Here is a 257,771-nt window from a genome sequence, read left to right as displayed (position 1 = left end):
GCAGTGGACCTTTAGGTCAGGACCGGTAATATGTAGTAGTGGACCTTTAGGTCAGGACCGGTAATGTGTAGTAGTGGATTTAAGCTAGGACTAGCAATTTGTCTTTGTAAGACTTTAAGACAGGTCCGGCAATCTGTAGCAGTCGATCTTTAAACTGGGACTGGTAATTTGGCTTTAAGCCCTTGAGCCAAGACGAGAAATCTGTAGTAGTGGACCTTTAAGCTGAGACCAGCAATCTGTAGTCGGGGATGGTAAAGTGTAGTAGTGGAGCTTTAAGACGGGACTGGCAATTTGTCTTTGTAAGATTTTAGGTCGGGACCAGCAATCTGTAGTGGTGGACCTTTACATTAGGACTGGCAATCTGTAGTAACTGGGACTGGTAAATGGCTTTTTTAAGTCATTTAGCCTAAATCGGCAATCTGTAGTAGTGGACCTTTTAGGCCAGGACTGGCACTTTGACTTTATTAGGACCTTTAGCTGAGACATGTATTCTTTAGTGGTGGACCTTTAAGCCAGGACTGGCAATCTTAGTAGTGGACCTTTAGGTTGGGATTGGTATAGTTTAGTAGTGTAGCTTAAAGCCGGGACTGGCAATTTGTCTTTGTAAGATTTTAGGTTGGGTCCAGCAATCTGTAGTGGTGGACCTTTAGTCAAAAACCAGCAATCTGTAGTGGTGGAACTTTAAGCTAGAACTGGTAATTTGGCTTGGTTAAGCCCTTTAACCAAGATGGGCAATAGGTAGTAGTGGACGTGTAAGTCGACATTGGTAAAGATTAAAGCGGGACTGGCATTTTGTCTTTGTAAGACTTTAGGTCGGGACCGGCAGTCTGTAGTTGTGGACCTTTAGGCTAGGATGGCAATTTGGCTTTATTTTAGCCAAGACTGGCAGTCTTTGGGAGGTGGACCTTTAGGCCAGGACCAGCAATCTGTTGTGGTGGACCTTTAGCTCAGGACCAGTAATTTTTGGTTTTGTTAAGCCCTTTATTCGAGACAGGCCTCTAGACTCTCACCCTCCCCAGACAGAAAACCTGAGAGGAAAGGAGCTCTAGACTCACACCCTCCCCAGACAGCAAACCTGAGAGGAAAGGTCCTCTAGACTCACACCCTCCCCAGACAGCAAACCTGAGAGGAAAGGACCTCTAGACTCACACCCTCCCCAGACAGCAAACCTGAGAGGAAAGGACCTCTAGACTCACACCCTCCCCAGACAGCAAACCTGAGAGGAAAGGTCCTCTAGACTAACACCCTCCCCAGACAGGAGGCATCAGAGGAAAGATAGAGGACCCCTCGTACCGACACCCTCCCCAGCCAATCCCTGGTCTTCCCAAGCATTTATCCTCTTCTCCAGCCAACATCACAGGTATATACTCCTCAGTGATTGGCCAAGGCAGAATAAATACTCCTAACCCAACACATTACATCTTCTCCCTCTGGACACGGTAGCAGGCAGAAGCAATGTCCAGGGTTTAGGAGAAACCCAATGAACCCAGACAGCAAAGAGAGCTCAGGCTGACTATTCATATAAAGGGGTTGCTGTGAAACCATTTCACTGATTCCAAGCAGTACCAGGACAGGTTCCTCCAGCCCCCAGGGCAAGAATGCAGAACTCCGCCCCCTGTCCCATTGCTAATGCGGGCAGTAGAATGGGTTTTCATAAAAGAAAAAGGAACGGCTGCACTCCAGATGAGGTCAAAATCCAGGTTTATTGATGATAATGAATATATTACGATAATGATTAAGCACAAATTGTAGTGTGTGAAACGCGTCTACCTTGTCACTATTGTCACATTGGGATGTCCAGTCAATAACCCTGGATTTTGACCTCATCTGGAGTGCAGCCGTTCCTTTTTCTTTATTGATTATCCACGGAGGCGAGCTGGGGCGTGCACCATGTGTGTCATCAGGCTTTCACACCACCTTGAGCAGTAAGTTTCTTTCTTTTGAGTAGAATGGGTTTACTGCCCTCTGTCCATTCTTTGTCCCCTTGCTCCGCTGTGCCCAGGGCAACTTATCCTCTTGCCCACCCCTTGTCCCAGCCCCCTGATTGCATGAGGCACAGGCTATACACACTTTACTAAAGTCATTTCAATCTTTTTAAAATCTGAAGCTTTTATTAAATGAGCACCGGACGATCCCGCCATGAAGGTCCTTTTCAGGCGCTTCTTGTTATAGGAGGACAATTGTTTCCCAGTTGTGCTCCTGCACTGCCCCCCGGTGGAGACTCCATGTCCTACCACACATTAGTTAGGTATGGTCCACCTTTCTTACCAGCAGGAAGCCATTCCCGGGCAATGGTGTGACACTGGAGGACAGGCATGTAGACATGAAGTGGCTGAAGAAAACTGCAGGAGATCCGCACTGAAAAAAAGCATTTTTTAATAAAAAAAGAGGCGATATTTATAACACAGCATGCTTTACCAAACAGAATGTCCTCCAGATGGGGGCTGGGATCCATGTGGAGCTCCTTGCAGTGTGCATGATATCTCATGGGGCCATCTTTCTAAAATACTCCTCATCATATAAAGCAGGCAGTGCCCTGATATCATTGGGGGGGGGGGGCAGGAAAGGCAAAATACAAGCAGAATAAACTTCAGTTGCACCAGCCCAGCCCTCCCCCCCCCCCCCGTCCTTGTCCGCTATCCCTCCAGAAGACCCTCAGCAACACCAACATCCAATACCTACCTTAACCCTTTCCTAGATAATGTACCCCCACCCTCCACGACACCACACTGCTCACTGCAGATGCTGCACCCGTGTGTATAATGATTTTATTTATTATAATGAAGCCCCTCCCTCTTTTTCTGTCACTTTTTCAAATAAGTGTGTTTTATAGAAAGAGGAAAATAAAATCTATTTTAGGTCACGGCAGCTAAAGTGTTCATTTGGCATCATTCCAAGGAGGGGAAACGCCGGAATCCGCCGTCACAGATCGCTAAACCAACAATGTTCTCTATGAAGGTTCTCCCTTATCGGAGTCACAGTGCACTAGAAGGCACCTTCTTCCCCAATTCTCCTGTAATGGTGAAAATGTTCGGCTACTTATCCAAAGAGCTTCATTAAAGTGACTGTAAACTCTTCCATATCACCAGAGACCAGCCTCAGGTAAACTCTTCCATATCCCCAGGGACCGGCCTCAGGTAAACTCTTCCATATCCCCAGGGACTGGCCTCAGGAAAACTCTTCCATATCCCCAGGGACCGGCCTCAGGTAAACTCTTCCATATCCCCAGGGACCGGTCTCAGGAAAACTCTTCCATATCCCCAGGGACCGGTCTCAGGAAAACTCTTCCATATCCCCAGGGACCGGCCTCAGGTAAACTCTTCCAAATCCCCAGGGACCGGCCTCAGGAAAACTCTTCCATATCCCCAGGGACCGGCCTCAGGTAAACTCTTCCAAATCCCCAGGGACCGGCCTCAGGAAAACTCTTCCATATCCCCAGGGACCGGCCTCAGGAAAACTCTTCCATATCCCCAGTGACCGGCCTCAGATAAACTCTTCCATATACCCAGTGACCGGCCTCAGGTAAACTCTTCCAAATCCCCAGGGACCGGCCTCAGGAAAACTCTTCCATATCCCCAGGGACCGGCCTCAGGAAAACTCTTCCATATCCCCAGTGACCGGCCCCAGGTAAACTCTTCCATATCCCCAGGGACCGGCCCCAGGTAAACTCTTCCATATCCCCAGGGGCCGGCCTCAGGTAAACTCTTCCATATCCCCAGAGACCGGCCTCAGGTAAACTCTTCCAAATCCCCAGGGACCGGCCTCAGGAAAACTCTTCCATATTCCCAGGGACCTGCCTCAGGAAAACTCTTCCATATCCCCAGGGACCGGCCTCAGGTAAACTCTTCCATATCCCCAGGGACCGGCCTCAGGTAAACTCTTCCATATCCCCAGGGACCGGCCTCAGGTAAACTCTTCCATATCCCCAGTGACCGGCCTCAGGTAAACTCTTTCATATCCCCAGCGACCGGCCTCAGGTAAACTCTTCCATATCCCCAGCGACCGGCCTCAGGTAAACTCTTCCATATCCCCAGCGACTGGCCTCAGGTAAACTCTTCCATATCCCCAGCGACTGGCCTCAAGTAAACTCTTCCATATCCCCAGGGACCGGCCTCAGGTAAACTCTTCCCTATCCCCAGAGACCGGCCTCAGGTAAACTCTTCCATATCCCCAGAGACCGGCCTCAGGTAAACTCTTCTATATCCCCAGAGACCGGACTCAGGTAAACTCTTCTATATCCCCAGGGATCGGCCTCAGGTAAACTCTTCCATATCCCCAGTGACCGGCCTCAGGTAAACTCTTCCATATCCCCAGGGACCGGCCTCAGGTAAACTCTTCCATATCCCCAGTGACCGGCCTGAGGTAAACTCTTTCATATCCCCAGGGACCGGCCTCAGGTAAACTCTTCCATTTCCCCAGGGACCGGCCTCAGGTAAACTCTTCCATATCCCCAGTGACCGGCCTGAGGTAAACTCTTCCATATCCCCAGGGACCGGCCTGAGGTAAACTCTTCCATATCCCCAGAGACCGGCCTCAGGAAAACTCTTCCATATCCCCAGAGACCGGCCTCAGGTAAACTCTTCCATATCCCCAGAGACCGGCCTCAGGTAAACTCTTCCATATCCCCAGAGACCGGCCTCAGGTAAACTCTTCCATATCCCCAGGGACCGGCCTCAGGTAAACTCTTCCATATCCCCAGTGACCGGCCTGAGGTAAACTCTTTCATTTCCCCAGGGACCGGCCTGAGGTAAACTCTTCCATATCCCCAGGGACCGGCCTCAGGTAAACTCAGTTAAAAGAGGAAGGGGGAGGAGTCTCATGCAGATAGCGGAGGGGGGAGGAGTCTCATGCAGATAGCAGAGGAAGAGGGAGGAGTCTCATGCAGATAGCAGAGGAAGGGGTGGGAGGAGTCTCATGCAGATAGCAGAGGAAGGGGGAGGAGTCTCATGCAGATATCAGAGGAAGGGGGTGGGAGGAGTCTCATGCAGATAGCAGAGGAAGGGGGTGGGAGGAGTCTCATGCAGATAGCAGAGGAAGGGGTGGGAGGAGTCTCATGCAGATAGCAGAGGAAGGGGTGGGAGGAGTCTCATGCAGATAGCAGAGGAAGGGGTGGGAGGATTCTCATGCAGATAGCAGAGGAAGGGGTGGGAGAAGTCTCATGCAGATAGCAGAGGAAGGAGGAGGGGAGGAGTCTCATGCAGATAGCAGAGGAAGGAGGAGGGGAGGAGTCTCATGCAGATAGCAGAGGAGGGGAGGAGTCTCATGCAGATAGCAGAGGAGGGGAGGAGTCTCATGCAGTTAGCAGAGGAAGGGGGTGGGAGGAGTCTCATGCAGATAGCAGAGGAAGGGGTGGGAGGAGTCTCATGCAGATAGCAGAGAAAGGGGTGGGAGGAGTCTCATGCAGATAGCAGAGGAAGGGGGTGGGAGGAGTCTCATGCAGATAGCAGAGGAAGGGGGTGGGAGGAGTCTCATGCAGATAGCAGAGGAAGGGGTGGGAGGAGTCTCATGCAGATAGCAGAGGAAGGGGTGGGAGGAGTCTCATGCAGATAGCAGAGGAAGGGGGTGGGAGGAGTCTCATGCAGATAGCGGAGGAGGGGAGGAGTCTCATGCAGATAGCAGAGGAAGGGGGTGGGAGGAGTCTCATGCAGATAGCAGAGGAAGGGGGTGGGAGGAGTCTCATGCAGATAGCGGAGGAGGGGAGGAGTCTCATGCAGATAGCAGAGGAAGGAAGCAGCATGTATGATATGAATAAGTAGGGGGAGATTCTGTATGTGAGAAGAAAAAACTAAGATCAAACCGCGGTGCTCTCCCCGGATATCACTAAATGTAGAAGACCCCCGCCTTCTATCCACTTGGAAGAAAAGGGGGATTTTTAGGTGCCCAGTATTTAGGTGTCTTATTTATAGTAAAAAATATTTATATTTCACAACTATAAAAGAACATAAATAATTTATTGGTACATCAAATGTAAAAAATTCATGCTGCAGGTGGTCAATGTAACAATAGCCTAAACCACTATACATATACAGTGGGTACGGAAAGTATTCAGACCCCCTTAAATTTTTCACTCTTTGTTATATTGCAGCCATTCTTCTTCCTCATGAATGTACACATAGCACCCCATACTGACAGAAAAACACAGAATTGTTGACATTGTTGCAGATTTATTAAAAAAGAAAAACTGAAATATCACATGGTCCTAAGTATTCAGACCCTTTGCTGTGACACTCATATATTTAACTCAGGTGCTTTCCATTTCTTCTGATCATCCTTGAGATGGTTCTACACCTTCATTTGAGTCCAGCTGTGTTTGATTATACTGATTGGACTTGATTAGGAAAGCCACACACCTGTCTATATAAGACCTTCCAGATCACAATGTATGTCAGAACAAATGAGAATCATGAGGTCAAAGGAACTGCCTGAAGAGCTCAGAGACAGAATTGTGGCAAGGCACAGATCTGGCCAAGGTTATAAAAAGATTTCTGCTGCACTTAAGGTTCCTAAGAGCACAGTGGCCTCCATAATCCTCAAATGGAAGACGTTTGGGGCGACCAGAACCCTTCCTAGAGCTGGCCGTCCGGCCAAACTGAGCTATCGGGGGAGAAGAGCCTTGGTGAGAGAGGTAAAGAAGAACCCAAAGATCACTGTGGCTGAGCTCCAGAGATGCAGTCAGGAGATGGGAGAAAGTTGTAGAAAGTCAACCATCACTGCAGCCCTCCACCAGTCGGGGCTTTATGGCAGAGTGGCCCGACGGAAGCCTCTCCTCAGTGTAAGACACATGAAAGCCCGCATGGAGTTTGCTAAAAAACACCTGAAGGACTCCAAGATGGTGAGAAATAAGATTCTCTGGTCTGATGAGACCAAAATAGAACTTTTTGGCCTTAATTCTAAGCGGTATGTGTGGAGAAAACCAGGCACTGCATATCACCTGTCCAATACAGTCCCAACAGTGAAGCATGGTGGTGGCAGCATCATGCTGTGGGGGTGTTTTTCAGCTGCAGGGACAGGACGACTGGTTGCTATCGAGGGAAAGATGAATGCGGCCAAGTACAGGGATATCCTGGACAAAAACCTTCTCCAGAGTGCTCTGGTGTAACGCTCCGGCGTTTGTTTAGTGAACTGGATTTGCAGCTGCAGAATTTCCACTCAGTAGTCGTGTAGAGATGTGTTGAATCACCATATCCAACTCTCCAGACTCATCATTGTGGCCCAGCCTGCCTCACCATGCAAATATACAGACACTCAGATAAGATGTTCCTGGAGTGATAGGTTGTATGCGATAGTATAGAGGTGATGTGCTGAAAGGACAGGCGTGAGTAGTGATAGCAATGATAGGCACTCAATAGTAATGTTCAGGAGTGTTAGCAGATGGTGATAGATAGTATGCAGATAGGTTAGCAATCATGTACAAGTAACAGGTGGTAGGGGACAGCAGATGAAGTGTACAGGAATTGCTAACTCAGTGCAAGGATATAGATGGTAGTAGACTCAAGAGCTAGCAATCTATGTAACAGTGCAGATGATAGAAATAGTAATGCATAGATAGCAACAGTCTTTAGTATGCAAGAGTAGATAGTGTAAGTTGATAGGAAGGAATCCCCTGTGGGGTACTTATCACTAGTTGGTTTAGAGAGATGAGGGGTCCGGTAATGAGGTAAGGATCAGGTAGCGAGATACAGGATCAGTAGCGAGATACAGGAAATAGCTGGAGGCTTCGGCAGCGTCAGACAAGGCTGTATAACAAGCGGTTTGCACGAACACCTTGTGAGTGAAAGCCGGCGATTGAAATAGCCGCTCAGAGCGGCGCCTAGTGATGACGTCATGAGAATTAAAGGGACAGGTAGCTATATGCGTTCCACCTACCTAAATGGTGGAACGCAATGCGGAAGAAATGGGCTGGAAGGGTACCGAAGGTACCAGAATCTTACAGTACCCCCCCCTTAAGGCCGGCTCCGGAAGGCCTATAGCACTGGTCTCTCCGGGTATTTGGAGTGAAACCTTCGTATAAGCCTGGGAGCGTGAACGTCAGAAGTATCCAACCAGGTGTCGTCTTGGGGTCCATAGTTTTTCCATCTTATGAGATATTGGAGTTTCCCTCTGTGGATACGAGAATCCAAAATCTCCTTAATCTCAAATTCTTCTCCGCCCTCAACTTGTACTGGAGGTGGAGGCGAGATGGTAGGTCTTATTCCTTGGTTGGGAACATGTGGTTTCAGTAGCGACACGTGAAAGATGGGATGTATTTTAAGATCTGCCGGTAAGGTGAGTTGAACTGCAGCTCTCCCAATGAGCTTCTCAATTGGGAAAGGTCCTAGAAACAAAGGCTCAAGCTTTTTACTGGGGATCTTTAACCTTAAGTTTTTCGTAGATAGCCAAACGAGATCCCCAATAGCATATTGAGGAGAAGGTCTTCTACGGAGGTCGTAGTACCTTTTTTGTTGGCTATGAGCATGTGAGATGGTGGTGTTAAGTAAACCCAGAGAGTCTTTTATTTGGGTAAGATAGTCAGAGGCTACTGGGTTACTTGATGGCAGGATGCGTGGTGGAAGAAGTGTGGGATGAAACCCATAGTTTAGGTAGAATGGACTTTGCTTAGTAGTACTGTGGGTTGCGTTGTTGTAGGCAAATTCTGCCAGAGGGAGGAGGTCCACCCAATCATCCTGTAGGTATGAGGTGTAGCAACGCAAATATTGTTCAATGCACTGGTTGACTCTTTCAGTTTGTCCATTGGTCTGAGGGTGGTAGGGAGAAGTGAGTTTTCGCTCAATTCCTAGTATATGACATAGAGCTTGCCAAAACTTGGAGATGAACTGTGAACCTCGGTCAGATAAAAGAGTCTTTGGAATTCCATGTAGCTTGAACACATGTTTCACTAATAATTCCGCTGTTTCCTTAGATGAAGGTAGTCTGCGAATAGCGATGAAATGTGCCATCTTTGTCAGATGGTCCACTGACACTAGAATGGTAGTAAATCCTTTGGAAGGTGGTAGTTCTACTATAAAGTCTAAGGACACAACTTCCCATGGAACCTGGGGTATTGGTAGACTGCAAAGTAGACCCGATGGTTTTGTAGTGTCAATTTTGGACCTTGCACAGATGTCACATGAGGAAACAAATTTTTGTACAGACGTCTTCATATCAGGCCACCAAAATTGCCTGGTGAGCAAATTGAATGTCTTAGTCATACCCATATGTCCTGCCATAGGTACGTGATGAGATAATTCCAAGATCTTGGTACGCATACCAGGAGGTATGTAGAGTTTGTCGTTAAAGTAGAGGAAGCCTTCTGCATCAGTACTTAGTTGTGGTGGTGGTGAATCCAGTCCTATACTGTGCAGAATCTCTTCCTTCAAGGAAACGAACAACACCAATAATACGGTCATAGGGTATTATAGGAAGTGAAGGGATTTCGGCGCAGTTATCTTCGGTTAGCCGTGATAGCGCATCCGCTTTTTTGTTTTTGTCTGCAGGTGTGTAGGTCACTAGGAAGTTGAATCTTAGGAAGAATAATGACCAACGTACCTGCCGGTGGGAAAGAGTCTTGTTGGTCTGAAGGTATTGGAGATTCTTATGATCTGTATATATGAGTATTGGCAATCTAGTACCTTCAAGTAAATGTCGCCAATTTTCTAGTGCCAGTTTTATGGCAAGCAACTCTTTTTCACCCACTGGGTAATTCACCTCGGGGCTACTTAGTGATTTAGAGAAAAAAGCAACTGGGTGGAGTGGTGAAGTATTCGTTGGTCGTTGGGAGAGAACTGCTCCTACAGCCATATTTGACGCATCTACCTCTAGAATATATTGGAGGGATGGGTCTGGATGGCGTAGTATGGGAGCAGAAGTAAAGCTTGATTTTAACAAGCGGAAAGCTTTATTTGCTTCTTCAGACCATTTAAATGGTTTCTTTACACTTGTAAGTTGTGTGAGAGGTCTCACAATAGAAGAGAAGTTCTTGATGAACTTCCTATAGAAGTTTGAAAATCCAAGGAAACGTTGTAATGCCTTACGAGTTGTTGGTATAGGCCAATCCAGTATACATGATATCTTGCTCATATCCATCTTGATACCGTTCTTAGATATGATGTATCCTAGGAATAGTACTTCTTCCTTATGAAATAGGCATTTTTTTAATTTTACGTATAAATTGTGTGCGAGTAATCTGGACAGCACAAGTCTTACATGTCTTACATGTTCGGACAAGGACTGAGAATAAATGAGTATATCATCCAGATATACCACAACACAAACATCAAGTAAGTCTCTGAAGATGTCATTTATGAATCGCTGAAATGCTGCGGGAGCATTACACAACCCAAAAGGCATCACAAGATATTCGAATAATCCATATCTGGTTCTGAATGCCGTCTTCCACTCATCCCCATTACGGATTCGGATAAGGTTGTATGCCCCTTTTAGGTCCAATTTTGAAAAGTAGGTAGCTCCGCGCACTTGTTCAATGAGTTCGGGAATGAGAGGTAAAGGATAGCGATCCTTTATTGTAATGGTATTTAATTGCCTATAGTCAATAATAGGCCTGAGACTTAAATCCTTATTGCGGACAAAGAAAAGTCCTGCAGCTGTGGAAGAAGTAGAGGGTCTAATAAACCCTTTCGCTAAATTCTCATCCAAGTATTCCTTGAGATGAGAAAGTTCATCCTGAGAAAGAGGATAAACATGACCGAAAGGTAGTTTACTATTAGGGAGTAGATCAATAGAACAATCGTAGTCCCTATGGGGAGGCAATACTTGAGCATTTTTCTCAAGGAAGACTTCTGATAGATCCTGATAACATGGTGGTGGTGAAATTTCATCTGACACCATGGACAGGATTTTTCTATATGATTGGAGGTTACACGTGGTCTCGCAGTAGTGAGAGGGGAAGGTTAAAGTCCGTGTTTTCCAATCAATGATTGGTTGATGTATGTGTAACCAGGGAAGTCCCAAAATAATGGGAAAATGTGGTGAAGGTAATACATCAAAAGTGGTGGTCTCAGCATGAGACTCGTTAGCAGTAGCAAGGAGTGCTTGTGTCTGATTGGTAATTGGACCAGAAGATAACGGAATACCGTTAATAAAACTAACAGAGACAGGTTTAGATTTTGAAATAATAGGTATTTTATTTAAAGCAACAAAACTAGTGTCAATGTAGTTCCCACAAGATCCTGTGTCGATCATAGCCTTGGTGGTGATCCTATTGTGGTCCCACTGTAAGGTCAAATTAATAAAAAGATAGGGATTAGAAAAAGAAGTCGTTAATCCCCCCAGCAAGACATGTAAACTCTCACCCTCTTTTTTGCGGACAAGGGGACAGACGCTTATCAAATGATCCGGGGATGCGCAGTACATGCAGAGATTTTCAGATCTTCTCCTGGCTCGTTCAGTAGACGATAATGGTGGGCGTATGGTTCCTACCTCCATAGGAGTAGGGTCAACGGGCGAAACCCGAGGAGGATTGGATAATGGTAATCCCATTTTCTCAGCCTTTCTTTCTCGCAGTCGCCTGTCAATATTGATGCTGAGTTGTATTAAGGCATCCAAAGTGCCAGGTAAATCCGCTCGGGCGAGCTCGTCTTTTACGGCTTCTGATAACCCGAGTCTGAACTGAGTTCGCAAAGATGCATCATTCCACCCTGAATCAAGGGTCCATCTTTTGAACTCTGCTACGAAATCTTCAACAGGTCTCCTTCCTTGTTTTAAAGCCCTCAATTGGCTGTCAGCAGTACTCTGCCTATTTGGGTCTTCATATAAGCTAGCGAGTTCTGCTAAAAATAAAGGATAGGAGTTAAGAAGAGGGTCATTTTTCTCAAAGAGAGAATCTGCCCAAGCCCGTGGATCACCCGACAAATATGAGATAATGGTACAGACTTTAATTTGGTCTGTAGTGTAAGTACGAGGTTTTAAATTAAAAAGCAATTGACATGCGTTTTTAAATTCACTAAATTTTTTCCGATCACCTGTAAACACTAGAGGAGGGTTTATTTTGGGCTCACGAGGTTGAGCAGCAGTGAGCTGTGAAATACGGGCTATCTGCTGTCTCAAAGTCTGATTTTCATTTTTCACTTCGGCAAGGGAAAGGATTAATGCATCTACCTTTTGTGTTAGTTGTAACACATGAGTGGCTAATTCTGCTGAATCCATTTTTTTTTTTTCCTGGTTCGTACAATCTGTAACGCTCCGGCGTTTGTTTAGTGAACTGGATTTGCAGCTGCAGAATTTCCACTCAGTAGTCGTGTAGAGATGTGTTGAATCACCATATCCAACTCTCCAGACTCATCATTGTGGCCCAGCCTGCCTCAGCATGCAAATATACAAACACTCAATAAGATGTTCCTGGAGTGATAGGTTGTATACGATAGTATAGAGGTGATGTGCTGAAAGGACAGGCGTGAGTAGTGATAGCAATGATAAGCACTCAATAGTAATGTTCAGGAGTGTTAGCAGATGGTGATAGATAGTATGCAGATAGGTTAGCAATCATGTACAAATAACAGGTGGTAGGGGACAGCAGATGAAGTGTACAGGAACTGCTAACTCAGTGCAAGGATATAGATGGTAGTAGACTCAAGAGCTAGCAATCTATGTAACAGTGCAGATGATAGAAATAGTAATGCATAGATAGCAACAGTCTTTAGTATGCAAGAGTAGATAGTGTAAGTTGATAGGAAGGAATCCCCTGTGGGGTACTTATCACTAGTTGGTTTAGAGAGATGAGGGGTCCGGTAATGAGGTAAGGATCAGGTAGCGAGATACAGGATCAGTAGCGAGATACAGGAAATAGCTGGAGGCTTCGGCAGCGTCAGACAAGGCTGTATAACAAGCGGTTTGCACGAACACCTTGTGAGTGAAAGCCGGCGATTGAAATAGCCGCTCAGAGCGGCGCCTAGTGATGACGTCATGAGAATTAAAGGGACAGGTAGCTATATGCGTTCCACCTACCTAAATGGTGGAACGCAATGCGGAAGGAATGGGCTGGAAGGGTACCGAAGGTACCAGAATCTTACATCTGGACCTCAGACTGGGCCGAAGGTTTACCTTCCAACAAGACAATGACCCTAAGCACACAGCTAAAATAACGAAGGAGTGGCTTCACAACAACTCAGTGACTGTTCTTGAATGGCCCAGCCAGAGCCCTGACTTAAACCCAATTGAGCATCTCTGGAGAGACCTAAAAATGGCTGTCCACCAACGTTTACCATCCAACCTGACAGAACTGGAGAGGATCTGCAAGGAGGAATGGCAGAGGATCCCCAAATCCAGGTGTGAAAGACTTGTTGCATCTTTCCCAAAAAGACTCCTGGCTGTATTAGATCAAAAGGGGGCTTCTACTAAATACTGAGCAAAGGGTCTGAATACTTAGGACCATGTGATATTTCAGTTTTTTTTTTTTTAATAAATCTGCAACAATGTCAACAATTCTGTGTTTTTCTGTCAGTATGGGGTGCTATGTGTACATTCATGAGGAAGAAGAATGAACCTAAATGATTTTAGCAAATGGCTGCAATATAACAAAGAGTGAAAAATGTAAGGGGGTCTGAATACTTTCCGTACCCACTGTAGTCCACCCAACTTGGCAGGATCCAAAAGATATGATGTAAATTATTATGGATCAACGTGTTTCGCCCTATTCAATGGCTTCTTCAGGATCCTGAAGAAAATTATTATTTTTTTTATATTTGTGAAATATAAATATTTTTTACTATAAATAAGACACGTAAATTCCGGGCACCTAAAAATCCTCCTTTTTCTTCCTGCTTTTTCCTCCAAGTGAAGAAAAGGCGGGGCCTTCTACATTTAGAAATGTCTCAGTCCAAAGCACTGAGTGTCAAGTACACACTATAGAGTAGGGATTGACCAATATCGGTTTTTCGTTGCCGAAACCGATATTTTGGCCATCGCATATCGGTATCGGCCAATATTTTGAACATTAAAGTTTAGCAAAATAAACACAATTTTCAACACAAATCTGTTACTGAACATTAATGTTTATTTATTAACATTTTTAACATTAAGAGCTCCTTCTTCACACCTCACCTGCATGAGAACTGATAGGAAAACCGCACTTCCAGGGACATTTCACATCATCTGATTGTGAATGATGCATAAACTGCTGCAGTACTGCACTCACTGCAATCATTTCACATCACTACCGCATCTCCATTGAAATTTGAAAGACACTACTGAAATTGAATACAGGCTTAAAAAAAAACTGTCTGGCTGGCACCTTGTGGTGGGTGGCTGGATGGCAGGCATCCTTTGGTGGGTGGTTGGCTGGCTGTGGCTGGAACCCTGTGGTGGGTGGGTGTCTGGCTGACACCCTGTGGTGGGTGGGTGGCTGGCACGCTTTGGTGGGTGATTGGCTGGTGGGCATCCTTTGGGTGGTTAGCTGGCACCCTTTGGTGGGTGGCTGGCTGGCACCCTTTGGTTGGTGGGTGGCTGGCACCCTTTGGTGGGTGGCTGGCTGGCGCGCATCCTTTGGGTGGTTGGCTGGCACCCTTTGGTGGGTGGCTGGCTGGCGGGCATCCTTTGGGTGGTTGGCTGGCACCCTTTGGTGGGTGGCTGGCTGGCGGGCATCCTTTGGGTGGTTGGCTGGCACCCTTTGGTGGGTGGCTGGCTGGTGGGCATCCTTTGGGTGGTTAGCTGGCACCCTTTGGTGGGTGGCTGGCTGGCTGTGGCTGGCACCCTTTGGTGGGTGGGTGGCTAGCACCCTTTGGTGGGTGACTGGTGGGCACCCTTTGGTGGGTGGCTGGCTGGCACCTTGTGTGGCCTGTGGCTGGCTGGTACAGGTAGGGCCTGTAGCTGGCTGGTACAGGCCTGTGGGTGTGTGCGGGTGGCTGGCTGGCACTGGGCAGCTGTGAGTGGGTGTATGTATGGCGGCTGTGTTAAACACACGGTGTGCACTGTACACTCACTTTCCTGAGACTCCCCGACTCCAGACGAGGCTGAGGGAGGCGGCCTAAGAAGGAAGAAGCTGTCCCAGTGTGCGGAAGCGCGTGGCGCAACATACGCAACGACGTAATGTCAATATCGGCAACCTCCGGGGCCAATTCCGATATATCGGGGAAAGTGCATATCAGCCCTTGATATATCAGCCTTGCCTATAATCGGTCAATCCCTACTATAGAGGGATGTGCTTTGTTCAGATTTCATGTCTGAGGATTACAATCACTTCAAACGGAATGTTCAGTTGGGCTTTAAAGTGGGTGTAAACCTCAGACATGAAATGTGAACAAAGCACATCCCTCTATAGTGTGCACTTATCTCAGTCCAGAGCACTGTCATTTCTGTCTGCTGCCTCTTTCCTCTGCTATCTAAATGAGTCTCCTCCCCCTTCCTCCGCTATCTGCATGAGACTCCTCCGCCTCCCCCTCCTTTCTCTGCTATCTGCATGAGACTCCTCCCCCTTCCATCTGCATGAGTCTCCCTCCCCCTCCCTCCTCCCCGTTCCTCTGCCTATTTGCATGCGTCTCCCCCTTCTTCCTTCCCCCCCTTCCTCTGCATGAGTTACTTCTAACAAGTTTTCCTGACACCAAGAGATAAATGGTGACAGGAGAGGGAGCTCCCGCACACAGCCTGTGATTGACATCCTCATCTCTGTTCCTGTGTGATTTCCCTCCCCTCCAATCAGCTCTTACTAAGCTCTGCAGTGTGTAACTTCAGCTACCCACCCCCTTTTTTCTGAAAGCTCAGACAAGCTGTATAAATTCTGGACTTTGAATGGCTGTAGAGGAGACTTCAGATAAACAGGTACAACGTATGTAGGAGGATTTGTTTCATCTCTGTGTATCACCTGAGGCCGGTCACTGCACCGGGGATACGGAGGGTTTATAGACACTTTAAATTGGCTAAATACATTGCAAAAGAAAAGCTGAGCCAAGTCTTACAATGTGATTTCTTTATAAAGCAGCCACAGTTGGGGGGAAAAAAAGCCTGTCCCCGGCCAGCATGGTGCGGAGAAAGATCCTTTCTTCTGTGCGTGGAAGCAGTGGTCTCTCTGCAGAGGTGTGACGCTATATTCATATATACCCCCAACCAGCTGATGCTCCCTGCTGATTGGAGAGTTAAGAGGTCTCACTCAGCAAAACACAAAAAATATTTTATTCTTGTATCCGGATAAATGATTTTCCTGCAACACTGTCCCCAGAACAGGAAGTGAGGGGAGGATCCCTGGAATGGGACCCCGCCCTATTCCAATCCTAAGGTGATCATACACGTATCAATTTGTGATTCATTCAGGTACAAGTGATACCAAACCATTCATCATGGATTAAAATATCCAACCAATCAACAGATACAGAATCGATTGAAAATACGATCCATCAACAGGCCGATCAATAAAATTCTGCCGTCTCTTGAATGAAACTCTTTAGTGACCTTTAGAAGGTCTCATATTGGAGGCTCCGCCCCCCCCCCACTAGTGCCCTGCCGAAAAGCAGCATGCAAACGTCTCTACCAGCCTACAAAGCATGCGCTGTGGGCTTTCCGTGAACCAACTTCTGCCCAACAGAAACTCCCTTCCCCAAACACAGGGTTCCAGGACTATCAGACATCACTTCCCTGAACTCAGGACTCCAGGGCTATCAGACTTAATGTCCCTAAACTCAGGACCCTTCTGTTATTTCTGGTCCCTGGTCAGGAGCTCAAATCCTCAGACCAAACAATGGACTTCCAACTAACCGGGGCTCTCAATGTCCCAAACTAAGGATAAAATATCCACACAGCTGAGTTTATGGCCATCACAGGGGGGGGGGGGGGGCACTAAAATAGCATCCAACAGCCCCACCCTACAGGAATGAGGAGCCTCCAACATGACACAGAGGAGACTCCACTACCACTCCGAGACCCCTGCATACCTCGGAGCCCATTCTCCTCCTCTCTATGGTTCCTGCTTTGGGTAAATGTTCTGAATAACAGTAATAGACCAGACAATGGTTACATTGTATAATCTTTACTTTGGTGCAATTCCAGCCAGGTGGTCCACTTACCGAATACAAACATTGCTGGGACATCCACAATGTAACCAACACAGAATTCTTCATTCGGGGGAAACATTTCTGAACTCTTTATGGTGTCTTTTATATATATACCGTGTTTCCCCGAAAATAAGAGCGGGTCTTATATTCATTTTGGCTACACAAAACACACTGGGGCTTATTTTCAGGGGATGTCTTATTTATTTATGGTATGTACAAAGATGATCTTAAAGGGATTGTAAACCTAAAATAAATAAATATTCTGATCCTTAAGGCTACATTCACACCTGAGCGTAGCGTTTTTCGCGCGTTTTTTACCGCGATTTTACCGCGATTTTTGCGGCGTTTTTTACCGCGATTTTACCGCGATTTTTACCGCGATTTTTGTGCAGGCGTTTTTAGATTCAATAGAGATCAATGGAAAACGCCTGTAATCTGCCCAAAAAGAAGCTCATGTACTTTTTTGAGCGTTGGGCGTTTTGTATACAGCTTCAAAACGCTCAGATGTGAACAGGGGCCATTGAAATGAATAGGATTTGTCTTGTTGGGCGTTTTGAGAGCTGATCCTAGAGCAGAAAAACGCCCCAAAACGCCTACATGTGAACGGAGCCTTAAAGCATGGTAAACAGCACAGTGCTTGTGTTGTGTCATTTATCCCTCTTTATGTTCTAAAAACCTGGAATAAAATAATCAAAAAAAAAGTTCTCTCCCTCTCTCTCCCTGTCAGCTCAGGAGTCGGCATTATGACATTCTGTAATCCCAAAAATAAACCTTGGATAAAGTCCTTGTAAAAATATGTCATGGATTTTGTAAAAAGATTATATAATGTGCAGTGTGTCTCCTTTTGTAACTTTATTGTGGAAAATACCTTATTTACAGCGCCGCTGGGCGCTCACGTGACCCTCCAGAGCTCTACTCTCCCCCTCTGAATACTGCAGAGGGAGGGGCTGAGATCAAGGATTTTACTAGGGCTTATTTTCGGGGTAGGGCTTATATTGCAGCCCTCCCTGAAAATCAGGGAAACAGGGTAGGAGGAGGAGAATCTTCTTACCGACATCGAGCAACCAATAAAAAGTCCATTGTCTCAAACAACATAAGTGTCCCCTTCTGCATCCCAACTCCAATGTTAAGGAGCCCCTTACTGTCCCCCAAAGAGTAAACTAAGTGCAGATGGTCTTCACCCTAACAAAAAAACAGAACTTTCTTCCTCACAAGGCCCTACTGCACTTCCCAACAAACCAAACACCCCAATAGGGACCTAAATTCTGTCCGGGAAACCAAAAATAATGAGTATACCACGCTCCCTAGCAACACACAGCTACACTTATTTTGCTGCCACCACCACCTGTGTCGAAATTCTGCACTACAGAAAAAAAAATGCTTTGGGGAAAAACTCATAAAAATACTTTCCCTAACCCCATGCCCCATATAATACCAATAATAATGCCCCATAATACCCCGTGCTTCCAATAGGCCTGCCTTGTGAGGTGGCATCGGTGGGTCTTCTTGCAGGAGAAAAGAAAGTTGAACATCCCAAATCCCACAAGAACATACTCCTCTACAATTTATTAGTGTCCTATGGTGAGAGCCGGGACCCTGAGCTTTCCCCAGATCCCTCTCTGGAGCCCAGTGACATCATCAACAGGAAGCTGCTTGAAACCAGGGGTGAGGGGAATATTTTTAATGCATTTCTTTTAATGCTCTTTTCTTATTACTGTAATGTTGCCCAACTCCAGGAAAAATAAATGGTGCCCCAGGAGGTTTTTAAACTGAATAAGCTGTTCTGGATGTGATATGTATCTCCACTTTGATGTTGTCCTCCACTGTAATTCAGTTCTGCCACTAGATGTCCTCAGTCTTCCTAGATGAATGACACTGGGGAATACTGCATCATGTGAGTGCAGAGTGTCATGGGCCCGCCCCCGAGGGAGCATCAGCATGGCATCCTGTCCTGCCCTGAGATACCATCCATCAGCATGGTGCTCTGCCATCACATACAATGAGGCATCTCTCCTCACTGATGGAAAAGATCCAAAGAGAAGAAGGAACCTGAATATCGTATGACCAGTCTGGGAGACTTCAGAAAAAGGTGCTTTGAGTACAATAGGGGGTGGCTGCCTGGAGTTGTAGAATGTTTCTGGCAGGGGGTGCTGAGTGCCAGGTGTAGGTCAGGGGTCCAATCCACCAATAAAGCTGTAAATGAATTATTACATTTGGGGTTTATTGAGAGAAAAAAATGTCCTTTAGGTGAGCTGAGCACATTGCAAGGATTTTCACATATTTCTCCGCACTGCAACAATTGCTGCTTGTGTCCTTTCCCAAAGAGATCCCTAAATTAGAGGGTCAACCTTCATTATCACCATTAATACTACTGGAGGGACACAATGGTGCCAGTGAGAGTACCTAATGTGGATTTGGGGGTACATCATGGTGCCATTGGGAGTGCCTGGTGGTAAATTTGGGGGTACATAATGGTTGCATTTGGAGTACCTAATGGTGGATTTGGGGGTACATAATGAAGGCATTGTGAGACCCTAACAGTGGCATTGGGGATACATAATGGTGGCATTTGGAGTACCTAATGGTGGATTTGGGGGTACATCATGGTGCCATTGGGAGTGCCTGGTGGTAAATTTGGGGGTACATAATGGTTGCATTTGGAGTACCTAATGGTGGATTTGGGGGTACATAATGAAGGCATTGTGAGACCCTAACAGTGGCATTGGGGGTACATAATGGTGGCATTTGGAGTACCTAATGGTGGATTTGGGGGTACATAATGAAGGCACTGTGAGACCCTAACAGTGGCATTGGGGATACATAATGGTGGCATTTGGAGTACCTAATGGTGAATTTGGGGGTACATAATGAAGGCATTGTGAGACCCTAACAGTGGCATTGGGGGTACATAATGGTGGCATTTGGAGTACCTAATGGTGGATTTGGGGGTACATAATGATGGCATTGGGAGTACCTAATGGCGGCATTGGGGGTAGATAATGGGGACATTGGGGGTACACAATGGTGGTTCTGAGGGTATATACTAATACTATAATGGCATTATAATGGGGGGGGGAGTGGCAATGACCACCAATGTAAGGGGAGATGTTACTGGGGTTCCTCATTGACCCCCAATGTAAAGCAGCATTACTAGGGAAGAGGTAAGAAAATTGCTGCCTGCTTGTGGTCCTTTAAGTGGGCTTTAATGTTTGGGAGGCGGGGCAGCTTCTCTATTATGTGACTGACGTGATTGGCTCTCACAGCAGTCATATGACAGAATGTCCCTCCCACTGGCTCCCAATCAGAAGCCCTGACATGTAGCTGACAGCTCGGTCAGTGTGATGGGAGCTCAGGCAGCTGCGGTTGTATATGTACGGTGGTTGGGCGGTAAGGCTCATGTTCCTTGCCGCCGTATATATACGTTACAGATAAATACATCGATAGAATACATAAATACATTGATGGAATACATATATTGGATCGGTTTTACTTGCAAAAAGATTTGTGTGTGTGACGGACCACCTGGCACCCCTCCTGTGTGCTTCCGCCAAGATGCAGCTTCTCTGAATCCAGGAAAGGGGTATTATAGCTGAGCACACAGGAACTAGACGAAACCAGCTAAGGTGCAAACTGGAACTGACTTTACTGTAAATTCACCCAGAATATATACCACACAACATCAGGTAAGAGCCTGATCACATTATCCTAAACAATGCAATCTGTAAACAGTAATATCATTAGCACATCTAAGGAACAGACAACATAGATGTAAACAGTGATCAAATTAATCTCTTCAGCTCCAGATTTACCCCCTCATGACCAGGCCATTTTTTGTGACACGGCACTGCGTTGCTTTAACTGACAATTGCACGGTCGTGCGACACTGTACCCAAATAAAATTGATGTCTTTTTTTTCCTACAAATAAAGATTTCTTTCGGTGGTATTTGATCACCTGTGTGATTTTTATTTTTTGCGCTATAAACAAAAAAAGAGCGACAATTCCGAAAAAAACAATATTTTTCACTTTCTGCTATAAAACCTCCAATAAAAAAATGTAAAAAATCAAATTTCTTCATCAATTTCTTCCAATCCGTATTCTGCTGCAAATCCTAATAATTGGATATTGATTGGTTTGCACAAAAGTTAAAAATATCGTCTACAAACTATGGGATGGATTTATGGAATTTTTATTTATTTATTTATTTATATTTTATTAGTAATGGCGGCGATCAGCGACTTATAGCGGGACTGCGACATTGGGGCGGACAAAGCTGACACTAAAGCCCCATACACACGTGCAGATTATCTGCAGACTTTTGTCTGCAGACTTACCTTTTCTATGTAGTGCAAGGGCCTCCTGGATTGCATACAAATTGAAAGTGTTTAGGTTTGACCTCATATTATATGGTTTTGGTAAGTCTGCAGACAAAAGTCTGCAGATAATCTGCACGTGTGTATGGGGCATAAGGGTTTTATTTTTTACTAAAGCTAAAGAGGGCAAAATTCACAATTCTGCAGAGAAACCAATCAGCTTCCAGGTTTTATTGCTAAACCTTAATTATGCAAGCTGAGGTTAGAAGCTGATTGGTTCCTTTGCAGAAATGTGACTCATTTTGCCCTCTCTAGCCTTAGTAAATAAACCCCTAACTGACACTTTTTGGGTACCAGTGACACCAATACAGCGATCAGTGCTAAAAATATGCACTGTCACTGTACTACTGACACCGGCTAGGAAGGGGTTAACATCAGGGGCGATCACAGTGCTTGCTAACTGTAGGGGAGGTGCTTGTAGTGTGCGAAGGCAGAGATCCGTGTTCCCGCTTAGCAGAAACATAAGATCCATGCCTTCCCTTGTCACAGATCGCCATTCTGCCTCAAACTAATTGTGGGTCTTGTCGGCATTGCGTTTGCCGGCCCCGCTTAATGGCTCTCACTGTGTCTAATCATAGCAGGAGCAGGTCGCTGACGGCACGCATCCACCCAGACGGTCCGGCACCAGTCCCCCACCCCGACAGTCCGGCACCAGTCCCCCACCCAGACGGTCCGACGCCAGTCCCCCACCCAGACGGTCCGACGCCAGTCCCCCACCCAGACGGTCCGACGCCAGTCCCCCACCCAGACGGTCCGACGCCAGTCCCCCACCCAGACGGTCCGACGCCAGTCCCCCACCCAGACGGTCCGGCACCAGTTCCCCACCTAGACGGTCCGGCACCAGTCCCCCACCCCGACAGTCCGGCACCAGTCCCCCACCCAGACAGTCCGGCACCAGTCCCCCACCCAGACAGTCCGGCACCAGTCCCCCACCCAGACAGTCCGGCACCAGTCCCCCACCCAGACAGTCCGGCACATGTTCCCCACCCAGACAGTCAGGCACCAGTCCCTCACCCAGATAGTCCGGCACCAGTTCCCCACCCAGACATTCCGGCACCAGTCCATCATCCAGACAGTCCGGCACCAGTCCCCCACCCAGACAGTCCGGCACCAGTCCCCCACCCAGATAGTCCGGCACCAGTCCCCCACCCAGATAGTCCGGCACCAGTCCCCCACCCAGATAGTCCGGCACCAGTTCCCCACCCAGACAGTCCGGCACCAGTCCCTCACCCAGACAGTCCGGCACCAGTTCCCCACCCAGACAGTCCGGCACCAGTCCATCACCCAGACAGTCAGGCACCAGTTCCCCACCCAGACAGTCAGGCACCAGTTCCCCACCCAGGCAGTCTGGCACCAGTCCATCACCCAGACAGTCAGGCACCAGTTCCCCACCCAGACAAGTCCGGCACCAGTTCCCCACCCAGACGGTCCGGCACCAGTTCCCCACGCAGACGGTCCGGCACCAGTTCCCCACGCAGACGGTCCGGCACCAGTTCCCCACACAGACGGTCCGGCACCAGTTCCCCACGCAGACGGTCCGGCACCAGTCCCCCACCCAGATGGTCCGACACCAGTCCCCCACCTAGACGGTTCAATACCAGTCCCCCACCCAGACGCTCCGGCACCAGTTCCCCACCCAGACGGTTCAATACCAGTCCTCCACCCAGACGCTCCGGCACCAGTTCCCCACACAGACGGTCCGGCACCAGTTCCCCACGCAGATGGTCCAGCACCAGTCCCCCACCCAGACGGTCCGACACCAGTCCCCCACCCAGACGCTCCGGCACCAGTTCCCCACCCAGACGCTCCGGCACCAGTTCCCCACCCAGACGCTCCGGCACCAGTTCCCCACCCAAACGGTCCGGCACCAGTCCCCCACCCAGACAGTCCGGCACCAGTTACCCACCCAGACAGTCCGGCACCAGTTACCCACCCAGACAGTCCGGCACCAGTTACCCACCCAGACAGTCCGGCACCAGTATTCAAGAAGACCCAGGGCTGTCCAAATCTTATTAACCAGCTTACGTTTCACATCCATCTTCTCACTGAGTTTCGGGGTGGCAGAGACCATCATGGCTTCCCTGATTGTTCAATGTAATAATGTCCTCTTCATTATATAACAGGACATCGTCCTGAATCCTGGGAGCCCCCTCAGATACCAGGGCCCATAGTCATGTTTATGGGTCCTCCAGTTCCATGGGTCCAGTCTGTGTGTCTTGGGGAGACATGGACTTGAATCCAAAGTAACATTTGTAGCACTGCCTACTCCAAGGGTCCCCCAGGCGCACACCTCCCAAATAGTAGAGTTCCCTTAAAAGCCAGGGCCCATAGTCAGCAGGCAAGGGGCCACTCTGCAGTCCACTCCAAAAGCCCCTTTCCTGGTTGGGTCTGTCAGTGTCCAATCCTGATAAGTGCACAAATGTGCCAGACAGCAAAGGCCAATCGATGGCCGTAATTCAATACAGGGGAGCACCACAGCCATGTCACCATCCCGCCTTCCACCTGTGATTGGACAGTGAAGGGGGCCAGGCGGTATTCAGTCATCTCTCTGTCACTCCACCTGTCACAGTGTTTCTTGCCAACATATGTGCGCTGCGGCACACCTGATTGGTTAATAGCTGCTAGTGGTACCCCTCCCTCTCCCTGTCTGAGTGCTGCTGTACAGGAGATCATAAGAGGCTGATGCCAACTCAATGATTCAATGAACAAATCACTGGGGTTTTATATCTATTCAGAGTTCAGGTTTATCACTTCCGCCGTATTTACTAAGATCAGGGATTTCATCAATCAACTCCACCAGGAAATGAGAGGAGGAGAGGTTCAGGAGCTGACATTGTCTATTCTGACCCCATAGCCTTCAATGGGGCGCCTGAAAAACCAACGCCGCGCTGCATCCAACAACCAACTCAAAGTCTCGGGTCGGTCGCCAACTCCTACAGCGTGGTCCTCTTAGAAAGACTCTGCATGGTCATGTGTGTGTCCCCCCCCCCCCGACTCTGCATGGTAATGTGTGTCCCCCCCCCCCCCCCCCGACTACGCATGGTCATGTGTGTCCCCCCCCGACTACGCATGGTCATGTGTGTCCCCCCCCCCCATCCATCATGGTGCCGGTGATCCCAAGCTGGAAGAATGAGTCCGGGTATTCTACAAGCAAATCCATATAATCACATAAATCCACCCTGTCCTGTCACCTTCTCACCCCCATTTACTTCCCTACCCCCACTTGAAGGCCACCTCCCCATCCCCAAAGTATAATGCACCCTGTCCTGTGTACTCCCTCACCCCCATTTACTTCCCCACCCCCACTTGAAGGCCATAGGGACCCTAATGAAAGTGAGGCCTCTTATGTAAAGGTAAACTCTAGGGAGCCTGATGTTAGGGAGAGGAGACTCCGGGGACCCTGATTTAAGGAGAGGGGACTTTTGAGACCCTGATGTAAGGGGGGGTGACTCTTTTGACACTAATGAAAAGAGGGGGGACTCTGGGGAACCTGATGTAGGGGGGGAAACTTGGGACCCCAATGAAGGGTAAACTCTGATGTAAGGGGGGGGCGGTGATGCAGGGGGTGGGGGCAGATGTAAAACTGTGTAAGGGGCCCCAAAATTTCTGATGGCTGCCCTGTTTCCCACACACTGCGCCAATGTTCCGCATATCACTGCAGGATTGGATGATGTTAGCTGGAAATGAAGAAGTCTCCTGCAAACTTCAACCAATTGGTGAAGAAAAGGTATCCAGCCAATGAGGTGCAACGCAACATCACTTCCTCCCAGCCCCCCACCCAGTCAGTCTCCACATGGAGGGGAGAGAGCATCTCCTGCACAGGCTTCATCTGCAGCCATTATTTTTTGGGGTGCAAATAGCTGGTCTTGCCTACGGCAAAATATAGTCCAGCCCCACCCCTGCCCTGATAGCCACTCCTATAGGCTGGATGGAGGTGGATAAAAGGTAGTCCATCCTGGTTTGGATAATGGGGGGTAGATGGTGGGCTGCACTGTCCCTGGTGGTCTCTCGGGGGGATCAGGCAACCCATAATTCCCTGGGCCTCTCCTCTCAGGCTTTCACCTTCTTCCATAGGGACCATGTGGACCCCCTGACCTGCAGGAGACTCAGTCCCTGCCCTCGCTGCAGTTCCTCCTTTTCCTGGCTTCCTCTGGCTCGTGTCCCCAGGGATCTCCCTCCTTCTTCCCTGTACAGCAGATCGGTCTCTTCTGCTCCCCAGCCCACCTCATCCCTCTCCCCCTCTGCTTCCAGTGGGTCCTGCTTCCGCCTCTCTCGCCTGTCAATCAAGGACTGTGGGAGAAAATCCACCGGCATGGCTGTGCCCGGGCAGAGTGGCTCCTGCTGGGTAAAGGGGGTGCCAGCCAGACAAGTCTGCTATCCGGGGCTCCATTACAGAGATTTCCATCACTTCCTGCCCTGCTGACAACGCTGCACCACAGAGGAACTCTGCAATAGACAGAACAATGGAGTCCGGTGTCCCCAGTGCAGATTTTCGGTCATTTCCTGACATTAGTGACAGTGACAGGAAGTGAGAGAAAATCTCCCCAATGGATCTCATCACCTGACAGAGGTTCTAATCCTTCCCCATCCAAATCTAAAAATGTAGAAACATAGAAAAATGATGGCAGAAAAAGAAACTTTGTTATCTGACTATAAATCTATGCGTGTCCCCGGCGTGGGAGAAGCCATTTACTGCTGATGGTGTCACCGCCTCTGCTGGTAGTTTATTCCAAACATCCCATAGCAAGGCTGCTGTTAGAAATCAGGGGGTCCCATACAGCCCCCCGGAATATATATCAAAGCAACATTTTCCCTTAAAATAATCTAAAATCATTATTAGAGGATCAAACATAACAGAAAACCCCCGGAATTAGACATTTCATTAACCACTTCTGGACCGGAAGATTTACCCCCCTTAATGACCAGGCCCTATTTTGTGATTCGGCACTGCATTACTTTAACTGACATTTGCGCGGTCGTGCGACGCTGTACCCAAAATGAAATTGACGTCCTTTTTTCCCCACAATCAGAGATTTCTTTTGGTGGTATTTGATCACCTCTGCGATTTTCATTTTTTGCGCTATAACCAAAAATAGCGACGATTCTGAAAAAAAAAACAATATTTTGTATGTTCTGCTATAAAACATCCAATAAAAAAAAAATGAAAAATAGCAAATTTTTTAACATTTTTGGCCAATTTGTTTTCTGCTACATATTTTTGGTAAAAAAAAAAAAAAATCGCAATCAGCGTATTTTGATTGGTTTGCGCAAAAGTTATTGCATTTACTAACTACGGGAAAGATTTATGGAATTTTTATTTATTTATTTTTACTAGTAATGGCGGCGATCTGCGATTTTTTGTGGGACTGCGACATTGCGGCGGACAGATCGGACCCCTGACTGACACTTTTGGGGGGACCAGTGACATCACTACAGTAATCAGTGCTAAAAATATGCACTGTCACTGTACTAATGACACTGGCAGGGAAGGGGTTAAGACCAGGGGCAATCAAAGGGTTAAATGTGAGCCTAGGGGAGTGATTCTAACTGTGGGGGGCGGGGCTTGTGAAATGACCATAGAGACCTGTGTTCCTATATAGAAGGAGCTCTGTGATCATTCCAGAGAGAGAAGAACGGTCAGCTGTGATTACAACATCCGACCGTCCTCTCTCAGCGGGGAACGATCGTGGGTGGCCCCACGGATCAGCTTCCCCGCTGCCTAATGGGGGTAGCCAGCCTGCCGCAGTGTATCTGTGCTGGGCGGTCGGCAGGTTGGTAATTATTTAAAATTAATTTATTTTACCTTTAATTTTTTTTTTTTTTTATTACAGGACAGAGCCATGGGGGGAGGGGGGGGTCAGAAGCAGGCAGAACAGGGAGGGGGATCGGTGTTAAAGAACCAATTACAGGAAGGCGCACACAGGGCTTCCTTCTGTAATTGCCCCTCCTCCCGACTGCACCGATTTCCACTGCTGTTTGGGCCCCCTACAGGAGGACTGGTGGTCCCCCCCCCCCCCCATCAGTGGTACCTATTCGGCTTGACATCTATTTCCATTGTCAGACTCAATGACCACTCCTCGCCCCCCCCCCCCCCCTCATCCGCTATCTGCAACAATCCTAAATTCCTCCCCCATCCCTCCAATCCTATCAGTCCGGCACACACAATTGTACCAAGCCCTTGGCGAAGGGGACCCTTGAAAACCCCCGAAACGCGTTGGTTTCTCTGATACAGAAGTTGGAAATACTTTTTATGTAATTATTTTGAAGCTTTCCTCCATTGATTCATAAGATAATGGTGACCCCCCAGTTTGTCTTTCTCTGTATGGGGACAGGAGACTTTCCTTCAAGATATTCCCCACACTAAGAGGTTAAAAAATGTGAATGTGAGACCTGCTGGAGGGGTTAATCCTCCTCAGTTCAACCCCTGAAGGGTTAAATGAGAAACACAAGAAACATTGTATACAGATCAGAGATATCTCCTGAATGTCATACATGGGAGTGCACTGAGGCCATCTAGTGGTCATTTATTATCACTACAAGAAGTCATATTAAAGAGGAAATAAACTTCCCTCCAATGTTTGTACCCCAAGCTTTTCTTCTTAGAGAATAGGTGCAGGAACTCCCACTTCTGAGTCCCCCCCCCTTGTCTCCACCCCCTACCCATTTACGAGCACCGCCCCTTGGTTCCACCCCCTAAACTTGCACCTTTTAGGAGATATTTACTTACTGTGCTGATGACATCACTGGCGCATGCATTCTAGGAACGGTCGCCCGTGCCCTGTGCTGTGACCGGCGTCTTCTGCACACATGTGTGGGAGAGATGTCACCTGGCTCTGGCCAGTCACAGCCGGAGTCCGTGAACCCAGAAAGATGGATGGATCCTCCAGCGAGGACGACGACTTTTTTTTTTCTTGCTTTTTGTAGAAACGCATTGCGCGGTTTCCTGCAAGACGCATTCACATCTGTGATTTTTTTTTTCAGCTGCTGCGTTTAAATGCAAAATGGTGCTTTTTGGGGTTCAACAAACTTCAATGAAGAAGCTGCAGAAAAGCATGGAATGCGTCTTTGCTGCGATTTTGCAATAATTTCACCGCAATTTTGCCTCCTTTTGCATTTTTTTAATCTGCCCAACAACAAATTGGCCAAAAAAAAAAAAAAAACAAAGGCAAAAAAAAAAAAAAAAAAATCAGTGTGCAAAAATGCAAAACGCACCTCAAAAATCCCCGTGAACCGAGCTGCACTGCGCCTGGAACTTTCATGGGAAAAAAAAAAAATATAGCGAATTAAAAAATGATAATCCAGCGTATAAAATCGCTACACGAGTCACATTGTGATTGAATGTTTCCTTTCCAATCTGCAGCCGCTGCCATTTTCTGTAAAATTAAATATGGCCACCTGGAGGCGCTCTGTACACAGATGGTATACACAGCCCCGCCCCCCCAGAAATGTAATTTCCTGCTTCTGTGACCAATTTTCCCAGGCCACCACTGCTGTATACAGGAGAGTGGGGTGGGTGAGGGGCGATTCACATTTATTTTATACAGCTCATCACACAGCGGCTCGGCGGGGGTTGTTTTTCTGGCCCTTTAATTCCCAGGCTGGAGGAAGCATCCATGGGCTACAAGTGGGGGGACCTCCATTGAGAGTCACCCAACCCTCCCCAGTGGTAGATGGGACTTGTAGTTTTCATGCACAGATCTCAATGGATGAGAGTAGTGGGCGGGGGAGGAATCGCCCCATGATACTGGGAAGGTGACTGTAGGGAGGGCCACGGCCAGCCTGACATGTGCACTGCGCAGGCACCGCCACCGCTTGGGAAAGCCCAAACATGTCAGCTATTCCCGGGCAAACAGCGCATGCGCCGTGACATGTTGGCGCCATTTTTAAATGTAAGGTGGCTCAACAAAAGTTAAGTTAAACTCCGCAGGAGATGCGGGCACAGGAGATTCTCATTCACCATGCCCACAGCCCCTGCAACTCCTGCACCATGCCCCCAGCCTCCGACATGTCAGAGGCTGTGGGGGGGGGGGGGGCACAGCACAGGGCCGACATGTCAGAGGCTTGGAGGGGCACAGCACAGGGCCGACATGTCAGAGGCTTGGGGGGGGCAAAGCCGAAAATTCAGAGGCTGGGGGGGGGCACAGCACAGGGCCGACATGTCAGAGGCTTGGGGGGGGGGGGGGCACAGCCGAAAATTCAGAGGCTGGGGGGGGGGCACAACACAGGGCCGACATGTCAGAGGCTTGGGGGGGCACGGCCGACATGTCAGAGGCTTGGGGGGGCACGGCCGACATGTCAGAGGCTTGGGGGGGCACAGCACAGGGCCGACATGTCAGAGGCTGGGGGGGGGGGGGCACAGCACAGGGCCGACATGTCAGAGGCTTGGAGGGGCACAGCACAGGGCCGACATGTCAGAGGCTTGGGGGGGGGCAAAGCCGAAAATTCAGAGGCTGGGGGGGGGCACAGCACAGGGCCGACATGTCAGAGGCTTGGGGGGGGGGGGGCACAGCCGAAAATTCAGAGGCTGGGGGGGGGCACAACACAGGGCCGACATGTCAGAGGCTGGGGGGGGCACAGCACAGGGCCGACATGTCAGAGGCCGGGGGGGGGCACAGCACAGGGCCGACATGTCAGAGGCTTGGGGGGGCACGGCCGACATGTCAGAGGCTGGGGGGGCACAGCACAGGGCCGACATGTCAGAGGCTGGGGGGGGGGGGGCACAGCACAGGGCCGACATGTCAGAGGCTGGGGGGGGGGGGGCACAGCACAGGGCCGACATGTCAGAGGCCGGGGGGGGGGGCACAGCACAGGGCCGACATGTCATAGGCCGGGGGGGGGGGGGGGCACAGCACAGGGCCGACATGTCAGAGGCTGGGGGGGGGGCACAGCACAGGGCCGACATGTCAGAGGCTGGGGGGGGGGGGCACAGCACAGGGCCGACATGTCAGAGGCCGGGGGGGGCACAGCACAGGGCCGACATGTCAGAGGCTGGGGGGGGGGGCACAGCACAGGGCCGACATGTCAGAGGCTGGGGGGGGGGGGCACAGCACAGGGCCGACATGTCAGAGGCTGGGGGGGGGGGGCACAGCACAGGGCCGACATGTCAGAGGCTGGGGGGGGGGCACAGCACAGGGCCGACATGTCAGAGGCTTGGGGGGGCACGGCCGACATGTCAGAGGCTTGGGGGGGGCACGGCTGACATGTCAGAGGCTGGGGGGGGGGGCACGGCCAACATGTCAGAGGCTGGGGGGGGGCACAGCACACGGCCGACATGTCAGAGGCTTGGGGGGGCACAGCACAGGGCCGACATGTCAGAGGCTTGGGGGGGCACAGCACAGGGCCGACATGTCAGAGGCTTGGGGGGGGGGGCACGGCCGACATGTCAGAGGCTTGGGGGGGGCACGGCCGACATGTCAGAGGCTTGGGGGGGGCACGGCCGACATGTCAGAGGCTTGGGGGGGCACGGCCGACATGTCAGAGGCTTGGGGGGGCACGGCCGACATGTCAGAGGCTTGGGGGGGCACGGCCGACATGTCAGAGGCTGGGGGGGGCACGGCCGACATGTCAGAGGCTGGGGGGGGCACGGCCGACATGTCAGAGGCTGGGGGGGGGGGCACAGCACAGGGCCGACATGTCAGAGGCTGGGGGGGGGGGACACAGCACAGGGCCGACATGTCAGAGGCTGGGGGGGGGGGGCACAGCACAGGGCCGACATGTCAGAGGCTGGGGGGGCACGGCCGACATGTCAGAGGCTTGGGGGGGGCACGGCCGACATGTCAGAGGCTGGGGGGGGGCACGGCCGACATGTCAGAGGCTGGGGGGGGCACGGCCGACATGTCAGAGGCTGGGGGGGGCACGGCCGACATGTCAGAGGCTGGGGGGGGCACGGCCGACATGTCAGAGGCTGGGGGGGGCACGGCCGACATGTCAGAGGCTGGGGGGGGGGGCACAGCACAGGGCCGACATGTCAGAGGCTGGGGGGGGGGGGGGACACAGCACAGGGCCGACATGTCAGAGGCTGGGGGGGGGGGGCACAGCACAGGGCCGACATGTCAGAGGCTGGGGGGGGCACGGCCGACATGTCAGAGGCTTGGGGGGGGCACGGCCGACATGTCAGAGGCTTGGGGGGGGCACGGCCGACATGTCAGAGGCTGGGGGGGGCACAGCACAGGGCCGACATGTCAGAGGCTGGGGGGGGGGCACAGCACAGGGCCGACATGTCATCAGAGGCTGGGGGGGGGTGGGGGGCACAGCACAGGGCCGACATGTCAGAGGCTGGGGGGGGCACGGCCGACATGTCAGAGGCTGGGGGGGGCACGGCCGACATGTCAGAGGCTGGGGGGGGCACGGCCGACATGTCAGAGGCTGGGGGGGGCACGGCCGACATGTCAGAGGCTGGGGGGGGGGCACAGCACAGGGCCGACATGTCAGAGGCTGGGGGGGGGGGGGGACACAGCACAGGGCCGACATGTCAGAGGCTGGGGGGGGGGGGGACACAGCACAGGGCCGACATGTCAGAGGCTGGGGGGGGGGGGCACAGCACAGGGCCGACATGTCAGAGGCTGGGGGGGGCACGGCCGACATGTCAGAGGCTTGGGGGGGGCACGGCCGACATGTCAGAGGCTGGGGGGGGCACGGCCGACATGTCAGAGGCTGGGGGGGGCACGGCCGACATGTCAGAGGCTGGGGGGGGCACGGCCGACATGTCAGAGGCTGGGGGGGGCACAGCACAGGGCCGACATGTCAGAGGCTGGGGGGGGGGCACAGCACAGGGCCGACATGTCATCAGAGGCTGGGGGGGGGTGGGGGGCACAGCACAGGGCCGACATGTCAGAGGCTTGGGGGGGGGGGGGGGGGGGAGGCGCAGGGCAGACATGTCCTCCTGTACCACGTCTGCACTTTTAGCCCCGGTTCACTGATGCGGCTGCGGGGTTCACATGTAATATCGGAGCGCACTGCTCCTTCATTACATGCGATCAGCTGTGCGGATGCAAATTCAGCCATACACTTTGTATGGCTAAATCCGCACCGCAGCAAACACGCACAGGGACCCTTTTTTGCAGCCGCATCAGGATCGGATCGCACAGCGGTTCACACTTGTGCGATCCGATCCTGTGCGAACTGTCAGGTCGCACTGCGATATGCGATCAAACTGGGGGTGTCGTTAAGATTTCATTGACACCCCCAGCGGATCGCATATGGCAGTGTGAACTGCCGGGGGTGCGTGTGCGATGCGGGAACAGGCTGCGAATTCCCAGCCTTCCCGAATCGCATAAATGTGAACCGGGGCTGACCCTGAATTTGATATCTTTCTGATCTATAATAAACTCTTCAAATGTGCTGTAAAATTAATGGTTTTCCCTTTTTTGGAACAAGAAAATAATGGCGTTCTGCGGTTGGGTCGGTATAATAATGCTATGGGGGGGGGGGGACGGTATGAAATGATTTCCAGAGCTGAATTTTTTTTTTCCCCAGTCCGGCCCAGCTTGGCCTCCAGCTTCACCCCGGAGCACTCAGGTAGGTGATGGGCGGGGCCTCTGCTGGGGAGATCAGTGACGGTTTTTACTCCGGCCAGGAAAGAATACGAGAGAGAAACAAAACCATCATTTCCAGCATCTCCCAACCCCCACACAGCTGATATCTGACAATGAGTCTGGTGAGCCCCCCCCCCCCCCCCGCATCCGCTGTACATTCTTCTATCGCACTCAAGTGACTCCGACACCAACACAACGTCCTGAATAAGAGACCTACCTGGACATTCCATGACACCTCTCCTCCAATCACAGAGCCTCTCCTCCAATCACAGAGCCTCTCCTCCAATCACAGAGCCTCTCCTCCAATCACAGAGCCTCTCCTCCAATCACAGAGCTTGCTGCCTGAAGTCTGTATGGAAACTGCTATGTTCTTCACCCCCCCCCCCCCGTGCAATGGTTCCTCCCGGTGACCCTTAGGTCAGTATAGGATGCAGCAATGGTGTGAAGGTCAGGAGGCGGGAACTACTGAGCAGGGATTTGTGGGGGGGGGGGGGTAGGGAATCAAAATCTTCCCTGCAGATCCTTAGAGACCTGATGAAAAAACCCACAAAAAGAACCCCCCCCCCCTTCATCCAAGCCCCATGCTTCCAGTTCTAGGAAGGCATTTAAGGACATCCTCTCATAACCCCGCCTCCCCAGCACTCTGACTGCGGTGTCCTTCAGATAACCAATCACAATAAAGAACCAATCACAGCGGCCCTTTACCATGTGATCAGCTGATCAGGACCAGGGGGTGAAGGAACAGATCGTCTCTCCTATCCCCTCCATGCCAGGGAGGGGGAGGGGAACTGTCAGTGCAGGCGCTGGGCTGTAAGAGAGAGACTCGGCTCAGAGCCCTGCAGCTCCCCCTCCCCCCTCACCCAACAGTGGTGAAACTCCAGCGTCGGGTTGCATGTGTGACCCATGTGACCCTGGTAGTCCCGCCACTACAGCGAGAGGCGACCTTCACCCGATTTCCAAAACTTCCACAGAGAGATCCATGGAGCTCCATGGCTGCGCCGGAATATTGATGTTGGGAAGTGAATATTGTGTCCAGCGCCATATTTGGAATACTAATGGAGGCGATAAAACTAAAAAAAGATGAGGACCTGTGAGATAAAGATGGGAGATGTGGGGTTATTACAGATGTCAGTCCATGCCCCTCCCCCGCACACACTGGGTGATGGGAGATGTGGGGTTATTACAGATGTCAGTCCATGCCCCTCCCCCGCACACTGGGTGATGGGAGATGTGGGGTTATTACAGATGTCAGTCCTGCCCCTCCCCCGCACACTGGGTGATGGGAGATGTGGGGTTATTACAGATGTCAGTCCATGCCCCTCCCCCGCACACACTGGGTGATGGGAGATGTGGGGTTATTACAGATGTCAGTCCATGCCCCTCCCCCGCACACACTGGGTGATGGGAGATGTGGGGTTATTACAGATGTCAGTCCATGCCCCTCCCCCGCACACACTGGGTATTCTCTATATAAAAAAGATTCCACAGACAATGTAAACCATCATGTTTCTTTATTAGACGTTCTACGTCACCGCGCGTCTCCACCGAGACTTCCCCAGCCCATTAGGAGGATCACAGAGACTACAGGACAGGGGGGGGGGGGGGGGACACAGTACTTTGTTCTAAACCGTTTACAGGAAGGCGAGATTTGTGAATGGGCGGGATTAAGACTTGGCGTTGATGATTTCAATGAATTCCGGTTTCAGGGAAGCTCCACCCACGAGGAACCCATCAATGTCAGGCTGGCCTGCCAGCTCCTTGCAGGTGCCTCCTGTGACCGAACCTGGAGAAGAAGACAGAGGTCAGCTGGAGAAATATGGAGTAACATTATACAGAAGAGAAATTCTCAGGGATGGGGGGGGGGTCACATTATAAGGACACAATTCCATCCTGATGGGAGGGGGGGTTATAAGGACACCAGGCCATCCTTATGGGAGCTGCACCACATACAGGTGTATCTACAAATCATTCTCCCTGATGAAGGGGGCGGAGCCCCTGAAATGTGTTGGCGGCTCGGTAAACATTTTCTCCAGTTCAATATTTATCCGTTTTTGTCAAATGCAAACATTTTATTACTGGACTCCATTACAATGCGACACTTCAATTCTTAATCACTCCCCCCTACCACAACCCAAGGTGATTGCGGAGGCCCCTATGGTGCATAGAAGCTGCCGGCCCACACCCAACATTCCAATACCGCATGAACCTGGGGACTGGACATGGATTATGGTGCTTCACTTCTCAAATCACTCAGAAATGTAATGAGACCCCAAGTGCAAGAGGGGGGGAACCCTTCTCTGCCGACCACCAGTGCAACGGGGGGGGGGGGGGGAGAAATCACCCAGTCACCACTCTGCTTTGCTCATTATTAGTCAGGCTGTTCTTCCTGATGTGACCTTTGTAGTCCACCTGTTCCCCCAAATTAGGTGGTGCTGATTTCTTCAGCCCCCCAACATAGCTGGGACTTGGATTTTACCATCTGTCAGCACCCCGACCTTCCATTATTACTCCATGGTCCCATAGACTTCCCTGCCTGCCAGCCGCTGGTCACCCCAAGCTTCTCTTCTGCAGTCATATGGCCGCCCCCAACATTGATGGGAATCATTTTATTACTGAACTTGGTGCAGTTATTCACTTTTAAGGTCATCACAGAGGGTAAGGGGGGGGGGGGGGGGACGCTCTACATCTAGCACAGGTGTCAAACTGGGGGCCTTCCAGCTGTTGCAGAACTACAAGTCCCATGAGGCATTGGAAGGCTGACACATGACTCCCACAGGCAGAGGCATGATGGGACTTGTGGTTCTCAACAGCTGGAGGGCCCCCAAGTTGACACCCCTGAATTCTAGAGGAAGAGATTTGGTCTCCAAATACAGAAAGGTTTCTTCACAGTAAGAGCTGTGATAATGTGGAATAGACTCCCTCCAGAGGGGTTCTGGCCAGATCACTAGATTGCTATAAGAAAGTCCTGGATTCTTTCCTAGATAGACATAACTGGATATTAACATTTAAAAGGTAAGTAATATTTATAGGTAAAGGTGATCCAGGGAATATCTGATTGCTTTGTGGGTTTTTTCGCCCTCCTCTGGAGCAATTGTGGGTATAGGATTGTGTATATGGGATTGTATGGTTGGGGTGGGTATAGGATTGTGTATAGCGGATTGTATGGTGGGGAGGGTATAGGATTGTGTATAGGGGATTGTATGGTTGGGGAGGGTATAGGATTGTGTATATGGGATTGTATGGTTGGGGTGGGTATAGGATTGTGTATATGGGATTGTATGGTTGGGGTGGGTATAGGATGGTGTATATGGGATTGTATGGTTGGGGAGGGTATAGGATTGTGTATATGGGATTGTATGGTTGGGGAGGGTATAGGATTGTGTATAGGGGATTGTATGGTTGGGGAGGGTATAGGATTGTGTATATGGGATTGTATGGTTGGGGTGGGTATAGGATTGTGTATAGGTGATTGTATGGTTGGGGAGGGTATAGGATTGTGTATATGTGATTGTATGGTTGGGGTGGGTATAGGATTGTGTATATGGGATTGTATGGTTGGGGTGGGTATAGGATTGTGTATATGGGATTGTATGGTTGGGGTGGGTATAGGATTGTGTATATGGGATTGTATGGTTGGGGTGGGTATAGGATTGTGTATATGGGATTGTATGGTGGGGAGGGTATAGGATTGTGTATATGGGATTGTATGGTGGGGGCGGGTATAGGATTGTGTATATGGGACTGTATGGTTGGGAGGGTATAGGATTGTGTATATGGGATTGTATGGTTGGGGGAGGGTATAGGGTTGTGTATATGGGATGGTTTGGTTGTTTATTGGTTGAACTAGATGGACGTGTCTTTTTTCAACCAGACTAACTATGTAACTATATTTTAATGGATGAAAGCAGATCATTGCACCAGGTGTAATGGGTTTAGGGTGGAAGGCATGTATTGCCCCCTGGACCAGGGCTGGGACACCTTCAGCTGTTGGAGAATTACAAGTCCCACGAGGCACCGCAAGACTGACTTCCAGATGCATGATGGGATTCATAGTTTCATCATAGCTTCAATGCCAGGGGGTTTCCTACACTTACCAAAGAACATTCTATATGCAGGAGGCCACCACTATTTTATTGCAGGTGGTCTGGAGTTGGGCTTCAAAAGAGGATTTTGTCTTAAAGGTCAGGTCAGGGTCCCTCCCCCACCTAGATCTGCTCTAAGCAGAGTCCAGAATGCATCAAGAACGCAAGAGATCACCCTACAACTGGATATAGACCACAAACACGTGAAAGGTGTACACGTCCCAATGGACTACCCACCCTTCTTCAGCGTCCCAATGGACTGCCCACCCATCTTCAGCGTCCCAATGGACAGCCCACCCATCTTCAGCGTCCCAATGGACAGCCCACCCATCTTCAGCGTCCCAATGGACTGCCCACCCATCTTCAGCGTCCCAATGGACTGCCCACCCATCTTCAGCGTCCCAATGGACTGCCCACCCATCTTCAGCGTCCCAATGGACTGCCCACCCATCTTCAGCGTCCCAATGGACTGCCCACCCATCTTCAGCGTCCCAATGGACTGCCCACCCATCTTCAGCGTCCCAATGGACTGCCCACCCATCTTCAGCGTCCCAATGGACTGCCCACCCATCTTCAGCGTCCCAATGGACTGCCCACCCATCTTCAGCGTCCCAATGGACTGCCCACCCATCTTCAGCGTCCCAATGGACTGCCCACCCATCTTCAGCGTCCCAATGGACTGCCCACCCATCTTCAGCGTCCCAATGGACTGCCCACCCATCTTCAGCGTCCCAATGGACTGCCCACCCATCTTCAGCGTCCCAATGGACTGCCCACCCATCTTCAGCGTCCCAATGGACTGCCCACCCATCTTCAGCGTCCCAATGGACTGCCCACCCATCTTCAGCGTCCCAATGGACTGCCCACCCATCTTCAGCGTCCCAATGGACTACCCACCCATCTTCAGCGTCCCAATGGACTGCCCACCCATCTTCACCGTCCCAATGGACTACCCACCCATCTTCACCGTCCCAATGGACTACCCACCCATCTTTAGCGTTCCCATTGACTGCCCACCTTTGTTTAGGGAAGGGATATGTGCAATCATACAGCATCTCCCATTGGTAAGAGAAAACAGGGGAACCAAGGGTCTGGGGTAAGAAAATTCAGCCCAGATAAGAGGTTCCCAACCTCTGAGACCAGTTGGTTCCGGAGTTCCTGGGAGGTTGGAAGGTTTAGAGATCCCTAAATGCAGTAGGACGATGGGAATTCTGAGCCGCCCTGCTTAGCTTGCTGCCCCATCACCAACTGAAAGCCTGGTCCTATGCTGTACTCGTTACTGAATGACTCACCTCCATAGATAATCCGCACGGACTGCGCCACCTGATCAGACACGTGGGCTTTCAACCATTCCCGGAGCTTGGCGTGAACGTCCTGAGCCTGGAAGGAGAAACAACCAAATAATAAGACTGCAAAACTCAACATCTGTAAGAATCCGATTCTCAAATGCGATTCTGCAGAACTACAAACCAGGCTTTACCCCGGAAACTTCATAGCAAAGGATAAAATGTCACAATGGACTCTGGGAGACGACCGTTATTTCTTACATTTCATTACATTTCTTACACAGCGCTTTCTATACACTGCTCAAAAAAATTAAAGCAACACTTTGACTTGATGCTATACTCTGATTAAACTCCTGAGATATTGATCTGGTCAGTTAAGTAGCAGAGGGGGTTGTTAATCAGGTTCAGCTTCTTTGGTGTTAATGAAATTAACAGGTGCACTAGATGGGCAACAGTGAGGTGACCTCCAAACCTGGAATGGTTTTACAGGTGGAGGCCACTGACTTTTCCTACTTCTAGGGTGATAATTTTCATTTCCAGCAAACAATGTGGAATCCTTTCCTTCCCAACATTCCCCAGTCCATACCAGTATAGATCCTAACACACTACCCAGTCCATACCAGTATAGATCCTAACATTACCCAGTCCATACCAGTATAGATCCTAACACATTCCCCAGTCCATACGAGTATAGATACTAACACATTACCCAGTCCCTACCAGTATAGATCCTAACACATTACCCAGTCCATACCAGTATAGATCCTAACACATTACCCAGTCCATACCAGTATAGATCCTAACACATTACCCAGTCCATACCAGTATAGATCCTAACACATTACCCAGTCCATACCAGTATAGACCCTAACACATTACCCAGTCCATACCAGTAAAGATCCTAACACATTACCCAGTATATACCAGTATAGATCCTAACACATTACCCAGTCCATACCAGTATAGATTCTAACACATTACCCAGTCCATACCAGTATAGATCCTAACACCTTACCCAGTCCATACCAGCATAGATCCTAACATTCCCCAGTCCATACCAGTATAGACCCTAACACATTCCCCAGTCCATACCAGTATAGATCCTAACACATTCCCCAGTCCATACCAGTATAGATCCTAACACTACCCAGTCCATACCAGTATAGATCCTAACATTCCCCAGTCCATACCAGTATAGATCCTAACACATTCCCCAGTCCATACCAGTATAGATCCTAACACATTCCCCAGTCCATACCAGTATAGATCCTAACACATTCCCCAGTCCATACCAGTATAGATCCTACCACATTACCCAGTACATACCAGTATAGATCCTAACACATTACCCAGTCCATACCAGTATAGATCCTAACACACTACCCAGTCCATACCAGTATAGATCCTACCACATTACCCAGTCCATACCAGTATAGATCCTACCACATTACCCAGTCCATACCAGTATAGATCCCAACACATTACCCAGTCCATACCAGTATAGATCCTAACACATTACCCAGTCCATACCAGTATAGATCCTAACACACTACCCAGTCCATACCAGTATAGATCCTAACACATTACCCAGTCCATACCAGTATAGATCCTAACATTCCCCAGTCCATACCAGTATAGATCCTAACACATTCCCCAGTCCATACCAGTATAGATCCTAACACATTCCCCAGTCCATACCAGTATAGATCCTACCACATTCCCCAGTCCATACCAGTATAGATCCTACCACATTACCCAGTCCATACCAGTATAGATCCTACCACATTACCCAGTCCATACCAGTATAGATCCTAACACATTACCCAGTCCATACCAGTATAGATCCTAACACATTACCCAGTCCATACCAGTATAGATCCTAACACATTACCCAGTCCATACCAGTATAGATCCTAACACACTACCCAGTCCATACCAGTATAGATCCTAACATTCCCCAGTCCATACCAGTATAGATCCTAACACATTCCCCAGTCCATACCAGTATAGATCCTAACACATTCCCCAGTCCATACCAGTATAGATCCTAACACATTCCCCAGTCCATACCAGTATAGATCCTACCACATTACCCAGTCCATACCAGTATAGATCCTACCACATTACCCAGTACATACCAGTATAGATCCTAACACATTCCCCAGTCCATACCAGTATAGAGCCTAACATTCCCCAGTCCATACCAGTATAGATCCTAACATTCCCCAGTCCATACCAGTATAGATCCTAACACATTACCCAGTATATACCAGTATAGATCCTAACACATTACCCAGTCCATACCAGTATAGATCCTAACCCATTCCCCAGTCCATACCAGTATAGATCCTAACCCATTCCCCAGTCCATACCAGTATAGATCCTAACATTCCCCAGTCTATACCAGTATAGATCCTAACACATTCCCCAGTCCATACCAGTATAGATCCTAACACATTACCCAGTCCATACCAGTATAGATCCTAACACATTACCCAGTCCATACCAGTATAGATCCTAACACATTACCCAGTCCGTACCAGTATAGATCCTAACACATTACCCAGTCCATACCAGTATAGATCCTAACCCATTCCCCAGTCCATACCAGTATAGATCCTAACCCATTCCCCAGTCCATACCAGTATAGATCCTAACATTCCCCAGTCCATACCAGTATAGATCCTAACATTCCCCAGTCTATACCAGTATAGATCCTAACACATTCCCCAGTCCATACCAGTATAGATCCTAACACATTACCCAGTCCATACCAGTATAGATCCTAACACATTACCCAGTCCATACCAGTATAGATCCTAACACATTACCCAGTATATACCAGTATAGATCCTAACACCTTACCCAGTATATACCAGTATAGATATCCAGCATGAGATTTTTCCCCATTGAGCGGTGAATCGCTTCCATTAGAAGTTACACAAGTGGTGGAGAATGCGGGAACATCTTAAACTGAATTTGGTAAAGTTTGGGGACAATCCCAGTGTTCGGACCCTGCAGAAATCTCTAGTTCTGTGCCTCAAGCTGAACCCATATGAAGTATATAGAAATTTCGATGGGCCAGTGTGGACTTTCTGCCATCTCACCTGCTGGGGTGTGGCTGTCTTGCCGGTACCGATGGCCCAGACCGGTTCGTATGCCAGGACAACCTTGCTCCAGTCCTTCACATTATCTGTAAGAGAAAAGTAGATGAGAATTATAAAGGAAATAAATGAAGCAGTGATCTCATCTGCTACTGAGAAATGATTGGATGGATTCCCCTCCATAGAAGATCCTTAACCCATCAGCAGGACCGGCATCTTCTCTATTGTGCAAGGAGGAACATTGGTGAGTTTGAGGGATCCGGGTCACCTCCTTGGGGGGGGGGGAGATCAGTGGGAGGAGGCACTGCAGGCGGGGGGGGGGGGGGTCACTGGGTCCCTCATAAAACTATCCCAGTTCCATAGAGTGCGGAGATCTCATTACACCCCCACTAGATTACATTCTCATGGATCTACCTACAAACCCTCTGCTATCAGTGCAGACCGGACCGGGGTGACCTTTATCTCCTCTGGAGATGCCCCAACCTCCGATGCTGGGAACCCTTCATAGGATATTCTAATGTGACAGTTAGATTATAAAGATACAAAAACCAAATATGAAGATGAATCCTCCTGAGCTCAGCTACTGCGTGCCCAGAGCTTCATCCCGATCTATAGAATGTCTCCTATCAGAGAACGCATGGACAGAGAATAGAATAAACTACAGCAACATAATAAAGATAATAAAGTTATTTGGTTCTCAGCAGATTCAGAGTTCCCCTCCTTCTCCTGCACCACCGTCCTGGGGGAGGCCCCCCCCCACCCTTCAGTCAGCTGTCTCTTCCTGCAGTGACCCCCCCCATCCTTCAGTCAGCTGTCTCTTCCTTCAGTGACCCCCCCATCCTTCAGTCAGCTGTCTCTTCCTTCAGTGACCCCCCCCACCCTTCAGTCAGCTGTCTCTTCCTGCAGTGACCCCCCCATCCTTCAGTCAGCTGTCTCTTCCTTCAGTGACTCCCCCATCCTTCAGTCAGCTGTCTCTTCCTGCAGTGACCCCCCCCCCCCCATCCTTCAGTCAGCTGTCTCTTCCTTCAGTGACCCCCCCATCCTTCAGTCAGCTGTCTCTTCCTTCAGTGACTCCCCCATCCTTCAGTCAGCTGTCTCTTCCTGCAGTGACCCCCCCCCCCCATCCTTCAGTCAGCTGTCTCTTCCTTCAGTGACCCCCCCATCCTTCAGTCAGCTGTCTCTTCCTTCAGTGACCCCCCCATCCTTCAGTCAGCTGTCTCTTCCTTCAGTGACTCCCCCATCCTTCAGTCAGCTGTCTCTTCCTGCAGTGACCCCCCCCCCATCCTTCAGTCAGCTGTCTCTTCCTTCAGTGACTCCCCCATCCTTCAGTCAGCTGTCTCTTCCTGCAGTGACCCCCCCCCCATCCTTCAGTCAGCTGTCTCTTCCTGCAGTGACTCCCTCCCATCCTTCAGTCAGCTGTCTCTTCCTGCAGTGACCCCCCCATCCTTCAGTCAGCTGTCTCTTCCTGCAGTGACCCCCCCCCCCATCCTTCAGTCAGCTGTCTCTTCCTTCAGTGACCCCCCCATCCTTCAGTCAGCTGTCTCTTCCTGCAGTGACTCCCTCCCATCCTTCAGTCAGCTGTCTCTTCCTGCAGTGACCCCCCCCATCCTTCAGTCAGCTGTCTCTTCCTGCAGTGACTCCCTCCCATCCTTCAGTCAGCTGTCTCTTCCTTCAGTGACCCCCCCATCCTTCAGTCAGCTGTCTCTTCCTTCAGTGACCCCCCCATCCTTCAGTCAGCTGTCTCTTCCTTCAGTGACCCCCCCCATCCTTCAGTCAGCTGTCTCTTCCTTCAGTGACCCCCCCCATCCTTCAGTCAGCTGTCTCTTCCTGCAGCGACTCCCTCCCATCCTTCAGTCAGCTGTCTCTTCCTTCAGTGACCCCCCCATCCTTCAGTCAGCTGTCTCTTCCTGCAGTGACCCCCCCATCCTTCAGTCAGCTGTCTCTTCCTTCAGTGACCCCCCCATCCTTCAGTCAGCTGTCTCTTCCTGCAGTGACCCCCCCCCCATCCTTCAGTCAGCTGTCTCTTCCTTCAGTGACCCCCCCCCCCATCCTTCAGTCAGCTGTCTCTTCCTGCAGCGACTCCCTCCCATCCTTCAGTCAGCTGTCTCTTCCTTCAGTGACCCCCCCATCCTTCAGTCAGCTGTCTCTTCCTTCAGTGACCCCCCCATCCTTCAGTCAGCTGTCTCTTCCTTCAGTGACCCCCCCATCCTTCAGTCAGCTGTCTCTTCCTTCAGTGACTCCCCCATCCTTCAGTCAGCTGTCTCTTCCTGCAGTGACCCCCCCCCCATCCTTCAGTCAGCTGTCTCTTCCTTCAGTGACTCCCCCATCCTTCAGTCAGCTGTCTCTTCCTGCAGTGACCCCCCCCCCATCCTTCAGTCAGCTGTCTCTTCCTGCAGTGACTCCCTCCCATCCTTCAGTCAGCTGTCTCTTCCTGCAGTGACCCCCCCATCCTTCAGTCAGCTGTCTCTTCCTGCAGTGACCCCCCCCCCCATCCTTCAGTCAGCTGTCTCTTCCTTCAGTGACCCCCCCATCCTTCAGTCAGCTGTCTCTTCCTGCAGTGACTCCCTCCCATCCTTCAGTCAGCTGTCTCTTCCTGCAGTGACCCCCCCCATCCTTCAGTCAGCTGTCTCTTCCTGCAGTGACTCCCTCCCATCCTTCAGTCAGCTGTCTCTTCCTTCAGTGACCCCCCCATCCTTCAGTCAGCTGTCTCTTCCTTCAGTGACCCCCCCATCCTTCAGTCAGCTGTCTCTTCCTTCAGTGACCCCCCCCCATCCTTCAGTCAGCTGTCTCTTCCTTCAGTGACCCCCCCCCATCCTTCAGTCAGCTGTCTCTTCCTGCAGCGACTCCCTCCCATCCTTCAGTCAGCTGTCTCTTCCTTCAGTGACCCCCCCATCCTTCAGTCAGCTGTCTCTTCCTGCAGTGACCCCCCCATCCTTCAGTCAGCTGTCTCTTCCTTCAGTGACCCCCCCATCCTTCAGTCAGCTGTCTCTTCCTGCAGTGACCCCCCCCCCATCCTTCAGTCAGCTGTCTCTTCCTTCAGTGACCCCCCCCCCCATCCTTCAGTCAGCTGTCTCTTCCTTCAGTGACCCCCCCATCCTTCAGTCAGCTGTCTCTTCCTGCAGTGACCCCCCCATCCTTCAGTCAGCTGTCTCTTCCTTCAGTGACCCCCCCCATCCTTCAGTGACCCCCCCCATCCTTCAGTCAGCTGTCTCTTCCTGCAGTGACTCCCTCCCATCCTTCAGTCAGCTGTCTCTTCCTGCAGTGACCCCCCCCATCCTTCAGTCAGCTGTCTCTTCCTGCAGTGACCCCCCCATCCTTCAGTCAGCTGTCTCTTCCTTCAGTGACCCCCCCATCCTTCAGTCAGCTGTCTCTTCCTTCAGTGACCCCCCCATCCTTCAGTCAGCTGTCTCTTCCTTCAGTGACCCCCCCCCCATCCTTCAGTCAGCTGTCTCTTCCTTCAGTGACCCCCCCATCCTTCAGTCAGCTGTCTCTTCCTGCATCTTCCTTTGGCTCCTCCTTTGTTCAGATGAAGATTACACATAAAGTGAAGTCAGTAGAACTTGTCGGGGTTCCTTCCATTTATAGGGGGGGGGGGGACTTGTTACATAACAATGACAGAATAAGAAGTACGACATAAGAAAACTCACCTGCAATAAACTTTGTCTGCTCAGCCACAACTTTCTCTGTGATTCCGGCTTCCCGCTGGTCGAGTTTCTCTCCGATACAAGCGATGACCCCGACCCCCTCAGACAGAGCGTGTGCCACCTTCTGGCCAATCAGCTGCACAGAAAAGATGAGAAGTTGTCGATCCCGCCAGGAAACATTCCGCTTCTACATCGACTTCAACTGAAAACCGACCGACTACAAATCTACTGCAACCCAACGCCCACCAATGGGAGGAGAGATATCCGCCTTTCCATAGGAGGAACGCACGGCTCTGCAGTGATGGGCAGGAAAAATCGCAGGAAATCGCTGTGTGGCACCAATCAGTCATACAAGTCAATGACTCCGAATATACTTCACTATTTACACACTTCAATACCGGACACACCCCTATACCCCCCCCCCCCCCCGACACACCCCTCTACCCTTCCCCCAGGCAAACACCCCCTCTACGCAAAAACAAAGAAGAAAGCCGCTCAGGTGCAAGTTCAGCACTCGGTGCAGGTCAGATCCGCCATCCAGGCATGTAGACATCCAAAAGAGAGAGACCGCACTCAAAGATGTTAGATAAAAATCCTTAGGACTCCTTTATTCTCCATAAATCCAATAGACAGCAGGTGTGTGGTTATGAATAAGCGATTTTTATCGTGAAACGCGTCAACCCGACACGTCTGTCCGTGTATTGCACTGTCTGTCTGCTGTCTATTGGATTTATGGAGAATAAAGGAGTCCTAAGGATTTTTATCTAACATCTTTGAGTGCGGTCTCTCTCTTTTGGATGTCTAAACACCCCCTCTACCCCCCCCGGTCTCCCCCAAGCACACCCCTCTACGCCCCCACCCCCCCCAGGCACACACCCCTCTACTCCCACATCACCCAGGCACACACCCCTCTACCCCCCCCCCCCAGACACTTACCCCTCTACGCCCCCCCAGCACACACCACTCTACCCGCCTTCCCCCGGACACACACCACTCTACCCCCCAGGCTTACACCCCTCTACCCACCTCCTCCGGGCAAACACACACACCCCTCCCCCCTCTACCTCGCCCCCCCCCCCCCCTCCGGGCTTACACCACTCTACCCGCCCCCCCTCCGGGCACACACACCCTCTACCATCCCCCTGAACAGGACAATGTTCAGCTTTTAGCGCCGTCATACATTCAATGACAATTACTCAGACATTTCTACATTGTACCCAGATGACATTTTACACTTCATTAGAACATTTTCCAAATAACTTCTTCATAAATTTAAGCCAAAATATAATTTTATTCCCCCTAGTGCCCCCCCCCCCACTGCTCCTAGTGCAACAATGCTGCCCCTCCCAAGGTTACGGTGAGTTGTCACCCCGGGACAGGAAGTGCCGGAAGCCGTTGATTGCAATTTACCAACCAACAGGGAGAGCGAGAACATCGCCCTGCATTGCCGGTCCCTGCTGAGGGGGGGTGGATGTGTAGGTGGGAGGGGACACTATGGGGGGGGGTATGTAAAGGGAAGAGCAGGACACGGGTATGCAGAGGAAGACTACTATACGGGGGGGGGGGGGGGGCACAGGACACACTGCTGCTTTTATTGGGGGGGCGCGTTTTTTATTTTTTCTATTTAAAGGGCATCACACCCCATCCCCCCTCTTCCCTTTCCCGGGGGTCTTTGATTTTCATGTTGTCCAGGCAGATCTCAGCCTCTGAAAGGCCCCGCCCCCCGCTGTATAGGATCACCGGGTGACAAAGGCCTGAAAAGAAAACCAATGTAGCCGCCCGGATCGGTGAGATGAAATATTTTACATTCTTATTGGATTTACAGAGAACACCTCAACAATCCGAACCAATACCGATCAATACCGATCAATACCAATCAATACCAATCAATACCAATCAATACCAATCAATACCAATCAATACCAATCAATACCAATCAATACCAATCAATACCAATCAATACCAATCAATACCAACCAATACCAACCAATACCAACCAATACCAACCAATGTGATTGGGGGGGTCCGAGAATCAAAGATCTCCAATCATCCCAAAAGGTCCATCAATGCCATGAATTGCAGCGTATCAAAGCATTTACACCCCCCCCCCCCCATTTTATCCAGGGAAAGCATTTACACCCCCCACCCTAGCCCCATCCACCCCCCCCCCCCCCCCATTATATCCGGGGAAAGCAGACAACGTACTCACCTCATCCGACTCCCCGAAGACGTGTCTCCTCTCCGAGTGTCCGAGAATCACCCAGGTGGCTCCGACATCTTTTATCATCGCCGGGCTGCAGAGAGACAGAAATCACTGTAACCATTTCCTCTCCACACAGGCAAAGCACCCCCCCCCCCCCAGCAGGCAGGGCACCCCCCACACAGGCATGGCCCCCCCACCCCATAGGCAAGCAGGACACCCCCCCCCACACACAGGGAACATTGAATACCTGATCTCTCCGGTGAACGCTCCTTTTGCGACTTTGTAGCAGTTCTGGGCGGCGACACCGAATTTGGCGTCCAGCTTCTGTCGGGCGAAGTCCAGGTAGATGGAAGGAGCTCCGCAGACGACCTCTGGAGGAACAAAGAGCCTCGGTAAGAGGGACACAAAATCCAACATCTTCCAAGGACAAACTGGCCTTCCCCTCCCCTCCCCATATAATGTATGGAGAATACGGCGGTGATGGGTGGAGGAGAATTCGGGTCTCATTGCTTCTATGTGGAAAGGCAACTTCCAATCGATGTAAAACTGACCGAACATCGGATGGAAGCACCGCGTGTCACACAATTCTCTTTTCCTGCTAAGCTGTTGTCACCCCATTGTTTGCACCCCAGAGCCGCTATTTTCAGCCTCTTCCTGTCTACACGGGCTCAGCATTACACGCCCTCCCTCCCCCTGCACAGCATTACACGCCCTCCCGCCCCCTGCACAGCATTACACGCCCTCCCTCCGGCTGCACAGCATTACACGCCCTCCCGCCCGCTGCACAGCATTACACGCCCTCCCTCCCCCTGCACAGCATTACACGCCCTCCCTCCGGCTGCACAGCATTACACGCCCTCCCGCCCGCTGCACAGCATTACACGCCCTCCCGCCCCCTGCACAGCATTACACGCCCTCCCGCCCCCTGCACAGCATTACACGCCCTCCCGCCCCCTGCACAGCATTACACGCCCTCCCGCCCCCTGCACAGCATTACACGCCCTCCCGCCCCCTGCACAGCATTACACGCCCTCCCGCCCCCTGCACAGCATTACACGCCCTCCCGCCCCCTGCACAGCATTACACGCCCTCCCGCCCCCTGCACAGCATTACACGCCCTCCCGCCCCCTGCACAGCATTACACGCCCTCCCGCCCCCTGCACAGCATTACACGCCCTCCCGCCCCCTGCACAGCATTACACACCCTCCCGCCCGCTGCACAGCATTACACGCCCTCCCGCCCCCTGCACAGCATTACACGCCCTCCCGCCCCCTGCACAGCATTACACGCCCTCCCGCCCCCTGCACAGCATTACACGCCCTCCCGCCGACTGCACAGCATTACACGCCCTCCCGCCGGCTGCATTACACGCCCTCCCGCCCGCTGCACAGCATTACACGCCCTCCCGCCCGCTGCACAGCATTACACACACAGTAACTCAACTGGAAGACTGTTGTCACCCTGTAACAGGAAGTGGCTGAACAAAGAGTATCATGGGCGGGTGAAAGGGGGACGTCTACATTCCTCATCCCAGGAGGCAGCTCATGGGGTCTCATGTGCAGAAATTTTACACCAGCAAGGGACCCAACACATACAGCTGGGATCCGCCAGATCCCATAACATTGCCAAATAGTCCTGCTTCATGTCCGCACGTGTCCAATATGAATTCAAAATGGCGGCACTGGAGGAGAGCAATGTGGGGAGAACCTTCTCTACACGCAAAGATAATTTTATTACACAGATGTAACCTTATGGCTCCCCCACCCATCAGCCAACGCATGCACTCTGTGTGCCACCCCTGCCCATCCACCAACGCATGCACTCTGTGTGCCACCCCTGCCCATCAGCCAACGCATGCACTCTGTGTGCCACCCCTGCCCATCAGCCAACGCATGCACTCTGTGTGCCACCCCTGCCCATCAGCCAACGCATGCACTCTGTGTGCCACCCCTGCCCATCCGCCCAACGCATGCACTCTGTGTGCCAAACCATAGGGTGCTGTAGCATGATGAGGTTCAGTGCGATTTTGGAAAAGGGTCGGGGGCTCTCACACAGCAGCCACTGTGCAAAGATGCATGCGCTTCGTCACACCATCACTTCAGCGGGGGGTGATTGGTCAGGGAAATGGCTGGTGTTGGCACTTAAATCCCGGCACCATGGTTGGTTTGGTGTCTGGAAGATAAAATTTCATTTCCATTACATTGGAATTTAAAAGTTCAATTCACCATAATGCAGAATCAGTGGGAGCCCCGAGTGTCACCACAACCGCCTGCCACCAGACACAGCGTGCCACTTGTTACCCGATTCCTAAAGAGCGGATCTCCCTGGGTAGTGGATCTCTTGGGGTCCAGTCCAGATCCCTTCAAGGTTACCGCCACCCCCTGGGGACTGAATCCCGGATCTCTTCAAGGCTGAATGCCTCAGGCTGGAGTCATGGATCTCATGGCTCCCCAGGGATCAGTGGCATCGTGGGTGAGCAGGAGGGGGGGGCTCACTGTACAGCCAGTGTGTACCCCCCTACAGGCAGAGGCAGTACAGGCGGGTTCATTGAAGGACGGTGTATACCCCCCTACAGGCGGGTTCATGGAATGGCCAGTGTGTACCCCCCTACAGGCAGAGGCAGTACAGGCGGGTTCATCGAACGGACGGTGTGTGAACATGGCTCCCTGTAAAATCCCAGCCAGGGACAGCAGTGCAAACATCCGCAGCGGCACTCTTCTGAATTTGACACCTGGGGGCCAGTGGGGCCCTTCTCTTCTCTATTTGGCGCTGGTTGGTTTCCTCCCTGGTGAGCGATGTCATTGGTTGGTTGACCCCAGGCAGCTCTAACAGCCAATGGCTCAGAGTCTCATGTGGAGGTGGAGGCGGAGCCACTGCTGTGTTTGCTGGATCTGTCCGTTTCATTCCAGGACAATACCCGGTCCCGGAATGAAGGTGCCTGAGAACCCGGGACAGACCCGCAAAATGCAGGACTGTCCCGGGCAATCCAGGACATGTGGCCCCCCTGTCTCCTATGTATCGGGAAAGCATGCGATTTTGCGCACATGCCCAACACGGATGTAAACTGGGCCTCAGATAACCATGCAGTTTGGGATGTGTGTGTGGGGGGGGGGGGGGGGTGACTTGCACAATGAACGGCCCCCACCACATGTCTGTTATACAGCAGCGCGTTTCCATGACTCAGGAAAGCGGGAGGAGAATTTGCGCACATTCCCAATATGTAAAGATGCCAATGTAGCCTGAGGGCATCCGCTAATGTGCAGAACTTCGTGTGCCAATCTCACAGCCCAACGCGTTTGGTCCGGTGTGATTTTGGGAACGGGTCAGGGAGTTTCTTGCACATCGGGCAGCCAATAGAAATCCTACATATAACACGTGGCGATGCGTGCGCTCAGTCCCACCCATCTATACATAGATTACACCTGGAAACATTGTGAGCGCCCTCTAGTAATCGCAGGCGGCATTCCTGACCTTTGCCCTTCCAGCTGTTGATGCCAAATGCACCGTCCCAGGAATAAACCAATTTACAGCCCCCCCCCCATGTGACCCCTGAACTGTGCTGGGAAGGACACGGGGTAATGAGAGGCAGCAGCTGCCGGCCGACCTCTATGGAGGATTAGATTGCATGACTTGTAATGAATCCGGCGGGACGGGACAGGGGGGGGGCGCAGGGGTCTCGGTGATGTGATGTCCTATTGCAGAATTTCTTTTATTTCTCCTAAAAGGTCCAACTAAATCCATGAAATGAGTCCCAACAACATCGGACCCGGGACAGAACGGCGGCTCTTCTGCTTCGGGAGTCCGGAGATCGTTCATCTCTTCCCTCCACATCACAAGATTTCACTAAAATCTCCATACTGAGGGAATGGAACCGAGTTCTGCTCTCTATAAACCACCATAGACTATGGAGGCCCAGTATAAACCAGCATAGACTATGGAGGCCCAGTATAAACCACCATAGACTATGGAGGCCCAGTATAAACCAGCATAGACTATGGAGGCCCAGTATAAACCACCATAGACTATGGAGGCCCAGTATAAACCAGCATAGACTATGGAGGCCCAGTATAAACCACCATAGACTATGGAGGCCCAGTATAAACCAGCATAGACTATGGAGGCCCAGTATAAACCAGCATAGACTATGGAGGCCCAGTATAAACCAGCATAGAATATGGCGGCCCAGTATAAACCAGCATAGACTATGGCGGCCCAGTATAAACCACCACAGACTATGGCGGCCCAGTATAAACCACCACAGACTATGGCGGCCCAGTATAAACCACCACAGACTATGGCGGCCCAGTATAAACCACCATAGACTATGGCGGCCCAGTATAAACCACCATAGACTATGGCGGCCCAGTATAAACCACCATAGACTATGGCGGCCCAGTATAAACCACCATAGACTATGGCGGCCCAGTATAAACCACCATAGACTATGGCGGCCCAGTATAAACCACCATAGACTATGGCGGCCCAGTATAAACCACCATAGACTATGGCGGCCCAGTATAAACCACCATAGACTATGGCGGCCCAGTATAAACCACCATAGACTATGGCGGCCCAGTATAAACCACCATAGACTATGGCGGCCCAGTATAAACCACCATAGAATATGGCGGCCCAGTATAAACCAGCACAGAATATGGCGGCCCAGTATAAACCAATCCAATGAACATTCTGGGTAGATGTGGGTGTGGCTGTTACTCTGCTCTGTCAGTAGAGACCAATGCAATGTAAGGGTTGGAGGCCACAAAAAAAGTGATTTTCAACCCAATAGGCAGCAACAATGCCACCAGCAGTATAGTACCCCTCCCCCCCTCCCCTCCCCCCATACCGGGCCCCATGGGATCCCTATGAGCAGCGCTGATCTCATGTATTCTTATACCTGAACATTAACACTGGGGGGCGCTCTCATCACCCCCCCCCCCCCATGGAGAGGTCTCTGAAGGACACCGGTCTCTATAGAAGGGGGGGGGGCACTTTTCATATACAAACCCCATATAGAGGGATTTTATTATATACTATTCCCATGGGGGGGGGGGCCCTCTATAAAAGATTGTACAAAAAGTGACCCCACCTATGAGGATTGTGTATAAAAAGTAACCCCCCCTTCATTATGGGGACTGTATATATAAAGGATGACCCCCCCCCCCCCTTTTTATCCAGGAATACACACAATCCCTGGAAATAGGGGGGGGCTGAGGGGTCACTTTATACAAAAGATGGGGGGGTGACATTTCACATACCAGCAGAGACAAAGGGTCCCCCCTGTATAAACCGTACCCATGGGGGGGGGGGGGACCTTTATATAGAGAGTCCCCATACAAGCATGGAAAGTAACCGTTATATAGGGGAAACTGGAGGGGGGGCGTCTGGTCAGCTGTAGGGAGGGGGGGGGAATTGCATGATTTCTAATAGTAATTCTGGGTAGCAGAGACCACATTGCATCATGTATCTTACAGACCCCCCCCCCCCCCCAATATCCAGCACACCCCCGACCACCATCCCCCCCCTCTACAATTTTGTGACATAAGAGATCCCCTCCCCCGGAGATGTACAGTAGAATGACACAAGGACATACTGGAGACATTCCCCCCCCCCTCCCCCCCCCCAATCTGCTATTTATAGCCATCGGTCAGATTTATTTTGGGCGCAGGAAAAGGTGAAAAGGCGCGACCTTCATCCAATCCGAGTGCAGATCTCCGGGAAAGGTCAGAGCCATTCTGGGACGACGCTTCAGCTGTCCCAGGGGGGGTTAAAGGTCACTTGGAAAGAATATCGCCCTCTGCCCCAGACTGAACCGTGCCCCCCCCCCCCCAACTCACCGCTGAACCGTGCCCCCCCCAACTCACCGCTGAACCGTGCCCCCCCCCCCAACTCACCGCTGAACCGTGCCCCCCCTCCTACCCCCCAACTCATCCCTGAACCGTGCCCCCCCCCCCCCCAACTCACCGCTGAACCCTGCCCCCCCCCCCCCAACTCATCCCTGAACCGTGCCCCCCCCCCCCAACTCACCGCTGAACCGTGCCCCCCCCCCCCCCCCAACTCATCCCTGAACCCTGCCCCCCCCCCAACTCACCGCTGAACCGTGCCCCCCCCCCAACTCACCGCTGAACCCTGCCCCCCCCCCCCCCCAACTCATCCCTGAACCGTGCCCCCCCCCCAACTCACCGCTGAACCGTGCCCCCCCCCCAACTCACCGCTGAACCGTGCCCCCCCCCCCTACCCCTTAACTCATCCCTGAACTGCAGCCTCCAAATCACCCCTGAACTGCGCCCCCCCCCCCCCCAACCACAGCCTTCAGACTTGCCCCTGAACCATGTCTCCCCCCCCCCCCCCCCCCCCCAATACCAACTCACCCCTAAACCATGCGCCCCCAACACCACCTCCCCCCCTGGTCTAAGATGTACAATGGGGGGGGGAGGGGAGAGCTGAGTGCAGTCATTGTCGCCGTCTCTTTAAACTCCTGACGCTGCAGAGGTTGTACGTGACTGGCAGCACAGAGAGGCGGAGTCACAGCCGGAAACCACGCCCTCCGCTCACATCACCTCCCATCATCCCACACTAATGATACAAAGTCATTGCTGCCGTACCCAGAGCTCAGCATGCTGGGACTTGTAGTTCTACAGCACAGCCTGCAAAAAGATTTATTTATGGTCCCAGCCCCCACATTGCAGCCTTCTACCCTCCCCCCCCCCCACCCTCTATTGTACTTCAACTGCTCACTGTGTCCCCCCCCCCAAAGAACTGGAATTGGGGTCATTCAACGTCTTCAGCCTGCAGCTGCAATGCATTGTGGGATTCGCATCCTGACCTATTCTGTGCTGCGTCCTTGGCCACCGCTTTCCCCGGCCTCAACCCCATCGCCCCCCTCTCTGACCACCCAGTGCCCCCCTCCCCGACCCCCCCTACCCCATCGCCCCCCTCCCCGACCCCCCCCTACCCCAGCGCCCCCCCTACCCCAGCACCCCCCTCCCTGACCACCCAGTGCCCCCCTCCCCGACCCCCCCCTACCCCAGCGCCCCCCCTACCCCAGCACCTCCCTCCCTGACCACCCAGTGCCCCCCTCCCCGACCCCACTACCGACCCCCCTACCCCATCGCCCCCCTCTCTGACCACCCAGTGCCCCCCTCCCCGACCCCCCCCCTACCCCAGCGCCCCCCCTACCCCAGCACCCCCCTCCCTGACCACCCAGCACCCCCCTCCCCGACCCCCCCTACCCCAGCGCCTCCCTCCCCCACCCCCCCCTACCCCAGCGCCTCCTTCCCTGACCACCCAGTGGCATCTCCCCCCCCCTACATGGGCAGCCATATAAAGGGCAGAAGGGGGACCGATGACCACTCTGGTGACCGAGGGAATAATAAGGATGAAGCCGAGCCCCCATCTGACCATTGGCCGGGATTTGAGGGTTGGATGTGACCTGGGACAGATCAGACCATTATTGTCTGAAGAACGTTCTCGGGGTCCTACATGTGCCCCCCCCCCCCCCCATCATCGCTCACCCACCCCATCCCCCCACCCTCATGTATAGTGTGGGATCCGCTCTGTACAATTCTGGTGAATGGAATCCATCCAGAGATCCTCAGTGACCAATCCCAGCATTTGTTTTATGCCCCCCCCCCCCCCCATGAATAATTCCCATCTCTCTCCTTATTCCAGCATTCAGTCCTCTGTGCTCAGCGTTACACCGACTTCATCCGGACCCCAACAATTCCCCCCCCCCCCCCCCCCATTTACTGAGAGCGACAGCCAATCAGAGACTCCCAAATATCTGCACATCCAACTGTCACTTCCCAGCATGCCGTTCATTCTGAGCTGACAGCCGGCCTGGTGATGCGTCAGTTAATAGATGGAGAAGTTCAAGGACAGTGCGGTCACCGGCAGAGGAGGGGGGGGGGAGGGGTGAAGGATGCGGTCCTGGAGGACTCAGATTATAAAGGCTGGATGACAGGACTGTGCAATAGTCTGCAGACAAAGCCTCTGTATACTCCCCCTCCCCCCTATATACTCCCCCTCCCCCCCTATATACTCCCCGCCCCCCCCCTATATACTCCCCCCTATATACTCCCCCCCCTATATACTCCCCCCCCCTATATACTCCCTGCCCCCCCCCCTATATACTCCCCCCCCCATATATACTCTGCTGTGGTTACAGAACTGTGGTTTCCGTCTCCCAGGAGACTTCTGTAACAATTAACCCCTTCCCCTCCCCCTCCACATTCATTACTGCAGAATGATGGAATATACAGAACATCCAATCACATCTCTCCCTGATAACAGCAAACACCCGGCTGACCCACCGACCCCTCCCATCCATTCACTTCTATTGGATGAGCCGGATGGATCGGAGTCTCTTCAACCCCTCATCAATACGGTGCAACTGATGAGCGGAACTATGACCTTCAGCCAATAACAGTCCTGCATGCAGCCCCCCCCCTGCATGAAGCCCCCCCACACACACTCCCCCCCCCCCCACACCCCCCCTGCATGCAGCCCCCCCCCAATGCGGGGTGCTGAGCTCTTCATTCATTTCCTAGGAGGCCGTATAGAAAATGTAGCAGAACCCATTACTGACACCCAACACAGGGGGGGGGGGGGGAGATCCGGGCATGGGGGGGGTTTACTGCCCTGACATAGGGGATCCATGTACAGGGGGGGCCCTAAAATCTGTGTCAATGTGAGTCACAGGTGTGAGGCCAATCTTACCAAAGTCTAATCTTCTATCCCATACACACCCCCCCTCCCCCATACACTCCCCCCCCCCCCAATACACACCCCCCCTGCCCCCCCCCCCCCCCCACCCTATAGGGACTCAGTCAAATGTCGGGAGTTGAGCGCCAGGAATTCCCACCCATCTACAGGAACTGATCAGGTTCTGATATATTGGTTATTGATCACTTACACTATTAGCACAGCGCATATATAATTCTCAGGATTATAGAAGTGGGAGGGTCATTGGGGCTCTGAGGACACGCCCCCCACCCTACCTGTCCCTGAATGGAGGGACTGAGATTGGATCTATAAATAGAAGTTTCAGATTTCTTCCAATAATAAAGATACAAAGTAACAATCAGAGATTAGAATCATTGATGAGAAATGGGGCAACCCCCACCTGTCTCAGAACTGATCAATAACTAATATATCAGCAGCCTGATCATCAATACTAATCTACAGACAGAGAAGCACCGGATCCCCCCCCCCCCCCCATCATATGATCAATAACCAATATATCAGCAGCCTGATCAATACTCAGACAGGTGGTGGAGTGCAGAGCCCTGTACACCAATCATATCTATAATCCTAAACTGATCAATATCTGGAATCTGCTGATATCTTATATGATCAATAATCAATATATCAGCAGCCTGATCAATATATAATCAGAACATTACAGATATTGATCAGTATAGGATTATAGAGATGATTGGTGTACAGGGCTCTGCACTCCCCCATCGGTCTGAGTATTGATCAGGCTGCTGATTTATTGGTTGTTGATCATACAAGATATCAGCAGATTACAGATATATTAGTTATTGATCACATACACTAATAGCTCATTATAATTCATGAAGGGATTAGAATCGGGGGGGGGGGGGGGGTCACCTCACCCGATGTGGGCACTGATATTACTTATTGATTATATATACTATATCTTCTCAGTACAGATAATCGCACCCATGGAAGGGGGCGTGTCCATCTCCGGCTCCCCACTTCTCTTGGAATTGATCGGGTTCAAATATACTCGATATTGATCAGATATCTTCTATCACATTACCGGAATAAATGCACCAATCAGAGCTCAGAGTGGCTCCAGGGTCTCCTCTGGTTTTGGAATTGATCAGATTTATTGGTTATTGATCAAACGTACTGATCAGCACATTAGAGATATAAGTGCACAGATTAGAATTACAGGGGGGGGGGTGGAGCTCTGCCTTATTTTGGGTCCCTATCGGTCTCAGAATTGATCAGGTTCAGTTATTGATCATATGTATTGATCAGCACAGTACAGGTAGAATTGCATTGATAGTATTGATCTCTGGGCCTCTCACCGGTCTCAGAATTGATCAGGTTCTGATATATTGGGTATTGATTATCTATATTAGTACATTATAGATTATGGGAAGGGGGAGGGGTATTGATCAGGATCTGATATATTAGGACAGTATAGATAAGGGGGGAGGGGTATTGATCTCACCGGTCTCACAATTGATCAGGTTCTGATATATTAGAACATTATAGATAAGGGGGAGGGGTATTGATCAGGATCTGATATATTAGGACAGTATAGATAAGGGGGGAGGGGTATTGATCTCACCTGTCTCAGCATTGATCTTGCCGGAGTTCAGGGTATTGATCAGCTCCCCCAGGCTCTTCTTATCGCCGTTCAGCTTCCAGTTTCCCCCCACGAAGAACTTCCTCGGAGACATGGTGTGGGTCGGTGTCTTTCTGTCGGTGGATATTAATGAACGAGGAGGCGGAGCGGTGAAGACAGAAGCGCAGGCTGCGTGCGCCGCCTTTAAATAAGAGCCGGGGACACGCCCCCCTCTCCTGGGCAAAGGTCCTATTCGCTGCGCCCAATGGCGCTTTGACAGCTAGAACACGCCTCTTCCTACCGGCGCCATCTTAAGTGTGGGCAATGCACTGCAGCGTCCTGGCAGAATACCGCTGTTCTATCACAATACTGCTACCTATCGCATTCTGAAAACGGAAGTGACGTATGGGACCAGACCAACTTCCTGCGCATGCGCAATGCGTTCCAACATGGCCGCTTTGTGTTCCAAACTTCCAATAGGTTTCTCATGTGACAGAAGAGGAAGTAGAGGTTCAAGTCTTGAATTTTACATTTATTTTAGCAGTAAACTCTCCTTATACACTGATCACATGATTACATTTCTATTATTATTGTATTCTAGTAAGTATAGCGAGAAACCTGCAGGTAGAGGGTGGTGACGGCCATCTTGGTACACCCAGCACTGCTCAGTGGCGGCCATCTTGGTACACCCAGCACTGCTCAGTGGCGGCCATCTTGGTACACCCAGCACTGCTCAGTGGCGGCCATCTTGGTACACCCAGCACTGCTCAGTGGCGGCCATCTTGGTACACCCAGCACTGCTCAGTGACGGCCATCTTGGTACATCTTGTGTGGGTGTAGGAAGATGTCCGCCGCTGCTTCCTGTTCTGTCACATTAAACATACTTGCCAACTATCCCGTTTTTGGCGGGACAATCCCCGGCAAGTAGGACCCTGTCCCGTGTGATTTACTCTGCCGGGAGTTGTTCCGGCAAATCAGTGTTGCCTCCAGCTGCCCGTCATTTGCTAAAACCTCATTGGAAGATGCCCATCATAAGGTGGGACTACTCAAAACCAATCATAGTTCTCTGTAAGCACGTGGGGGCGGTGCCGTATCGTGAGATGAAGGCTACGGTCTAATGTGAATGAAAAGTTGTGAGCGGAGAATGCGCCCCGTCTATCCGCCCGAAGTCTGCCATTGTCCCCCATGGTAAGGAGCTGTGTGAGGGGTTCTCTCCTGTCTGCCTCTCTCCATAGTAAGGGCCAATGGCGTGCCAGCGGGGGGGGGGGGGCGCTATCAGATCCCGGAATCTTAGTGTGAAGGCAGCTCGGCTGCAGTGACATCATCTTCAGTCCGCGCGGGGGGCGGAGCCAGAGCAGGAAGAAGGTGAGTGCCCGAGTCAGTGACAGTGTGTTGTATAGGAGGGGGATGGGGCAGCTGCATATAGAGGATTTGATCTTTCCCTATTCTTCCTGCAGGAGGGAGAGGAGGAGAATCAGTTATACAGCGGCTGCAGGAAGAATAGGGAAAGATCAAATCCTCTATATGCAGCTGCCCCATCCCCCTCCTATACAACTTCTTTTGCTGGCCCCCCAGTGCTCTCCAGCCCCCCCCCCAGTGGTTTTAACCACCCCCCCGTGCTCTTTAGCTCCCCACAGTGCTTTTCATCCCCCCCCCCCAATCCTCTCTGGCTCCCCCAGTGCTCTCCACCCCCTGTACTCCCTGACTCCACCCTCAGTGATTTCTAGTTCCCCCCCCAGTGCTCTCCAGTCCCCCCCTCCCCCGTGCTCTTCATCCCCCTGGTTTTCCCTGCCCACCCCGCCCCCCCACCAGTGCTCTCCACCCCCTGCACTTTCCAAACCCCCCCTTAATTCTATTTCCCCCCCGTGCCCTTCAGCTGCTCCAGTGCTCTCTGCTTCCCCTGTGCTTTCTGGCCCCCCTAGTGCTCTTCCTCAGTCTCTGACCATCTCTTGTATCATGTCTGCAGTCTCTGACCATCTCCTCTATCATGTCTGCAGTCTCTGACCATCTCTTGTATCTCTGACCATCTATTGTATCATGTCTGCAGTCTCTGACCATCTCCTGTATCATGTCTGCAGTCTCTGACCATCTCTTGTATCATGTCTGCAGTCTCTGACCGTCTCCTGTATCATGTCTGCAGTCTCTGACCGTCTCCTGTATCATGTCTGCAGTCTCTGACCATCTCTTGTATCATGTCTGCAGTCTCTGACCGTCTCCTGTATCATGTCTGCAGTCTCTGACCGTCTCTTGTATCATGTCTGCAGTCTCTGACCATCTCCTGTATCATGTCTGCAGTCTCTGACCGTCTCCTGTATCATGTCTGCAGTCTCTGACCGTCTCCTGTATCATGTCTGCAGTCTCTGACCGTCTCCTGTATCAGGTCTGCAGTCTCTGACCGTCTCCTGTATCAGGTCTGCAGTCTCTGACCGTCTCCTGTATCATGTCTGCAGTCTCTGACCATCTCCTGTATCATGTCTGCAGTCTCTGACCATCTCTTGTATCATGTCTGCAGTCTCTGACCATCTCCTGTATCATGTCTGCAGTCTCTGACCATCTCTTGTATCATGTCTGCAGTCTCTGACCATCTCCTGTATCATGTCTGCAGTCTCTGACCATCTCTTGTATCATGTCTGCAGTCTCTGACCATCTCCTGTATCATGTCTGCAGTCACTGCCCATCTCCTGTATCATGTCTGCAGTCTCTGACCATCTCCTGTACCATGTCTGCAGTCTCTGACCATCTCCTGTACCATGTCTGCAGTCTCTGACCATCTGCTGTATCATGTCTGCAGTCTCTGACCGTCTCCTGTATCATGTCTGCAGTCTCTGACCATCTCCTGTATCATGTCTGCAGTCTCTGACCATCTCTTGTATCATGTCTGCAGTCTCTGACCATCTCTTGTATCATGTCTGCAGTCTCTGACCATCTCCTGTATCATGTCTGCAGTCACTGCCCATCTCCTGTATCATGTCTGCAGTCTCTGACCATCTCCTGTACCATGTCTGCAGTCTCTGACCATCTCCTGTACCATGTCTGCAGTCTCTGACCATCTCCTGTACCATGTCTGCAGTCTCTGACCATCTGCTGTATCATGTCTGCAGTCTCTGACCGTCTCCTGTATCATGTCTGCAGTCTCTGACCATCTCCTGTATCATGTCCTCAGTCTCTGACCATCTCTTGTATCATGTCCTCAGTCTCTGACCATCTCCTGTATCATGTCCTCAGTCTCTGACCATCTCTTGTATCATGTCTGCAGTCTCTGACCATCTCCTCTATCATGTCTGCAGTCTCTGACCATCTCTTGTATCTCTGACCATCTATTGTATCATGTCTGCAGTCTCTGACCATCTCCTGTATCATGTCTGCAGTCTCTGACCATCTCTTGTATCATGTCTGCAGTCTCTGACCGTCTCCTGTATCATGTCTGCAGTCTCTGACCGTCTCCTGTATCATGTCTGCAGTCTCTGACCGTCTCCTGTATCATGTCTGCAGTCTCTGACCGTCTCTTGTATCATGTCTGCAGTCTCTGACCATCTCCTGTATCATGTCTGCAGTCTCTGACCGTCTCCTGTATCATGTCTGCAGTCTCTGACCGTCTCCTGTATCATGTCTGCAGTCTCTGACCGTCTCCTGTATCAGGTCTGCAGTCTCTGACCGTCTCCTGTATCAGGTCTGCAGTCTCTGACCGTCTCCTGTATCATGTCTGCAGTCTCTGACCATCTCCTGTATCATGTCTGCAGTCTCTGACCATCTCTTGTATCATGTCTGCAGTCTCTGACCATCTCCTGTATCATGTCTGCAGTCTCTGACCATCTCTTGTATCATGTCTGCAGTCTCTGACCATCTCCTGTATCATGTCTGCAGTCTCTGACCATCTCTTGTATCATGTCTGCAGTCTCTGACCATCTCCTGTATCATGTCTGCAGTCACTGCCCATCTCCTGTATCATGTCTGCAGTCTCTGACCATCTCCTGTACCATGTCTGCAGTCTCTGACCATCTCCTGTACCATGTCTGCAGTCTCTGACCATCTGCTGTATCATGTCTGCAGTCTCTGACCGTCTCCTGTATCATGTCTGCAGTCTCTGACCATCTCCTGTATCATGTCTGCAGTCTCTGACCATCTCTTGTATCATGTCTGCAGTCTCTGACCATCTCTTGTATCATGTCTGCAGTCTCTGACCATCTCCTGTATCATGTCTGCAGTCACTGCCCATCTCCTGTATCATGTCTGCAGTCTCTGACCATCTCCTGTACCATGTCTGCAGTCTCTGACCATCTCCTGTACCATGTCTGCAGTCTCTGACCATCTCCTGTACCATGTCTGCAGTCTCTGACCATCTGCTGTATCATGTCTGCAGTCTCTGACCGTCTCCTGTATCATGTCTGCAGTCTCTGACCATCTCCTGTATCATGTCTGCAGTCTCTGACCATCTCTTGTATCATGTCTGCAGTCTCTGACCATCTCTTGTATCATGTCTGCAGTCTCTGACCATCTCTTATATCATGTCTGCAGTCTCTGACCATCTCCTGTATCATGTCTGCAGTCTCTGACCATCTGCTGTATCATGTCTGCAGTCTCTGACCGTCTCCTGTATCATGTCTGCAGTCTCTGACCATCTCCTGTATCATGTCTGCAGTCTCTGACCATCTCTTGTATCATGTCTGCAGTCTCTGACCATCTCTTGTATCATGTCTGCAGTCTCTGACCATCTCCTGTATCATGTCTGCAGTCACTGCCCATCTCCTGTATCATGTCTGCAGTCTCTGACCATCTCCTGTACCATGTCTGCAGTCTCTGACCATCTCCTGTACCATGTCTGCAGTCTCTGACCATCTCCTGTACCATGTCTGCAGTCTCTGACCATCTGCTGTATCATGTCTGCAGTCTCTGACCGTCTCCTGTATCATGTCTGCAGTCTCTGACCATCTCCTGTATCATGTCTGCAGTCTCTGACCATCTCTTGTATCATGTCTGCAGTCTCTGACCATCTCTTGTATCATGTCTGCAGTCTCTGACCATCTCTTGTATCATGTCTGCAGTCTCTGACCATCTCCTGTATCATGTCTGCAGTCTCTGACCATCTCTTGTATCATGTCTGCAGTCTCTGACCATCTCCTGTATCATGTCTGCAGTCTCTGACCATCTCCTGTATCATGTCTGCAGTCTCTGACCATCTCCTGTATCATGTCCTGTATCATGTCTGCAGTCTCTGACCATCTCTTGTATCATGTCTGCAGTCTCTGACCATCTCCTGTATCATGTCTGCAGTCTCTGACCATCTCCTGTACCATGTCTGCAGTCTCTGACCATCTCCTGTACCATGTCTGCAGTCTCTGACCATCTCCTGTATCATGTCTGCAGTCTCTGACCATCTCCTGTATCATGTCTGCAGTCTCTGACCATCTCCTGTATCATGTCTGCAGTCTCTGACCATCTCCTGTATCATGTCTGCAGTCTCTGACCATCTCCTGTACCATGTCTGCAGTCTCTGACCATCTCCTGTACCATGTCTGCAGTCTCTGACCATCTCCTGTACCATGTCTGCAGTCTCTGACCATCTGCTGTATCATGTCTGCAGTCTCTGACCATCTCCTGTATCATGTCTGCAGTCTCTGACCATCTCTTGTATCGTGTCTGCAGTCTCTGACCATCTCCTGTATCATGTCTGCAGTCTCTGACCATCTCTTGTATCATGTCTGCAGTCTCTGACAGTCTCTTGTATCATGTCTGCAGTCTCTGACCATCTCCTCTATCATGTCTGCAGTCTCTGACCATCTCTTATATCATGTCTGCAGTCTCTGACCATCTCCTGTATCATGTCTGCAGTCTCTGACCATCTCTTGTATCATGTCTGCAGTCTCTGACCATCTCCTGTATCATGTCTGCAGTCTCTGACCATCTCTTGTATCATGTCTGCAGTCTCTGACCATCTCCTGTATCATGTCTGCAGTCACTGCCCATCTCCTGTATCATGTCTGCAGTCTCTGACCATCTCCTGTACCATGTCTGCAGTCTCTGACCATCTGCTGTATCATGTCTGCAGTCTCTGACCCTCTCCTTTATCACGTCTGCAGTCTCTGACCATCTCCTCTATCATGTCTGCAGTCTCTGACCATCTCTTATATCATGTCTGCAGTCTCTGACCATCTCCTGTATCATGTCTGCAGTCTCTGACCATCTCTTATATCATGTCTGCAGTCTCTGACCATCTCCTGTATCATGTCTGCAGTCTCTGACCATCTCTTGTATCATGTCTGCAGTCTCTGACCATCTCCTGTATCATGTCTGCAGTCTCTGACCATCTCCTGTATCATGTCTGCAGTCTCTGACCATCTCCTGTATCATGTCTGCAGTCTCTGACCATCTCTTGTATCATGTCTGCAGTCTCTGACCATCTCCTCTATCATGTCTGCAGTCTCTGACCATCTCTTATATCATGTCTGCAGTCTCTGACCATCTCCTGTATCATGTCTGCAGTCTCTGACCATCTCTTATATCATGTCTGCAGTCTCTGACCATCTCCTGTATCATGTCTGCAGTCACTGACCATCTCCTGTATCATGTCTGCAGTCTCTGACCATCTCTTGTATCATGTCTGCAGTCTCTGACCATCTCCTGTACCATGTCTGCAGTCTCTGACCATCTCCTGTATCATGTCTGCAGTCTCTGACCGTCTCCTGTATCATGTCTGCAGTCTCTGACCATCTCCTGTATCATGTCTGCAGTCACTGACCATCTCCTGTATCATGTCTGCAGTCTCTGACCATCTCCTGTACCATGTCTGCAGTCTCTGACCATCTCCTGTACCATGTCTGCAGTCTCTGACCATCTGCTGTATCATGTCTGCAGTCTCTGACCATCTCCTGTATCACGTCTGCAGTCTCTGACCATCTCCTCTATCACGTCTGCAGTCTCTGACCATCTCTTATATCATGTCTGCAGTCTCTGACCATCTCTTATATCATGTCTGCAGTCTCTGACCATCTCTTGTATCATGTCTGCAGTCTCTGACCATCTCCTGTATCATGTCTGCAGTCACTGACCATCTCCTGTATCATGTCTGCAGTCTCTGACCATCTCTTGTATCATGTCTGCAGTCTCTGACCATCTCCTGTATCATGTCTGCAGTCACTGACCATCTCCTGTATCATGTCTGCAGTCTCTGACCATCTCCTGTATCATGTCTGCAGTCTCTGACCATCTCTTGTATCATGTCTGCAGTCTCTGACCATCTCCTCTATCATGTCTGCAGTCTCTGACCATCTCTTGTATCATGTCTGCAGTCTCTGACCATCTCCTGTATCATGTCTGCAGTCACTGACCATCTCCTGTATCATGTCTGCAGTCTCTGACCATCTCTTGTATCATGTCTGCAGTCTCTGACCATCTCCTGTATCATGTCTGCAGTCACTGACCATCTCCTGTATCATGTCTGCAGTCTCTGACCATCTCCTGTATCATGTCTGCAGTCTCTGACCATCTCTTGTATCATGTCTGCAGTCTCTGACCATCTCCTCTATCATGTCTGCAGTCTCTGACCATCTCTTGTATCATGTCTGCAGTCTCTGACCATCTCCTCTATCATGTCTGCAGTCTCTGACCATCTCCTGTATCATGTCTGCAGTCACTGACCATCTCCTGTATCATGTCTGCAGTCTCTGACCATCTCTTGTATCATGTCTGCAGTCTCTGACCATCTCCTGTACCATGTCTGCAGTCTCTGACCATCTCCTGTATCATGTCTGCAGTCTCTGACCATCTCCTGTATCATGTCTGCAGTCACTGACCATCTCCTGTATCATGTCTGCAGTCTCTGACCATCTCCTGTACCATGTCTGCAGTCTCTGACCATCTCCTGTACCATGTCTGCAGTCTCTGACCATCTGCTGTATCATGTCTGCAGTCTCTGACCATCTCCTGTATCACGTCTGCAGTCTCTGACCATCTCCTCTATCATGTCTGCAGTCTCTGACCATCTCTTGTATCATGTCTGCAGTCTCTGACCATCTCTTGTATCATGTCTGCAGTCTCTGACCATCTCCTGTATCATGTCTGCAGTCTCTGACCATCTCCTGTATCATGTCTGCAGTCACTGACCATCTCCTGTATCATGTCTGCAGTCTCTGACCATCTCTTGTATCATGTCTGCAGTCTCTGACCATCTCCTGTACCATGTCTGCAGTCTCTGACCGTCTCCTGTATCATGTCTGCAGTCTCTGACCGTCTCCTGTATCATGTCTGCAGTCTCTGACCATCTCCTGTATCATGTCTGCAGTCACTGACGATCTCCTGTATCATGTCTGCAGTCTCTGACCATCTCCTGTACCATGTCTGCAGTCTCTGACCATCTCCTGTACCATGTCTGCAGTCTCTGACCATCTGCTGTATCACGTCTGCAGTCTCTGACCATCTCCTCTATCACGTCTGCAGTCTCTGACCATCTCTTATATCATGTCTGCAGTCTCTGACCATCTCTTGTATCATGTCTGCAGTCTCTGACCATCTCCTGTATCATGTCTGCAGTCACTGACCATCTCCTGTATCATGTCTGCAGTCTCTGACCATCTCTTGTATCATGTCTGCAGTCTCTGACCATCTCCTGTATCATGTCTGCAGTCACTGACCATCTCCTGTATCATGTCTGCAGTCTCTGACCATCTCCTGTATCATGTCTGCAGTCTCTGACCATCTCTTGTATCATGTCTGCAGTCTCTGACCATCTCCTCTATCATGTCTGCAGTCTCTGACCATCTCTTGTATCATGTCTGCAGTCTCTGACCATCTCCTGTATCATGTCTGCAGTCTCTGACCATCTCCTGTATCATGTCTGCAGTCACTGACCATCTCCTGTATCATGTCTGCAGTCTCTGACCATCTCTTGTATCATGTCTGCAGTCTCTGACCATCTCCTGTACCATGTCTGCAGTCTCTGACCATCTCCTGTATCATGTCTGCAGTCTCTGACCATCTCCTGTATCATGTCTGCAGTCACTGACCATCTCCTGTATCATGTCTGCAGTCTCTGACCATCTCCTGTACCATGTCTGCAGTCTCTGACCATCTCCTGTACCATGTCTGCAGTCTCTGACCATCTGCTGTATCATGTCTGCAGTCTCTGACCATCTCCTGTATCACGTCTGCAGTCTCTGACCATCTCCTCTATCATGTCTGCAGTCTCTGACCATCTCTTATATCATGTCTGCAGTCTCTGACCATCTCTTGTATCATGTCTGCAGTCTCTGACCATCTCCTGTATCATGTCTGCAGTCACTGACCATCTCCTGTATCATGTCTGCAGTCTCTGACCATCTCTTGTATCATGTCTGCAGTCTCTGACCATCTCCTGTACCATGTCTGCAGTCTCTGACCATCTCCTGTATCACGTCTGCAGTCTCTGACCATCTCCTCTATCATGTCTGCAGTCTCTGAACATCTCTTATATCATGTCTGCAGTCTCTGACCATCTCTTATATCATGTCTGCAGTCTCTGACCATCTCCTGTATCATGTCTGCAGTCTCTGACCATCTCTTATATCATGTCTGCAGTCTCTGACCATCTCTTGTATCATGTCTGCAGTCTCTGACCATCTCCTCTATCATGTCTGCAGTCTCTGACCATCTCTTATATCATGTCTGCAGTCTCTGACCATCTCTTATATCATGTCTGCAGTCTCTGACCATCTCCTGTATCATGTCTGCAGTCTCTGACCATCTCTTATATCATGTCTGCAGTCTCTGACCATCTCTTGTATCATGTCTGCAGTCTCTGACCATCTCCTGTACCATGTCTGCAGTCTCTGACCATCTCCTGTATCATGTCTGCAGTCTCTGACCATCTCCTGTATCATGTCTGCAGTCTCTGACCATCTCTTGTACCATGTCTGTAGTCTCTGACCATCTCCTGTATCATGTCTGCAGTCTCTGACCATCTCTTGTATCAGGTACAAGGTACAAGTTAGGTTTGGGGTGATGAAGGGGTACAGGTCAGGGTTGGGGTGGTGGAGGGGGGGGGGGGGTTAGGTTTGGGGTGATGAAGGGGTACAGGTCAGGGTTGGGGTGGTGGAGGGGGGGGGGGTTAGGTTTGGGGTGATGAAGGGGTACAGGTCAGGGTTGGGGTGGTGGGTAAGTAGTTCAGGTAAGTCATCTCTCATCACTGATGTTACAGTGCAGAGGCCTTATGTTTGGTTTAGGATGCTGAAATTAGCCGCTTTCATTTTATTTTATTTTATGATTTAATATAATGGGTGTCCTTGGAATATATTTCACATTCAGATTTACCATGTATATATGATTTATCAGCGCCACCTGGTGGTCTGGGTCTTTTGATCCAATTCACCCTTTTATTTTTATTGTCATTGTTAGGTGTCAGCTCAGTACTTAGAGATTATCTTCTGTCATCATTGGCGCAGGGTGGAGACTTCTTGTGATTCTCATAGGTTGTTCTTCCTCTTTTCAGTATACATAGATAGTATACATAGATAGTATACATAGATAGTATACATAGATAGTATACATAGATAGTATATACATAGATAGTATACATAGATGCTATAGGAGTCCCAGATGAATTTAAAGCAAGAAACCAAGTATCAGCAGGTTTTGAATCAGTTTTTCCTGTATATCTGTGGGTAGGGATACTGATTGGATAGGCTGTATATATTGCAATCACAGCGCTTTGTCAGTTACACACGGGATGCAGTCAAGGGCTTTGCCGAGCAGCTTGATGCCACCTCACTGACAGCCTGGCAGAACAGAATCTCCTTGGGCATGCTCCTGGCCGAGAGGGGAGGGGTCTGTGTAATGTTCCGTACCTCACGTTGACTTATATGTTAGATCAAGTTCAGCCTCATTGTCTGTATAAGCGAGTGATGCTGTTTTTATGAAGGCCCCTACCATAACAGACAACGACTTCTGGGGTGGGAGCTCGAGAAAGAATCTACAGTCAGGTCCATAAATATTGGGACATCGACACAATTGTAACCTTTTTGGCTCTATACACCAGTGATCCTCAACTCCAGTCCTCAGGACCCACTAACAGGCCAGATTTTAGGTATTACCTTGGGCAGATGCAGACTAGAGTACTGCAATCACTGAGCAGCAAATTATAGCACCTGGGATGTATTTCAGTTATCTTGCAAACCTGGCCTGTTAATGGGCCCTGAGGGCCAGGGTTGAGGACCACTGCTATACACCACCACAATAGAATTGAAATGAAACAAACAAGATGTGCTTTACCTGCAGACTTTCAGCTTTAATTTGAGGGAATTTACATCCAAATCAGGGGAACGGTGTAGGAATTACAACAGTTTGTATTTGTGCCTCCCACCTTTTAAGGCACCAAAAGTAATGGGACAGATTAACAATCATAAATCAAACTTTCACTTTTTAGTTCAATCTTTGTTTATTAGAAAAGAAAGAAAGTAAACATTTATGTAGTACAGGGCAGAGAACAAGAATAAAGAATACAAACAGATATGGCAATCACAGCATACATCAGTAGTCAACAACAATAGCGTGTCTTCTGAAAGAACCTCCAGGCCCAAAACTTTCACTTTTTAATACTTGGTTGCAAATCCTTTGCAGTGAATTACAGCCTGAGGTCTGGAAGGCATAGACATCACCAGACGCTGGGTTTCATCCCTGGTGATGCTCTGCCAGGCCTCTACTGCAACTGTCTTCAGTTCCTGCTTGTTCTTGGGGCATTTTCCCTTCAGTTTTGTCTTCAGCAAGTGAAATGCATGCTCAATCGGATTCAGGTCAGGTGATTGACTTGGCCATTGCATAACATTCCACTTCTTTCCCTTAAAAAACTCTTTGGTTGCTTTCGCAGTATGCTTCGGGTCATTGTCCATCTGCACTGTGAAGCGCCGTCCAATGAGTTCTGAAGCATTTGGCTGAATATGAGCCGATAATATTTCCCGAAACACTTCAGAATTCATCCTGCTGCTTCTGTCAGCAGTCACATCATCAATAAATACAAGAGAACCAGTTCCATTGGCAGCCATACATGCCCACGCCATGACACTACCACCACCATGCTTCACTGATGAGGTGGTATGCTTTGCATCATGAGCAGTTCCTTTCCTTCTCCATACTCTTCTCTTCCCATCACTCTGATACAAGTGGATCTTGGTCTCATCTGTCCATAGGATGTTCCAGAACTGTGAAGGCTTTTTTAGATGATGTTTGGCAAACTCTAATCTGGCCTTCCTGTTTTTGAGGCTCACCAATGGTTTAGATCTTGTGGTGAACCCTCTGTATTCACTCTGGTGAAGTCTTCTCTTGATTGTTGACTTTGACACACATACACCTACCTCCCGGAGTGTTCTTGATCTGACACACATACACCTACCTCCTGGAGAGTGTTCTTGATCTGACACACATATACCTACCTCCTGGAGAGTGTTCTTGATCTGACACACATACACCTACCTCCTGGAGAGTGTTCTTGATCTGACACACATACACCTACCTCCTGGAGAGTGTTCCTGATCTGACACACATACACCTACCTCCTGGAGAGTGTTCTTGATCTGACACACATACACCTACCTCCTGGAGAGTGATCCTGATCTGACACCCATACACCTACCTCCTGGAGAGTGTTCCTGATCTGACACACATACACCTACCTCCTGGAGAGTGTTCTTGATCTGACACACATACACCTACCTCCTGGAGAGTGTTCTTCATCTGACACACATACACCTTCCTCCTGGAGAGTGATCTTGATCTGGCCAACTGTTGTGAAGGGTGTTTTCTTCACCAGGGAAAGAATTCTTTGGTCATCCACCACAGTTGTTTTCTGTGGTCTTTCCGGGGCTTTTGGTGTTGCTGAGCTCACCGGTGCGTTCTTTCTTTTTAAGGATGTTCCAAACAGTTGATTTGGCCACACCTAATGTTTTTGCTATCTCTCTGATGGGTTTGTTTTGTTTTTTCAGCCTAATGATGGCTTGCTTCACTGATAGTGACAGCTCTTTGGATCTCATATTGAGAGTTGACAGCAACAGATTCCAAATGCAAATAGCACACTTGAAATTAACTCTGGACCTTTTATCTGCTCCTTGTAAATGGGATTGTAACGGATCCACGGACCCACAATGTGCCCGCAGGCTTCCGTCAGTATACGGTTTCCTCCAGTCTGGACATATAGATTCCAGCCACCCCCCTCCCCATACAAAAACTAGCCTGAATTTAGCTTGTATGGATCTGAAAGCAACTAACTCTTTATTGAAACACAGGCACAAACAGATATAAACTCAGGGGACAACCCTCCCCCCCCCCTCTCTTTGCATAATAACACACTGGGTGAGGAACTACATTCCGTAACATGACACACAGGTGTATTCAACTTTCCAACAGTAGACAGTCTTTAGGAAGGGCTGCTTGAAAAATCCCCCCGTCCCCTCTAGAAGCTAAATCACATACACATATACATCCCATAATAGGTTGATCCCAAAGCAGACAAACGATAGAACAATGGGATACATGCACTTAACAATAACAAACCCCACCCCACCTATCTAGCAGAGGCCTATGAAACACCATTTCCAATATTCTAATAGTCTGAAAGGTGAAATTGTTCATCTATTCTTTGAGGAATTTTGTTCTTAAATATTACTGTCATGAGTTCAACACAAACCACACATATAGAACCCAGGATAGCTGGGGTATTACGAAAGGCTGTGTCCGGTGTGGTTGTACAGCGAGTCTGATTATTGCAGACCCAACTGGGGTTCTTGGTCACCCTGTGCCCCTAATAGACACAGGGTGACTTACACATGAGGGGCCGGGGAAGCTGGTCAGGGAGTTTCCCAACCGCTCCAAAGTAATCTGGGTTCCACAAGCCCCCCCAACCAAAGTGACTCCCATCACAGGGGCACAGGATGCACCCTCAAAGAGAAAAAAGGTTCTCTTTTAGACAGCAGCCTGCAAAACCTTGCGGCCAAAAGAGGCATCCGAAGATGCCAACACATCTACCTTGTAGAATTTCGTGAACGCGTGCACCCACTACCAAGTTGCCGCCTTGCACATTTGCCCCACTGACGCCCGATGGCGAAAAGCCCAAGAGGCACTCAGCGCTCTTGGGCTTTTCGCTTAAGTAGAATGCCCCTTCACTGGGAAATGAAGAATCGGACCCTTTTGTGAATAAGCTTGTACCACCGTCTGCCTGATCCATCTGGATATGGTCGCAGCCAATACTTTTCAAGGTCCTTAGGCAAGGACAAAGAGTCCAATTTCCTGAAAGATTCAGTAGCTGCCAAGTAAACCCTAATGGCCCAAACCTCAGCCAAAGAATGCAAGGCAATTTTCTTGGGATGCTTGTGTCATGTACCTGGGTGTCCTTGAACCGGGAGGTTTCCTGTTTCGTAGCTTGCAGCCTTACCTGTTGTGCCCCATCGAAGCTCTGGAATTTTTGCAGTGATTTTTCAGCCTGATGCTTTGCCTTGGACTCACTAGTCCCACCTGCTGCCAGCTGCAAACAATGTACAATTTAACCAGCCTTTAAATAGCAACACTTCCTGTTTCTTAGTGCCCGTTTGCTTTGGAATATCTTCCTGGGTGTGCTGTATGCTCTTTGACTATTGTGTATGAACTTTTGCCTGTATTCTTGACACCTCTTCAGCCTGCCGAATCCGTACTTCACTGTCGGCTTGTGTATGACTTCTGCTTGCCTGACCATTCTTTGGATTACGTTTGGATACCGCTTTGCCCGATCTGTTGCCGGCCCGATCTCTCGGACCACGTTTTCGCCTGAATCCTCAGCACTCAAGCTCCACTTCGGACTTTACCTCACAGGTACCTAACAGCTTGGGCTTAGGAAAGAGTGAAGGCAGCACAATGTCTTCATTCAAATGGAAATCAGAAACCACCTTAGGAAGAAACTACAGATTAGGTCGAAGAACCACTTTATCTCTGTGGACCACCAGATAAGGTGAACGGCAGGACAACGCCACCAATTCAGACACTCTGCAGGCAGAAGTAATAGCCACCAAAAAGGCAACCTTCTGAGACAAGGTGAGCAGAGGAATCTCCCTAATGTTCTCAAAAGGTGGTTTTTGAAGAACAGCTAATACCAAATTCAGATCCCACGTAAGAAGTGGGGATTGCCTTGGAGGAGCCATATGACGCACCCCCTGAATACAAGTGCGAATCAGGGCATGCATAGCTAAAGGGCATTGGAAATAAATAGCCAACACTCAGCCTTTGATAGTGCCCAAAACCAAACACTGTTCAACCCTTCTTTGAAGAAAGGTCAAAACCCTAGCTACCGAGAACAAACGAGGATGCACCTTCAGTGATTAACACCATGAAATGTATGATTTCCACGTACAATGGTAGATCTTCCTGGAAGTAGATTTCCTGGCCTTCAATAGTGTAGGAATCACAGAGTCAGAAAGACCTCTATTGTTCCACACCTGGCTTTCAACAGCCACATCGTTAAAGACAGCGCCTGTAAAGCAGGATGGAAGATTGAGTCATTGAGACAGCAGATCTTCTCGGAGTGTCTGGGAGTACCTGTGAGTACCTTAGTGTCTGGCAGTACCTGTGAGTACCTGAGTGTCTGGGAGTACCTGTGAGTACCTGAGTGTCTGGGAGTACCTGTGAGTACCTGAGTGTCTGGGAGTACCGGTGAGTACCTGAGTGTCTGGGAGTACCTGAGTGTCTGGGAGTACCTGCAAGTACCTGAGTGTCTGGGAGTACCTGAATGTCTGGGAGTACCTGAGTGTCTGGGAGTACCTGTGAATACCTGAGTGTCGGGGAGTACCTGAGTGTCGGGGAGTACCTGAGTGTCTGGGAGTACCTGTGAATACCTGAGTGTCTGGGAGTACCTGTGAGTACCTGAGTGTCGGGGAGTACCGGTGAATACGTGAGTGTCTGGGAGTACCTGAGTGTCTGGGAGTACCTGAGTGTCTGGGAGTACCTGAGTGTCTGGGAGTACCTGAGTGTCTGGGAGTACCTGAGTGTCTGGGAGTACCAGAGGGTTAGAAAGTAGAGATAGGAAGCTAGAAAACAGCCACACAGGACAGACCTAAATTACTGAATCCCCATTAGATTTAATTAGTAGGTACAATGACCGGCGGGTGTGGAGATGCGATTCGGTGTACATCTTGTAATATGTATACGTTCCTCGATCATGCGATCGAGGGTGAATACAGCTGCACAAAATGTAAGCACGTTGCTTCCTTGGAAGCCCAGGTCCTGAATCTAGGGAAGCAGCTGGCAACACTGAGAAGACTCTCCATACGGAAGGAGAGCTGGGATCGTACCCAACAGGTGCAGGCCGGGGAATGCACAGAGGTGGGCAGTGAAACGGAGGTGCAGGCATCAGAGCAGAGTTGATGGGTGACAGTTAGGAGGGGTAGAAGGGAACAAGGCAAGGAGGCCGGTCCTGGGCTGGAGCACCCCAATAAATACACCCCGTTGTGTGGTGTTGGGGAAACCAGTCAGGGACCAGCATTGCTGGAGCAGAGCGTCGCCCCTAGCTGCCAGGGGAAGAACTCCTCCAGTGAGGCCGGGAGAAAGGGAAAGGAAAGATAGGTGCTGGTGGTAGGGGACTCAATTATTAGAAGGACAGACAGGGCAATCTGTCACAAAGACCGTGAGCGCCGAACTGTCTGTTTACCGGGCGCTCAGGTTCGGCACATCACGGATCGGGTGGACAGATTACTGGGTGGGGCTGGGGAAGACCCAGCTGTCATGGTACACGTGGGTACCAATGACATAGGCAGAGGAAGATGGAGAGTCCTAAACAATTTCAGGGACTTAGGAGCTAAGTTGGAGAGTAGGACCTCCAAGGTAGTATTTTCAGAAATACTACCTGTACCTCGAGCCACACCAGAGAGGCAGCGGGAGATTAGGGAAGTTAACAAGTGGCTGAGGAACTGGTGTAGTAAGGAGGGTTTCGGGTTCCTGGAGAACTGGGCCGACTTCTCAGTCGGCCACCGGCTCTTTGGTAGGGACGGATTGCACCTAAATGGGGAGGGTGCAACCGTACTGGGTGAGAGGATGGCCAAAAAGTTAAAGGGGCTTTTAAACTAGGTGATGGGTGGGAGGGTACAGATGTAGAATTAGCCAGCAGGGAGCAAGATTCAGAGGGCACAAATGGGGACATTAGCGGTAGGGTGTTCAGAGTTCCTAAATCCAAGGTAGGTATGGGGAAAAATCACAAGAGCAGCTTAAAAACAACATAAAAAAAGGATCAAAATTACAAGGTTTGTATACCAATGCAGGAAGCCTGGCCAACAAGATGGGAGAGCTGGAGCTGCTGATGTATGAGGAGGACTTAGATTTTGTGGGGATAACAGAGACTTGGTTTGACAACTCTCATGATTGGATGGCGACCATTCAGGGGTATTCCCTTTATCGCGGAGATAGAGAAGGTAAAAAAGGGGGAGGGGTGATATTAATAATGGAGCTATGGACGAGGTAGAATCCCTATGGGTAGAACTTCAAAGGGAAGGCACGGTGGGGAAGGTAATATTGGGCATATGCTATAGGCCCCCCCACCAGAGGGAGGAGGGGGGAGGTGGACCTCATTTTACAGATAGGATTGGCAGCAAGGATGGGAAATGTCATAATGGGGGACTTTAATTATCCTGATATAGACTGGGCAGAAGGAACCGCCCATTCAGCCAAGACTCGGCAGTTCCTAAATGTTTTGCAGGACAATTTTATGGGTCAGATGGTAAACGCACCAACAAGAAACAATGCGGTACTTGACCTACTGATTACCAACAATACAGACCTGATCACGGATATAGAAATACAGGGCAACTTAGGAAACAGTGACTGACCATAGGTCAATTCGTTTCAGTATTAATCATAGTAATGGGAAACACAAGGGTAATATAAGGACACTGAATATCAAAAGAGCCAATTTCCCAAAACAATGATCTTTGCTATAAAATATCAAATGGGATAGAACCCTGGGAACAAAGAACATGGAGGAAAAATGGGAGTGCTTCAAGAGCATACTAAACAAAGGGATTGGCCAGTGCATTCCAAAGGGAAATAAATTTAAAAGAGCAAAACTAAACCCTGGGTGGCTAAAGTCCAACATAAAAATGCATATTAATACTAAAGAAAAGGCCTTCAAAAAATACAAGACTGAGGGGTCATTGGCAGCATTCAAGCATTACAAAGAGTGTAATAAGAAATGTAAAGACGAAATCAAGGTGGCTAAAATAGAACACGAGAGACATATAGCGGAAGAGAGTAAAAAGAACACAAATAAATTCTTTAAGTATATAAACAGTAAGAAAGTGAGGCCAGAACACATTGGCCCCATAAAAGACTACAAAGGAAATATGGCCACAGAGGACAGAGAAAAGGCGAAAGTGTTAAATAATTTCTTCTCTTCAGTCTTCACAAAAGAATCGGGGGGCTACATGAACCCAGCTTGTAATGCTAAACTAAATACACCTCAGGAAATACCGCCATGGCTAACAGTAGATAGACTTAGAACTAAACTAGAGAAACTTAACATAAATAAATCACCGGAACCGGATAGCTTGCACCCGAGAGTTCTTAAAGGACTCAGCCAGGTGATTGCCAGACCATTATTCTTGATCTTTAAGGATAGCCTACAGACGGGTATGGTGCCAGTTGATTGGAAAAAAGCCAACGTGGTACCAATATTTAAAAAAGGGCCGAGATATATCCCGGGTAACTATAAGCCGGTCAGCTTAACATCTGTAGTCTGCAAGATTTTTGGAGGGGATGATAAGGGACCACATACAAGACTTTAGTAATTAAAACGGTATTATTAGTAGTAATCAGCATGGATTCATGAAAAATCGTTCTTGCCAGACCAATCTATTAACCTTCTACAATGAAGTGAGCTGCCACCTAGATAAAGGTAAGCCTGTGGATGTGGTGTATCTGGACGTTGCAAAGGCCTTTGACACCGTTCCCCACAAACGCTTACTGTACAAACTAAGGAAGGTAGGTATGGACCATAAGGTGAGTACCTGGATAGAGAACTGGCTCCAGGGGAGAGTCCAGAGGGTGGTGATTAATGGGGAGTACTCTGATTGGGTGGGTGTGGAAAGTGGGGTTCCCCAAGGTTCTGCCCTGGGACCAATCCTGTTTAATTTATTCATAAATGATCTAGAGGAGGGGATATCGAGTACAATCTCGGTATTTGCGGATGATACTAAACTAAGCATGCCAAAATCTTCTATGCAGGATGTGGAAACCTTACAAGCGGACCTGAACAAAACTACAACAACTACATGGCAGATGAGGTTTAATGTTGAAAAATGCACTTGGGCGTCAGAAACACGAAAGCGAGCTACTCACTAGGGTGGAAACCTCTGGGTGAATCCAAGATGGAAAAGGACCTGGGGGTACTGGTGGACAACAGGCTTGGCAGTGGCATGCAATGCCAAGCCGTTGCAAGCATATCCAACAGAATACTGGCATGTATAAAAAAGGGGATTCACTCCAGAAATAAATGGATTTTTGTAAAATCTTACCTTAAAATCCTTTTCTCTTAAGCTCATTGACAGACGTAGTCCTCGTTGATTCAACACACTCGGGTTATGCTGCCCTCTAGAGGAGTAGGACTAGACAGGAAAGAAAACGTTCTGGCCACACCCTAGGGGCAGTCCCAGAGGGTATATCCTCTCACTTCCTGCTCTAGCAAATCAGTTATGTCACAAAGCAGTGTTTAGAGAATTTAACCCAACCCAACTCAAAAACAGAGGGGCGGGTACTACGTCTGTCAATGAGCTTAAAGGAGAAGGATTTTACGGTAAGATTTTACAAAAATCCATTTTTCTCTGTCGCTCATTGACAGACGTAGTCCTCGTTGATTCAACACACTCGGGACGTCCCAAAGCAGTACCACAAATGAGGGGTGGGAAAATGGAAAACAAATCCAATCTAGGAGGCCCAACCGGTGCCAACTAGAAGTTTCCAATGCTCATCAATTAAAGATGAGATTCAACAGAAAATTCCAACAGAAAAAAACCCTCGAGGTAGACCACCGGTCTCCTCAAATTGCGGCCTGCAAACCTTGCGGCCAAATGAGGCATCCACCGATGCCATCACATAAATCTTATAAAATTTTGTAAAGGTATGTACCGACGACCAGGTGGCCGCCTTACATACCTGGACCACTGATGCCTGATGGCGGAAAGCCCAGGAGTACTGAGCGCTCGAGTGAAGTGCGCCCTAACAGGGAACGGAGGATTCCGACCCTTACTAGAATAAGCCTGTACCACCGTCTGTCTAATCCATTTGGAGATAGTCGCGGCAGATGCAGGCAACCCCCTTCTGGGGCCATCCGTGATCACAAAAAGTGAATCCATCTTACGGAACGATTCCGTAGCCTTCAGGTATACCCTGATTGCCCGAACCACATCCAAGGAATGCAACGCATGTTCCTGATGATGATTGGGCTGAGGACACAAGGAAGGTAGTACAATATCTTCATTCAGATGAAGCCTGAAACCACCTTTGGAAGAAAGGATGGCTTAGGATGAAGTACTACCTTATCCCTCTGAATCACTAAATATGGGGACTGGTCTGACAATGCAGCCAGTTCGGACACCCTGCGTGCAAAAGTAATAGCCACCAAGAAGGCCACCTTCTGGAATAAAGTAAACAAGGGAATCTCCCTGATGCTTTCAAAAGGAGGTTTCTTCAGAACCGACAACCAAATTAAAATCCCAGGGCGATAAGTGCGCGCGGACTGGTGGAGCCAGGTGCCGCACCCCCTGGATGAAATTCCACACCAAGGACTTAATAGCCAAAGGCTTTTGAAAGAAGATTGCTAATGCTGAAACCTGACCCTTGATGGTGCTCAAGGCTAGTTTCTGCTCAACCCCGAAACCTGACCCTTGATGGTGCTCAAGGCTAGTTTCTGCTCAACCCCCTTTCGCAGAAAGGCCAATATTCGGGTCACCGAATTGGTACGTGGAGGAATTTCTAAAGATTCGCACCACATGATATACGTCTTCCATGTGTGATAATAGACCTTGCTGGAAGTCGCTTTCCCTGCTTTAATTAGCGTAGGAATAACTGAAGCTGACAACCCTCTGTCCTTCAGTACCTGGGTCTCAATGGCCAAGCCATTAAACCCAGCGATTGCAAAGCACAATGGAAGATCGGTCCTTGAGACCGCAGACCCTCCCTGAGAAGAAGTTCCCAAGGAACGTTCGCGACTAGCATGTCCAAGTCGGCCGGACCGGCTTGACGAGGCTAGCCTAGAATTTCCAGGACAACTGGAGTTCCCTCCATCTCCATCCTGCGGAGAAATCTCAGCAGCAATCTGAGATGAGGGAATCCCTTTAATAGCTGACACGGCTTTTACAGGCCGTTCAGCGCGTCTGCTGCGTCCACTGGAGCATCGTGGGCGCGCGTTACCAATCTCCGCGCCTTCGGGATGCTGTGAAGAAGGCACAGATGGTGAAATCCTTGGCGAATGACTTACGTCATCACCCTGATATTGCCTGACTGGATCCAAACCAGGCTGCCCTAGAGCTATCTGGCCCTGGCAATCCGACAAAGTCTGATCGTTCTCTGTTCCCACACATTCTTTAGACACCTGATTCCTATCACGAGTGGTGATTTCTCCTGGTTAAACATTAGAGACCGAAGTCACCCGGCTAGAGGCTCCTTGGTCTGTCCGTTCAACCGGATCCGATTCTTGTGGGGAACTGATGCTAATCTTTGGAAAAGGTAAAGAAAATGATCTGTTCAGTGAACGGTAACTACCGCTCCCTGTAGTACTTACGCTGACCCAGCATTTTAACCACAGCACACGTCTGAGGATTGCCGCTGACGTAGATGCATGCCCTAATAGGGGGGTAGCATCCAAGGCTGCGTCACAGACAACCTGTAGTCCTTATATAATCTGTTCCATCAAAACAGATGTTCCCTGGGGGATACCTTTCCCCTTCAGGTCCTGGCGCACCAATCTCGCCCATTCCGTAAATGTCTGAGAACTAGATCAAATGACAATAACTGGCCTAAAGGCTGATCCTATCAGGGAAAGATAGTGCGGGACTCCGCTTCTACCTTCTGATCCACCGAATTCTTAAAGGACGAAGCGTCCTCCACTGAAAAAAAACGTGGCTTTATTCAGTCTGGAAATAGGTGGATCCACCACTGGTGATACCGTCCATTTCTTAATGAGGGATTCCTCAAACGGATAGCGTCTAGTAATGCGCTTGGAACTAGTAAAGGTACGCTTAGAATGATCCCATTCCTCTTTAATCTTTTTACCCAAACACTTGGGTAAAGAAAAAACCTTCACCGTCCTGGTGGGTCTGCTAGTACCAAAGGGAAATTCCTTTTTATTTGCCTCTGCCGGAAAAACCTCAAGTCTTAAGCTTTCCCGAACCGCACAACTAGTGCGTCCACCAATGCTTCTTCCTGATTTATGGCGGAAGCATGAACGTTCTCCTCACTGTCTGAGGGAACCTTACCTGAGATAACAGCCCCTGCAGAGGGGCCTGCAGCTGCAATAACCATCTCAGCATCTGAATCTGAAGTCTCAGACGATATAGGGGTAGGCGGGGGTCGCTTCCTTGACCCCCGTCCTGACAGGCCGTCTCCACCCGAGCCACCAGAGACTTCAAAACTGCTGTGAATGCATCCATACTCTGTGCACTGGCGGGTCCCGCGGCCCCCCCGAGGGAAACCGGTGGGGGTACCTGTGTGGCAGGGTCCATGGTAATTCCAGATACTGCCCGGAAAACTCAATTTGCCAAAAAGAAATAAAACTTTATTTTTTTTTATTTATTTTTTTTTTCAGACCCCCAGCGCCACAAAGCCCCTCAGTGTTGCCTGCTTAGGGACCCCTATAGAGCGAGAGAGAGAGAGAGATAGACCCCAAAGCTCACCACTTACTGCTCAGAGTTTCAAAATGCAACTTGTTTCAGCATTGTCTAGAACAGACAGGAAGTCTCTTGGCTGGCTTCCCGGGAAGAAAGGAGGCGGCTCCGCCCCTCTGCACGCCTTCCGGCGCCTCCCCTAGCTCCACGAGGTGTTTGAGTCACCTCAAACATGGCCGCCCCCATGCTGGAGACACGAGGCTACGCCAAAATGGCGGCCTTGTGCGAACTACCAGACAATGGCGGCGGCCTGCACAGAATAGCGGCATGTCTGCAGAAGGATCTCGGCCTCACAACCCTTCACCCTCATGGTGGTCAGCATGGTCGGCGGTACCGGACCCTGGCGGGCCGTATGCGGTCCGTGGCCGTCGGGAGGCATCTGCTTAGCTGGAGGAATGATCTGGAATGCAGTATACATGTATAGACATCGCCCTGTGGCTTCTGACAGGTAGGATACCTTACACTATCACAGTAAAGTTCAAGTACTGCCCCTGACTTCAATCATTTTAACATCTTTGCAATTAGATTGTCAGCTCCCAAACCAAGCCTCCTGGCTTCTTGTTCACAAAAATCACACTCAAACAGGGGGATCTGTGACATGTTATAGGATAGAGGGAAGACCCATCCTTACCATTACAGAGAGGGGCCCGCGTTCACCACAAGACCCGTCAGGGGAAAAGGGGGAACATACTACTCACCATACCGGAACCAGGCGGGCGCCAACTCCTGACAGTACCCCTCTCCACCGAGGTGGGATGGCTGTCGACCAATCCGGACGCCGTGACTCATGGTCTTTGGCGTTTCAGCGAGACGTTTAACTCGCAGGGTCAGTCCCCGTCCAGTGGGACTATGTCGCGGCCGACCCAGCGCGGAGCTATGGCCTGCACGCGCTCGTAGGCTGAACTGGGGTGACCACTGGATCTCAACATCCAGCCCATCGCCCAGTTCAGCTTTCTTGCTTGAAGATCTCACAGGAACACTGGAGAAAAAAGCTGTCTAAAAAAATTTTTCTAAGAAAAAAATCCTGCCAGGACCGAAGATCCCAGCAAGGTATCTAGGTCCTTACTCCTAACTAGACAGAAAAAAACTGATTTGCTAGAGCAGGAAGTGAGAGGATATACCCTCTGGGACTGCCCCTAGGGTGTGGCCAGAACGTTTTCTTTCCTGTCTAGTCCTGCTCCTGTAGAGGGCAGCATAACCCGAGTGTGTTGAATCAACGAGGACTACGTCTGTCAATGAGCGACAGAGAAAAAGAGATTATTCTCCCTCTCTACAAGATTCTGGTCCGGCCACATCTGTAGTATGCTGTCCAGTTCTGGGCACCGGTCCTCAGGAAGGATGTGCTGGAACTGGAGAGTCCAGAGAAGGGCAACAAAAATAATTAGGGGAATGGAGGACATCAGCTATGAGGAAAGGCTACAATCACTGAACTTATTCTTGTCATGTACATGCAATAGTGTCTGGCAGCTTACCTTCTCCTCCATGTCTCATTAAGAGGCCTGACTCTCCTTCTGGCTGCCTTTTATTGTCTCTCCTCCCTGTATGGCTCCACCCCAGGCCATTCCAAAAAGTCTATATTAACCAGTGCACTGCAGGTCTGCTTTGCTGTTCAAAAGTGTTTGTTTGCTTGTGTTCCTGTCTACCGTGTGCTACATCTACCGTTCCGTGTACCGATTTTGGCTGGTCTGCGACTACTCCTGTGTGCCTGTGACCCTGACCTTTGGCCTGTTCCTTGATTACCCTCGTCTGCCTGTTGCCCCGACCTCAGCTTACCCATCACTATCCCTTGTGTCCTGAGTGGCTGCTTCCCCTCTCTCCCTACGGAGCGTGACCCAGGGGACCCCAGGGGCCGCGACCTGGGTCCAGTTGCAGCGAAGTCCATCCTCACCACTAGAGGCTCTGGTGAACTCCTGCTGGGCCTTAGACTCCGCGCCCTGGGGAATCTTGGGCTCACGTTTCCTGTCCATCCGCAGCAGTCAGCTATTGGGTTCACTACCTTGCGGTGTATCCCTCTCCCCAACAGGGTGCAGATGTCACCTGGCCACAGGTGACCTGACAAATCTCTCTCGAGAAGAGACGCTTGAGGGGGGATATGATATCCATGTACAAATACTGTACTGGCGATCCTAGCATAAGGAACAAACTTTTCAGAGAAAGGGAATACAATAAGAGACGTGGCCACTCACTAAAACTAGAGGAAAAACGGTTTAACCTTAAAATACGTAAGGGATTCTTCACTGTCAGAGCAGTAAGGATGTGGAATTCACTTCCACAAGCAGTCGTATCAGCAGGGAGCATCGATAGTTTAAAAAAACTATTAGATGGGCACCTTAAAGACCACAACATACAGGGGTATACAATGTACAACATACAGGGGTATACAATGTACAACATACAGGGGTATACAATGTACAACATACAGGGGTATACAATGTACGGTTAACCACAAACACACACACCATAGGTTGAACTGGATGGACTGATGTCTTTTTTCAACCTCACAAACTATGTAACTAAGTCGCCAAGGAGCATCAGCGACCAACCTTACCATGTCCGCGACCTTGGTAAAGACCCTGGGGGCGGAGGCGAGACCAAAGGGTAACACAACAAATTGATAATGCTCCTTGTAACGGATCTTAGTACCCCAGGTGGGCACATCCGCCAGACCTGTGTCTCCTGTCCTCCAAACACACCCGCAGCCTGCAGAAAAGCCATACCCAGCCCTTAACTCCTCAATCACGAGACAATCCACAGGTGTTGAGGGTTAAACTTGCAGAGCTTAAACTGGTTTATTAAATTCCAAGACACAATTTTACACACAGTTATGGGACACTCCCCTTAGCCTTGCCAAAGAGGGGAAGGGGACACGGAACAACCAATAGGAACTGAACATTTGAACATTGAAACAGGCTACAGATAACCTAATTAGAGTATGGTAAACAGGCAGTCTCTCAATACACCCCCCCTGCGGAGAGATGTCTCCAGTCCAGACCATTGTCTATGTGTCATGAATCAACACAATTAGACACAGCAACAAGAGGGGGGGATAGGAGGAGAAGGGCTGTAGCTATCATTACATTAACTCAATGCCAGCATGTCCCCAGGTCTCCAGTATCTTCTGGCTCATAGTCTGTCGGTAGGAGGCACGCGCACAGTCCCTTCCAAAACACACAGTGACAGTGGGTTCTGTCGCACTCCTCTCCTATAGCGAAGCAAAGAAAACGCTGGTGTCCAGCGTATATAGGGATGTGTAGATATGCGTCCTTGATATCTATGGAGCCCAAAAGGTCTTCTTGGTGCAGGAACGCCAATACCGTGTGAATGGACTCCATTCAAAACTTCTGTATCCGCACAAAGTGGTTAAGAGCCTTAAGGTCCAGGATTGGACAAATTTTTGCCTTCCTTCCTAGGCACAGTAAACAGGTTTGAATAAAACCCTTGAAAGCGTTCCTGAGAAGGAATCGGCACAATCACCACTTGCGACAGCAGATCTTGTACCGCCGCTCATAGATCCCTTAACCGGTCTGGAGATAGGCACAGATTGGATGGGAAGAACCTGTCCAACGGTCGAGACCAGAATTCAATCTTGTACCCTGATCGGATCAGTTCGGTAACCCATTTGTCCTGAAACAAGGAAGTCCATGGTTCCTGAAAGAAGCGAAGACGTCCCCCCACACCAGAAACGGGTGAGCGTACCCCTTAATGCAGACAAGGATTTGTCTGCAGATCCACATTGGCCTGTATTTGGTTTTCCTGACCATGTCTTCTTGCAACCCCAAAAAGAACTGAAGGGCTTTCCTTTCTCCTGCGACCCAGTGGCACAAAAAAGCTGCCTATGAGCAGAAAAAGAAGGTCCCCATTTAGTACGTGGTACCTTGCCCTTAGAGGATTGAGGGAGAAGAGTACCCTTCCCACCTGTAAGGCCTTTGATCAACTCATCCAGCGAGAATCCAAACAACCTCTCCCCCGAAAAGGGAAGGTCAGAAAGAGCCTTTTTGGAAGCCTGGTCCGTAGACCAGCACTTTACCACACCATACATCTAATCGCAATCTCCACCGCAGACATTCTGGCCACCGGGGGAGCTGCATCCAGCGACACATCACATATATACAGCAGGGCTTGAGCCATTTGATCCATGAGCTCAATAAGCCCCGGAGAAATCTGTTCCATCTCCAAGTGACCCTTAAATAACTTCACCCATTCAGTGATGGTCTGTGACACCAGAGTAGTCACAAATATTGGTTTCAATATTGAGCCCGCTAACACATGTAAATGGCGGGACAAGATTCAATCCGTCTATCAACAGGATCCGTAAAGGCAGAGGATTCTTCCGCTGGGACCACAGTAGACTTATTCAGTCTGGAAATAGGATGATCCACCTTTGGTGGCACGGACCAATGAGTGGAAACCTTATCCGCGAAGGAATAACGGCGTTTAAAACGTTTGAGCACCACCATGTGCTTGATGCGCCCCCACTGCTCATTGACAATATTGTAAAAAATTCCCGGGCAGGGAAACACCTTGCCCGATTTCTGGGATTTGTGGGTGCCAAAAGACACATGCGTTCCTGACGCTGTAGACTCATCCGCCATTTTTAACGTTTCTCGCACAGAAACTATAAGTGCTTCCACCAATGCGCTTTACCACGCGGCAGCTGACGAGGACATGTCCTCTTCGCCCTCAGAATGCGATGACACCAAGATGGGGTGCGTCTGCGGCAGCCATATCTGCCTCAGAATCGGAGGATACTACAGATGGAGGTGAAGGCAGAGGGCGCTTACGGCTAGCAGAGCTTTTTTAACACGAAATCCACTTTTGACACCAGGCTTTCCAAAACTGCTGTAAAAGCAGACAGGGGCTGCGACCCAGAGGGTTCCGCCGCTGCACTGAGGGGTCTGTAGGTGAAATTTTGCCCTGGGACTCCATTTACACTGAAAATAAAAAAAGATGCAGTGTCGCTTTAAAAGGGTTGGAAAAACTCGATCGCACCTCTGGACTAGTGGTATGCTAAGTCCCAGTCTAACATTGTCTGTCAGCAGAGTGAGTGAAGAATATCTACAAAAAAGATCCCAAACATTAGCAACCGCTCAGGTTTGCAGGAACATTCTGTGCATCAGAGGAAAAAATGATCTGACACAGGAAATGAAAGAAACACCTGGGTCATAGCTAGAGTCTGTAGTGTCTGGCTTGCTTGTCCAGTGATCGTGGACTATAAAAAAATGGCTGCCCATGCAATTACAATGAGAAAAGCTGAGCATCATCTACAGGAAAATGGCGGCCCTCATGGTGCGCCATGCGGTCTCCAGGACCCCCAGGGGGTTCCACAGAAAAGAGGCATCGGAGGGCCCCCAGGAGGAGACCCCACCAGGACAGACACCCCCCCACCCCAGCAGAAACACTGCAGCAGCTGTAATATAACCGCTCCACAGAGGTAGGTACCACAATGGAAGGGGGGGCCTGGTATTCTGAAAGGCCAGGGGAACCGAGGGTCCGACTATTCCATGGAGGGAGCCCACGTCCACCCGAGACCGCCAGAGAATTGGGGGGCATTTTACTCATGATACCACGGTATCAGGTGGGGGCCGCTCCGAACAGACTGCCTCCCACCCGGGGTGGGGGTGCTGTCAGCCAAGGGGCTACTCTGCATCTCAGAGCATTCCAGGTAGTTTGCGTCTCAGTGAGATGGTCCACCCGCGGGCTCGTCCCGTTCATCGGGGGTCTGGCGTGGCAAGGTCTAGTGCTGGACTAAAACCTGCTCACACTCACTGGCTATGCTGGGAGACCTTAAAGAGGAAGTAAACCCTCCTCTGTAACTTGTACCTATAGAGGATCCTATGATAAGGCTTACCTATAGGTACTGTAAATATCTCCTAAACTTGTATCGTTTAGGAGATATTTACTTTGCATGCAGCCAGTGACATCACTGGCGCATGCGCTCTGAAGGAACGGCAGCTCCGGCCGTTCCTTCAGAGCCCTGTGCCGTAAATCTCGGCTCCTGCGCATGCCGTCATCGCTGCTCCAGCCAATCTGATGGCCGGATGCCGCAAACCCGGAAGAAGGGCGACCAAACATGTCACCTGTGAGAGAGGTGAGCGGTCGGCACTGCGGGGCTTTTCATTCTAAGGTAAGTATTTCATAATGAGCTAGTATGCGATGCACACTAGCTCATTACGTGTTTATCTTTCAGGTGTTTGTTTTTATTTTTTTTTTAATTCTGAGGTTTACAACCTCTTTAAGGATCTAGAATATCCAGTCCAACACCCAGCCGGCTGTTGCTTGTACTTCTCCAGGAACTCTAACTAGTAACTAAAAAAATAAACAAAGTTTCCCTATTAAATAGCTAAAACCGAAGTCCCAGCAGGGAACGAGGTCCTACTCCAGAACGAGGCAGAAACAAACCGAGGGCTGTAGAAGAGTGGGAGGGGTTATGCCTGCAGGGACGGCCCCATAGGCGTGGTGAAGCTTTTTCCTGCCTAGTGTCCTACTCCTGTAGGGGGCAGCATAACCCAATGGTCAAGAAGATATGAAGCTGCGTCTGACAATGAACAATAAAGTATATTTTTTCCATAAAAACTGTGTTTGTAAGACAGCTGTGCAAATACGGTGTGACTTAAAGCATTGCAATGATCTCCATTTTATTCTCTAGGGTCTCTGATAAAAATATATATATATATATATATATATATATATATATATATATATATATATATATATATATATATATATAATGTTTGGGGGTTCTAAGTAATTTTCTAGGAAACAATACTGATTTTAACTTGTAAACAACAAGTGTCATAAATAGGCGCAGTCCTTTAGTGGTTAATGGACTCCAGATGGACCGTATTCAATGTTTTCCCAGTTTGAAGTGGAAGGAAAGTCTTTTTTTATACTTGTACCCGCAGGTGACCCTATAATAAGTCTTACCTGTAGGTACGGGGAATTTCTCCTGAACCTGCACTGCTTAGGAGATATTCATGCTTGATGCAGCCAGTGACGTCACTGCGCGTGCGCTCTGAAGGGATAACATACCGCACTGTTCCTTCAGAGCTCCGCATCACATCGATGACTGCCGGGTGCGGGAGTGACATCGCGGTGTGGCCAGTCAGAGGGTCCGGAGTCCACTAACCCAGAAGGAAGAGCAGGTGAAGAAGGAAGCCCAGTCAGTGGTGACAGTGTGATGCGGGAGGGATTTGTTCTAAGGTATCAGTATGCGATGCACCTCACACAGCATGCCTTTGTCTTGTAGGTTTTTTAATGCTTTGGTTTACTACCACTCCAAGGACCATGGTACGTTATTAGTATGCAACAGAGTTCAGAGGTCAGTGGCATGTAAAGCAGAGTACAGAAGTCATAGTAGGTTTTGCACAGATTGCAGGGGTCAGTAGTAATGCAGAGGGCAGGGGTCCATAGTAACGCAGAGGGCAGGGGTCAGTAGTAATGCAGAGGGCAGGGGTCCATAGTAACGCAGAGGGCAGGGGTCCATAGTAACGCAGAGGGCAGGGGTCAGTAGTAACGCAAAGGGCAGGGGTCAGTAGTAACGCAGAGGTCCGTAGTAACGCAGAGTACAGAGGTCGGTAGTAATGCAGATTGCAGGGGTCGGTAGTAACGTAGAGGGCAGGGGTCGGTAGTAACGCAGAGGGGAGGGGGTTGGTAGTAGCGAAGAGGACAGAGGTTGGTAGTAATGCAGAGGGCAGGGGTCAGTGGTAACGCAGGGGTCAGTGGCAATGCAGAGGGCAGGGGTCAGTGTTAATGCAGGGTTCAGTAGTAATGCGGGGGCAGGGGGCAGTAGAAATGCAGAGGGCAGGGGTCAGTGTTAATGCAGGGGTCAGTAGTAATGCGGGGGCAGTAGTAATGCAGAGGGAAGGGGTCAGTAGTAATGCAGAGGTCAGTAGTAATGCAGGGGTCAGTAGTAATGCAGGGGTCAGTAGTAATGCAGAGGGAAATGGTGAGTAATAATGCAGAGGTCAGTAGTAATGCAGGGGTCAGTAGTAATGCAGAGGGCAGGGGTCAGTAGTAATGCAGAGGTCAGTAGTAATGCAGGGGTCAGTAGTAATGCGGGGGGCAGTAGTAATGCAGAGGGAAGGGGTCAGTAGTAATGCAGAGGTCAGTAGCAGAGGGCAGGGGTCAGTAGTAATGCAGGGGTCAGTAGTAATGCAGGGGTCAGTAGTAATGCGGGGGGCAGTAGTAATGCAGAGGGAAGGGGTCAGTAGTAATGCAGAGGTCAGTAGCAGAGGGCAGGGGTCAGTAGTAATGCAGGGGTCAGTAGTAATGCAGGGGTCAGTGGCAATGCAGAGGGCAGGGGTCAGTAGTAATGCAGAGGTCAGTAGTAATGCAGGGGTCAGTAGTAATGCAGGGGTCAGTAGTAATGCGGGGGGCAGTAGTAATGCAGAGGGAAGGGGTCAGTAGCAGAGGGCAGGGGTCAGTAGTAATGCAGGGGTCAGTAGTAATGCAGGGGTCAGTAGTAATGCAGGGGTCAGTAGTAATGCAGAGGGAAATGGTGAGTAATAATGCAGAGGTCAGTAGTAATGCAGGGGTCAGTAGTAATGCAGAGGGCAGGGGTCAGTAGTAATGCAGGGGTCAGTAATAATGCAGAGGTCAGTAGTAATGCAGGGGTCAGTAGTAATGCAGGGGTCAGTAGTAATGCAGGGGTCAGTAGTAATGCAGAGGGCAGGGGTCAGTAGTAATGCAGGGGTCAGTAGTAATGCAGGGGTCAGTAGTAATGCAGGGGTCAGTAGTAATGCAGGGGTCAGTAGTAATGCAGAGGGAAATGGTGAGTAATAATGCAGAGGTCAGTAGTAATGCAGGGGTCAGTAGTAATGCAGAGGGCAGGGGTCAGTAGTAATGCAGGGGTCAGTAGTAATGCAGGGGTCAGTAGTAATGCAGAGGGCAGGGGTCAGTAGTAATGCAGGGGTCAGTAGTAATGCAGAGGGCAGGGGTCAGTAGTAATGCAGGGGTCAGTAGTAATGCAGGGGTCAGTAGTAATGCAGGTCATGACCTGCTGACCCCCACAGTATAGCAATCCTATAACTGTGGGACAAGTTCTCAGAATTCACTGGACGCATGCTTGCTCTTCCTCAGTGACTCCAGTAATGGCGGCTCCCTATTGGAGGACTCGGCACAGATACATCCAATCAGAGTATAATGGGGAAAAGAAACTTTATTCACACAGGTCAGATGTGGGAATACATAAACCCGCCTACTACAGCCAAGCGTCTTCTATACCCAATCAGATCACGCAGAGTCCTGCCCCAAGCGCATTTCCAGTCCAATAACCCCCCAATGCAGAAACTGTAGGACCGCCTTCCAGTTGGACCCGATCACTGTGGTGGGTTTCGGGAAGAAGCGCAATGATGGGACCGGAGGGTCCGGAGATACCAAAAGCTCTTGTGAAAAAGGACAAGAACATCTCGCTCAAATGAATCATGAATACAGCCGCCTCCAAGCCGGGATACCCTCCATCCCATCCCCCCCCCACCCCTCTCTAGGAGGGAGATCCTGGGGCATAAATACATATATGGCAGGGGGGGAGGGGGATTAACTGTGAACGCGCTGGTAGAAGTAAATGTAGCCGAGGTCTTTCGGTGGCTTCTCGGACGCGCAGACCTTCTGGTCGTTGTAGATCACCCACCTGGGGAAGACAGGAGAACAAAAAGGTCAGTGAAAGGAGGAGGAGGGGTCACAGCCGGGCGCCTCCCACCCCAAAAACAGAAAAAGATTCTTTCCAGAGAGATTTTCTATTTTTCAACCTGACTATGTAACTATAGAACTATATTACTATGTAACTATGTAACTATATAACAACTATGTAACTATATAACTATGTAACTATATTACTATGTAACTATATAACTATGTAACTATATAACTATGTAACTATATTACTATGTAACTATATAACTATGTAACTATATAACTATGTAACTATATAACTATGTAACTATATTACTATGTAACTATATAACTATGTAACTATATTACTATGTAACTATATTACTATGTAACTATATTACTATGTAACTATATTACTATGTAACTATATAACTATATAACTATATAACTATGTAACTATATAACTATGTAACTATATAACTATATAACTATGTAACTATATTACTATGTAACTATATAACTATGTAACTATATTACTATGTAACTATATAACTATATAACTATATAACTATGTAACTATATAACTATGTAACTATATAACTATGTAACTATATAACTATGTAACTATATAACTATGTAACTATATAACTATGTAACTATATTACTATGTAACTATGTAACTATATAACTATGTAACTATATTACTATGTAACTATATAACTATGTAACTATGTAACTATATAACAACTATGTAACTATATAACTATATAACTATGTAACTATATTACTATGTAACTATATAACTATGTAACTATGTAACTATATTACTATGTAAGTACTAATTCTAGATGGCTGCATGGATTTTGCACACAATGTTGCACTTTCTGGGACAGTCTTTATGAATTGCAGGGATTGTTTTGCGATGTCAGTGAAGGGACGGGGACTGCGGCAGGCGCGTGTATTGCACAGATGTACGGGATTGGTTGTTTTTGGCTACACATGAATATAAAACCCATAGAAAATAAAATCCCTGATAATGAGAGAATGTCGGGGGGCCACCTCACCTTCCCTCCTTCTTTATATGACACACATAGTGGCCGCACATGGTGGAAGTTCCCATGTGACTGATGAATGCAAATAATTCATATCCTGCCGGGAAATAAAAGAGGAAACAAAATGTTAATGAATTCCACAATTTTCTTCCTGTACAAATTTTCTGTCTTCCATCCAATCCCTGAGATGATGTAACACACCCAGAGAGCATTGTGGGGGATAAGATGCTGTATATCGGTCCCCTCCCCTTATTTTTATTTTCTTTTCTTCTTCCTTTAACCCCCCCCCCCCCTCCTCCTTTTTTGCTGCTCCTAGATATACTTATTTCGCTGATCTGTGAGTATTTTGTTTCAAAGGTGCTCTTCCTATATAAAAGTAAGTACACCCCTCACATTTTTGAAAATATTTTATTCTTATAGATAACCAAAGGGGGAGACCCCGAATAAAGCACAGACTGAGCACTCAAGCACTTTTATGATTATAAGTGGAAGGATTCATCATACCGCAAGGATGGATTAATGGACATTTATTTATTTAGAGCACTTTATGATTTTATCCTATGAAGTTTTTGATCTTTTATGCATTTTTGATGTTCACAAACCAGTAATAGCAATTAATTTTAAGCAGCGCTGCAATCACAGTTTTACATTTTATTCTATCTTTTCATGTGACAACACTGAAGAAATTACACTTAGGGGTGTACTGACTTTTGTTGCCAGCGGTTTAGACATTAATGGCTGTGTGTTGAGTTATTTTGAGGGGACAGTAAATTTACACTGTTATACAAGCTGTACACTCACTACTTTACATTGTAGCAAAGTCTCATTTCTTCAGTGTTGTCACATGAAAAGTTAGAATAAAATATTTACAGAAATGTGAGGGGTGTACTTACTTTTGTGAGATACTGCATATAATAACACCACACCCCTAATACATAACTTTAGGGCTCTGATCTCCTCCTATGAAGATCAATGTCTTTGTTTGATCCTCTCTGTATTATGGAAATGAGGGATGATTTGTATGTGGCCTGTTTATTCTTCCTATGATTACCCACTGATGGGGGCATCGCTATGATCCGCCTCCTCTATGATCCGCCTCCTCCTCTATGATCCACCTCCTCCCATCCATTCATTTGTAAAATAAATATTAAAATAACAAACGTTATACTTCCTGGCTCTGTAATGGTTTTGCAGCCCCGATCCTCCTCTTCCCAGGTCCCTCCCCAGCCCCTCCTCTTCTCAGGTCCCTCTCCGGCCCCTCCTCTTCTCAGGTCCCTCTCCGGCCCCTCCTCTTCTCAAGTCCCTCTCCGGCCCCTCCTCTTCTCAGGTCCCTCTCCGCCCCTCCTCTTCTCAGGTCCCTCTCCGGCCCCTCCTCTTCCCAGGTCCCTCCTCTTCCCAGGTCCCTCTCCGGCCCCTCCTCTTCCCAGGTCCCTCTCCGGCCCCTCCTCTTCCCAGGTCCCTCTCCGGCCCCTCCTCTTCTCAGGTCCCTCCTCTTCTCAGGTCCCTCTCCGGCCCCTCCTCTTCCCAGGTCCCTCTCCGGCCCCTCCTCTTCCCAGGTCCCGCCTCTTCTCAGGTCCCTCCCCGGCCCATCCTCTTCTCAGGTCCCTCCCTGGCCCCTCCTCCTCTTCTCAGGTCCCTCCCGGCCCCCTCCTCTTCTCAGGTCCCTCCCTGGCCCCTCCTCCTCTTCTCAGGTCCCTCCCTGGTCCCTCCTCTTCTCAGGTCCCTCCCTAGCCCCCTCCTCTTCTCAGGTCCCTCCCTGGCCCCTCCTCTTCAGTAAGTACGGCTTTCCATGGGAGCACTCATGTGTGCCCACCCGCGAGCCGCTGTGTCTGCATCTACTGACACAAAGCGTGGCTCGGACCCCCCCAATTCAGCACAGCATTTGATTGATAACAGCGGGAGCCAAGAAATCACCAAAATGGGGGCACAGAGCCAAAAAAACATAAAAAAACTTTCACCTTTTTCCACTACTTCCAAAAAAATAAAAAAATAAATCTATAAAACGTATTTTACCTTTATGCAGAGAATGCATTAAGGTAAAAAAAAAAAAAAAAAACATTTTGGGCTTTAGGGCCACTTTAGGGGAGCCTCGGGGGGCCTCCAGATAATATTAGAGCTCGTGTTCCGCCCCCCTCCAGCAGCCATGTCAGTGACAGACGAACGGGCAGCCAACACTCACGGCCATTTCCATCTTTCACACGAGGTCCAGCGGCCGGGAGACTCTCCGACACCGACTCTGCGGCAGATCGCCCCTCTGACAGATCCATGGCAGCTTCAGCATCTAAATCATCAATATGAGAAAAGATCCAATCCACGGCTCGCTCCAGACTGTTATTCTATACAGAGGAGAAGAAAATGGAGGTGAGACAAGAGGGAGCCAATGAGAAGAGGGTGTCCGTGTTTTATGTTACACTCATATGTAAGGTGTAGAATAGAATGTGGTAGTATCCCCCCTCCCCCACTGGTAAAGGGGAATTCCAGGAATTCAGCTACTTTGTAAAAACTGCAGGCATACCAAGAGTTAAGTCTGATGAGGTGCCCACCGCCTTCATAGACTTCTCTATTATTCACATCGGACCGGATTATTGTGCTCCAGGAATGGTCTCAGTTCCTTAATGAGCAGTCACTGGAGCTGCTGTGCCCACCCCTCACCTCCTTCTGCCCATTCACAGAAGCCTTTGTATATACAAAGGATTCTTTGAATGGATATCAGAGGGGAGGGGCGAGCAGAGCTGCTTTGTGTGCTTTTCTATTCTCTGGGAGTGCAATTATCCGGTCACATATTAGTAATAGAGATAAATCCCGGAGGGAGGAGGAAGGGAGGAGGAAGGGAGAGAAGGGAGGAGGAAGGGAGAGAAGGGAGGGAGGGGAGGAGGCGGGCAGGAAGGGGAGGGAAGGTAGGAAAGGCAGGCAGGAAGGGAGGAAAAGAGGGAAGGAAGGCAGGGAAGGAAGGAAGGCAGTGAGGGAGGGAAGGAAGGAAGGCAGGGAGGGAGGGAAGGAAGGAAGGAAGGCAGGGAGGGAAGGAAGGAAGGAAGGCAGGGAGGGAAGGAAGGAAGGAAGGCAGGGAGGGAGGGAAGGAAGGGAGGGAGGGAGGTAAGGAAGGCAGGGAGGGAAGGCAGGCGGGAAGGGAGGAAAAGAGGAAGGGAGGGAAGGAAGGAAGGCAGGGAGGGAGGGAGGGAGGGAAGGAAGGCAGGGAGGGAAGGCAGGCGGGAAGGGAGGAAAAGAGGAAGGGAGGGAAGGAAGGAAGGCAGGGAGGGAGGGAGGGAGGGAAGGAAGGCAGGGAGGGAGGGAAGGAAGGCATGGAGGGAAGGCAGGCGGGAAGGGAGGAAAAGAGGAAGGGAGGGAAGGAAGGAAGGCAGGGAGGGAGGGAAGAAAGACAGGGAGGGAGGGAAGAAAGACAGGGAGGGAGGGAAGAAAGACAGGGAGGGAGGGAAGGAAGGAAGGCAGGCAGTAAGGGAGGGAGGGAAGGCAGGCGGGAAGGGAGGAAAAGAGGAAGGGAGGGAGGGAAGGAAGGCAGGGAGGGAGGGAAGGAAGGCAGGGAGGGAGGGAAGGAAGGCAGGGAGGGAGGGAAGGAAGGAAGGCAGGGAGGGAGGGAAGGAAGGCAGGGAGGGAGGGAAGGAAGGCAGGGAGGGAGGGAAGGAAGGCAGGGAGGGAGGGAAGGCAGGCGGGAAGGGAGGAAAAGAGGAAGGGAGGGAAGGAAGGCAGGGAGGGAGGGAAGGAAGGCAGGGAGGGAAGGCAGGCGGGAAGGGAGGAAAAGAGGAAGGGAGGGAAGGAAGGAAGGCAGGGAGGGAGGGAAGGAAGGCAGGCAGTAAGGGAGGGAGGGAAGGCAGGCGGGAAGGGAGGAAAAGAGGAAGGGAGGGAGGGAAGGAAGGCAGGGAGGGAGGAAAGGAAGGCAGGGAGGGAGGAAAGGAAGGCAGGGAGGGAGGAAAGGAAGGCAGGGAGGGAGGAAAGGAAGGAAGGCAGTAAGGGAGGGAGGGAAGGCAGGCAGTAAGGCAGGAAAAGAGGAAGGGAGGGAAGGAAGGAAGGCAGGGAGGGAGGGAAGGAAGGGAGGGAAGGAAGGAAGGCAGGGAGGGAGGGAAGGAAGGGAGGGAAGGAAGGAAGGCAGGGAGGGAGGGAAGGAAGGGAGGGAAGGAAGGAAGGCAGGGAGGGAGGGAAGGGAGGGAAGGAAGGAAGGCAGGGAGGGAGGGAAGGAAGGCAGGGAGGGAGGGAAGGAAGGCAGGGAGGGAGGGAAGGCAGGGAGGGAGGGAGTGAAGGCAGGGAGGGAAGGCAGGGAGGGAGGGAGGGAGGGAGGGAAGGGAGGGAGGGAGGGAGGGAAGGGAGGGAGGGAGGCAGGGAGGGAGGGAAGGCATGGAGGGAGGCTTGGAGGGAGAAGAGAAGAAAATAAGGAAGAAGGGCAGAAATGAAAGGAGGAATGAAAATAAAAGAATGTCAGGAACACGGATTAGGATTCTGTAGAAGTGCGGGAAAACACTGAGGATGAAATATGAAGTAAGCGGAGAAGAAGAGAGGAAGTAGTTGTGTATAGTAAGCGGCGGCCCAGTGTCCACCATGGAAGACTCACCGTAGATCTCAGTGCTCTCACGGCTTGGTCATGGGAGAAGCCCATGGATATAATGGTAGCTATGTGCTCCTCTGATGGGGGGTCTCCTCCTGCTGGGACTGAAGATGGCGCACTGACCCCTGATATAACCAGCGGCTGAGCAAAGTCTGCAGAGAGATTTAGAATGAAGAAGATTTAGAGAATATCCCAGAATGTGAGCGAAAATCACCCTGCCTGAGCTGATACAACCGCTGTGATAGAAGTGACACACCCGATATCTCAGAGCTCTGCTGTGATAGAAGTGACACACCCGATATCTCAGAGCTCTGCTGTGATAGAAGTGACACACCCGCTATCTCAGAGCTCTGCTGTGATAGAAGTGACACACCCGATATCTCAGAGCTCTGCTGTGATAGAAGTGACACACCCGATATCTCAGAGCTCTGCTGTGATAGAAGTGACACACCCGCTATCTCAGAGCTCTGCTGTGATAGAAGTGACACACCCGATATCTCAGAGCTCTGCTGTGATAGAAGTGACACACCCGATATCTCAGAGCTCTGCTGTGATAGAAGTGACACACCCGATATCTCAGAGCTCTGCTGTGATAGGAATGACACACCCGCTATCTCAGAGCTCTGCTGTGATAGGAATGACACACCCGATATCTCAGAGCTCTGCTGTGATAGAAGTGACACACCCGATATCTCAGAGCTCTGCTGTGATAGAAGTGACACACCCGATATCTCAGAGCTCTGCTGTGATAGAAGTGACACACCCGCTATCTCAGAGCTCTGCTGTGATAGAAGTGACACACCTGACATCTCGGTGCTCTGCTGTGATAGAAGTGACACACCCGATATCTCAGAGCTCTGCTGTGATAGGAATGACACACCCGCTATCTCAGAGCTCTGCTGTGATAGAAGTGACACACCCGCTATCTCAGAGCTCTGCTGTGATAGGAATGACACACCCGCTATCTCAGAGCTCTGCTGTGATAGGAATGACACACCCGCTATCTCAGAGCTCTGCTGTGATAGAAGTGACACACCCGCTATCTCAGAGCTCTGCTGTGATAGAAGTGACACACCCGATATCTCAGAGCTCTGCTGTGATAGAAGTGACACACCCGATATCTCAGAGCTCTGCTGTGATAGAAGTGACACACCCGCTATCTCAGAGCTCTGCTGTGATAGAAGTGACACACCCGCTATCTCAGAGCTCTGCTGTGATAGAAGTGACACACCCGATATCTCAGAGCTCTGCTGTGATAGAAGTGACACACCCGATATCTCAGAGCTCTGCTGTGATAGAAGTGACACACCCGCTATCTCAGAGCTCTGCTGTGATAGAAGTGACACACCTGACATCTCGGTGCTCTGCTGTGATAGGAATGACACACCCGCTATCTCAGAGCTCTGCTGTGATAGAAGTGACACACCTGACATCTCAGTGCTCTGCTGTGATAGGAATGACACACCCGCTATCTCAGAGCTCTGCTGTGATAGAAGTGACACACCCGCTATCTCAGAGCTCTGCTGTGATAGAAGTGACACACCCGCTATCTCAGTGCTCTGCTGTGATAGGAATGACACACCTGACATCTCAGAGCTCTGCTGTGATAGGAATGGCACACCCGCTATCTCAGAGCTCTGCTGTGATAGAAGTGACACACCCGCTATCTCAGAGCTCTGCTGTGATAGAAGTGACACACCTGACATCTCGGTGCTCTGCTGTGATAGAAGTGACACACCCGATATCTCAGAGCTCTGCTGTGATAGGAATGACACACCCGCTATCTCAGAGCTCTGCTGTGATAGAAGTGACACACCCGCTATCTCAGAGCTCTGCTGTGATAGGAATGACACACCCGCTATCTCAGAGCTCTGCTGTGATAGGAATGACACACCCGCTATCTCAGAGCTCTGCTGTGATAGAAGTGACACACCCGCTATCTCAGAGCTCTGCTGTGATAGAAGTGACACACCCGATATCTCAGAGCTCTGCTGTGATAGAAGTGACACACCCGATATCTCAGAGCTCTGCTGTGATAGAAGTGACACACCCGCTATCTCAGAGCTCTGCTGTGATAGAAGTGACACACCCGCTATCTCAGAGCTCTGCTGTGATAGAAGTGACACACCCGATATCTCAGAGCTCTGCTGTGATAGAAGTGACACACCCGATATCTCAGAGCTCTGCTGTGATAGAAGTGACACACCCGCTATCTCAGAGCTCTGCTGTGATAGAAGTGACACACCTGACATCTCGGTGCTCTGCTGTGATAGGAATGACACACCCGCTATCTCAGAGCTCTGCTGTGATAGAAGTGACACACCTGACATCTCAGTGCTCTGCTGTGATAGGAATGACACACCCGCTATCTCAGAGCTCTGCTGTGATAGAAGTGACACACCCGCTATCTCAGAGCTCTGCTGTGATAGAAGTGACACACCCGCTATCTCAGTGCTCTGCTGTGATAGGAATGACACACCTGACATCTCAGAGCTCTGCTGTGATAGGAATGGCACACCCGCTATCTCAGAGCTCTGCTGTGATAGGAATGGCACACCTGACATCTCGGTGCTCTGCTGTGATAGGAATGACACACCTGAAATCTCGGTGCTCTGCTGTGACTGTATATTGTTCTGTAAGAGGGCCTCACATTAGATATTCCTTTCCCTGGGCTGTTACCTGGGTCATCCATATGTGACATCACCCACGTCATGGCCGCCTCCGCTCCGCTATTGCCCGTGTAATATACGGCTTTGCGACACGCTTCTGCTGGGAATCCCATCTCTACCAGCTGTGTGACCACTGACTCATCCAACATAGGAGCTGTGAGGGAAAGGACAGTTAGGGGTGAGGGGGTGCAGAGGAAGAGGAATACCCAGCATTCAGGGAGAGATGGAAGGACAGGTCAGATTTAGATTAAAGGAGCAGGGAGCCCACAGGCAGACCCCCTCCCCCCTCACACACAGAATACCACCCTCACACACAATGAGAACACATTCATACCCACACAGAAGAAGCACAGCATATAATGGGGTGAGAGAGCAATCCTATGGGACACACATTACACAGTCAGCTGTGTATGGTGGAGTGTAGATCACACGGGTGACATGGATACTGGGGGGAGAGCTGTGTATGGTGGGGTGTAGATCACACGGGGGTCATGGATACTGGGGGGTGAGCTGTGTATGGTGGGGTGTAGATCACACGGGTGTCATGGATACTGGGGGGAGAGCTGTGTATGGTGGAGTGTAGATCACACTGGTGTCATGGATACTGGGGGGAGAGCTGTGTATGGTGGAGTGTAGATCACACGGGGGTCATGGATACTGGGGGGTGAGCTGTGTATGGTGGGGTGTAGATCACACGGGTGTCATGGATACTGGGGGGAGAGCTGTGTATGGTGGAGTGTAGATCACACGGGTGTCATGGATACTGGGGGGTGAGCTGTGTATGGTGGGGTGTAGATCACACGGTGTCATGGATATTGGGGAGTGAGCTGTGTATGGTGGGGTGTAGATCACACTGGTGTCATGGATACTGGGGGGAGAGCTGTGTATGGTGGAGTGTAGATCACACGGGTGTCATGGATACTGGGGGGTGAGCTGTGTATGGTGGGGTGTAGATCACACGGGTGACATGGATACTGGGGGGTGAGCTGTGTATGGTGGGGTGTAGATCACACGGGTGTCATGGATACTGGGGGGTGAGCTGTGTATGGTGGAGTGTAGATCACACGGGTGACATGGATACTGGGGGGTGAGCTGTGTATGGTCGAGTGTAGATCACACAGGTGACATGGATACTGGGGTGTGAGCTGTGTATGGTGGAGTGTAGATCACACGGGGGTCATGGATACTGGGGGGAGAGCTGTGTATGGTGGAGTGTAGATCACACGGGTGTCATGGATACTGGGGAGTGAGCTGTGTATGGTGGGGTGTAGATCACACGGGTGTCATGGATACTGGGGGGAGAGCTGTGTATGGTGGAGTGTAGATCACACAGGTGTCATGGATACTGGGGGGTGAGCTGTGTATGGTGGAGTGTAGATCACACGGGTGTCATGGATACTGGGGGGTGAGCTGTGTATGGTGGAGTGTAGATCACACTGGTGTCATGGATACTGGGGGGAGAGCTGTGTATGGTGGAGTGTAGATCACACGGGGGTCATGGATACTGGGGGGTGAGCTGTGTATGGTGGGGTGTAGATCACACGGGTGTCATGGATACTGGGGGGAGAGCTGTGTATGGTGGAGTGTAGATCACACGGGTGTCATGGATACTGGGGGGTGAGCTGTGTATGGTGGGGTGTAGATCACACGGTGTCATGGATATTGGGGAGTGAGCTGTGTATGGTGGGGTGTAGATCACACTGGTGTCATGGATACTGGGGGGAGAGCTGTGTATGGTGGAGTGTAGATCACACGGGTGTCATGGATACTGGGGGGTGAGCTGTGTATGGTGGGGTGTAGATCACACGGGTGACATGGATACTGGGGGGTGAGCTGTGTATGGTGGGGTGTAGATCACACGGGTGTCATGGATACTGGGGGGTGAGCTGTGTATGGTGGAGTGTAGATCACACGGGTGACATGGATACTGGGGGGTGAGCTGTGTATGGTGGAGTGTAGATCACACAGGTGACATGGATACTGGGGTGTGAGCTGTGTATGGTGGAGTGTAGATCACACGGGTGTCATGGATACTGGGGAGTGAGCTGTGTATGGTGGGGTGTAGATCACACGGGTGTCATGGATACTGGGGAGTGAGCTGTGTATGGTGGGGTGTAGATCACACGGGTGTCATGGATACTGGGGGGTGAGCTGTGTATGGTGGGGTGTAGATCACACGGGTGACATGAATACTGGGGAGTGAGCTGTGTATGGTGGGGTGTAGATCACACGGTGTCATGGATACTGGGGGGTGAGCTGTGTATGGTGGGGTGTAGATCACACGGGTGTCATGGATATTGGGGAGTGAGCTGTGTATGGTGGGGTGTAGGTCACACGGGTGACATGGATACTGGGGGGTGAGCTGTGTATGGTGGGGTGTAGATCACACGGGTGTCATGGATACTGGGGGGTGAGCTGTGTATGGTGGAGTGTAGATCACACGGGTGACATGAATACTGGGGAGTGAGCTGTGTATGGTGGGGTGTAGATCACACGGTGACATGGATAGTGGGGAGTGAGCTGTGTATGGTGGGGTGTAGATCACACGGGTGACATGGATACTGGGGGGTGAGCTGTGTATGGTGGGGTGTAGATCACACGGGTGTCATGGATATTGGGGAGTGAGCTGTGTATGGTGGGGTGTAGGTCACACGGGTGACATGGATACTGGGGGGTGAGCTGTGTATGGTGGGGTGTAGATCACACGGGTGTCATGGATACTGGGGGGTGAGCTGTGTATGGTGGGGTGTAGATCACACGGGTGTCATGGATACTGGGGGGTGAGCTGTGTATGGTGGAGTGTAGATCACACGGGTGACATGAATACTGGGGAGTGAGCTGTGTATGGTGGGGTGTAGATCACACGGTGACATGGATAGTGGGGAGTGAGCTGTGTATGGTGGGGTGTAGATCACACGGGTGACATGGATACTGGGGGGTGAGCTGTGTATGGTGGGGTGTAGATCACACGGGTGTCATGGATATTGGGGAGTGAGCTGTGTATGGTGGGGTGTAGGTCACACGGGTGACATGGATACTGGGGGGTGAGCTGTGTATGGTGGGGTGTAGATCACACGGGTGTCATGGATACTGGGGGGTGAGCTGTGTATGGTGGGGTGTAGATCACACGGGTGTCATGGATACTGGGGGGTGAGCTGTGTATGGTGGAGTGTAGATCATGTGATCTAAGCAGTTACGGATGGATAACGGTTACTCGGTTAGAAGAGAAAATGTTGCGAACGTTTCTGGGTCACGGATCTGATTGGAAAGCGCACTCAGCTGCGTCTCTCATTCGCTCGGCACGCAGTCACCCGCCCCCTCACACAGCAGTCACATGATCCACAAGAGGCGGAAACACTAACATGTCGGAGAGGAGAAGTGAGGGGAGCAGTACGAGTCGTCATCATCGTTGCCATAGAAACCAAGGCTACCTTTGGGCTCATCTGGGGTCACCAATGGGGGAGCAACGTCTGGAAGTTCCTCCTCACCCTCCTGCAAACCCCCACCGCGAAACTTGGACAGGTCCAGCTCCTCCGGGACATCGATGGAAACGTCTGAGGGTTGGAAAGAGAAGATAATGAAGGAATTACATGGGACGGGTTTCACACCCCGACTCTCACAATGGCTCTCCCGCAGGGATGACCCAATCAGTCAGCTTACTGCTCCTTCACTGTCCAATCAGCAGGATTGGGGGAGGGGAAGAGGACCAAGGCTTCTTGGCTTCTCCCTGCAGGAAAGCTAAAATCAGCCTTGCTTCGCCTGCACAGGAACGTCATCTAATGCTTATAAAGAAAACTACAAGTCCCATCTGCCACTGCAACAGACAAGACCTCCCACGGCAAACCCCTCCCTGCTATGGTTCAGCGGAACTTCCTCTACTCAGGTCCAGAGTCAGGAGGAGGAGCCTGCAGGAGGCTGAGCACCGCACCTGCAATGTGCTGACCATGGCTGCAATGCACATTTCTATTCTATCAATGTGGATGAGTTTATTAAATGGTTGCAAAATGCAGATTGTGGGGGAGATTTACAGTGAGGGGGAAAAAGTATGTGACCCCCTGCTGATTTTGTATGTTTGCCCATGGACAAAGAAATGATCAGTCTGTAATTTTATTGGTCGGTTTATTTTACCAGTGAGAGACAGAATAACAACAAAAATATCCAGAAAAAAATAATTTCAAAAAAGTTATAAATTGATTTGCATTTTAATGAGTAAAATAAGTATTTGACCCCCTCAAAAAACATGACTCAGTAGTTGGTGGAGAAAACGGAATTTTTGTAAAATCTTACCTGTAAAATTCCTTTCTCTGAGTCCTCCGACAGTCGCCGCCATCTTCATATTCGTCACAATGGGGTATTAGACTTTGCTCCGTAGGAGTAGCTAGGCAACAGAATATGTCAGTATTAAAGCTTTTAACATATCCCCACCCCAGGGGGTGGTCCCCTCAGTCTATACCCTCCTGCTTCCTGTTTCCTGCTTCAGTTTCAGTGGAATAGCAGTAGAGTACATACACAAACCCCAAAAGAGGGGCGGGGGCGGCGACTGTCGGAGGACTAAGAGAAAGGAATTTTACAGGTAAGATTTTACAAAAATTCCGTTTTCTCTTACGTCCTCCGACAGTCGCCGCCATCTTCATCTTCGTCACAATGGGGACGTCCCAAAGCAGTGCAAACATGAGGGGTGGGAAATGCAGCCGCGCCTAAAGGCAACGCAGTCTCCGCATCAAGAAAGTAACCTTACCAAAGGAAGGAAACCAGCTGGGCAACACGAGAAAAAATTTGCTCAACGGGAGCAATAACCCAGGAAAAAAACAAATAACCCAGGGATACAAAGAAATCCCAAACAGCCCAAAGGACCAAAACCAGGGACCCTAAGGGACCGCCGCACTAAGAACCTTGCGGCCAAAGGAAGCATCTGCCGATGCCTGAACATCCACTACGTGGAACAGAGTGAAGGTGTGCACGGTCGACCAAGTCGCCGCCCTACACACCTGGGCCACAGAAGCCCCATGACGACAGGCCCAAGACGTACTCAGAGATCTGGTAGAGTGCGCCCTCACAGGCATAAGGGAAACTTTTCCCCGCAAAGCATAGGCCTGTTCAACGGCCTGTCTGAACCAATTGGCGACGGCAGAAGCCGACGCCGCCACGCCCTTCCGAGGACCCCCGGAAGGACAAACAAAGAATCCGACTTGTGAAAAGATTCAGACGATTTTAGGTAAACCCTAATCGCCATGAACAGCATTCAAGGAGTGCAACACCACCTCCTCCGAATGTTTAGACTTCGCGCAAGGCGAAGGCAAGACAATGACCTCACTGAGGTGAAATTCCGAAACCCTCTTCGGAAAAAAAGAAGGGTTAGGTCGCAAGACCACCTCAACCAAGTGATTGACCAGATACGGACAATGGCAGGACAGGCTGCCAGCTCAGACACTCTGCGAGCCGAATTGATCGCCACCCAAAAAAGGTGACCCTCTAGGACAACATAGACAACGAGATCTACCCGATCCGTTCAAAAAAGAACCATGTTGTAACACGGACAGAACAAGATTCCAGTCCCAAGGAGGCAGAGGCACCCTCCTAGGAGGGACCAGATGCCCCCGAACAAAAGTGCCAATCAAGGAGATAGATGCCATAGGACGTTGAAAAAAGAACGGCCATCGCAGACACCTGACCCTTGATCATAGCCAGCGCCAAACGCTGTCAACACCCTTTCGAAGGAAGGACAACACCCCAGACACCGACCACGGGCGAGGTGAAGACCCCCTGAACTCACACCAGGCAAAATAGGCCTCCGAAATACGGTAAAAGACCTACCCCGAGACAAAATTCCTCGCGTCGATCAAAGTGTGAATGACCTCAGGGGAGAGACCCCTATCCCTCAGGGCCTCGGTTTCAACAGCCAGGCCGGCAAGGCCAGCGACTGCAAGGCAGGATGAAATATCAGCCCTTGAGACCGGAGAGCTTCCCGAAGAGGCAGACGCCACGGGGCGTCGACCGCCAAATGTACGAGGTCCGCGTACCAGGACCGGCGAGGCCAGTCCGGTGTCACAAGAATCACCGTGTTTTGGTTCCGAGACCAACCTGCGAAGGAACCTGGGCAGCAATTGAAACGGTGAAAACGCATACATCAGTCGGTACTGATGCCACGGAGCTACCAACGCGTCTGACGCGTCTGCCCGAGGATCGCGTGGCCTTGCCACGAACCTGTACACCTTGCTGTACAGATGAGACGTGAACAGGTCCACCTCCGGAAGACCCCACGTCGCGCACAACATCTGGAGAACACCCGGATGGAGGGGCCATTCCCCCTGGTCCAGGGACCAGCGGCATCAGATAATCCGCCCGCCAGTTCTCCAACCCCTGGAATGTGAACCGCCGATATCGCCGGGACATGCGTCTCGGCCCAAGACAGAATGTCGGCCACTTCCCGAGCCACCCGGGCCCTCTTTGTGTCCCCTTGGCGAATGACGTAAGCCACCGCCGTGGCAATGTCCGTCTGCACCCGAACCGGACAGCCCTGCAGCCTGTCCGGCCAACGTTGAAGGCAGAGAATCATTGCACGCAATTCCAGAATGCTGACCGGAAGGGAGGATTCCCCCTCCGACCAAGTTCCCTGGGCGGACAGAACGCCCAGAACACCACCCCAGCCCGACAGGCTGGCATCCGTGGTGACCACCGTCCATGAGAGAGGACGAAAAGACTTGCCCCCCGACACCGGCGGGGACAGGAGCCACCACAGAAGAACCCTTCCGGTGCGATGGCCCAACGAAATCCGGATCCAGAGATCACGGTCGCCCATCCCACCTGGACAGGATCTCCGCTTGGAGACCCCGCGTGTGAAACTGGGCGAAGGGAATCGCCTCGAAAGCCGAGACCATCAATCCCAGACATCTCATGCACGTCCGAGTGGACGAGGACGGAGCGTCCCTGAGGGACCAGACTTCCTTCCTGAAGAGTCCTGAGCTTGTCGTCCGGTAGGAAGATCTTCGCCTGGACAGAGTCCAGAACCATTCCCAGGTAAGGGAGACGAACCGATGGGCACAGTGCTGACTTTGGAAAAGTTATCGTCCAACCAAACTCCTGCAGAGACTGCATCGTAACGGACAGAGCCTTCTCCAGACCCTGGCTGGTCGCAGACCGAACCAGAATATCGTCCAGATACCCTAGGACAGAGACGCCCTGGGCTCTCAACAAAGCCAAAACCGGTGCCCGCACCTTGGTGAACACCCGTGGAGCCGAGGCGAGACCAAAGGGCAACGCCACAAATTGGTAGTGATCCTCCGCTATGGCGAATCGAAGGTACCTCTGGTGACCCTCGAAATTCGGGATGTGAAGATACGCATCCTTCAAGTCGATGGAAGCCATGAACTCCCCCGGGACCAGGGCAGCCACCACCGACCGCAGAGATTCCATGCGGAACTTGCGCACCCGCACAAAGCACAACGTACCTTGCCCGCCTTCCCGGGCACGGTGAACAGATTGGAATAGAACCCCCGAAACCTGTCCCGATGAGGCACCGGGACCACCACTCCCTGAGCCCTCAGGTCCTGCACCGCTAGATGCAGATCCCGCAAACGCTCCGGGGACAGTAGAAGATTTGAGGGAAAATATCTGAGCTCCGGCCTATAGAGAAACTCGATCTCGTAGCCAGATCGAACGATTTCCTGAACCCACCTGTCCCGAACCCGGGACAGCCATGGCTGAAGGAAACCGAGCAAGCGTCCCCCCACCCCAGAGTCGGGTGAGGGCGCCCCTACAGGCCGCACTGTTGTGGGCCGCTGAACCGGACTGGCCGGACTTTTGCTTACCAGTCTACGGCTCCTTACCAGGAGCCGTCTTAGCCTTGTGGGATTAGGGTAAGAGCATGCTCTTACCACCCGCGATCCCCCTAATTAACGTATCTAGGGAGTCACCAAAAAAGGCGAGAACCATCATAGGGCAGATTAGCCAAGGACTTACGCGAAGATTGGTCCACCGACCAACACTTCAACCAAACCAAAACGGCGAGACAATACCGCCACACCATGTACACGTGCAGCCAACGGAACCATATCCAGGTCCGCATCACACAAATACATGACACCCTGGTGGATTTGATCCACCATATCCAAAGTCGCCTGGAGGGCAGAATCAGCCACCAGGACGCGATTAAGCACCTGCGTCCAGCTCGCGACAGCCTGGGCCGCCATAAGTGAAGCAAATAAAGCTTTCAGCATAGAACCCATAATAGAATAGGCATGACGGGCAAGGGACTCCGTCCGTTTGTCCGTGGCATCCCGGAACACCGGGATATCCTCAGCAGGAATCGCAGTGGGCTTATTCAGAACCGCTATCGCGTGATCCACCGGAGGTGGGACACACCAACGCCCATCAGTAGCGGGCGTAAAAGGATAGCGCAGCTTAAACCTACTTGGTATAGCAAAAGGCTTGCGTATAGTACGCCAATGTTCCTTTACAGCGCATTGAAAATCATCAGTGCAGGGAAATACCTGCGATGTTTTGCGTCTTTTCTGCGTCCCATAAGCCGCCAAGGCAGCAGGAGGACAAGGTTCATCCTGTAAACGCAGTGTTTGCTTGATAGAAGCAACCAATTCATCCATGAGTGCAAGCTCTTCAGACAAGCCAGGGGGAGAAATATCAACCCCCTCAACCTCAGCCTCCATTTCTGACCCTACAAGGTCCAGGGAGGAACGGGACCCCGACAAGGAGACCCCAGCAACAGCAGCCCCATCACCAACACCCTCTGAATCAGAGGAAATTGAAAACTCTGGGCCTTTTTGAGGATTGAGCAGCCATCGGCAATTGCACCTGAGTCGCAAGGCTAGCCACAATCGCAGCCAAATCCCCCCCCCGAGGGGGAAAACCGCAGTCCCCTGGCTTCCCACCAATGTGACAGGAAATGTGCTTTCCTGAGAATCCATGCCCCAAAATGAGTAAAATAAAATGGGTGACCGCCCCTTTAAATAAGGCGCTGCGAACGTAGCCCACCGCCACACAAGCACACCCACACCAGGGACCCCCACAGGGAGAAGTTATACTCAGGCAAGGATACAGAGAATAGAGGGAAAAAACCTGGAGAGACCGCTGCTGCCGCTGGCCAGATCGGTGCTCCTGTAGAAAAGGAATTGCTGATATTCAGGGCGCTCCATTAAAGCCTATGGGAGGCTACAAGAAAATGGCCGCCATGCATGTGTACCATGCGGCCGGAGCGAGTACAGCCAAAATGGCGCCGTTTGGCGCCGAAACCGCCGCTCCCCCACCTCATGAAGGTGGAATAAAAATACACCACATAGTTATAAAGAACATGGTGGACCGCCGCAGCGGCGCTGTAATGTGCCCCAAACATGATAGCATCAAGTTCCACAGCACACAGCCGTTCACACACTCAGACTGACACAGAGTGCAGCACAGCCCCCCCTCCTTGCAGCCCACAGCATGCAATGTGAGAGATAGGGAAACATCAATAGTGTGAACACAGGGCAAGGTAACACAGTCCCAGACTGACACCCCCCAGACAGACAGGTCCCCACATGAATACACTTACCTCTTACATGGCGTGGGGGACCCGCACAGGCGAACAAGCCGCTGTACATGAGACAGGGAGAGTCGCATCCAGGACGCAGCAGAAGGTGGGCTGAGAAACCGCACAGTGTCCAGTGAGGTAGCCACCTCACCCTAGCATCCCTGCACCGAACAGGGATGGGTCGTTCAGAAAACTCAGGAGCGGTACCTGACTGAACGCTCGATGGCGGGCTGAGAAACCACTGACCCACAACCTGCGACCAGGGGAGTCAGCCCGAGACGCAGCCCGCATTATCCTCTTCATCCGAAGATCTAACTATTGCTGGTAAAAATAACAGCTAAATAAAGAAAGAGAGAAAAAACTCAAATAAAATCAAAAAAGAGAAGGCTGAGACAAAATGCCCCAGCATAGAGACATCCAGCTACTCCTGACAAGCTAGACATTGAAACTGAAGATGGAAACAGGAAGTAGGAGGGTATAGACTGAGTGGACCACCCCCTGGGGTGGGGATATGTTAAAAGCTTTAATACTGACATATTCTGTTGCCTAGCTACTCCTACGGAGCAAAGTCTAATACCCCATTGTGACGAATATGAAGATGGCGGCGACTGTCGGAGGACGTAAGAGAAACCCTTGTTTGAAGCACAGAGGTCAGACGTTTCTTGTAGTTGGCCACCAGGTTTGCACGCATCTCAGGAGGGATTTTGGAGGCTGACGTTTGGTAACTCGAATCTTCAGCTCCCTAAACATATTTTCTATGGGATTTAGGTCTGAAGACTGACTAGGCCACTCCAGGACCTTAATATGCTTCTTCTTGAGCCACTCCTTTGTTGCCTTGGCCATGTGTTTTGGGTCATTGTCATGCTGGAATTCCTATCCATGACCCCCTTGGCTGAGGGAAGGAGGTTCTCATCCAAGATTTGATGGTACATGGCCCCGCCCATCATCCCTTTGATGCGGTGAAGTTGTCCCCTTAGCAGAAAAACACCCCCAAAGCATAAATGTTTCCACCCCCATGTGTGATGGTGGGGGATGGTGTTCTTGGGATCCTCCTCCTCCAAACACGGCGAGTTGATGCCAAAGAGCTCGATTTTGGTCTCATCTGACCACAACACTTCCCCCCAGTTCTCCTCTAAATCATTCAGATGTTCATTAGCAGACATCAGACGGGCTGTACCATGTGATTTCCTGAGCAGGGGGACCTTGCGGGTGCTGCAGGATTTCAGTCCTCCATGGGGTAGTGTGTTACCAATTGTTTTCTTGGTGACGATGGTCCCAGCTGAGATCATTTGCCTCGTTTCCACTGAGCGGGTCGGTTCGGTTCGGTACGCTATTTTGAGTGTTTCCATTATGAAAGTGGCCCATACAACCGAACCAAACCGCACCATTCCTGGTCCTGCTTCAGATGTAGGGCCATAGGAAATGGTACGGTACGGTTAGGGCGGAGCTACTGGCGTCACACGATAGAGTCCACTGATTGGTGGACAGGAAACCATCAATGCTCACATCAAATGAAAGAGCAAAACAAACACCTCATTTGGTGTAAACCCCGCATGGTCCCTGGTGGCCCGACTTGCAGTGGAAACGCTCACCTGAATAGACCGGACCATTCTAACCCTTCCAAACTGTACCGACGCGAACCGTTCCGCTCAGTGGAAACGAGATCATTGAGAAGATTCTCCTGTGTAGTTCTGGGCTGATTCCTCACCGTTCTCCATCATCATTGAACCTCCACGAGGTGAGATCTTCCATGGAGCCCCAGACTGAGGAGACTGACAGTTATTTTCTGTTTCTTCCAACCAACTGTTGTCACCTCTCACCAAGCTGCTTGGCGATGGTCTTGTAGCCATTCCAACCTTGTGTAGGTCTCCAATCTTCTCCCTGACATCCTTGGACAGCTCTTTGGTCTTGGCCATGGTGGAGAGATTGGAATCTGATTGGTTGATTCTGTGGACAGGAGTCTTCTATACAGGTAACAAGCTGAGATTAGGAGCACTCCCTATAAGAAAATCCTCCTAATCTCAGCTTGTTACCTGTATAGAAGACACCTGGGAGCCAGAAATCTGCTGATTGGTCGGGGATCAAATACTTATTTCACTCATTAAATGCAAATCAATTTATAACTTTTATGAAATGCGTTTTTCTGGATATTTTTGTTGTTATTCCGTCTCTCACTGGTAAAATAAACCGACCAATAAAATTACAGACTGCTCATTTCTTTGTCAGCGGGCGAACGTACAAAATCTGCAGGGGGTCACATACTTTTTCCCCTCACTGTACTAATAGTGGAGAGTGCAAAATCTGGTGCAGCTCTGCATTGGAACCAATCAGCTTCCAGGTTTTACAGAAGGAGCTGAAGTTAGAAGCTGATTGGCTGCCATGCACGGCTGCACCAGATTCTGAGTGCTCCAGGATTAGTAAATCTCCCCCAGCGCCTCTAAAGGAAACATGAAGGAAGCTGCCACTGCTGACCTCTCATCCTGCAAATGCTAGTTGCCTGGCTGTCACTGGCCCCAAGCATCAAGCTGCCTTTACCCGCTTGCCGACCGTATAGTAGATATACAGCGGGAAGGCGGCTCTGCTGCTCCAGATCACAGACCTATCATGTGATCTGGAACAAACGGGTAGGGGGAGCACGCTCGCCGCTGTGCTGCGATTATACACCACAGATGTCAATCACTGGGTGCCGGCCAATCGTTTGCCGCGAGCCCCCGCCGATCACCCGGAATTTACACAGAACAGAGCCCTGCCTATGTAAACAAGGCAAAGCAGGGAATAAAATCCATTACTTGCCTTAGTAAAAGCACCGCACAGTACACAAACACTGGCTAGGCACACATTTAACCCTTGATTAGCCCGGTTAACTCCTTCCCTGCCAGTGTCATTAGTACAGTGACGGTGCATCTTGTTAGTTCTGATCACTGTATTAACCACTTAAGCCCCGGAAGATTTTACCCTCTTCCTGACCAGGCCCTATTTTGCGATTCGGCACTGCGTGACTTTTAAAGGACAATTGCGCGGTCGTGCGACACTGTACCTAAATAAAATTTAGGTACAGTGTCGTTTATGTCCCATAAACAGAGCTTTCTTTTGGTGGCATTTGATCTCCTGTGCGATTTTTTGATCATGCGCTATAAACAAAAAAAAAAAACCATCAATTTTGCAAAAATTACAATATTTTTCACATTTTTTTATATGAAATTCCCCCAAAAAAAATGTAAAAATCAAAAATTATTTAACATTTTAGGCCAATTTGTTTTCTGCTACGTTTGGTAAAAAAAAAAAAAAAAATCACAATAAGTGTATTTTGATTGGTTTGCGCAAAAGTTATTGCGTTTACTAACAAAGTGAAAGATTTTTGTCATTTTTGTTGTTTTATTTTTTCAACGCGTAATGGCGGCGATCTGCGATTTATTTTGCGGGACTGCGACATTGCGGCGGACAGATCGGACCCTTGACTGACATTTTTGGGGGAACCAGTGACATCACTACAGTAATCAGTGCTATAAATATGCACTGTTACTGTACTGACACTGGCAGGGAAGGGGTTAACTTTATTGGAGAAGGAGGGGTTAAGTGTATCCCTAGGGGCGTGATTCTAACTGTAAAGGGGCGTGGCTTGTGATGTAACCACAGAGACATACGATCCTACATAGCAGTATGATCTCTGCAGTTACACCAGGGAGAATGACAGGTGGCTTTGTTTACATCATCCGCCTGCCTTTCTCCCTCTGTACCGGACGATTGCGAGTGACCGGCGGACATGCAAGGGAGCGAGCGGGGGCTGGAACGCGCCTCAGGCGGCACGCGCTCACCCCCTACAGCCTCACAGGCTAGCGACGTAGTCCTATGTCACTTTGCCTGTGAGGGGCTGACTGCTGACGTAAATAGTCATGCGGCAGTCGGCAAGTGGTTAATCCCACTGGTTTCCACTAAGTGTAAAAAGTGTCAGTTAGTGTCAGAATGTCCGCCGCAATAAGGCAGTCCGGCTATAAGTCGCTGATTGCTGCCATTACCAGTATAAAAAGAATTTAAAATAAAGACTACATAACTATATCCCATAGTTTGCAGGCGCTAGAACTAATCAATATATACTTATTGAGAATTTTTTTTTTTAAACAAAAATATGTAGCAGAATACATATTGCCCTAAATGTATCTTTTTATTACCACTATTTGATTTTTTTTAATTTTTTTTGAGTTGATGTTTTATAGCAGAAAAGTAAAAAATACGGTATATTTTTTTTTCAAAATTGTCACTTTTTTTTTTGTTTATAGCGCAAAAAATAAAAGCCGCAGAGGTGATAAAATTCCACCAAAAGAAATCTCTATTTGAGGGTACAGTGTCGCACGACTGCGCAATTGTCAGTTAAAGTAATGCAGTGCCGTATCGCAAAAAAATGGCCTGATCCTGTAGTAAATCTTTTGGAGGTGAAGTGGTTAATAATGTGGATGACATTCACCCCGCCATCACCATCCTTACCCAACTTCTTAGGTACCCAGTCCAGACCAAATGTGAATTTCTTTATCTGAATTACAAGATAATCGGGAAAGGAGGCAAATCGTGACGTCCTGTGAGGAGAGACAGAAATAAATGATGAAAAACCAAATAAATAAAGATAATCTTCTATCCGCACAATACGGAGCTTTTTGAGTCCTCTTACTTAAGTGCTGAAGATTTGGCCTGCAGGGCGGCGCTCCAAAACTCGTCCAGCTGTTCTGGGGCTGCAAAGGCCTCGAGGCAGCAGGTGAAGGGGATCCGGGCTCGTACCAACTCCGGAGGGGGGCGGTGATCCTGCTCTGCCTGCAGCCTGGCCTGCTCATAGGCGACCAGTTCCTCTGTGTGATAGAAAGAGTAAAACAAATCCTTAGAGAACAGATCTGTAAGACGAGCGAATATTTCTAAAGAGCAACAAAGCGGTAAAAATCCTCACCAAACCTTTTTTTTTTTTTTTTTTTTATCCTGAACAGTAAAGGCAAATTGGGCCCAAAGTGTCAATATTTTGTGTGGCCGCCATTATTTTCCAGCACTGCCTTAACCCTCTTGGGCATGGAGGTCACCAGAGCTTCACAGGTTGTCACTGGAGTCCTCTTCCCCTCCTCCATGATGACATCACAGAGCTGGTGGATGTTAGAGACCTTCCCCTCCTCCACCTTCTGTTTGAGGATCCCCCACAGATGCTCAATAGGGTTTAGGTCTGGAGACATGCTTGGCCAGTCCATCACCTTTACCCTCAGCTTCTTTAGCAAGGCAGTGGTCATCTTGTAGGTGTTTGGGGTCGTTATGTTGGAATATTACCCTGCCCCCCAGTCTCTGAAGGGAGGGGATCATTCTCTGCTTCAGTATGTCACAGTACATGTTGGCATTCATGGTTCCCTCAATGATCTGTAGCTCCCCAGTGCCGGCAGCACTCATGCAGCCCCAGACCATGACACTCCCACCACCATGCTTGACTGTAGGAAGACACACTTGTCTTTGTACTCCTCACCTGGTTGCCCCCACACACGCCTGACACCATCTGACACCAAATAAGTTTATCTTGGTCTCATCAGAGCACAGGAGATGGTTCCAGTAATCCATGTCCTTAGTCTGCTTGTCTTCAGCAAACTGTTTGTGGGCTTTCTTGTCCATCATCTTTAGAAGAGGCTTCCTTCTGGGATGACAGCCATGCAGACCAATTTGATGCAGTGTGCGGCGTATGGTCTGAGCACTGACAGGGTGACCCCTCCCCCACCCCTTCAACCTCTGCAGCAATGCTGGCAGCACTCATACGTCTATTTCCCAAAGACAACCTCTGGATATGACGCTGAGCACGGCACTCAACTTCTTTGGTGGACCATGGTGAGTCCTGTTCTGAGTGGAACCTGTCCTGTTATACCGCTGTATGGTCTTGGCCACCGTGCTGCAGCTCAGTTTCAGGGTCTTGGCAATCTTCTTATAGCCTAGGCCATCTTTATGTAGAGCAACAATTCTTTTTTTCAGATCCTCAGAGAGTTCTTTGCCATGAGGTGCCATGATGAACTTCCAGTGACCAGTATGAGAGAGTGAGAGCGATAACACCAAATATAACACACCTGCCCCCATTCACACCTGAGACCTTGTAACACTAACGAGTCACATGACACCGGGGAGGGGAAATGGCTAATTGGGCCCAATTTGGAGATTGTCACTTAGGGGTGTACTGACTTTTGTTGCCAGCGGTTTAGACATTAATGGCTGTGTGTTGTCACTTAGGGGTGTACTGACTTTTGTTGCCAGTGGTTTAGACATTAATGGCTGTGTGTTGAGTTATTTTGAGGGGACAGTAAATTTACACTGTTATACAAGCTGTACACTCACTACTTTACATTGTAGCAAAGTCTCATTTCTTCAGTGTTGTCACATGGGAGGGGTGTACTTACTTTTGTCACATACTGTAAAACACCTCCAATGGTATATGTAACATAAACTGAAAGTCTATGTGACCCCCCCACCTTGTATAACAACCCATGGGGGGGTCACACATTCTATAAAAAATACAATGTATTATAAATTGGTCCCCAAGTATTCCGGCCTCCATGCAGGGACAATGACTCCGATCCCTACGCTCCCTACACTCACCTTTATTTAATGCGGCCTCCATGGGCACCGGAAGCTGCAGGATATATTCCACCCTCTGGGTGTATTTCACCTTCTGAGATGCCAAACATTTAATCTTCTCCTCCACCAGAAAACGGAAAACTTCGTTGGGATTGGTTGAGCTGCGGCAGTTTCTCTGCAGGAAAAGACGACAGTTTTCACCAATCAGAGAGATGGAAGGTGGGAAGGGGGGAGGGGGGATTTATTGCTGGGGTGGAAAGCTGAGGAACTACCAGTCCCAGCACACCATGGCAGAGGCTGAGTGGTGGGGGATGGTGGGATGTGGGAAGTTTGGGTCGGTACTGATCCAGTCTATAGTCCTCCATTCCTCCCTGACCGGTGACCTCACATCTGATGGAGGCGGTCTATTATCACTTAGAGCCACCCTGCTGCCCCGTCTCTTCTCCATGTACCCCCCCTCCCCCACCTTGCTATGGGGGCACACAGTGCATGCTCACTCCTGAGCTGTGTGAGTTCAGGGAGCCACATTCCATAGACTCACAGAGCGGGGCCCCGGGGAGCATTTTATACCTCGATGTAGGGGAAGTTCTCCCTAATAATAAAATCTTTCCATCTCCAGACCTCGGCGCTCCAACACTCCCCTCTGTATCCTGTAAGGAGGAAATCCCTATACATGCCTTTACTGCAGCCGCTCCGCCCCCACGCTGAGCAGTCAGACGCTCCGCCCCCACGCTGACCTGTCAGACGCTCCGCCCACCACGCTGAGCAGTCAGACGCTCCGCCCCCACGCTCACCTGTCAGCCGCTCCGCCCCCACGCTCACCTGTCAGCCGCTCCGCCCCCACGCTCACCTGTCAGCCGCTCCGCCCCCACGCTCACCTGTCAGCCGCTCCGCCCCCACGCTCACCTGTCAGCCGCTCCGCCCCCACGCTCACCTGTCAGCCGCTCCGCCCCCACGCTCACCTGTCAGCCGCTCCGCCCCCACGCTCACCTGTCAGCCGCTCCGCCCCCACGCTCACCTGTCAGCCGCTCCGCCCCCACGCTCACCTGTCAGCCGCTCCGCCCCCACGCTCACCTGTCAGACGCTCCGCCCCCACGCTCACCTGTCAGACGCTCCGCCCCCACGCTCACCTGTCAGACGCTCCGCCCCCACGCTCACCTGTCAGACGCTCCGCCCCCACGCTCACCTGTCAGACGCTCCGCCCCCACGCTCACCTGTCAGACGCTCCGCCCCCACGCTCACCTGTCAGACGCTCCGCCCCCACGCTCACCTGTCAGACGCTCCGCCCCCACGCTGACCTGTCAGACGCTCCGCCCCCACGCTGACCTGTCAGACGCTCCGCCCCCACGCTGACCTGTCAGACGCTCCGCCCCCACGCTGACCTGTCAGACGCTCCGCCCCCACGCTGACCTGTCAGACGCTCCGCCCCCACGCTGACCTGTCAGACGCTCCGCCCCCACGCTGACCTGTCAGACGCTCCGCCCCCACGCTGACCTGTCAGACGCTCCGCCCCCACGCTGACCTGTCAGACGCTCCGCCCCCACGCTGACCTGTCAGACGCTCCGCCCCCACGCTGACCTGTCAGACGCTCCGCCCCCACGCTGACCTGTCAGACGCTCCGCCCCAACGCTGACCTGTCAGACGCTCCGCCCCAACGCTGACCTGTCAGACGCTCCGCCCCAACGCTGACCTGTCAGACGCTCCGCCCCCACGCTGACCTGTCAGACGCTCCGCCCCCACGCTGACCTGTCAGACGCTCTGCTCCCACGCTGGGCTCTCAGCCGCTCCCGCACCCACGCTTGGCTCTCAGCCGCTCCGCTCCCACGCTGGGCTCCGGAGCAGCTGCAGAAAAGGCAAGTATAGCGATTCCTTCCTTACAGGACTAAATAGGTTAGTGTTAGAGCGTGGGGGCCTGGAGAGTAGTGTGACCGCAACCCAAACCCCCTACAATGGAGTATGACCTCATCCCAGACCCCCTACAATGGAGTATGACCCCATCCCAGACCCCCTACAATGGAGTATGACCCCATCCCAGACCCCCTACAATGGAGTATGACCCCATCCCAGACCCCCTACAATGGAGTATGACCTCATCCCAGACCCCCTACAATGGAGTATGACCCCATCCCAGACCCCCTACAATGGAGTATGACCCCATCCCAGACCCCCTACAATGGAGTATGACCCCATCCCAGACCCCCTACAATGGAGTATGACCCCATCCCAGACCCCCTACAATGGAGTATGACCCCCATCCCAGACCCCTACAATGGAGTATGACCCCATCCCAGACCCCTTACAATGGAGTATGACCCCATCCCAGACCCCTTACAATGGAGTATGACCCCATCCCAGACCCCCTACAATACCTCCACCATGTTGATAAAGTGCAGGAAGTACTCCTGGGCATCCTGCTGACGGTTGGTTGAAAATTCGGGGTGTCCTTTGCCGATAAGTGACTTGAACATCCGCGGTGCAATTCCCTCCTGTATGCCCTGCAGAAAGAGGCGGAGATTTAGGCTGGGCAAAAAGAGGCAGAGATGTAGGCGGGGCAGAAAGAGGCAGAGATGTAGGCGGGGCAGAAAGAGGCAAAGATGTAGGCGGGGCAGAAAGAGGCAAAGATGTAGGCGGGGCAGAAAGAGGCAAAGATGTAGGCGGGGCAGAAAGAGGCAAAGATGTAGGCGGGGCAGAAAGAGGCAAAGATGTAGGCGGGGCAGAAAGAGGCAAAGATGTAGGCGGGGCAGAGATGTAGGCGGGGCAGAGATGTAGGCGGGGCAGAGATGTAGGCGGGGCAGAGATGTAGGCGGGGCAGAGATGTAGGCGGGGCAGAGATGTAGGCGGGGCAGAGATGTAGGCGGGGCAGAGATGTAGGCGGGGCAGAGATGTAGGCGGGGCAGAAAGAGGCAGAGATGTAGGCTGGGCAGAAAGAGGCAGAGATGTAGGCGGGGCAGAAAGAGGCAGGGAAGTAGGCGGGGCAGAAAGAGGCAGGGAAGTAGGCGGGGCAGAAAGAGGCAGAGATTTTGGCGGGGCAGAAATAGGCGGAGATTTAAGCGGGGCAGAAAGAGGCGGAGATGTAGGCCGGGCAGAAAGAGGCGGAGATGTAGGCGAGGCAGGGCAGAAAGAGGCGGAGATGTAGCCAGGGCAAACAGAGGTGGGTATGTAGGCGGGGCAGAAAGAGGCGGGTATGTAGGCCAGGCAGAAAGAGGCGGAGATGTAGGCTGGGCAGAAAGAGGCGGAGATGTAGGCGGGGCAGAAAGAGGCGGGGCAAAGAGAAGCAGACTAGGATATACATACAGCAGAGACATCCCCGGCACACATACCAGGGATGGAGGTACAGAGATCAGGGAATATGAAGACTCCGCCCCCTTTACACACTTCATTTACACATACATGGATACAACATTCACACTCACACTATATTGCCAAAAGTACTGGGACGCCGGCCTTTACACACACATGAACTTTAATGGCATCCCAGTCTTAGTCCGTAGGGTTCAATATTGAGTTGGCCCCGCCCTTTGCAGCTATAACAGCTTCAACTCTTCTGGGAAGGCTGTCCACAAGGTTTAGGAGTGTCTATGGGAATGTTTCACCATTCTTCCAGAAGCGCATTTGTGAGGTCAGGCACTGATGCTGGATGAGAAGGCCTGGCTCACAGTCTCCGCTCTTCTTCGTCCCAAAGGTGTTCTATTGGGTTGAGGTCAGGACTCTGTGCAGGACAGTCAAGTTCCTCCACCCCAAACTCTCTCATCCATGTCTTTATGGACCTTGCTTTGTGCACTGGTCCAAATAATTTGTTGGAGGGGGGATTATGGTGTGGGGGGTGTTTTTCAGAGGTTGGGCTTGCCCCCTTAGTTCCAGTGAAGGGAACTCTTAAGGTGTCAGCATACCAAGACATTTTGGAAAATGTCATGCTCCCAACTTTGTGGAAACAGTTTGGGTATGGCTGCGCACCAGTCCAGCCAGGGCACGGAGCCTACGAGGCCAGGGAGCTGAGCCGCGCCCACGAGCTCAGGCAGCTGAGCCGCGCCCACGAGGCCAGGGAGCAGGGCGGCGTCTACGAGGCCAGGGAGCAGGGCGGCGTCTACGAGGCCAGGGAGCAGGGCGGCGTCTACGAGGCCAGGGAGCAGGGCGGCGTCTACGAGGCCAGGGAGCAGGGCGGCGTCTACGAGGCCAGGGAGCAGGGCGGCGTCTACGAGGCCAGGGAGCAGGGCGGCGTCTACGAGGCCAGGGAGCAGGGCGGCGTCTACGAGGCCAGGGAGCAGGGCGGCGTCTACGAGGCCAGGGAGCAGGGCGGCGTCTACGAGGCCAGGGAGCAGGGCGGCGTCTACGAGGTCAGGGAGCAGGGCGGCGTCTACGAGGTCAGGGAGCAGGGCGGCGTCTACGAGGTCAGGGAGCAGGGCGGCGTCTACGAGGTCAGGGAGCAGGGCGGCGTCTACGAGGCCAGGGAGCAGGGCGGCGTCTACGAGGCCAGGGAGCAGGGCGGCGTCTACGAGGCCAGGGAGCAGGGCGGCGTCTACGAGGCCAGGGAGCAGGGCGGCGTCTACGAGGCCAGGGAGGAAGGTGGCGTCTAGGAGGCCAGGGAGGAGGGCGGCGTCCAGGAGGCCAGGGAGGAGGGTGGCGTCTGTTATCCCTGAAGGGTTTCACATGTACTGTTACTTTAAGGCTGGCTCCACCCAGGAGTGATGACAAGGGTCAAGGGGCAGAATGGCCATCTTAGACACATGTAAGAGATGCATTGATATATACCGAGCTGTCCTGTAATGCATGTTGTAGTGTACAGTGAGTCCTGAATAAACATCCGTTGTTCCAGATCAGAGTCCTGTGTCTCTCACAACACGGAGAATATAACAGTGGTGACGAGGATGGGATTTACAAGGTTACTATCCGTGTGAGAAAAGAAAAGAAGGAAAAAAAACTCTGGATTGTCACCTGGATACAAACACCCACAGAGCTCAGCAGGAAAATGTCATTGATCGGGACATTACGTGAATTTGATGGAGAACAGACATGCTGGAGTTCCTGGGTTGAGAGACTGGAACAGTATTTTGGTGCAAATGCCATCCCAGGCGACAGGCAAGTAGCAGTATTTCTGACAGTGGTTGGTGCTAGGACATATGACACTCTTAGGGATCTCCTTTTCCCTGAAAAACCAGCAACTAAGACTTTGGCAGAGCTCCTGACACTGTTAGGGAATCACTTCCAGCCGAACCCACTAGAGATTGTGGAAAGATTCTGGTTCTATCAGCGGCAGCAGCAGCCAGGTGAAGATATTAAGGCTTATGTGCTCGCCCTTCGCAGACTAGCCTCAACCTGTTCTTTTGAGGAGTATTTACCGACTGCACTGAGGGATAAGTTTGTCATGGGACTGAATAGTGAGTCTAGCCAAAAGAGACTGTTAACAGAGAAAGACCTTACCCTTACAAAGGCAATTGAGATAGCTTCAGTGATGGAAATGGCTGTGAAAGATACAGAGGCATTGAACCCCCAGAGTAGAAGGGAAGAGGTTAAAGAGGAAGTTTTCAGAACAGCAGTCAAGCAAACTGCAGCAAACTGGAAATATAGACCCTCACAAAGCCGGGAGTCAGCTTGCTACCGTTGTGGGAATACAGACCATGATCACAAAGTCTGCCGGTTTAAGGATCAGCTCTGTCATAATTGTGGTAAGGCAGGCCATCTGAAACGAGTCTGCCGTAGTAAGAAGGTGCGAAATAAACAACCTCTGAACACCAGGACAAAGGCATATATGGTGGGAAGATATACATCGTCATCTGAATCAGAGGATGAGGAAGTGCTCCACAGATTGGACATACATCATATGCATTCAGCACCCTCAGCAATGACTGTAGAGGTAACCGTGGAAGGAAAGAAACTCAAGATGGATGTAGACACAGGAGCAGCAGTTTCAGTTATCACCCAGAAACAATGGAGAAAACTTCTGATCCGAACAACTGTCCGTCCAACACCAATCAAACTGCAGACATACTCAAAGCAGATACTCCACCCACTGGGGTACGTGAAAGTACAGGTATCCTACAAGGGTCAGACGAAGAGAATGCCATTGTATATCCTAGAACATGGGGAACCCCCTCTTTTTGGGAGAGACTGGATTGCTCACTTTGGCATGCCAGACATCACCATTAACCCCTGCAACACCGTGACCATCCCATCAGGAGATAAAGAGGGATGGGTGGAATCCCTGAAACAGCGATTTTCCACAAGTCTTTGATAACCATTTGGGGAAAATAAAGCATGACTGTGTGAGACTCAGGCTGAAACCCAATGCCCAGCCTAGGTTCTTCAAAGCTCGGACGGTACCTTTCGCACTCCGAGCAGGTGTGGAAGCTGAACTAAGCCGGCTGGAGGAACAAGGTGTCATCTCAAAGGTAGAGCACAGCGAGTGGGCATCACCAGTTGTACCAGTAAAGAAAGCGAATGGGGACTTACGCATTTGTGGCGATTTCCGCATGGCACTAAATTCTCAACTGGAGATAGACCAGTATCCCCTACCCAGAGTAGATGACATTTTTGCCTCTCTTGCAGGAGGTCAAAAGTTCACCAAGCTTGATCTCAGGCAAGCTTATTTACAGTTTGAGGTCCACCCTTCGTCCCGCAAGTTTCTAACCATCAACACTCACAAGGGACTGTATGAATACAATCGGATGGTGTTTGGGGTAGCCTCCACCCCAGCCATTTGGCAATGCAAAATGGATGAGATTTTGGCGGACATTCCTTTCACACAGTGCCTGTTAGATGACATGCTCATCACGGGCCTGACGGACCAGGAACACAAGTGTAACGTGGAGCTTGTGTTGGCGAGACTCCAAGAGCAGGGTCTAAAAGTGAACTTAGCGAAATGCCAATTCATGGTACCTAAATGGGAGTTTTGTGGCCACCTTGTGGATGCAGAGGGTATACACACCACAGAAGCCAAAGTTGATGCTTTAGTAAAAGCTCCAGCCCCAACCAACGTCCAACAGCTGCGATCATACCTGGGCTTGCTGAACTATTACCACAAATTCCTGCCGGATCTAGCACACGCTTTGTTTCCATTAAACAAGCTTTTGGAGACACACTCCAGATGGAACTGGTCGGCTGCATGCCAACGTGCTTTTGAAGTTTCTAAGCGAAAGCTGTTGGCGTCACGCATGCTCGTGCACTATGACCTCCAAAGGCCTCTCACCTTGGCTTGTGATGCCTCACCCTATGGTCTAGGGGCTGTACTATCTCACGTTTTACCAGATGGGTCAGAGAAACCAGTGGCATTCGCCTCCAGGTCCTTGACAAAAGCAGAAAGCAATTACTCTCACATTGACAAAGAGGCTCTGGCGCTCATATGGGCAATTAAGAAGTTTCATCTTTACCTGTATGGTAGGGAATTCACCATACTGACTGATCATAAACCACTCCTTCAGATCTTTAGCCCTGACAAAGGCATCTCCCAGACGACTGCGGCCCGTCTTCAACGCTATGCCCGATTCTTGGGAGCATATAGCTACAAAATCCAGTATCACAGCCATGATGCCAACGCTAATGCAGACGCCATGTCCCGTCTGACAAGGACATTAACAGACTCTTCTCCACCTGTCAAGAGTTGTCGTTACACCAGCCTGTCCTTTTTGTCTTCCGGGGAAGTAGCAGCCCATACAGCCAAGGATACCTTCCTTAAGACAATACTCTCCTGGGTACGGTACGGTTGGCCTGCAACTGTCACACAGGATTATGAACCTTACTTCCGTAGGCGTCTGGAATTAACTGTGGCTGGCAACTGTGTTTTATGGGGAGACCGAGTGATCGTTGCACAGACCCTCCGGAGACACATTCTGGACTTGCTACATACTGGTCATCCCGGGGGCACATGTATGAAACAAAAGGCCCGAGGCTATGTGTGGTGGCCGAACCTAGACTCCGATATCATGACATATGTGAATGCGTGTGCTGGATGTGCACAAACTGCAAGAGATCCTCCTCGAGGGTGCGTCCAGCCCTGGACTTGGCCCACGCTTCCCTGGTTTCGCCTACACTTGGACTTTGCAGGCCCGATCAGAGGACACACCTTTTTGATCATTATTGATGCCCATTCAAAGTGGCCTGAGGTCATTCCTGTTACCCAGCCAACGACTAAGGTGACGATTTCCATACTGTTACATCTCGCTGCTTAAGTTTGGATACCCCAGAGAAATTGTCACAGACAACGGTGCACAATTCACAAGCCAGGAGTTTCAGGGTTTCCTGACTGCCCACAACATCAAACACAAGTTGACCGCACCTTACCACCCGGCTACAAATGGTCAAGCAGAAAGGTTTGTACAGACCTTCAAACGCTATTTCAAAGCTACTGTAGCTACAAGTAAACAACAGTCCCTGTCACCGCAGAAGCCATGGACTGTTTTGGACATGCTCCGCCCTCAAACGGTCCAGGAACATGTACGGCAGTCCCAAGACAAGAGGGTCAAACACGACGAGATTCCCCGGTTTACAGCCCAGCAAAAGGTATGGGCCCGATCTTATGGCGCTTCCAACACTCGTTGGCTTCCTGTTATCGTCGCAGAGACTTTGGGACCCAAAATGTATCGGGTCTGACTGGAAGATGGTTCCATTTGCAGACGGCATGTGGACCAATTGCGTCCTCATTCTCAGCTGCCCGAATCCCTGACATCGGCTGCACCTCCAGTGTCTCAAGGATCTGCTCCTACCGGATCAGGAGGCATTGAGACTGATGCTTGGGGGGGGGACTCTGAACATTTGAACTCAGCTCCAACAGAGCCCTCCAGCCCTGGTCCAGAGGTTTGTTCACCCTCTGAGCTAGGGGATCCCCTCTTGGCCCCGCCGGTGTCCATTCCGGCCAGCCCTGCTTCCTCCGGCCCCGAGGCCCTGGGTGCCCGTCCTCAACGACGCTGTCGCCCTCCTGACCGGTTTCAGCTGCAAGACCGGTTACGAGACTTTCGACGGGCCCCCCGAAAGTGATCCGCTGCCATGTTCTCCCCGTAGCGTCCCTGGAGGTTGTTCTCACATCCGGACGCGGAAGAAGCCATGTAAATCTGAGTTGGAGGACTGTATGGGACAATTATTAGTTACTGTTTTATGCCTGTTCTCGTTTTGTTTTTTTTTGTTTTTTTTTTTTAGGGATGGATGGAAGGTGTTATACCTGAAGGGTTTCACATGTACTGTCACTTTAAGGCTGGCTCCACCCAGGAGTGATGACAAGGGTCAAGGGGCAGAGTGGCCATCTTAGAGACATGTAAGAGATGTATTGATATACAGAGCTGTCCTGTAATGCATGTTGGAGTGTACAGTGAGTCCTGAAAAAACATCCGTTGTTCCAGACCAGAGTCCTGTGTCTCTCACAACACGGAGAATATAACAGCGTCTATGAGGCCAGGGAGGAGGGCGGCGTCTATGAGGCCAGGGAGGAGGGCGGCGTCTATGAGGTCAGGGAGGAGGGCGGCGTCTATGAGGTCAGGGAGGAGGGCGGCGTCTATGAGGTCAGGGAGGAGGGCGGTGTCTATGAGGTCAGGGAGGAGGGCGGTGTCTATGAGGCCAGGGAGGAGGGCGGTGTCTATGAGGCCAGGGAGGAGGGCGGCGTCTATGAGGTCAGGGAGGAGGGCGGCGTCTATGAGGTCAGGGAGGAGGGCGGTGTCTATGAGGCCAGGGAGGAGGGCGGTGTCTATGAGGTCAGGGAGGAGGGCGGTGTCTATGAGGCCAGGGAGGAGGGCGGTGTCTATGAGGTCAGGGAGGAGGGCGGCGTCTATGAGGTCAGGGCTGCGCAGAAGAGCCCAAGGCATGGACACACCAGAGATTTTAGGGCACAGGACCACACCAGAGGCACTAACACACAGATCCATGCAGGACAAACTAAGGTATTTGGGAACCCGCTCTCTGGGGATCTACAGTTACATTTTCTGCAAGTAGTCACCTGCTGTACACTTACCTTCTGATCCAGTGTATCCCCCTCCCGCTCAGCGGCTGGCTTTGAATATTCTCCAGACAACAATCCATGGCCGAGTTTCGCTCTGCGGTAAACAAGAAATTCCGCGTCTACTTCATTGTAATTACACGTCCGCTTACCACTTCAACCACAGTCATGGATTACCCCCCCTCCTCCGTCATGGATTACCCCCCCTCCTCCTTCGTCATGGATTACCCCCCCCCTCCTCCTCCGTCATGGATTACCCCCCCTCCTCCTCCGTCATGGATTACCACCCCCTCCTCCTCCGTCATGGATTACCACCCCCTCCTCCTCCGCCATGGATTACTCCTCCGTCATGGATTACCCCCCTCCTCCTCCGTCATGGATTACCCCCCCTCCTCCTCCGTCATGGATTATCCCCCCCTCCTCCTCCGTCATGGATTACCCCCCCCCTCCGTCATGGATTACCCCCCCTCCTCCTCCATCATGGTTTACCCCCCTCCATCATGGATTACCCCCCCTCCTCCTCCTCCGTCATGGATTACCCCCCTCCTCCTCCGTCATGGATTACCCCCCTCCTCCGTCATGGATTACCCCCCTCCTCCTCCTCCGTCATGGATTATCCCCCCCCTCCTCCTCCATCATGGATTACCCCCCTTCTCCTCCGTCATGGATTATCCCCCCTCCTCCTCCGTCATGGATTACCCCCCCCTCCTCCTCCTCCGTCATGGATTATCCCCCCCCTCCTCCTCCTCCGTCATGGATTACATCCCCCTCCTCCTCCGTCATGGATTACCCCCCCTCCTCCTCCGTCATGGATTACCCCCCCTCCTCCTCCGTCATGGATTAGCCCCCCCTCCGTCATGGATTAGCCCCCCCTCCTCCTCCGTCATGGATTAGCCCCCCCTCCTCCTCCGTCATGGATTACCCCCTCTCCTCCTCCGTCATGGATTACCCCCTCTCCTCCGTCATGGATTACCCCCTCTCCTCCTCCGTCATGGATTACCCCCCCTCTCCTCCATCATGGATTACCCCCCCCCTGTCATTGAGATTATTATAGGATTATTCATGGAGCTCCTCCCCAGACACGTTGCATGGAGTGACACCTGGATGTCATTTCCCACAATCAGGGCTTTTTTTTCTCTGAAAATAGGTGCAGGAACCCAACCACGGCCCCCAAAAAACTCACCCCCCCCCCACACACCCTCCAAACCACCTCAAATTTCACTGACAATGGAAGAGTCGTAAAGAGGTAATAAATACCAGGAGTGCATTAAATACAGAGTGCAGAATTCAGGGTGCGCTGCATACAGAGTACAGAATTCAGGGGGTGCGCTGCATACAGAGTACAGAATTCAGGGGGTGCGCTGCATACAGAGTACAGAATTCAGGGGTGCGCTGCATACAGAGTACAGAATTCAGGGGTGCGCTGCATACAGAGTACAGAATTCAGGGGTGCGCTGCATACAGAGTACAGAATTCAGGGGTGCGCTGCATACAGAGTACAGAATTCAGGGGTGCGCTGCATACAGAGTACAGAATTTAGGGGTGCGCTGCATACAGAGTACAGAATTTAGGGGTGCGCTATGTACATGAGTGCAGATTTCAGCCTTTTTCCACAGCTGTTTCCCTCTGTATCCCCTCTCTCCTCATCCGACTTTCATCCCTCTTCAGCTCTGACCTCTGCATGCAACTCCCCCCCCCTCTCCAATGCCCCCATCTTCTTCCTTCATTCCTTAAAGCTCCGCCTTCTTCTACATTCTACAAGCAGGCAGCATGTTTACTAATGGAATTCGGCCCCGAAGATCCAATCACACCCGCCTACCTCCGGCTCCAATCACACACCGCCTACCGCCGGCTCCAATCACACCCCGCCTACCGCCGGCTCCAATCACACCCCGCCTACCGCCGGCTCCAATCACACCCCGCCTACCTCCGGCTCCAATCACACCCCGCCTACCTCCGGCTCCAATCACACCCCGCCTACCGCCGGCTCCAATCACACCCCGCCTACCTTCCGGCTCCAATCACACCCCGCCTACCTTCCGGCTCCAATCACACCCCGCCTACCTTCCGGCTCCAATCACACCCCTCCTACCTTCCGGCTCCAATCACACCCCGCCTATATTCCGGCTCCAATCACACCCCGCCTACCTCCGGCTCCAATCACACCCCTCCTACCTTCCGGCTCCAATCACACCCCGCCTATATTCCGGCTCCAATCACACCCCGCCTACCTCCGGCTCCAATCACACCCCGCCTACCTTCCGGCTCCAATCACACCGCGCCTACCTTCCGGCTCCAATCACACCCCGCCTAATTTTCCGGCTCCAATCACACCCTGCCTACCTTCCGGCTCCAATCACACCCCGCCTACCTCCGGCTCCAATCACACCGCGCCTACCTTCCGGCTCCAATCACACCCCGCCTACCTTCCGGCTCCAATCACACCCCGCCTACCTTCCGGCTCCAATCACACCCCGCCTACCTTCCGGCTCCAATCACACCCCGCCTACCTTCCGGCTCCAATCACACCCCGCCTACCTCCGGCTCCAATCACACCCCGCCTACCTCCGGTTCCAATCACACCCCGCCTACCTCCGGCTCCAATCACACCCCGCCTACCTCCGGTTCCAATCAGGCTGCTAAAAAAAAAAAAAAAAAAAAAATGGAGTGCATCGTCTCCCGTTTGATCAGGCCAGATCAGAGGCAGTCGGGTGTAAAACAGACAGCGGAGTGCGATTACTTCTAGCTGCCCATAGAGCAGAGGAGGGTCTGTCCACTCTGCATATACTGAGTGGACATGGACCTGTCACCCGCCCCGCTCTGATTGGAAGTGAAGGCGCCCCATGTGGAAGAGTCCTTAGGCTTGTGAGGGTTACAGCACACCAGCGTTCTTTGTACTCCGTCTGTACTCACACTTGGGCGCTGAAATCCTGTGTTGGGTCAGTCGGGGCCTTCTGATATATATGTTCCATGCATTCCACATACCTACAGGAACACAAAGCTGATATTACACACAGAAACATTCAAAGGAAATTCATTCCAAAATCCAGAAGAAATACCGGCCAGCCGAGAAGACGATTAGCAATGGCGGCCGTCCTAATCCCTTCACCTCCGGAAGGTTTTCCCCCTTCACGCCCAGGCCATTTTTTGCTATTCAGCACTGTGCTACTTTAACTTTAAAGAGGGGCACCTGATGTAAGGGGGACACTCTGATGTCTCTGATTGGGGGGGTCACCTGCAGTCGTGGGCCACTCATTGGGGGTCACCTGATGTAAGGGGGGGCACTCATGGGGGGGGGGGGGGGTCACCTGCTGTCGTGTGCCACTCTCATTGGGGGGGGGGGGGTCACCTGCTGTCGTGGGCCTCTCTCATTGGGGGGGGGGGGGTCACCTGCTGTCGTGGGCCTCTCTCATTGGGGGGGGGGGGGGTCACCTGCTGTCGTGGGCCTCTCTCATTGGGGGGGGGGGGGGTCACCTGCTGTCGTGGGCCACTCTCATTGGGGGGTCATCTGCTTTTTTGGGCCACTCTCATTGGGGGGGTCACCTGCTGTCTTGGGCCACTCTCATTAGGGGGGGGTAACCTACTGTCGTGGGCCACTCTCACTGGGGGGGTCACCTGCTGTTGTGGGCCACTCTCACTGGGGGGGTCACCTGCTGTTGTGGGCCACTCTCATTGGGGGGGGGGGTCACCCGCTGTCGTGATTCACTCTCATTGGGGGGGGGGGGTCACCCGCTGTCGTGGGCCACTCATTGGGGGGGGTCACCTGCTGTTGTGGGCCACTCTCATTGGGGGGGCACCTGCTGTTGTGGGCCACTCTCATTGGGGGGGCACCTGCTGTTGTGGGCCACTCTCATTGGGGGGGCACCTGCTGTTGTGGGCCACTCTCATTGGGGGGGTCACCTGCTGTCTTGGGCCACTCTCATTAGGGGGGGTAACCTACTGTCGTGGGCCACTCATGGGGGGGGGGGGGGGGGGTCACCCGCTGTCGTGGGCCACTCTCACTGGGGGGGTCACCTGCTGTTGTGGGCCACTCTCACTGGGGGGGTCACCTGCTGTTGTGGGCCACTCTCATTGGGGGGGGGTCACCCGCTGTCGTGATTCACTCTCATTGGGGGGGGGGGGGGTCACCCGCTGTCGTGGGCCACTCATTGGGGGGGGTCACCTGCTGTTGTGGGCCACTCTCATTGGGGGGGCACCTGCTGTTGTGGGCCACTCTCATTGGGGGGGCACCTGCTGTTGTGGGCCACTCTCATTGGGGGGGCACCTGCTGTTGTGGGCCACTCTCATTGGGGGGGCACCTGCTGTTGTGGGCCACTCTCATTGGGGGGGCACCTGCTGTTGTGGGCCACTCTCATTGGGGGGGCACCTGCTGTCGTGGGCCACTCTCATTGGGGGGGGGCACCTGCTGTCGTGGGCCACTCTCATTGGGGGGGGGCACCTGCTGTCGTGGGCCACTCTCATTGGGGGGGGGCACCTGCTGTCGTGGGCCACTCTCATTGGGGGGGGCACCTGCTGTCGTGGGCCACTCTCATTGGGGGGGGCACCTGCTGTCGTGGGCCACTCTCATTGGGGGGGCACCTGCTGTCGTGGGCCACTCTCATTGGGGGGGCACCTGCTGTTGTGGGCCACTCTCATTGGGGGGGCACCTGCTGTTGTGGGCCACTCTCATTGGGGGGGCACCTGCTGTTGTGGGCCACTCTCATTGGGGGGGCACCTGCTGTCATGGGCCACTCTCATTGGGGGGGCACCTGCTGTCGTGGGCCACTCTCATTGGGGGGGGCACCTGCTGTTGTGGGCCACTCTCATTGGGGGGGGCACCTGCTGTTGTGGGCCACTCTCATTGGGGGGCACCTGCTGTCTCTGATTGGGGGCACCTGCTGTCGATGACTTCCAAGTTATGGCAGGCTAATTCTCAGCTTTCAGCGCTATCACACTTTGAATGACAATCGCGCGGTCATGCAACACTGTACCCATATGACATTTTTATCATTTTTTTCACACAAATAGAACTTTCTTTTGGTTGTAATCACCACTGGGGGTTTTATTTTTGCTAAACAAAAAAAGACCAAAAATTTTTGGAAAAAAAGTCCTTTACGAGGCCCATCCATAAGCACAAATAGTGAGTCTGACCTCCTAAAACACTCCGTAGCTGCCAGGTACACCCTCATTGCCAGAACCACATCCAGGGAATGCAACGCAATTTCCTTAGAATGTTTAGGCCTGGGACACAGGGAAGGCAACACAATGTCCTCATTCAAATGGAATCAGAGACGACCTTTGGAAGGAACAAAGGACAGGGACGAAGAACCACCTTATCCTTGTGGATCACCAAACAATGGGAAAGACAAGATAACGCCACCAATTCCAACACCCTGCATGCAGAGGTGATAGCCACCAAAAAGGCCACCTTCTGAGACCGCCTAAGCAGGTGAATCTTCTGAATGTTCTCAAAGGGAGGCTTCAGGAGAGCTGAAAGCACCAAGTTGAGATCCCAAGGCGGTAGTGGGGGACCACAGAGATAAGAGTCAAATGTCGAATCCCCTGAATAAAAGTAAGCACCAGGGAGCGCATGGCCAAAGGTCGTTGAAAGACTGCCAAGGCCAATACCTGACCCTCAATGGTACTCAAGGCCAATTTCTGCTCAACCCCCCATTAAAAAGGAAGGTCAAGACCCGGGACACCGAAAAAAAAAGCGAGGGTGAACACCAAGCGACTCACACCACTAAATGTACATTTTCCATGTACGATGGCAGATCTTCCTAGACGTAAACTTCCTAGCTTCAGTAGTGTGGGAATCACCGACCCAGACAAACCTCTATCCTTCAGCACCTGGCTTTCAACATCCAGGCCATCAAAGCCAGCGACTGTAAAGCAGGATGGAAGATTAGCCCTTGGGACAACAGATCCTCCCTGAGAGGCAGTCTCCAAGGGGCATAGGGGACCAGCCGCACCAGGTCGGCGTACCAAGACCGGCAAGGTCAATCCAGGGCCACTAGAATGACCGGAATTCCTTCTGCCTCGATCCTGTGCAATAGTTTCGCCAGAAGTTTGAGAGGAGGGAAGGCGTAAATCAGACAATACTGTCCCAAGGGGGCCACCAGAGCACCTGTGGCGTCCGCTAGCAGATCCTGTGACCATGACACAAACCTGTACACCTTCCTGTTGAGCCGAAACGCCAACAGATCCACCTCCCGGGGGGCCCGGAGACACAGCCAATGAAACACCTCCGGATAAAGGGACCACTCCCTTTGGTCCAATGCCTGCTGACTGAGATAATCCACCTGCCAATTTTCCACCCCTGGAATGTGTACGGCAGAGAGGGCCGAAATTAAATGGTGAATGACATAAGCCACGGCTGTGGCATTGTCCAATTGGATTCGCACCGGACACCCATGAAGGCGATCTATCCAGTGATTCAGGCACAGTTCCAGGACATTGATCGGGAATCTGGACTCTTCAAGTGTCCAAAACTCCCTGAGCGGAGTTCAGACCTTGGACACCTCCCCACCCGGACAGACTGGCATCCGTGGTGACCACTGTCCAATACAGGGGGAGAAAAGATTTACCCTGGCGAAGAGCTGGAGAGCGAAGGCACCAGATCAGAGACCCTTTTGTTGTTCTGCTCAGCTGGATTTGAATGTCCAGAGACTTTGGACACTTGTCCCATTTAGCCAAGATCTCTCTATGCAGGGACCTCTCGTATGGAACTGTGCAAACTGGACCACCTCAAAAGGTAGAAACCATCAGGCCCAGGACCCTCATGCAAGTCCAGAGGGACGGCTACCTGCTAGACAGCAAGAGATGAATCACAGCATGCAACTTCTAGAGTTTGTCCAGAGGATGGAAGACTCCAGCTAGTACTGAGTCCAGAGTCCGACCCAAATAGTCCAATTTCGTGGAAGGAACCTGAAAATTCAGAAGCCAGCTGAACTCTCTCAGAGTCTGTATAGTGATGTCCACATTGTCCATCAGAGCAGTAGGAGACTCTGCTCACAAGAGAAGGTCTTTCAGGCAGCCTAGCACTGAGATTCCTCGCTGACTCAACGCCAGCACTGGAGCCAACACCTTTGTGAAGACTGAGCAGAAGAACCACCAAAGGGTAATGTCACAAACCGATAATGTGCCTCTCCCAAGGCAAAACGGAGGAAGCGTTGGTGACAGACACATATTGGAATGTGTAAGTGTAAATAGGAAATCCCCCTGATGCAAGGATGCCACCACCATGCGAACAAACTCCATTCTGAACTTCTGTACCCGCACAAAGCAATTCAGGCCTTGAGATCCAGAATTGGACGCACCTTGCCTTCTTTCTTCGGGACTGAACAGGTTTGAATAAAACACCTGAAAATGCTTCGGATTTGGAACCGGAACAATTACCCCTTGAAGTAACAGGTCTTGCACCACCCCAAAAAGGACTTGCAATCGGCCTGGAAAAAAAAAAAGAACCTCTCCGTAGGGTAAGAACGAAACTCGATCTTGTCCATGGACTGTATAACTTCGTAGACCCACTTGTCTTGCACCAAGGAGGTCCATGGGTCTAAAAACCAGTGAAGTCCCCCCATCCCAGGCACAGGTGAGGGCGCACCTTCATGCAGAAGGAGCCTTGTCTGTGGGTCTGGAAAAACTCGCTTTGGACTTGCCAGACCAAGTTCGCTTGGATTCTCCCAAAGAGGCCTTGAAAGGCTTTAAATCCTTGTCAGCCGACCCTGAGGGTTGGAAAAACTTCCTACGAGCAGAGAAGGACGGGCCCCATCTACAACAAAGTTCCTTACCCTTACCAGTCTGCGGAAGAAAGGCGCTCCCCCCCCTGTGAGATTCTTAATGATATCATCCAGGGTAGCCCCAAACAGACGATCTCCTTGAAACGGAAGATCAGTTAAGGCTTCTTTTTTTTTTTTTTTAGGTCTGGTCTGCAGACCAACATTTGAGCCACACAACACACCTAAGGACAACTTCTGCCCGAAAGAGACAGTCTAGAAATCAGGTGAGCCGCATCCACAGATAACTGCAGCCCCTGGACCAACTGGTCCACCAGCTCCGCAAAGGCAGGGGGAAGCAGCTCACCCTCCAGGTCACGGCGTGAAAGCTTAGCCCATTTGGTCAAAGTTTGAGACACCAAGGCAATGGTGAAGCCACCAAGGCAAAAGCCACCTCTACCCGGGACACAAAGGACTCCAGGAACGCTGTCAGTGCACCAATGGATGGTTGGGACCCGGAGGGCCCTGCAGGCTCTGAAAGGAGGTCGGGGGGAATGTGCGCCAAGGACTCTATGAGGAATAAGGGTACCCCACAAAAAAGTTATCACCAAGCTGATAACACCACCCAGGCGTCAGCCACAGAGCACCCCCCCCGATACTGCCGCAGAGAGAGCAAGAGGATCCCACGAGGCAGTCACCGGCAGCACCAGGATCAAAGCACTCCACGTGGGGCGTCCAGGAAGGAAAGAGGCCCAGGAGTCAGCACCAGGATCAAAGCACTCCACGTGGGGCGTCCAGGAAGGAAAGAGGCCCAGGAGTCAGCACCAGGATCAAAGCCCTCCACGTGGGGCGTCCAGGAAGGAAAGAGGCCCAGGAGTCAGCACCAGGATCAAAGCCCTCCACGTGGGGCGTCCAGGAAGGAAAGAGGCCCAGGAGTCAGCACCAGGATCAAAGCCCTCCACGTGCAGCGTCCAGGAAGGAAAGAGGCCCAGGAGTCAGCACCAGGGGATAAGGAAGGGCTCCTACAACTAAAATGGACGCCCGGAAGGCTCCACCGTAATGACCACCATTCAATTCACTGCCGGTCTAAACGCAAAATGGCGGCCCCACAAGGGATCCCTGGGCCCAGGCAAGACAAAGAGCAAGAAGGGGGGCCGTGGCAGGAGCCCCCCACCAGCTCCTTACTCCTGACTAGGCAGAAAAAACTGAGTACATATAGCAGAGAGAGGGGGAGTATACCCCCTGGGACTGACCATAGGCGTAGTCAAGTTCTTTTTCTGCCTAGTGTCCAACTCCTGTAGGGGGAAGTATAACCCAATGGTCAAGAAGATCAGGAGCTGTGTCTGTGAATGAACGAATGAGAAAATGTTTTTCTTCTTCACTGATAGTGGGCACGGATATGCTACATTGATAGGCTGCAATGATGGGCACTGATAGGCTGCAATGATGGGCACTGATAGGCTGCAATGATGGGCACTGATAGGCTGCAATGATGGGCACTGATAGGCTGCAATGATGGGCACTGATAGGCTGCAATGATGGGCACTGATAGGCTGCAATGATGGGCACTGATAGGCTGCACTGATGGGCACTGATAGGCTGGCTGCAATAATGGGCACTGATAGGCCGGCTGCAATGATGGGCACTGATAGACCGGCTGCAATGATGGGCACTGATAGGCTGCAATTATGCTGTAATGATGGGTACTGATAAGCTGCAATGATGGGCACTGATAGGCTGGCTGCAATGATGGGCACTGATAGGCCGGCTGCAATGATGGGCACTGATAGGCCGGCTGCAATGATGGGCACTGATAGGCCGGCTGCAATGATGGGCACTGATAGGCCGGCTGCAATGATGGGCACTGACAGGCTGCACTGATGATCTGTGTACATGTCCCCCGTCACATTTCCCAGTTAGGGGCTCTCCTCTCCTCATGCTGTGACAATGTGGGAGGGAAGGACTACCAATAACCGGCAAGTTTGTTCACAGGTGATCAGCTGTGATTGGACACAGCCGATCACATGATAAAGGGCTTCTGTGATTGGCCATTTACTGTGATCTGTGATCAGCTGTGTCTGAAGGGGGCGTGGTTCTGAAAGGATATCCATGGACACCTCCCTGGAATGAGAGCACCGTGCCGTAGTCGTCTTTCGGTTATAGCGCGGTATTGAGGTGGTTGGGGTGCGGCATACTCACTTGCGCTGGAAGGCCGGTATACTGAACAGAACCTGCATAGTTGAGTTGAGATAACAGCTGTTCCCTAAATTGCGGATCCCGGTGTATCCCGGTCCATACAGAGGCTGTAGCTGGACCCCCGATTCCTGGATCACCTCCCACTCCCCGATTCTCTGGTTCATGTCAATTTCCAGCTCCGTCATCGTCTTGTCAGTCTGCCAATAGAAAAGAGCGGTTATGTGAGTGATGAAAGAGGCGGCTCAGTCAGATCACCTATACCCAGGTACACCCCGCTCACCCACCTTCTGCATCTTCATCATGTCAATACCAAAGTGAGACAGGTGCTCAGCCAGGTTGGGGTCGAGGACCATATCATCTTCATCATAAGAGTAGACATCTGGTGCAATAGATGAAATCCAGAGAAGAGGGAAGAAAGGTCAGACAGAAAATAAAGAATGTAATATCATCCAATAGTAACATCAGACAACATAATGATAATAAGATCACATGACCAGCAACAACCGTCGCCCCTCCAAAGATTAATAGATGATCGCCGTACAAACGGCTCCAAGTGCACAGAAAGTGAAAAACAGCCTAAACCACGGCTCCTCCTGATAGCCACTCCTAGCTGACGCGTTTCATCCTGCCCACAGGGATTAGTTATAGAGAGCTGTGGGCGGGATGAAACATGTCAGGGGGCGTGGCTATTGGGGAGAGCCGAGGCTGAGGCCTTTCTTTTCCACTTTCTATGGATTTGGAGCCGTTCGGTGTGCGTTGTTCATTTACTATTCATTATACTACTGGGGGCCCAAGCATCAAGATTCCCACATACACCAGCACCCTTCCTGAGTGAGATACTGGGGGCCCCAGCATCGGGATTCCCACATACACCAGCACCCTTCCTGAGTGAGATACTGGGGGCCCCAGCATCGGGATTCCCACATACACCAGCACCCTTCCTGAGTGAGATACTGGGGGCCCCAGCATCGGGATTCCCACATACACCAGCACCCTTCCTGAGTGAGATACTGGGGGCCACAGCATCGGGATTCCCACATACACCAGCACCCTTCCTGAGTGAGATACTGGGGGCCCCAGCATTGGGATTCCCACATACACCAGCACCCTTCCTGAGTGAGATACTGGGGGCCCCAGCATCGGGATTCCCACATACACCAGCACCCTTCCTGAGTGAGATACTGGGGGCCCCAGCATCGGGATTCCCACATACACCAGCACCCTTCCTGAGTGAGATACTGGGGGCCCCAGCATCGGGATTCCCACATACACCAGCACCCTTCCTGAGTGAGGTACTGGGGGCCCCAGCATCGGGATTCCCACATACACCAGCACCCTTCCTGAGTGAGATACTGGGGGCCCTAGCATCGGGATTCCCACATACACCAGCACCCTTCCTGAGTGAGATACTGGGGGCCCTAGCATCGGGATTCCCACATACACCAGCACCCTTCCTGAGTGAGATACTGGGGGCCCCAGCATCGGGATTCCCACATACACCAGCACCCTTCCTGAGTGAGATACTGGGGGCCACAGCATCGGGACTTGGATCTGCGCTTCCTTACATATATAAAGGGTCCCTCCAAAGATTACACAGAACCGGGTATACTGCACTATGGGTGCTTATAGCAGTCAGCTACATAATGATGGTTGGGTCGGTCACACATCTTTGCCTCGGTCTCGGTTGGGTCGGTCACACATCTTTGCCTCGGTCTCGGTTGGGTCGGTCACACATCTTTGCCTCGGTCTCGGTTGGGTCGGTCACACATCTTTGCCTCGGTCTCGGTTGGGTCGGTCACACATCTTTTCCTCGGTCTCGGTTGGGTCGGTCACACATCTTTGCCCCGGTCTCGGTTGGGTCGGTCACACATCTTTGCCTCGGTCTCGGTTGGGTCGGTCACACATCTTTTCCTCGGTCTCGGTTGTGTCGGTCACACATCTTTTCCTCGGTCTCGGTTGGGTCGGTCACACATTTTTGCCTCGGTCTCGGTCGGGTCGGTCACACATCTTTTCCTCGGTCTCGGTTGGGTCGGTCACACATCTTTGCCCCGGTCCCGGTAATTAGTTCAGGTTAATTCTATTTCTGTATACAATTTCATCTGCATATGATAATGTAATCAGGCAACCCCTGACCTGTGTGTGGTATTTTGATCAGGAAGGGGATGTGCTCATGTGTGTATAAATTGAGTGTGAAACTGTTCAATAAAGGAGAAGGCTCCAAAACTTGTACAAGCTAAGTTGTTGGCTAGCTTTGTATGAGCACGGCTGGGAAAATCTGGTATATATGTTCATGATTGCAAGGAAGCTGTATACTGACGGAAGACCACAAGTACAGTGTGGGTCAGCGGATCCGTTACATGGACAAAGTAGGAGATAGTCGGACAGATTGGGGTAGAGCATTCCAGAGGAAGGGAGAGGCTTGGGAAAAGTCCTGGAGGCGAGCATGGGAAGAGGTTACAAGGGAGCAGGAGGTCCCGGGAGGAAGGAAGAGAACGACTCGGTTGGTATTTTGAGACCAGGTTAGTGATGTAGCTCGGGGCACCAAGTTATGGATGGCTTTGTAAGTTATGGTTAGTAATTTGAATTTAATTTGTTGGTTGAGCGGCAGCCAATGGAGAGATTGTCAGAGAGGGGGCACTCGCGCCGAAATCACAGCTCCCTGTGTGTCCATTCAGAAACAGAGCTGCTGTTTGGCCCTGCCCCCTCTACTGATTGGCTGACAGCCGTGGGAGCCAATGGAGGTGCAGCTGGGTCTCAACCAATCAGGAGAAGAGTCCCGGAAGGCAGAGGACATCACCTGATACAGATGGGTTCAGGCATTAGGGGGGCTGAGGGGAGAATGCATTAAGATAAAAAACCTGTGTGCAGCAGCCCCCCTCACCCCCCCTAATACTTACCTGAACTCCCTCTCTATCCAGCAATGTCCACGATGGTCTCAGCTGGTCAGGGCTCCCCTCCTCATTGGCATCCACACAGCAGTGGGGCCATTGGCTCCGGCTGCTGTCAAAGTCAGTTAGCCATGAGGAGAGAGAGGGGCGGGGCTCCGTGTCTTAATGGACACACAGGGAGCTGTGACTTGATTTAGGTGCCCCCAAAGCAAGCTGTATGCTGTGGGGACACTGGACAGGAGGGAGGGGCCAGGAGAGCTGAAGAGGGACCTGAGAAGAGAAGGACCTGAGCTGCTCTGTGCAAAACCAACTGCCCAGCGGAGGAAGTATAACATGTTTGGTATTTTTAGCTTAAAAAAAAAAAAAAAAAACACTTTACAATCCCTTTAAATGCTGAACATTTTACATCCTCAATGCAGATCTAACATATTACATGTTCAGAAAGGTGAACTTCCCCTTTAATATCCTCTCCATGTCAGCAGAATTCCTGAACCCCTTCATGGTGTACAATGACACAATAGAGATAGAATGAGATTTCTGGATCCTGAGCGCGGATCACACAACCCACCTCCTCCATCCGGTGTAATGGTGCCAAGCTTGACAGCAAGCGGATACCCCGACTCTTTGTAGTGCTGAACGGCATGGTTGTTCCCTCCACTGCCATCAAAGTATCGCCTGCCGCACAGGATGGAGCCGTCCGTCAGATTGAGCCACAGGTTCTCCCGGAGGTCACACACGCTGCACTTCCACCCGCTGAGGACAAAAAGAGAGACAGAGGAGTGAGACCACCACAGCTTATCAGACAATCCTAATGAGACGCACAAGACAAGCCACCAACTAAGGGTAAGGCCGGCCATACACGGTTCAGACAGATTCCAACCATTAATGGGCAAGACTGAATGACCAATCAATCACCTTGGGTACAACCAGCCTGCTGGATTCTCTTCGGATTATCGCTGGCTTATTATAGCAGTTAGCAATAATCGCTGTCTTCCCCCATGGGAAGCGATAATCACGCCTCCCCCGCTGGGAGCAGACAATGGCTCGCCAGGAGTATATAGTTGTGTTTTGCATATAATAATGAGATCAGCCTCACCTGGTTGTGTGGTAGAAATTCTCTGAATAAAGAGTTCCAGTTTTGCAGCTAAACGAGTCCTGCCTAGTTCTTGGTTGCACTATGCGGCTATAATATCTGATATCTATATACTCAGACTGGAGGAAGCCGTATACTGAGGGAAGCCCACAAGTGGAGTGTGGGACGGTTCCATCACATAGCACAACTCTGGTTTTAGTTTGTTGGTGTTTTGGTGCAGGAAACCATTACCGGTGAATGCTATGTTTGGTAATGGACAAAGATTTTTTTCTTATTATATCTGACCTCTTTGTTTACTACTCAAGAGAGAGATTCAAGGCCGGCCATACGCAGTTCAGCAGGAACCGGCCGAGATTCAAACCACTAATGGGCAGTCTAAATGTACCAAGCTGATCGATCAATCAACCCGGATACAACCAGCCTGCTGGATCCTCTTGCAATTATCGCTAGCTTACTATAGCAGTTAGCAATAATCACTGTCTTCCCCCATGGGAAGCGATAATCGCGCCTCCCCCGCTGGGAGCAGACAATGGCTCATCAGGAGTATATAGTTGTGTTTTGCATATAATAATGAGATCAGCCTCACCTGGTTGTGTGATATAAATTCTCTGAGTTTTTGAATAAAGAGTTCCAGTTTTGCAGCTAAAGGAGTCCTACCTAGTTCCTGGCTGCACTATGCGGCTATAATATCTGATATCTATATACTCAGACTGGAGGAAGCCGTATACTGAGGGAAGCACACAAGCGGAGTGTGGGACGGTTCCATCACACAGCACAACTCTGGTTTTAGTTTGTTGGTGTTTTGGTGCAGGAAACCATTACCGGTGAATGCTATGTTTGATAACGCACAAAGGTTTTTTTCTGATTACATCTGACCTCTTTGTTTACTACTAAAGAGAGAGATTCAAGGCCGGCCATACGCGGTTCAGCAACAACTGGCCCAGATTCGAACCACTAATGGGCAGTCTAAATGTACCAAGCTGATCGATCAATCGATATAACCAAAAAAAAGAGAAAATTGTATATCTTTTTATTTTTTCCTCAATTACATATAAATGTTTCCTACTCTGTTATAAAACATATCCGATAAAATCAAATTTCTTCATAAAATTTTCGCCAAAATACATTCTACTACGTCTTTGGTAAAAATCCCACTAGGTGTATATGGATTGGTTTGTGTGAGTTATATCGTCTACAAACTATGGGACATATACTGGGATTTACGCAGCTATAGACGCTATACTGGTAATTAGGGATGCACCGATACCGAGTGTTTTCACCAGGACTGGAACTCTTCAAAATGCTCCCGACACCCGAAACCGATACTTTGCTATGATGGTACGGCTCACTGGGCCCATGGCTATGATGGTACGGCTCACTGGGCCCATGGCTATGATGGTACGGCTCACTGGGCCCATGGCTATGATGGTACGGCTCACTGGGCCCATCGCTATGATGGTACGGCTCACTGGGCCCATGGCTATGATGGTACGGCTCACTGGGCCCATGGCTATGATGGTACGGCTCAGTGGGCCCATTGCTATGATGGTACGGCTCACTGGGCCCATTGCTATGATGGTACGGCTCAGTGGGCCCATCGCTATGATGGTACAGCTCACTGGGCCCATCGCAATGATGGTACGGCTCACTGGGCCCACCGCAATGATGGTACGGCTCACTGGGCCCATCGCAATGATGGTACGGCTCACTGGGCCCATCGCTATGATGGTACGGCTCACTGGGCCCATCGCTATGATGGTACGGCTCACTGGGCCCATCGCAATGATGGTACGGCTCACTGGGCCCATGGCTATGATGGTACGGCTCACTGGGCCCATCGCTATGATGGTACGGCTCACTGGGCCCATCGCTATGATGGTACGGCTCACTGGGCCCATCGCTATGAGGGTATGGCTCACTGGGCCCATCACTATGATGGTACGGCTCACTGGGCCCATCGCTATGAGGGTATGGCTCACTGGGTCCATCGCTACGACGGTACGGCTCACTGGGCCCATCACTATGATGGTATGGCTCAATGGCCCAGAGTAAAGTCGGAGTTCCTAATGCGCATACTTTAATGACTTAATAAAGAACAGAAGACGATGGACCAGTATTACAGCCAGGGAGAGGTCATGGAGCCCCCACCCAATCAGGGCACTGAGACTGTCAGTATTACACAACGGGGGAGATTTACTATAATTGGAGAGTGCAAACTCTGCATGGGAGCCAATCAGCTTCTACCTTCAGATTGATCAATGAAGCTTTGACAATAAAAGCTGGAAGCGGATTGGTTACTATGCAGAGCTGTGGCAGATTTTGCATTCTCCTCCCATAATATCCCCCTCGTGTGTTTGGTCTCTTACAGGAGCTGCGCTGTCTCTGTGCCCTCCTATATACTAATAAGGGAGAAGAGGGGTCTCTTACCAGGGAGGGATGCGGGGAACCCCCTCAAGCTGCTGCAGGTTGAAGGCATGCTTGGACACCTGTCTGACCTCTCCATCCCACGCCTGGATTTCCTGTTTGCGGGAGGCGGAGTCTGCAGCCAGGATGGCGTCTATGGCAGAGGATACCTAGAAAAGGCGGGAATACAACATCAAACATGGAGAGACGGCCATTTTATTTTTAACATTTGAACTAGATCACCTTAAAGTGATTGGTTACATTTCCCGCTTTCTGACATTTGTTGTTTACGAAGTTAAATTCAGAATTTCTTGTTAGAAAATGACTTAGAACCCCCAAACATTATTTTTTTTATCTGAGATCCCAGAGAATAAAATGGAGATCATTACAATTCTTTATGTCACACCGTATTTGGGCAGCGGTCTTACAAACACAATTTTTTGGAAAAAATATACTGTTAAATTAAATATAAAAATAAAAGAAAGTTAGCCCAATTTTTTTCTATAATGTGAAAGTTGATGTTACGCGGAGTAAATAGATCCCCAACATGTCACGCTTCAAATATGCGCACACTCGCGGAATGGTGACAAACATTGGTGCTTAAAAATCCCCATAGGTGACGCTTTTAAAATTTCTACAGGTTACCAGTTTAGAGTTACAGAGGAGGTCGGGGGATGGAATTATTTCTCTCACTCTAACGATCGCCCCGATACCTCACATGTGTGGTTTGAACTAGTGATCGACCAATATCTTTTTTTTTTTTTAATGCTGATATTGATATTTTGGTCATCAGATATCGATATTGGCCGATATTTTCAGACATGTAAAAAAATAATTTTTTTCTCTACAGGTACTTTTGTGGAGGCATCTGGGGGTCTAAAAGATCCCAAACTCCTCCTCTGCACCGAAAAACATTCATAAACGCCAAGTTTGGCTGTTTTGAATGCTGTCAGTTGTTTGAATTCGGCGCCGCTTCCGGGTTTTTTATTCGGCGGTGGTGGCGGTAGCATGCCCAGGTCTCAAGGTGGGACGGGAGACCTGGGTGAGCAGCGGAAGGCGGCGGGAGGGGGGGGGGGGGAATGACGTCCCCTCCCGCTCCTTGTAATGACAGCCGAGCGACTTCTCAGTCTCATCAGTTGTCATTACAAGACAGCCGACCGTCTGCTATGGATGCCGGTTCCGGAGTGATTCCTCTATCTGCAGCCATCACTCCGGTACAACACTTTCCTGAAATATCGGCAATATTGGTAATCTCCGGGGCCGATTCCCATATATCGGGGGAAGTGCAGATCGGCCCCCAATAGATCGGTGTTGCCGATAATTAGTCGATTCCTAGTTTGAACACCGTTTACATATGTGTTCGCTTCTGTGCGTTCGCTCGGACAGACGAGGCGCTTTACATTTCTTTTTTTTCCTATTTATTTTATCTTTTATTTTTACACCTCTCCTGTGATCCCGCGGTGAATCGGTCTCTGGGAACCCTTTTATGAGAAATAGGACCGCCCGCTGTGTAAGAAAATACCAGGGTTATGGCTGCCATAACGCCGGTATTTAACATCAAAGTAGCGACGTAAAACTGCGGTGGGCGGTCCACAAGGGGTTAATAAAAAAACAAAACCAGCTTAAGTGGGGCACATTAACCCCCCAACCACCATCAGTGACCCCGCTTCGCCATTTGAAAAGTGTGAAGCCGGTAATGTTAGAGCTCGCCTTGCCTCCTACATACAGGATTCTTATTGGGCCAGTACTATGATGGGTTCTCTGGCTGGCCAATAGCAATGCGTATGATATGGAGGGGGGGGGGGGGGCAGCACTACCAGGGAAGTAAATACAAAACATTGTTTGTGGAACTTTCAGGCAATAATGGGATTTTATGGAACCAAAGACACGACAATCGAATATCGGATTTATTACAAGATCGATAAAATAATCATCACACCCAACAGTCTAAAACATAGAAAAATAACTCCTCCCAAAAATACTGCATAGCACCCCCACTATGACAAGGAGGTCAGAGGTGAATCCATCCCAGAGTACTCAACATGTTTTGTGGGGTTATCCGTAGATATCTGACAAAAGTAAGTACACCCCTCCCATGTGACAACACTGAAGAAATGAGACTTTGCTACAATGTAAAGTAGTGAGTGTACAGCTTGTATAACAGTGTAAATTTACTGTCCCCTCAAAATAACTCAACACACAGCCATTAATGTCTAAACCGCTGGCAACAAAAGTCAGTACACCCCTAAGTGACAATCTCCAAATTGGGCCCAATTAGCCATTTTCCCTCCCCGGTGTCATGTGACTCGTTAGTGTTACAAGGTCTCAGGTGTGAATGGGGGGCAGGTGTGTTACATTTGGTGTTATCGCTCTCACTCTCTCATACTTGAAAAGATAGAATGGGAGGGGTGTACTTAGTTTTGTGAGACACTGTCTGTATATATATATATACACACACACACACACACACTTGCAGCTGTGCAGCAGGGTCACCCTGAATAGCTGCAATCAGACAGCAATAGATGAGTATAGAGGAGTATAGAGGAGTATAGAGGAGTATAGAGGAGTATAGAGGAGTATAGAGGAGTATAGAGGAGTATAGAGGAGTATAGAGGAGTATAGATTATAGAGGAGTATAGTGATGATCTGTTGCTGCAGGGACAGAGCTGGAATATTCCATGATGTACATTGTGCTGCTAGAAGGACTCCTATAGAATCCTGTGTATAAAGACGGGGGGGGGGGGGGAGCACTGACAGCCGGTAGTTGCAGCCCACATTGCTGGTGAAGGTCACAGCACAGATGCCGGCGTACATGTTTATGGGTTTATGGGTTTATGGGTTGATGGAAAAGCAAACATCACAAATACAAGTAAAATGTACTTACTGGACACAGCTACAGTTCCCCCTTTACATCACTCATCCCATCCCTGCGTCATTCTATCAATATGTGAAAGGGAACACCCCCCCACCCCCGCCCGGTCCACACACACACCTCGCATTACCCACCCGGTCCCTGACCATCTCCGGCACCGCTGACAGCTCCTCCCTCTGGATCTCCAGGAACTCGGGAAGAATGACCAGCTTCAGTTCTTCATCGTATTCATACTGCTCATCGGTCATATCAAATCCGCCCTCCATCCCTACAGAGACACAGAGAAAAGGGGGGGGGGGGGTCACATGACCAGCAAAAGATCAGAAACACAACACAGAGTCAGCACAGAGACAGCACAACACAGAGACAGCACAACACAGAGACAACACAGAGACAGCACAGCACAGAGACAGCACAGCACAGAGACAACACAGAGACAGCACAGCACAGAGACAGCACAGCACAGAGACAGCACAACACAGAGACAGCACAGAGACAGCACAGCACAGAGACAGCACAGCACAGAGACAGCACAGCACAGAGACAGCACAGCACAGAGACAGCACAGCACAGAGACAGCACAGCACAGAGACAGCACAGAGACAGCACAGCACAGAGACAGCACAGCACAGAGACAGCACAACACAGAGACAGCACAGAGACAGAGACAGCACAGAGACAGCACAGAGACAGCACAGAGACAGCACAGAGACAGCACAGAGACAGCACAGCACAGAGACAGCACAACACAGAGACAGCACAACACAGAGACAGCACAACACAGAGACAGCACAGAGACAGCACAGAGACAGCACAGAGACAGCACAGAGACAGCACAGAGACAGCACAGAGACAGCACAGAGACAGCACAGCACAGAGACAGCACAGCACAGAGACAGCACAACACAGAGACAGCACAACACAGAGACAGCACAACACAGAGACAGCACAACACAGAGACAGCACAACACAGAGACAGCACAACACAGAGACAGCACAACACAGAGACAGCACAACACAGAGACAGCACAACACAGAGACAGCACAGAGACAGCACAGAGACAGCACAGAGACAGCACAGAGACAGCACAGAGACAGCACAGAGACAGCACAGAGACAGCACAGAGACAGCACAGAGACAGCACAGAGACAGCACAGCACAGAGACAGCACAGCACAGAGACAGCACAGCACAGAGACAGCACAGCACAGAGACAGCACAGCACAGAGACAGCACAGCACAGAGACAGCACAGAGACAGCACAGCACAGAGACAGCACAACACAGAGACAGCACAGCACAGAGACAGCACAACACAGAGACAGCACAGAGACAGAGACAGCACAGAGACAGCACAGAGACAGCACAGAGACAGCACAGAGACAGCACAGAGACAGCACAGCACAGAGACAGCACAACACAGAGACAGCACAACACAGAGACAGCACAACACAGAGACAGCACAGAGACAGCACAGAGACAGCACAGAGACAGCACAGAGACAGCACAGAGACAGCACAGAGACAGCACAGAGACAGCACAGCACAGAGACAGCACAGCACAGAGACAGCACAACACAGAGACAGCACAACACAGAGACAGCACAACACAGAGACAGCACAACACAGAGACAGCACAACACAGAGACAGCACAACACAGAGACAGCACAACACAGAGACAGCACAGAGACAGCACAGAGACAGCACAGAGACAGCACAGAGACAGCACAGAGACAGCACAGAGACAGCACAGAGACAGCACAGAGACAGCACAGCACAGCACAGAGACAGCACAGCACAGAGACAGCACAGCACAGAGACAGCACAGCACAGAGACAGCACAGCACAGAGACAGCACAGCACAGAGACAGCACAGCACAGAGACAGCACAGAGACAGCACAGCACAGAGACAGCACAACACAGAGACAGCACATTTTTCCCCCCACATATTTTCAGGTTTAACCCTTTCGCTGCCGGAGCCAATTTTGCAATTTTTTTTCACACATTTAAAAAAATAATTTTAGGCCTGAAGACCCCCAAACAGGACATTTCCATAGGAAAGCAGAGACCCGGCAGAATAAAACGCTGGTAGATACAATTGTTTATATCACAGGATATTTGTATGATGGTCTCTGTAAGAAATACACTTCGGTACTCACAGCCGGCACATTAAAGCGAAGTTCCAGTCCCCAAACCAAACTTTTTATAAACTTCACTGTCATTTGATCATTTTATTTTAGGTCACATTCATCCGCTGTCTGTAGTGAATTCCTTTCTGATTCAGTTTAACCTTCATCTCAGAAGCTGGCGGGGTTCACTGTGGGCATCTGAAGCCGTCTGCTATCTATTTCCAGGATTAGATGAATAAATTGATGTTTTGCGCAACCAATACAGCAGCACAATACGAGCGCAACAAAATTAAGAGGCCGTGTGCCGCATCCTTAATCGGTATATCGAATCGTTGGGAGAAGTTGAATGGACTTTAAAGGCACAAATAAGGGTGAAGTAAAAAACTTTTTTATTGATTGACATATAAAAACAAAGGGAAAGCCCCTAACAAAAGGGGAATCCTTATCTGTACACAATATACATAAAAAGCACCAAAATGTACCTAGACAAGAAGACATATGTGTATATCAATAGTAAAATGAGTAATTGCATAACACATGAGACATGGGGGTATCAGAGTCCTATACATTACATCCTACAAGGTAGTGCCAGGAAAATGACGCTATATGGGTCGTGGAGTGTAGTTGGTACAGCCCTGAGATGAGGGATAGTTCATGTAGTCCGATGCCCTACATGTTTCTCTTGAGGAGTCAAGCTTCTTCTGGAGCTGCTGGTATACAGACTCCCTGTAGAGACAAATAGTAATTCACAATGGCCGATGTATTTTGGCACAAAAGGTATATAGATCATAAATGATAACGGGGGGGGGGGGGGGGGTCGGCTGTAGTGAGTCTATCAGCTGGTATCACTCCAGACAAAATAAGCGAGATATATGTCAACTTAGGACAGATACCGATGGTTGTGACCCCCTGGAGGCAACAGGTCAGAGTTCGGGTCCTTTCACACGGCCGCTCCGCTTGTCCGCAAATCATTCTATTTTTTTGCGGACATAATGTAAGTGAATGGCACTGCGGATGTCAGAGGAATACCATCCGCTGACATCCGATTTTCCTCCTTTCAGTTCTGTTCCGTTTTTTGGAACGGAACACAACCATATTTTTCCTCCATTCAAAAAATGTAAAGGAAGGAAAATCGGATGTCAGCGGTGACATCCGCAATCCCCATAGACTTACATTATGTCTGCATATCATCCGCAAACGGATGGGATGATATGCGGGCACACGGAGCGGGTGACAGAAATGTCATCCACTCCATGGAAAAAACAAAAAAAAGTCCCGCAGCGGAGTTCTCACACGGAGCGGCCGTCTGAAAGAGCCCTAAATATGGCACAAATGTGTCCAAGATGTGGGGAGTCCCTCAGAGAAGAGATATCAAAACATCGGACAGCGGACCAATTCCCCCGGATGGGGATAAACCACCAGTAGCTCCAGAAGAAGCTCAATTCCTCAAGAGAAACATGTAGGGCATCGGACTACATGAACTATCCCTCATCTCAGGACTGTACCAACTACACTCCACGACCCATATAGCGTCATTTTCCTGGCACTACCTTGTAGGATGTAATGTATAGTATCCTGATACCACCATGTCTCATGTGTTATGCAATTACTCATTTTACTATTGATATACACATATGTCTTATTGTCTAGGTACATTTTGCTGCTTTTTATGTATATTGTGTACAGATAAGGATTCCCCTTTTGTTAGGGGCTTTCCCTTTGTTTTTATATGTCAATCAATAAAAAAGTTTTTTACTTCACCCTTATTTGTGCCTTTAAAGTCCATTCAACTTCTCCCAACGATTCGATATTTCCAGGATTATGTGCAGCCGGCTACCCAGCATGCACCTCCCTTTCTCACACCTGCGCAGTAATGTCACCGTGTGGCGCTCCTTCCTCCTGACACATTGCCATAGTAATGGCAGCGTCGGCTGAAGTTTCCTCCCCGTTACTATAGCAACATATCAATCATGACATCCTGGTCCTCCCTTGTGTGTCATTTCCAGTCTGGAAATAATGTGAGATTTCCTCACTAGACGATTCACAAGAATTCCTGGGATACATGACACCGCTATCCCAGGGGCCCTTACAAATCACCCAGTGACCCCCATCGCCCAGTGACCTCCATCGCCCAGTGACCCCCATCGCCCAGTGACCCCCATCGCCCAGTGACCCCCATCGCCCAGTGACCCCATCGCCCAGTGACCCTCATCGCCCAGTGACCCCATCGCCATTTGGAAAAGCGCTTGTAATGCTTAAACCACACATTAAAAGAAGAAAAAAAAAATGGGTGGAACTCCGCTTTAAATATAAAAGATGAGGATGCAGAACGATACCCAAACATGTCAACGGAGCCGATGCTTCCTTTATAGTTCCGGCTCCATCGACAGGCGGAGGGATATCAAATGTACTCCGCCTCCGCCTGTGACCGGAGAGACACAGGAAGCATCGGCTCTGCTCTCTACTGCAACCGCATCCTTCCTCCAGCCGCCCAGCAGTAGCCGCCCAGCAGTAACCGCCCAGCAGTAGCCGCCCAGCAGTAGCCGCCCAGCAGTAGCCGCCCCTGGAATGACAGCCAGGGGGACAGCGTCAGCCAGAGATACCTGCAGAAATCCTGAGGAAGAAGATTGAGGTCAGTTGAGGTGTGAAAGCAGCCTCAGGCCCCTTTCATGCTATCAATGCGATTGGGTCAGCCTGGATCCAATCTGACCCTCCATTCACCTCTATAGAGCGTCAGATCTGAATGGATCTGTGTCCCCTTACACTCACCTATCTCCAATCCGATGCACTTCAAAAAACAGCAGGAGATCGGTCCCCTCTGTCTGGGCGGATCGGAGGGCCCATAGAGTAGAGCGGGCTGTGTCTGTGTCTGCTCTGCATATGCTGAGTGGACACAGACCTGTCATCTGCCCCCTCCGCTCACTGTGGCCCGCAACCGGTCACCAAGTCGCTAAAGTGGCCCTCACTCCTAAAAAGGTTGGGCACCCCCCAATGGGGTCCTGGATGGAGCGGTGCGCTGGAGAAGCCTTCCCCCCTTAGTTTCGCTGTGGTGTGTGGGGGAGGGAAGGAGTCCCGGATGGAGCGGTGCGCTGGAGCAGCCTTCCCCCCTAGTTTTGCAGCGGAGTTCAGCTTTAAATCTTTTATAACAAAACACAGACAGAATGTCTTTAGATAAAGAGGCCACAGACAGCCAATAGCTACCAATAGCCAGCCGGGTCGGCTTCTTGCGGGGGGGATCCCCAATGATGGTGGTGGGGTCCTCGGATTTCTGTAAAAATTAAAAAAATATTGTTAAAGGGAAAATACGATGGATTTGATTATTTTTTTCTATTATAACCGGGAGTAAAAAAAAAAAAAGAATTATACAAACATACAGTATATGACAAAAGTGAGTACACCCCTAAGTGACAATCTCCAAATTGGGCCCAATTAGCTATTTTCCCTCCCCGGTGTCATGTGACTCGTTAGTGTTAGAAGGTCTCAGGTGTGAATGGGGGGCAGGTGTGTTACATTTGGTGTTATCGCTCTCACTCTCTCATACTGGTCACTGGAAGTTCAGCATGGCATCTCATGGCAAAGAACTCTCTGAGGATCTGAAAAAAAGAATTGTTGCTCTACATAAAGATGGCCTAGGCTATAAGAAGATTGCCAAGACCCTGAAACTGAGCTGCAGCACGGTGGCCAAGACCATACAGCGGTATAACAGGACAGGTTCCTCTCAGAACAGGCCTCACCATGGTCCACCAAAGAAGTTGAGTGCCGTGCTCAGCGTCATATCCAGAGGATACTCAAGATGGCTGCAGCTAGAAATGCTAGGGGGGTGCGGGCCGGATCCCATCTATGGGGGGGTGCGGGCCGGATCCCATCTATGGGGGGGTGCGGGCTGGATCCCATCTATGGGGGGGTGCGGGCCGGATCCCATCTATGGGGGGGTGCGGGCCGGATCCCATCTATGGGGGGGTGCGGGGGGGATCCCATCTATGGGGGGGTGCGGGCCGGGTCCCATCTATGGGGGGGTGCGGGCCGGATCCCATCTATGGGGGGGTGCGGGCCGGATCCCATCTATGGGGGGTGCGGGCCGGGTCCCATCTTTGGGGGGGTGCGGGCCGGATCCCATCTATGGGGGGGTGCGGGCCGGATCCCATCTATGGGGGGGTGCGGGCCGGATCCCATCTATGGGGGGGTGCGGGCCGGATCCCATCTATGGGGGGGTGCGGGCCGGATCCCATCTATGGGGGGGTGCGGGGGGGATCCCATCTATGGGGGGTGCGGGCCGGATCCCATCTATGGGGGGTGCGGGCCGGGTCCCATCTTTGGGGGGGTGCGGGCCGGATCCCATCTATGGGGGGGTGCGGGCCGGATCCCATCTATGGGGGGTGCGGGCCGGGTCCCATCTATGGGGGGTGCGGGGGGGATCCCATCTATGGGGGGGTGCGGGGGGGATCCCATCTATGGGGGGTGCGGGCCGGGTCCCATCTTTGGGGGGGTGCGGGCCGGATCCCATCTATGGGGGGGTGCGGGCCGGATCCCATCTATGGGGGGTGCGGGCCGGGTCCCATCTATGGGGGGTGCGGGGGGGATCCCATCTATGGGGGGTGCAGGCACTGGAAGTGATCTGCAATGTCCTGTGTTGTCACAATGAAGGTATTCCCGATGATTTCCATCCCCCGCTCATCTCTCACAGAGAAGGAAATGAAATGAGAAAACAACGCGTTTCATTTAATATAAAAAGCTGATAAGACAGAAGAGGCGGGGGAGGGGAACTCTTACCGGTTTGGGGGTTCTCTTGAGGTGCAGGAAGGCCCTCTGACCGGTTTTGTTGAAGTGCCGTTCTACATAAGATCTTCCGAATCCCAGGAAAGTGTTCATACAGATGTACAGACCGCCGTCCGATTCCTACAACACGGGACAAGAGAGTCATTATCACTCCAATACGCCCCCTACTGGGAGGGTCTATGAGGAAGATGACCCCTCCCCTCCTTCCCTAATCCCACCCACATTTCCCCCAGCAGGTCTGTAACACTATAACAGAGGTGGGGGGGGGGGGGGACACTGGAAGAGCCCTCGCAGTACTCCGAGGTGCAGCGGAGGAAACTTTGTTTCATTTCATTAATTTCTAACCAATTTCAAATTTTCAGAAGAATTAATTCTGTATAAAGAAAAGCTGGATATTATGGAGGGGGCCGACTCATCCGCTGTCAGCGGGCTTCCTCACTGGTTGTTATGGAGGGGGCTGGGACTCATCCGCTGTCAGCGGGCTTCCTCACTGGTTGTTATGGAGGGGGCCGGGATTCATCCGCTGTCAGCGGGCTTCCTCACTGGATGTTATGGAGAGGGGCGGGACTCATCCGCTGTCAGCGGGCTTCCTCACTGGTTGTTATAGATGGGCCGGGATTCATCCGCTGTCAGCGGGCTTCCTCACTGGTTGTTATGGAGGGGGCCGGGATTCATCCGCTGTCAGCGGGCTTCCTCACTGGTTGTTATAGATGGGCCGGGATTCATCCGCTGTCAGCGGGCTTCCTCACTGGATGTTATAGATGGGCCGGGATTCATCCGCTGTCAGCGGGCTTCCTCACTGGTTGTTATAGATGGGCCGGGATTCATCCGCTGTCAGCGGGCTTCCTCACTGGATGTTATAGAGGGGCCGGGATTCATCCGCTGTCAGCGGGCTTCCTCACTGGATGTTATAGAGGGGCCGGGATTCATCCGCTGTCAGCGGGCTTCCTCACTGGTTGTTATAGATGGGCCGGGATTCATCCGCTGTCAGCGGGCTTCCTCACTGGTTGTTATAGATGGGCCGGGATTCATCCGCTGTCAGCGGGCTTCCTCACTGGATGTTATAGAGGGGCCGGGATTCATCCGCTGTCAGCGGGCTTCCTCGCTGACAGCTGGTGAGTCATCCGTTGTTAGGGACGCGGGGGACGGCCTCCCGGCTCACTCCAGAAGAACCAATCACTCTTCACACAGAACTCAAATCATTCCGAAAATTTGGAATTCCTTAGAAAATAAATGATACAAAATTCAACAAATTTCAACCAAATTCAATATTTCATTCTGGAGAATTGGAAACATCCGAATAATCAAAAATGTCTCCTGAATTTATATTCACAAATCGCACGCGTCTGCCGGAGACCTCGCTGATCCCCGATGCGATGCTCTGCCGGAGACTAGAGCTGCACGATTAATCGTATGAAAATCGCAATCTCGATTCACCCCCCCTGACGATCTAAACCTGAGATATGCTCGATTCTTTGCATAGCTATAAGGAAGCAGAGAGAACAGCTGTGAAAAAAAAAAAAAGCCTCCCACAAACGCCTATCAGCATTAAGGCTCCATTCACACCTGGGCGTTTTCAGCTCCAAAAACGCTCAAAAGAAACGCTTCCAAAACGCCCAACAAGTAAAACCCCATTAATTTAAATGGCCCCTGTTCACATCTGAGCGTTTTGCAAAACGCCTGTAGCTGAAAAAAGTACATGAGCTTCTTTTTGGGCTGATTACCAGCGTTTTTGATAGATGTCAATGAAAAACGCCTGAAAAAATCGCGGTAAAATCGCGGTAAAAATCGCGGTAAAATCGCGGTAAAAAACGCTACGCTTAAGTGTGAATGCAGCCTTAGTCTCTCAGTAACTATAAACAAAAATGATTACATTGTATCTTTTCCTTCCCTCTGCCAGGGAGAAAGGAAGTTTAACCTCTTAAAGACTGGATCTTTTTATGACATTTGTTGCTTGCAAGTTAAAATCAGTTTTTTTTGCTAGAAAAGTACTTAGAACCCCCAAACATTATATATTTTTTTAGCAGAGACCCTACAGAATAAAATGGCGATTGTTGTAATATTTTATGTCACACTGTATTTGCGCAGCAGTCTTTCAAACGCAATTAATAAACTTTAATGAATAAAAAAAAAAAACGTAACAGTAAAGTTATCCCAATTTTTTTTTTGTTACACAGAGAATCGTGAGAGAATCGTGATCTTTATTCCAAGCTAAAAAATCGGGATTCTCATTTTGGCCAGAATCGTGCAGCTCTACCGGAGACCACGCTAATCCCAGGTGCAATGCTCTGCCGGAGACCTCGCTGATCCCGGGTGCAATGCTCTGCCGGAGACCTCGCTGATCCCGGGTGCAATGCTCTGCCGGAGACCTCGCTAATCCCAGGTGCAATGTTCTGCCGGAGACCTCGCTGATCCCCGGTGCAATGCTCTGCCGGATAACTCGCTGATCCCGGGTGCAATGCTCTGCCGGAGACCTCGCTGATCCCCGGTGCGATGCTCTGCCGGATAACTCGCTGATCCCGGGTGCGATGCTCTGCCGGAGACCTCGCTGATCCCGGGTGCAATGCTCTGCCGGAGACCTCGCTGATCCCGGGTGCAATGCTCTGCCGGAGACCTCGCTAATCCCAGGTGCAATGTTCTGCCGGAGACCTCGCTGATCCCCGGTGCAATGCTCTGCCGGATAACTCGCTGATCCCGGGTGCAATGCTCTGCCGGAGACCTCGCTGATCCCCGGTGCGATGCTCTGCCGGATAACTCGCTGATCCCGGGTGCGATGCTCTGCCGGAGACCTCGCTGATCCCGGGTGCAATGCTCTGCCGGAGACCTCGCTGATCCCGGGTGCAATGCTCTGCCGGAGACCTCGATGATCCCCGGTGCAATGCTCTGCCGGATAACTCGCTGATCCCCGGTGCGATCATCTGCAGGCTTCATTATAAAGACTCATCAATGCCCAATCATGTGATCAGTGAAGCTGCTAAACGCGGATCTTTCATTTCATCCTCAGGAGTTATCACATGATCTCCGCCTCACAACTTCACCAATCAGAGAAGCTCTGCCGGAGCCGCCTCCCAACATCAGATCACCGACCCCCGAATATTACCGCCCCCACTGGTCATGTGACCGCACTCCACACAGACTATTGTTCAGCTGTGACCCCCCTCCCCATAAATACTTCTATCATAGCGCTGCTCAACTATCTTCATATCATCAACTGCCCCCCCCCCCCCCGACATCACCAAAGGGCCTCACCGAGTCACAGGAGACGGTCAGAGACTGCAGACATGATACAGGAGATGGTCAGAGACTGCAGACATGATACAGGAGATGGTCAGAGACTGCAGACATGGTACAGGAGATGGTCAGAGACTGCAGACATGATACAGGAGATGGTCAGAGACTGCAGACATTATACAGGAGATGGTCAGAGACTGCAGACATGATACAGGAGATGGTCAGAGACTGCAGACATGATACAGGAGATGGTCAGAGACTGCAGACATGATACAGGAGATGGTCAGAGACTGCAGACATGATACAGGAGATGGTCAGAGACTGCGGACATGATACAGGAGATGGTCAGAGACTGCAGACATGATACTGGAGATGGTCAGAGACTGCAGACATGATACAGGAGATGGTCAGAGACTGCAGACATTATACAGGAGATGGTCAGAGACTGCAGACATTATACAGGAGATGGTCAGAGACTGCAGACATTATACAGGAGATGGTCAGAGACTGCAGACATGATACAGGAGATGGTCAGAGACTGCAGACATGATACAGGACATGATACAGGAGATGGTCAGAGACTGCAGACATGATACAAGAGATGGTCAGAGACTGCAGACATTATACAGGAGATGGTCAGAGACTGCAGACATTATACAGGAGATGGTCAGAGACTGCAGACATGATACAGGAGATGGTCAGAGACTGCAGACATGATACAGGAGATGGTCAGAGACTGCAGACATGATACAGGAGATGGTCAGAGACTGCAGACATTATACAAGAGATGGTCAGAGACTGCAGACATAATACAGGAGATGGTCAGAGACTGCAGACATGATACTGGAGATGGTCAGAGACTGAGGACATTATACAGGAGATGGTCAGAGACTGCAGACATTATACAGGAGATGGTCAGAGACTGCAGACATAATACAGGAGATGGTCAGAGACTGCAGACATGATACAGGGGATGGTCAGAGACTGCAGACATGATACTGGAGATGGTCAGAGACTGCAGACATGATACAGGAGATGGTCAGAGACTGCAGACATGATACAGGAGATGGTCAGAGACTGCAGACATTATACAGGAGATGGTCAGAGACTGCAGACATTATACAGGAGATGGTCAGAGACTGCAGACATTATACAGGAGATGGTCAGAGACTGCAGACATGATACAGGAGATGGTCAGAGACTGCAGACATGATACAAGAGATGGTCAGAGACTGCAGACATGATACAAGAGATGGTCAGAGACTGCAGACATGATACAGGAGATGGTCAGAGACTGCAGACATGATACAAGAGATGGTCAGAGACTGCAGACATGATACAGGAGATGGTCAGAGACTGCAGACATGATACAGGAGATGGTCAGAGACTGCAGACATGATACAGGAGATGGTCAGAGACTGCAGACATGATACAGGAGATGGTCAGAGACTGCAGACATGATACAGGAGATGGTCAGAGACTGCAGACATAGTACAGGAGATGGTCAGAGACTGCAGACATGATACAAGAGATGGTCAGAGACTGCAGACATGATACAGGAGATGGTCAGAGACTGCAGACATGATACAGGAGATGGTCAGAGACTGCAGACATGATACAAGAGATGGTCAGAGACTGCAGACATGATACAGGAGATGGTCAGAGACTGCAGACATTATACAGGAGATGGTCAGAGACTGCAGACATGATACAGGAGATGGTCAGAGACTGCAGACATGATACAAGAGATGGTCAGAGACTGCAGACATAGTACAGGAGATGGTCAGAGACTGCAGACATAGTACAGGAGATGGTCAGAGACTGCAGACATGATACAGGAGATGGTCAGAGACTGCAGACATGATACAAGAGATGGTCAGAGACTGCAGACATAGTACAGGAGATGGTCAGAGACTGCAGACATGATACAAGAGATGGTCAGAGACTGCAGACATGATACAGGAGATGGTCAGAGACTGCAGACATGGTACAGGAGATGGTCAGAGACTGCAGACATGATACAGGAGATGGTCAGAGACTGCAGACATTATACAGGAGATGGTCAGAGACTGCAGACATGATACAGGAGATGGTCAGAGACTGCAGACATGATACAGGAGATGGTCAGAGACTGCAGACATGATACAGGAGATGGTCAGAGACTGCAGACATGATACAGGAGATGGTCAGAGACTGCGGACATGATACAGGAGATGGTCAGAGACTGCAGACATGATACTGGAGATGGTCAGAGACTGCAGACATGATACAGGAGATGGTCAGAGACTGCAGACATTATACAGGAGATGGTCAGAGACTGCAGACATTATACAGGAGATGGTCAGAGACTGCAGACATTATACAGGAGATGGTCAGAGACTGCAGACATGATACAGGAGATGGTCAGAGACTGCAGACATGATACAGGACATGATACAGGAGATGGTCAGAGACTGCAGACATGATACAAGAGATGGTCAGAGACTGCAGACATTATACAGGAGATGGTCAGAGACTGCAGACATTATACAGGAGATGGTCAGAGACTGCAGACATGATACAGGAGATGGTCAGAGACTGCAGACATGATACAGGAGATGGTCAGAGACTGCAGACATGATACAGGAGATGGTCAGAGACTGCAGACATTATACAAGAGATGGTCAGAGACTGCAGACATAATACAGGAGATGGTCAGAGACTGCAGACATGATACTGGAGATGGTCAGAGACTGAGGACATTATACAGGAGATGGTCAGAGACTGCAGACATTATACAGGAGATGGTCAGAGACTGCAGACATAATACAGGAGATGGTCAGAGACTGCAGACATGATACAGGGGATGGTCAGAGACTGCAGACATGATACTGGAGATGGTCAGAGACTGCAGACATGATACAGGAGATGGTCAGAGACTGCAGACATGATACAGGAGATGGTCAGAGACTGCAGACATTATACAGGAGATGGTCAGAGACTGCAGACATTATACAGGAGATGGTCAGAGACTGCAGACATTATACAGGAGATGGTCAGAGACTGCAGACATGATACAGGAGATGGTCAGAGACTGCAGACATGATACAAGAGATGGTCAGAGACTGCAGACATGATACAAGAGATGGTCAGAGACTGCAGACATGATACAGGAGATGGTCAGAGACTGCAGACATGATACAAGAGATGGTCAGAGACTGCAGACATGATACAGGAGATGGTCAGAGACTGCAGACATGATACAGGAGATGGTCAGAGACTGCAGACATGATACAGGAGATGGTCAGAGACTGCAGACATGATACAGGAGATGGTCAGAGACTGCAGACATGATACAGGAGATGGTCAGAGACTGCAGACATAGTACAGGAGATGGTCAGAGACTGCAGACATGATACAAGAGATGGTCAGAGACTGCAGACATGATACAGGAGATGGTCAGAGACTGCAGACATGATACAGGAGATGGTCAGAGACTGCAGACATGATACAAGAGATGGTCAGAGACTGCAGACATGATACAGGAGATGGTCAGAGACTGCAGACATTATACAGGAGATGGTCAGAGACTGCAGACATGATACAGGAGATGGTCAGAGACTGCAGACATGATACAAGAGATGGTCAGAGACTGCAGACATAGTACAGGAGATGGTCAGAGACTGCAGACATAGTACAGGAGATGGTCAGAGACTGCAGACATGATACAGGAGATGGTCAGAGACTGCAGACATGATACAAGAGATGGTCAGAGACTGCAGACATAGTACAGGAGATGGTCAGAGACTGCAGACATGATACAAGAGATGGTCAGAGACTGCAGACATGATACAAGAGATGGTCAGAGACTGCAGACATGATACAGGGGATGGTCAGAGACTGCAGACATGATACTGGAGATGGTCAGAGACTGAGGACATGATACAGGAGATGGTCAGAGACTGCAGACATGATACAGGAGATGTTCAGAGACTGCAGACATGATACAGGAGATGGTCAGAGACTGCAGACATGATACAGGAGATGGTCAGAGACTGCAGACATGATACAGGAGATGGTCAGAGACTGCAGACATTATACAGGAGATGGTCAGAGACTGCAGACATTATACAGGAGATGGTCAGAGACTGCAGACATGATACAAGAGATGGTCAGAGACTGCAGACATGATACAAGAGATGGTCAGAGACTGCAGACATGATACAGGAGATGGTCAGAGACTGCAGACATGATACAAGAGATGGTCAGAGACTGCAGACATGATACAGGAGATGGTCAGAGACTGCAGACATGATACAGGAGATGGTCAGAGACTGCAGACATGATACAGGAGATGGTCAGAGACTGCAGACATGATACAGGAGATGGTCAGAGACTGCAGACATGATACAGGAGATGGTCAGAGACTGCAGACATAGTACAGGAGATGGTCAGAGACTGCAGACATGATACAAGAGATGGTCAGAGACTGCAGACATGATACAGGAGATGGTCAGAGACTGCAGACATGATACAGGAGATGGTCAGAGACTGCAGACATGATACAAGAGATGGTCAGAGACTGCAGACATGATACAGGAGATGGTCAGAGACTGCAGACATTATACAGGAGATGGTCAGAGACTGCAGACATGATACAGGAGATGGTCAGAGACTGCAGACATGATACAAGAGATGGTCAGAGACTGCAGACATAGTACAGGAGATGGTCAGAGACTGCAGACATAGTACAGGAGATGGTCAGAGACTGCAGACATGATACAGGAGATGGTCAGAGACTGCAGACATGATACAAGAGATGGTCAGAGACTGCAGACATAGTACAGGAGATGGTCAGAGACTGCAGACATTATACAGGAGATGGTCAGAGACTGCAGACATAGTACAGGAGATGGTCAGAGACTGCAGACATTATACAGGAGATGGTCAGAGACTGCAGACATGATACAAGAGGTGGTCAGAGACTGCAGACATGATACAAGAGGTGGTCAGAGACTGCAGACATGATACAAGAGGTGGTCAGAGACTGCAGACATGATACAGGAGATGGTCAGAGACTGCAGACATGATACAGGAGATGGTCAGAGACTGCAGACATGATACAGGAGATGGTCAGAGACTGCAGACATTATACAGGAGATGGTCAGAGACTGCAGACATGATACAGGAGATGGTCAGAGACTGCAGACATGATACAAGAGATGGTCAGAGACTGCAGACATAGTACAGGAGATGGTCAGAGACTGCAGACATAGTACAGGAGATGGTCAGAGACTGCAGACATGATACAGGAGATGGTCAGAGACTGCAGACATGATACAAGAGATGGTCAGAGACTGCAGACATAGTACAGGAGATGGTCAGAGACTGCAGACATTATACAGGAGATGGTCAGAGACTGCAGACATAGTACAGGAGATGGTCAGAGACTGCAGACATTATACAGGAGATGGTCAGAGACTGCAGACATGATACAAGAGGTGGTCAGAGACTGCAGACATGATACAAGAGGTGGTCAGAGACTGCAGACATGATACAGGAGATGGTCAGAGACTGCAGACATGATACAGGAGATGGTCAGAGATCAGTGATATAACAGAGCATTAGGGAAACACAGATGAATGTGGGCGGGGTGAAAGGTCAGGGGGCGGGGTGAAAGGTCAGGGGGCGGGGTGACAGTGTTGCGGATCTCTAGCAGTCTCTGGTGATGGATCCGGATGGTGAGAGGTCGGGGTGTCTCTTATATTCTCCAGCAGAATCCCGGATGACAACCCAGGAGCAGAACTGGAAGACGGAGAAGCGGTGTTGTCACCCATAGGAGGAAACGGCTGAACCCGGATCCCTATGGTGGGATCACCGGGGGGAGGGGATGAAAAGACATGAGGTTTTCTCATTAGGGTTACAATGACCCATGGGGGGGGGGGGGAGGGGACCCCGTCATGTCACATGTCTCCCTCCATGCACACACAGGCCCCTCCCCATCACATGACTCTGTACATACACCATGTGTGCGCAACGGCCACACCCACAATTATTTTATACCAATAATCGGCTTAACAACATAAAAATAAAATAATGTGAAAAATAAATCCGCTGCCTACAAATCACCAATAATAGATAATCAATAGAATTACTAATAATAATAATAAATAATGTTGACAATATTATTACTAATAAATGATAATAAATAATAATAATGATAATGGTGATAAAATAAAAATAATAATATTGATAATAAATAATATTGATAATTGGTGTAAATAATGGATTTTCTCCCCCGATGAATGGAGAGTGTGGAGGGAGTGGCCGCGCCCCTATTACACGATATACGGTACTCCCCCTGTGCGCGGCTCTGTGAGGAGTCAGGAGCGCGCACATAGTACAGGACATACGGTACACACCGGAGTCTGGAAGGAGAAGGCGCACTCATCCCTGTGGACCCGATCTCCCGCCCGGGGGAGGCGAATACTCGGCAACACCGATAACAGCGCATCCTTCACGTCCACCATGACTCCGGCTCCCGCAGTGGTACGGCTCTCTCTTACTCCCCGTTTCCTCTTCCGGTGACGGTCTATCCCTCCCGCTGCTCACACTCGCTGGTGACTGGACTGAAGGCAAGCGAGGGGAGGAGAGAGTGCGCATGCGCGGAGGACAATGACAGAGCGGGACTGTTCAGCTACTGCGCATGCGCACAGGTGGGGACGCCGTTCTGCGGTGACGTAGGGAGGGCAAGGGCAGCCATGATGATTAAGGGCAAAATGTACTCTGTTTAAAGGGAATATAGAGAACCTGTTATAAATGTTTGGGTTTCCCTCCCCCCTCATTTCCTCTTCCCCCTCCTCCTTTCCCCTTTTTCTTCTCACATTCACCTCTTAGCTTTCCCTCCCCCGTCCCCTCCGTATCAATTTATATCTTTATTTCACTTTTCTGTTCATTTCTTATTTATATTTTTTGTATTCTGCAATTTTTCTCCATATTTTTCATTGTTTTTCTCTAATTTTCACCCTTCATTTCTATTTGATATTTTTTTAGCACTTTTCTACCAGCTTTAATTTCTTACATTTCTATTATTTTCATTTATTTTACGGTTTCTTTTTTTTTTAAGTATATTTTTATTTTATTTATTATATATTTATATTATTTATTTATATTTCCCCTATAATAATATTTCTCTCTCTTTTCTATAGCGTTCTTCCTTTTTTCCCGTCTTTCCTTCTTCTTTATTTATTATTTATATTATTCATTTTTTTTTATTTATTTTTATTTTTTTAAATCTTTGCAATTTTTTTAAAAATATAGAAAAGGAATAAATCCCATGTACATAAGTATTCACACCCTTTGCCATGTACATAAGTATTCACCCCCTTTGGTGAAGCTCCTTTGGCACCAATTCCAGCCTCCAGTATTTCTGAGTATGATGCTACAAGCTTGGCACTCCTATTTTTGGGCAGTTTCTCCCATTCTTCTTTGCAGGACCTCTCAAGCTCCATCAGGTTGGATGGGGGAGGGTCGGTGCTCAGCCATTTTCAGATCTCTCCAGAGATGTCGAATCGGGTTCAAGTCTGGGCTCTGGCTGGGCCACTCAAGGACATTCACAGAGTTGTCCCATAGTCACTCCTTAGTTATCTTGGCTGTGTGCTTAGGGTCGTTGTCCTGTTGGAAGATGAACCTTCGCCCCAGTCTGAGGTCCAGAGCGCTCTGGAGAAGGTTTTCATCAAGGATGTCTCTGTACATTGCTGCATTCATCTTTCCCTCCATCCTGACTAGTCTCCCAGTTCCTCCCCCACACCATGATGCAGCCACCACCATGCTTCACTGTAGGGATGGTATTGGCCAGGTGATGGGCGGTGCCTGGTTTCCTCCAGACATGACGCTTGCCATTCAGGCCAAAGAGTTGAATCTTTGTATCATCAGAGCAGAGAATTTTGTTTCTCATGGTCTGAGAGTCTTTCAGGTGTCTTTTGGGAAACTCCAGGCGGGCTGTCATGTGACTTTTACTGAGGAGTGGCTTCTGTCTGGCCACACCCATACAGGCCTGATTGGTGGAGTGCTGCAGAGATGGTTGTTCTTCTGGAAGGTTCTCCTCTCTCCACAGAGAAACACTGGAGCTCTGTCAGAGTGACCATCGGGTTCTTGGTCACCTCCCTGACTAAGGCCCCCCTCCCCCGATCGCTCAGTTTGGCCGGGCGGCCGCTCTAGGAAGAGTCCTGGGGGTTCCAAACTTCTTCCATTTACAGATGATGGAGGCCAATGTGCTCATTAGGACCTTCAATCCTGCAGAAATGTTTCTGTACCCTTCCCCCGATCTGTGCCTCCATACAATCCTGTCTCCGAGGTCTACAGACAATTCCTTGGACTTCATGGCTTGGTTTGTGCTCTGACATGCACTGTTACCTGTGAGACCTTCTATAGACAGCTGTGTGCCTTTCCAGATCATGTCCAATCAACCGAATTTACCACAGGTGGACTCCAATCAAGTTGTAGAAACATCTCAAGGATGATCAGTGGAAACAGGAGGCACCTGAGCTCAATTCTGAGTGTCATGGCAAAGGGTGTGAATACTTATGTACATGGCAAAGGGTGTGAATACTTATGTACATGGGATTTTTTCTTTTTTTTTTTATAAATTTGTAAAGATTTCAGACAAACTTCTCTCACGTTGTCATTATGGGGGAGGGGTTTGTAGAATTTTGAGGAAAATAATGAATGGAATCCATGTTGGCTGTAATATAACAAAATGTGGAAGAAGTGAAGCGCTGTGAATACTTTCTGGATACATTGTATGCACTAATAAAGTTTAAAACGGTCTTTAGGTGGGAATGTGATGTCAGAGCATGGGGGGAGGGGGTGTCACTATTTTCCTTGATTTTGATTGGTGGTATGTGACATATATTCTGTGGTCACTGTATAGACTCTGTCTATGCCTGATGAAGGGGTCCTGCGTGCCTCAGAAACCTTTCACTTACCCTGATGTGACTGCAATGTAAGATCCATGGTGTGATCACCTGATATAAATGTAACCTGCGGCCACTGCTGGGATCTCTTATAAAAACTCCAATTTACTGACTTTCCTGCTGTTCTTCTTTCATTTAAAAAAAAAAAAAAGGTCAAAAACAGGAAAATGTCTCCATAGTTACATAATTAGTGAGGTTGAAAAAGATACAAGCCCATCCAATTCATCCTCTGATGAGTGTTTATGTGAATAGTACATTGTATACCCCTGTATGTTGTACATTGTATACCCCTGTATGTTGTACATTGTATACTCCTGTATGTTGTACATTGTATACCCCTGTATGTTGTACATTGTATACCCCCTGTATGTTGTACATTGTATACCCCTGTATGTTGTACATTGTATACCCCCTGTATGTTGTACATTGTATACCCCCTGTATGTTGTACATTGTATACCCCTGTATGTTGTACATTGTATACCCCTGTATGTTGTACATTGTATACCCCTGTATGTTGTACATTGTATACCCCCTGTATGTTGTACATTGTATACCCCTGTATGTTGTACATTGTATACCCCCTGTATGTTGTACATTGTATACCCCTGTATGTTGTACATTGTATACCCCTGTATGTTGTACATTGTATACCCCTGTATGTTGTACATTGTATACCCCTGTATGTTGTACATTGTATACCTCTGTATGTTGTACATTGTATACCCCTGTATGTTGTACATTGTATACCCCCTGTATGTTGTACATTGTATACTCCCTGTATGTTGTACATTGTATACTCCCTGTATGTTGTACATTGTATACCCCTGTATGTTGTACATTGTATACCCCTGTATGTTGTACATTGTATACCCCTGTATGTTGTACATTGTATACCCCTGTATGTTGTACATTGTATACCCCCTGTATGTTGTACATTGTATACCCCAGTATGTTGTACATTGTATACCCCCTGTATGCTGTACATTGTATACCCCCTGTATGCTGTACATTGTATACCCCTGTATGTTGTACATTGTATACCCCCTGTATGTTGTACATTGTATACCCCCTGTATGTTGTACATTGTATACCCCTGTATGATGTACATTGTATACCCCCTGTATGTTGTACATTGTATACCCCCTGTATGTTGTACATTGTATACCCCTGTATGTTGTACATTGTATACCCCTGTATGTTGTACATTGTATACCCCCTGTATGTTGTACATTGTATACCCCTGTATGTTGTACATTGTATACCCCCTGTATGTTGTACATTGTATACCCCCTGTATGTTGTACATTGTATACCCCCTGTATGTTGTACATTGTATACCCCTGTATGTTGTACATTGTATACCCCTGTATGATGTACATTGTATACCCCCTGTATGTTGTACATTGTATACCCCCTGTATGTTGTACATTGTATACCCCTGTATGTTGTACATTGTATACCCCCTGTATGTTGTACATTGTATACCCCTGTATGTTGTACATTGTATACCCCTGTATGATGTACATTGTATACCCCCTGTATGTTGTACATTGTATACCCCTGTATGTTGTACATTGTATACCCCCTGTATGTTGTACATTGTATACCCCTGTATGTTGTACATTGTATACCCCTGTATGTTGTACATTGTATACCCCTGTATGATGTACATTGTATACCCCCTGTATGTTGTACATTGTATACCCCCTGTATGTTGTACATTGTATACCCCTGTATGTTGTACACTGTATACCCCTGTATGTTGTACATTGTATACCCCTGTATGTTGTACATTGTTTACCCCCTGTATGTTGTACATTGTATACCCCTGTATGTTGTACATTGTATACCCCCTGTATGTTGTACATTGTATACCCCCTGTATGTTGTACATTGTATACCCCTGTATGTTGTACATTGTATACCCCCTGTATGTTGTACATTGTATACCCCTGTATGTTGTACATTGTATACCCCCTGTATGTTGTACATTGTATACCCCTGTATGTTGTACATTGTATACCCCTGTATGATGTACATTGTATACCCCCTGTATGTTGTACATTGTATACCCCCTGTATGTTGTACATTGTATACCCCCTGTATGTTGTACATTGTATACCCCCTGTATGTTGTACATTGTATACCCCCTGTATGTTGTACATTGTATACCCCTGTATGTTGTACATTGTATACCCCCTGTATGTTGTACATTGTATACCCCTGTATGATGTACATTGTATACCCCCTGTATGTTGTACATTGTATACCCCTGTATGTTGTACACTGTATACCCCTGTATGTTGTACATTGTTTACCCCCTGTATGTTGTACATTGTATACCCCTGTATGTTGTACATTGTATACCCCCTGTATGTTGTACATTGTATACCCCTGTATGTTGTACATTGTATACCCCTGTATGTTGTACATTGTATACCCCCTGTATGTTGTACATTGTATACCCCTGTATGTTGTACATTGTATACCCCCTGTATGTTGTACATTGTATACCCCTGTATGATGTACATTGTATACCCCCTGTATGTTGTACATTGTATACCCCTGTATGTTGTACACTGTATACCCCTGTATGTTGTACATTGTTTACCCCCTGTATGTTGTACATTGTATACCCCTGTATGTTGTACATTGTATACCCCCTGTATGTTGTACATTGTATACCCCTGTATGTTGTACATTGTATACCCCTGTATGTTGTACATTGTATACCCCTGTATGTTGTACATTGTATACCCCTGTATGTTGTACATTGTATACCCCCTGTATGTTGTACATTGTATACCCCTGTATGTTGTACATTGTATACCCCCTGTATGTTGTACATTGTATACCCCTGTATGATGTACATTGTATACCCCCTGTATGTTGTACATTGTATACCCCTGTATGTTGTACACTGTATACCCCTGTATGTTGTACATTGTTTACCCCCTGTATGTTGTACATTGTATACCCCTGTATGTTGTACATTGTATACCCCCTGTATGTTGTACATTGTATACCCCTGTATGTTGTACATTGTATACCCCTGTATGTTGTACACTGTATACCCCTGTATGTTGTACATTGTTTACCCCCTGTATGTTGTACATTGTATACCCCTGTATGTTGTACATTGTATACCCCCTGTATGTTGTACATTGTATACCCCTGTATGTTGTACATTGTATACCCCTGTATGTTGTACATTGTATACCCCCTGTATGTTGTGGTCTTTAACCACTTTAAGACTGAGCCTATTTTTGACACTTTTTGTTTACAAGTTTTTTTGCTAGAAATCTACTTGGAACCCCCAAACATTATATATATTTTTTTAGAAAAGACTCTGCAGAATAAATTGGCGGTCATTGCAAAAATTTTTGTCACGCGGTTTTTTTTCGCAGCGGTCTTTCAAACGCCATTTTTTTGGAAAAATTACAAAAAATCACATTTCACTGCATTTAAGAAATACTAAACAGTAAAGTTAGCCCATTTTTTGTATATTGTGAAAGATGATGTCACGCCAAGTAAATAGATACCCAACATGTTACGGTTTAAAATTTGCGTACACCCTCGGAATGGCGACAAACTATGGTCAATAAAAATCTCCATAGGTGATGCTTTAAAAATGTTTAACGGTTACCAGTTTAGAGTTAGAGTGTAGCTCTTGTTTTTTAAATTATTGCTCACGCTCTGGTGATCGCGGCGATACCTCACATGTGTGGTTTGAACAGCGATTTCATTTGCTCGACTTCCGTATACGTTTTCTTTCGTGCGCAAGCTAACGGCGACGGGGGTGGCTAAATTTTTTTTTATTTTTTTCCTATTTATTTATTTATTTTTTTAAATTTAGCACAGGTTTTAAAAAAAAAATAAAAATCTGATCACTTTTATTGCTGTCACAAGCAATGTAAACATCCCTTGTGACACCAATATGCAGTGACAGGTACTCTTTATGGAGGGATCGGGGGAATGTGACAGTAATAGCAGTGACAGGTACTCTTTATGGAGGGATCGGGGGAATGTGACAGTAATAGAAGTGACAGGTACTCTTTATGGAGGGATCGGGAGGAATGTGACAGTAAAAGGAGTGACAGGTACTCTTTATGGAGGGATCGGGGGGAATGTGACAGTAATAGGAGTGACAGGTACTCTTTATGGAGGGATCGGGGGGAATGTGACAGTAATAGGAGTGACAGGTACTCTTTATGGAGGGATCGGGGGGAATGTGACAGTAATAGGCAGTGACAGGTACTCTTTATGGAGGGATCGGGGGGAAATGTGACAGTAATAGGAGTGACAGGTACTCTTTATGGAGGGATCGGGGGGGAATGTGACAGTAATAGGAGTGACAGGTACTCTTTATGGAGGGATCGGGGGGAATGTGACAGTAATAGGCAGTGACAGGTACTCTTTATGGAGGGATCGGGGGGAATGTGACAGTAATAGGAGTGACAGGTACTCTTTATGGAGGGATCGGGGGGAAATGTGACAGTAATAGGAGTGACAGGTACTCTTTATGGAGGGATCGGGGGAATGTGACAGTAATAGCAGTGACAGGTACTCTTTATGGAGGGATCGGGGGGAATGTGACAGTAATAGGAGTGACAGGTACTCTTTATGGAGGGATCGGGGGGAATGTGACAGTAATAGCAGTGACAGGTACTCTTTATGGAGGGATCGGGAGGAATGTGACAGTAATAGCAGTGACAGGTACTCTTTATGGAGGGATCGGGAGGAATGTGACAGTAATAGACAGTGACAGGTACTCTTTATGGAGGGATCGGGGGGAATGTGACAGTAATAGCAGTGACAGGTACTCTTTATGGAGGGATCGGGAGGAATGTGACAGTAAAAGGAGTGACAGGTACTCTTTATGGAGGGATCGGGGGGAATGTGACAGTAATAGGAGTGACAGGTACTCTTTATGGAGGGATCGGGGGGAATGTGACAGTAATAGGAGTGACAGGTACTCTTTATGGAGGGATCGGGGGGAATGTGACAGTAATAGGCAGTGACAGGTACTCTTTATGGAGGGATCGGGGGGAAATGTGACAGTAATAGGAGTGACAGGTACTCTTTATGGAGGGATCGGGGGGAATGTGACAGTAATAGGAGTGACAGGTACTCTTTATGGAGGGATCGGGGGGAAATGTGACAGTAATAGGAGTGACAGGTACTCTTTATGGAGGGATCGGGGGAATGTGACAGTAATAGCAGTGACAGGTACTCTTTATGGAGGGATCGGGGGGAATGTGACAGTAATAGGAGTGACAGGTACTCTTTATGGAGGGATCGGGGGGAATGTGACAGTAATAGCAGTGACAGGTACTCTTTATGGAGGGATCGGGGGGAATGTGACAGTAATAGGAGTGACAGGTACTCTTTATGGAGGGATCGGGAGGAATGTGACAGTAATAGCAGTGACAGGTACTCTTTATGGAGGGATCGGGAGGAATGTGACAGTAATAGACAGTGACAGGTACTCTTTATGGAGGGATCGGGGGGAATGTGACAGTAATAGCAGTGACAGGTACTCTTTATGGAGGGATCGGGAGGAATGTGACAGTAATAGGAGTGACAGGTACTCTTTATGGAGGAATCGGGGGGAATGTGACAGTAATAGGAGTGACAGGTACTCTTTATGGAGGGATCGGGGGGAATGTGACAGTAATAGGAGTGACAGGTACTCTTTATGGAGGGATCGGGGGGAATGTGACAGTAATATGCAGTGACAGGTACTCTTTATGGAGGGATCGGGGGGATGTGACAGTAATAGGAGTGACAGGTACTCTTTATGGAGGGATCGGGGGGATGTGACAGTAATAGGAGTGACAGGTACTCTTTATGGAGGGATCGGGGGGGAATGTGACAGTAATAGGAGTGACAGGTACTCTTTATGGAGGGATCGGGGGAATGTGACAGTAATAGGAGTGACAGGTACTCTTTATGGAGGGATCGGGGGGAATGTGACAGTAATAGCAGTGACAGGTACTCTTTATGGAGGGATCGGGGGGGAATGTGACAGTAATAGGAGTGACAGGTACTCTTTATGGAGGGATCGGGGGGGAATGTGACAGTAATAGCAGTGACAGGTACTCTTTATGGAGGAATCGGGGGGAATGTGACAGTAATAGCAGTGACAGGTACTCTTTATGGAGGGATCGGGGGGGAATGTGACAGTAATAGGAGTGACAGGTACTCTTTATGGAGGGATCGGGGGGAATGTGACAGTAATAGGAGTGACAGGTACTCTTTATGGAGGGATCGGGGGAATGTGACAGTAATAGGAGTGACAGGTACTCTTTATGGAGGGATCGGGGGGAATGTGACAGTAATAGCAGTGACAGGTACTCTTTATGGAGGGATCGGGGGGGAATGTGACAGTAATAGGAGTGACAGGTACTCTTTATGGAGGGATCGGGGGGAATGTGACAGTAATAGCAGTGACAGGTACTCTTTATGGAGGGATCGGGAGGAATGTGACAGTAATAGGAGTGACAGGTACTCTTTATGGAGGGATCGGGGGGAATGTGACAGTAATAGCAGTGACAGGTACTCTTTATGGAGGGATCGGGGGGAATGTGACAGTAATATGCAGTGACAGGTACTCTTTATGGAGGGATCGGGGGGAATGTGACAGTAATAGCAGTGACAGGTACTCTTTATGGAGGGATCGGGGGGAATGTGACAGTAATAGCAGTGACAGATACTCTTTATGGAGGGATCGGGGGGAATGTGACAGTAATAGGAGTGACAGGTACTCTTTATGGAGGGATCGGGGGAATGTGACAGTAATAGCAGTGACAGGTACTCTTTATGGAGGGATCGGGGGGAATGTGACAGTAATAGGAGTGACAGGTACTCTTTATGGAGGGATCGGGGGGAATGTGACAGTAATAGCAGTGACAGGTACTCTTTATGGAGGGATCGGGGGGAATGTGACAGTAATAGGAGTGACAGGTACTCTTTATGGAGGGATCGGGGGGAATGTGACAGTAATAGCAGTGACAGGTACTCTTTATGGAGGGATCGGGAGGAATGTGACAGTAATAGCAGTGACAGGTACTCTTTATGGAGGGATCGGGAGGAATGTGACAGTAATAGACAGTGACAGGTACTCTTTATGGAGGGATCGGGGGGAATGTGACAGTAATAGCAGTGACAGGTACTCTTTATGGAGGGATCGGGAGGAATGTGACAGTAATAGGAGTGACAGGTACTCTTTATGGAGGAATCGGGGGGAATGTGACAGTAATAGGAGTGACAGGTACTCTTTATGGAGGGATCGGGGGGAATGTGACAGTAATAGGAGTGACAGGTACTCTTTATGGAGGGATCGGGGGGAATGTGACAGTAATATGCAGTGACAGGTACTCTTTATGGAGGGATCGGGGGGATGTGACAGTAATAGGAGTGACAGGTACTCTTTATGGAGGGATCGGGGGGATGTGACAGTAATAGGAGTGACAGGTACTCTTTATGGAGGGATCGGGGGGGAATGTGACAGTAATAGGAGTGACAGGTACTCTTTATGGAGGGATCGGGGGAATGTGACAGTAATAGGAGTGACAGGTACTCTTTATGGAGGGATCGGGGGGAATGTGACAGTAATAGCAGTGACAGGTACTCTTTATGGAGGGATCGGGGGGGAATGTGACAGTAATAGGAGTGACAGGTACTCTTTATGGAGGGATCGGGGGGGAATGTGACAGTAATAGCAGTGACAGGTACTCTTTATGGAGGAATCGGGGGGAATGTGACAGTAATAGCAGTGACAGGTACTCTTTATGGAGGGATCGGGGGGGAATGTGACAGTAATAGGAGTGACAGGTACTCTTTATGGAGGGATCGGGGGGAATGTGACAGTAATAGGAGTGACAGGTACTCTTTATGGAGGGATCGGGGGAATGTGACAGTAATAGGAGTGACAGGTACTCTTTATGGAGGGATCGGGGGGAATGTGACAGTAATAGCAGTGACAGGTACTCTTTATGGAGGGATCGGGAGGAATGTGACAGTAATAGGAGTGACAGGTACTCTTTATGGAGGGATCGGGGGGAATGTGACAGTAATAGCAGTGACAGGTACTCTTTATGGAGGGATCGGGGGGAATGTGACAGTAATATGCAGTGACAGGTACTCTTTATGGAGGGATCGGGGGGAATGTGACAGTAATAGCAGTGACAGGTACTCTTTATGGAGGGATCGGGGGGAATGTGACAGTAATAGCAGTGACAGATACTCTTTATGGAGGGATCGGGGGGAATGTGACAGTAATAGGAGTGACAGGTACTCTTTATGGAGGGATCGGGGGGAATGTGACAGTAATAGGAGTGACAGGTACTCTTTATGGAGGGATCGGGGGGAATGTGACAGTAATAGCAGTGACAGGTACTCTTTATAGAGGGATCGGGAGGAATGTGACAGTAATAGGAGTGACAGGTACTCTTTATGGAGGAATCGGGGGGAATGTGACAGTAAAAGGAGTGACAGGTACTCTTTATGGAGGGATCGGGGGGAATGTGACAGTAATATGCAGTGACAGGTACTCTTTATGGAGGGATCGGGGGGAATGTGACAGTAATAGGAGTGACAGGTACTCTTTATGGAGGGATCGGGGGGAATGTGACAGTAATAGGAGTGACAGGTACTCTTTATGGAGGGATCGGGGGGAATGTGACAGTAATATGTAGTGACAGGTACTCTTTATGGAGGGATCGGGGGTCTAAAAGACTCCAAACCCCTCCACTGCACTTCCATGTATGCAAAATGCCGAAAACTGCATTTTAAAATACTGTCGCTTTTTGAATCTGCCGCCTTTAGCAGCCGAGTAACCCGGACGTGACGTCATGGACGCCGCCTCCGGGTTACGTCATCCGAGACCCGATTCCGGCTTAGATCGGGACTCCATCCAGCCAGCAGACGCGCCGGCTGGTTGCTCGGGTCTCCCGGTGGGATGGGAGACCCGAGCAGAGCCGTGGAAGGCGGTGCGAGGGGGGGGGCGTCCCCTCTCGCTCGCCAGGGTAACGATCAAGCGGCTCCTGAGCCGCATCGGTCATTACCGCCAGAAAGCCGACCGCTGGCTCTAAAAAACGGTCTAGCTAGAGGCATCCTCCCGGTACAACCAGTTAAAGTCAGCTGACGTAGGCCTACGTCAGTTTGCGTTAAGCGGTTAAGGTGTCCATCTAATCGTTTTTTGAAACTATCGATGCTCCCTGCTGATACGACTGCTTGTGGAAGAGAATTCCACATCCTTACCGCTCTTACAGTGAAGAACCCCTTACATATTTTAAGGTTAAACCGCCTTTCCTCTAGTTTTAGTGAGTGGCCACGTGTCTTATTGTATCTCCTTTCTCTGAATAGTTTGTTCCTTATGCTAGGGTCGCCAGTACAGTATTTGTACATTGATATCATATCCCCCCCTCAATCGTCTCTTCTCCAGAGAGAATCTCCCATCTTGTTAGCCAGACTTCTAGCATTAGTGAACAAGCCTCGTAATTTTGTCCGGTCACATCCTATATACTTGTTAGATGCTATGAGGTTGCAGTTTGGATTTGCCAGCTCACTGACCTTGGGTTTAGGTATACTAGTCCCCCTACCGCTAATGCCCCCAATGTTACCCGCTGAACCTTGTTCCATGCTGGCTAGCTCTACATTTGTACCCCCCCCCCCCCATCACCTAGTTTAAAAGCCCCTCTAACTTTTTGGCCATCCTCTCACCCAGTACGGTTGCACCCTCCCCATTTAGGTGCAATCCGTCCCTACCATAGAGCTGGTGGCCGACTGAGAAGTCGGCCCAGTTCTCCAGGAACCCGAAACCCTCCTTACTACACCAGCTCCTCAGCCACTCGTTAACTTCCCTAATCTCCCGCTGCCTCTCTGGTGTGGCTCGAGGTACAGGTAGTATTTCGGAAAATACTACCTTGGAGGTCCTAGTCCTCAACTTAGCGCCTAAGTCCCTGAAATGTTTTTTTAGGATTCTCCATCTTCCTCTGCCCATGTCATTGGTGCCCACGTGTACCATGACAGCTGGGTCTTCCCCAGCCCCACCCAATAATCTGTCCACCCGATCCGCGATGTGCCGAACCCGAGCGCCCGGCAAACAACAGACTGTTCGGCGCTCAGATTGCCCTATCTGTCCTTCTAATAATTGAGTCCCCTACCACCAGCACCTGTCTTTCCTTTCCCTTTCTCCCAGCCTCACTGGAGGAGTTCTTACCCCTGCAGCTAGGGGTCGTCACTTAATGCTGGACCATGACTGGTCTCTAGCACAGACAATTGCTACACAAGTCACATTGTAATTGAATGTGATTAGAAATTCCCTTTCCTTTCCATTCTTCACCCGCTGTTATTTTCTGTAAAATGCAATATGGCCACCTGGAGGCGCTCTGTACACAGATGGTATACACAACCACCCCCCCCCCCCCCCGAATTGTCATTTCCTGCTTGTGATTGGCTTACTGATATACCCAGAAGTCTGCACTAGGATACAAGTCAGATATTGGGCATCCCCTGAAACAAAATGTCATTTTTGGTGAGATACTCCCAATAGGAAATCACATCCAAAGGGATGCAGACCCTGCCACTTTCCTCATTAGAACCCTGCAGGTGCAGCAGCTGATTGATAATTATAAAGTCCCTCCCATTCACATTCACTCACATGGACACAGAGAAACACACAGATATTTCTTCAGAGTAACAAAAGGAAGGAATCTGCTACAACGTTTGTTACAATCCCTGCAATGTACAGAGATCACCCTGAGGGGGAGGGGGGTTCTTAACAAAAGTGGAGTTACTTTTTAGGCTCCATTTACATATGCAAATCGGATGCATTTTGAGCCGCCCCCGATTCGCATGACATTTGAATCATAGCAGCTTTCTCTGGAGTCGGTTCACATATAGTGGTGCAGCGGCTGTGCCAATTCCCTGCAAATTTCAAAAAAGAGTCCTGTGCGTTTTCTGAGCACTGCGGTGCGATTCAGATGCAAATTCCAGGCTCATTGCATTCTATGGGAACGCACACCAATCACACATCCAATCAGTTTTCAACACAAATTTGATAAAAAGCCTGGAGGTCCCCCACAATCCATAGCAGGGCCCTTCAGATCTGCTACAGAGGAACCCCATGCCAAAAGTGCAATAAAAACGGCGTGGGGTCCCTCCCAAAATCCATACCAGACCCTTATCCAAGCATGCAGCCCAGCAAGTCAGGAAGGGGGGGGGAGCGAGCGCCCCCCCGCCTCCTGGACCATACCAGGCCACATGCCCTTTAACATGGGAGGGGGGGCTCTGGGGCAGCATGGGGAAGGGGCATCTTGTCCTCATGTTGTTGGAGACCAGGGCCTCTGGTTGGTGGTTGCGGGGGTCTGCGGTGGGGGACCCCAGATCCCCTCCATATAAATGGGTATAGAGTACATAGTATTCCTAAATAAATTAATGATCTGCCACAAGGAAAAAAAGAGAGAAAGCCTCCATCCCTGGAAATGTGTTTTAAGGAGAAGTTGGGGCAGTGGGACTTTGAATGAGGCATGAATTGAAGAAAGAGGAATTTATTTTGAAAACATAAAATTTATACAGTTAATGTGTTTATAAACAAATATTGAAACAATATACAATTCATAATGAGAATACATATATAATGGGATCTCAAATGAGATCTCTACAATTGATTCCAATATAAAAACACTGTATATAATATTTCATACATGATGAGAATAAAAAATATATGAGTTTTTTGCATCCGAGTTATAATGTAGACTCTACGCGTTTCCTGGACCTCCGTCCATTCATCAGGAGTAGTGGATACATATAAAAAGTATCTGAAGAAAAAAGGAATTTATATATTTTTGCACCAGAACAAGTGAGTATGTACAAGATGTATCAATATAAAAATCTGTGGACATAATATATTACCTTAAACATCTCCGGGTCAATTATGACACAGGAGAAAATGAGACCCAACCCAGGAGGGACAATGGTGGCATCTGAGGCAAAGTCTCCCCCGGGGCTGAGGTGCAGAGAGAGCCAGTCACGATCGGGGACAATCCGATCACTCTACATTGAACTATTTATTCTTCCTCTCATGGGTGTCTCTCCTTGGATCGGTTCATTTGTTTTTGTGAATATGTTTTAGACAGTCTAATTGACTTCATTTCTAATATTTTTTATGCTTATATAGATCAATACCGATCCATGGATACCCCATTACAATCACCATCTTCCCATCTGTGAGGCTTGCACCTTCCGTTAGGACTGTCAGTTCTATTCTTTGAACTCCAGTTCCTAGCACTTTGATGCACCATCCCCTTCACTGGGTTTTTTTGTTTTTTTCCTTTCATTTCACTTAACAGTCTCTTCTTTTCATCTTCTCTATCACCCCCTTTTCATTTCTCTTTACCCACCCTTCTCCTGGGATCGGTTCATTTGCTCTTAGCAATATGCCAATTTATGGCAGTCCTATGTGACCCAATATATATTTATTTTATGTTTGTTCAGATCATCACCGATCCCTAGGTCATCTTATATTGCAATTATCACAGCCCAACATAGGAGGTCAGTATTTCCTACCCGGATTGTCCCCGATCGCTCTCTCTGCACCTCAGCCCCGGGGGAGACTTTGCCTCAGATGCCACCATTGTCCCTCCTGGGTTGGGTCTCATTTTCTCCTGTGTCATAATTGACCCGGAAATGTTTAAGGTAATAATATATTATGTCCACAGATTTTTAGATTGATACATCTTGTACATACTCACTTGTTCTGGTGCAAAAATATATAAATTCCTTTTTTCTTCAGATACTTTTTATATGTATCCACTACTCCTGATGAATATACGGAGGTCCAGGAAACGCGTAGAGTCTACAATATAACTCGGATGCAAAAACTCATATATTTTTTATTCTCATCATGTATGAAATATTATATACAGTGTTTTTATATTGGAATCAATTGTAGAGATCTCATTTGAGATCCCATTATATATGTATTCTCATTATGAATTGTATATTGTTTCAATATTTGTTTATAAACACATTAACTGTATAAATTTTATGTTTTCAAAATAAATTCCTCTTTCTTCAATTAATGCCTCATTCAAAGTCCCACTGCCCCAATTTCTCCTTAAAACACATTTCCAGGGATGGAGGCTTTCTCTCTTTTTTTTTTCCTTGTGGCAGATCATTAATTTATTTAGGAATACTACGTACTCTATACCCATTTATATGGAGGGGATCTGGGGTCCCCCACCGCAGACCCCCGCAACCACCAGCCAGGGTTGTGGGGAAGAGGCCCTTGTCTCCAACAACATGAGGACAAGATGCCTCTTCCCCATGCTGCCCCAGAGCCCCCCCTCCCATGTTAAAGGGCATGTGACCTGGTATGGTCCAGGAGGCGGGGGGGCGCTCGCTCCCCCCCCCCCTTCCTGACTTGCTGGTCTGCATGCTTGGATAAGGGTCTGGTATGGATTTTGGGAGGGACCCCACGCCGTTTTTATTGCACTTTTGGCATGGGGTTCCTCTGTAGCAGATCTGAAGTCTACATTATAACTCGGATGCAATAAACTCATATATTTTTTATTCTCATCATGTATGAAATATTATATACAGTGTTTTTATATTGGAATCAATTGTAGAGATCTCATTTGAGATCCCATTATATATGTATTCTCATTATGAATTGTAAATTGTTTCAATATTTGTTTAAACACATTAACTGTATAAATTTTATGTTTTCAAAATAAATTCCTCTTTCTTCAATTCATGCCTCATTCAAAGTCCCACTGCCCCAATTTCTCCTTAAAATACATAGTATTCCTACCCATTCACTAAAAAAGTGGGTAACATAGCACATTTTCGAACCCCGATGTAGATCTATCATCAATCACGCCGCCCATCGAAACCCGAAAAAAGAAAATGAAAAAAAAGTTCCGCTCACGCCGAAGGCTCTCACAATCTTCCTGATTCTTAAGTAGCTTAGGGACGGGGCCTCGGCAGCGTCACCAACCCAGCATGCACCATTTTTATTTTTACACTTTTTTGGTGAATGGGTAGGGGTACTATTTTTCCCAATATTCATTCACCCTGGGGGGGGGGGGCGGGATCTGGGGGCCTCTCTGTTAAAGGGGGCTTCTTTATTCTGATAAACCCCCTGCCTGCAGACCCCCCTTAACCACCAGCCAGGGCTGTGGGGAAGAGGCTCTTGTCCCTATCAACATGGGAACAAGATGCTTTGGGGGGGGGGGGTGACAGAGCCCCCCTGCCCCATGTTGAGGGCATGTGGCATTGTATGGTTCAGTAACGGGGGGGGGGGGGGGGGCGCTCACTCATCCCTGGCCTGGCTGCCCGGATAAGGGTCTGGTATGTGTTGGGGGAGGACTTTTCACTATTTGTTTTTGCCAGCAATGTTTTTTTTACATTCAGCTGTCGGTGGGGAAGCCCGCTGACAGCTGATGAGTCATCCGTTGTTAAGGACGCGGCAGCCGACTTCCTGGCCCGCTCCTTAGCAACCAACTAATGTTAAAGACGCCGGCGGCCGCTGGCTCCTGATATTTAAGTCTGAACTGCATCTAAATCGCAGATGAACCCCTGAACGGTGAAAATTCGCACCGGACATGTGTGAACCTAGCCTTAACCACTTGCCAACTGCCGCACAACTATATACTGCAGCGGTCAGCCCCTCCTGGGCAAAGTGATGTACCGGTACGTCGTTCGCCCGCGTTCCTCTAGGGGGCGAGCATGCGTTGCCAGCTGTGCCTGGTGGAGCGTTGGGCATCTCACAGGTCAGAGCTGATTGGCTGATAGACACAGAAAGAAAAGATAAAACCCCCAATATAGAAGAATGACATCATCCAAATAATGAAGACAGAAATCTATTCCGGTGAAAAACAATTTTATTGTGAGAATCGTTCAAAAAGACAACAAAAAATAAAACCACATTTTGGAACATAGTGAGGGGTGGAGCCTATGAAGGAGTACATACTGACCAATAGGGAGAGAGAATGGGAAGAGAATAATCAATATTACAGAAGCAGAAAGCCGAAATCACAGCGATCAGAAGATCCGGATATCAGCAGCGCGAGATCCCCGCAGTCAGCGCTTCCTCCGAATCTCACTTCATGGAAATGGCTGCAAGAGAAATCATTTCATAACTCCTCCCACTGCGCAATGACACTGAATTATATTATACACCAAATAAAGAAGTCAGACCAAAAGTGGATTCTTCCTATGAAGATGAAATTAAAGCAGAAATACTTCCAGTGCCCTGCAAAAGTTACATAGTTACATCCCATTACATAGTTACATCCCGTTACATAGTTATATAGTTAGTCAGGTTGAAAAAAGACACAAATCCATCCGGCTCAACCAATAAAAAACAAAAGAAAAACAGTATTGAAATATACACAATTCTATACCCACAGGTGATCCAGAGGAAGGCGAGAAACCCCACAAAGTATTCACACCCCCTGAAATTCCCCACATTTTCTCATGTTACACCCAGAAATGTATTTATTGGGATTTTCTGTGATAGACGACACAAAGTGGCCATAATTGTGAAGAGGAAGGAAAATGATAAATGATACAAATAAATCTGTGAAAAGTGTGGCTGCATTTGTATTCACCCCCCGGAGTCAATACTTTGTAGCTCCGCCTTTCCCTGCAATTACAGCTGGGAGTCTTTTTGGGGATGTCTCTACCAGCTTTGCACATCTAGAGAGGACATTTCTGCCCATTCTTCTCTGCAGAATATCTCATCTCTGTCAGATTGGATGGAGAGCGTCTGTGAACAGCAATTTTCAAGTCTTGCCACAGATTCTCAATGTGATTTATGTCTGGACTGTGACTGGGCCATTCTAACACATGAAACCATTCCATTGTAGCTCTGGCTGGATGTTTCGGGTCGTTGTCCTGCTGGAAGGTGAACCTCCGCCCCAGTCTCAAGTCTTTTCTTCTAAGATTGCCCTCTATTTGGCTCCATCCATCTTCCCATCAACTCTGACCAGCTTCCCTGTCCCTGCTGAAGAAAATCATCCCCACACCATGATGCTGCCACCACCATGTTTCACAGTGGGGATGGTGTGTTCAGGGGGATGGGCAGTGTTAGTTTTCCCCCACACATAGAATTTTAGTTTTAGGCTAAAAAGTAGAATTTTGGTCTCCTCTGAGCAGAGCTCCTCCCCCACATGTTTGCTCCTCCCCCACATGGCTTCTCCCAAACTGCAAACAGGACTTCTTATGTCTTTCTTCCACCAATGGCTTTCTTCTTCTCACTCTTCCATAAAGGGCAGATTTGTGGAGCGCACGACTAATAGTTGTCCTGTGGACAGATTCTCCCACCTGAGCTGTGGATCTCTGCAGCTCCTCCAGAGTTCCCATGAGCCTCTTGGCTGCTTCCCTGATGAATGCTCTCCTTGCCTATGTCTTGGTAGAGGCCCGGCCGGTCAGTTTAGGTGGACGGCCATGTCTTGGTAAGGGCCCAGCCGGTCAGTTTAGGTGGACGGCTATGTCTTGGTAGAGGCCCGGCCGGTCAGTTTAGGTGGATGGCCATGTCTTGGTAGGGGCCCGGCCGGTCAGTTTAGGTGGATGGCCATGTCTTGGTAGGGGCCCGGCCGGTCAGTTTAGGTGGACAGCCATGTCTTGGTAGGGTTGCAGTTGTGCCATACTCTTTCCATTTTCCCATGATGGATTGATCAGCGCTCCGTGAGATGGTCAAAGCTTGGGAGATTTTTTTATAACCTAACCCTGCTTTACACTTCTCCACAACTTTATCCCTGACCTGTCTGCTGTGTTCCTTGGCCTTCATGATGCTGTTTGTTCACTAAGGTTCTCTAACAAACCTCTGAGGGCTTCACAGAACAGCTGTATTTATACTGAGATTACATTACACACAGGTGGACTCTATTTACTAATTAGGTGACTTCTGAAGGCAATTGGTTCCTCTAGATTTTAGTTAGGGGTATCAGAGTTAAGGGGGGTGAATACAAATGCAGCCACACTTTTCACAGATTTATTTGTATCATTTATCATTTTCCTTCCACTTCACAATTATGGCCAATTTGTGTCGTCTATCACAGAAAATACCAATAAAATACATTTACATTTCTGGATGTAACATGAGAAATGTGGGAAATTTCAGGGGGTGTGAATACTTTTTCCAGGCTCTGTATATAGTGTAGAAGACACAATACCAGAAATAATGGAAATAAACACATTGGGGAATATTGATAAAAGAATTGCAGAGCTGTTCATCCTGTGAATTCTGGAACCATCGAAGGTCACTAAGCTATTTTCTCTCCTGGTCGAATGTTTGTCATTCATACAGAGGAATAAACCCGGAAAATACTGCATTGTGACCACTGGATGGAGCTGACGATCATAGAAAATAAATATTTATCTCCTATTATCATCAACTTCATCAGTGGCCATATTGCCGAGCTTCCTGAATCGCTCAATTCTGCATGACTGAAAAACATTCGACCCGGAGAGGAAATGACCAATTTGTTTCTTTTCCCCCATTGGCACAGAATGTACATGAAATATCACAGGGCGATTATTTTGTACAAATGTTATATAAAACGCATCCAATGCGATCCGAGGGTAATATAACAAATAAAAGAGATACATAGTAACAGCATTAACCACTTCCACTTTGGAAGGTTTACCCCCCCCCCCCCCCTTAATGACCAGGCCATTTATTGCAATTCAGCACTGCGTTATTTTAACTGACAATTGCGCGGTCGTGCGACGATGTACCCAAATTATATTGACGTCCATTTTTTCCCACAAACAGAGATTTCTTTCGGTGGTATTTGATCACCTCTGCGATTTTTACTTTTTGCGCTATAAACAAAAAAAGAGCGACAATGTGGGGGAAAAAAATATGTTTTACTTTCTGCTATAAAACATCCAATAAAAAAAATGTAAAAAATAAAATTTCTTCATCAATTTATTCCAATGGCGGCGATCTGCAATTTTTTTGCAGGACTGCAACATTGCGGCGGAAAAATCGGACCCCTAACTGACACTTTTTGGGGACCAGTGACACCCAATACGGTGATCAGTGCTAAAAAAAAATGCACTGTCAATGTACTAATGACACTGGCAGGGAAGGGGCTAACATCAGGGGCAATCAAAGGGTTAAATGTGTCCCTAGGGAGTGCTTGCCTACTGTGGGGGAGGTGCTTTGACTGGGGGAAGACAGAGATACGTGTTCCTACTTAGTGTTTCAGCAATACAGATGGACTTAGCAGTCCTCACTACAGCTGTGTTTGGTAGGAAGCCAGCCGCTCACTCACTTTCTTTATCATAGGATTTATTGATACTTCTCACCCTGATAGCTGATATTGATCTATCACAGGTATGCTGCCATGGAGACACCAGGAAAACAGAGAATTGTATCATACTTACCGGAATTTTCATTTCCTGGTGCCTATCCAGGGCAGCATAACGTACCACCCAGTGCCATCCTAGAGATGTACAGGGAATGGGATACTTTATATAGCTATGCACTGGTCCTGCGGGCAGAAGTAGGCGGGGCTACTATCACATGTATCCTGCAATGGATAGGCACCAGGAAAAGAAAATTATGATACATATTAGGCTACGTTCACATCTTGGCGTTGCTATTTAAGCTTCATTCACATGTCAGCGTAACGAAATCCGGAAATCATTGCAAATCCCCGGACGCTTGTGCGTTGCCCGTGATTTGCAATGGCACCCCAAACGCTGTGCGATGTGGCCGCGATTTGCGCCTGCCGAATTATGGTAACATCGCGCCAAAAAAATTGTGGGACGCATGCCGCCCAAAAAAGGTACTAGAGCTTCTTTGGGGCGTCATGCGTCCCACAATTTTTTTTGCATGATGTTACCATAATTCGGCAGGCGCAAATCGCGGCCACATCGCACAGCGTTTGGGGTGCCATTGCAAATCACGGGCAACGCACAGGCGTCCCGCGATTTGCAATTATTTCCGGATCGCGGGCAGAATCGCGGTGATTCTGCCCGCGATCGCTACGCTGACATGTGAACGTAGCCTTACAGGCGTTTTTTAGGCGTTTTACAGGCATTTTTGTGCAGGCGTTTTTAGGTTGACTAGTAACCAATGGAAAAAAATAAAAACGCCTGTAATCTGCCCAAAAAGAAGCTCATGTACTTTTTTGAGCGTTGGGCGTTTTGCTCACAGATGTGAACAGGGGCCATTGAAATGAATAGGATTTGTCTTGTTGGGCATTTTTGGAGCTGATCCTAGAGCAGAAAAACTCCCCAAAATGCCTACATGTGAACGGAGCCTAATACAATTTTCTGGGAGGGTTATAAGCCGTCAGCCATTAGACTTTTTTTGTCGTCTGTGTCCTCATTGGGGAGATTTCCCTTCACTTCCTGTCCTGTAGCCAAACAGGAAGTGAGAGGAAATCCCTGCAAATTAGGGGATTTTGTATTTTCTTTTCCTTTCACATTCAATGATAATGGTAAACCGGAGAAATAGAAAGGGGGAAGATCCCTAATGGGGGCACAGACAGCAATTACAGCTGATAGGGGGTCTCTAATCCCTCCCCACTCCATCCAACATTGGAAAAAAAGTTTTGCTTTCCGTTATATTTTTAGCGCCAGTGGCTGCAAATTTTGGTGGATCACAGAAAATCTTTCTAAAGTTGTGACTTCAATGTAATAACACAGCCTGGTGAAAGCTTCCAATATTCTGTATTCATGTGGAGCACCGAGCCATCATAGGAAGAGTATAAAATTCATTCTATTTCTATATAATTAATGTGTATTTTATATATATATATATACACACCTTTATCATTTTGCTTTAAATATACATTAAAGTCATATAATATTTGAAAAAAAAAATATTTATACCTGTATATAATATAATATATTTGCTACAATGTAAAGTAGTGAGCGTACAGCTTGTATACAGTATCTGACAAAAGTAAGTACACCCTCCCATGTGACTTTGCTACAATGTAAAGTAGTGAGTGTACAGCTTGTATAACAGTGTAAATTTACTGTCCCCTCAAAATAACTCAACACACAGCCATTAACCACTTAAGCCCCAGAAGAGTTTACCCCCTTCCTGACCAGGGCCTATTTTGCAAATCGGCACTGCATGACTTTAACGGACAATTGCGCGGTCGTGCGACGCTGTACCTAAACGAATTTGACATCCTTTTTTTCCCACAAACAGAGCTTTCTTTTGGTGGTATTTGATCACCTGTGCGATTTTTACTTTTTGCGCTATAAACAAAAAAAGAGCGACAATTTTGCAAAAAATAACAATATTTTTCACATTTTTTTATATGAAATTTCCCCCCCCCCCCCAAAAAAAATGTAAAAATCTAAATTTTTTTACATTTTTGGCCAATTTGTTTTATGCTACATATGTTTGGTAAAAAAAATCGCAATAAGCGTATTTTGATTGGTTTGCGCAAAAGTTATTGCGTTTACTAACTAAGGGAAAGATTTTTGTCATTTTTGGTGGTTTTTTATTTTAACTAGTAATGGCGGCGATCTGCGATTTTTTTGCGATACTGTGACATTGCAGCAGACAGATCGGACCCCTAACTGACATTTTTGACACTTTTGGGGTTACCAGTGACATTTCTACAGTAATCAGTGCTATACATATGCACTGTTACTGTAAAAATGACACTGGCAGGGAAGGGGTTAACTTTATTGGGGAAGGAGGGGTTAAGTGTGTCCCTAGGGGCGTTTTTCCAACTGTGATTGGACATGGCTACTGGTGTAGGAACAATGATCAACGGTCCTACATAGTAGAACCGTGTGATCACCATTCCTACACAGGGGAGAATAACAAGCGGCTTGTTTACATCAGCCGCCTGCCTTTCTCCCTTCACGGCGAACGATCGCGAGTGACCGGCGGACATCGGGTCCTCTGGTCATACGCACTGACTTGTTAGGGAACGAGCCAGGGCGGGCGGGCGCGCACATGCCCGCTATTGGCTCACAGGCTAGTGACAGTCTAGTGATGTACCGGTACGTCACTTTGCTTGGCCGGGACTGACCGCCGCAGTATATGTACTTGCGGCGGTCTGCAACCGGTTAATGTCTCAAAAACAAAAGAAAGACCTATGCGCTGCCAATCAGGTATAAGATGTGAGAGTAATGAAGAGATCAGTGTTGAATCCAAGTTTCCAGGTGTGAAAATATTATTGAAAAGAAAGCAAAATACTGATCAACATAAAAGAGGTGAATCTGCGCTAATTTCTTCACAAACAATAATGTAACACTAGCCAAATGTAGCCAATGTAGCCAAACTAAGCATAAAAAATCAATAAATAAATCCACTTCATTTAAATAAATAAATAAAAAAGGCGTGGAAGATGTTGAGTGATGATAATGGATGGAAATAAATAAGTGTAGGAATATAGTGATTAAAACTGGTGACTATAAATACACAAATGATTCTTGGACACAAAATCCATAAGAATATATAAATATAAACGATGATACAAATATTATAAATAAGTGCAAGAAAATGCTTAATATTCTGTGAAGAAATAAATAAAGTGAATCTTCCTGCTAAAAAATGTCCCAGTGCAAAAAAATATCGTGGCTGGAGGTGATATCTCAAAATATAATAAGTGACTTTTCTTTGTGAGATCCAAATAGTGTCATGCAGAGTGAGCAAGATTATTATTATTTATTTCTGGTACTTACATAGCGCTGTCAATTTTTTACGCAGTGCTTTACATATACATTGTACGTTCCCATCAGTCCCTGCCCTCGAGGAGCTTACAATCTAAGGTCCCTAACTCACACTCATACATACACAGTAGGCACATTTTTTTTTTTTATACAGGATCCAATTAACCTACCAGCATGTCTTTGGAGTGTGGGAGGAAACCGGAGTACCCGGAGGAAACCCACGCAGGCACAGGGAGAACATGCAAACTCCAGGCAGGTAGTGTCGTGGTTGGGATTTGAACCAGCGACCCTCTTGCTGCTAGGTGAAAGTGCCCACCAATCACTGCACCACTGTGCCGCCCGCACAGTAGCAAGATATCCAAACATGGATGCAATGGCCGCTCACCTCACATCACACCAATAATGGCGATTTTATATTATGGTAGTCGTTCAGGGGTCAGGATAATGGATTCCTCCTTTTCTCCTTTTGGATGGAATTTTCAAATAGGGGCTCCCTCGATAATCACTCTTTATGTATGTAAACTTGATGTTGAACAGATCACTGTTCTCACTCCCAGTTACTGGTCAGACATGCTGTCTCGTATCCCCCCACTGTGTATCGGTCGCCTCCCACCGCTCTCCTCTTTTCCCCCTCCGGGCACCTCCTCCTCTAAACCGCTGGCAACAAAAGTGAGTACACCCCTAAGTGACAGGGTCCAAATTGGGCCCAAAGTGTGAATATTTTGTGTGGCCGCCATTATTTCCCAGCACTGCCTTAACCCTCTTAGGCATGGAGTTCACCAGAGCTTCACAGGTTGTCACTGGAGTCCTCTTCCCCTCCTCCATGATGACATCACAGAGCTGGTGGATGTTAGAGACCTTCCCCTCCTCCACCTTCTGTTTGAGGATCCCCACAGATGCTCAATAGGGTTTAGGTCTGGAGACGCTTGGCCAGTCCATCACCTTTACCCTCAGCTTCTTTAGCAAGGCAGTGATCATCTTGGAGGCGTTTGGGGTCGTTATGTTGGAATATTGCCCTGCCCCCCAGTCTCTGAAGGGAGGGGATCATGCTCTGCTTCAGTATGTCACAGTACATGTTGGCATTCATGGTTCCCTCAATGATCTGTAGCTCCCCAGTGCCGGCAGCACTCATGCAGCCCCAGACCATGACACTCCCACCACCATGCTTGACTGTAGGAAGACACACTTGTCTTTGTACTCCTCACCTGGTTGCCCCCACACACGCCTGACACCAAATAAGTTTATCTTGGTCTCATCAGAGCACAGGAGATGGTTCCAGTAATCCATGTCCTTAGTCTGCTTGTCTTCAGCAAACTGGTTGCCAGCCTTTCTTGTCCATCATCTTTAGAAGAGGCTTCCTTCTGGGACGACAGCCATGCAGATCAAGTTGATGCAGTGTGCGGCGTATGGTCTGAGCACTGACAGGCTGACCCCTCCCCCACCCCTTCAACCTCTGCAGCAATGCTGGCAGCACTCCTACGTCTATTTCCCATAGACAACCTCTGGATATGACGCTGAGCACGGCACTCAACTTCTTTGACCGACAATGGCAAGGCCTGTTCTGAGTGGAACTTGTCCTGGTAAACCACTGTATGGTCTTGGCCACTGTGCTGCAGCTCAGTTTCAGGGTCTTGGCAATCTTCTTATAGCCTAGGCCATCTTTATGTAGAGCAACAATTCTTTTTTCAGATCCTCAGAGCAGAGGCGTACCTAGGGTCTCCAGCACCCTTGGCGAAAAGCTGTATCAGCGCCCCCCCAAGAGAGATAGGGTTTGACAGAGAGAGACGGGGGGGGGTTCAGAGAGAGGGGGTGACAAAGAGAGAGTAGGGGGTGACAGAGAGAGAGAAGTGGGTGACAAAGAGAGGAGAGAGAAGGAAGGGGGTGAAAGAGAGAGAGAAATAGAGAGAAAGAAGGGAGAGACAGAGAGAGAGAAAGAGAGAGAGAGAAGGAAGGGGTGACAGGGAAAGAGAGGGGGGACAGGGAGAGAGAGGGGGGTGACAGGGAGAGAGGGGGGTGACAGGGAGGGTGACAGGGAGAGAGGGGGGTGACAGGGAGGGTGACAGGGAGAGAGGGATTTGACAGGGAGAGAGGGGGGATGACAGGGAGAGAGGGGGGTGACAGGGAGAGAGGGGGGGTGACAGGGAGGGTGACAGGAAGAGAGGGGGGTGACAGGGAGAGAGGGGGAAGACAGGGAGAGAGAGGGGGTGACAGGGAGAGAGAGAGGGGGGTGACAGGGAGAGAGAGAGGGGGTGACAGGGAGAGAGAGAGGGGGGTGACAGGGAGGGTGACAGGGAGAGAGGGGGGTGACAGGGAGGGTGACAGGGAGAGAGCGGATGACAGGGAGATAGGGGGGTGACAGTGAGGCTGACCGGGAGAGAGGGGGGTGACAGGGAGGGTGACAGGGAGAGAGGGGGTGACAGGGAGGGTGACAGGGAGAGAGGGGGGTGACAGGGAGGGTGACAGGGAGAGAGAGGGGGTGACAGGGAGGGTGACAGGGAGAGTGGGGGGGTGACAGGGAGAGAGAGGGGGGTGACAGGGAGAGAGGGGGGTGACAGGGAGGGTGACAGGGAGAGAGGGGGGTGACAGGGAGGGTGACAGGGAGAGAGGGATTTGACAGGGAGAGAGGGGGGATGACAGGGAGAGAGGGGGGTGACAGGGAGAGAGGGGGGGTGACAGGGAGGGTGACAGGAAGAGAGGGGGGTGACAGGGAGAGAGGGGGAAGACAGGGAGAGAGAGGGGGTGACAGGGAGAGAGAGAGGGGGGTGACAGGGAGAGAGAGAGGGGGTGACAGGGAGAGAGAGAGGGGGGTGACAGGGAGGGTGACAGGGAGAGAGGGGGTGACAGGGAGGGAGGGGGTGACAGGGAGGGTGACAGGGAGAGAGCGGATGACAGGGAGATAGGGGGGTGACAGTGAGGCTGACCGGGAGAGAGGGGGTGACAGGGAGGGTGACAGGGAGAGAGGGGGTGACAGGGAGAGAGGGGGTGACAGGGAGGGTGACAGGGAGAGAGGGGGGTGACAGGGAGGGTGACAGGGAGAGAGAGGGGGTGACAGGGAGGGTGACAGGGAGAGTGGGGGGGTTACAGGGAGAGAAGGGGTGACAGGGAGAGAGGGGGATGACAGGGAGAGAGAGGGGGTGACAGGGAGGGTGACAGGGAGAGTGGGGGGGTTACAGGGAGAGAAGGGGTGACAGGGAGAGAGGGGGATGACAGGGAGAGAGAGGGGGTGACAGGGAGAGAGAGGGGGTGACATGGAGAGAGAGGGGGATGACAGGGAAAGAGGGGGGTGACAGGGAGATAGAGGGGGGGTGACAGGGAGGATGACAGGGAAGATGACAGGGAGAGAGGGGGGTGACAGGGAGGATGACAGGAAGAGAGGGGGAGTGACAGGGAGGGTGACAGGGAGAGAGGGGGGTGACAGGGAGGGTGACAGGGAGAGAGGGGGTGACAGGGAGGGTGACAGGGAGAGAGGGGGGTGAAAGGGAGAGATAGGGGTGACAGGGAGGGTGACAGGGAGAAACGGGGGGTGACAGGAAGAGAGGGGGTGACAGGGAGGGTGACAGGGAGAGAGGGGGGTGACAGGGATAGAGGGGGGTGACAGGGAGAGTGACAGGAAGAGTGGGGGGTTACAGGGAGAGAGGGGGTGACAGGGAGAGAGGGGGTGAAGGAGAGAATGCTTCTGGTACCTGAGAGCCAGCCAGGCCTTCTGTCACTGTAGAGAGAGAGTGCATTCATCCACCAGCCTGGAGCTGCCTAGGAGTCGACTGATGAGGTCATGTCCCCTGTGACGAGGGGAGCTGCCCATCGCACCAAGCTCCGAGCTCCGACACTGTAACGGAACAGGACACCCCTGTACTGGGTACCTCAGTTGACGGATGCTCCTAGTGCTTCCTGAGGGGCTCCAAGCACTCCACCAGACACCGTAACCACTTCAGACCCCACGAACCGCCGCAGCTTGGTTAGGGTCTTGGCATCTCCTACCCAACCTGGACCTACGACAAGGCTCCAGGTTCCTGCGGGTGAACCTCTCTTTCCCCAGAGAGTGCAGCAGAACAAGCTCTTACACAAGCTCTTACAAGAGTTTAGTGATTATCCAAGGGAGTATGGAGGACATAGCAATCCCTTGTAGATGATTCCCCCAATGAGAGACAGAACTCTAGATTGAGGGTGAAGTAACTCTAGAACAACTTTATTGAACAAGACTTATATACAGTTTTCACCCACAAGGTTACCGCCCAGATGGACCTTGTTGAAGACTGGACATAACATTCACCATCCAATAGGAACAGAGTTTTACACTCTCATACAGTCTACAAAATATACAATGTGGGACAATCCCCCCTCCCCCTTAGCATCCATTCCACATTCCTATATACATCCCATAATACGTTTCTCTTAAGGCAGACAGACGGAACAATGGGAGGTCATTAACACTTAACAATGAGACAGGGCAATCCAGATTCCCTCCCAATACACAACAAAAGGAATACCTGTCTGGCATTGAAAGATATGTAATATACACAGCATTTAGGAATTACAGATTTCATGGCAAATGGGAATAAATATTTATATTTCTATATGGAGATATTGCTGGCAAATATGAAGCAATCCAAACCATTACTTATCTGTCTTTAAATTCCAGTGACGGTGAATACTGTCATCTCCTGCCTGGCCTTGGACACACAGAGAGCTCCAGGCGGCTTCCGGGATGGGAGCGGGGGTGGCGCCGGCCGCCGGGGGGCGCAGGCTGAATGGAGGAGCGGTAAGTCACTGCGTCTGCTACACTACACTGCCAGTGATTTTGCGCCCACCCCCCCCTCGGCCTGCGCCCCTGGCAGGCGCCGTTTTGGCCAACTCCACGGTACGCCCCTGCCTCAGAGAGTTCATTGCCATGAGGTGCCATGTTGAACTTCCAGTGACCAGTAAGAGAGTGAGAGCGATAACACCAAATTTAACACACCTGCTCCCCATTCACACCTGAGACCTTGTAACACTAACGAGTCACATGACACCGGGGAGGGGAAATGGCTAATTGGGCCCAATTTGGACATTGTCACTTAGGGGTGTACTGACTTTTGTTGCCAGCGGTTTAGACATTAATGACTGTGTGTTGTCACTTAGGGGTGTACTGACTTTTGTTGCCAGTGGTTTAGACATTAATGGCTGTGTGTTGTCACTTAGGGGTGTACTGACTTTTGTTGCCAGCAGTTTTGACATTAATGGCTGTGTGTTGTCACTTAGGGGTGTACTGACTTTTGTTGCCAGCGGTTTAGACATTAATGGCTTTGTGTTGAGTTATTTTGAGGGGACAGTAAATTTACACTGTTATACAAGCTGTACACTCACTACTTTACATTGTAGCAAAGTCTCATTTCTTCAGTGTTGTCACATGGGAGGGGTGTACTTACTTTTGTCAGATACTGTATATAAATAGAGGGTCTCAGTGCTGGACGTTTGGCATTTACATTACTGTGGGGCCAAATTAAAGAAAGAAATGGGGCAGCGGGCAAACAAAGGGTGTCATGGAGAGGGGCCCTTTACACAGCAAACAGCCCACAATTGTTTTTTTCAGCTTTAATGGGAACGCTGAGGTTGTTGGGGGGGTCCCTGTCCAGGGTGGGGGGGGGGGGGTCTAAGGAGCAGCAAGACTGTACTGGGGGGGGGGGGAAAGCCAATAGAAATGTGGTTTCCCTTTCTCCCCAGTGCAGTCCATGGACTATCTATAGACATGAGATCATTTCCATCACAGAAGTTCTATTACTTTTCTATCATTTCCTCTGTATTTGATTTTCCCATAATACTCACCAACCGTCACAATCACCATGGCGATACCGAGCAAACCGACGGCAACCAGCAGCTGGGGGCAGAAAAAAAGAATGCCATGTGGGTTAGAAGTTCCCAATATCTTCCTGTAGAGGAAATTTTAGGGTTATTTTGGTTTTGTGTGAATTTTTTTCTCATTTTTTCAAATACATTTTTTAATTGTTGCTTTACATTTTTCTGTGTCTTCCCAGAACAGAGGAGCGCCAATATGCAGGCCAGCCACTTCCGCCTGTGTGCTGTGCGGGTACACCTAACTGTGCGGGTACACCCAACGTGCGGGTACACCCAACCGTGCAGGTACGCCCAACTGTGCGGGTAAGCCCAACTGTGCGGGTACGCCCAACCGTGCGGGTACACCCAACTGTGCGGGTACGCCCAACTACTGCGGGTACACCCAACTGTGCGGGTACGCCCAACTGTGCGGGTACGCCCAACTACTGCGGGTACACCCAACTGTGCGGGTACACCCAACGTGCGGGTACACCCAACCGTGCAGGTACGCCCAACTGTGCGGGTAAGCCCAACTGTGCGGGTACGCCCAACCGTGCGGGTACACCCAACTGTGCGGGTACGCCCAACTACTGCGGGTACACCCAACTGTGCGGGTACGCCCAACTGTGCAGGTACGCCCAACTACTGCGGGTACACCCAACCGTGCGGGTACGCCCAACCGTGCGGTTACACCCAACTGTACAGGTACACCCAACCGTGCGGGTACGCCCAACTGTGCGGTTACACCCAACTGTGCGTGTATGCCCAACTGTGCGGGTACACCCAACCGTGCGGGTACACCCAACCGTGCGTGTACGCCCAACTGTGCGGGTACACCCAACCGTGCGGGTACACCCAACCGTGCGGTTACACCCAACTGTGCGGGTACACCCAACTGTGCGGTTACACCCAACTGTGCGGGTACACCCAACTGTGCGGTTACACCCAACTGTGCGGGTACACCCAACTGTGCGTGTACGCCCAACTGTGCGGGTACACCCAACTGTGCGTGTACGCCCAACTGTGCGGGTACGCCCAACTGTGCGGGTACACCCAACTGTGCGGGTACACCCAACTGTGCGTGTACGCCCAACTGTGCGGGTACACCCAACTGTGCGTGTACGCCCAACTGTGCGGGTACGCCCAACTGTGCGGTTACACCCAACTGTGCGGGTACACCCAACCATGCGGGTACACCCAACTGTGCGGTTACACCCAACTGTGCGGGTACGTCCAACTGTGCGGGTACACCTAACTGTGCGGGTGTAGCGTGCACGTTGGTGCGTGAATGAAAATTTCTGGATGATCTTCAGCTGGTTGTGACCTCAGCTTGTCCCTGGAATTCCTGATCTCTGCCTGATCTCTGGTTGTGACCTCAGCCTGTCCCTGGATTTCCTAAACTCTGCCTGATCTATGGTTGAGACGTCAGCCTGTCCCTGGATTTCCTGATCTCTGGTTGTGACCTTGACTTGTCCCTGGATTTCCTGATCTCTGGTTGCGACCTTCCAGGGTGGAAAAAACTCCCTGCTGGTGTGATTCTGCACCACCTTCATCTACTGCGGGTGTCGGCAACTTCCTGGGCCTGACCTGCTCTCCCAAAGGGTGCCCCGTGTTCCTGCTGATGTCCTAACCTACCTGTCTGAGAATTACCCAGATGGACGCTTCCAGGAGCAACCACCAGCAAACGGGTCTATCTGCACCCATGGTCCTTTGAACCTTGCACTCCAGGGGTGCTTGGACCAGCCACAAGGGAAGCCCTCTCTTCTCTTCGGCTTCCAACCATGTATGTGACAATCTTGGCATAGAAACCACCATGGCTTGGGCTCCTGAAGGGGCCTGGGGGCAAGCTTTCTACCCACTGACTATGGATCTAGGACTAAGGAGACCCCCCCCTCTTATGGTTACCAGAAACCTTTTCCCCAAGGGGGTTATATCACTTCCCTGAGTTCCTGGCTGACCATGAAGTTGCTATATTCTGGTTTCAGAGTGGAGGAAGCTCTAGTTTAGTGGAGACTCCCAGTAGGGGTTTCAGTTTGTCACAAATCTATTTTAGCTGGAGCTATTGAGCTCTGTAGACGGGCTTTTCACCAAGTAAGGAGAAATAGGAAAAGGAACAACTCAATGGGATTTTGCTACTTCCTTTTGCCTAACAATAACATGGCCACTAACAGCATGAAGACTGCTGAGAGGTTCTGGGGGTGGGGGTGGGGCGGCCTTGAATTTATCAGGAGATAGGCTTTAAATAGAGTGTGCAACTTTGTTCATTCAAGTGATAGATTCTCATGATAGGACATCCAAAGATGGTGACCTTTCACATGAGTGGCGGGGCAGAAAAAAGAGTCGGTTGATCCTCCATTTTACTGCCCACCTAAATTCTAACATTACAGCTGGCCAGGGCTGTATACAGTGGCGGCCGGTTTATAGGGGGGCACAGGGGCGCCGCCCCCCCAATCAGCAGCTGAAAGAAAAAAAAATTCAAATTAAAGCCCACTAGGGGCACCGGTCCTATTACTGCCAATGGGGGGGGGGTGGGGTTTGGCAACCCACGTGCTGCCAGGCAGAGGCGTCAATTGGCAGCCGTTCTGGGTGTCACCGGGGCGCAGAGCAACACTCCCCACTAGTCCTGTCCTGGCTGTGATTGGTCCAGACTCCAGCCTGGACCAATCATTCAGGACATCCCGGCTGACATCGCGTGGGGGCGGTGCATGCGTCAGTCACTCACCGTCCTCACCTTCCCGCCCACCATCAGAGCGAGGAGGAGCAGCGGCGGACGGGAAGCCCACAGCACAGCCGTCTTCAGCAGCCCACAGCACAGCAGTCGGTCCGGTCGAGTGAGCCAGCCCAAGAGCAGGTAAGTGACATGACTGTGACTGTGCCATGCCTGTACCATGACCTGTGCCATGCCTGTACCATGACCTGTGCCATGCCTGTACCATGACCTGTGCCATGCCTATACCATCATCTGTGCCATGCCTGTGCCATGCCTGTACCATGACCTGTGCCATGCCTGTACCATGACCTGTGCCATGCCTATACCATCATCTGTGCCATGCCTGTGCCATGCCTGTACCATGACCTGTGCCATGCCTGTACCATCACCTGTGCCATGCCTATACCATCATCTGTGCCATGCCTGTACCATCACCTGTGCCATGCCTGTACCATCACCTGTGCCATGCCTGTGCCATGCCTGTACCATTACCTGTGCCATGCCTGTACCATGACCTGTGCCATGCCTGTACCATCACCTGTGCCATGCCTGTACCATGACCTGTGCCATGCCTGTACCATCACCTGTGCCATGCCTGTACCATCACCTGTGCCATGCCTATACCATCATCTTTGCCATGCCTGTGCCATGCCTGTACCATGACCTCAAAGTCACACAATTTTTTACCGCGTTTTTTGCCGCGAAGCAATACCTATTACATTTTTCTTTTTGCGCCCCCCCAAAAAATTTTGAGCACCAGCTGCCACTGGCTGTACACATGCAGCGACTGCTATGCTTTTACTTTGCAACAATTTTTACTCGGCCTGCAAAGTTGGTCAGGTGGCCCAGTTGAGGTAGGAGAACTCTGCAGCTGCGAGCCAAAGCGAGGAATTTTCATAAATCTGCCTCCTTAACGCCTGTCAGCCGCTGCTATACTACCCTCTGAAAAGTGATTCACCGTGTGAAAGAGCCCTTAATCCTCGAAAAATACCCGGTGCTTCCAAGTATGGGGGTCCTTGTGATCGCCTCCTCTTCCTCCCAGGGTGCAATGCTTGGTCCAGATTGATGTACATGGGGGCAGTTACCCTCTCTCTATAGCAACCTGTGGCCCTCCAGATGGTGTAGAACTACAAGTCCCATCATGCCTCTGCCTTTTGGAGTCATGCCTGTACAGTCCCTTAAAAATTCCCCACATTTTGTGTGGGGGGGGGGGGGCTCTGATGTAAGGGGGATTTTTGTGGGGGGTCTAATGTAAGGGGGGCTCTCTGATGTGGGGGGTCTCTGATGTAAGGGGGGCTAGGTGTGGGGCCACAGGATTAGCTCGCACAAGGCGCCTGATCACCTAAGGCCGGCCCTGGATGTCTCTACCAGCTTTGCACATCTAGAGAGGACATTTCTGCCCATTCTTCTCTGCAGAATATCTCATCTCTGTCAGATTGGATGGAGAGCGTCTGTGAACAGCAATTTTCAAGTCTTGCCACAGATTCTCAATGTGATTTAGGTCTGGACTGTGACTGGGCCATTCTAACACATGAAACCATTCCATTGTAGCTCTGGCTGGATGTTTCGGGTCGTTGTCCTGCTGGAAGGGGAACCTCCGCCCCAGTCTCAAGTCTTTTCTTCTAAGATTGTCCTGTATTTGTCTCCATCCATCTTCCTATCAACTCTGACCAGCTTCCCTGTCCCTGCTGAAGAAAAGCATGAAGCTGCCACCACCATGTTTCACAGTGGGGATGGTGTGTTCAGGGTGATGTGCAGTGTTAGTTTCCCCCACACATAGCGTTTTACTTTTAGGCCAAAAAGTGGAATTTTGGTCTCCTCTGAGCAGAGCTCCTCCCCCCACATGTTTGCTCCTCCCCCACATGGCTTCTCCCAAACTGCAAACAGGACTTCTTATGGCTTTCTTCCACCAATGGCTTTCTTCTTCTCACTCTTCCATAAAGGGCAGATTTGTGGAGCGCAGGACTAATAGTTGTCCTGTGGACAGATTCTCCCACCTGAGCTGTGGATCTCTGCAGCTCCTCCAGAGTTCCCATGGGGCTCTTGGCTGCTTTTCTGATGAATGCTCTCCTTGCCCGGCCGGTCAGTTTAGGTGGACGGCTATGTCTTGGTAGAGGCCCGGCCGGTCAGTTTAGGTGGACGGCCATGTCTTGGTAAGGGCCCAGCCGGTCAGTTTAGGTGGACGGCTATGTCTTGATAGAGGCCCGGCCGGTCAGTTTAGGTGGACGGCCATGTCTTGGTAGGGGCCCAGCCGGTCAGTTTAGGTGGATGGCCATGTCTTGGTAGGGGCCCGGCTGGTCAGTTTAGGTGGACGGCCATGTCTTGGTAGAGGCCCAGCCGGTCAGTTTAGGTGGATGGCCATGTCTTGGTAGAGGCCCAGCCGGTCAGTTTAGGTGGATGGCCATGTCTTGGTAGGGGCCCGGCCGGTCAGTTTAGGTGGACGGCCATGTCTTGGTAGGGGCCCGGCCGGTCAGTTTAGGTGGACGGCCATGTCTTGGTAGGGGCCCGGCCGGTCAGTTTAGGTGGACGGCCATGTCTTGGTAGGGTTGCAGTTGGGCCATACTCTTTCCATTTTCCCATGATGGATTGATCAGCGCTCTGTGAGATGGTCAAAGCTTGGGAGATTTTTTTATAACCTAACCCTGCTTTACACTTCTCCACAACTTTATCTCTGACCTGTCTGGGGGGTTCCTTGGCCTTCATGATGCTGTTTTTTCACTAAGGTTCTCTAACAAACCTCTGAGGGCTTCACAGAACAGCTGTATTTATACTGAGATTACATTACACACAGGTGGACTCTATTTACTAATTAGGTGACTTCTGAAGGCAATTGGTTCCTCTAGATTTTAGTTAGGGGTATCAGAGTAAAGGGGGTGAATACAAATGCAGCCACACTTTTCACAGATTTATTTGTATCATTTATCATTTTCCTTCCACTTCACAATTATGGTCACTTTGTGTCGTCTATCACAGAAAATCCCAATAAAATACATTTCTGGGTGTAACATGAGAAAATGGGGGAATTTTAGGAACTGTACAAGCATGACTCCCGAAGGCAGAGGCATGATGGGAATTGTAGTTCAGCAACAGCTGGAGGGCCACAGATTGATCACCCATGCCCTACAGGATCTATGTGCAATGAAGCCACCCTCCCCCTGATGCAGACTATAAAATAAGGTACCAACTCAAGAGTAGTGCTTAGACTTATGCAGCCAATTGTCAGCTGGGGGAGGGGTGGAGGCCCGGTGTAAGCTCTGATGTGGAATTAGAACATGGAAGTCCAGTAACATGGTCTGTCACCTGACCAGCTCTCCTCCAATCACGGAGCTCCAGAGAGATACCCCAGCGTGCATTTTATGAATGGGTCAGTCCACTGTATGCTGTAGTACAGCAAAGTATAACTGAGAGCGAATATATTGGATCTCCATTATAAATGACCCCCCGAATCTTTCCTCCTAGATCACCCCCCATGACACCCACCTTGCTGTTCTTCCACAGCGGTTTCCTCCGCAGCTCCGAGGTGTTGGTCTGGAACTGTTTGGCTCCGGCGTGAAGTTCCTCCGCCGTGGCTTCAAGTGTGGAAATTTTTCCATTTCTATCCAAAACTTTATCCACGTTGGTATTCATGATGCTCAGAACCTGCCGGGGTATAAAGAGAGATGAACAGAATCGTACATAGTTACATAGTTACATAGTTAGTGAGGCTGAAAAAAGACATCAGTCCATCCAGTTCAACCTATGATGTGTGTTTGCTTTTAACCTTACATTGTATACCCCTGTATGTTGTACATTGTATACCCCTGTATGTTGTACATTGTATACCCCCTGTATGTTGTACATTGTATACCCCTGTATGTTGTACATTGTATACCCCCTGTATGTTGTACATTGTATACCCCCTGTATGTTGTACATTGTATACCCCCTGTATGTTGTACATTGTATACCCCTGTATGTTGTACATTGTATACCCCCTGTATGTTGTACATTGTATACCCCTGTATGTTGTACATTGTATACCCCCTGTATGTTGTACATTGTATACCCCCTGTATGTTGTACATTGTATACCCCTGTATGTTGTACATTGTATACCCCCTGTATGTTGTACATTGTATACCCCCTGTATGTTGTACATTGTATACCCCTGTATGTTGTACATTGTATACCCCTGTATGTTATACATTGTATACCCCTGTATGTTATACATTGTATACCCCTGTATGTTGTACATTGTATACCCCTGTATGTTATACATTGTATACCCCTGTATGTTATACATTGTATACCCCTGTATGTTGTACATTGTATACCCCCTGTATGTTGTACATTGTATACCCCTGTATGTTATACATTGTATACCCCTGTATGTTATACATTGTATACCCCTGTATGTTATACATTGTATACCCCTGTATGTTGTACATTGTATACCCCTGTATGTTGTACATTGTATACCCCCTGTATGTTGTACATTGTATACCCCTGTATGTTGTACATTGTATACCCCTGTATGTTGTACATTGTATACCCCTGTATGTTGTACATTGTATACCCCCTGTATGTTGTACATTGTATACCCCCTGTATGTTGTACATTGTATACCCCTGTATGTTGTACATTGTATACCCCTGTATGTTGTACATTGTATACCCCCTGTATGTTGTACATTGTATACCCCTGTATGTTGTACATTGTATACCCCTGTATGTTGTACATTGTATACCCCTGTATGTTGTACATTGTATACCCCTGTATGTTGTACATTGTATACCCCCTGTATGTTGTACATTGTATACCCCTGTATGTTGTACATTGTATACCCCCTGTATGTTGTACATTGTATACCCCTGTATGTTGTACATTGTATACCCCTGTATGTTGTACATTGTATACCCCTGTATGTTGTACATTGTATACCCCCTGTATGTTGTACATTGTATACCCCCTGTATGTTGTACATTGTATACCCCCTGTATGTTGTACATTGTATACCCCTGTATGTTGTACATTGTATACCCCTGTATGTTGTACATTGTATACCCCCTGTATGTTGTACATTGTATACCCCTGTATGTTGTACATTGTATACCCCCTGTATGTTGTACATTGTATACCCCCTGTATGTTGTACATTGTATACCCCTGTATGTTGTACATTGTATACCCCTGTATGTTGTACATTGTATACCCCTGTATGTTGTACATTGTATACCCCTGTATGTTGTACATTGTATACCCCCTGTATGTTGTACATTGTATACCCCCTGTATGTTGTACATTGTATACCCCCTGTATGTTGTACATTGTATACCCCCTGTATGTTGTACATTGTATACCCCTGTATGTTGTGGTCTTTAAGGTGTCCATCTAATAGTTTTTTGAAACTATCAATGCTCCCTGCTGATACGACTGCTTGTGGAAGAGAATTCCACATCCTTACCGCTCTTACAGTGAAGAACCCCTTGCGCACTTTAAGGTTAAACCGCCTTTCCTCTAGTTTTAGTGAGTGGCCACGTGTCTTATTGTATCTCCTTTCTCTGAATAGTTTGTTCCTTATGCTAGGGTCACCAGTACAGTATTTGTACATTGATATCATATCCCCCCCTCAATCGTCTCTTCTCCAGAGAGAATAAGTTCAGTGCTTGTAGTCTTTCCCCATAGCTGATGTCCTCCATTCCCCTAATTATTTTTGTTGCCCTTCTCTGGACTTTCTCCAGTTCCAGCACATCCTTCCTGAGGACCGGTGCCCAGAACTGGACAGCATACTGATGTGGCCGGACCAGAGTCTTGTAGAGCGGGAGAATAATCTCTTTATTTCTGGAGTGAATCCCCTTTTTTATCCAAGCTTTGTCTGCCCCTGGCAGGGCAAAATGAGACCAAGCTCTGTATGAAACCTTCGCTGGTCACATGTCCTAACCATTCATACAAGGACCAGGAATATCTGTTTGTCATAAAATTATCTTCTATGATCATGAGCTCCCTCTAGTGGCCATATTGAGGTATTTTTCCTGTAAAAGCCCTTTAACCACTTAAAGGATAACTCAACTTTCATGAGGAAAGAAATCAGCAAATAAAGAAAAAACAATGTAGCGTATAAAATTGTGACACAAATCATTAAAAATTATCTTTCCTTTAAAATCTACAGCTGCTGCAATTTTCTGAAAATGCAATATGGCCACCTGGAGGCGCTCTGTACACAGAATGTATACTGACCACACCCCCAGAAACATCATTTCCTGCTTGTGTGATTGGCTCAACGATTTTCCCAGAAGTCTACACTAAGAAACAAGTCAGATTTCTGGCATCCCCTGCAACAATAATGTCATTTTCGGTGAGATCCTCCCAATAGGAACACCCTAAAGCAGGGGTGTCAAACTCAATTTAATCGAGGGTCGCATTGGCATTATGATTGCCCTCAAAAAGGGCCGGTTGTATCTGTAAGACTAGACGTCAAGAGCCTCTCCACCATCAGAAGTTGAGTGCCCCACCCTCCCTTACATCACAGTGCACCCGCCTTCACCTTGTGCTCCTGCTGGGAAGAAGCTGGAGGCATTGCTGGAAAGCAGAAAGTATAAGGTCTGGAGGAGGACTGGAGCTCTCCTGCAGCTGCAGGAGAGGTGTGAGGGCCACATAAAATGGCCTGGAGGGCCGGATTCGGCCCGCGGGCCTTGTGTTTGACACCTGTGCCCTAAAGGGATGCAGACCCAGCAGCTTCCCTCATTAGAGCCCTGCAGCTGCCACAGATAATTATGAAACCACTCCCATTAGACCCACTCAGCACAGAGGAACAAACAATGATTTCTTCAGAATAAAAAAAGTTAGGAATCTGCAACAAAGTTTGTTACATTCCCTGCAATGTACAGAGATCACCCAGAGGGGAATGTTTTTTCTCAAAAGTGGAGTTACACTTTAAGGACCCATTTCTGACACTTGTTGTTTACAAGTTAAAATCAATATTTTTTTTGCTAGAAAATTACTTACAACCCCCAAACATTATATATATATATTTAGCAGAGACTCTAGAGAATAAAATGGAGATCGTTGCAATATTTTTTTATCACACCATATTTGCACAGCAGTCTTACAAACGCATTTTTTTGGGCCAAAAATATACTTTTTAATTAAAAAAATAAGAAAACAGTAAAGTTAGCCCAATTTTTTTCCCATAATGTGAAAGATAATGTTACGCCAAGTAAATAGATACCCAACATGTCATACTTCAAAATTGCACACGTTCGTGGATCAGCAACAAACATTGGTACTTAAAAATCTCCATAGGGGACGCATGAATTTTTTTTTACAGGTGACCAGTTTAGAGTTACAGAGGAGGTCTGGTAATAGAATTTATTTCTCTCACTCTAATGATCGCCCCGATACCTCACATGTGTGGTTTGAACACCGTTTACATATGTGGGCGCGACTTGTGTATGCGTTTGCTTCTGCGCGAGCTCAGAGGGACGTGAGGTGTTTTTGATGGGAACTATGGACTAACTTCAAAGTCAACCCGTTTGGGGTCTCCTCCTGCGTTAGTCTCCTTCCGAAAGGGGAGAGATGTGATGGGAGTCACTATGTTTGGGGGGCCCATAGAACCCAGCTTACCTTAGAGAGGTTGGGAAATCCCTCTCAGCCCCCTAGGCCCCTCTTATGTGTAGATCACCCTGTGTCTATTGGGGGCACAGGGTGGCCGAGGAAATGATGGATTTCATGGACACAGAATATGGTTTGGATTACTCAAATGGGAGAGTAATATTTATCAACAATATATCTCAAGAAATATGAAGATTTAATCCCACTTTACACTGTGAGGCCTATAGACTGTTGCCATGACGTCTGTGACTCCTAAATAATCAAAGCAATGCTTTAGATGTGTATTCCATGTACTTCAATGTAGGAGACGGACAGACTGATACTGGGGTCTCTTCCTATTGTCTGTATAATAAGGTGTTCTGTGTTTACACTTATAATAATGTGAATTGTATGCTGTTTTAGCCTTGTTGCCGGCAGTCTGGTCCTCCAGGCTGGTGTAAGTGCTCTGAGTTAATTAGCATGTTAATGATAACCTTGTCTAGATGGGATTAGCCATGAGTCAGCTGTACCTCGTTATCTCACCATTGTGTGAGGTTTTGGGTAAATATTCGGCTCATTGTTCATATAGTGACTGACATACTTCTCAAGTGTATAAAAGTCTGTTTCTTGTTCAATAAAGGAGTTGATGTTTTCAGACACATACAAGCTAAGTTCAGGCTAGTTTTGTATGGGGGGCGGCTGGAATCTCTATAGATTCCAGACTAGAGGAAGCCGTATACTGACAGAAGCCCACAAGCACAGTGTGGGTCGGCGGTTCCGTTACAGGACTAGAGAAGAGGAGGAGCCAGGAGAGCCAGTGGGGGACCTGAGAAGAGGAGGATCCGGGCCCAGAGGAGGAAGTATAACATGCTTGTTGTTTTTATAGGAAAAAAAACGAGACTTTACAATAGCTATAACTACAGAGTAAGAAGAGATACAATGTAACTATTCTAGAGAACGCTGGAGGGAATTGAGAAATAGGGATCCTGTAGTAGAGATGGTTACATTTATCGCTCCCCCCCCCCCCGGCATTCTGTGGAATTGTTACATTTATCTCCCCCCCATTCTATGGAATTGGTATATTTATACCCCCCCCCCCCCGGCATTCTGTGAAATTGTTATATTTATCTCCCCCCCCTCATTCTATGGAATTGTTACATTTTTCCCCCCCTCCTGCCATTCTGTGGAATTGTTACATTTATCTCCCCCCCCCCGGCATTCTGTGGAACTGTTACATTTATCCCCCCCCCCCCGGCGTTCTGTGGAATTGTTACATTTATTTTCCCCCCATTCTGTGGAATTGTTACATTTATCTCCCACCCCCCCTCCGGCATTCTGTGGAATTGTTACATTTATCTCCCCCCCCAGCATTCTGTGGAATTGTTACATTTATCTCCCCCCCCCATTCTGTGGAATTGTTACATTTATCTCCCCCCCCCCCGCATTCTGTGTAATTATTACTTTATCTCCCCCCCAGCATTCTGTGGAATTGTTACATTTATTCCCCCCCCCCCACCCAGTGCTGTATCTTGGCCTAGGCCAACAAGGCTCAGGCCTAGGGCGGCACTTTGCAGGGGGCAGCAAAAAAGCTGCACACCACATGAAAAAAACAGCCTCCTCTCGACTTCCACACGAAAAGGGTCCCTGCTGGCTTGCGCTACACTTTTAGTTTAGTGCCAGTATTATGGGACAAATTCGGCCAGGGGGCAGGGTCCAGGAGGCAAATTAGTCTGGCACCCCCATAAAGCAGTCATACTGCTACCTGAAGGTATGATAGGCTGCACTAATGGGCACTGATAGGCTACACTGGTGGTCACTGATGGGGCCACACTGATATGCTGCACTGATAAGGCTGCACTAATGGGCAGTAATGATGCGGCACTGATGGGCACTAATGAGGCTGAACTTATGGGAACTGATAGGGCTATGCTGATGGGCACCGATAGACTGTGGTTGTGGTCTGTGGTTTACAGATGACAGGGCGGGTCATTAACCGGAAAGGGGTGTGGACTTTACAGGAAGGGGTGGGTCATATTTAAATTAGGGGGTGCACAAACTTAGTCAGGCCTAGGGCAGCACAAAACCTAAATACACCACTGCCCCCACCCCGGCATTCTGTGGAATTGTTACATTTATCCCCCCCCCCCCGGTATTTGCACCCCCAGGCCCTGTGAAAAGCCTGCTGAATATAGAAGTGTTGGAATATTTATCACCTGCTGATTTTTCTCCGACTTTGGACTTTAAATTCTCTAACCTTTTTGCTACAAAGTCAGAATCTGATTGTCCAATCACCTCGTCTATCTGAGCCTGGGTGAGCTCCATCCGCTGATAGGAGAAGACATCGGAGCTGGGCTCGCTGGGGGCGGAGCCTGGTACAATCTTTGAATCGGCGGTGGATGACCTGCGGGATATAAAGAGGTATTAATATACAAATAATTAATCACAGATCCAGGTGTATGGGAGTCAGGGAAATTATAAAAAGTCTGTCCTATAAAACGGCATGTTCCTTCATTCTGTGCGAACTTCAATGTTATTAGCCAAGATTTCTCTCCGGGTTCGATGTTCTTCATTTATAAAATCAGCATGAATCAGGAAAATACCGCTTTATGGACACTAGATGGAGCTGACAACGATAGGAAATAAATGTTATGATCATCAGCTCCATCTAGTGTCCATAATGCGGTACTTTCCTCATTCACCCTGTGACTGACCCAACCAGGACAGAGGACTGCAGGGTGACCTCTTGCCTGCTGACTATGGACTCTGGCTTTTAGGGGAACACTATTCTTTGTGGGGTGTATGCTGGGGACCCTTGGAGTGGTCTTGTATTGGATTTGGCATTGTCTCCATGAAACACACAGACTCTGGGAATCGAGGCCCAGGATACATATTTGGGGTCTCTACGCCCATACCAGCAATGGCTGCTTTAGATTGGGATACTCAGAGCAGAGGGTAATATCATCAACTCAAAGTAACCCGATTCTGCTAAGCATGTCTCTCCCATTGTTGATGGACTCCATCTCTATGAATGAATAACATCTGACCTTAAGGAAAAAATAAATCTGGTCATTGCGTTACCTTCTATCCCGGCCACAGCAGCCAGGAAATGGGACAGCCGAAGCTGGAAGTGCCGAAATCCTCATTGCTTTCAGGTTCTTACTAGGGGAGGGGATCTCCCTAGGGGAGATCTACGAGCGGATGATCACTGATCTCCCTCACCTCTACTCAGCGACCCCCCCCCTCCCCCGAAACTACTAATCCCCCATCCCTCTTTTAAATGAAATACACAAAAGCAGAGGTCCAGCTCAGGATGACAAACATGGCGCCCTCCAAAGACAAGGTGGAGGAGTGGGGGTGCTCACCCAGGGGCAATATTTAAAAATGAATATATTTTATTTTTGATGATTTCAGCTTTGCTGACCGGTTTTTATTCTTCAAAATAATTTTCTAAAAAAATGTAAATACTTCGTATATTAAATATATATTAGAAAATAATAAATATATATAAGATATTGTGTTAGAAAACCCAAACCTTTATATATATATATACTGCAGGGCTTAGGGCAAAGCTACTAGCCAGGCCCTAAGAGTTGCTCACCGCCAGTTGCCCCACCCAACCCCTACCCTGCCCCACCCTTAACTCCGCCCCTAAACACACCCTTGCAAATTATCTCATGAAAGGAAACTGTTAAATGTTTTATGCAGAATAAAGTTACAAAAATAAATAGTAACAACAACAACTTCAACAATATTAACATAAAGCATATCAGTGCCCATCAGTGCAGCCTCATCAGTGCCCATCAGTGCAGCCTCATCAGTGCCCATCAGTGCAGCCTATCAATGGCCATTAGTGTAGCATATCAGTGCCCATCAGTGCAGCCTTTCAATGGCCATTAGTTTAGCATATCAGTGCCCATCAGTGCAGCCTCATCAGTGCCCATCAGTGCAGCCTATCAATGGCCATTAGTGTAGCATATCAGTGCCCATCAGTGCAGCCTTTCAATGGCCATTAGTGTAGCCTACCAGTGCCCATCAGTGCAGCCTACCAGTGCCCATCAGTGAATCCACATCAGTACCCATCAGTGCACCATATCAGTACCCATCAGTGCAGCGTCATCAGTGCCCTTCAGTTCAGCCTACCTTGAAGGATATATAGGATATATAACATCTCCTGACCCCATATGAAGGATATATAATATATGCAGTGTCAGTGTAATGTCATGTAGTGTCACTGTGATGTCATGTAGTGTCACTATGATGTCATGCAGTATCACTGTGATGTCATGCAGTGTCAGTGTGATGTCATGCAGTGTCAGTGTGATGTCATGCAGTGTCAGTGTGATGTCATGTAGTGTCAGTGTGATGTCATGCAGTATCAGTGTGATGTCATGTAGTGTCAGTGTGATGTCATGCAGTATCAGTGTGATGTCATGTAGTGTCAGTGTGATGTCATGTAGTATCAGTGTGATGTCATGCAGTGTCACTGTGATGTCATGCAGTGTCAGTATGATGTCATGCAGTGTCAGTGTGATGTCATGCAGTATCAGTGTGATGTCATGCAGTGTCAGTATGATGTCATGTAGTGTCAGTGTGATGTCATGTAGTGTCAGTGTGATGTCATGCAGTGTCAGTGTGATGTCATGCAGTGTCAGTGTGATGTCATGCAGTATCAGTGTGATGTCATGTAGTGTCAGTGTGATGTCATGCAGTGTCAGTATGATGTCATGTAGTATCAGTGTGATGTCATGCAGTGTCACTGTGATGTCATGCAGTGTCAGTATGATGTCATGCAGTGTCAGTGTGATGTCATGTAGTGTCAGTGTGATGTCATGTAGTGTCAGTGTGATGTCATGCAGTGTCAGTATGATGTCATGCAGTGTCAGTGTGATGTCATGTAGTGTCACTGTGATGTCATGCAGTGTCAGTATGATGTCATGTAGTGTCAGTGTGATGTCATGTAGTGTCAGTATGATGTCATGCAGTATCAGTGTGATGTCATGCAGTGTCAGTATGATGTCATGCAGTGTCAGTATGATGTCATGCAGTGTCAGTGTGATGTCATGCAGTGTCAGTGTGATGTCATGTAGTGTCAGTGTGATGTCATGTAGTGTCAGTATGATGTCATGCAGTATCAGTGTGATGTCATGCAGTGTCAGTATGATGTCATGCAGTGTCAGTGTGATGTCATGCAGTGTCAGTGTGATGTCATGCAGTGTCAGTGTGATGTCATGTAGTGTCAGTGTGATGTCATGCAGTGTCAGTGTGATGTCATGCAGTGTCAGTATGATGTCATGTAGTGTCAGTGTGATGTCATGCAGTATCAGTGTGATGTCATGTAGTGTCAGTGTGATGTCATGCAGTGTCAGTGTGATGTCATGTAGTGTCAGTATGATGTCATGCAGTGTCAGTGTGATGTCATGTAGTATCAGTGTGATGTCATGCAGTGTCAGTGTGATGTCATGCAGTGTCAGTATGATGTCATGTAGTGTCAGTGTGATGTCATGCAGTGTCAGTGTGATGTCATGCAGTGTCAGTATGATGTCATGTAGTGTCAGTGTGATGTCATGCAGTGTCAGTGTGATGTCATGGCCCCCATGGTGCTGTGTAGAACTCACATATCTTCAGCTGTATCGGCCGGTCTCCTGCATCGGTGCTGCGGCTCTTTATATCCATGCAGTGACGTCAGTGTCACGCTCTGCAGTGCAGCACAGCTGATTTCTGGATGCAATAAATGAGGCTGATCTCATCCACCGGAGGGACGGGGGAGGCGCTGGGACAAAGACATGAAATGCAAACGCCTTGTGTCATTTATTCATTATCAGCTACACAATGTATCTGCTGCACCCCCACCGCAGCCTGACAGCAAATCTCCCATTCATCAAGACAATCTGCCATCCTCCACACACCAGCTGAAAAGGGAAATCAGGCTTGCAGTACCATTCATCGGCTGTTCTGTTTAAAATGCTGTTTTTTTACATTGACATTCCTCCTTAGTCCCAGTCTATGGTATGGTCACCTGCTGACTCGGCACAATCCACAGGCAGTTTTACTCTTCAATAGGACCATGACAAGTTTCCTTCTCCAGTGCTGAGGACATTTCCCAGTTTATTGAAGTGTAAGAAGAATGGAATTTGCTGAGGCCTCGGCCTGTGAAGTTCTGACACTGACTGCCGGAGGAAGGAAGGAACAGGGAAGGTCCAGAATAGAACCACAATAACCAGCAGTGATAGGGAGGGCAGGACAGAGGGATAAACCAATCACAGAAATAAATGAGCAGTACTGGCTGAAAACCTTCCTCAGTCTGCACTGATATCAACTGCAACAATGTGTCAGCACTGAACACGAGCGCCATCTGTATGTGACTCCAGATACCACACGAGACTGAACCCCGAGAGCTCCCCTAGGGTAAGGAGACCACATAATACACAGAGTGCTGGGCACAGGACTACATAATACACAGAGTGCTGGGCACAGGACTGCATAATACACAGAGTGCTGGGCACAGGACTGCATAATACACAGAGTGCTGGGCACAGGACTACATAATACACAGAGCGCTGGGCACAGGACTACATAATACACAGAGCGCTGGGCACAGGACTACATAATACACAGAGCGCTGGGCACAGGACTACATAATACACAGAGCGCTGGGCACAGGACTACATAATACACAGAGTGCTGGGCACAGGACTACATAATACACAGAGTGCTGGGCACAGGACTACATAATACACAGAGTGCTGGGCACAGGACTACATAATACACAGAGTGCTGGGCACAGGACTACATAATACACAGAGCGCTGGGCACAGGACTACATAATACACAGAGAGCTGGGCACAGGACTGCATAATACACAGAGCGCTGGGCACAGGACTGCATAATACACAGAGTGCTGGGCACAGGACTACATAATACACAGAGCGCTGGGCACAGGACTACATAATACACAGAGTGCTGGGCACAGGACTACATAATACACAGAGCGCTGGGCACAGGACTACATAATACACAGAGTGCTGGGCACAGGACTACATAATACACAGAGCGCTGGGCACAGGACTACATAATACACAGAGCGCTGTGCACAGGACTACATAATACACAGAGCGCTGGGCATAGGAACTACATAATACACAGAGCGCTGGGCACAGGACTACATAATACACAGAGTGCTGGGCACAGGACTACATAATACACAGAGCGCTGGGCACAGGACTACATAATACACAGAGAGCTGGGCACAGGACTGCATAATACACAGAGCGCTGGGCACAGGACTACATAATACACAGAGCGCTGTGCACAGGACTACATAATACACAGAGCGCTGGGCATAGGAACTACATAATACACAGAGTGCTGGGCACAGGACTACATAATACACAGAGCTCTGGGCACAGGACTACATAATACACAGAGCGCTGGGCACAGGGCTGCATAATACACAGAGCGCTGGGCACAGGACTGCATAATACACAGAGTGCTGGGCACAGGACTACATAATACACAGAGTGCTGGGCACAGGACTACATAATACACAGAGCGCTGGGCACAGGACTACATAATACACAGAGTGCTGGGTACAGGCCTACATAATACACAGAGCGCTGGGCACAGGACTACATAATACACAGAGTGCTGGGCACAGGACTGCATAATACACAGAGCGCTGGGCACAGGACTGCATAATACACAGAGTGCTGGGCACAGGACTGCATAATACACAGAGCGCTGGGTACAGGACTGCATAATACACAGAGCGCTGGGCACAGGACTACATAATACACAGAGCGCTGGGAACAGGACTACATAATACGCAGAGTGCTGGGCACAGGACTACATAATACACAGAGCGCTGGGCACAGGACTACATAATACACAGAGTGCTAGGCACAGGACTACATAATACACAGAGCGCTGGGCACAGGACTACATAATACACAGAGTGCTGGGCACAGGACTACATAATACACAGAGCGCTGGGCACAGGACTACATAATACACAGAGCGCTGGGCACAGGACTACATAATACACAGAGCGCTGTGCACAGGACTACATAATACACAGAGCGATGGGCATAGGAACTACATAATACACAGAGTGCTGGGCACAGGACTACATAATACACAGAGCTCTGGGCACAGGACTACATAATACACAGAGCGCTGGGCACAGAACTGCATAATACACAGAGCGCTGGGCACAGGACTGCATAATACACAGAGTGCTGGGCACAGGACTACATAATACACAGAGTGCTGGGCACAGGACTACATAATACACAGAGCGCTGGGCACAGGACTACATAATACACAGAGTGCTGGGTACAGGCCTACATAATACACAGAGCGCTGGGCACAGGACTACATAATACACAGAGTGCTGGGCACAGGACTGCATAATACACAGAGCGCTGGGCACAGGACTGCATAATACACAGAGTGCTGGGCACAGGACTGCATAATACACAGAGCGCTGGGTACAGGACTGCATAATACACAGAGCGCTGGGCACAGGACTACATAATACACAGAGTGCTGGGTACAGGACTACATAATACACAGAGCGCTGGGCACAGGACTGCATAATACACAGAGCGCTGGGTACAGGACTGCATAATGCACAGAGTGCTGGGCACAGGACTGCATAATACACAGAGCGCTGGGTACAGGACTGCATAATACACAGAGCGCTGGGTACAGGACTACATAATACACAGAGTGCTGGGCACAGGACTGCATAATACACAGAGCGCTGGGTACAGGACTGCATAATACACCGAGCGCTGGGCACAGGACTGCATAATGCACAGAGCGCTGGGCACAGGACTACATAATACACAGAGTGCTGGGCACAGGACTACATAATACACAGAGCGCTGGGTACAGGACTGCATAATGCACAGAGTGCTGGGCACAGGACTGCATAATACACAGAGCGCTGGGTACAGGACTGCATAATACACCGAGCGCTGGGCACAGGACTGCATAATGCACAGAGCGCTGGGCACAGGACTACATAATACACAGAGCGCTTGGCACAGGACTGCATAATACACAGAGCGCTGGGTACAGGACTGCATAATACACCGAGCGCTGGGCACAGGACTGCATAATGCACAGAGTGCTGGGCACAGGACTACATAATACACAGAGCGCTGGGTACAGGACTGCATAATGCACAGAGCGCTGGGCACAGGACTACATAATACACAGAGCGCTGGGCACAGGACTACATAATACACAGAGCGCTGGGCACAGGACTACATAATACACAGAGTGCTGGGCACAGGACTACATAATACACAGAGCGCTGGGCACAGGACTACATAATACACAGAGCGCTGGGCACAGGACTACATAATACACAGAGTGCTGGGCACAGGACTACATAATACACAGAGCGCTGGGCACAGGACTACATAATACACAGAGTGCTGGGCACAGGACTACATAATACACAGAGCGCTGGGCACAGGACTACATAATACACAGAGAGCTGGGCACAGGACTGCATAATACACAGAGCGCTGGGCACAGGACTACATAATACACAGAGCGCTGTGCACAGGACTACATAATACACAGAGCGCTGGGCATAGGAACTACATAATACACAGAGCGCTGGGCACAGGACTACATAATACACAGAGTGCTGGGCACAGGACTACATAATACACAGAGCGCTGGGCACAGGACTACATAATACACAGAGAGCTGGGCACAGGACTGCATAATACACAGAGCGCTGGGCACAGGACTACATAATACACAGAGCGCTGTGCACAGGACTACATAATACACAGAGCGCTGGGCATAGGAACTACATAATACACAGAGTGCTGGGCACAGGACTACATAATACACAGAGCTCTGGGCACAGGACTACATAATACACAGAGCGCTGGGCACAGGGCTGCATAATACACAGAGCGCTGGGCACAGGACTGCATAATACACAGAGTGCTGGGCACAGGACTACATAATACACAGAGTGCTGGGCACAGGACTACATAATACACAGAGCGCTGGGCACAGGACTACATAATACACAGAGCGCTGGGTACAGGCCTACATAATACACAGAGCGCTGGGCACAGGACTACATAATACACAGAGTGCTGGGCACAGGACTGCATAATACACAGAGCGCTGGGCACAGGACTGCATAATACACAGAGTGCTGGGCACAGGACTGCATAATACACAGAGCGCTGGGTACAGGACTGCATAATACACAGAGCGCTGGGCACAGGACTACATAATACACAGAGCGCTGGGAACAGGACTACATAATACGCAGAGTGCTGGGCACAGGACTACATAATACACAGAGCGCTGGGCACAGGACTACATAATACACAGAGTGCTAGGCACAGGACTACATAATACACAGAGCGCTGGGCACAGGACTACATAATACACAGAGTGCTGGGCACAGGACTACATAATACACAGAGCGCTGGGCACAGGACTACATAATACACAGAGCGCTGGGCACAGGACTACATAATACACAGAGCGCTGTGCACAGGACTACATAATACACAGAGCGATGGGCATAGGAACTACATAATACACAGAGTGCTGGGCACAGGACTACATAATACACAGAGCTCTGGGCACAGGACTACATAATACACAGAGCGCTGGGCACAGAACTGCATAATACACAGAGCGCTGGGCACAGGACTGCATAATACACAGAGTGCTGGGCACAGGACTACATAATACACAGAGTGCTGGGCACAGGACTACATAATACACAGAGCGCTGGGCACAGGACTACATAATACACAGAGTGCTGGGTACAGGCCTACATAATACACAGAGCGCTGGGCACAGGACTACATAATACACAGAGTGCTGGGCACAGGACTGCATAATACACAGAGCGCTGGGCACAGGACTGCATAATACACAGAGTGCTGGGCACAGGACTGCATAATACACAGAGCGCTGGGTACAGGACTGCATAATACACAGAGCGCTGGGCACAGGACTACATAATACACAGAGTGCTGGGTACAGGACTACATAATACACAGAGCGCTGGGCACAGGACTGCATAATACACAGAGCGCTGGGTACAGGACTGCATAATGCACAGAGTGCTGGGCACAGGACTGCATAATACACAGAGCGCTGGGTACAGGACTGCATAATACACAGAGCGCTGGGTACAGGACTACATAATACACAGAGTGCTGGGCACAGGACTGCATAATACACAGAGCGCTGGGTACAGGACTGCATAATACACCGAGCGCTGGGCACAGGACTGCATAATGCACAGAGCGCTGGGCACAGGACTACATAATACACAGAGTGCTGGGCACAGGACTACATAATACACAGAGCGCTGGGTACAGGACTGCATAATACACCGAGCGCTGGGCACAGGACTGCATAATGCACAGAGCGCTGGGCACAGGACTACATAATACACAGAGCGCTTGGCACAGGACTGCATAATACACAGAGCGCTGGGTACAGGACTGCATAATACACCGAGCGCTGGGCACAGGACTGCATAATGCACAGAGTGCTGGGCACAGGACTACATAATACACAGAGCGCTGGGTACAGGACTGCATAATGCACAGAGTGCTGGGCACAGGACTACATAATACACAGAGCGCTGGGTACAGGACTGCATAATGCACAGAGTGCTGGGCACAGGACTACATAATACACAGAGTGCTGGGCACAGGACTACATAATACACAGAGTGCTGGGCACAGGACTACATAATACACAGAGTGCTGGGCACAGGACTACATAATACACAGAGCGCTGGGCACAGGACTACATAATACACAGAGCACTGGGTACAGGACTGCATAATACACCGAGCGCTAGGCACAGGACTGCATAATGCACAGAGCCCTGGGCACAGGACTACATAATACACAGAGCACTGGGCACAGGACTACATAATACACAGAGCGCTGGGCACAGGACTGCATAATACACAGAGTGCTGGGCACAGGACTACATAATACACAGAGCGCTGGGCACAGGACTACATAATACACAGAGCGCTGGGCACAGGACTACATAATACACCGAGCGCTGGGCACAGGACTGCATAATACACAGAGCGCTGGGCACAGGACTGCATAATACACAGAGCGCTGGGCACAGGACTACATAATACACAGAGCGCTGGGTACAGGACTGCATAATACACAGAGCGCTGGGTACAGGACTGCATAATACACAGAGCGCTGGGCACAGGACTGCATAATACACAGAGCGCTGGGCACAGGACTACATAATACACAGAGTGCTGGGCACAGGACTACATAATACACAGAGCGCTGGGCACAGGACTACATAATACACAGAGCGCTGGGCACAGGACTACATAATACACAGAGCGCTGGGCACAGGACTACATAATACACAGAGCGCTGGGTACAGGACTGCATAATACACAGAGCGCTGGGCACAGGACTACATAATACACAGAGCGCTGGGTACAGGACTACATAATACACGGAGCGCTGGGCACAGGACTACATAATACACAGAGCGCTGGGCACAGGATTACATAATACACAGAGCGCTGGGCACAGGACTGCATAATACACAGAGCGCTGGGCACAGGACTGTATAATACACAGAGCGCTGGGCACAGGACTACATAATACACAGAGCGCTGGGCACAGGACTACATAATACACAGAGTGCTGGGCACAGGACTACATAATACACAGAGCGCTGGGCACAGGACTACATAATACACAGAGTGCTGGGCACAGGACTACATAATACACAGAGCGCTGGGCACAGGACTGCATAATACACAGAGCGCTGGGCACAGGACTACATAATACACAGAGCGCTGGGCACAGGACTGCATAATACACAGAGCGCTGGGCACAGGACTACATAATACACAGAGCGCTGGGCACAGGACTACATAATACACAGAGCGCTGGGTACAGGACTACATAATACACAGAGCGCTGGGCACAGGACTACATAATACACAGAGCGCTGGGTACAGGACTACATAATACACCGAGCGCTGGGCACAGGACTGCATAATACACAGAGCGCTGGGTACAGGACTGCATAATGCACAGAGCGCTGGGCACAGGACTGCATAATACACAGAGCGCTGGGTACAGGACTGCATAATACACAGAGCGCTGGGCACAGGACTACATAATACAATGAGCGCTGGGCACAGGACTACATAATACACAGAGCTCTGGGCACAGGACTGCATAATGCACAGAGCGCTGGGCACAGGACTACATAATACACAGAGTGCTGGGCACAGGACTGCATAATACACAGAGCGCTGGGCACAGGACTGCATAATACAATGAGCGCTGGGCACAGGACTGCATAATACACAGAGCGCTGGGCACAGGACTACATAATACACAGAGCGCTGGGCACAGGACTGCATAATACACAGAGCGCTGGGCACAGGACTACATAATACAATGAGCGCTGGGCACAGGACTACATAATACACAGAGCGCTGGGCACAGGACTGCATAATACACAGAGCGCTGGGCACAGGACTGCATAATATACAGAGCGCTGGGCACAGGACTACATAATACACAGAGCGCTGGGCACAGGACTGCATAATACACAGAGCGCTGGGCACAGGACTACATAATACACAGAGCGCTGGGTACAGGACTACATAATACACCGAGCGCTGGGCACAGGACTGCATAATACACAGAGCGCTGGGTACAGGACTGCATAATGCACAGAGCGCTGGGCACAGGACTGCATAATACACAGAGAGCTGGGCACAGGACTACATAACACACAGAGAGCTGGGCACAGGACTACATAATACACAGAGCGCTGGGCACAGGACTGCATAATACACAGAGAGCTGGGCACAGGACTACATAATACACAGAGCGCTGGGCACAGGACTACATAATACACAGAGCGCTGGGCACAGGACTACATAATACACAGAGTGCTGGGCACAGGACTACATAATACAGAGAGCGCTGGGCACAGGACTACATAATACACAGAGCGCTGGGTACAGGACTACATAATACACAGAGCGCTGGGCACAGGACTACATAATACACAGAGCGCTGGGCACAGGACTACATAATACACAGAGCGCTGGGTACAGGACTGCATAATACACAGAGCGCTGGGCACAGGACTGCATAATACACAGAGCGCTGGGCACAGGACTACATAATACACAAAGCGCTGGGTACAGGACTGCATAATGCACAGAGCGCTGGGCACAGGACTACATAATACACAGAGCGCTGGGTACAGGACTACATAATACACAGAGCGCTGGGCACAGGACTGCATAATACACAGAGCGCTGGGCACAGGACTACATAATACACAGAGCGCTGGGCACAGGACTACATAATACACAGAGCTCTGGGCACAGGACTACATAATACACAGAGCGCTGGGCACAGGACTACATAATACACAGAGCGCTGGGCACAGGACTACATAATACACAGAGCGCTGGGCACAGGACTACATAATACACAGAGCGCTGGGTACAGGACTGCATAATACACAGAGCGCTGGGCACAGGACTACATAATACACAGAGCGCTGGGCACAGGACTACATAATACACAAAGCGCTGGGTACAGGACTACATAATACACAGAGCGCTGGGCACAGGACTGCATAATACACAGAGCGCTGGGCACAGGACTACATAATACACAGAGCGCTGGGCACAGGACTACATAATACACCGAGCGCTGGGTACAGGACTGCATAATACACAGAGCGCTGGGTACAGGACTGCATAATGCACAGAGCGCTGGGCACAGGACTACATAATACACAGAGCGCTGGGCACAGGACTACATAATACACCGAGCGCTGGGCACAGGACTGCATAATACACAGAGCGCTGGGTACAGGACTGCATAATACACAGAGCGCTGGGCACAGGACTACATAATACACAGAGCGCTGGGCACAGGACTGCATAATACACAGAGCGCTGGGCACAGGACTACATAATACACAGAGCTCTGGGCACAGGACTACATAATACACAGAGCGCTGGGCACAGGACTACATAATACACAGAGCGCTGGGCACAGGACTACATAATACACAGAGCGCTGGGTACAGGACTGCATAATACACAGAGTGCTGGGCACAGGACTACATAATACACAGAGCACTGGGCACAGGACTACATAATACACAGAGCGCTGGGTACAGGACTACATAATACACAGAGCGCTGGGCACAGGACTGCATAATACACAGAGTGCTGGGCACAGGACTGCATAATACACAGAGCGCTGGGTACAGGACTGCATAATGCACAGAGCGCTGGGCACAGGACTACATAATACACAGAGCGCTGGGTACAGGACTACATAATACACAGAGCGCTGGGCACAGGACTGCATAATACACAGAGCGCTGGGCACAGGACTACATAATACACAGAGCGCTGGGCACAGGACTGCATAATACACAGAGCGCTGGGCACAGGACTACATAATACACAGAGCTCTGGGCACAGGACTACATAATACACAGAGCGCTGGGCACAGGACTACATAATACACAGAGCGCTGGGCACAGGACTACATAATACACAGAGCGCTGGGTACAGGACTACATAATACACAGAGCGCTGGGCACAGGACTACATAATACACAGAGCTCTGGGCACAGGACTACATAATACACAGAGCGCTGGGCACAGGACTACATAATACACAGAGTGCTGGGCACAGGACTACATAATACACAGAGCGCTGGGTACAGGACTGCATAATACACAGAGTGCTGGGCACAGGACTACATAATACACAGAGCGCTGGGTACAGGACTGCATAATACACAGAGCGCTGGGCACAGGACTGCATAATACACAGAGCGCTGGGCACAGGACTACATAATACACAAAGCGCTGGGTACAGGACTGCATAATGCACAGAGCGCTGGGCACAGGACTACATAATACACAGAGCGCTGGGCACAGGACTACATAATACACAGAGCGCTGGGCACAGGACTGCATAATACACAGAGCGCTGGGCACAGGACTACATAATACACAGAGCGCTGGGCACAGGACTACATAATACACAGAGCTCTGGGCACAGGACTACATAATACACAGAGCGCTGGGCACAGGACTACATAATACACAGAGCGCTGGGCACAGGACTACATAATACACAGAGTGCTGGGCACAGGACTACATAATACACAGAGCGCTGGGTACAGGACTGCATAATACACAGAGCGCTGGGCACAGGACTACATAATACACAGAGCGCTGGGCACAGGACTACATAATACACAAAGCGCTGGGTACAGGACTACATAATACACAGAGCGCTGGGCACAGGACTGCATAATACACAGAGCGCTGGGCACAGGACTACATAATACACAGAGCGCTGGGCACAGGACTACATAATACACCGAGCGCTGGGTACAGGACTGCATAATACACCGAGCGCTGGGCACAGGACTACATAATACACAGAGCGCTGGGTACAGGACTGCATAATGCACAGAGCGCTGGGCACAGGACTACATAATACACAGAGCGCTGGGTACAGGACTACATAATACACAGAGCGCTGGGCACAGGACTGCATAATACACAGAGCGCTGGGCACAGGACTACATAATACACAGAGCGCTGGGCACAGGACTGCATAATACACAGAGCGCTGGGCACAGGACTACATAATACACAGAGCGCTGGGCACAGGACTACATAATACACAGAGCGCTGGGCACAGGACTACATAATACACCGAGCGCTGGGTACAGGACTGCATAATACACAGAGTGCTGGGCACAGGACTGCATAATACACAGAGCGCTGGGTACAGGACTGCATAATGCACAGAGCGCTGGGCACAGGACTACATAATACACAGAGCGCTGGGTACAGGACTACATAATACACAGAGCGCTGGGCACAGGACTGCATAATACACAGAGCGCTGGGCACAGGACTGCATAATACACAGAGCGCTGGGCACAGGACTACATAATACACAGAGCGCTGGGCACAGGACTGCATAATACACAGAGCGCTGGGCACAGGACTACATAATACACAGAGCTCTGGGCACAGGACTACATAATACACAGAGCGCTGGGCACAGGACTACATAATACACAGAGCGCTGGGCACAGGACTACATAATACACAGAGCGCTGGGTACAGGACTACATAATACACAGAGCGCTGGGCACAGGACTACATAATACACAGAGCGCTGGGCACAGGACTGCATAATACACAGAGCGCTGGGCACAGGACTACATAATACACAGAGCTCTGGGCACAGGACTACATAATACACAGAGCGCTGGGCACAGGACTACATAATACACAGAGTGCTGGGCACAGGACTACATAATACACAGAGCGCTGGGCACAGGACTACATAATACACAGAGCGCTGGGCACAGGACTACATAATACACAGAGCGCTGGGCACAGGACTGCATAATACACAGAGCGCTGGGCACAGGACTACATAATACACAGAGCGCTGGGCACAGGACTACATAATACACAGAGCGCTGGGTACAGGACTACATAATATACAGAGCACTGGGCACAGGACTACATAATACACAGAGCGCTGGGTACAGGACTACATAATACACAGAGCGCTGGGCACAGGACTGCATAATACACAGAGCGCTGGGCACAGGACTACATAATACACAGAGCGCTGGGCACAGGACTGCATAATACACAGAGCGCTGGGCACAGGACTACATAATACACAGAGCGCTGGGCACAGGACTACATAATACACAGAGCGCTGGGCACAGGACTACATAATACACCGAGCGCTGGGCACAGGACTACATAATACACAGAGCGCTGGGTACAGGACTGCATAATACACAGAGCGCTGGGCACAGGACTACATAATACACAGAGCGCTGGGCACAGGACTACATAATACACAAAGCGCTGGGTACAGGACTACATAATACACCGAGCGCTGGGTACAGGACTGCATAATACACCGAGCGCTGGGCACAGGACTGCATAATGCACAGAGCGCTGGGCACAGGACTACATAATACACAGAGCGCTGGGCACAGGACTGCATAATACACAGAGCGCTGGGTACAGGACTGCATAATACACCGAGCGCTGGGCACAGGACTGCATAATGCACAGAGTGCTGGGCACAAGACTACATAATACACAGAGCGCTGGGTACAGGACTGCATAATGCACAGAGTGCTGGGCACAGGACTACATAATACACAGAGTGCTGGGCACAGGACTACATAATACACAGAGTGCTGGGCACAGGACTACATAATACACAGAGCGCTGGGCACAGGACTACATAATACACAGAGCGCTGGGTACAGGACTGCATAATACACCGAGCGCTAGGCACAGGACTGCATAATGCACAGAGCCCTGGGCACAGGACTACATAATACACAGAGCACTGGGCACAGGACTACATAATACACAGAGCGCTGGGCACAGGACTGCATAATACACAGAGTGCTGGGCACAGGACTACATAATACACAGAGCGCTGGGCACAGGACTACATAATACACAGAGCGCTGGGCACAGGACTACATAATACACCGAGCGCTGGGCACAGGACTGCATAATACACAGAGCGCTGGGCACAGGACTGCATAATACACAGAGCGCTGGGCACAGGACTACATAATACACAGAGTGCTGGGCACAGGACTACATAATACACAGAGCGCTGGGCACAGGACTACATAATACACAGAGCGCTGGGCACAGGACTACATAATACACAGAGCGCTGGGCACAGGACTACATAATACACAGAGCGCTGGGTACAGGACTGCATAATACACAGAGCGCTGGGCACAGGACTACATAATACACAGAGCGCTGGGTACAGGACTACATAATACACGGAGCGCTGGGCACAGGACTACATAATACACAGAGCGCTGGGCACAGGATTACATAATACACAGAGCGCTGGGCACAGGACTGCATAATACACAGAGCGCTGGGCACAGGACTGTATAATACACAGAGCGCTGGGCACAGGACTACATAATACACAGAGCGCTGGGCACAGGACTACATAATACACAGAGTGCTGGGCACAGGACTACATAATACACAGAGCGCTGGGCACAGGACTACATAATACACAGAGTGCTGGGCACAGGACTACATAATACACAGAGCGCTGGGCACAGGACTGCATAATACACAGAGCGCTGGGCACAGGACTACATAATACACAGAGCGCTGGGCACAGGACTGCATAATACACAGAGCGCTGGGCACAGGACTACATAATACACAGAGCGCTGGGCACAGGACTACATAATACACAGAGCGCTGGGTACAGGACTACATAATACACAGAGCGCTGGGCACAGGACTACATAATACACAGAGCGCTGGGTACAGGACTACATAATACACCGAGCGCTGGGCACAGGACTGCATAATACACAGAGCGCTGGGTACAGGACTGCATAATGCACAGAGCGCTGGGCACAGGACTGCATAATACACAGAGCGCTGGGTACAGGACTGCATAATACACAGAGCGCTGGGCACAGGACTACATAATACAATGAGCGCTGGGCACAGGACTACATAATACACAGAGCTCTGGGCACAGGACTGCATAATGCACAGAGCGCTGGGCACAGGACTACATAATACACAGAGTGCTGGGCACAGGACTGCATAATACACAGAGCGCTGGGCACAGGACTGCATAATACACAGAGCGCTGGGCACAGGACTACATAATACAATGAGCGCTGGGCACAGGACTGCATAATACACAGAGCGCTGGGCACAGGACTACATAATACACAGAGCGCTGGGCACAGGACTGCATAATACACAGAGCGCTGGGCACAGGACTACATAATACAATGAGCGCTGGGCACAGGACTACATAATACACAGAGCGCTGGGCACAGGACTGCATAATACACAGAGCGCTGGGCACAGGACTGCATAATATACAGAGCGCTGGGCACAGGACTACATAATACACAGAGCGCTGGGCACAGGACTGCATAATACACAGAGCGCTGGGCACAGGACTACATAATACACAGAGCGCTGGGCACAGGACTACATAATACACCGAGCGCTGGGCACAGGACTGCATAATACACAGAGCGCTGGGCACAGGACTGCATAATACACAGAGCGCTGGGCACAGGACTACATAATACACAGAGTGCTGGGCACAGGACTACATAATACACAGAGCGCTGGGCACAGGACTACATAATACACAGAGCGCTGGGCACAGGACTACATAATACACAGAGCGCTGGGCACAGGACTACATAATACACAGAGCGCTGGGTACAGGACTGCATAATACACAGAGCGCTGGGCACAGGACTACATAATACACAGAGCGCTGGGTACAGGACTACATAATACACGGAGCGCTGGGCACAGGACTACATAATACACAGAGCGCTGGGCACAGGATTACATAATACACAGAGCGCTGGGCACAGGACTGCATAATACACAGAGCGCTGGGCACAGGACTGTATAATACACAGAGCGCTGGGCACAGGACTACATAATACACAGAGCGCTGGGCACAGGACTACATAATACACAGAGTGCTGGGCACAGGACTACATAATACACAGAGCGCTGGGCACAGGACTACATAATACACAGAGTGCTGGGCACAGGACTACATAATACACAGAGCGCTGGGCACAGGACTGCATAATACACAGAGCGCTGGGCACAGGACTACATAATACACAGAGCGCTGGGCACAGGACTGCATAATACACAGAGCGCTGGGCACAGGACTACATAATACACAGAGCGCTGGGCACAGGACTACATAATACACAGAGCGCTGGGTACAGGACTACATAATACACAGAGCGCTGGGCACAGGACTACATAATACACAGAGCGCTGGGTACAGGACTACATAATACACCGAGCGCTGGGCACAGGACTGCATAATACACAGAGCGCTGGGTACAGGACTGCATAATGCACAGAGCACTGGGCACAGGACTGCATAATACACAGAGCGCTGGGTACAGGACTGCATAATACACAGAGCGCTGGGCACAGGACTACATAATACAATGAGCGCTGGGCACAGGACTACATAATACACAGAGCTCTGGGCACAGGACTGCATAATGCACAGAGCGCTGGGCACAGGACTACATAATACACAGAGTGCTGGGCACAGGACTGCATAATACACAGAGCGCTGGGCACAGGACTGCATAATACACAGAGCGCTGGGCACAGGACTACATAATACAATGAGCGCTGGGCACAGGACTGCATAATACACAGAGCGCTGGGCACAGGACTACATAATACACAGAGCGCTGGGCACAGGACTGCATAATACACAGAGCGCTGGGCACAGGACTACATAATACAATGAGCGCTGGGCACAGGACTACATAATACACAGAGCGCTGGGCACAGGACTGCATAATACACAGAGCGCTGGGCACAGGACTGCATAATATACAGAGCGCTGGGCACAGGACTACATAATACACAGAGCGCTGGGCACAGGACTGCATAATACACAGAGCGCTGGGCACAGGACTACATAATACACAGAGCGCTGGGCACAGGACTACATAATACACCGAGCGCTGGGCACAGGACTGCATAATACACAGAGCGCTGGGTACAGGACTGCATAATGCACAGAGCGCTGGGCACAGGACTGCATAATACACAGAGAGCTGGGCACAGGACTACATAACACACAGAGAGCTGGGCACAGGACTACATAATACACAGAGCGCTGGGCACAGGACTGCATAATACACAGAGAGCTGGGCACAGGACTACATAATACACAGAGCGCTGGGCACAGGACTACATAATACACAGAGCGCTGGGCACAGGACTACATAATACACAGAGTGCTGGGCACAGGACTACATAATACAGAGAGCGCTGGGCACAGGACTACATAATACACAGAGCGCTGGGTACAGGACTACATAATACACAGAGCGCTGGGCACAGGACTACATAATACACAGAGCGCTGGGCACAGGACTACATAATACACAGAGCGCTGGGTACAGGACTGCATAATACACAGAGCGCTGGGCACAGGACTGCATAATACACAGAGCGCTGGGCACAGGACTACATAATACACAAAGCGCTGGGTACAGGACTGCATAATGCACAGAGCGCTGGGCACAGGACTACATAATACACAGAGCGCTGGGTACAGGACTACATAATACACAGAGCGCTGGGCACAGGACTGCATAATACACAGAGCGCTGGGCACAGGACTACATAATACACAGAGCGCTGGGCACAGGACTACATAATACACAGAGCTCTGGGCACAGGACTACATAATACACAGAGCGCTGGGCACAGGACTACATAATACACAGAGCGCTGGGCACAGGACTACATAATACACAGAGCGCTGGGCACAGGACTACATAATACACAGAGCGCTGGGTACAGGACTGCATAATACACAGAGCGCTGGGCACAGGACTACATAATACACAGAGCGCTGGGCACAGGACTACATAATACACAAAGCGCTGGGTACAGGACTACATAATACACAGAGCGCTGGGCACAGGACTGCATAATACACAGAGCGCTGGGCACAGGACTACATAATACACAGAGCGCTGGGCACAGGACTACATAATACACCGAGCGCTGGGTACAGGACTGCATAATACACAGAGCGCTGGGTACAGGACTGCATAATGCACAGAGCGCTGGGCACAGGACTACATAATACACAGAGCGCTGGGCACAGGACTACATAATACACCGAGCGCTGGGCACAGGACTGCATAATACACAGAGCGCTGGGTACAGGACTGCATAATACACAGAGCGCTGGGCACAGGACTACATAATACACAGAGCGCTGGGCACAGGACTGCATAATACACAGAGCGCTGGGCACAGGACTACATAATACACAGAGCTCTGGGCACAGGACTACATAATACACAGAGCGCTGGGCACAGGACTACATAATACACAGAGCGCTGGGCACAGGACTACATAAAACACAGAGCGCTGGGTACAGGACTGCATAATACACAGAGTGCTGGGCACAGGACTACATAATACACAGAGCGCTGGGTACAGGACTACATAATACACAGAGCGCTGGGCACAGGACTACATAATACACAGAGCGCTGGGCACAGGACTACATAATACACAGAGCGCTGGGCACAGGACTGCATAATACACAGAGCGCTGGGCACAGGACTACATAATACACAGAGCGCTGGGCACAGGACTACATAATACACAGAGCGCTGGGTACAGGACTACATAATACACAGAGCGCTGGGCACAGGACTGCATAATACACAGAGTGCTGGGCACAGGACTGCATAATACACAGAGCGCTGGGCACAGGGCTGCATAATGCACAGAGCGCTGGGCACAGGACTACATAATACACAGAGCGCTGGGTACAGGACTACATAATACACAGAGCGCTGGGCACAGGACTGCATAATACACAGAGCGCTGGGCACAGGACTACATAATACACAGAGCGCTGGGCACAGGACTGCATAATACACAGAGCGCTGGGCACAGGACTACATAATACACAGAGCTCTGGGCACAGGACTACATAATACACAGAGCGCTGGGCACAGGACTACATAATACACAGAGCGCTGGGCACAGGACTACATAATACACAGAGCGCTGGGTACAGGACTGCATAATACACAGAGTGCTGGGCACAGGACTACATAATACACAGAGCGCTGGGTACAGGACTGCATAATACACAGAGCGCTGGGCACAGGACTGCATAATACACAGAGCGCTGGGCACAGGACTACATAATACACAAAGCGCTGGGTACAGGACTGCATAATGCACAGAGCGCTGGGCACAGGACTACATAATACACAGAGCGCTGGGCACAGGACTACATAATACACAGAGCGCTGGGCACAGGACTACATAATACACAGAGCGCTGGGCACAGGACTACATAATACACAGAGCGCTGGGCACAGGACTACATAATACACAGAGCGCTGGGCACAGGACTACATAATACACAGAGCGCTGGGCACAGGACTACATAATACACAGAGCGCTGGGCACAGGACTGCATAATACACAGAGCGCTGGGCACAGGACTACATAATACACAGAGCGCTGGGCACAGGACTACATAATACACAGAGCGCTGGGCACAGGACTACATAATACACCGAGCGCTGGGTACAGGACTGCATAATACACAGAGTGCTGGGCACAGGACTGAATAATACACAGAGCGCTGGGTACAGGACTGCATAATGCACAGAGCGCTGGGCACAGGACTACATAATACACAGAGCGCTGGGTACAGGACTACATAATACACAGAGCGCTGGGCACAGGACTGCATAATACACAGAGCGCTGGGCACAGGACTACATAATACACAGAGCGCTGGGCACAGGACTGCATAATACACAGAGCGCTGGGCACAGGACTACATAATACACAGAGCTCTGGGCACAGGACTACATAATACACAGAGCGCTGGGCACAGGACTACATAATACACAGAGCGCTGGGCACAGGACTACATAATACACAGAGCGCTGGGTACAGGACTACATAATACACAGAGCGCTGGGCACAGGACTACATAATACACAGAGCGCTGGGCACAGGACTACATAATACACAGAGCGCTGGGCACAGGACTACATAATACACAGAGCGCTGGGCACAGGACTACATAATACACAGAGCGCTGGGCACAGGACTACATAATACACAGAGCGCTGGGCACAGGACTGCATAATACACAGAGCGCTGGGCACAGGACTACATAATACACAGAGCGCTGGGCACAGGACTACATAATACACAGAGCGCTGGGTACAGGACTACATAATACACAGAGCACTGGGCACAGGACTACATAATACACAGAGCGCTGGGTACAGGACTACATAATACACAGAGCGCTGGGCACAGGACTGCATAATACACAGAGCGCTGGGCACAGGACTACATAATACACAGAGCGCTGGGCACAGGACTGCATAATACACAGAGCGCTGGGCACAGGACTACATAATACACAGAGCGCTGGGCACAGGACTACATAACATACAGAGCGCTGGGCACAGGACTACATAATACACCGAGCGCTGGGTACAGGACTGCATAATACACAGAGTGCTGGGCACAGGACTGCATAATACACAGAGCGCTGGGTACAGGACTGCATAATGCACAGAGCGCTGGGCACAGGACTGCATAATACACAGAGCGCTGGGCACAGGACTACATAATACACAGAGCGCTGGGCACAGGACTGCATAATACACAGAGCGCTGGGCACAGGACTGCATAATACACAGAGCGCTGGGCACAGGACTACATAATACACAGAGCTCTGGGCACAGGACTGCATAATACACAGAGCGCTGGGCACAGGACTACATAATACACAGAGCTCTGGGCACAGGACTACATAATACACAGAGCGCTGGGCACAGGACTACATAATACACAGAGCGCTGGGCACAGGACTACATAATACACAGAGCGCTGGGTACAGGACTACATAATACACAGAGCGCTGGGCACAGGACTGCATAATACACAGAGCGCTGGGCACAGGACTACATAATACACAGAGCGCTGGGCACAGGACTGCATAATACACAGAGCGCTGGGCACAGGACTACATAATACACAGAGCTCTGGGCACAGGACTACATAATACACAGAGCGCTGGGCACAGGACTACATAATACACAGAGTGCTGGGCACAGGACTACATAATACACAGAGCGCTGGGCACAGGACTACATAATACACAGAGCGCTGGGCACAGGACTACATAATACACAGAGCGCTGGGCACAGGACTACATAATACACAGAGCGCTGGGCACAGGACTGCATAATACACAGAGCGCTGGGCACAGGACTACATAATACACAGAGCGCTGGGCACAGGACTGCATAATACACAGAGCGCTGGGCACAGGACTACATAATACACAGAGTGCTGGGCACAGGACTACATAATATACAGAGCGCTGGGCACAGGACTACATAATACACCGAGCGCTGGGTACAGGACTGCATAATACACAGAGTGCTGGGCACAGGACTGCATAATACACAGAGCGCTGGGTACAGGACTGCATAATGCACAGAGCGCTGGGCACAGGACTGCATAATACACAGAGCGCTGGGCACAGGACTACATAATACACAGAGCGCTGGGCACAGGACTGCATAATACACAGAGCGCTGGGCACAGGACTACATAATACACAGAGCTCTGGGCACAGGACTACATAATACACAGAGCGCTGGGCACAGGACTACATAATACACAGAGCGCTGGGCACAGGACTACATAATACACAGAGCGCTGGGTACAGGACTACATAATACACAGAGCGCTGGGCACAGGACTGCATAATACACAGAGCGCTGGGCACAGGACTACATAATACACAGAGCGCTGGGCACAGGACTGCATAATACACAGAGCGCTGGGCACAGGACTACATAATACACAGAGCTCTGGGCACAGGACTACATAATACACAGAGCGCTGGGCACAGGACTACATAATACACAGAGTGCTGGGCACAGGACTACATAATACACAGAGAGCTGGGCACAGGACTGCATAATACACAGAGGGCTGGGCACAGGACTACATAATACACAGAGTGCTGGGCACAGGACTACATAATACACAGAGAGCTGGGCACAGGACTGCATAATACACAGAGCGCTGGGCTCAGGACTGCATAATACACAGAGCGCTGGGCACAGGACTACATAATACACAGAGCGCTGGGCACAGGACTGCATAATACACAGAGCGCTGGGCACAGGACTACATAATACACAGAGCTCTGGGCACAGGACTACATAATACACAGAGCGCTGGGCACAGGACTACATAATACACAGAGTGCTGGGCACTGGACTACATAATACACAGAGAGCTGGGCACAGGACTGCATAATACACAGAGGGCTGGGCACAGGACTACATAATACACAGAGTGCTGGGCACAGGACTACATAATACACAGAGCGCTGGGCACAGGACTACATAATACACAGAGCGCTGGGCACAGGACTACATAATACACAGAGTGCTGGGCACAGGACTACATAATACACAGAGAGCTGGGCACAGGACTGCATAATACACAGAGGGCTGGGCACAGGACTACATAATACACAGAGCGCTGGGCACAGGACTACATAATACACAGAGCGCTGGGCACAGGACTACATAATACACAGAGAGCTGGGCACAGGACTGCATAATACACAGAGGGCTGGGCACAGGACTACATAATACACAGAGCGCTGGGCACAGGACTACATAATACACAGAGAGCTGGGCACAGGACTGCATAATACACAGAGCGCTGGGCTCAGGACTGCATAATACACAGAGTGCTGGGCACAGGACTACATAATACACAGAGTGCTGGGCACAGGACTACATAATACACAGAGAGCTGGGCACAGGACTGCATAATACACAGAGGGCTGGGCACAGGACTACATAATACACAGAGTGCTGGGCACAGGACTACATAATACACAGAGCGCTGGGCACAGGACTACATAATACACAGAGCGCTGGGCACAGGACTACATAATACACAGAGTGCTGGGCACAGGACTACATAATACACAGAGAGCTGGGCACAGGACTACATAATACACAGAGAGCTGGGCACAGGACTGCATAATACACAGAGGGCTGGGCACAGGACTACATAATACACAGAGTGCTGGGCACAGGACTACATAATACACAGAGTGCTGGGCACAGGACTACATAATACACAGAGGGCTGGGCACAGGACTACATAATACACAGAGTGCTGGGCACAGGACTACATAATACACAGAGCGCTGGGCACAGGACTACATAATACACAGAGCGCTGGGCACAGGACTACATAATACACAGAGTGCTGGGCACAGGACTACATAATACACAGAGTGCTGGGCACAGGACTACATAATACACAGAGAGCTGGGCACAGGACTACATAATACACAGAGTGCTGGGCACAGGACTACATAATACACAGAGCGCTGGGTACAGGACTGCATAATACACAGAGCGCTGGGCACAGGACTACATAATACACAGAGCGCTGGGCACAGGACTGCATAATACACAGAGGGCTGGGCACAGGACTACATAATACACAGAGAGCTGGGCACAGGACTGCATAATACACAGAGCGCTGGGCACAGGACTACATAATACACAGAGCGCTGGGCACAGGACTATATAATACACAGAGCGCTGGGCACAGGACTACATAATACACAGAGCTCTGGGCACAGGACTACATAATACACAGAGTGCTGGGCACAGGACTACATAATACACAGAGAGCTGGGCACAGGACTACATAATACACAGAGAGCTGGGCACAGGACTGCATAATACACAGAGGGCTGGGCACAGGACTACATAATACACAGAGTGCTGGGCACAGGACTACATAATACACAGAGTGCTGGGCACAGGACTACATAATACACAGAGGGCTGGGCACAGGACTACATAATACACAGAGTGCTGGGCACAGGACTACATAATACACAGAGCGCTGGGCACAGGACTACATAATACACAGAGCGCTGGGCACAGGACTACATAATACACAGAGTGCTGGGCACAGGACTACATAATACACAGAGTGCTGGGCACAGGACTACATAATACACAGAGAGCTGGGCACAGGACTACATAATACACAGAGTGCTGGGCACAGGACTACATAATACACAGAGCGCTGGGCACAGGACTATATAATACACAGAGCGCTGGGCACAGGACTGCATAATACACAGAGCGCTGGGCACAGGACTACATAATACACAGAGCGCTGGGCACAGGACTACATAATACACAGAGTGCTGGGCACAGGATTACATGGGCGGAGCCAATGACTGATAGGAAATAAATATTAATTATTTATATATTGATTAATAAATGAGTGGAAAATAAAATTAAATGAAAAATTTAAAATTAATAAAAATTGTCAGTTTGATAAAAAACAGTTGAGGTTGAAGTCGATGTCCAACCAATGGGAATTCATCCCTTCATTTCAGTGTCTCCATAATTGATATCTAGTTCCTATTGGTCCTCCGTCATTGCTCCTCCCATTTGGGATGCTCCTCCCTGTTCAGTATTGAGAATTGTCTCCTCATCTGAATATATTCTATCATGTTGTATTATCTTCTGATCACTAGGTGGCGCACAATCACCAAAGCAACGAACTTTTTACAGCACTCGGGATGACTAAACCGGGGGGCGCGGCCTATCGCTGCGTCGATAGAGGAAGAAGTCTGTGAGGTACCCGGAAGTCCACAACAAAATGGCCGCCGCCGTCTCTCGGTGTCACATGTGGCAATGTCAGAGATTAGGGGGCGGGGCTCCTGTGGAGGATATAATGTCGGCGGTGTGGAGGAGGCGGTGAGGAGCCATAGAAGAGGTATGAGGGGGGCGATTATGTCCTATAGAACCCCTGGGGAGGGCGCTATGTGTGATATATAGAGGGGTGGGGGAAGGGAGAATTATCAATGCTGTGATGATGGGAAAAAAAGTCCCATAAATCTCAGAAACAATGTAACACTTCTATATATGGGATGAATACAATGTAACACTTCTATATATGGGATGAATACAATGTAACACTCTATATATGGGATGAATACAATGTAACATTCTATATATGGGATGGATACAATGTAACATTCTATATATGGGATGGATACAATGTAACACTCTATATATGGGATGGATACAATGTAACACTTCTATATATGGGATGAATACAATGTAACATTCTATATATGGGATGGATACAATGTAACACTTCTATATATGGGAGGAATACAATGTAACATTCTATATATGGGATGGATACAATGTAACACTTCTATATATGGGAGGAATACAATGTAACACTTCTATATATGGGAGGAATACAATGTAACACTTCTATATATGGGAGGAATACAATGTAACACTTCTATATATGGGATGGATACATTGTAACACTTCTATATATGGGATGGATACAATGTAACACTTCTATATATGGGATGGATACAATGTAACACTTCTATATATGGGATGGATACAATGTAACACTTCTATATATGGGATGGATACAATGTAACACTTCTATATATGGGATGGATACAATGTAACACTCTATATATGGGATGGATACAATGTAACACTTCTATATATGGGATGAATACAATGTAACATTCTATGTATGGGATGGATACAATGTAACACTCTATATATGGGATGAATACAATGTAACACTCTATATATGGGATGAATACAATGTAACACTTCTATATATGGGATGGATACAATGTAACATTCTATATATGGGATGGATACAATGTAACACTCTATATATGGGATGGATACAATGTAACACTTCTATATATGGGATGAATACAATGTAACATTCTATATATGGGATGGATACAATGTAACACTTCTATATATGGGAGGAATACAATGTAACACTTCTATATATGGGAGGAATACAATGTAACACTTCTATATATGGGAGGAATACAATGTAACACTTCTATATATGGGATGGATACAATGTAACACTTCTATATATGGGATGGATACAATGTAACACTTCTATATATGGGATGGATACAATGTAACACTCTATATATGGGATGGATACAATGTAACACTTCTATATATGGGATGAATACAATGTAACATTCTATATATGGGATGGATACAATGTAACACTTCTATATATGGGAGGAATACAATGTAACATTCTATATATGGGATGGATACAATGTAACACTTCTATATATGGGATGGATACAATGTAACATTCTATATATGGGATGAATACAATGTAACACTCTATATATGGGATGGATACAATGTAACACTTCTATATATGGGATGAATACAATGTAACATTCTATATATGGGATGGATACAATGTAACACTTCTATATATGGGATGGATACAATGTAACACTTCTATATATGGGATGGATACAATGTAACACTCTATATATGGGATGAATACAATGTAACACTTCTATATATGGGATGGATACAATGTAACACTTCTATATATGGGATGGATACAATGTAACACTTCTATATATGGGATGGATACAATGTAACACTTCTATATATGGGATGGATACAATGTAACACTTCTATATATGGGATGGATACAATGTAACACTTCTATATATGGGATGAATACAATGTAACACTCTATATATGGGATGGATACAATGTAACACTCTATATATGGGATGAATACAATGTAACACTTCTATATATGGGATGGATACAATGTAACATTCTATATATGGGATGGATACAATGTAACACTCTATATATGGGATGGATACAATGTAACACTTCTATATATGGGATGAATACAATGTAACATTCTATATATGGGATGGATACAATGTAACACTTCTATATATGGGAGGAATACAATGTAACACTTCTATATATGGGAGGAATACAATGTAACACTTCTATATATGGGATGGATACAATGTAACACTTCTATATATGGGATGGATACAATGTAACACTTCTATATATGGGATGGATACAATGTAACACTTCTATATATGGGATGGATACAATGTAACATTCTATATATGGGATGAATACAATGTAACACTCTATATATGGGATGGATACAATGTAACACTTCTATATATGGGATGAATACAATGTAACATTCTATATATGGGATGGATACAATGTAACACTTCTATATATGGGATGGATACAATGTAACACTTCTATATATGGGATGGATACAATGTAACACTCTATATATGGGATGGATACAATGTAACACTTCTATATATGGGATGGATACAATGTAACACTTCTATATATGGGATGGATACAATGTAACACTTCTATATATGGGATGGATACAATGTAACACTTCTATATATGGGATGGATACAATGTAACATTCTATATATGGGATGGATACAATGTAACATTCTATATATGGGATGGATACAATGTAACACTTCTATATATGGGATGGATACAATGTAACACTTCTATATATGGGAGGAATACAATGTAACATTCTATATATGGGATGAATACAATGTAACACTTCTATATATGGGATGGATACAATGTAACACTTCTATATATGGGAGGAATACAATGTAACACTTCTATATATGGGAGGAATACAATGTAACATTCTATATATGGGATGAATACAATGTAACACTCTATATATGGGACGGATACAATGTAACACTTCTATATATGGGACGGATACAATGTAACACTTCTATATATGGGATGGATACAATGTAACACTCTATATATGGGATGGATACAATGTAACACTCTATATATGGGATGAATACAATGTAACACTTCTATATGTGGGATGGATACAATGTAACACTTCTATATATGGGATGAATACAATGTAACACTTCTATATATGGGATGGATACAATGTAACACTCGCTGTGATTGGTTGCAGTCTCTCTCTGTGATTATTTTGCTCCCCCCCCCCCTGTGATTATTTTGCTCCTCCCCCTCTTTGATGTCTCTGATTTGTGTTTTTCTCTCCTCCCAGATGTGGGCGGTGACACATTTGTTGGGGGCGGGACGCTGGGCGTGTCCTCTGGTTTCTCAGTCCTCCCGCTCCTTCTCTCTGGGTAAGTTTCCTGGGGGGAGGGGTTATCTGTTGTACCTCACACAAGTTGGGAGGGGGAAGGGGCGGGGCTCTCCAGTCATGTGATCGGCTCTCAGCGGGTTAAGTGTAGAGAAAGGAAGCCCCATAGAAATTTATGTGATGTCACCACTCAGGCAGCGCCCTCTCCTCTATAGGCGGCATTGGATGACACAGGGGATCATGTGACCCTCAGGATGTCACCGCTCAGGCAGCGCCCTCTCCTCTGTAGCCATCATTGGATGACACAGGAGATCATGTGACCCTCAGGATGTCACCGCTCAGGCAGCGCCCTCCTCTGTAGCCGGCATTGGATGACACAGGGGATCATGTGACCCTCAGGATGTCACCGCTCAGGCAGCGTCCTCTCCTCTGTACTGGCATTGGATGACACAGGAGATCATGTGACCCTCAGGATGTCACCGCTCAGGCAGCGCCCTCCTCTGTAGCTGGCATTGGATGACACAGGAGATCATGTGACTCTCAGGATGTCACCGCTCAGGCAGCGCCCTCTCCTCTGTAGCCGGCATTGGATGACACAGGGGATCATGTGACCCTCAGGATGTCACCGCTCAGGCAGCGCCCTCTCCTCTGTAGCCGGCATTGGATGACGCAGGGGATCATGTGACCCTCAGGATGTCACCGCTCAGGCAGCGTCCTCTCCTCTGTACTGGCATTGGATGACACAGCAGATCATGTGACTCTCAGGATGTCACCGCTCAGGCAGCGCCCTCTCCTCTGTAGTCGGCATTGGATGACACAGGGGATCATGTGACCCTCAGGATGTCACCACTCAGGCAGCGCCCTCTCCTCTGTAGTCGGCATTGGATGACGCAGGAAATCATGTGACCCTTAGGATGTCACCACTCAGGCAGCGCCCTCTCCCCTGTACCGGGATTGGATGACACAGGGGATCATGTGACTCTCAGCATGTCACCGCTCAGGCAGCGCCCTCTCCTCTGAAACGGCATTGGATGACACAGGAGATTATGTGATCCTAAGGATGTCACCACTCAGGCAGCACCCTCTCCTCTGTACCGGGATCTGATGACACAGGAGATCATGTGACTCTCAGGATGTCACCGCTCAGGCAGCGCCCTCTCCTCTGTAGCCAGCATTGGATGACGCAGGGGATCATGTGACCCTCAGGATGTCACCGCTCAGGCAGCGCCCTCTCCTCTGTAGCCGGCATTGGATGACACAGGGGATCATGTGACCCTCAGGATGTCACCGCTCAGGCAGCGTCCTCTCCTCTGTACTGGCATTGGATGACACAGCAGATCATGTGACTCTCAGGATGTCACCGCTCAGGCAGCGCCCTCTCCTCTGTAGTCGGCATTGGATGACACAGGGGATCATGTGACCCTCAGGGTGTCTCCACTCAGGCAGCGCCCTCTCCTCTGTACTGGGATTGGATGACACAGGGTATCATCTGACTCTCAGGATGTCACCGCTCAGGCAGTGCCCTGTCCTCTGTAGCTGGCATTGGATGATACAGGAGATCATGTGACCCTCAGGATAAGGGAGTATTGCCATCTTTCTTCTATAGGGTAGTTAGTTTAGGAGGTAGAAGGGGGTGGGAGCAGTTTTAGGATTAAATAGTTTTAGTCCTGAGTTCTACTTTAACCACTTGCTGACCATCGGCCTTCGTTATGCTGCAGGAGGTCGGCTCTGTTACAGGAAACAATGTATCTGTGCACCACGCCATGTAACAGTTAGTGGGGGGGGGGGCGCATGTGTCAATTGGCTGGAGGGGGAGCCAATCAGAGGGTCCGGGACTCGCCATCCCTCCCTATAGAGACAGAACGGCGATCCACCGATGTGAACACAGATCTGTGTACATGCAGCAAGCCCATCCCCCACACAGTTAGAAAGCACTCCCTAGGGACACATTGAACCCTTTGATCACCCCTGATGTTAACCCCTTCCCTGCCAGTGTCATTAGTACAGTGACAGTGCATATGTATAGCACTGATTACTGTAGTAATGTCACTGGTCCCCCCAAAAGTGTCAAAAATGTCAGTCAGGGGTCCGATCTGTCCGCCGCAATGTTGCAGTCCCACTAAAAATCGCAGATCACCGCCATTACTAGTAAAATAAATAAAAATGACAAAAATCTTTCCCTTTGTTAGTAAACGCAATAACTTTTGCGCAAACCAATCAAAATACGCTTATTGCCATTTTTTTTTTTTTCATCAAAAATATGTAGCAGAAAACAAATTGGCCTAAAATGAATAAATTTAATTTTTACTTTTTTTTTTTTTTTATTGGGAATATTCTATATCAGAATGTGAAATTATTTTTTTTTTCTTTTTTTCAGAATTGTCGTTTTTATAAATCAAAAAAAAAAAAAAAAAGTAAAAATCGCAGAGGTGATGAAATCCCACCAAAAGAAATCTCTGTGGGGAAAAAAGGATTCAATTTTATTTGTGTACAGCGTCGCACGACCGCGCAATTGTCATTTAAAGTGACTTCGGCGCGGGTTGCAAACAACTTCTCTACTGGGAGTCAATGCAAGTCGCCCCCAAAGTAGTGCGGGGACCTTTTTCTAAGTCGGGGCGACTTCCATTGCACTGAATGGAGCGCGACCTGTCAGGCGGATAAGTCACCTAACTGCCCCAGTGTGAACCGGGACTAACAAGCCAGGACAGTACAATTACCCCCCAAATACCCCTTTTTGGGAAGTAGACATTCCAAGGTTTTTAGGAAGAGGCATGGACAGTTTTTGAAGTTTTGTATTTTTTTTTCCCCCAATGTCTCTTGGAAAAACTTTTTTCACAAGAAATTGTAATAACCGGTTATTTCTCACACACTGTATAGAGGAGAGGTTCTCAACTCCGGTCCTCAGGGCACACTAACAGGCCAGATTTTAAGGATTACCTTGAGGAGATGCAGACTAGAGTACTGCAATCACTGAGCAGCAAATCAGATCACCTGAGATGGATTTCAGTTATCTTGGAAACCTGGCCTGTTAGTGGGCCCTGAGGACCGGAGTTGAGAAAACCTGGTATAGGCATACTTGCAATTACACCCAAAATACATTCTGCTCCTCCTCCTGAGTATGGCGATACCACAGGTGTGAGACTTTTCCACAGCCCAACATGCAGGGAGCACTGTCAGGGGTTCTAGGGACATCAAATTCCAAATCTAATTTCCTAACAACCTCTCACACTTTTCTGAGGCACTGACGTGGCATGGATGAGGTTTAATGTTGATAAATGTAAAGTAATGCACTTGGGGGCCAGAAACCAGAAAGCAAGCTACTCACTAGGGGGGGAACCTCTGGGTGAGTCTAGGATGGAAAGGGACCTGGGGGTACTGGTAGACAACAGGCTTGGCAGTGGCATGCAATGCCAAGCCGCCGCAAGCAAAGCCAACAGAATACTGGGATGTATAAAAAAGGGGATTCACTCCAGAAATAAAGAGATTATTCTCCCGCTCTACAAGACTCTGGTCCGGCCACATCTGGAGTATGCTGTCCAGTTCTGGGCACCGGTCCTCAGGAAGGATGTGCTGGAACTGGAGAGAGTCCAGAGAAGGGCAACAAAAATAATTAGGGGAATGGAGGACATCAGCTATGAGGAAAGACTGCAAACACTGAACCTATTCTCTCTGGAGAAAAGACGATTGAGGGGGGATATGATATCAATGTACAAATACTGTACTGGCGACCCTAGCATAAGGAACAAACTATTCAGAGAAAGGAGATACAATAAGACACGTGGCCACTCACTAAAACTAGAGGAAAGGCGGTTTAACCTTAAAGTGCGTAAGGGGTTCTTTACTGTAAGAGCGGTAAAGATGTGGAACTCTCTTCCACAAGCAGTCGTATCAGCAGGGAGCATTGATAGTTTCAAAAAACTATTAGATGGGCACCTTAATGACCACAACATACAGGGGTATACAATGTACAACATACAGGGGGTATACAATGTACAACATACAGGGGGTATACAATGTACAACATACAGGGGTATACAATGTACAACATACAGGGGTATACAATGTACAACATACAGGGGGTATACAATGTACAACATACAGGGGTATACAATGTACAACATACAGGGGTATACAATGTACAACATACAGGGGTATACAATGTACAACATACAGGGGTATACAATGTACAACATACAGGGGGTATACAATGTACAACATACAGGGGGTATACAATGTACAACATACAGGGGGTATACAATGTACAACATACAGGGGGTATACAATGTACAACATACAGGGGGTATACAATGTACAACATACAGGGGGTATACAATGTACAACATACAGGGGGTATACAATGTACAACATACAGGGGGTATACAATGTACAACATGCATGGGTATACAATGTACAACATGCATGGGTATACAATGTACAACATGCATGGGTATACAATGTACAACATGCATGGGTATACAATGTACAACATACAGGGGTATACAATGTACAACATACAGGGGTATACAATGTACAACATGCAGGGGTATACAATGTACAACATACAGGGGTATACAATGTACAACATACAGGGGGTATACAATGTACAACATACAGGGGTATACAATGTATAACATACAGGGGGTATACAATGTACAACATACAGGGGGTATACAATGTACAACATACAGGGGTATACAATGTACAACATACAGGGGTATACAATGTACAACATACAGGGGTATACAATGTATAACATACAGGGGGTATACAATGTACAACATACAGGGGGTATACAATGTACAACATACAGGGGTATACAATGTACAACATACAGGGGTATACAATGTACAACATACAGGGGCATACAATGTACGGTTAACAGCAAACACACACACACATCATAGGTTGAACTGGATGGACTGATGTCTTTTTTCAACCTCACTAACTATGTAACTATGAGCCCTGACGTGGCATGGAAATTTTATAGATGGGCAACTCCTATGATTGGTGGTTCCAAATGAATAACTGCTGAAGTAGGGAACAGACACAAGAGATCCACTCCACATATTTCCAAGAAACTCTTCTGTTTTTTTGTCACAATTGAAGGCTTTTATACACATGATTATGTAGGTATCACATTATTGTTACAATTGTACTTTTATGGTAACAAGGGGCGTAACATAGGCAGGCTAATTCTAATCAGGACTCGAAAGAACGCAAACATTATTAGTGCCGTGTGCAATACATACAAAATACAATAATGTCATCCGCCTGCTCAGCGGGGATTGGCGGATCGTCCCCCCCCCCCCCCCCCCCCCCACTAAGCAAAACAGAGTCTGCCAGGCAGAAAGCCCATGTGAAAGGACAAGCTGAGATTAGGAGCACTCCCTATAAGAGAATCCTCCTAATCTCAGCTTGTTACCTGTATAGAAGACACCTGGGAGCCAGAAATCTGCTGATTGATCGGAGATCAAATACTTATTTCACTCATTAAAATGGAAATCAATTTATAACTTTTTTGAAATGCGTTTTTCTGGATATTTTTGTTGTTATTCTGTCTCTCACTGGTAAAATAAACCGACCAATAAAATTATAGACTGATCATTTCTTTGTCAGTGGGCAAACCTACAAAATCAGCCGGGGAGGAAATTATTTTTTCCCTCACTGTGAAGGAAATATTTTGGAGTGGCAGTTGGCTGCAGTGGCAGTTGGCTGCAGTGGCAGTTGGCTGCAGTGGCAGTTGGCTGCAGTGGCAGTTGGCTGCAGTGGCAGTTTGTTGTAGTTGTTATCCAGTGTAATGAAGGGATCGCTCGTGTCGCTCTCTGTGTCTGACTCTTCTATTGCTGTGATTGCAGGATGCCGGAATCTGGTGCGCAATTTTGTGCCACAACCCAAAAACACCGACCGCTGGAATGAGAAGAGGGCGCTGTTTGGTGTCTATGATAACATCGGTATATTAGGTAAGTCTCTCTGTGTATAGAGAGGCCTTCATTGTAACCTCTCGCTGCCCACGTAATGCATATACGCTGCAGCAATGAAGGTAATCTGTAATTACCACACCCCACTCCCTAACAATCAGATTACACTGCGCCCTGATTGGGCAAAGCTGTGCCTAGACAGGTCGCAAAATGCACTGTGAAGTGCGCAGGGCATTGCCAGGCAATCGGTGGGGCGAACACCCTGCGAATTCAGGTATTCCCCGAACGAGGTGAACAGCCAATGTTGGCCGGAACTGATGCTCAGGCTGAACCATTCACCCAACTCTAGTCTCTACCAGCTTTGCACATCTAGAGAGGACATTTCTGCCCATTCTTCTTTGCAGAATATCTCATCTCTGTCAGATTGGATGGAGAGCGTCTGTGATCAGCAATTTTCAAGTCTTGCCACAGATTCTCAATGTGATTTAGGTCTGGACTGTGACTGGGCCATTCTAACACATGAAACCATTCCATTGTAGCTCTGGCTGGATGTTTCGGGTCGTTGTCCTGCTGGAAGGTGAACCTCTGCCCCAGTCTCAAGTCTTTTCTTCTAAGATTGTCCTGTATTTGGCTCCATCCATCTTCCCATCAACTCTGACCAGCTTCCCTGTCCCTGCTGATAGAAAAGCATCCCCACACCATGATGCTGCCACCACCATGTTTCACAGTGGGGATGGTGTGTTCAGGGTGATGGGCAGTGTTAGTTTTCCCCCACACATAGTTTTTTGCTTTTTGGCCAAAAAATTAAATCTTGGTCTCCTCTGAGCAGAGCTCCTCCCCCCACATGTTTGCTCCTCCCCCACATGGCTTCTCCCAAACTGCAATGGGGACTTCTTATGGATTTCTTCCACCAATGGCTTTCTTCTTCTCACTCTTCCATAAAGGGCAGATTTGTGGAGCGCACGACTAATAGTTGTCCTGTGGACAGATTCTCCCACCTGAGCTGTGGATCTCTGCAGCTCCTCCAGAGTTCCCATGGGGCTCTTGGCTGCTTCTTTGATGAATGCTCTCCTTGCCCGGCCGGTCAGTTTAGGTGGACGGCCATGTCTTGGTAGGGGGCCTGGCCGGTCAGTTTAGGTGGACGGCCATGTCTTGGTAGGGGCCCGGCCGGTCAGTTTAGGTGGACGGCCATGTCTTGGTAGGGTCCCGGCCAGTCAGTTTAGGTGGACGGCCATGTCTTGGTAGAGGCCCGGCCAGTCAGTTTAGGTGGACGGCCCTGTCTTGGTAGGGGCCAGGCCGGTCAGTTTAGGTGGACGGCCATGTCTTGGAAGGGTTGCAGTTGGGCCATACTCTTTCCATTTTCCCATGATGGATTGATCAGCGCTCTGTGAGATGGTCAAAGCTTGGGAGATTTTTTTTATAACCTAACCCTGCTTTACACTTCTCCACAACTTTATCTCTGACCTGTCTGGGGGGTTCCTTGGCCTTCATGATGCTGTTTGTTCACTAAGGTTCTCTAACAAACCTCTGAGGGCTTCACAGAACAGCTGTATTTATACTGAGATTACATTACACACAGGGGGACTCTATTTACTAATTAGGTGACTTCTGAAGACAATTGGTTCCCCTGGATTTTAGTTAGGGGTATCAGAGTAAAGGGGGGTGAATACAAATGCAGCCACACTTTTCACAGATTTATTAGGTGTCTTGGTGTGGGTTCGGCCATCTTGGTGGAGGCAGGGCCGTGGCCTCTTTATGTCAAAAATGGAGAACAGCACGGTGGTGACATCACCAAGCCTCACTTTAAATGTCCTGAGACGGAGAGGCAGCAGATATCCGGCTATGAGCCTCGGCACTCTCAGACCAGGAAGTGCTGTGTGTATATATATATATGTGTGTATATATATATATATATATATATATATATATATATATATATATATATATATATATATATATATATATATATATATATATATATATATATATATATATATATATATATATATATATTGTAAGGGATTAGCTCGGTGGTAGGCGTGGATGACCGCTTTGGGGGTGCGTTTTCACAGAGAGATAGCCGATTAGAGGTTGAAAACAAGACTGATTTATTCATGCAATTTACTTAACACAATTGCAAGCATCAAAACAGCCAAAATAAAATAAAAGACAAAATAAATCCTTGCCTCTGTGGGCGGCTACCTTCTCACGCTGGAACCTACCTAAGAAGTCTTCCCAACCTACTGTTGGGCCGACACTGCTGATCCTACAGCAGACACTCAAATGTCCATTTGTTTGCTTTTCACACAGCACAAACATTGTCCATTGAACATGTCCCTTTGTTTTCTTTCACACAGCACATGTTCATTTATAACAGGATCCTTTACTCTTCAGATTCTTCACATTGAACACAGTTCATTTAACAGGTCCCTTTACTCTTCACACTCTTCACATGGAACACTTTGTCTTCTCACCTTTGAGACGTCTTCACTCGTGGTTACCCTCCTTAGCTTCACATCGCTTTAGGGGGTCTTCTCCCATGCTCACCAGCTTGTCGGGAGGCACACATCCGACTGTCCCCCTCTCCCAGCCCACACGGCGACAGGCGGCAGCAGTCCTTCTCCCATGCCCACACGGCGTCGGGAGGTACACGTATGTCTGCCTTCCTCTCCCAGCCCACACGGCGACAGGAGGCAGCACTCAATAGATTTTCTCTGGACAAATTATAGAGTCCTTGATCTCCTCATTCTGAACAGCTGAATGGTTTTCAACTTCCTGCTGGCTCTCTCTGCAGCCAACACCCTATAGTATCAGTGAACTTTCAAAGCAGGTGGGAATGTGTCTCCTCTCAGTGACTACATTCCCAGATTTACCTGACTTCCTGTCACATACCCCCCCTCTTGTTTCAACCCTAGGGTTGGGACACATATTTCCAGGCACGCATGTGTCAGGCACTGCTGACTCACTGATAAGCCTCCTATTATCCTCAAGCTTCCGGATGAAACTGTTTTGTCATCTTCATTGACAGATTTCTCATAACTGCCACACAGTTTGTCTCTCATCTCATATACACATTCTTCAACTGCATTTTTGGCATCATTTTGCTCCTTCTCGTTTCTGTCATCTTCATTGACAGCTTTCTCATAAATGTCAGACAGCTTGTCCCTCATAACCGTCTGTCCAATCCACCATGGAGGACCGTGATCCATAGGCAACTCAATTGGGCTAGTCTTAATGTCTTCAACATTCTTAAGACGCCTCTCTCTGCAATCCATAAATGTTTTCCACAAAACTTTGAGAACCTTTGCTTCACTAAGCTTTGTTCCAAGTAGGGACTCTTGACATCCCTCTGTGACTTGAGTTGCCTCTCCATACATCTGTACACAATCATTGACTTTTTGTTGTAAAAGGGAATGATCTTCCTTCTTGAGCTTTGCTTGCTCTAAGATGCTGTGCAGAGGATTTTCCAATTGAGACAACAGGCTGTCACACATTTCTTCAAAGTGACCCCTGTTCCTTTTCCCAGAGATATCAATATCATTCACCAAACATTTCATATTCATAGGCAGATCTGAAGCATTTGCACTCATCAACTTCTTAAACTTTTCGCCCTCCTGAGCGAGTCGCAGTAAAGGCCTACTATTTGATTTGATATTCAGTTTATATTTCTTGCCAAACTCTTCACAGAAGTAGTCAACCAGAACATCATCAACTTTCCTTCCACCAACATAGGGGTTAAAGGCAACAACACAGTTGAACCCAGCGATCTGGGTGGTATCCATTATAGACCTCCTCTCTGCATCAGTGAAGAAGCATGGAACTGCAACACATTCTTTTACAGGTTTCTTCAATGCACTTTCTGCTGAACTATTTGACCGCTCAAGGTCACCTAGTTCTTTTTCTCTATCTGAATTCCACATGGAATGCATCTCAAGATCACGATCAAACTTCTGCCACCCATCTTTCACCAGTTCCATTTTGGAAACACTCCCTGAAAGGCACTTATTCATTTGCTTCACGTTTTCACCAACAGCCTTAGTTTTCCCCACTAGGTTTTCAGCCTGAACTGAGAAATCATCACATTTCTTACTCAGCTCCTTTGTTTGCTGAAGCTCTAATGATACATTTTCCAATGCTTGAAGTTTTTGAAGGAACGGTTTATTCCAAAGGGGTGATTCAAGCCACATGTCATCACATTTCTGAGGCTCACTCAGGACAGACCCCAAAACACTGATCCTTTTAAAAACTGCATCAGGCACACTATCCCCTCTTTGGGACAGATCCTCTGTTGCCTGGAATTCCTCTTCCAGTTCCTGCAACGGAATCTTCATCTCTTCTACTTGCTGTTCTAAGGCTCGCTTAGACTTTTCTAGCTCCTGAACTCTTTTCACAACATCATCCTTGGAGCTGACCAATTCTTCCATTTCTGTACGCAGCTGTTTGTTAACACTTTCTAGTTCAGCCTTACACTCTAGAGCTTCCTCCAAAGAGCGAGCCAAGAACAGGGCTTTGCTCTCGTTATCACGCACCTCCGTTTCTGCACGGGCGCGTTCTTCTGCATATTTTGCAGACACATTCTTCTCTTCACCAAGCATCTGATCAAACTTCTTTTTCACATCTTCAACACACTGTAATGAACCAACGCTTTCTTCCATGCGTTTTTTCATATCCGCTATCTGAGCTTGCAATGTTGCGACTTGCTCTGATAGGTTTTTCTTTGCTTCCGCCTCCTCTTTTAATTGTTCCAGGAAGCCATTTTTCTCATCTTCCATTTGTTTGAGCTTTGTGCTAAAACTCAGCCTTTGACACCTCTCTTCCTGTAAGAGTTCCTGCGTGTCTTGCAGCTGCGATTCCAAGATAGAAAAATCTTCCGCAATTTCTCTAGATTTGCTGTCTGCTTGAGAAAGCTGATTTGTAACATTGTCCAACTCAACCTGCAGTCGGTTTGCCTTCTCTGACAGCTTAGCACACAATCGGTCACCTTCTGACACCTTGACTTGCGATTCCAGAAGCTGTGCCTCTACTTTTTCCCTCTTATGTTCACAATCTCCTTTTCCCTGCATAAGAGCCTTCACCTCATTGGCTAGCATCTGGGAATAAGAATGTAATTCTGCCACACAGGCTTCTTTCTCCTTTAACTGCTGCTGGACACGTTGGGCTTCCCCTTTCCAACTTTCACAGTCCGCACGCCATTCATTTACCACATTGCTTAAAGTAGTGAGCTCATACACAGTACTCAGTAATTTAGCCTCTCTTTCACTTTTCTCTTTGTCGCTGAGAGACAATGTCGCTTTCAGAGCAACATTCTGTTCCTGCGACTCCTGCAGGTCTATTTTTGTAACTTCCAAACACTGAAGACTTTTTTCCAGCTGATTACGCAACTCCAACATATCAGCCATACTTTGCTTCTGCAAAGTCTGAATTTCACTTTCCTTTTCCATGAGGATGGTATCTTTCTCCATTATAGTCTCTCTGCGTTTTTGCAACTCGACCAAAAGAAGAGCAGTGGATTCTTCCCACTGTAACACATGAGACTTGAGTAGTTCATTTGTTTCCTGCAAGTTTCTATGCTCCATTTTAAGCAATTCCAAGGCTTGTTCCTTTTCTTCCATTTTCCGTTGCAAGGCATCCAACTCAGCCCTGCACACATACTCGGTTTTCTCCAAACCGATGGCCTCCATTGGCTGCTGGCGTCTGTTTCCAGCCTGCCATGCTCTCTTGATGAGCCTTTTGTTGAGCTGCAAAGCTCTGCTGAAAATCCGCATTTGCCTGCTGTTGAGCTGCATTTGCTTGCTGTTGAGCTGCATTTGATATAATCAGATGTTTCAACATCTCCTCCATTTTGAGTTTACTTTTCATCTGAGCACACTGCGTCTCCATAGCAGTTTCATCAGTGTTGCTAGGGACAACAACCTTCCTCTTTAGTAGACTCTCTTTAGGCATGGATGGGGCTGGTTCAGACGGCAACATCCCCTCCATCCATAGAATCCGGTCTCTCATTTCATCTATCTTTGCATTTTTCAGGCGTTTGGACCGCCCCATCTTCAATAACTCCACAAACAAATTTTTCACAGTCCAGCAAACAATTTTCAGACCACTGTCTCTTCAACACATGTAGTTTTTCTCTCTCTTGCAGGATCTCTTTTCCTGCGCACACAGTTTGTGCAGTCACTTGCACCAGACACAACAAAGTTCATCAAATAATTTTGAGACCGCTGTCTCTTTAAAACACTTTTTTTTTTTTTTTTTCTGTCAGGATCTTCTCTCCTGCACACATAGATTGTGCAATCTCATGCACCAGATAAAGTTCATCAAACATATGCACTTCCTTGCAGGGATCTCTGCTTATGCCCACTGCATACCTCCACCATATGTAAGGGATTAGCTCGGTGGTAGGCGTGGATGACCCCTTTGGGGGTGCGTTTTCACAGAGAGATAGCCGATTAGAGGTTGAAAACAAGACTGATTTATTCATGCAATTTACTTAACACAATTGCAAGCATCAAAACAGCCAAAATAAAATAAAAGACAAAATAAATCCTTGCCTCTGTGGGCGGCTACCTTCTCACGCTGGAACCTACCTAAGAAGTCTTTCCAACCTACTGTTGGGCCGACACTGCTGATCCTACAGCAGACACTCAAATGTCCATTTGTTTGCTTTTCACACAGCACAAACATTGTCCATTGAACATGTCCCTTTGTTTTCTTTCACACAGCACATGTTCATTTATAACAGGATCCTTTACTCTTCAGATTCTTCACATTGAACACAGTTCATTTAACAGGTCCCTTTACTCTTCACACTCTTCACATGGAACACTTTGTCTTCTCACCTTTGAGACGTCTTCACTCGTGGTTACCCTCCTTAGCTTCACATCGCTTTAGGGGGTCTTCTCCCATGCTCACCAGCTTGTCGGGAGGCACACATCCGACTGTTTCCCTCTCCCAGCCCACACGGCGACAGGCGGCAGCAGTCCTTCTCCCATGCCCACACGGCGTCGGGAGGTACACGTATGTCTGTCCTCCTCTTCCCAGCTCACACAGCGACAGGAGGCAGCACTCAATAGATTTTCTCTGGACAAATTATAGAGTCCTTGATCTCCTCATTCTGAACAGCTGAATGGTTTTCAACTTCCTGCTGGCTCTCTCTGCAGCCAACACCCTATAGTATCAGTGAACTTTCAAAGCAGGTGGGAATGTGTCTCCTCTCAGTGACTACATTCCCAGATTTACCTGACTTCCTGTCACAATATATAGTGTGTGTGTGTGTGTGTGTGTATATAATATATATATATATATATATATATATATATATATATATATATATATATATATCTCAGGAGGAATTCCAGGTGAAGGCTCAAACTTCAGGATATTTCTCAGGGACTTCTGTCATTAGAAATGTTCTCTTTAATAGTTGAATATCGGAGTGCCGCAGATCCGTACATTGCGGGGTCTCTGCATGCGGCTCCCCAGAATCTCAGGGTTCATAGATCACATGTGGGGGAGTGAGAATACAAAGTACAGCGAATATAAAACTCATCAGAAGGACCTCGACTTCCACATTCCATACCGAAATTCCACAACCAGAAGGGGGGGGAGGGGATAATCCTATAGAATAAGAGGATCAGTGCGTGCCGCGCACATCACATCTCTTATTATTTATATGCTTCCATTTTCTCTATACAATGGGGGGGGGGGGGGGGTGTAGATTTTTGTAAGCCGGCCTAACGCAGCTTGATTTTCACCGCTTCCCGATGAATGCGCCGCCATCAGAGCCACGGGTCTCCGAACCGCCCAGCCTGACAAAAGTTGTGTGAAATATAACTGAGCCATGACTGCCCAGCCATCCAGGCCTGGGATTGGGACAAGAAATCGGCCCGGCCGTTAGACTGAGCTGCCCAAGACAGCTCTCCATCCTGACGGATCTCCTCGCTGCAGCCGCCGGGAGAGGGGGGAACCCAGCAGAGCTGCGGGTGGCAAGGGGGGTCAGGAGCACTAGGGGGAGAATGTCAGAGAGCACAGGGGGTGCCAGAGAGCGCTGTGAGGCACCGGAAAGCACAGTGAGGGGGTCAGAGAGCGCAGGGCCTCAATGTGGCAAAGTCGGCTGTACCTTTTTAGCATAGAAAAAGCCCCAAAGCTTCATGTTTCCACCTCTGTGCTTGACTGTAGGGACGGTGACTGTAGGGACGGTGACTGTAGGGACGGTGACTGTAGGGACGGTGACTGTGGGGGGGGAGGGTGACTGTGGGGGGATGCAGGGCAGCCATCAGGGGGGGACAGCCCATACACATGTAGGGGCCCAGGCGTTCCGAGGGGCCCAGCTGCCCAGGCCCTAACCAATGAGACCGAGTTGTTGCTGCTGTAATAACTAGCAATTGCTAAAGCAGGGCGGCTGCAGAGTAAGCCGATGCAGCTGAAGGGATGTCTCTTTGCTAAATATGAGGCTGTCTCTTTACTGGATTGAGATGTCTCTTTACTGAATACAGTATTTGGGGATGTTGCTTTGCTGGATTGGATTCATTTTCATGTATTACGTTGTAAGAGTGTTAAAATAGAAGTGAGTGCACTGAAGGACTTGGTGGATTGGCCAGTTGGCGGATTTGGTGGGACGGCCAGAGGGCGGGCCCTTCGGAATGTTGGTGGTCAGCCCCCGAGGGGCCCAGGCCTAAAGTTGTTTAAGGGGGCCCCAAAATTTCTGATGGCTGCCCTGGGGGGATGGTGACTGTGGGGGGGGGGACGGTGACTGTAGGGGAGGGTGATTGTAGGGACGGTGTTCTTAGGGTCATAGTCTGCATTTTTCTTCCTCCAAACACAGTTGAGTTAATTCCAAAAAGCTCAATTTTTGTCTGATCTGACCACAGCACCTCCTGCCAATCCTTCTCTGAATCATTTAGATGTTGAGTGGGATGATTGTACATGTGTCTTCCTGAGGAGGGGACCTTGCGGGCGCTGTAGGATTTCAGTCCATGGCGGTGTATTGGGTTACCAATGGTTTGTTTGGGGACTGTGGTGCCAATTACCTTGAGATCATTCACAAGCTCCTCCCATGTAGTTCTGGGCGGATCCCTCACTTTTCTCAACCATCCTCACCCCATGAGGAGAAATCTTCCATGGAGCTCCAGACTGAGGACCATTGATGGTTATTTTGTATTTCTTCCATTTGCTAATAATCGCTCGAACATTTGTCTCCTTCTCCCCAAGCTTCTTGCTGATGGTCTTGTAGCCATTCCAGCCTTGTGCCGGTCTCCAATCTTCTCCCTGACATCCTTGGACAGCTCTTTGGTCTTCCCATGATAGTGAGCTGTGATTGGAGGAAAGAGATTCTGTGGGCGGGTGTCTTCTATACATATAACGAGTTGTCTTCTTACACTGACAGGACTAATCTGTGACCACATGAGCACCGACTGTATCCAGTCTGTGGGAGGCGGAGTTATTGTTGGTTGGTAGGGAATCAAATACTTTTCTCTTTCGTCCTCCGACAGTCGCCGCCCCTTCATATTCATCACCAATGGGTTATGTCCTCTTATCCGTAGGAGTAGCTAGGCAATAGAATATGTTAGTACAAAAGACTTTTAACATATCCCCACCCCCAGGGGGTGGTCCCCTCAGTACATAACCCTCCACTTCCTGTATCCAACTCAGTTTCATTTGTCTAGCTGTCAGGAGTAGCTGGAAGTTTCTATGCTGGGGCACCTTGTCTCAGCTCTCTTTCCTTTCTTTGGATTTTATTTCAGTTTTTTCTCTCTTTCTTGTTAGCTGTTATTTTACCAGCGTTAGTTAGTTCTTCGGAAGAAGAGGATCATGCGGGCTGCGTCTCGGGCTGACCCCCCTGGTAGCAGGCTGTGGGTCAGTGGTTTCTCAGCCCGCCATCGAGCGTTCAGTCAGGTATCGCTCCTGAGTTATCTGAACGACCCATCCCTGTTCCGTGCAGGGATGCTAGGTGAGGTGGCTACCTCACTGGACGCTGTGCGGTTTCTCAACCCACCTTCTGATGCGTCCTGGATGCGACTCTCCCTTCCTTATGTTCAGCGGTTTGTTCGCATGTGCGGGTCCCCCACGCCATGTGAGAGGTAAGTGCATTTATGTGGGGACCTGTCTGTCTGGGGGGTGTCAGTCTGGGACTGTGTTACCTTACCCTGTGTTCACAATGTTACTGTCTCCCTATCCCTCATGTTGCATGCTGTGGGCTGCAGGAGGGGGGGTTGTGCTGCACTCTGTGTCAGTTTGTATGTGAACGGCTGTGTGCTGTGGGGCTTGAGTTTTCTCATGCTTGGGGCACATTACAGCGCCGCTGCGGCAGTTTAACATGTTTCCTTTTGCTGGGCAATTAGGATGTTTCTTTTACTTCACCCTCATGGGGTGTGGGAGCGGCAGTTTCGGCGCCAAACGGCGCCATTTTGGCTGCGATCGCTCCGGCCGCATGTTTTACATGCATGGCGGCCATTTTCTTGTAGCCTCCATAGGCTTTAATGGAGCGCCCTGTATACCAGCATTCAGGAGCACCGCAGGCAGCAGCAGCGATATCCAGGTTCATTTCCCTCTATTCCCTGTATCCTGCCTTGGTTTAATTGTCCCTGTGGGGGTCCCTTGTGTGGGGTGTTTGTGTGCAGTGGGCTACGATCGCAGCGCTCTCTTAAAGGGGCGGTCACCCATTTATTTTACTGCTACAGGGGCATGGATTCTCAGGAAAACAAATTTCCTACAACTTTAGTGGGGAGCCAGGGGTCTGTACTCTCCCCCCATGGGGGGGGATTTGGCTGCGATTGTGGCTAGCCTTGCGACTCAGGTGCAAATGCTGGTGGCTGCTCAATCCACAAAGGCCCATTGTTTCAATTTCCTCTGATTCAGAGGGTGATGGTGCTGGGGCTGCTGTGGCTGGGGTCTCCTTTTCGGGGTCCCGTTCCTCCCTGGACCTTGTCGGGTCAGATATGGAGGCTGAGGTGGAGGGGGTTGATAATTCTCCCCCTGGCTCGTCTGAAGAGCTTGCACTCATGGATGAATTGGTTGCTTCTATCAAGCAAACACTGCGGTTAGAGGAGGAATCATGTCCTCCAGCTGCCTTGGCGGCTGATGGGACGCAGAAAAGGCGCAAAACGTCGCAGGTGTACCCCTGCACTGCTGATTTTCAAAACGCTGTAAAAGAACAGTGGCGTAATATACGCAAGCCATTTGCTGTACCTAGTAGTTTTAAGCTACGCTATCCCTTTACGCCTGCTACTGATGAGCGCTGGTGTATTCCACCGCCGGTGGATCATGCGATAGCGGTTTTAAACAAATCCACTGCGATTCCGGCTGAAGACACCCCGGTGTTCCGGGATGCCACGGACAAGAGAATGGAATCTCTTGCCCGTCACACCTATTCTATTATGGGTTCTATGTTAAAAGCTTTATTCGCTTCTCTTATGGCGACCCAGGCGGTCGCGAGCTGGACGCAGGTGCTTAGGCGGGTCCTGGTGGCTGATTCTGCCCCCCAGGCGACTTTGGATATGGTGGATAAAATCCACCAGGGTGTCATGTACTTGTGTGATGCGGACCTGGATATGGTTCCGTTGGCTGCACGTGTACACAGTGTGGCGGTGTTAAATCGCCGCCTGGTTTGGTTGAAGTGTTGGTCTGTGGATCAATCTTCCCGTAAGACCTTGGCCAATCTGCCTTATGATGGTTCTCGCCTTTTTGGCGAATCCTTAGATGCACTAATTAAGTGAGTCACGGGTGGTAAGAGCACGCTCTTGCCTCAATCCCACAAGCCCAAGGCGGCTCCTGGTAAGAAGGAGCCGTGGGCAGGTAAGCAAAAGTCCGGCCAATCCGGTTCTGCGGCCCACAACAGTGCGGCCTGAAGGGGCGCCCTCACCCGAGTCTGGGGTGGGGGGACGCTTGCTCGGTTTCTCTCGGCCATGGCTGTCCCGGGTTCGGGACAGGTGGGTTCAGGAACTCGTTCGATCTGGCTACAAGATCGAGTTTCTCTCTCGGCCGATGAGCAGATTTTTTCCCTCAAATCTTCTGTTATCCCCGGAGCGTTTGCAGGACCTGCGCCTAGCGGTGCAGGACCTGAGGGCTCAGGGTGTGGTGGTCCCGGTGCCTCATCGGGACAGATTTCGGGGGTTCTATTCCAATCTGTTCACCGTGCCCAGGAAAGAGGGCAAGGTACGTCCGATTCTGGACTTGAAGGCGCTGAACCGCTTTGTGCGGGTGCGCAAGTTCCGCATGGAATCCCTGCGGTCGGTGGTGGCTGCCCTGGTTCCGGGGGAATTCATGGCTTCCATCGACTTGAAGGATGCGTATCTTCACATCCCCATTTTCGAGGATCACCAGAGGTACCTTCGATTCGCCATAGCGGAGGATCATTACCAATTTGTGGCTTTGCCTTTCGGTCTCGCCTCGGCTCCGAGGGTGTTCACCAAAGTGCTGGCACCGGTTCTGGCCTTGTTGAGAGCCCAGGGCATATCGGTCCTGGGATGTCTGGACGATATTTTGGTTCGGTCTGCGACCAACCAAGGTCTGGTGAAGGATCTGTCCGTCACGTTGCAGACTCTGCAAGAGTTTGGTTGGACGATCAATTTCCCAAAATCAACATTGTGCCCGTCGGTCCGCCTCCCGTATCTGGGAATGATTCTGGACTCTGTCCAGGCGAAGGTCTTCCTACCGGACGACAAACTCAGGGCTCTTCGGGAGGGAGTCAGGTCCCTCAGGGACAATCAGTTCTCGTCCATTCGGACGTGCATGAGATGTCTGGGATTGATGGTCTCGGTTTTCGAGGCGATTCCCTTCGCTCAGTTTCACACTCGGGGTCTCCAAGCGGAGATATTGTCCAAGTGGGACGGGCGACCGCACTCTCTGGATCTTCAGATATCCTTGCGTTCTCAGACCAGAAGGGATCTTCTGTGGTGGCTTCGGTCCCCCTCAGTGTCGGGGGGCAAGTCTTTTCGTCCCCTTTCGTGGACGGTGATCACCACGGACGCCAGCCTGTCGGGCTGGGGTGGTGTTCTGGGCGTTCTGTCCGCCCAGGGTGTTTGGTCGCAGGAGGAATCCTCCCTTCCGATCAACGTTCTGGAACTGCGAGCGGTACTCCTCTGTCTTCGTCGTGGGACGGACAGTCTTCACGGCTGTCCGGTCAGGGTGCAGGCGGACAATGCCACGGCGGTGGCTTACATCAATCACCAAGGGGGCACCAGGAGTGCCCAGGCGGCTCGAGAAGTGGCCGCGATTCTGTCTTGGGCCGAGACGCATGTCCCGACAATATCAGCTGTTCACATTCCGGGAGTGGAATATTGGCAGGCGGATTATCTGAGCCGCCAGACCCTGGACCAGGGGGAATGGTCCCTTCACCCGGATGTCTTCCAGATGTTGTGCGCGAAGTGGGGTCTTCCGGAGGTAGACCTGTTCGCATCTCGTCTGCACAACAAAGTTCCACGGTTCGTGGCAAGGACGCGCGATCCTCGGGCAGACGCGTCGGACGCGTTGGTTGCCCCGTGGCATCAGTACCGACTGATGTATGCGTTTCCACCGGTTCAATTACTGTCCAGGTTCCTTCGCAGGTTGCACTCGGAACCAACTGCGGTGATTCTTGTGGCACCGGACTGGCCTTGCCGGTCCTTGTACGCAGACCTCGTAAATCTGGCAATCGATGTCCCGTGGCGTCTGCCTCTTCGAGAAGATCTTCTGTCGCAAGGACCGATCTTCCATCCTGCTTTACAGTCGCTGGCTTTGACGGCCTGGCTGTTGAAACCGAGGTCCTGAAGACCAGGGGTCTTTCCCCTGAGGTCATTCACACCTTGATCACTGCGAGGAGGTCTTCCTCGGGGAAGGTTTACTACCGTACTTGGAAGGCATGTTTTGCCTGGTGCGAATCCAGGGGTTTCTCTCCTACCACTTAATCAGTGTCTAGGGTGTTGCCCTTCCTTCGGACGGGTGTTGAACAGCGTTTGGCGCTGGCTACGATCAAGGGTCAGGTGTCCGCTTTGGCCGTTCTGTTTCAACGTCCTGTGGCATCTAACGCTTTGGTTAGCACTTTTGTGCAGGGGGTACGTCATCTGATCCCCCCTAGGAGGGACCCTCTGCCCCCTTGGGACTTGAATCTAGTCCTGTCTGTATTGCAGCGTGCTCCTTTTGAAAGGATCAGGGAAATCTCGCTGTCTTTGTTATCCAAGAAGGTCGCCTTTTTGGTGGCTATCACCTCGGCTCGTCGAGTGTCGGAGCTGGCAGCCTTGTCCTGCAAGTCTCCGTATCTGGTTGTGCATTTGGACAAGGTGGTCTTGCGACCTAACCCTTCTTTTCTTCCAAAAAGGGTTTTGGACTTTCATCTCAATGAGGACATTGTCCTACCTTCGCTCTGCGCGAAGCCTAAGCATCCGACGGAGGTGCTGCTTCACTCCTTGGATGTTGTCCGGGCGATTAGAGTCTACTTGAAATCGACTGAGTCTTTTCGCAAGTCGGATGCCTTGTTTGTTCTTCCGGCAGGTCCTCGGAAGGGCATGGCGGCGTCGGCTTCTACCATCGCCAAATGGATCAGACAGACCATTGATCAGGCCTATGCTTTGAAGGGGAAAGTTCCCCCTGTACCTGTGAAGGCGCACTCTACCAGATCTCTGAGTACGTCTTGGGCCTGTCGTCATGGGGCCTCTGTGGCCCAGGTGTGTAAGGCGGCGACTTGGTCGACCGTTCACACTTTCACAAAATTCTACAGAGTAGATGTTAAGGCATCGGCTGATGCTTCCTTTGGCCGCAAGGTTCTCGGTGCGGCAGTTCCCTAGAGCCCTTGTTACGGGTTCTTTGACTGTTTGGGACATTTGTTTTTTCCCTGGGTTTTCTTGCTCCTGTTGAGCGAGTGTTTTGTTCTTATGCCCAACTGGGTTCCTTCCTTTGGTAAGGTTCCTTTCTCTGATGGGGAGACGGCGTTGCCTTGGGCGCGGCTGCGTTCTTCCCACCCCTCATGTTTACACTGCTTGGGGACATCCCATTGGTGATGAATATGAAGGGGCGGCGACTGTCGGAGGACGTAAGAGAAAACGGAATTTTTGTAAAATCTTACCTGTAAAATTCCTTTCTCTGAGTCCTCCGACAGTCGCCGCCCCCGCCCCTCTTTTGGGGTTTTTCATGTACTCTCTACTGCTATTTCACTGAAACTGGTTTGGTTACAGGAAGTGGAGGGTTATGTACTGAGGGGACCACCCCCTGGGGGTGGGGATATGTTAAAAGTCTTTTGTACTAACATATTCTATTGCCTAGCTACTCCTACGGATAAGAGGACATAACCCATTGGTGATGAATATGAAGGGGCGGCGACTGTCGGAGGACTCAGAGAAAGGAATTTTACAGGTAAGATTTTACAAAAATTCCGTTATTTTACTCCCTGAACTCCATTTATAACATTTCTATCATTTTTGGTTGCTTTTCTGTCAATATTATATAAAATACACCCCCATTTCTATGTAATCTGCAGGGGATCAAATCCCTATCTCTCCGTGTTTGTGTGTGTGTATATTATATATATATATATATATATATGTGTATGTATGTATGTATGTGTGTGTGTGTGTGTGTGTGTGTGTGTGTGTATACACAGTGTGTGTCATAGAAGAATAAAATTGGATTTTTGTCCTTTATTTCAGGTGACTTTAAAGCGCACCCCTCCCAGCTGATCATCGGCCCCTCGTGGCTGCGGGGGTGGAAGGGAAATGAGTTGCAGAGATGTCTGAGGAAGAAGATGATGATTGGAAGCCGAATGTTCTATGAGGACAGAAGAAACCTGGAGAAGCGGATCCGCTATTTGTATAAGAGGTTTAACCGCTACGGAAAACACCGCTAACCGCGCCGCCCTTCCCCCACCACCATAAATTCTCATTGTTTCATAATTCTCGTGTTTTCATTTTCTTTATAAATCTTCCATAAATTTCTTCCCGTCTCTTCTTATATAAACCATGAATGACCGGAATAATACTTTATAGAGAACCACCGGGGCTCCTCTACCTTCCTCCAATAAGAGGGATTCACAGGCCGAGGTGCCACACTTCCAGGTAGTGAACTCAATCCCCTCCCCCATATCACAGTCCGTCACTACCATGGAAAGACTCTCTGGCCAATAGAAATGTGTGGCTGGTTGTTAGGAAGGGATGGAGAAGCCCAGCACTATGGGGAACGCTGAGGCTCGGTATTCGGCCATGACAGGAGAGTTCTGAATACCCACAAATGTTCCCCAAGGTGCCTTCCTTGCAGAAGATTTACCGTTCACTTCCTGTTCTATAGACACAACAGGAAATTCCTCTTCAGATTGATATCCTCAGTGTCCCCGTCACCCCTTCCCATTCCGTCCTCGGTGTCCCCGTCACCCCTTCCCATTCCGTCCTCGGTGTCCCCGTCACCCCTTCCCATTCCGTCCTCGGTGTCCCCGTCACCCCTTCCCATTCCGTCCTCGGTGTCCCCGTCACCCCTTCCCATTCCGTCCTCGGTGTCCCCGTCACCCCTTCCCATTCCGTCCTCGGTGTCCCCGTCACCCCTTCCCATTCCGTCCTCGGTGTCCCCGTCACCCCTTCCCATTCCGTCCTCGGTGTCCCCGTCACCCCTTCCCATTCTGTCCTCGGTGTCCCCGTCACCCCTTCCCATTCTGTCCTCGGTGTCCCCGTCACCCCTTCCCATTCTGTCCTCGGTGTCCCCGTCACCCCTTCCCATTCCGTCCTCGGTGTCTCCATCCTCAGTGTCCCCGTCACCACTTCCCATTCCATCCTCGGTGTCCCCGTCACCACTTCCCATTCCATCCTCGGTGTCCCCGTCACCCCTTCCCATTCCATCCTCAGTGTCCCCGTCACCACTTTTGTATTACCTGCACTAATTTTTGGCGATTTCAGTAGACGGCTGTGCATGAAGCTGTGTGATGTCTTTGAAGTCACCCCTGACGTCGGTCTGAAATGCAGCTTTGACATCATGCGAGTTCAGATGAAGTCGCACGATTTAGAAGCCGCAGTCAGTGTGAACGAGGGCTTGATGTAAAAAGCAACAATGTTTTCTCCATGGCTTCATAGTGTCCAATAAGGGTGGAATTTACTTTTTCCTGGAGCCAACATGGCGGCACAGCTGTGGCAGAGCTCCGTACGCTGCCATGGATTGGCACCAGGAAAGGGAAATTTTGGTAAACATTTGATCCATTTTTCCATCATCTTCACATCGGAGAGTGAAGGCACCGGAAAGGACTTCTCAATAAAGGGTAAAGTCATTAAATATGGAAAACTAAATGCAGAAATTTATTGAACAATTATTTACAAAATAGACACAAAACATCGAATAAATTCTCTCTGCGACATTCCATATTTCAAGTAACCAATAAAAGACATTTGTTGTACAAAGTTATCCCCGCCCTGGCCGCGAATCGCCGTTCCCCAATAGACTTTTCTGTGTTCGATATAAAAATACAAATTTCAATGTTTTTGTAGAAAACAAAAAAAAATTAACTCTCTTAATAAAATTCCCCCCCCCCCCCACCTCATCAGAGGAAGTCACAGAAAATCTCCCCAAAACAAGGAAATAAATCTCTTCCACTGACAGATTGTTGTCCTCTGAGGGATTCTCCAGTTCTCTGGTAATGGGGAGTTCTGCCAGAGAAATCCAACTTGCCGTCCCTTCCGGTGAGCGTAGACCGGGAATAATCGGAGATTTCCACCACTTGGGGTTTTCACACACCGGCAGCCTTTACACTCCTGGAGATGCTATAATTAGTGCAGATTGTTAGTAACCAACAACATGGCCGCCTCCAAGGCAGTGACAAATAGTGGGCGGAGTAACAATCTCCACCCATTATATTGCGGATCAGAGTGTAAAGGCTGCTGGTGTTCACCAAGTGGTGGAAATCTCCAATTATTCCTTCTGTAGAGTCAATGGAAGTGACGTGGTTGGAATTCTCGGCAAGTTGGAGTTTTCGTCAGAATACCGGCACTGGGATAGGAAGTGAGGGTGAATCTCTCCAAACTGACCCCCCCCCCCCTCCCCCGCCCCGGCTCTAAAACATTTTGGTTGGAGTGAGCAAAGTGCGGGGTAATAAAGAATCGCCCTTTAATTATTACAGTACTTTTATCATCCGTTGATCCCCTCATTTCCACTTCATTGAGCTGGGTGACAACGCTGTTCATTGTGCAGTGAAATCTCACGGCGGTGTTGTCACCCTGTGGATGGGGATGGATATGAAGTTTCAATAAACTTAAAAAACAAATTGCGGACCCGTCACACTATGTGCCGCAGTAACCGGCACGCTACCGCACACTTTACTGCAATGCATGGCATGTTTGTCCAATGAGGCGCCGGTCATGCTGAATGACACCCCCAGCGCACCTTTCAGGGGCTCTTATGTTGCAGTCACCAATATACATGCACCGTTTTTTTGGGAGTGCACCACAAGGCACGTTAGTGCGCCGCCTCACATTGCTCTGCATTGCAATTACCGCCAGCAAGGTGTATTGGGGTGCAATTCAAATGAGGTCTGCGTTACCATGGCATTGCGGCGATTCGCACGACGCTCATTGGAATTGCACCCCAACTTACTTTCTGATGGATGTGCATGCAGTGCAACACAACGAGTGGCAATCACTAACATGCAATGTGCTGCCATCCATAGTGCATACAACAGCAAGGCCCTTCCATTGTGTTGGTGGGGGATGGAGCCATTCTTTCTGGATGACCCACCAAGGCGCCTCCCAACAGATGTGTGTGAAATGCTCTGCCATGCATAGCAATGCACTAATGCGCATGCGCCATTTCTTGGCAATGCACTGCAATGTAGGTTAGTGTTTTGCCTCAGGTTGCGCTCCCCTGCAACACGTGTCTGCAAGCGAAGTGCC

At 49.5% G+C, this 257,771-nt stretch overlaps 4 protein-coding genes across 5 annotated transcripts; 1 reads left to right on the top strand and 3 right to left on the bottom strand.

Moving 5' to 3' along the window:
- Window positions 1-34,375: 34,375 nt before the first annotated feature.
- TPI1 (triosephosphate isomerase 1) lies at window positions 34,376-57,661 on the bottom strand. Its single transcript, XM_082266835.1, has 7 exons — window positions 57,527-57,661; window positions 47,446-47,569; window positions 47,205-47,289; window positions 44,999-45,131; window positions 41,355-41,440; window positions 38,254-38,341; window positions 34,376-34,662 (listed from the first exon to the last, which is right to left on the bottom strand). Exons 1-7 carry the CDS (start codon window positions 57,636-57,638, stop codon window positions 34,544-34,546), a joined length of 747 nt encoding a protein of 248 aa, XP_082122961.1. The 5' UTR covers window positions 57,639-57,661; the 3' UTR covers window positions 34,376-34,543.
- A 31,848-nt stretch (window positions 57,662-89,509) lies between these two features.
- USP5 (ubiquitin specific peptidase 5) lies at window positions 89,510-160,214 on the bottom strand. 2 transcript variants are annotated; one of them, XM_082269157.1, is made up of 20 exons: window positions 159,963-160,214; window positions 150,325-150,450; window positions 148,756-148,822; window positions 143,560-143,693; window positions 140,578-140,723; window positions 137,626-137,810; window positions 134,454-134,548; window positions 134,173-134,366; window positions 127,190-127,261; window positions 124,292-124,373; window positions 116,730-116,855; window positions 114,382-114,535; window positions 112,445-112,619; window positions 112,264-112,352; window positions 101,621-101,812; window positions 98,269-98,412; window positions 95,596-95,741; window positions 93,214-93,370; window positions 91,047-91,131; window positions 89,510-90,001 (listed from the first exon to the last, which is right to left on the bottom strand). In XM_082269157.1, exons 1-20 carry the CDS (start codon window positions 160,068-160,070, stop codon window positions 89,908-89,910), a joined length of 2,571 nt encoding a protein of 856 aa, XP_082125283.1. In that variant the 5' UTR covers window positions 160,071-160,214; the 3' UTR covers window positions 89,510-89,907. The 2 variants fall into 2 exon arrangements, with proteins under 2 accessions (XP_082125283.1, XP_082125284.1); XM_082269158.1 differs by having other exon boundaries at window positions 101,690-101,812; window positions 159,963-160,209.
- Window positions 98,015-254,801, top strand: MRPL51 (mitochondrial ribosomal protein L51). The gene is made up of 4 exons (XM_082269161.1): window positions 98,015-98,021; window positions 232,989-233,072; window positions 238,885-238,989; window positions 254,559-254,801. The coding sequence occupies exons 2-4, from the start codon at window positions 232,991-232,993 to the stop codon at window positions 254,753-254,755; spliced, it is 384 nt and encodes a 127-aa protein (XP_082125287.1). The 5' UTR covers window positions 98,015-98,021; window positions 232,989-232,990; the 3' UTR covers window positions 254,756-254,801.
- On the bottom strand, window positions 177,616-206,368 carry LOC309564137 (vesicle-associated membrane protein 3-like; the record flags this gene model as incomplete). The annotated part of the gene is made up of 5 exons (XM_082268766.1): window positions 177,616-177,641; window positions 189,987-190,038; window positions 196,186-196,344; window positions 202,564-202,672; window positions 206,322-206,368. 5 exons carry the CDS (start codon window positions 206,366-206,368, stop codon window positions 177,625-177,627), a joined length of 384 nt encoding a protein of 127 aa, XP_082124892.1. The 3' UTR covers window positions 177,616-177,624.
- Window positions 254,802-257,771: the final 2,970 nt, after the last annotated feature.

The sequence above is a fragment of the Pelophylax lessonae genome, assembly GCF_965119305.1.
Source record: "Pelophylax lessonae genome assembly, chromosome: 9".
NCBI lineage: Eukaryota > Metazoa > Chordata > Amphibia > Anura > Ranidae > Pelophylax > Pelophylax lessonae.
This window is presented reverse-complemented; position numbering and strand designations above follow the sequence as displayed.

What these genes read in the sequence shown, in the direction of transcription:
- TPI1 (XM_082266835.1), bottom strand. Translation starts at nt 57,638, where the DNA reads ATGTCTCCGAGGAAGTTCTTCGTGGGGGGAAACTGGAAGCTGAACGGC. An exon ending in GCGTTCACCGGAGAGATCAG is followed by an intron (nt 47,290 to 47,445) that starts GTATTCAATGTT and finishes GTCTCTCTGCAG; the next exon opens with CCCGGCGATGATAAAAGATG. An exon ending in TCTTCGGGGAGTCGGATGAG is followed by an intron (nt 45,132 to 47,204) that starts GTGAGTACGTTG and finishes TTTTCTGTGCAG; the next exon opens with CTGATTGGCCAGAAGGTGGC.
- USP5 (XM_082269157.1), bottom strand. Translation starts at nt 160,070, where the DNA reads ATGGTGGACGTGAAGGATGCGCTGTTATCGGTGTTGCCGAGTATTCGC. An exon ending in ATACCGGCCTTCCAGCGCAA is followed by an intron (nt 127,262 to 134,172) that starts GTGAGTATGCCG and finishes GTGTTCCTGTAG; the next exon opens with GTATGTGGAATGCATGGAAC. An exon ending in GTCACATATGGATGACCCAG is followed by an intron (nt 95,742 to 98,268) that starts GTAACAGCCCAG and finishes ATCTCTCTGCAG; the next exon opens with ACTTTGCTCAGCCGCTGGTT.
- MRPL51 (XM_082269161.1), top strand. Translation starts at nt 232,991, where the DNA reads ATGTGGGCGGTGACACATTTGTTGGGGGCGGGACGCTGGGCGTGTCCT. An exon ending in CTCCCGCTCCTTCTCTCTGG is followed by an intron (nt 233,073 to 238,884) that starts GTAAGTTTCCTG and finishes CTGTGATTGCAG; the next exon opens with GATGCCGGAATCTGGTGCGC. An exon ending in TGATAACATCGGTATATTAG is followed by an intron (nt 238,990 to 254,558) that starts GTAAGTCTCTCT and finishes CCTTTATTTCAG; the next exon opens with GTGACTTTAAAGCGCACCCC.